The sequence below is a fragment of the Melozone crissalis genome, unplaced genomic scaffold (assembly GCF_028551555.1).
Source record: "Melozone crissalis strain CALT ecotype California unplaced genomic scaffold, PUWL_Pcris_2 ptg000036l_1, whole genome shotgun sequence".
Lineage (NCBI taxonomy): Eukaryota > Metazoa > Chordata > Aves > Passeriformes > Passerellidae > Melozone > Melozone crissalis.
In genome coordinates, this window is record NW_026535814.1 from 12945299 (window position 1) to 13195288 (window position 249990).

At 53.7% G+C, this 249990-nt stretch overlaps 17 protein-coding genes and 1 long non-coding RNA gene across 20 annotated transcripts; 6 read left to right on the forward strand and 12 right to left on the reverse strand.

Moving 5' to 3' along the window:
• Window positions 1-4446: 4446 nt before the first annotated feature.
• Window positions 4447-5875, reverse strand: LOC128941629 (avidin-like). Its single transcript, XM_054283494.1, has 4 exons — window positions 5765-5875; window positions 5471-5684; window positions 4939-5059; window positions 4447-4612 (listed from the first exon to the last, which is right to left on the reverse strand). Exons 1-4 carry the CDS (start codon window positions 5834-5836, stop codon window positions 4570-4572), a joined length of 450 nt encoding a protein of 149 aa, XP_054139469.1. The 5' UTR covers window positions 5837-5875; the 3' UTR covers window positions 4447-4569.
• An 18770-nt stretch (window positions 5876-24645) lies between these two features.
• Window positions 24646-25534, reverse strand: LOC128941483 (avidin-like). The gene is made up of 3 exons (XM_054283259.1): window positions 25460-25534; window positions 25156-25363; window positions 24646-24770 (listed from the first exon to the last, which is right to left on the reverse strand). Exons 1-3 carry the CDS (start codon window positions 25532-25534, stop codon window positions 24646-24648), a joined length of 408 nt encoding a protein of 135 aa, XP_054139234.1.
• Window positions 25535-62102: 36568 nt separating this feature from the next.
• On the reverse strand, window positions 62103-62977 carry LOC128941552 (avidin-like). The gene is made up of 3 exons (XM_054283387.1): window positions 62906-62977; window positions 62608-62815; window positions 62103-62227 (listed from the first exon to the last, which is right to left on the reverse strand). Exons 1-3 carry the CDS (start codon window positions 62975-62977, stop codon window positions 62103-62105), a joined length of 405 nt encoding a protein of 134 aa, XP_054139362.1.
• A 35302-nt stretch (window positions 62978-98279) lies between these two features.
• Window positions 98280-99196, reverse strand: LOC128941553 (avidin-like). Its single transcript, XM_054283388.1, has 3 exons — window positions 99089-99196; window positions 98785-98992; window positions 98280-98404 (listed from the first exon to the last, which is right to left on the reverse strand). The coding sequence occupies exons 1-3, from the start codon at window positions 99161-99163 to the stop codon at window positions 98280-98282; spliced, it is 408 nt and encodes a 135-aa protein (XP_054139363.1). The 5' UTR covers window positions 99164-99196.
• Window positions 99197-116845: 17649 nt separating this feature from the next.
• LOC128941680 (uncharacterized) lies at window positions 116846-117621 on the forward strand. The gene is made up of 3 exons (XR_008483571.1): window positions 116846-116910; window positions 117013-117197; window positions 117534-117621. It is a non-coding gene; the product is annotated as an uncharacterized LOC128941680 (long non-coding RNA).
• Window positions 117622-118309: 688 nt separating this feature from the next.
• On the reverse strand, window positions 118310-120296 carry LOC128941554 (avidin-like). The gene is made up of 4 exons (XM_054283390.1): window positions 120189-120296; window positions 119885-120092; window positions 119384-119504; window positions 118310-118355 (listed from the first exon to the last, which is right to left on the reverse strand). The coding sequence occupies exons 1-4, from the start codon at window positions 120261-120263 to the stop codon at window positions 118310-118312; spliced, it is 450 nt and encodes a 149-aa protein (XP_054139365.1). The 5' UTR covers window positions 120264-120296.
• A 3242-nt stretch (window positions 120297-123538) lies between these two features.
• Window positions 123539-137436, reverse strand: GBA2 (glucosylceramidase beta 2). Its single transcript, XM_054283454.1, has 17 exons — window positions 137245-137436; window positions 133406-133497; window positions 133083-133198; window positions 132762-132980; window positions 131858-132097; window positions 131426-131528; window positions 129999-130152; window positions 129611-129736; window positions 129324-129508; window positions 128883-128987; window positions 128118-128225; window positions 127486-127637; window positions 127228-127334; window positions 126942-127084; window positions 126494-126609; window positions 124529-124720; window positions 123539-124433 (listed from the first exon to the last, which is right to left on the reverse strand). The coding sequence occupies exons 1-17, from the start codon at window positions 137433-137435 to the stop codon at window positions 124218-124220; spliced, it is 2565 nt and encodes an 854-aa protein (XP_054139429.1). The 5' UTR covers window position 137436; the 3' UTR covers window positions 123539-124217.
• A 385-nt stretch (window positions 137437-137821) lies between these two features.
• Window positions 137822-148576, forward strand: RGP1 (RGP1 homolog, RAB6A GEF complex partner 1). 2 transcript variants are annotated; one of them, XM_054283528.1, is made up of 9 exons: window positions 137822-137889; window positions 138518-138657; window positions 141919-142055; window positions 142396-142479; window positions 145958-146107; window positions 146186-146332; window positions 146704-146831; window positions 147071-147248; window positions 147469-148576. In XM_054283528.1, exons 2-9 carry the CDS (start codon window positions 138542-138544, stop codon window positions 147690-147692), a joined length of 1164 nt encoding a protein of 387 aa, XP_054139503.1. In that variant the 5' UTR covers window positions 137822-137889; window positions 138518-138541; the 3' UTR covers window positions 147693-148576. The 2 variants fall into 2 exon arrangements, with proteins under 2 accessions (XP_054139503.1, XP_054139501.1); XM_054283526.1 differs by having other exon boundaries at window positions 145958-146332.
• An 883-nt stretch (window positions 148577-149459) lies between these two features.
• Window positions 149460-150889, reverse strand: MSMP (microseminoprotein, prostate associated). The gene is made up of 3 exons (XM_054283554.1): window positions 150781-150889; window positions 150030-150138; window positions 149460-149649 (listed from the first exon to the last, which is right to left on the reverse strand). The coding sequence occupies exons 1-3, from the start codon at window positions 150887-150889 to the stop codon at window positions 149460-149462; spliced, it is 408 nt and encodes a 135-aa protein (XP_054139529.1).
• An 11804-nt stretch (window positions 150890-162693) lies between these two features.
• On the forward strand, window positions 162694-174022 carry NPR2 (natriuretic peptide receptor 2). Its single transcript, XM_054283473.1, has 22 exons — window positions 162694-163423; window positions 168180-168379; window positions 168464-168577; window positions 168834-168969; window positions 169061-169155; window positions 169239-169371; window positions 169482-169566; window positions 169654-169774; window positions 170196-170270; window positions 170432-170509; window positions 170633-170737; window positions 171005-171076; window positions 171157-171316; window positions 171390-171545; window positions 171625-171793; window positions 171907-172053; window positions 172224-172347; window positions 172476-172544; window positions 172633-172807; window positions 172894-172992; window positions 173084-173175; window positions 173344-174022. The coding sequence occupies exons 1-22, from the start codon at window positions 162694-162696 to the stop codon at window positions 173395-173397; spliced, it is 3189 nt and encodes a 1062-aa protein (XP_054139448.1). The 3' UTR covers window positions 173398-174022.
• A 6471-nt stretch (window positions 174023-180493) lies between these two features.
• Window positions 180494-182149, reverse strand: HINT2 (histidine triad nucleotide binding protein 2). Its single transcript, XM_054283467.1, has 5 exons — window positions 182090-182149; window positions 181082-181240; window positions 180891-180995; window positions 180742-180814; window positions 180494-180637 (listed from the first exon to the last, which is right to left on the reverse strand). Exons 1-5 carry the CDS (start codon window positions 182141-182143, stop codon window positions 180546-180548), a joined length of 483 nt encoding a protein of 160 aa, XP_054139442.1. The 5' UTR covers window positions 182144-182149; the 3' UTR covers window positions 180494-180545.
• A 214-nt stretch (window positions 182150-182363) lies between these two features.
• TAF1C (TATA-box binding protein associated factor, RNA polymerase I subunit C) lies at window positions 182364-186756 on the reverse strand. Its single transcript, XM_054283391.1, has 14 exons — window positions 186625-186756; window positions 186448-186541; window positions 186211-186317; window positions 186025-186120; window positions 185862-185932; window positions 185529-185776; window positions 185344-185454; window positions 185109-185232; window positions 184927-184998; window positions 184673-184808; window positions 184450-184578; window positions 184128-184302; window positions 183857-183994; window positions 182364-183568 (listed from the first exon to the last, which is right to left on the reverse strand). Exons 1-14 carry the CDS (start codon window positions 186754-186756, stop codon window positions 182394-182396), a joined length of 2808 nt encoding a protein of 935 aa, XP_054139366.1. The 3' UTR covers window positions 182364-182393.
• Window positions 186757-187697: 941 nt separating this feature from the next.
• Window positions 187698-198994, forward strand: TMEM8B (transmembrane protein 8B). 2 transcript variants are annotated; one of them, XM_054283475.1, is made up of 13 exons: window positions 187698-187762; window positions 192475-192664; window positions 193726-193933; window positions 194070-194203; window positions 194338-194597; window positions 194848-195203; window positions 195502-195598; window positions 195807-195930; window positions 197249-197391; window positions 197724-197902; window positions 197988-198134; window positions 198209-198325; window positions 198496-198994. In XM_054283475.1, exons 1-13 carry the CDS (start codon window positions 187711-187713, stop codon window positions 198829-198831), a joined length of 2343 nt encoding a protein of 780 aa, XP_054139450.1. In that variant the 5' UTR covers window positions 187698-187710; the 3' UTR covers window positions 198832-198994. The 2 variants fall into 2 exon arrangements, with proteins under 2 accessions (XP_054139450.1, XP_054139451.1); XM_054283476.1 differs by lacking the exon at window positions 187698-187762 and adding an exon at window positions 189372-189403.
• Window positions 198995-211072: 12078 nt separating this feature from the next.
• LOC128941556 (homeobox protein Hox-A3-like) lies at window positions 211073-214204 on the reverse strand. The gene is made up of 7 exons (XM_054283392.1): window positions 214114-214204; window positions 213962-214023; window positions 213403-213868; window positions 213184-213264; window positions 213020-213097; window positions 211462-211575; window positions 211073-211344 (listed from the first exon to the last, which is right to left on the reverse strand). The coding sequence occupies exons 1-7, from the start codon at window positions 214202-214204 to the stop codon at window positions 211073-211075; spliced, it is 1164 nt and encodes a 387-aa protein (XP_054139367.1).
• A 1271-nt stretch (window positions 214205-215475) lies between these two features.
• LOC128941662 (killer cell lectin-like receptor subfamily G member 1) lies at window positions 215476-218829 on the forward strand. The gene is made up of 6 exons (XM_054283541.1): window positions 215476-215524; window positions 215963-216073; window positions 216576-216659; window positions 217266-217414; window positions 217640-217743; window positions 218217-218829. The coding sequence occupies exons 1-6, from the start codon at window positions 215476-215478 to the stop codon at window positions 218410-218412; spliced, it is 693 nt and encodes a 230-aa protein (XP_054139516.1). The 3' UTR covers window positions 218413-218829.
• A 4245-nt stretch (window positions 218830-223074) lies between these two features.
• Window positions 223075-225915, reverse strand: LOC128941557 (B-cell differentiation antigen CD72-like). Its single transcript, XM_054283393.1, is given in 7 exon segments — window positions 223075-223222; window positions 223550-223644; window positions 223858-224006; window positions 224136-224450; window positions 225458-225559; window positions 225671-225837; window positions 225839-225915. Coding segments are annotated over 7 exon segments (1053 nt in total).
• Window positions 225916-227455: 1540 nt separating this feature from the next.
• LOC128941660 (B-cell differentiation antigen CD72-like) lies at window positions 227456-230733 on the forward strand. The gene is made up of 7 exons (XM_054283538.1): window positions 227456-227534; window positions 227620-227712; window positions 227908-227994; window positions 228521-228835; window positions 229076-229224; window positions 229557-229708; window positions 230595-230733. Exons 1-7 carry the CDS (start codon window positions 227456-227458, stop codon window positions 230731-230733), a joined length of 1014 nt encoding a protein of 337 aa, XP_054139513.1.
• Window positions 230734-232310: 1577 nt separating this feature from the next.
• On the reverse strand, window positions 232311-244349 carry TESK1 (testis associated actin remodelling kinase 1). The gene is made up of 10 exons (XM_054283354.1): window positions 244131-244349; window positions 237275-237396; window positions 237096-237144; window positions 236745-236891; window positions 236487-236569; window positions 235722-235812; window positions 235419-235502; window positions 234872-234961; window positions 234556-234706; window positions 232311-234315 (listed from the first exon to the last, which is right to left on the reverse strand). The coding sequence occupies exons 1-10, from the start codon at window positions 244347-244349 to the stop codon at window positions 233279-233281; spliced, it is 2073 nt and encodes a 690-aa protein (XP_054139329.1). The 3' UTR covers window positions 232311-233278.
• Window positions 244350-249990: the final 5641 nt, after the last annotated feature.

Here is a 249990-nt window from a genome sequence, read left to right on the forward strand (position 1 = left end):
CTACAGTTTTACTTTCGGTTTTCTTATTAAGCAAGCACAATCATTCTCTGTCCCCCTAGCTGTCTTCTTGGGAGGAACCAGGAGCCAGGGAATTTGCAGTTGTCGGGGTAATGAAATGACAGAAATTAAATTAAATCTCATGTCCTGGGCCAACAAGGTTGTCAGTGGCCTTGTACCCCGCTGTGCAGGGCTCCCAGTCTCGTCCCCCACTCACACTGGGGTCCCAAGGCTTTAACCTCACAGATCACTCAGAGAAGTCTTTGGGTGCTCACGGTGCTGGTGACAGCCACAGTGGGTGTTTGGGGAGGGGAAGCAGGAGAACAACCCCAGCACGACCAGGGCAGTGCCAAGGATCAGTGGGGATGAACTGAGGGCTCTCTGCAGAATGCAGGCACGAGGATGAGGGAGCAAGGGTGAGCATGAGGAGGCACGGTGACTTTTGACTAAAAGCTCGACCACCAGGCACATCAACCAGTGGTCAGTCAGTACAAGCTTACCCTGCAGAGTCTCAGGTCTGTGTGCTCTGTGCGCAGCCCCAGAACCCAGCAGGGACTGAGGGAAAAGAGCAAAGGCTGAGGGAGGCTGGGGAAGGAGAGGCCCACTGTGAGAGGAAGAGGAGGGCAGACAGGCACTGACCCCTTCTCGGGGCACTGTGTGCTTTCTGACCCTTCCATCAGTCTCTTGCCCCTGCAGCCCTGCAGCCACCAGGCAGCATTGTCCTTCACACCCTTTGCACCCTTCCCTGCCCACACAGCTCCTTCCCGTGGTGCTCAGGAGCAGCAGTTAGGAGCTGTGCATCCTGGATTATGTAACTAATGAGTTGGAAACTTCATGAGCTGCTGAAATGATGGATTAGTGAATTGTAGTGTCAGACCGGTGCAAAGAGCATAGGGCCCTTGTTTGATTTGTTTCCTTTCCTAAGGAGCTGATAAAGTTTAGTGTTCAGATAACCTCCTGTGAACATGAACACCAGAAGAGCCTGTTCCACTCCCAGCTGATCAGGTGGCAGCCAGTCAGTACATTGTGCCCGCATACATTCAACAGGCACACCGGCAGTACCTGGCTTCGGCCACCCGCTCTGCCCTGCAGCTTCCCTGGAGTCCCAGGCCTCTCTCCCGATCCCCCCCAGCATCCAGTCTGGATTTTGGACTGCCCCAACTTCCCGGATTTCCCTCTGTGAGGGCTGGCACCCAGCTCTCCCTCATATGTGCATGCAGCACCGAGGCTCCCAAGCAGAGCAGTGGCTGGAATTGGAGTTTGACAGGAGGCTGGGCAGAGAGGGGTGCAGAGACAGCAGATGAGGCCAGGGGAGAGTGCTGGCTTGCCTGCATGCAGCTTTCACCCCCACCCTCAGCTGTGGGGTGTCCTGCTGCCCCACACTGGGGGCGCTCCCAGGAGCCACCCAGCCCTGTGAATGTCGCAAATGGGTGCACAGGCAAGAGGGCCCCTGCTGAGGCCTGAAGCTATGATCAGGAAGCAGAATTGCTGTCCCCCAACCCCCGCTTTCCCATGCCCTCCAAAACACTTCCCTGTTGTCCCCCCACCAGCCCCAGATGGGGAGACACTCACACATGGCTGCCTGTACACCAGGGACACGAGGGACACAGCTCTCTGCCATGCGGGGAAAGGTTTATCTGGCTCCTTGTGGGAGGGCAGCAAGTGTGGGAATGGGGAGCCCCACCAACAGGCGGCTGGGAGGCACTGGGAAGAAGCAGGACAAAGTGAGGGTGTGTTTCCTTGCTAAGAGCCCAGCTTGGGACTGGGACAGCTGGGACACCTCGGGATGCAGAAGAACAGCAGGGTGCAGGCAGCACTGGTCCCTGTTCCCATTGCTTGGTGTGGGTGAAGATGGAAGTGCTAAGTCTGCAGGGAAGCTGCGTCAGCAGGGTGGGAGGGAGGGCTGTGGGGTGAGACAGCAGGGACAGAGCTCACTTTGTGGCTTTCCAGGTGTCCCTGTGTCACAGGAGCTCTTCCTGCAGGAGCCACGGGGTCTCCAGTGTCTCCTTCCCTTGGTGATCCATGAAGCCCACAGAGGCAGTGGTGGAGTCTGGCAAGGTTTGAGAGAGGCAGAGTGGGGGGAGAGCCTGCACCTCAAGACAGGGAAGCCTGGGCCACCTGGTCCTGGCAGACAGACAGACAAACATGCCCTGGACTTCCCTGCCACACTGGCCAGGTGGACTGCTTCCACATCACTGGACAGAGAGCTGGGCATCGGCCCTGCCCCTGGACAGACAGACAGACACCCCCATCACCTATTCCAGACAGCCCTGAAACCCACCACCGAAAAACTCTCCCACCACCAGTTCCCAAGGCAGGAATGTGTGCATGTGGCCCATCTGTGCCCACAGCCAGGGCTCCTCTGGGTGCCACAGGGGATTTGAGGCACCAGACAGGGGGGTCCCTACATGCAGCATGTGCAGGGGGTCACTGTCACTGCTGTAGCTGAGAGCTGCCACTGTACAGTGAAGCTGAAGATGGGGTGTCTCTTGGCACTGGGATGCTGCTAGATCCCTAAGGAGGGTGACACCAGGATCTGCTTGTTGGCGGCTGCCACTGCAGTGTGGCAAGAGTCTGAGAAGGTCCCAGCTCTGTTTGTGGCCAAGACAGTCATATTGGAGCCCAGCTCATTTTTCCACTGTCCCTGCTCATTTCTCCCTGCCCCTGCACATTGGGGACTGGGTGGCTTGGGCAGTGCTGAGCCACAGTTCCTCCTCCTTTCATCAGCAGTGGCATGTGTGTCCCATGGCATGGCCCCTCTGTGTGGCAACTGAGACCGGCACATGGGCACCAGCTGGGACAGCACCTCTCCCTCCCTGGGCAGGGCAGGGCTGGAGGTACTGGGTACCCCCCTCTGGCAGGGACAGGAGACCCACAGTACCCCCAAGGACAGCACAGCCAGAGCTGGCAGCCTCCTTGGCCATGGCCACTGCACTGTGGTGTGGCATGGCACAGCCAGACACAGGGGGAGCAGAGGAAAACTGTATGCTGGGGTGTCAGCACAGCACAGCATGGGAGGAACATGCAGCCCTGTCAGCCCTGCACACTGTGCCCCAGGGGTGGCACAGCATGGCACAGCAGTCTGTGGCACAGCACAGCACAGAGTGGCACAGCATGGCAGGGCACAGCTTGGCACCAGAGACCACAGCAGGAGCAGGCAGCCCTCTGGTCATTCCCAGTGCACCACAGGGACGGCACATGGATGTGTGCCACACCCATGGATGGCACAGCCAGGGCATGCAGCCCCTCACCCCCCACCCTGCACCTGGGACAGCTCAGCACAGCACAGCACGGCTCAGCACGGCCAGACTGCCCCAGGGCTGCTCTCACCTCCCTGGATGCAGCACCATGGGCCATGAGCAGGGCCAGGGCGAGCAGCAGCAGCAGCCCTGGGTGCCCATGGTGCTGGTGGCCGTGTGTGGTGCCCTTCTATGGCAGAGGCGGCTGTGGCTGGGCAGTGACTGCTGAAACCAAAGGGCCTCCTGCCAAAGGACACCCGTGGGACATGGGCAGCCTGGCACTGCTCCAGGCTGAACGGGCTCCTGATCCCCTGGGATGGGGCAGGGGGTCCCAAGGACCATGGTGGGGTGGGCAGGCTGCAAAGGAGGATTCTGTGCCATGGAGGGTCACAGCAGGGAACACGCATGAGGCCTTGGGTATGGGGACAGAAGGGAAATAAGACACCATGGGGGGTATTGGGAATGTGTGCGCTGAGCCATGACACTGTTGACCAGAAAAATTGGATTTGTTACCTGGTGCATAACAAGGCAGTAATTACACATCCAAGAGAGACATTGATTTTTTGGTTTAGTTCCACAAGCCCAAGTACTCAGTGTTATTCTAAAGATCAAGCAAACCAACTATCAAAATATTTTGCTATTTACACATCTAGCAAACAAGGGCATTGATGTTCATTGGCAACAAGTTATTTCGTTCTCTTATTAATTACTACTCTCTCTCCTATTGGTTAAGAATTCTCTTGCATCTGATGCTAATTAATTTGCAGGCTCAGCCTTTCTCTTCTCTTGAGTTGATAGGTTTCTTGACTCAGCGGGTCATAATCCATGATCCATCTCTGCCAAAATTTGCTTTCTACCCAGTCAGAACTGCTTCAGCACTGAGTTTTTCCAGTTGTCTTTATTAGTTTATAATCTTGGGGGTTCTGCCAAGTGTCTTGTAGATTCTGCACTCTTTGTGTCCATTACCAGTGGTATATTGTTCATCCCAAGTTTTGTAGCCTGCACCCAGGCCTGAGATCATTAAAGCACATCAAGACCTAAACCTTAACAAGGCAATTCTACCAAGTAAGATCTCTTTCTAACACCTGCACACAGCTTAGAGCTTGTTTGCTGTTCTGTTTCACAGGCTAAATGTCCTTCCTTGTCAATTACGTTTGAAAGCATAAAAAAAATCAAACACCAAAGAACAAACCTTTTAAAGAAATATTTTATTTATGGCACATTTTGCAATAGCATGACAGGAGACTGTGGGTGTTTTACAGCAAAGATCCATTGGTAGAAGCAGGTGGTGCTGCAGGAGCAGGGGCACAGCCCTGGCACTGCTGCTGCCCCCTCACTCTGCTGGCTGAGGGCGGGTGAAGACGTTGAAGCCCACCCTGTGGGGACACAGAGGAGGACATGTAAGGGAAGGACCTGACGGTGTCCAAACACCCACCCAGCCCTGTATAACCACACCACATCTGCACCTTGGCAGGACCCCCAGGGATGGTGTTTTTCCTTTCTATGTTTTACCCATGCACAAAGCAATCAAGTGAACCCTGCCATCGAGATTTGTTAGGCTGTGCTTTCAAAACAGATAGTAAACCTGCTTTTGCCAACACCTGTGAGAGTGGCTCTGCAAGAAACCTAAAACACTCATTTGTGACAGCCCCAGCCTAGAGGTGCACAGGGGACATGTGCAGGGCAGGGACAGGGGGCTCACCTGGTGGCTTTCCAGTCATTTTTGATGGTCTCCTCATGTGACCTCAGCAGCCACATGGTCTTCAAAACCTCCTTTCCATTAGCATCCACAAAGCACTGGCCCGTGAAAACAGTGATGGAGTCTGTGGGGACAGGACAGGAGGTGGAGGGGAGCGTGGCCGAGGTGGCAGGTCAGTGCCTGTCCCAGCACAGGGGGCAGTAGACCCCTGCTGTCCCCGGCCTCTGGGCACAAAGGGGATGGGGAAAGCAGCAGGAGGGCTCACAGGGCTGGGGTGTCACACGGACATGGGCAGGCAGTGCAGGCTCCAGCCCCTGCTGCCCCTCCTGCAGCCGCTGGAGCTGGCAGCAACGGAGGAGCTCCAGGGACAGGGATGGGGGAGCTGCAGGGAGGGAGAGCAGTGGGGATAGTGCAGGGGAAGGCAGGGAATCAGCAAGGACACTGCAGGGAGGGCAGAAAAACTCCAAGAGCAGAAGAGGGAGGGCAGGGGAGGTCCACGATATCACAAGGAGAAAGAAGTACCTGAAAGAAGTACCTGAAAAGCTCCAGTTGACGGTGAAGCCAAAGGTGGGCTGGCCCTCCTGGTTAGGGCTCCTCTGCATGGATCCCTGCAGTGGGGATTTCTTGATCTCGTTGGAGGTGGCTGTCACAGCCGTATGGTAGTAGCCAGTGAAGCCACCATTTTTGTTCACCGGCGAGATGCTCATTTTGGAACCCAGGTCATTGATCCAGCGGCCGGTCAGGGAGCACTGGAGAGAAGGGAATTCAGCACTGCCTGCAGCCACAGCCCCCTGCCCACACCACCCTGTGCATCCCACCCTCACTGTACCTCTTTCACAGCAAGGACCTGAACCCCCAGGGCCAGGAAGAGCACGAGGAGCAAGGGAGTTGCTTGCACCATCTCTGCAGTAGGCAGACAGCTGATGGACCTGGGGATGTGCTCCTTGCAGGTCTCTGCTGATGCTCCTGCTCCCTCTCCTTTTTATTTCTTCCAGGTCTGTGGGTGGCACCTCTGGCCAAGGCATTGTGCAAACTGGGTATTTCCTAATCTGTGGTTCCCAGCCATAGGAGGAGGTAATTGCAGCAAACATTCCCAGAAATGAGTGATGAAGTATTGAAAATGTCCATTCCTGCTCCCCTGGCACCTTGCAGGGAGGCCCTGGCTCCTGCTGGTCAGTGACTGCTGGGAAATGGTTGCTGGGGAAAACCCCTCTCTGGAGCTGTTGTCCATTCTGTCACTCATTTGTCACGTCAGCTCTGTACCCAGGGTTTGAGGCTCCTTAAGCCTGGTGAGCTCAGGACTGGCTGCAGTGCACAGTTCACCCTGCTCTTCCCCACCAGGCACGCCCATGTGAACTCACCCCCCAACACAGATTCTTTTGGGACTTGGATTTCCCATCACCCCCACCCCCAGACTAACGGGTCTAGGAAGATCTGATGTGCACATTAAGCTGTTGTTTTCACAAACTGGTTTGTGTTGGAAGGGAATTATTTATTTAATGAGAAGCCAACATTCACTGAATATCCGGGACATTGGATCTTAATAGTGACAAAAGTTGTATTTACACAAGGATTCTTAGACAACTGCAAGAACAAATTTTCATCATTCCCCTTATGTTATACTTGTTGCTGGCCAAGGAGGCTGGAGTGAATGGATTCAGCCCAGAGTTTCTCATCCATTTCTGTATGGTTTTCAAGGCATTCTCCTAAAATACATGTTTTCATTCCCCAAGTCATCATAGCAAAGGCTGATGAAGCCTATTCATCAGAAAATAAAACTTTTTGTAAACTGGAGACAAAGTAGCTCTTTGCAACATCTCAAAAATAAACAATATTTATTTTTATTTTTCTCAATCTTTGCTTTCTCTTAAATTTCACATTTCAGCCCTGGTTTCTCTCTGACAGTAAAACTCATTGTTATCCAGGCTGTAGAGCATCATATTAGTGCTGCTGGCATTTCCACAGCCCCCTCTTCTCCCTACAGGGGCCCCACTACCCTGCCTGGAAGAAATCCCTGGTGAGAGATCTGGCTGGCTGCTGCACATTCCTGCCCCAGTGTTTTCCGTCACAGAAATCAACTGCATAACAAGGTGTGTTTTCCCACATAGCTGCCATTTGCTCTGACAGTTTTTTGGCAAGCAGGTGCTGCCCAGAGCATTGCTGTTGTTTGGATAACTAGTAAGGTCAATCTGGGAAGGCTGTGGGGGCCAGGAGAGACAGACATCATCCCTTTTCCACCACCCCCTCCCCATCACCATGGCTCAGGGGGCTCCTGCAGGAACCCTGCAGATGGACAACACAAAGTCTCCGTGCTGCTGATGGCAGCCCACAGCTTCTTCACAGGTGTAGGTTTATTTTAGCGTCACACAAACAATATTGTTTATTTGTTCACATAATCTTTATTTTTCCTGTACTTAACAATCCCTGTGGCTCATCTCGCAGGGTCAGCTCAGTGCTCAAGCAGGCAGATTTCTTGAGTGACCTCAGCTGAGTGCTGAGGTGTCTCCATGGGGTTTGCACCCTCCAAAGATCAGAGAGTAAAATGGCTTGGAGCTGGCAATCATCAGAAGGATTAAGTTCTGCAATGCCATGCCTGAGCCCTGGCACTGCAGGAAGTGGGGGCAACCGGCAGGCAGGGAAGAAATCCAAAGCAGGAAACACTGAAGAAGCTAAAAGTCATCAGAGCTGTGGTTTAAAACCATGTATGTTCAGGGTGTTGTGAAAAATAAGTGCTGGCAAATAATAAAAAGAAACAGTTAATGAACAATTTAACTTGCTGCTCAAACTGGGGTTGAGTCAGCCTTGAAAAACAGGCAAAATGTCTGTGACCAGGGACTATCCTCTCAGCCCTCAGCTCCATTCATGCAAAAGCTGAGCACATCAGATACAAGATTTATTGAGGTGATACAGCCCAAAGTGAAAGAGAAATCAGAAATATCCCTTTATACAGACTGAACCCCAACCTTTGGAAGGCACGTTGCCTGGGGTTAAGGAACAGTATTGATGCAGCAAAGCAATACCAGTCCAGCCAGAAGCTGTGCTGTCTTCAGTGCCTGCTCTTGTTCCTTGCCAGCTGGATCAGGACACCACTGCTATTGTTGGAAGCTGCCAACAGGATACAAATAGAGGTGGGAACCCCAGGTGCTCCTCACTGATGTGCTGGCACCCTGTCCCACCAATCTCGCCACAGTGACCCTAAGGGACTGCATCTCCATTCCTTTCCAATGTCTGTGGAAATTCCCATGTGAGGATGACACCGGCTGCTCTGGGGGTGCTGCATCCAGGACAACCTGTCCTTCCTGGGTATTGTTACTTGTCTGCCTGTGTGCTTGCAGGAACACTCCCCTGGGGAGTGAAAAGGCCATTTGTCACCCAGTGACAGCCCTGGGCCACCGCAGCGATCTCCTGCCTGCAGCAGCTCCCAGGGCAGAAAAGTGGGGGAAGAATGCTCGCGGCAAGTAGGATAGGCTGCTTCCCACCCCAGCCCTAAAGGCTGCTAAGGACTTAGGGAACACTTAGCTCTAAAGTGGACAGAAAGAGCTGATAGTCCTCCCTGTGGTGTCCTCAGGGCCCTCCTGCCCTTCACTGTGATGTCCTCAGAGATGCCCTGCCCTACCTGGGGTGTTCACAGAGCTCCACTGCCCTCCCTGTGATGTCCTTCATGCTCTTTTTCTGTCCAGCTCTATCTGAGATCAGGTGAGCTCCCTGTCCCTGCCTTGCACAGGTCCCCTGTGCATCCCCAGAGAGGACAGAGCTGTCCTACCCCACGGGTGCCCCTTGGCAGGAGGCTCGGCCCCTCTGCTATAAAAAGGGGCCGAGTGGGCGTGGGGCAGCAGCACAGGCAGAGCCAAGGCACCAGGCACAGCCACCACTGCCATGGGGACCCCAGGCTGCAGCTGCTGCTCGCCCTTGCCCTGTGATGCTGCATCCAGGGAGGTGAGGGCAGCCCTGGGGCAGAACCTGGCCGCGCCGAGCTGAGCTGTGCTGTGCTGTCCCAGGTGCAGGGTGAGCGGCTGCAGGCCCTAGCTGTGCTGTGCCATGCTGCTGCTCTTGTTGTGCCCTGCAATGCCACCTAGTGCCATCCCACCCCATCCCACCCCATTCCAGTGCCATCCCATGATGCAGCGTCCATGACCATGGGAATTTCCAGCTCTGGCTGTGCTGTCTCTGTGGGTACTGTTGGTGACTTACCCCTGCTATAGGGTAGTGCCCAGTGCACCCAGGTCTGTCCTGCTCTGCTTGGGGAGGGAGAGGTGCGGTCCCAGCTGGTGCTCATGCCACTGCTCCCTGGTGCCACAAAAAGGGGCCATGCTGGCCCTGCACATGCAGGACCCATGTCCCACTGCTTTGGGAGGCTGGAGCAGCAGCTGTGACTCAGCAGTGACCAAGGCATCCATCAAAACTCACAGTTCCCAGCATTGTCTCAGAACACAACAGGAAGGGCAGCAGATATCCCTAATCCCCATGCCTCCCTAACCAGGTTGGTGCAACCTTCAAAGGCTGAGCTGGCACAGAAAGCAGGAAAAGGAAGCAAGGCTCCCAGCCCTGGGCAGAAGGGCACAGGGTTTGGTTAACTGGCTTAGCTGCTCCCCACAGAGGTATTTTCTGGCTCCTTGACTTACCTTGCCTTACAGGCAGCAGAAAAGAAAGCAAGGGTCGGGTCTTCTGTGCGGTTACATGTGGAGAAGTTGGTAAGGAGGCACATGCCTGCTCCCTTCAGCAAAACTCCACAAGAGCCCGACACCACTGGGATTGTCCCCGCCCTGCCTCGCTAGCCCTCCAGCCTAGTCCAGGAAGACAAAGGGGAATTCCAAGAGTTTCCTCTTCCAGTATGGTCCTGTGCCAAAGAAGACACCGAAGAAGAATGAGAGTAGAAAGCTGGACAGATTTATTATGAACTGAAGTGATTTATCCCCTTTCATGTGCTCCACTGCCTGCCCCCGGCGCCAGCAGGGAGGGGGCCATGGTACCAGACCAGGACCTGCTTCTTGGGCTCAGATTGTCACTGTCCAGGGAGCCGGGTCTCCCCTGGGGATTGTATCTGCCACAGGCCCTGCTGGGGCAGAGCCCCTCAGAATGTGCAGTGTCACCCCAGGACAACTACAGCATCCGTGTGCCTGAGTGCACCACTCCAATATCCTCACACACACATTCACCCACACCCTCTTTCCCTGCAGCACAGCTGCCCACCTCACCCAGCCCAATGCCTGCAGGAGAGAGGTCTCCTGTGCCTCTGGGCAAGGTACCAGCTGCAGTTTGGGATGGCTGGGCAGCCTGCACCCTGTCAGAGCCCCGAGTGCACAGAGATGGGGGCTTTGGGCTTGGTGCCAATGTGAACCCCTCAGGCTCGGTCCAGAGCAGGAATAAATTTTCCATGAGGAAAAGGGCAACACTGCTTGCTGGGTCAGTTCTCCATAAATAGCACCTCAGGAAAATAACAGGAGGGTGTGGAAAAAAACTTTCCCCAAAAAGCTTTTGAAACATTTTCCTTGGTAGAACTATGTTGAACTACATTCCACCTTCCTCCTGGGGACACTGACAGCTTGTCCAGCTAGTGCATCTCCAAAAACAGCTTCTCTCCCTCAGTCCCTGGTTAAAGCCCTCCCAGCTCTACAAATTTTGCTTTGGGGACCTGGCCAACCAGATCACCCTCAACACGTTTTTGGTTACCAGTGCTTGCTCCTTAGGGTAAGGCCTATTTGAGGAGCACACTTTCTCCTTCACTGCACTGCTCTTTCAGCCTCTGCCCCAGCTACAGGGAGCATCACAGTGCATTCAAAAAGTGGGACCCTGGCTAAAGGTGGACAAAGGATTAGCAAGGCTGGAGGTGTTTTAGCAAGGCAAAAACGATGGCCAAGCCAGTCTGCCAGCATCAGAATTTATCTAGCAGCTGCAAAGTCCATGTTGTGGATAATGTTCTGGGTTTTATGTGTAACTGCTGGGAATTTTGGGGAAAGGAATTACACAAAAAATTCAGATCCAGGTCAAGGAAAAAACAAAAACAGCTTAGTCTGAGTGACTTCCAAAAGTACTCTAATCCTTTCAGTTTTGCAATTGGATCATGATGCAAAGGGTTGTGACTGAGAGTGGGCAACTTGGAGAGACAGAAGTGGCAGCCTGGGCATGAAGAGATCAGACTGAGGTAGGTACACATGACCCCTGGTGGTTTTCTGTGTCTGGTTGCAGGTACCTAAACCTTTTCTCTCAAGGGAAACTTAGAGACTTCTGAAAGGTCAGCTGTGCTTCCTGGATATGCACTTCATTCAGGAGATTACCAGGAAAAAGTAAAAATATCTCTCTGATTGTAAGGAAAAAAAAATCATCAAAAAACTGGGGTATGAATTAAAAATATTTACCAGAATACACTGAGCAAGCTATTGTCTAAACAGAAAAACAGAACAAAGAAACACAAGGTAAACAAAAGGAAAGTTGCAAACCTGCATACACAAAGAAACCAAAACCAGCCATCCAGCTCCTGAGCACGAAAGCAACCTGTCAGCTCAGCAAAAAGCAGCAGAGGAGTGGCACAGTGAGGAGTACGATGAGATTAAAATCCCCTGCACACATCAGAAAATAAATACAGCATTTGCAACAATTTTGGTATTGCCAGTAAAGAGAGGAAATGTCATTGCAGAAGTCATAGAGTAACCACAGCATCAAATATCAAGAGAGACAAGAGCCATGGGGCTCATCAGCTCAGCCCAGGGACATGCCAGACACTTATTGCCAGTCTGGTGACACCAGAGCCAGGGGACGCAGAGGCTGGGATGACACCAGGCAGGACCTTGCCAGGGAAGGCTGGGCAGTCCAAAGCAAAAGCAGCAAATCCCTCCTCTCCATGCTCAAGCCAAGCATCCCTGCAGACATTTTTCCCCAGTGTGGCTCTGGAGATGAGCCAAGGGGATGCTGTGGGAATCAGTGAAGAGCTGGAGTGCCCTTCTCTGGCAGAACCTTTTGGGCACTCTCTCTTCAGGACTGGATCACAGGCAGTTCTTACGCCTCATTTCTGACTTGTTCACTGCTGATTTGTGCACCCATCAAGGCCACGTCAATGAGCTCACAAACAGGAGTGATGCCAGCCATGCAATGGAGCAAAATACATGGACAAAATCCATGAAATGGCAAGGTAAGAGAGGAGAGCAATTCACCAGTCCCACCTGCAGTCAGCTCAGAGCTCACCAGAGAGCAGGGACAAGTGCCACCTTCAGCAGCACAAGGCTGAGGCTGGGGAAAGGCAGGCCACATTCTGGACTGCACCACATCCACTGTTTCCTCCCCAAAGGGAGCTGCAGGAGGGATTTACTGCAGGAGGGCTGGGCCAGACCATGCCTGCAGCCCCAGGCACAGCCCCAGCCCCACACTGGGTGTCTTGGTTTGGAAAGACAGGTGCCTGCTAAGGAAGGCAGGAGCCTCCCCTGAAATGGAGAAAGTGAACATCCCCTCTCCAAACTGCCATGAATTTTAAATTAAGTGGCTCTCAGGCAACAAAAATATGGGAGCAGAAAATAACAGTTCTTTCTTAGGAGAAAAAATACTTATAAAATAAACTGCAGAAAACTAAAACAACATTGACAGAGTCATGACAGAATCTGACAACCTGTTGGTCAGGGTGTTGGTAGCAGTCCAATTGGAAATGCGGCTGCAGTCCTCCTGGAGTGTCAGGTATGGTTCATCTGGAGCAGGGTTCCTGTAGAAAAGGCTGTAGTCTTCCTCTGACGATCTAGTGGAAGAAGAGGCAGCTGCTGTTCCTCTGGGAAATCCAGTGGAGATACCATGCAGTTATTCCAGAATCTCCAGATTATATCTGGGTAGCAATGCTTGGCTCCTCCCTCTGGGCGGAGCATCTCACAATGGGATGCTCTAGTTCTTATCAGTCATGCAGTGGCATTCAATAGTCTGTTATAAGCAATGTCCCCTCCCGAGGGAGGTGTGAATGTGGTCACTCAAAAAGACAGATAAAGCAAACTGCCCACTTGACAAAGGTAATCTGCCATACAGACGGTAATGGAAAACAACTTGCATTGCTACCTTCAACAGGGTGTAAGGCCTTGGGGTTGGCAGCATTCCTCAGGGCTTGCCTGACACCAGGAGAGGGGACCTTACTTTCCTGAGAGCACCCTCTTTGGGGATGGTGTCAGAAGAGTGGCTGAGGCAATTGTCCTGTGGGAGTACAGAAGGTTTGCTTGTTTGGAAGGTAACTCACAAGGATGTGAGGCATTCTCCAGCCTCAAGCCCTCCCATTACTGTAGCCATGTGTTTTGAACCTGCCATGGGGATGCTTTTCACACTCCAGTGTGTAGGGAGCAGTGCCATTCTGAGTGTTATAAATGATCAAATCGAGAGCCAAACTTCTAAGAAAATTTAGGAAAGATTTATTCATTTGTCCGTTAGACCGAATTTCAGTTGTCAAAAACTGCCACAGCCAAGGTCAGCGTCGAGCCCGGGATTGGCGCTGGGTGAACACATGGATCTGACCCCCCAAATGTCAGACTCTCCCCCTGTTCACGAATGCTGCTTAGCACAACAAGTTCTTATACAGTTTATTCTGCCCGAGGCAGAGATGACTGAATGTTCTTTGTGTCTCTTCACATGCATAACCAAGGCTTTACATGTGCAGAGGTAGACAAAGATCCAGTCCAGGTGTCGAGATCTCGTCAGAGAACTTTGGGGAAGTCAGCATTCACATACATCAGGGTGGTGCCATCGATCATCGTGGTAGATGGAATTGTTGGGGCAATAATCATTTTTGAGTGGTCCCAGTGGCCCAGGGAAGGCGGTGATCACACACCCTGGAAGCTTCTATTCTTACGTTAAAGAACCCAATGTTATGTCAACGAAGTCCGGGAACTAGATGTATATGAATAAGACACTGCTCCCGGCCAGGGTGGTCAAAAGACATAGTTTGGATCTTACAATATTTTATACATTCACAGCATGAATTATCTCTACCATATACTACAATCCCTCCCCATTTATATCACTAATTTAATTCATGCTCTTAAATTGCTAAATTTTTCATTTCCTACATCTATCCACCACCATTAAGGGTCTTTCACAAACAGAGTACTCCTTTACACTATTCTGTACTCTCCTTGTAGAACACCCTGGTATCCCGTATTATTCACATTCGAATTTGCCTGTTTTTTGAACTTTGCCAATACCTTAGCAGCATTGCTGGCATACCTCCTTTCTTCCAATCTCATGATTTTAGGTGTGTTGCCTCCAGAAGCTCCTTCTGGGTCCACTGGAATTATCACTATCTGCATTCCCTGGACCATGGAGTGGATCAGTCTAATAAAGCATGGAATTAGCTAAGGGAGGAATAGGATTCCAGCGGCTGAAGAGAGCACAAAAAACATCACTTTGTTCCACCAGGCCCCATCAAACAATTTGTCCCACCACGATGATTGAACAATGGAGTTCCATTTTTGATCAGGGACATGGGCCACCTTTTTGCTCTTGGCCACCAAACCTCTTATGGTTTCCCCATAATCATCAATCTCAATACAGCATTCTGATTCATTTAAATTTCCACACACTCCCTCTTCTTCGGCCAGCAAATAGTCTAAGGCTATTCGATTCTGCTACACAAATGCCCGTACCTGGGTGTGCTGCCGACTCAGTAAATCCAGGGCTTCACAGGTGTGATTCAACACAATTTCCACCACTGCCTGCAGCCAAATCAGTCTGTTCAGTAGATAAATCGGAGTCCTATATCTGCAGCTTCCATCCTGGGCCCACATGGCTGGCCCATATTAATCAATTATTCTCACCACTGGCCACTCTTCCTCTTCCCAGGTTTGTTTACCACTTATCACTGGTATTATCTTTTTCAGGCTTCTTCTCTCCCTTCTCAGGGTCTTGTATAATGGAGCCCCTAACAGATTTATTTTTGTTCAACGGAGAGTAAAGAACACCAGCTGGATCATGCCTAAGGTGCATGATCCCTTCAACCTTGGGGGTAACTCACTGTATGCCCTCTTTCCACAGATCCAATCAATTCCATCCAGGGCCTTCCATTTGATATTTATTTTCCCTGCGTCTCCCCAGTATTCCCTCATGCCCTCCAAGGATTGCAAAGAGTTGGCTCCTGGATTTTTGTCCCACCACAGTCCCATTCTTTTGTTCCATTCACAATTTGTTTTGTTCCTCCGGTTCCAGTACCCAGAAACGTGTTCTGGCTGCCACACCTTACTTTTTGTGCCTGAGTTCAACATTAGGGTAGCTACACAAGGAGTATATCCCACCATCTCAGTGTACTCCCTTCCTTCTCGACTGATACAGATAGTTCCAATCACCCTCTGGTCCAAAATCCACCCCTCCGGTCTCTGTGCCAATTTTGAGATCCTCGGATTGTCCCATTTCAAAAGCTGTTCTGGAGCCAAACCTTCCCCTTTCCAAGGCCATTTTTCTGCAGACTTCAGACCCCCACAAATCCAACAACTTGACAATCCCAATTCAGTTTCAATCTCCTGCATCAAGTCAATTAACAGGTTCCTCTCTGGGGAAGGTAGTTCCCCACCAGTATACTGTTTTTCCAGCATTTCATATTGCTCTCCCAGTGTTTTCAATCTTTCCTGTTCAATTATTTTCTTCCTCATTTCTGACTCCCTTTGCCTGAGTTCCTGAGTTACCTCTCTCATTCTTCCGTCAGGATCCTCATCATTTTAATTTCTCGTGAGACAGACAACCCGATCACATTGCAGGCACACCCTGTCGTCATTTGCCTGTGCCAAGTCCAATATGAGTGGGTCTCTCTTCAAAGTAAATTTGCTGTCAAATTTAGCATTTCTCGTCATCCAATACATTTTCCCATTCATCACGCATATCTCCAGCTTCACATTGTCGTAGCCTGCTGATTGTTGAATCCACATTGTCGAATCCACATTGTGGATTCGCCTGGTGATACACCACAAAGATCGATTCTGTCTTTTCCCCAACCCACATGGTCCGGTTACATTGGTTACAAATGGGTATAGACATTGTTTCCATACTTTGTTTTCTCATTTGATGCTTGTGCTCTGTCCCTTCCTTAGCCTTGCCTCGGCATTGATACACCAAATCCCTGTCTCCAATTCACACAATTTCACCTGTGTGCCATTCTTCCAACAGTACCTGCCAGGTTCCCTGAGACATTCCTTTGGGGCTTGGTATGCTGAGTGTCCCCTGTCCCCTGCAACTGGGATCACCTGAGTGCAATTTCCGCACTCAGCTGTGGAGCTCTCGTTTCTGTCTATCATCGGGACCTCAGTGTGCTGGCTCTGCGTCCCACACACGACTAGGCTCAGGCCAATCAGGATTTCCACCAGGCATACTCCTCTGCCTTTGCCTCCACCCCTGGGGTGCCACCAGCGGTGAGGAAGACCATCTTCACGGCAGCAGGAGTATTCTTCGGGGAACATGCCCTCAGACCTAGCTGCAAACCTCCTTTTAAAGGCGTCCCATCTTGACACTCTGATTGCATCGGAACTCCACGGTATCCTAATGGATTTCCGGCACTCCACATCCAGAATTTCTGCCTGTGATCTAAGCTTCCCACGCACCCCGTTTTGAAAAATGCAAATCCACTCCTGTGAGTCCAATTCAATGATTCCCAAATTGGTGGCTATGGTTAGGATATGGTCAGTCAGTTCAAGCTCTTCCTCCAAACACTGGGTACACAGCCCCTTTGGTCTCTGTCCCCTGCTACAATGAAGGACAAAAAACCCTTGACAATATTCACACCTAAAGTGCACAAATGCATAGCATACACAATCAGACCGTGTACAACTTATCCACTCACCGTTGGTCATCTACAAGGACGTTGGAGTCTGAGCTTCAAGTCGCCTGGGGAAGAAGTGACCCTCCACTCGGGCACTTCCTCCTGATGTTTGACTTTCTTCACCCTAGACACGTGTGTCCAGCCTTTCTCCACTGTCTGAATGGCCATCTCTGTTGCCAGGAGCACAAGAAAAGGACCTTCCCAGTGAGGAGAGAGAGGCATCTCCTTCCACACTTTCGCAAGCACTGTGTCACCCGGTTGGATTTTGTGAATAGTGAATCCCAGAGGAGCACTCTGGGCCATTATCCCCTGTTTTCTGAGTTCCTGCAAATTTCTATTGATTGCAACCAGATATGGTGGAATCTGACCATCCTCAAACCTGGGGTGTCCCACTGGCATTCCATGTCTATATGACATCCCATAGAACATTCCAAAGGGCAAGAGCCCCATCTCCGAGTCAGGCGTAGTTCAGATATTAAGTTGTGCTAAAGGCAGGCATTTCAATCAGGACATCCATGTTTCTAACATTAATTTAGATAACTGTGCCTTCAAAGTCAGATTCATTCTTTCCACTTGTCCTGAACTCTGGGGATGCCATGGAGTGGGGTATTCCCACTGGATGCCTAGTGCATCAGCCATCTGCATAATAACCTTCGATGTGAAATGGGTCCCTTGATCTGAGTCAATGCAATTCACCCAACCATATCGGGGTACAATTTCTTCCAGTAATTTTCTGGTCACTGTCTGAGCCGTTGCCTGTGAGCTGGGAAAGGCCTCCACCCAATGAGTCAATTTGTCCACAATTACAAGTACAAATTTGAACCTCCCCACTTTTGGCAACTCCATGAAATCAACTTCAATTCTTTCAAATGGTCGGTACACAACAGGGCAACTCCCCAGGGCAGCCTGTTTTGGTCTTGATTTGTTTATTTGTGACAAATCAGGCACCCATGCCCTTCTTGTTTGACCAATTCGTAAATTCCCTTGCACCCGAAAAATTTCAAAAATTGTTCCACCAGGGCTTGTGCACCCCAGTGTGTTCACTGGTGCAATTTTCACAAAATTCTTCTGGTAAAACCTCTGGAAAGTAATTCTCTCCCATCAGGTAATCTCCACTTACCTTCTTTCAGTTTCCCCCCAATTTTCTCATAACATTCGATCTCCTTTAGGGAGGGTTGAGGGGAATTATCAGGGTCCTCAGCCCCTTCGATCTCTGGGGTACTCACCATCATCAACACTGCAGGTTTGGCCTCCTGGTCTGCCAAGTTGTTCCCCCTGGTCCAGAATTGAATTCCTGCCTGCTGTCCTTTTACTTGGACCACCGCAATTTCCTCCCTCCGCCTTAGAGCTTCTACGATTTGCGAAATTAATTCTCTGTGTATCAGCCCCATTCCCCTCCTGTTGATCAGTCCCCTTTCCTCCCAAATCTTCCCAAACATGTGAACCACTTCAAAGGCATACCTTGAATCTCTAAAAATCATTCCCTTTTTCCCTTTCAGCCCCTTCAATGCCCTCAGAACGGTGTACAGTTCGCATGCTTTTGCCAACCAACTCGCGCTCAGGTGGCTTGCTTCAATCACCTTTCCTGTTCTCCCATCCATGACTGCATATCCTGATTTCCTTTTTCCCTCAGATTCTTTGCTCGATCCATCCACAAACCATTTTTCTCCGTCGTCCAGTTCCTCCTCCTCTAAATCCTCCCTGATTTTGGTTTGGAATTCAACCACCTTCACGCATTCGTGAATCAATTCCTCTGAAGCTCCCCCGAACAGAAACTGCACAGAGTTCTGCACAGTCATTGTTCTCAGTTCAAAGTCCTGGGAGTGAATCAAAATGGCCTCATACTTTAACAACCTTGCATCCATGAGCCATTTGTCCGCTTTCTGCTGCAGTATGACCTGCATGTTGTGCAGTGCATATACTACCAGAGGTAGTGCTGAAGGTTACCTTCTTGGCTTTCTCCACCAGCAATGCCACGGCACAATCGCCTGCAAGCAGGTGGGCCAGCCCCTGCTGACCGGGTCCAAAAGCCGGGACAAGTAACCCACAGGTTTCCTGACCCCTGCCCAGTCCTGCATCAACACCCCCTGTGCTGTGTGACTGCTCACATCCATAAACAACTGAAAGGGTTTTCTCACATCAGGGACACTCAGCACTGGTGCTACTGTGAGTGCCTCCTCAACTCCCCTAAATTCTTCCTCATCTGTCTTCGTCCATTTGATCCGGGCTGTGGTGAGTTTCTCATATAGAAATTTCACCTTTTTGCTGTACCCTTCAATCCACTGCTGGCAATATTCCAACAACCCCAAAAGCTGCCTGACCTCCCTTTTCGTCTGTGGGGGTGGCAAGGCAATAATCTCCGCCACCCTCTCTGGATCCAACTTCTTTTTGCCCTTGATTAACCAATGTCCTAAAGTACATGATCTCAGACTTTGTGAATTGCAACTTCGACTTTGAAACTTTCAACCCCTTTTGCCCCCAAAAATTCTAAAGCTCGCTTTTGCTTGTCCTTACAGCCTCCTCCCTTGGCCCTGCAACCAACAAATCATCTATATATTGTAGCAAATTTGTCCCTTCACTTGGTACAAAATGACTTAAAACCTGCTCAAGTGATTTGGAGAGTCCATGGAGTCCATGATGACCTGAGGCATCAAAGTCCACCTGAGCTGCTGCTTTCTGTTTTTCTCCAGGTCTTCCCACTGAAACACGAAATAATCGCGGCTGTCCTCAGCTAGACGACAGGTCCAGAAAGCGTCCTTTAAGTCAATCACACTCCACCAAGTGTCCTCAGGAGAGATATTGTTCAACAAATTGTAAGGATTTGAAACCTTGGGGAACAAAGTCTTAGTTGTCTGATTCACAGCCCTGATGTCCTGCACCAGCCTGTAGCAGCCATCTGTTTTCCTCACCGCCAGAACTGGAGTGTTGTGTCTGGACATGCACGGCTCCAGCGTGTTTTTCTTTATTAATTTGTCAATCACTGGCTTCAAACCCCTTCCCCCTTCCATGGAGATGGGGTATTGCTTGACCCGTATCGGGTCTTCCAGTCTCTCAATCTCGACTCAAATCGGCTCTATGTAAAGACTCCCGGCCTCCCCCTGAACATTCCACACTCTCAGGTCTACCTTTTCCTCATCTTAGATGGTGAGTTTGTAAATTCTCACCTTGAGCCAGGATTTTTTCTACTGCCAACCCAATTTCCAGAGCCACAATCATGTCCTGCCCCAGCAAATTGAAATCAGCATCCCAAAGCAACAATATATTTCCTTTGTGCTTTTTACTTTCCATTTCTATTTCCACATCTTTTATGATTGGAACCTTGAAAGGTTCCCCTTTTGCTCCAGTTACTATCATGGAGTCGTTGCTCAGAGAGCACCCCTTTGGTATTTGTTGCACTGTTGTCTGTTCTGCCCCCAAGTCTACCACAAACCACATCTCTTCCCTGTGGGGTCCCACTTTGAATTTTATCCAGGGCTCCCTCGATGTTCCAAACCCCAAACTGAAAAGCCCCTGACACCCCTAATCTTCCTGAAACATTGCCTGGTCCTTGTCTTTGTTGGGACAAATACTTCGAATGTGTCCCTTCCGTTTGCAGTAATACCACTCAAAATCCCACCTTTGCTTGCTCAAACACTTCCCCTATGATTAACCCTGTTTCTTCGCCGGTGCCTTTTTCACTGCATCCTTACCTTGCTCCTGCTTTTGTGCTTCCCTTACTGCAGCCACCAAAACCTTGGCTTGGATCTTCTGTTTCTCTTCATCCCATCTCATGTAGACTTTCTGGGCTTCCCAAAGCAGTTCCTGCAACTCCTGTTCTTGCCACCTATCTTCTCTAGCTTTTTCTGAATATCTTCCCAAGCTTTCGCCACAAACTGCGTTTTCAACAACACCCTCCCCATCGGAGAGTCAGGATCTGTTCCTGAATACATTCTCAGACCTTTGTACCGTCACTCCAGCCCTTCCCTGGGGGTCTCACCTTTGCCCTGGCACTTTCGGAGTACCATGTTTTGCTCATGTTTTGTCCCTTTGTTACCGCCTCCCGGATACCCTGAATGACCATATTTCTCAGATTTATAGACTCCCCCCGAGCCTCGGGTCTCGTGTGTCAGGCAAAACCTTCCGCTTCTGCCTTGATTGACCATGTCCCTCTCAGGATGGTGGAACTGCAATCGTGGGGTGTGCACTCGCCCCGTGACACAGTCACGTCTCACACACGCGTTCAATCACACTTCACTCAACCACACGATACTTACAGTTCCTTTTCCCGCGTGGATTTCTTCGTGCACGAAGAAATTTCTTTGATTTTTGAGTGGAAAAGAAAACCTCTGCTTGGAGACCTCTGGCTCATTCTGAGTTTGCTGAGAATTGGGCCCATTCATCCCCCTTGGCTGTGGCTTGGATTTCAGTTCTTGTGAATTTGATTGGTTTTTTGGACTCCAAACCCGTTCAGACCTCTGAAATCAGCGGGGCGCCTTCCAGGGGATAAGGTGGTCCCGAACCCCAATATCAACTCAGGTCAGGTTGTCACCAGATTGTTATAAATGATGAAATCGAGAGCCAAACTTTTAAGAAAATTTAGCAAAGTGTTGCGGTGTGCTGTAATGTCCCATTTTAGACTTCCAAGTCACCTCCCAGGTGTGCCTATACCTCTCTCCCTTCCCCCCTCGCCCCTTGCTGAGTGAGTCCTGTCAATCAGGCTTAACATTCCAGCAAGGCGTTGTGTGGTTGGTCAAGCTCAAAGGATGCCCCCCAGGCCTGGGGGTCATTGGCCTGTCTAGGTGTCATCCCCCCCTGAGACCCTGCCCCTCTCACCTGGTTGGGTGGCTCACCTGTTCCCTCTCCTTCCCCTGTCCCTGAGCTTAAAAGGGTGATCAGACCATGCGGCCGGTATTCTGTTGGAGCAGTTGCCCACATTCAGACCTCTGTAACCTTGGAATAAACCTCTGGACATTAAACCCTCCAGCAGAATCCTCTCCTTTTTCTCTTCGCCATCGCCTGAAGCTTTCATCCTGAGGTAAACGGAGTTCCTAACAAGCCTGGACTTGTTCAGTGCCCAGCTGCAACCTCCAGCAAGCCAAGGTATCTCTGGGGTGATTACACCGCAGTTGCTGCCTTTGGCCCAGCAGCGAGGGTCAGACTGGCCCAGGCGCCATCAACTGCAAATATTGGGATTCATATTCCAATAGGAAAGGTTTATTACTTTGTCCATGAGACCGAATTTCGGTTGTCAAAAACCGCCACAGCCAAGGTCAGTGTTGAGCCCGGGATTGGCGTTGGGTGAACACACGGATCTGACCCCCCAAATGTCAGACTCTCCCCCTGTTCATGAAAGGTGCTTCGCAAAGCGAGTTCTTATACAGTTTATTCTGCCCGAGGCAGAGATAACTGAATGTTCTTTGTGTCTCTTCACATGCATAACCGAGGCTTTACATGTGCAGAGGTAGACAAAGATCCAGTCCAGGTGTCGAGATGTTGCCAGAGAACTTTGGAGAAGTCAGCATTCACAGGCATCAGGGGGGCACCATTGATCATCGTAGTTCACATGCATCAGGGGGACACTGTTGATCATCGTAGTAGATGGAATCATCGGGAAAAAAATCACTTTTGAGTGGTCCTGGTGGCCTGGGGAAGGCGGTGATCATCGCCCTGGAACCTTCCATTAATTCATTAAAGAACCCAATGTTATTTCAATGAAGTCTGGGAACTAGATGTGTATGAATAAGACACTGCTCCCGCCCAGGGTGGCCAAAAGACATAGTCTGGATCTTACAATATTTTATACATTAACAGCATGAATTATCTCTACCATATATTACACAAGGAAAAGCTCACACAGCCCTGAAGGATAGGGCATGGAGTGTTCCACACATGCCTGGTGCTCTGTGCAGAGAATGAAACCCTCATGGAATGGGAGCCCCTGCCTGTGCTAGGAAAGATGCCCCTGTCCAGGGCCCTGTAGAGGGAGGAGCTTTGCCCCTTGTCCCCTGCCCATGGCAGTCTCCTTTCCCTCACCACCTGCCCTGTCCTGCCAGGCCAGGAGTACCGGATGTACAACACCTACCATGTCCATTTCTACGCCTCCTTCGCTCTCATCATGCTGTGGTCCAAGCTGCAGATCAGCCTGCAGTATGACATTGGTGAGTGTCCCCAGAGCCCTGCCTTGCTGCCTGCTCAGGCCTTCACCTGGGGAAGAGACAGAGCCTTGGGGACACCTGCTGCTGCTGCTGCTGCTGCTGCTGCAGAGATGTGTGCCTTGGAGCCAGCATCCCCCTGCAGCCGCTCTGCTGTGCCCAGCACTTGCAGCCCTGGACTGTTGCTGCCCCAGCAGCTCTGTGCCCAGCACTGGGGATGCCTTCTTGCCATGCTGGGGGTGCCCAGCTGGCTCTGCCTGCCCTGGGGGAGCCCCTGGTCTTCCCAGCTCTGTCCTTGCCCCTTGCACAGCAGACTTGGAGCTGTTTGCAGACGCCCAGTGGGACATGGGCCACGGGCCATCACTCCAGGCTGTGCAGGGGCCTGCTGGCCTGCAGCAGCTGGGGTCTCAAGGAGCTCCATGTGATGGGTGGGCTGACAAAGAGGAGGTCAAGGCATCCAGGGTGACACAATGGCCTTCAGGGATAGTGGAAAGAGAGGCCACTACTGAGGAAAGGGAACAGGGACACTGAACAGTGAAAGAGCGGAGACAGTGTGTGTTTGCAGAAAAGCTTTATTGGGAGAATAAAGTTGATGAAGATGCTGAATGAGGTGCTGAAGGAGGTGCTGAAGCAGGCGCTGAAGGAGGTGCTGAAGGAGGCACTGAAGCAGGTGCTGAAGGAGGTGCTGAAGCAGAAGGAAGGGCTACAACCTGGCACTTCCTCTTCTCTGGAGCTCCAATGCTACCAGCCCTCAATCCATAAGATCTGGCTTGCGCCAGAATGTGTTGTAGCCAGCCCTGAGGGGACACAGACAGAGGAAGGTAAGGATGTGATATGGGAGTGGCCCAATGCCCACCCAGCCCTGTACCCCCCCAAAACATTTGCACCTTCTCAGGACGCCCAGGGAAGCTGTGCACAAGCACCCTGTCCTCCCTCACTTTCACACTGGCAGCAGCTCTGCCAAATGCTGAGCACCACAGGCTGGGAGCACCGCCCTTCATCCCCACCCTGGGCCATTCAGGAGTCCTTCTTAGGCCTTGGGCTTTGGAAATGCCTCTCAAGTGGTGAAGCTTCCCTTGTGCTTGTCACATACACTTTGCACACCAAGTCCTTCTGTTGCTTTATCAAGGAAAACAATACTCCAAAAGCCTTGGGGAATTACTTACCTCTATCACAGTCCAAGCGGAACAATGTTATCATTACTGAACTGTGAAAAATTCCTGTAGTTACCATCTCACACTACATCCAGGATGAAGACTGACTGATGACTAAGGTCAATCATCCCATGATTTTACCACAGCATTCCTAAGTGAGGCTCCTCAGTGCCAGCCTGGATCTAGAATTAAATCTCTGCTGTAATTGTGGTCAACCCTCCCAAATCACCTTATCAATGTTAAATCACTCAATATTTAATTGCTGTCATGTCCTGTAGACAGAAACCATAGAGCAGGTCTCAGACTGAGAGCAGAACCAGCCCCAGCTCAGATCCATCAGTAGATTAGAAAGCAGTGGGCACCTTCCTGAACTTTCTGATTCATTTAAATGGTCTCACTTCTCCTTCTCTACCTCCAGCTTCCATGTAAATCATTCTAGATTGATTCTAACCTATTTTTTCCTTCCTATGTTTTACTCCTGCAGAAATCAAACAAGTGAACCCTGCCATGGAGATCTGCTAAGTCCTGTTTTTGCAAACAGACATTAATCTTCCTTTTGCCAATGCCTGTGAGAGTGACTCACAAGTGACCAAAAGCACTCATTTTGACAGGCCCAACCCCTCAGGACTGCACAGGGGACCTGTGCAGGGCAGGAACAGAGAGCTCACAAGGTGGCTTTCCAGTCGTTTGCAAGATCCTCTGAGTGTAACCTCAGCAGCCACATGGTCTTCAAAACTTCCTTTCCAAGGTCATCCACAAAGCACTGGCCCGTGAAAACAGTGATGGTATCTGTGGGGACAGGACAGGAGGTGGAGGGGAGCGTGGCCAAGGTGGCAGGTCAGTGCCTGTCCCAGCACAGGGGACAGTAGACCCCTGCTCTCCCCGGCCTCTGGGCACAAAGGGGATGGGGAAAGCAGCAGGAGGGCTCACAGGGCTGGGGTGTCACACGGACATGGGCAGGCAGTGCAGGCTCCAGCCCCTGCTGCCCCTCCTGCAGCCTGGCACTGGGAGCTGGCAGCAACGGAGGAGCTCCAGGGACAGGGATGGGGGAGCTGCAGGGAGGGAGAGCAGTGGGGATAGTGCAGGGGAAGGCAGGGAATCAGCAAGGACACTGCAGGGGGGGCAGAGGGGAGGTCTGGGGACACAGCAAGGATGCTAAAAAATGTCTACATACTTGTAAAATTCCAGTGGACAGTGAAACCAAAGGTGGGCTGGCTCCAATATGGGAGCTGCTGGGACCCCACCAGAGGTGATTCCTTGATCTCTTCTGGGGAAATCTTCACTTTTGTGAGGTACTTGCCAGTGAAGTCACCATTTTCCTTTACTTCATCAATGGTCATGTTGGAGCCCAAGTCATTCTGCCATTGCCCAGTCAGTTTACACTGCAGAGGAAAGAACTCAGCACTTGTTGCACAGCACAGCCTGCAGCCACAGCCCCCCTGCCCACCCCACCCTGTGCATCCCAGCCCTGATGGTACCTGCTCAGTAGCCTGGAGGCCATGAGCGCCCAGGGCCAGGAAGAGCACGAGGAGCAAGGGAGTTGCTTGCACCATCTCTGCAGCAGGCAGACAGCTGATGGACCTGGGGATGTGCTCCTTGCAGATCGCTGCTGAGGCTCCTGCTCCCTCTCCTTTTTATGGGTGCCAGATGGGTGCGTGGTAGCTCTGGCCAGGATGTTGTGCAATATAGGTGTTCCCAAATGTATCAGCAATCAGAGGGGCTGGTGACAGCTGATATTCCCAGAATGCCTTTGTTCCAAGATTAATGTAGATGGACAGCCCAGGTGACATGCTCCAGTATTGTGCTGCCACAGTACCCCTCCAGTGTCACATTCATATTTTCTGAAAAATCCTTTTGCCCAGGATTTTTCCCCTGGGAAGCTGAGAAACCTCAGAGAAAAAGGAACCCAACAATTATCTCATTTGTTACTCCTGTGTTTGATTCCTTTGGAATGTGGTTGGGGATTGTTCACCAACAGGTGATGGTTACATTGGGTTTCCAGTGTGAGTGGTTTTGACTGATTTGTCAATCAGTGCCAAGGTGTGGCGAGGCTGTGGAAAGAGTCACGAGTTTCAGTATTATCTCTTTAGCGTTCTGTAAGGATTCTTTCTTTATTCTTTAGTATAATTTAGTACAGTATTCTTTAATACCATATAGTATCATTATATCATAAATTAGCCTTCTAAGAACTTGGAGTCAAATTTATAATTCCTTTCTTCCACGAGGGTCGCCATAAATACAATAAGTAGTGAGTCCAGATGTTGGCTACAACCTGGAGCTGAAGAACCAAGACACTGAAATCGGAAGCAGTTCACAGCCAAGGTTGAACACACAAGGATCAGTTGAATCCTCTTGGGAAGTAACCAGAGACCCTTTGTGGAGATGCAGGACAGCCTCTAGGACCCCACGAATCCTGAGCAGACTGCTGACATTGGGCACTGTTGCACGGTACTGCTAGCTCTTCTGTGGGAATCCTTAAAATCAGAAGGTTTTGGGAAAGCTGCAAAAGGCAGGCCTCGGACACAGCAGAACTGTGATTAGAGCTAAGTAGTAGCCATAAGAAAGGTCAGCAGAAAAATTATGTAAGAAGGAGAAAAGTAGGACAAATTGAGCAATGGTCTGTGTAGTAGCACTTTTCTAGAATAACTCCCTAAGTTGCATAAAAATATATCTAGCAAGATATTAGGAAGTTCTAAGCTTAATAATGGAGCTCTGTGCATTGTGTTTTAAGGCTTACAAGTAGGGTAGTGTATTTGAAATAAGCAAGCATTGTTTTGACCAAAGGTAGGTGTGCTTATAGTGGTTGGATAGAACTACTGTCAATGTGCTTTTGCTTTGTGTGATCGGTCAAAAAACTTTTAAAGTAAGTTGTAACTGGGTCTGCTGCCTAGAATGTGAGCTGATGGCATCTTCCCATTGTCATAACCCTGTAATGAGACTGATGCTGAAAACCAAAAGAGCTCAAGATTCATTCCTAGCAGTCCCACCCCATTTGTGATTTGTACATAGCCCGCAGCCAGTGAATAATGGTGTTCCTCTGTAAGACTAAAAGAATAAAGAAGAAAACAGTGGACAGTGCCATTGACAGAGACCCAGGCTGTTAATTGGAGGAATGAATCATCCCCTTCATCATCTGTAGTTGATATCCTTGTTGAGTAATAAGTAGCAGCTTCAGGGGCTCCTGGCAATGAGGTGGGAAATCATCTATCTTTAACAAAATTGGACATTTTTTCCTGGCTTGAGACACTTTTACAGGATAAAGAATGCTCAGACATCTGAAAACATGAACTGAAAGGCCTATTAATCTGGGTAAAAGCGAATACTCAAAATATAGACTTGAAGTCTGGTTTTACCTTTGATTTTCCAGATAAACTGGAAAAATTATAATCTAGTCACTCTCAAAAAGGAAGAGACTTTGGTCAAACTAATGCCTATCTCCAGAGCTTTAATGGAGAGGTTTAAACAGAATGATTGTAGTAGAGACTTTCTTGAATACCAAAACAGAACATCTGGTTCTGAGACTACAATTCCAAATGGTGCTGGGCCTTTGTCTTCTTTTGGGGGGTCATGGGTTTTGTTTGGGGTTCCTTCCCTTCTGGTGCGTCCGGGGTTTCCCAGACAGTGTGGACAGCACCTCAGTTCCTGGGAAGTGGGAATCAGGTCAGCTTCTACCTTCAGTTGTGTCCTCTGTTTACTCTGGGATTCCGTGTGTCATTGATGCTGCAACTGGGCATCCTCCCATTCTTCCGCGGAATCATCCACCCCCGGATTTCCCAGGAAAGTGTTTGGGATTTTTGTTGTGTTCTGAGAATTTGGGGGGGTCAGGGGTCCTCTCCTGGAGATGTTGGGAGTCGAGCGGTCTGGGAGATGAGAGTTTAGGGAGGCTTTGCAAAACAAGGGCTGCTGTTTCTGTGCCCTGTTCCTCTTCCAAACAAGATGTGGCCAGATCTTGTTATGAAGTTGTGCAGGGGTGCCCTGCCTTGGGGAATTCTGGATCCACTGTGCCTGACTGAGGGGCTGTGGGGGTCACCCCTGCCACAGTTTCCCCTTCCTGGGAAGTCACCCCTTGGATCGGGCTCAGGAGAGCAGTTCGCTTTGTAGTTCTGAGAATTCTTTTTGTATAGATTCCTTCCCCAAGCCTCTTCCAGGGTTTTTGCTGCTTTTGGTTCCTCACCCTCTGGTTACAAGTGTCAAAGAGCTTTGGATTTGGCTCTGCCGGCAGAGGAGTGGGAAGGGGGGAGCACAGAGGCAGCGGGCGGCAGCCAGGGGCCAAAGCAGGGCCAGCATGGCTTTGTCCAGAGAGATGCATGGCGTGTAGGAGGGAGAGCTCAGGAAAGTTTCTGTGGAGACACAGACAGATCATTTAGAAGCCTTGAAGCCTGTCTCATTTGCTGCTGGTGGGGAAAAACATCATGTTGAAATCGCTGCTTGGAGCTGAGAGTTCTCCAGCTGTATCCCCAAAGGCAGGGATACAATGTGGAACCTGTAACAGTTCATTGGAAAGTTTCACAAATACAAATCTGGGAGCTGCAGCTCGAGAGCAGCCTGATTTTTATGATTCTAATAAAATCCAATTTAGTGAATTGAGACATGATTTATCAGGCTTTGGCTTTCTTCCTGTAACCAATTCAACACATCCCTTGGCCACTATCTCATACGGGGGGGTTGTTAGGGATGTGGAGCTTTCCTCCTCTGGCCTTCCTGGCAGGGCTCCCTGGGAGGTGTGCACCTCAGGTGTAAATCTCTGTCCAAAGTTTCTCTCATCTGCCTCTTGATCGTCATGAAAAGGACAGAAATTGGGACTGCCGAAAAAAGACCCTGTTTGAAATCCTGATCTTGTTGGAGATGGTTGGTTGCCAGGATCCTGAGGCCTGAACAGAGCTTCTGCCTTGTCAAGTGATTGTTCACAGGTGTGTTGGTGTGTTTGCTCCCCTTGTAACACTGCACCCAGTGAAAAGAGAATGGGCACTCCCCTTTCCTTCGCCTGCATCACTTCACAGCAATGGCCCTGGAATTGCCCCACCTCTTGACTTGGCTAGACTTTTCTGGGGTGACCTTTTGGTGGTCCCCATGGAAGACTCTTCATCTGTTTTACAACTACCGTGACAGATGGACTGAGATGGGAGAAGCCTCTCCCTCAACGACTGAGACATGAGACCCCTATATGGAAAAACTCCTCCCTCCTCCCAAGGACTGAGACTGAAACCTCTAACCCGGGGGAAGTGTGTGGGGGAGGAGAGTTACCAAAGCAAGATGTTTACCTGCAAGTTGCGACCACTGGACCAAGAAAACAATGGTTCTCGCCCACTGCTGAGAATATGGACTATTGTATCTATTCCCCCCTCCTTTACAACTTTCAGTATAATTATCTTAATAAAAACCTCTGAGTTAGCTAGAGATTTTGAGATCTCCCCTGATGTGACTACCACAAGACTGGACTTCGAAGGACTTTGTCTTTACATTTGGTAGCTATATACTTTTCCTTTCTCTTCTCCCCTTTCTTTTTCCTTATCCCTTGCCTTTTTCCCCAATCCCCCCTAAAGAATTTTGCTGTGGTCTTTTAATAAAGGTACATTGGTTTTTGATTATTGCTGCAAACGCCCTTTGCCATGCTGGATTTTTGCACTCTGAGATCAATTAAAAAACCGCCATGAAACCTGTTCGTAAGAACAGATTGTGACATCAGGTGACACTGCTGCCAAGTACTTGGAGCTCTCCTCCCCAGCTCCTTCTGGCAGGGCTCCCAGGAAAGTTTGTTGATGCAGCAACCCTTCTGCCAAGAAGAAATTGGACCTTCTTGGCAGGGTTCCTGGGGCAGCTGGTGACTGTGACAACACTACCTGTTCTTCTGTATCAGACACAGGAATGATGAGAGGGAAAAAAAACCCCCACAACCTAAATCAGAGATCCTGAAGGAAAAACAGCAACAGTGCATCCTTTTGTTGTTCACAAGCCTCTCACCATCTGGGGGAGAGATGCCCCGTACCAATAGGAGCAAAACTGGAAGTGGGCCTGTGATGGAAACCATGTCAAAACCTGCCACTTAAAAGCTGAACTGGAAAACTGATCATCCTATATGGATTGATCAGTGTCCTTTAACAGAGAAAAAATTAAATAGCCTTAAAAGATTGGTAAAGGAACAATTACAGCAAGGTCATATCACCCCCAGGAACAGCCCCTGGAATTCACCAGTATTTGTTATTTGTTATCCATAAGAAGACATCAGACTCCTGGGGGTTGCTTCATGACATGAGAAAGATCAATGAAATGATTGAAGACATGGGGCCTCTTCAATCTGGACCTCTTTCTTTATCAATGATCCCAAAACACTGGCGTCTCATTGCCATTGGTTTAAAGGACTGGTTTTTTCCACATTCCACTTCTTCCTGATGATGCTCAAAGATTTGCCTTTTCAGCTCCTGTCATCAATCAAAGAGAACACATGGAGAGATATCACTGGAAATCATTGCCCCAAGGATTGAAAAATTTGCCTATAATTTTCCAATATTTTGTTGCATAAGCTTTGTCTCTAGTTTCACAGAAGTATCCAAGATCCATGATTCTATGCTACATGGATGATTTGCTCATTGCCGCTCCAACGCAGCCAGAGATGGAGTAAACCCGTGCTAGTGTTGTTACTGAAATCCAAAATGCTGCACTTGAAATTTCTATAACCAAAATCCAAGAAGTTCCATCCTGGAAGTATCTGGGATGGAAGATAACTGAAAAAACCAATTACACCGCCGAAGATACAGCTCCAGACCAGTGTCAACAACCTACAAGATTTACAACAGTTTCTAGGTGAAATCAATTGGGTCAGACCTGTTTTGGGAATTATCAGCAATGAACTGGGTCCACTTTTCAATTTACTGGGAGGAAGCTGCTGCATCAACTCTCCTAGAACCTTAACACCTGAGGCTTGTGCAGCCCTTGACAAGGTCAAGGAAGCTCTCCAAAGATGACAAGCTCATCAGTGTCTTCCAGAAAAGCCTTTCTTTTTTGCAGTTTTAGGAGAAAAAATGTGACTTTGTGGTCTCTTTTTTCAGTAGGACCCTTCTGAGACAGATCCTTTGTTGATAATAGAATGGATTTTTCTTCCCTACAGGTTTCCAAAGACTATTTTTACAGTTTTAGACATGATAGCACAAATTGCAAATGAGGCCAAAACCAGATTGTTAAGTTTAGCAGGTCAAGAACTTGCAGTTAGCTATTTACCATTGAAAAAAGATTATCTTAATTGGACAATGCAATATTCTGACAATTTGCAGTATGCATTGTTGAACTTCCCAGGTGTTTGTTCTCTTCGATACCCAGCTCACAAATTATTGCAAGCAAAACCGAGTTTTAGAGAGAAACCTATGTTAAGTGAAGAACCTTTAAATGCAATAACTCTCTTACTGATGGATCTGGCAAAAGTCAGAGATCAGTCGTAACTTGACTGAACCAAAAAACTAATGCTTGGGAGTCAGATATTAAACAGTAGAAGGATCTTCTTAGATTGTTGAACTTGCTGCTGTAGTTCGAGCTTTTCAGCTCCTTCTAATTTAATCACACATTCTACTTATGTTGCTATTGTAGTTAAAAGATTAGAAGGATCAGTTTTAAAGGATGTTAGTAATGATACTTTATATCATTGGCTTTCATGGCTTTATACAACTTTGCAATGCAGAACTAATCCATATTTGTTTCTCACTTTAGGGCTTATTCTTCCTGGATTTTTAGTGGAAGGAAGCGCGAGAGCAGACAAAGTGACAATGGTTATTTCAAACACTTTGCCAACATTTTTGAACAAGCCAAAGTGCTTCATGCCTTTTTTCAAATGTTTCAAATTTCCAAAAGTCAAGCTAAGGCTATCGTCAGTCCTTGCCCTGACTGTCAGCTTGTGCAGCCTCCTGTTTCTACAGGAGCAGTCAACCCACAAGGTTTGCAAAGCCTGCAGTTCCGGCAAATGGATATCACTAAATATCCTTCCTCTGGTAAATTTAAAAATACTCATATTTCAGTGGACGCGTTCTCTGGTGCAGTTTTTCCTTCTCTTCACACAGGTGAAACAGGTAGTCATACCTGTCACCAGTTTTTTGCAATCTTCTGCTTCCTTGGGTGTGCCCCAAGAAGTAAAAACTGACAATTGTTCCTCATATATATCTCAAAAATTAGCCACATTTTTCAAACAATGGGGTGTTCATCACATCTTTGGTACTCCTCACTCTACCACAAGTCAAGTAACTATCGAGAGGGCACATCAGACATTAAAATGCATTCTTGATCAACAAAAGGGGAGAGTAGAGGTCACACCACAGATGAGGTTGAACAAAGCTTTGTATGTTTTTAACTTTTTTAACAGCTCTGTAGCAAAACCCAGTCCACTAATTTAAGGCATTTTTCAAATAACACACAGGCAAAACTGAAAGAAAATCCCCCTGTTTTAATTAGAAGCCTTGAGACTGGACAAACTGAAGGTCCTTCCCAATTAATCACTTGGGGCAAAGGCTACGCTTCTATCTCTACAGGTGCAGGAATTAATTGGGTCCCAGGCAAAAACATCAAACCCTATCACACCTCAGAACGTGTTCAGGAGTCTAAGACCATAGAAGCAAGTATGCAGACGTGAACCAAAGAGAGGGATCAGGGGTCACACCTGAGGTTCCTTGTTCATCCATTCCTGCAAAATGCCCTGATTTCATGTTATTTATAAATGTGTCAATTGTTCATTTCATAGAGCTGATTTTTGACAAAAGAGTGGTTTTTATACTGGTATGTTAAAGATCCCCCCTAGTGGACTTTCAAAGGTGAAATGTTGTTTTAAGGTCAAAAGCAAAGTTTTTTAATTGATATTTATGGCAGGATTTTTTTGCCAAAAATTACCTCAGGAAAAGGATGGAGCAAAATCCAATGTTATGTGGGTGTTGGTTAGTTTTAATTGATTCCTGTAGTGCAGATTTGCCTGTGGAACAACCAAAACCAAATGTTGGGGTGAGCTTAGCCAAGGCAGCAGGCTCGGATACCTATGTTTGTCTAATTCAGAACCAGAAAACCTTTCTCAACCTGTCTAGTCGGTGTGCCAGTAAAGAATTTACCTTTAAGCAAAAAGCAATTTAATAGTAAGCCTGGTGAAACTGACAATGGGAGCTATCCTCTATTGAATTGGAACATTTGGGCCAAAGAACTTCCCAAAGCAGTATGTGAACCCCAAGAAAAACAAATCCTTGATCCTTTAGCAATGGAGATTTGCCTTACGTTTACAGCTAATCATTGGCGAGAAGGTGATCGTCCAAAGTACAACGTTACTCCCCAATATTTTGCATACAGAAATTTAAGATTTTGGTGTAATTATTCAAACAGTTGGGATGTGCTTTCTGAGGCTGACCAATATCCACGACAATTGCCAAAAGGATGTTGGTTCATTTATGGAGGTAAATGGCTTGGCAGGGCATCCCTTGAAGGTGCTCCATGTAGCACTGGAATGCCCACTGTGATAGCACCTACTGCTAAAGCAGAGGGTGTTGGGAAAGCTGCAAAAAGCAGGTCTCAGAGAGCAGCAGAACTGTGATTAGAGATAAGAAATAACCATAAAATAGGTCAGCAGTAATGCGGGCTTGGCCGGGTTTCGGGGCATCCCCAGCGGGTTGCCACGGGTCCGGATAGCGCAGTCCTGTTCAGCACAGCCTCTCTGAATTCCCAAGGCACTCCCAGCCCACAGGCTACCTTAGCAAGCTTAGGTGATATCAGCTCTTTCATGATTATCAGCTCATTATGTGATTTCAGCTCTTTAGCTTGCTAAGTGCCTTAGGCAGATGCAGGGAGAGAGAGGAGAAGGCTGTATGAAGTTCCACAGGGATATCTTTATTGAATCTTCTGTGAAGGTTCTCAGGGACAGCTCTTCTGCCAAACTGGACAAAAGTTTCTCTTCATATAGGGTACAGGAGTTTAAGGAATTGTCCAATAGTAGGCGACAAGGAAAAAGGAAAGTGACATATAGTCTTACAGAGAGATATGCAAGGGTCCAAAAGTGGAAATAGGAGCTTCTTTGGTCCAGTCATCATGACTAGGCATTTCCTATGTTAGGCTTTTGAACGCCAGGGAGACCTTGCAGGCCCTGGGCCTGCTACAACTCCACTTTCTGTATTTAGAAAAAAGGCGTTCCCTACAGTTCTGTGAAACAATGAACAAGGAATGAGAACATAGCTAATACAATGACAATTACAAGGAAAACTCACAACATTTTCTTAACCAAAGATGCAACCCATCCTGTTAATCCCCATTGACTGAAAAGGTCACCGTCCCAGTCTGGGTTGTCTTCTACTTTTACAAGTATCACAAGTTCCTTCAGTTTGTGCGGATGGTTGCGTGGATGGATTCCAAGTGTGAAGAGAGATTGAAGCAGCACATTCCTTCAAAGTCTTGGCAGCCGTGTTCTGTGGGCAAGCAGCAGGAAGTCAATTGCTGCTCAATTTTGGACTGATGCATGTCTTGTGGTTTATTCTTCCTTTAAGAGATCACACAAGGCAGCTCATATAGCATTGGCTTGCTTCTTGAGCCAGCACCCAAGGTGATTTATTTCAGCAAGGGCTTTAGCTGCAGCTACCCATGGTAGGAATTGGGCGACAGCAACTTTTTCTGGTTTGTTCCAATCGTATAATTTGGGATCGCAATTTTCATCAAATTGTGTGTAGGATCTTCTGTGGCCTCTTAATTCACGTGCTTTTTTCCAGTTCTGTAAGAAGGTCGTATTTGGAGTGAGGGTAGAATGTTTTCCAAGGGCACGGGGACCTCCCTGGAGCTGCGAGGGGATCCCAGCCCATACTGGGTTACCACAGATGAGAAATGTTCCCTTGGGTAATACTTTGGGGTGGAGAGAGGACAGAGAGATCACACGAGCGGTGTAATTACACAAATCGGGATAATTACAGGCTTTGTTAACGGGTGATATGTCTTTTTGGTATGTGTTTTCTGTCTGGTCAATTTCTGACCAATTATTTTTTGGACGTCTAAAGTAAAATTTGACACGGTATGTTGTCTTGGAGGACCCCAAAAGGTCCAATTCTTGGGGTTCCTCTAGAGCACTGGGCAACATTTTTTTCTACTCGTCCCAAGTATCTGCCAGGTTGGGTCTCTTACCTGTGGTGTGGAAGACCTCTGAGTTTTAGATGGGCCAGTCATCTGCTATTAATTCCTACCAGACGTGTGGAAAGTGGGTTATCAATGCTTCCCATGGATAGGCACATGTCATCCTGTTTTAATGTCATTGCTAATGTTACCCAAACATTATGGCTAGGCTGTGGGCTAATCCAGCTGAGGCACAGGGTGCAGTGTAAAACATCCAGGCAGCAGTGAGGACAGCACCCACAGAGATTTTTTTTCATCTTTGGGCAGGAATGGGGCTTCTGAGAGGGAATATAAGCAAAATTTGTTATCTTTATCATGGAAGGGGAAGGTTAGGGTTTTCTCCTTTTTTCCTTTCCTCTGTTCCTTCCCCCACCACATCTTTTTCTTTTTTTTTTCTCTATAAGCTAAGGATGGGGGAGTGGGTATAATGTTAGGGGGTTTTGGTAAGTGTTGAGAAAGGGGAAGGGGAATAATTGGTTTTTGGGGTAAAAGGAGTAACAACATATAATTCAGAAAACTGGTCTTTAGGCTATGTCTGGCTTGTGGCTAGATGCAGCAGTACGTTGTTCAGCTTTATATTTGGTCTGCTGTCGAGTGGGGCGACGGTCTGTTCTTCTGCATGTGGGTATTCGGCGACATCTTTGTCTCCAGGCAGAGCTGGTTTGGTTTTGTGGAGCTCTTGTGTTTGACTCAGGGGAATTCTCGTCACTGTTTGTGGGAGTAGTGTTTGCAGTGCCTAGGTATGGTTTTATATTTTTTCCTGGGTACCATCTTGGACCAGATGGTAGTCGAACAGACGCATACCTTCTTCCCCAAGTGATCAATTGGAATGGCCCAGAAATTTGATGTCTTTCTGGGTCCTTCACTAGCACAGGTGGTTTCTTAGTGAGCTTTGCTTGGCTGGTATTTGGAAAGCAGCAAAGTACTGGGGGTCAGGCTCTGATGTTGTACAATTTAGGAAGCTGATGATGTAGAGAGCCTTGCAAAGTCTTTCAACTGGAGATATGCTTTTTTTTCTCTTCACTGCTGATTGAGGACTCTTTTGAGGGTTTGATGTGTCCTTTCTATGCTGGATTGTCCTGTGGGATTTGCAAATATGCCTGTCTTGTGTTCTATTTCCCACTCACTGAAGAACTCTTTTCACTTATGAGAGTGATCCATTATCGGAGATAATGGATCGAGGGCAGATCCATTATCGGTTTTGACCTCCTTTTGAGCTACCAGGGTAGCGAAGGCAAGAAGGAAATGTTTAATGGTGGGCTGTGTAGATTCCCCTGGATGTGCTGATGCAAATACTGCTCCAGAAAACATGTTGATGGATATGTGTACACATTTTGATCTCCCAAGATTTGGGAAGTGAGTCACATCTGTCTGCCACAGCTGGCAGTTGTTCAGACCTCAGGGATTGACTCCAGTCCCCATAGATGGTATCTGGTAGTTCTGACAGCTCAGGCATGTGACGACAATAGCTTTTGCTTGATCTGTTGAGAGCTTGAACATTCTGATAAGGGTAGGCACATTTTGATGAAAAAATGCATGGGACAATTTGCCTGGGCAAAGGTATTAGGGACACTAGCACTTTCTATTGCCATGGCCAATGTGGCCACTTTCCTGCTCCCTTCTATGATAATACCTGGGAGGTCAGTGTGTGACCTCACATGTATTATATAGTAAGGTTGCTTTCTGTGGGAGATTAAGCGTGTTAATGTAGAAATCAATGGTATAACTTTGGATTGGAAACCTCTTTGAGAAGAGTATGTTCTGCCCTCATAGCTATACCAGCAACATAAGCCAAACCTGTGACCAGATTAAAGGGTTCGTCTTTGAATTTCACAAAGGCTCTGACAACAGCTGCAATACTGCACTCTGCGGAAATCCCTCCACTATTTGGATGTTAGATTGCTATTTTTGGGTCTTAGGGTCTCGCATGTCATTACTGACTTGCGGGATGACCCTGAGCCATCTATAAAGATGGATGTAAAGCTTTGAGCGGTGTTTCACTTTGAACTAATTTGGGGGTCAGATAAAAGGTTACATCACAATTAAAAAGTTTATGTTTTTGGATATGAATTGAAATTTGGCCTGTGTAGCTCCCTAGGGCAAACTGGAGATTTTCACTGGTCTGGAGCAAATGCTCCAGATCACCAGTGGTCAGTGGTAAGTATATGCACGTGAACTGACAGCCTGTAAGAGCACGGAAATGAGTTCTAGCTTTATTAATTAGAGGTGCCATGATTTCTTGGAAGGTGGTAATTGTCTTTGTAGGTTGGTTGTTTGTAAAGATCCATTCCAGTATTAGTAAAGGATCTCAAACTTGAGTGTCCCATTGGAAAATCAGTCCATAGAATCAAGGTGTTTTTCCCAGAACAATAAACTGGAAAGGCAGGATGGGCTCAAAGCGATGGGCTTTGCATGAACACAGGGCTACTTGGACCCTGGTGATGGCATCTCCGGCTTCTGTTGTGAGAGTGCGTGGAGAGTCCGGGTCTTTGTTGCCATGAAGAAGGTTGAACAGGGGAGCGAGGTCCTCAGTTGTAATTCCTAGCAGTGGATGTACTCATCTGATGGATCCACACAGACTGTGTAAGTCCCTCAGGGTTTTTAGGTCGTCTCACATAGTGAGCGGCTGGGGTGTGATGGTCCTTTCCCAGATCTGGACTCCAAGATAAGTCCATGGGTTGGTGTACTGTATTTTGCCCTCACGGATCTCGAATCCTGCCTTTTCTATGGTTTTGATGGTCTTTTTAATTGTTTTCTTCAAGTAAGCCTCTTTGTCACGTGCACGGACTGCCCCCCAGTCAGCCAACAACGACAACAGGGGCGCGAGAGATCCCCCTCACAAGCTCCAGCAGTGGTTCAGCGCAGGAGCAAAAAGGCAGCAGCACAGGAGCAAAAAGGGCCTTGGGGGTGAAACAGGAGCAGATTTATTTCATGACCAGCACCCAAGACCAGGACTTGAGGCAAACAAGAACTTTTATAGCCTCATTCAGGAGGAGGGTTTAGGGTAGGAAACCAATAGGAATATGGTTGGGGCGGGGTCAAAGGCAGGACGTTTCACACTTGAGCCAATAAGGGAGCAATGGGGAGGGACAAAACTAGGGTAAGCCAATAGGGTTCTAAAAGATACAGAATAGACAGGGAATTCTCCAGAAGAAAGGGCAGGTTCGGGGGAGGATTGACACTCCATGGGAGGGGAAACCAAGGAGGATTCTGGGGGAAAAGGGCAGGGATAGGAAGGATTGACAACTTGGAAGGTTGGGGATTAACACTTGGTAGGGAGTGGCTAGGTGACAAACAAGAAGACTGACATCTAACTGAACTGAATAACAATGAGGGAGTATGTCTAATTTTAGAAACACAAGATACAAAATGAGGAGCTTATGGCACTCTGAAGATAGGGGGAGGACATTACAGGGGGATTACAAAACCCACCAATAAAATGGTGAACAAAGCCACAAATTAAGCAGTTAACCTGCCAAACAAAGAAAACACTCTGCAACACTTTTTCTGATGCACAGAGCAGGATATCATCCATATAGTGGTGGATGATTGCATCTGGGAATAGGTTCCAAACGGGAGACAGGATGTGAGCAACCTACCCCTGGCATATAATGGGAATGTTTATTCGTCCTTGGGGAAGAAAATGCCAATGTTATCTTTTGAGTGGAGCCTCTCTGTTAAGAGAGGGAATGGAGAAAGCAAACCATGGAGCATCCTGGGGTTGCAGTGCTCTTATGAAGAAACAGTCTGTGATATTGAGGTATGTGGGGAAGTGGGGTGCCAGCATGGGGGATCTTGGAGGTTCTATTCAGGGGACTCTGAGGGTGGGTGTGTGGCTGCAAAGCCTGGTAATGGGGGCAAGGGAGAAGTGGGGGGAGGCGGCAGTGGGATTGGCACAGCGTGCCACTGCAAAGGCCAGCAGTACGGGGTGCACGGTGCAGTTTCCTGAAGCTGGGGCAGGCAGGCAGGGATGGGCGTGGTCGCGACAGGGGTGGGGGCAGTGGCAGCAGGGGTGGGGGGTGTCGCAGACCCGACAGAAACTGGGGCAGTTACACTTGGAGATAGTGCGGGAATGGTACTCACAGGATACCACGGGTTGCACAACCGGTGGAACGGAATTCATTCCTGCTGCATCTGAGAAGAGGGCAAGGAACAGCAGACCCCACGATCCCCACAGGTGCCAAGAGGGTGGTTGGGAGGGGCGCGATTTTTGTGTTCCCCATGGCAGGGAGAGGGGATGAGGGTGAAACAGCACCAGAGGTGGCATTCAGACCCAGAGGACTGAATTCCAGTGTAGAGAGGGGAAGATTGCTATCAGCGCAATTAGCATTTGAAGGGAGGGTGTCTGGTAAGAGGCAATAAGTTGGAGGTCCTTTGCAGGGGGGGGCGATTACAGAGGGGCTGAATTTTCTCTACTTTTTTCTCTACAGCTTTGCTAATAATGTGAAAGAAAGGTAAAAACCGAGTTACAGAAAAATCTTGATTAGTTTGGAGGGTATATATCCTGGTCCCAACTGTGTCCCAAAAGGAGTGTAATGTGATAGTGTGTTAGAATCTGAAAAGTGGGAAAGAAACCATTTTATCAAATTTTTCAAATTAGGTTTTGAGAGATTGCCTTTAGAGGAAGAAAAGTTGTTAGCAGATAGGAGTTCTAGGATTAGTAAATAGAAGTCTCCCTTGTTCTGGGGTCGTTTTAATGGACTGGGTTTTGACCCCGTATTTCCTGATTCCCTTCCAGCAGGAAAAAGAGAAAAAAAAGAAAAAAACCCAAAAAGGATGCAAGGTAAAGGCTGTTTCAAAACGTACACTTCTTCAGCCAGATGTGGGTCAAAGGTCTGCTGGTGGGGTGGTCTGCCTTGTCAGTCTCCTCGGACACTCGTCCAGATGTCAGCTGTAAGGGTCAACTGACGGCCCTTCGGAGAAGTACTTCTATAATGGAGGACTTTTTTCAGGGGGTATTGGTGAACCGAGGCAGTGACTTTTCACAACGAATTCTGCTCTTCTGAAGTGCCAGAGTTGCAGCATCCAGTTTGGGACACCAAGTTAATGCGCACCTCAGCTGGGTTTCAGGGTATCTCTGGCTGGCTGCTGCAGATCTGGATAGCGCAGTCCTGTTCACCACAGCCTGCCCCGGCTCCCAGGCAGCTCCCAGCCCACAGGCAACCTTAGCAAGCTCAGCTCTTAAGTGACATCAGCTATTAAGTGATTATCAGCTCATTTATGATTTCAGCTCTTTAGCTTGCTAAGTGCCTTAGGCAGACAAAGGGAGAGAGAGGGGAAGCCTGTATGAGGTTGCACAGGGATGTCTATATTGAAGTCTTCTGCGAAGGTTCTCAGGGACAGCTCTTCTGCCAAACTGGGCAAAAGTAACCTCTTTACATACGGTAGAGGAGTTTTAGAAATTGTCCAATAGCAGCAGTCAAGGAGAAAGCGACCTTTACTTTAAGAGAGAGATAAGCAAGGGTCCAAAGGAGGAAGAGGGGCTTCTTAGGTCCAGTCATCATGACTAGGCATTTCTGTCTTAGGCTGCAGAACTCCAGGGAGGCATTGCAGGGCCTGTGCCAGCTACATATCCTTGTCTCTTGAAGCTTCTGGATAGTAGATGGTTGGAAGCAGGGTGGGATACGTATGAGAAGAAGGGGGGAACCCGGTAACTGGTGGCATGAGTGGAAAAGAATGGCTGAAATGTGGTGGGGGGATGCATAAAAGACAAAAGCAAGGACCCCTGGCTTGCTGGGACATGTGAGGTTAATGGATTTTTAAAGGCTCAAAAGCACTTGAAAGTCACCAAGTTGAGAATCACAGTGTTAAAGGGATAGTGAAAATGACCATTTAGCAGAAAAGGGCGCTCAGAGGCGGCAGGGGACCGTGGGTAGCCGGGGGGATGCCGGCAGTGGCTTTTGCCAAATGCGTGCTGTTTCCAGGTCAGGGGCACGGTGCTGAGGTTGTGCATGGCGCTGTTGGCAGTCAGAGACTGACTGGAGTGCAAGGTCCACTGCAGCTACTCTGTGGGAGCTGGCCGTGGGCTTGGGACGCCACAGGGCTGATGGTGCCTGGAGGAGGTGGGCGTGCTGCCGGCAGCGGCTCTTGCCAAGCACGCGGGGTTTCCAGGCTGGGGACCGTGCGGGCCCACATGGGTGGCAGTGAGCCAAGAGCGTCTGGCACTGTGGCTTTCAGTAGTTCCGACCAAACTGAGGGTGACCACGGCCATCAGATGCACTGGAGCTCAGGGCTGCTTTTGCAAAGGCTGCTCTGATGGACCAAACAGTTTGGGGACATGGGACCACTGGCCCCGAGTGCCTTTGAACTTGATGCTGCCGGCGATGGAGGAATTAGAGCATGATGTAGCAAGTCCGGGCTACGGGCAACAGGACACCCACTTAGGTGCAGTGCTGCCAGAGCAGTGGGCAGGCTCAGTTGTGTGCAAATCACAGCAGTCACCAGCCTGGCATCAGTGCCACAGGACATGATACTATTCCCCTTCAGCAGGTCTTGTTGAATCCTGAAGCTGAGGGAGAGGCAGGACGTGTCACAAATCATTGTAATCGTGCCACCACAGCCCGCAGCGACTCGGGACTGCTGGGGTGGCCGGAGGCAGCCGCGCCCCGCAGGGCTGGCTGGGGCATCCAGCTGCAGAGACTCCCCTGCGATATACATCAGTGTAGAGCCGCGCGAACACGGGAGCACCGCGTGAGCGGCTTAGCAGCTGCTTCCACTGGGATTCAGAGAATATGATTTGCTTTTACTTTCCAAGAGGAAGGCAAAGCTTCTTCTTTCTTTTCCTCCCTTTTCCTTCTTCCTTTCTCTCCTTTTAACTGAGCTAAGAGACAGGTTTGTGATGGTGTTGCCCGGGGTCTTAAGATGAGGGAAGAGATGAGAATGTTGACTCTATGTTTCAGAAGGTTTGAATTATGAATTTATGATATATATTATATTAAAACTGTACAAAAAGAATAGAAGAAAGGATTTCATCAGAAGACTACCTAAGAATATAAAAAGAAAGAAAGATAGCAAAAGCTTGTGTCTCGCACGGAGTGTCCAAGCCATCTGGCTGTGCTTGGCCATTAATTAGAATCAACTACATGAGACTAATCACAGATCCTCCTCTTGCATTCCACAGCAGCTGATAATCATTGTTTACATTTTGATCTTGAGACATCTCAGCTTCTCAGGAGAAAATATCGTAAGGAAAGGATTTTTCAGAAAATATTATAGCTACACAAGTTCTGTCAAGAGAACTTGTAGTCATCTCAAAGCATAGGTGTAAAAGGGGTAGAGAATACCATGACCTATTTATTTACTCTTTGAGCAGTGCATTTGTAGAGATTTCTTCTTCACTGTCACATATTTAGATGTTGTACATCACTGGTCAGTTTTGTGTGCAGATCCAGTTGTAATTGATGTTGTGGGATGGGTTGGGAAGCATCTGCTGACATTCCACACTCATTAGTGCATTTGAAATCACTTCATTTGGGAACTTGCAAGGCCTTCCAAGGAAAGCACTTCCTGGGTGCGTTACAGAGATTTTGCACACAATTGCTTTTGGCAGCGTGACATCATGGTAGCATCAGAGCCAAGCTATTCTCTCTGTGTGGTGGATTGATGCAGTGCCTGATTGTGTTAAAGAGTTTGGGCTGTTCAAAACCTAGTTTGATGGTAATTTTTTGTGTTGTGTTTCTAAGTACTGCTCATTAGATCAGAAATCCTCTTAAAATTTTACCTGGCAAGAGAGAAGACATAGCTTCTTGTTTGAGTGGCTGGGAGAAGGAGACTTGGGTTTAGTGTTTCTATAGTCCTCTCCTGAGTGGATGCAGCAAGTCTGCTTGTCCTTGGAAGAGTAGAGATGCAAGGTAGGATGTGTTGATGTGTTCCATGAAAACACTGGAAGTTTAAAGGTTTAGCACCTCTTCATTTCATAGCCTTCAGTCACTGCTAGCATGTGCCTCAGTGTTTTCACTGTTCTGGGGGGAGAAAGGAACAACAAAAAGTTCCCTGGTTTGTGCTCTCCCAGCATTGTAAGGTAAGAGATGGGGGATGAGAGTCCAATACAGTCTATCTTTAACCTTTCCTTTAAAACAACACTGTCTGATCCCACCCCAAAGGCACAGAGGGTAAAATACTACCTAGAAGTGGCAAGGTAGTAACAAAAAGTAAATATCCTACTATTCTCTTCCCAAAAGAGGTCTGGGGAGTGCTTTACGCGTATGTGCCAGTGTATATCTATGGGTAAATGTGTACCAAGATGTGTGAATCTGCACGTGCAATACCTGTGTGTGCTGGTGTGCACACCTCTGAGTGTACACACAAGTACCAAAGTGTATGCATGTTGTGTGCATTATTATGTGCCTGTGTGTTAAATTTTCCTCTCACGTATAACTATATTAGTACACAGCCCTTTGTTTGTGAGTGTGCACAGGCTCTCCAAGTGCAAACACAGCCCTATGTAAGATATGTTTGTTGATAACATTATCCATATTAGTGTACACAGATTTACATGCTTGTGTTAATGTACACAAGTTCTGTGTGCAAGCAAGTCTTGTGCATGTGTGCACTGACAGAGACTGTACATAAGTGAGTGTCTCTGCAGCATACCTGTGCTAGAGTGTGCAAATAGAGCGTGCACAGCTCCGTGTGTGTGTGCAAGTGTGTGCTGCTAACAGGTAACTCTGAATGCCAAGGCTCTATACCTGTAAACAAATACCTGTGTGTGTCTACTAGTTGTGCACGTGCCCTTGCATGGTAACACAGGCTGAGCACGCCCAGAAACACGGCTCTGGATGCACAGCTCCGTGCATTCAGCTGCTGTCTCACCTGAGAAAACAGACGTGTGTGTTTGTGTGTGTCAGCGTGTACGTATCACTACTGAGCTCCACTGACCAGAGGAGTCCCCGACTCCCTGTGTACAATATGTAGAGTTCAACTTAGTTTATAACAGTAATACAAACCAACCCATTCAAAAAGCTGTTATCTACATTCTTACCTTGTGTTCTTCATGTTGTTGTAGACCTGTTAAAATGTATAAAAGTGAACTGTACTTTGTAACAGAGACAAGTAAAAGCCTCGCAATCACTCTAAGTGCTTTAAATAACTCTTCAAGTAACATTTTTGAACAAAAATTTAACTTGGATTAGTCATTAATGTAATTGTGCTATGAAAATTACGAGTATCTGTTAAGGGCAGGAACAATGAAAAACATTAAAATGATTCACCTAAAACTGAAGTAGAGTTAAAACCAGAGGGCAAGACCAGGTTGGCCCCTGTACTCACCGCCAAGAAGACTATTCTATCTGTGCTGCAGGCAGCATGCCTGTAGGCATGGGAGGTGGGGGTAAAAGCCATACTGGAACTCTGTTCACAAATTGCACCAATTATTTTACTTAAAACCCTCTTCCATTGCCTTCACCCACATCAACAGATACTACTAAAAATAAGTTAATTCCTTGAGCCAAATAACTTATGAAATAGAAAAGGAGAATTGCTATAGATGAATAATAAGATGATTTGCTCTGGCAACTAAACTGTAACTATTGTGTGTATATTAGGAAAAGCTTTAGTGGTGTGCAGTTATGTTATTGTAGTTTAAATGTCCTCGGTTCTCCCCATAATTCCCTTTCCCCCTGTATTGTGACCATCAGACAGATGAGGTTTTCTAGGACAGGGACAAAGAAGGCTGCACGTGTTTCCCTTGATTGGGCAGTTGGGAATGGAAATGTTTGGTGCTTCGGGAGTGTGGCATGGCAACACCTGACGTCCAATCAAGTGACAAGAAAGCAACTTCCACCAGGCAAAGAGGAGCTGACTGACAGACTTTGGGAGGGGCCAGGGCTGGTTGATGTGAACCCCAGCAGTACAAAGGACTGAGCATCCATCTTGAAGATGAGCTGGCCACATGATATCCACGAGGGGCAGCTCCCAGCGCTGCAGCTTTTTCCTTACGTAGTCCTTTGCTGTAGTTTTGTTAAGGTTTAATAAACCTTTTTAAATTTTCAAATTGAGCAGTCGTCTGTCACAGACTTATTAAGAACTGAAGTGATTTATCCCCTTTCATGTGCTCCACTGCCTGCCCCCGGCGCCAGCAGGGAGGGGGCCATGGTACCAGACCAGGACCTGCTTCTTGGGCTCAGATTGTCACTGTCCAGGGAGCCGGGTCTCCCCTGGGGATTGTATCTGCCACAGGCCCTGCTGGGGCAGAGCCCCTCAGAATGTGCAGTGTCACCCCAGGACAACTACAGCATCCGTGTGCCTGAGTGCACCACTCCAATATCCTCACACACACATTCACCCACACCCTCTTCTTTCCCTGCAGCACAGCTGCCCACCTCACCCAGCCCAATGCCTGCAGGAGAGAGGTCTCCTGTGCCTCTGGGCAAGGTACCAGCTGCAGTTTGGGATGGCTGGGCAGCCTGCACCCTGTCAGAGCCCTGAGTGCACAGAGATGGGGGCTTTGGTCTTGGTGCCAATGTGAACCCCTCAGGCTCGGTCCAAAGCAGGAATAAATTTTCCATGAGGAAAAGGGCAACACTGCTTGCTGGGTCAGTTTTCCCTAAATAGCACCTCAGGAAAATAACAGGAGGACGTGGAAAGAAAAGTTTCCCCAAAAAGCTTTTGAAACATTTTGCTTGGAAGAACTATATTGAACTACATTCCACCTTCCTCCTGGGGACACTGACAGCTCATCCAGCTAGTGCATCTCCAAAAACAGCTTCTCTCCCTCAGTCTCTGGTTAAAGCCCTCCCAGCTTTAGAAATTTTGCTTTGGGGACCTGGCCAACCAGACCACCCTCAACATGTTTTTGGTTACCAACGCTTGTTGCTTAGGGTAAGGCCTATTTGAGGAGCACACTTTCTCCTTCACTGCACTGCTCTTTCAGCCTCTGCCCCAGCTACAGGGAGCATCACAATGCCTTCAGAATGTGGGACCCTGGCTAAAGGTGGACAAAGGATTAGCCAGGCTGGAGGTGCTTTTCTGACAAAAGCAAAAGCGATGGTCAAGCCAGTCTGCCAGCATCAGAATTTATCTAGCAGCTGCAAAGTCTGAGGATAATGTTCAGTTTTTTGTGTAACTGCTGGGAATTTTGGGGAAAGGAATTACAAGAAAAAATCATCTCCATGTCAAGGAAAAACCAAAATCAACTTAGTCTAAGTGAGTTCCAAAAGTACTCTAATCCTTTCAGTTTTGCAATTGGATCATGATGCAAAGGGTTGTGACTGAGAGTGGGCAACTTGGAGAGACAGAAGAGGCAGCCTGGGCCCAAAGAGATCAGACTGAGGTACACATGACCCCTGGTGGTTTTCTGTGTCTGGTTGCAGGTACCTAACCTTTCTCTCAAGGGAAACTTAGAGACTTCTGAAAGGTCAGCTGTGCTTGCTGGATATGCACTTCATTCAGGAGATTACCAGGAAAAAGTAAAAACTTCTCCCTAAGGAAAAAAAAATCATCAAAAAACTGGGGTAAGAATTAAAAATATTTACCAGAATACACTAAGCAAGCTATTGTCTAAACAGAAAAACAGAACAAAGAAACAAGGTAAACAAACCTGCAAAGAAAAAGAAACCAAAACCAACCATCCAGCTCCTGAGCACAAAAACAACCTGTCAGCTCAGCAAAAAGCAGCAGAGCAGTGGCACAGTGAGGAGTACAATGAGATTAAAATCCCCTGCACACATCAGAAAATAAATACAGCATTTGCAACAATTTTGGTATTGCCAGTAAAGAGAGGAAATGTCATTGCTGAAGTTGTGGAGTGACGACAGCATCAAATATCAAGAGGCTGGGATGACACCACGCAGGACCTTGCCAGGGAAGGCTGGGCAGTCCAAAGCAAAAGCAGCAAATCCCTCCTCTCCATGCTCAAGCCAAGCATCCCTGCAGACATTTTTCTCAGTGTGGCTCTGGAGATGAGCCAAGGGGATGCTGTGGGAATCAGTGAAGAGCTGGAGTGCCCTTCTCTGGCAGAACCTTTTGGGCATACTCTCTTCAGGACTGGATCACAGGCAGTTCTTACATCTCATTTCTGACTTGTTCACTGCTGACTTGTGCACCCACCAAGGCCACGTCAATGAGCTCACAGACAGGAGTGATGCCAGCCACGCAATGGAGCAAAATACATGGACAAAATCCATGAAATGGCAAGGTAAGAGAGGAGAGCAATTCAGCAGTCCCACCTGCAGTCAGCTCAGAGCTCACCAGAGAGCAGGGACAAGTGCCATCTTCAGCAGCACAAGGCTGAGGCTGGGGAAAGGCAGGCCACATTCTGGACTGCACCACATCCACTGTTTCCTCCCCAAAAGGAGCTGCAGGAGGGATTTACTGCAGGAGGGCTGGGCCAGACCATGCCTGCAGCCCCAGGCACAGCCCCAGCCCCACACTGGGTGTCTTGGTTTGGAAAGACAGGTGCCTGCTAAGGAAGGCAGGAGCCTCCCCTGAAATGGAGAAAGTGAACATCCCCTCTCCAAACTGCCATGAATTTTAAATTAAGTGGCTCTCAGGCAACAAAAATATGGGAGCTGGAAATAACAGTTGTTTAATAGGGGAAAAATTAATTATAAAATAAACACTGCAGTAAACTAAAACAACACTGACAGAGTGAGAACACAACTTGACACCCTGCTGGTCAGGGTGTTGGTAGCAGTCCAATTGGAAATGCGGCTGCAGTCCTCCTGGAGTGTCAAGTGTGGTTCTGCTGGAGCAGACATCCTGTGGAAAAGGCTGTAGTCTTCCTCTGACAATCTAGTGGAAGAAGAGGCCACAGCTGTTCCTCTGGGAAATCTAGTGGAGAAGCTGTGCTGGTATTCCAGAATCTCCAGATTATATCTGGGTAGAATGCTTGGCTACTCCTTCTGTGTGGAGCATCTCAGTATGGGACGCTCCAGTTCTTATCAGTCACGCAGTGACATTCAATAGCAGTTGTCAACAGATATCCCTCCCCAGAGAGGAGTGCGTGGCTGGTCTACGAGCTGCCGGGGCAGCAGGTGGTGCTCACCTGCCGGCAGGTCTCGCCCGCCATCCCCCATGACTATAACGTAAGGTGGCGACGGCATCCCTGAGGGCAGAGCTGCTTGTTAGCGCCTTTCCCAGCGTTTCCCCACTCCCGACAGCAGACCTCCTTGCTCGCCGCATTCCCAGAGTTTCCCTGCTCCCGACAGCAGACCTCCTTGCTCGCCGCATTCCCAGAGTTTCCCTGCTCCTGAGGGCAGAGCTCCTTGCTCGCCACTTTCCCAGCGTTTCCCCACGGCCTCTCTCAGCAGCTCTGTGGGTGAGGGCAGCCCCACAGCCGTGCCAGAGCTTGGCACTGCAGCAAGGGATGGCTCAGCGCTGCCCGTGCCGGCTGCCAGCCCCAGGCGAGGGTGGCAGCTTTGCTGGGACGCGTCTGACCTTCCTCTTACCCCGGCATTGCAGCAGCCCGTGGGCCTGGATCAGCCTGCCCAGCAGGTGAGTGATGAGAGCCCGGCTGAGCCCTAAAGGCCTCTTTCTGTCCCTCTGCTGCCTGGCGTGCTGCTTGCCAGCCCAGGGCTGCTCCTCTTGGCAATTTTGTCTTGCCTGCCCCCAAAATTCCTCAGTTCCTGCTGCTGCTCCTCAGCTTGGCAAGAGATTCCAAGTCCAAGTTATCATTGCTGGTGCTCTTGCTGCTGCTGCTGCATCCTGCGTGGTGTCCCCATTAGGGGAAATGATGCTGGGGCAGCTGCCTGTGGAGCAGCAGCCCTGGAGGCAGCATTGTGCGTCTCTGCCAGGACTCCAGCTTGCCAGTGGGAGTGTTCATCTGGGAGGTGGAGAACGGCAGGGATGAGGACGTGGAGGTGTCCATCATGTTCAGCCTGCAGAACGGCCCGGGAGCGAAGGAGGCCGCGAGCGGCGGGCACTGGAACGAGCCCTTCACCTTCCACAAGGATGGCCAGCGCGTTGCTGGGGTCCTGCTGCACCACTGCCCGCCCGTGAACCCCTTCACCCTGGCCATCTCTGCCCGGGACAAGGTAAAGGGCTGGCCCTGCTGCTGGGGCTCCTGCTGGGGAGCTTGTGCAGCCCTGCTGCATGTGGGGGAGCTGGGAAAGGATGGGGGTGTGTCTTAGTTTGGAAAGACTGCAGTCTGCTAATGAAGACAGAAGCCTCCCCTGAAATGGAGAATGTAAACCCTCCACACCCCTCCAAATTGCTATAAATTTTAAATTAAGGGGCTCTCAGGCAAAAATATGGGAGCAGCAAGAAAGAGTTCTTAAAAAGGGGGGGAAAAAAAAAAAAGAGGAGAAAATAAACAATGCGGTACACTAGAACAACACTGATAGAGTCAGAACCCAACCTGACACCCTGTGGGTCAGGGTGTTGGTGGTAGTCCAATTGGAAATGTGGCTGCAGTCCTCCTGAAGTATCAGGTGTGGCTCTGTTGGAGCAAGGGGGATCTGTAGAGAAAGATGAATTCTTCCTCTGAAGATCCCCTGGGAGAAGAAGATAGCTGCTGTTTCTTTGTGGAATCCCATGAAGAAAGCCATGCTGGTGTCTCAAATTCTGCTAGATTATATCTGGGTAGCAATGCTTGGCTCCTTCCTCTGGGCGGAGCATCTCAAAACGGGATGTTATAGTTCTTATCAGTCATGCAGTGACATTCAATAGTGTGTTTTCAGAAATGTCCCCTCCCGAGGGAGGTGTGAATGTGATGAAACAAAAAGAGAGGTAAAGCAAACTGCCCACTTGACAAAGGTAATCTGCCATACAGATGGTAATGGAAAACAACTTGCATTGCAACCTTCAACAGGGTGTAAGGCCTTGGGGTTGGCAGCGTTCCTCAGGGCTTGCCTGACACCAGGAGAGGAGACATGACTTCCCTGAGGGCACCCTCTTTGGGGATGGTGTCAGGAGAGTGGCTGAGGCAATTGTCCTGCGGGAGTACAGAAGGTTTGCTTATTTGGAAGGTAACTCACAAGGATGTGAGGCATTCTCCAGCCTCAAGCCCTCCCATTACTGTAGCCATGTGTTTTGAACCTGCCATGGGGATGCTTTTCACACTCCAGTGTGTAGGGAGCAGTGCCATTCTGAGTGTTATAAATGATGAAATCGAGAGCCAAACTTCTAAGAAAATTTAGGAAAGATTTATTCATTTGTCCGTTAGACCGAATTTCAGTTGTCAAAAACCACCACAGCCAAGGTCAGCGTCGAGCCCGGGATTGGCGCTGGGTGAACACATGGATCTGACCCCCCAAATGTCACACTCTCCCCCTGTTCACGAATGCTGCTTAGCACAGCAAGTTCTTATACAGTTTATTCTGCCTGAGGCAGAGATGACTGAATGTTCTTTGTGTCTCTTCACATGCATAACCGAGGCTTTACATGTGCAGAGGTAGACAAAGATCCAGTCCAGGTGTCGAGATGTTGTCAGAGAACTTTGGGGAAGTCAGCATTCACATGCATCAGGGTGGCACCATTGATCATCATAGTAGATGGAATCATCGGGACAATAATCACTCTTGAGTGTTCCTGGGGGCCCGAGGAAGGCGACGATTATCACCCTGGAAGCTTCTATTATTACATTAATGAACGCGATGTTATCTCAACGAATCCCGGGAACTAGATGTATATAAGACACTGCTCCCGGCCAGGGTGGTCAAAAGACATAGTTTGGATCTTACAATATTTTATACATTAATAGCATGAATTATCTCTACCATATACTACAATCCCTGCCCATTTATATCACTAATTTAATTAATGCTCTTAAATTGCTAAATTTTTCATTTCCTACATCTATTCACCACCATTAAGGGTCTTTCACAAACAGAGTACTCTTTTACTCTATTCTGTACTCTCCTTGTGGAATACCCTGATATCCCGTATTATTAATGTACTATTCACATTCACATTTGCCTGTTTTTTAAGCTTTGCCAATACCTTGGCAGCATTGCTGGCATACTTCCTTACTCCCAATCTCATGATCTTAGGTGTGTTGCCTCCAGAAGCTCCGTCTGGATCCACAGGTATTATCACTATCTGCATTCCCTGGACCACGGAGTGGATCAGTCTAATAAAGCATGGAATTAGCTAAGGGAGGAATAGGATTCCAGCTACTGAACAGAGCACAAAAAACATCACTTTGTTCCACCAGGCCCCATCAAACAATTTGTCCCACCACAAAGATTGAACAATGGAGTTCCATTTTTGATCAGGGACATGGGCCACCTTTTTGCTATTGGCCACCAAACCTCTTATGGTTTCCCCATAATCATCAATCTCAATACAGCATTCTGATTCATTGAACCTTCCACACACTCCTCCTTCTTTGGCCAGCAAATAGTCTAAAGATATTCGATACAAATGCCTGTACCTGGGTGTGCTGCCAACTCAGTAAATCCAGGGCTTCAGAGGGGTGGTTCAACACAATTTCCACCACTGCCTGCAGCCAAATCAGTCTGTTCAGTAGATAAATCGGAGTCCTATATCTGCAGCTTCCATCCTGGGCCCACGTGGCTGGCCCATATCAATCAATTATTCTCACCACTGGCCACTCTTCCTACTCCCAGGTTTGTTTACCGCTTATCACTGGTATTATCTTTTTCAGGCTTCTTCTCTCCCTTCTCAGGGTCTTGTATAATGGAGCCCCTAACAGATTTATTTTTGTTCAACGGAGAGTAAAGAACACCAGCTGGATCATGCCTAAGGTGCATGATTCCTTCCACCTTGGGGGTAACTCACTGTATGCCCTCTTTCCACAGATCCAATCAATTCCATCCAGGGCTTTCCATTTGATATTTATTTTCCCTGCGTCTCCCCAGTATTCCCTCATGCCCTCCAAGGATTGCAAAGAGTTGGCTCCTGGATTTTTGTCCCACCACAGTCCCATTCTTTTGTTCCACTCAAAATTTGTTTTGTTCCTCTGGTTCCAGTACCCAGAAATGTGTTCTGGCTGCCACACCTTACTTTTTGTGCCTGAGTTCACCATCAGTGTAGATACACAAGGAGTATATCCCACCGTCTCAGTGTACTCCCTTCCTTCTGGACTGATACAGATAGTTCCAATCACCCTTTGCTGCACCCTCTGGTCCAAAATCCACCCCTCCGGTCTCTGTGCCAATTTTGAGATCCTTGAATTGTCCCATTTCAAAAGCTGTTCTGTAGCCAAACCTTCCCCTTTCCAAGGCCATTTTTCTGCAGACTTCAGACCCCCACAAATCCAACAACTTGACAATCCCAATTCAGTTTCAATCTCCTGCATCAAGTCAATTAACAGGTTCCTCTCTGGGGAAGGTAGTTCCCCACCAGTATATTGTTTTCCAGCATTTCATATTGTTCTCCCAGTGTTTTCAATCTTTCCTGTTCAATTCTTTTCTTCCTCATTTCTGACTCCCTCTGCCTCAGTTCCTGAGTTACCTCTCTCATTCTTCCCTCAGGATCTTCATAATTTTAATTACTCATGAGACAGACAACCCGATCACACTGCAGGCACATCCTGTCGTCATTTGCTTGTGCCAAGTCCAATATGAGTGTGTCTCTCTTCAAAGTAAATTTGCTGTCAAATTTAGCATTTCTCGCCATCCAATACATTTTCCCATTCATCATGCATATCCCCAGCCTCACACTGTAGTAGCACAATGAATTCACCTGGTGATACATGACAAAGATTGATTCTGTCTTTCCCCCAACCCACATGGTCCGGTTACATTGGTTACAAATGGGTATAGACATTGTTTCCATACTTTGTTTTCTCATTTGATGCTTGTGCTCATCTGACTGTCTGTTCCTTAGCCTTGCCTCAGGATTGATACACCAAATCCCTGTCTCCAATTCACACAATTTCACCCGTGTGCCATTCTTCCAACAGTACCCGCCAGGTTCCCTGAGACATTCCTTTGGGACTTGGTATGCTGAGAGTCCCCTGTCCCCTGCAACTGGGATCACCTGAGTGCAATTTCCGCACTCAGCTGTGGAGCTCACATTTCTACCTCTCATCGGGAACTCAGTGTGCTGGCTCTGCGTCCCGCACACGACTAGGCTCAGGCCAATCAGGATTCCCACCAGGCATACTCCTCTGCCTTTGCCTCCAACCCCTGGGGGGCCACCAGCGGCGAGGAAGAACATCTTCACGGCAGCAGGAGTATTCTTTGGGGAACACGCCCTCGTACATAGCCGCATACCTCCTTTTAAAGGCATGCCATCTTGACACTCTGATTGCATTGGAACTCCACGGTACCCTAATGGATTTCCAGCACTCCACATCCAGAATTTCTGCTTGTGATCTAAGCTTCCCACGCACCCCATTTTGAAAAATGCAAATCCACTCCTGCGAGTCCAATTCAATGATTCCCAAATTGGTGGCTATGGTTAGGATATGGTCAGTCAGTTCAAGCTCTTCCTCCAAACACTGGGTACACAGTCCCTTTGGTCTCTGTCCCCTTCTACAATGAAGGACAAAAACCCCTTGAAAATATTCACACTTAAGTGTACAAACGGATAGCATACACAATCTGACAGTGTACAACTTATCCACTCACCGTTGGTCATTTACAAGGACGTTGGAGCCTGAGCTTCAAGTCGCCTGGGGAAGAAGTGACCCTCCACTCGGGCGCTTCCTCCTGATGTTCGACTTTCTTCACCCTAGACACGTGTGTCCAGCCTTTCTCCACTGTCTGCTGTCAGGAGCACAAGAAAAGGACCTTCCCAGTGAGGAGAGAGAGGCATCTCCTTCCACACTTTCACAAGCACTGTGTCACCCGGTTGGATTTTGTGAATAGTGAATCCCAGAGGAGCACTCTGGGCCATTATCCCCGGTTTTCTGAGTTCCTGCAAATTTTTATTGATTGCAACCAGATATGGCGGAATCTGACCATCCTCAAACCTGGGGTGTCCCACTGGCATTCCATGTCTATATGACAACCCAAAGAACATTTCAAACGGCGGGAGCCCCATCTCCGAGTGAGGCGTAGTTCAGATATTAAGTTGTGCTAAAGGCAGGCATTTCAATCAGGACATCCATGTTTCTAACATTAATTTAGATAACTGTGCCTTCAAAGTCAGATTCATTCTTTCCACTTGTCCTGAACTCTGGGGATGCCATGGAGTGGGGTATTCCCACTGGATGCCTAGTGCATCAGCCATCTGCATAATAACCTTCGATGTGAAATGTGTCCCTTGATCTGAGTCAATGCAATTCACCACACCATATCGGGGTACAATTTCTTCCAGTCACCCCACCATATTGGGGTACAATTTCTTCTGGTCGCTGTCTGAGCTGTTGCCTGTGAGCTGGGAAAGGCCTCCACCCAATGAGTCAATTTGTCCACAATTACAAGTACAAATTTGAACCTCCCCACTTTTGGCAACTCCATGAAATCAACTTCAATTCTTTCAAATCGTCGGTACGCAACAGGGCAACTCCCCAGGGCAGGCTGTTTTGGTCTTGATTTGTTTATTTGTGACAAATCAGGCACCCTTGCCCTTCTTGTCTGGCCAATTTGTAAATTCCCTTACACCCGAAAAATTTCAAAAATTGTTCCACCAGGGCTTGTGCCCCCCAGTGTGTTCGCTGGTGCAATTTTCACAAAATTCTTCTGGCAAAACCTCTGGAAAGTAATTCTCTCCCATCAGGTAATCTCCACTTACCTTCTTTCAGTTTCCCCCCAATTTTCTCATAACATTCGATCTCCTTTAGGGAGGGTTGAGGGGAATTGTCAGGGACCTCATCACCTTCGATCTGTGGGGCACTCACCATCATCAACACCGTGGGTTTGGCCTCCTGGTCTGCCAAGTTGTACCCCCTGGTCCGGAACTGAATTCCTGCCTGCTGTCCCTTTACTTGGACCACTGCAAATTCCTCCGGCCCCCTTAGAGCTTCTATGATTTGCGAAATTAATTCTCTGTGCATCAGCCCCATTCCCCTCGTGTTGATCAGTCCCCTTTCCTCCCAAATTTTCCCAAACATGTGAACCACCTCAAAGGCATACCTTGAATCTCTAAAAATCATTCCCTTTTTCCCTTTCAGCCCCTTCAATGCCCTCAGAACTGCGTACAGTTTGCATGTTTGTGCCGACCAACTCGTGCTCAGGTGGCTTGCCTCTATCACCTTTCCTATTCTCCCTTCCATGAGTGCATATCCTGATTTTCTTTTTCCCTTGGATTCTTTGCTCAATCCGTCCACAAACCATTTTTCTCCGTCGTCCCGTTCCTCCTCCTCCAAATCCTCCCTGATTTTGGTTTGCAATTCAACCACCTTCACGCATTCGTGAATCAATTCCTCTGAAGCTCCCCCAAACAGAAACTGCGCAGAGTTCTGCGCAGTCATTGTTCTCAGTTCCAAGTCCTGCGAGTGAATCAAAATGGCCTCATACTTTAACAACCTTGCATTCATGAGCCATTTGTCCGCTTTCTGCTGCAGTATGACCTGCACGTTGTACAGTGCAAATACTACCAGAGGTGCGCTGAAGGTTACCTTCTTGGCTTTCTCCAGCAGCAATGCCACGGCCACAATCGCCTGCAAGCAGGTGGGCCAGCCCCTGCAGACCGGGTCCAAAAGCCGGGACAAGTAACCCACAGGTTTCCTGATCCCTGCCCAGTCCTGCGTCAACACCCCCTGTGCCGTGTGACTGCTCACATCCACAAACAACTGAAAGGGTTTACTCACATCAGGGACACTCAGCACTGGTGCTACTGTGAGTGCCTCCTTGACTCCCCTAAATTCTTCCTCATCTGTCTTCGTCCATTTGATCCGGGCTGTGGTGAGTTTCTCATATAGAAATTTCACCTTTTTGCTGTACCCTTCAATCCACTGCTGGCAATATTCCAACAACCCCAAAAGCTGCCTGACCTCCCTTTTTGTCTGTGGGGGTGGCAAGGCAATAATCTCTGCCACCCTCTCTGGATCCAATTTCTTTTTGCCTTTCATTAACCAATGTCCTAAAGTACATGACCTCAGACTCTGTGAATTGCAACTTCGACTTTGAAACTTTCAACCCCTTTTCCCCCCAAAAAATTCTAAAGCTCACTTGTGCTCGTCCTTACAGCCTCCTCCCTTGGCCCTGCAACCAACAAATCATCTATATATTGTAGCAATTTTGTCCCTTCAGTTAGTACAAAATGACTTAAAACCTGTTCAAGTGCCAGTCCAAATAAATTTGGAGAGTCCACGATGACCTGAGGCAACAAAGTCCACCTGAGCTGCTGCTTTCTGTTTGTCTCCAGGTCTTCCCACTGAAACACGAAATAATCGCAGCTCTCCTCAGCTAGATGACAGGTCCAGAAAGCGTCCTTTAAGTCAATCACACTCCACCAAGTGTCCTCAGGAGAGATATTGTTCAGCAAATTGTAAGGATTTGAAACCGGGGGGAACAAAGTCTTAGTTGTCTGATTCACAGCCCTGATGTCCTGCACCAGCCTGAAGCTGCCATCTGTTTTCCTCACCGCCAGAACTGGGGTGTTGTGTCTGGACATGCACGGCTCCAGTGTACCTTTCTTTATTAATTTGTCGATCACTGGCTTCAAACCCCCCTCCCCTCCATTGCTTGACCCGTATCGGGTCTTCCAGTCTCTCAATCTCGACTCAAATCGGCTCTGTGTAAAGACTCCCGGCCTCCCCCTGAACATACCACACTCTCGGGTCTACCTTTTCCTCATCTTAGATGGTGAGTTTGTAAATTCTCACCTTGAGCCAGGATTTTTTCTACTGCCAACCCAATTTCCAGAGCCACAATCATGTCCTGCCCCAGCAAATTGAAATCAGCATCCCAAAGCAACAATATATTTCCTTTGTGCTTTTTACTTTCCATTTCTATTTCCACATCTTTTATGATTGGAACCTCAAAAGGTTCCCCTTTTGCTCCAGTTACCATCATGGAGTCGTTGCTCAGAGAGCACCCCTTTGGTATTTGTTGCACTGTTGTCTATTCTGCCCCCGAGTCTACCATAAACCACATCTCTTCCCTGTGGGGTCCCACTTTGAATTTTATCCAGGGCTCCCTCGGTGTTCCAAAGCCCAAACTGAAAAGCCCCTGACACCCCTAATCTTCCTGAAACATTGCCTGGTCCTTGTCTTTATTGGGACAAATAATTTGAATGTGTCCCTTCTGTTTGCAATAATAGCACTGAAAATCCCGCCTTTGCTTGCTCAAACACTTCCCCTGTGATGAACCCTGTTTCTTCGCTGGCCTCTTTTTCGCTGCGTTCTTACCTTGCTCCTGCTTTTGTGCTTCCCTTACTGCAGCCACCAAAACCTTGGCTTGGATCTTCTGTTTCTCTTCATCCCGTCTCATGTAGACTTTCTGGGCTTCCCAAAGCAGTTCCTGCAACTCCTGTTCTTGCCACCTATCTATCTTCTCTAGCTTTTTCTGAATATCTTCCCAAGCTTTCGCCACAAACTGCGTTTTCAACAACACCCTCCCCATCGGAGAGTCAGGATCTGTTCCTGAATACATTCTCAGACCTTTGCACAGTCTCTCCAGCCATTCTGTGGGGGTCTCACCTTTCCCCTGGCCCTCTAGGAGTACCATGTTTTGCTCATGTTTTGTCCCTTTGTTACCACCTCCCGGATACCCTGAATGATCATATTTCTCAGATTTATAGTTTTCTGCCTTCCCTCCTCCGTCTGGGCTTCCCAAGACGGTTTCTGATTTGGCCACCTTTCTTCCGCGGCTCCCCCCTTAGGGTTTCTCTTCTCCCAGTCTTTGATCGCGGCTTGCCTGATCATCTCTCTTTCCTCATTGTTAAACAGCCATCTTAAAATCGCTTGGAGATCCTCATAGGTGTATATGCGGGTTCCCAAAAACTTATCCAACCTTTCTGCCGCCCCCAAAGGATCATCCATCGACTTTCTCATCTCCTTTCTGAATGCCCTCACGTCACTTTTGTCGATTGGGGTGTGTACAAACCCAATCACCCCCAGAGCCATCAGAACTTCCTGTAAAGTGAAGATGCAGGACGTCTCTTCCTCATCTCCGCAGTCCCTCTCCTTGTCCACCGCCTCGTCCAATGGGCCAGAGGAGAGACGTCCCTAGGGACAGTTGGTTACCCGTCTCTCCTCAGGTCTTGGAGAGACCTGCGGCAGCCGCCGCTTGGCCATGTGGGAAAGCGGATGCCGCTGCCTGAGCCTGCTGAACCCTTGCCTCGGGAGGCATCTCGGGCACTGCTTGTCCCTGTGCAGGATCGGGCTGCTGCAGGGACACAAGTTAACGGGGTGGAAGATTTTCCAACGGCTCCCATTCCTTTCCCGCTTTTGCCATGCGCCGGAGAGCTCGTATCGGGTATAGACCCGTACAAACGTGTCTCCATATTTCAGCATACTCAATTTTCTCAGAATCCCACGGGCGGCAATTGAACACGTGATCATACAAAGACTCACAAGTGCAAGCTTCAAATGTGCCAAAACTGGGTCAAACCACGTATTTTTGATCCCACTCCTCATTTTTCCATGCAAAAATGGACCATTTTCTCCTTGGACTTCCCCACCCTCCTCAGGCTCTCGTCCCAATGTTCTAACATCCATCCCAGGGAACTATCTCTTGGGATTTCTGGAAAAACTTTCCCTCCCCTTCCCTGGGGAGGTTTTTCCTGGGTTTTTCTCTGGAGTCTGCTCTTTTCCAACCCCATTTTTTCAAGGATTTCTACAATTTTTCTTACCTTCTCTCCTTTCATCGGGACATCTGTCACAGATCCCGTTTCTTTGTGCAATGTCGGTCTCTCTGGCTCACAAAAAGCCACCAGTCTGACTCAGTCAAGCAGAGAACCGTTCTACTGACTTTCTAGAGTGATTTTTACCTCTTTCCTCTGTATCAGATTGCAGATGGGCTCCTAGAGTTTTCAAGGCTTGTCTCTTCCCGCTCCTGACCCCAACTGTGGCTGATTTTCCCCCTAGACTCCCCCCGAGCCTCAGGTCTCGTGTGTCAGGCAAAACCTTCCGCTTCTGCCTTGATTGACCATGTCCCTCTCGGGATGGTGGAACTGCGATCGTGGGTTCTGCACTCACCCCGTGACAGAGTCACGTCTCACACACGCGTTCAATCACGCTTCACTCAACCACACGATACTTACGGTTCCTTTTTCCGCGTGGATTTCTTCGTGCACGTTGATTTTTCTGAGTGAAAAAGAACACCTCGGCTTGGAGACCTCTGGCTCATTTTGAGTTTGCTGAGAATTGGGCCCGTTTATCCCCCTTGGCTCTGGCTTGGATTTCAGTTCTTGTGAATTTGATTGGTTTTTTGGACTCCAAACCTGTTCGGACCTCTGAAATCAGCGGGGTGCCTTCCAGGGGGGAAGGTGGTCCCGAACCCCAATATCAACTCAGGTCAGGTTGTCACCAGATTGTTATAAATGATGAAATCGAGAGCCAAACTTATAAGAAAATTTAGGAAAGATTTATTACTTTGTCCACGAGACCGAATTTCGGTCGTCAAAAACTGCCACAGCCAAGGTCAGTGTTGAGCCCGGGATTGGCGTTGGGTGAACACACGGATCTGACCCCCCAAATGTCAGAGACTCCCCCTGTTCATGAATGGTGCTTCGCAAAGCAAGTTCTTATACAGTTTATTCTGCCCGAGGCAGAGATGACTGAATGTTCTTTGTGTCTCTTCACATGCATAACCGAGGCTTTACATGTGCAGAGGTAGACAAAGATCCAGTCCAGGTGTCGAGATCTTGTCAGAGAACTTTGGGGAAGTCAGCATTTACATGCATCAGGGTGACACCGTTGATCATCGTAGTAGATGGAATCATCGGGACAATAATCATTTTTGAGTGGTCCCGGTGGCCTGGGGAAGACGGTGATCATCGCCCTGGAATCTTCCATTAATTCGTTAAAGAAACCAATGTTATCTCAATGAAGTCTGGGAACTAGATGTATATGAATAAGACACTGCTCCCGGCCAGAATGGCCAAAAGACGTACTCTGGATCTTACAATATTTTATACATTAACAGCACGAATTATCTCTACCATATATTACACCAGGAAAAGCTCATGCAACCCTGAAGGATAGGACATGGAGTGTTCCCCACATGCCTGGTGCTCTGTGTAGAGATTGAAACCCTCTTGGAATGGGAGCCCCTGCCTGTGCTGGGAAAGATGCCCCTCTCCAGGGTGCTGCGGAGGGAGGAGCTTTGCCCCTTGTCCCCTGCCCATGGCAGTCTCCTTTCCCTCACCACCTGCCCTGTCCTGCCAGGCCAGGAGTACCGGATGTACAACACCTACGATGTCCATTTCTACGCCTCCTTTGCTCTCATCATGCTGTGGCCCAAGCTGCAGATCAGCCTGCAGTATGACATTGGTGAGTGTCCCCAGAGCCCTGCCTTGCTGCCTGCTCAGGCCTTCACCTGGGGAAGAGACAGAGTCTTGGGGACACCTGCTGCTGCTGCAGAGATGTGTGCCTTGGAGCCAGCATCCGCCTGCAGCCGCTCTGCTGTGCCCAGCACTTGCAGCCCTGGACTGTTGCTGCCCCAGCAGCTCTGTGCCCAGCACAGCGGGTGCCTTCTTGCCATGCTGGGGGTGCCCAGCTGGCTCTGCCTGCCCTGGGGGAGCCCCTGGTCTTCCCAGCTCTGTCCTTGCCCCTTGCAGAGCAGACTTGGAGCTGTTTGCAGACGCCCAGTGGGACATGGGCCACGGGCCATCACTCCAGGCTGAGCAGGGTCCTGCTGACCTGCAGCAGCTGGGGTTCCAAGGAGCTCCATGTGATGGGTGGGCTGACAAAGAGGAGGTCAAGGCATCCAGGGTGACACAATGGCCTTCAGGGATAGTGGCAAGAGAGGCCACTACTGAGGAAAGGGAACAGGGGCACTGATTGGTGAAAGAGCGGAGACAGTGTGTGTTTGCAGAAAAGCTTTATTGGGAGAATAAAGTTGATGAAGACGCTGAAGCAGGTGCTGAAGGAGGTGCTGAAGGAGGTGCTGAAGGAGGCGCTGAAGCAGGTGATGAAGGAGATGCTGAAGCAGAAGGAAGGGCTACAACCTGGCTCTTCCTCTTCTCTGGGAGCTCCAATGCTACCAGCCCTCAATCCATGAGATCTGGCTTGCGCCAGAATGTGTTGTAGCCAGCCCTGAGGGGACACAGACAGAGGAAGGTAAGGATGTGATATGGGAGTGGCCCAATGCCCACCCAGCCCTGTACCCTCCCAAAACTTTTGCACTTTTTCAGGACGCCCAGGGAAGCTGTGCACAAGCACCCTGTCCTCCCTCACTTTCACACTGGCAGCAGCTCTGCCAAATGCTGAGCACCACAGGCTGGGAGCACCGCCCTTCATCCCCACCCTGGGCCATTCAGGAGTCCTTCTTAGGCCTTGGGCTTTGGAAATGCCTCTCAGGTGGTGAAGTTTCCCTTGAGCTTGTCACATACACTTTGCACACCAAGTCCTTCTGTTGCCTTATCAAGGAAAACAATACTCCAAAAGCCTTGGGGAATTACTTACCTCTATCACAGCCCAAGTGGAACAATGTTATCATTACTGGAACTATGAAAATTTCCTGTAGTTACCATCTCACACTACATCCAGGATGAAGACTGACTGATGACTAAGGTCAATCATCCCATGACTTTACCACAGCATTCCTAAGTGAGGCTCCTCAGTGCCAGCCTGGATCTAGAATTAAATCTCTGCTGTAATTGTGGTAAACCCTCCCAAATCACCTTATCAATGTTAAATCACTCAATATTTAATTGCTGTCATGTCCTGTAGACAGAAACCATAGAGCAGGTCTGAGACTGAGAGCGGAACCAGCCCCAGCTCAGATCCATCAGTAGATTAGAAAGCAGTGGGCACCTTCCTGAACTTTCTGATTCATTTTAATGGTCTCACTTCTCCTTCTCTACCTCCAGCTTCCATGTAAATCATTCTAGATTGATTCTAACCTATTTTTTCCTTCCTATGTTTTACTCCTGCAGAAATCAATCAAGTGAACCTTGCCATGGAGATCTACTAAGTCCTGTTTTTGTAAACAGACATTAATCTTCCTTTTGCCAACACCTGTGAGAGTGACTCACAAGTGACCAAAAGCACTCATTTTGACAGCCCCAACCCCTCAGGACTGCACAGGGGACCTGTGCAGGGCAGGAAGAGAGAGCTCACAAGGTGGCATTCCAGTCGTTTGCAAGATCCTCTGAGTGTAATCTCAGCAGCCACATGGTCTTCAAAACTTCCTCTCCATCCTTATCCACAAAGCACTGGCCCGTGAAAACAGTGATGGTATCTGTGGGGACAGGACAGGAGGTGAAGGGGAGCGTGGCCAAGGTGGCAGGTCAGTGCCTGTCCCAGCACAGGGGACAGTAGACCCCTGCTGTCCCCAGCCTCTGGGCACAAAGGGGATGGGGAAAGCAGCAGGAGGGCTCACAGGGCTGGGGTGTCACACGGACATGGGCAGGCAGTGCAGGCTCCAGCCCCTGCTGCCCCTCCTGCAGCCGCTGGAGCTGGCAGCAACCGAGGAGCTCCAGGGACAGGGATGGGGGAGCTGCAGGGACGGAGAGCAGTGGGGATAGTGCAGGGGAAGGCAGGGAATCAGCAAGGACACTGCAGGGAGGGCGGGGGGGAGGTCTGGTGACACAACAATGATGCTAAGAAAAGGGTAAATACCTGTAAAGGTCCAATGGACAGTGAAACCAAAGGTGGGCTGGCTCTGATAGGGGAGCTGCTGGGACCCCACCAGAGGTGATTCCTTGATCTCTTCTGGGGAAGCTGACACAGCTGTGTGGTACTTCCCAGTGAAGTCACCATTTTCATTTACTTCATAAATGGTCATGTTGGAGCCCAAGTCATTCTTCCATTGCCCAGTCAGCTTACACTGGAGAGAAAAGAACTCAGCACTTGTTGCACAGCACAGCCTGCAGCCACAACCCACTGCCCACCCTGTGCATCCCAGCCCTGATGGTACCTGCTCAGTAGCCTGGAGGCCATGAGCCCCCAAGGCCAGGAAGAGCATGACGAGAAACGGAGCTTGCACCATCTCTGCAGCAGGCAGGCAGCTGATGGACCTGGGGATGTGCTCCTTGCAGGTCTCAGTTGAGGCTCCTGCTCCCTCTCCTTTTTATGGGTGCCAGATGGGTGCGTGGTAGCTCTGGCCAGGATGTTGTGCAATATAGGTGTTCCCAAATGTATCAGCAATCAGAGGGGCTGGTGACAGCTGATATTCCCAGAATGCCTTTGTTCCAAGATAAATGTAGATGGACAGCCCAGGTGACATGCTCCAGTATTGTGGTGCCACAGTACCCCTTCAGTGTCACATTCATATTTTCTGAAAAATCCTTTTGCCCAGGATTTTTCCCCTGGGAAGCTGAGAAACCTCAGAGAAAAAGGAACCCAACAATTATCTCATTTGTTACTCCTGTGTTTGATTCCTTTGGAATGTGGTTGGGGATTGTTCACCAAGAGGTGATGGGTACATTGGGTTTCCAGTGTGAGTGGTTTTGACTGATTTGTCAATCAGTGCCAAGGTGTGGCGAGGCTGTGGAAAGAGTCACGAGTTTCAGTATTATCTCTTTAGCGTTCTGTAAGGATTCTTTCTTTATTCTTTAGTATAGTTTAGTACAGTATTCTTTAATACCATATAGTATCATTATTTCATAAATTAGCCTTCTAAGAACTTGGAGTCAGATTTATCATTCCTTTCTGCCACGAGGGTCGCCACAAATACAATAAGTAGTGAGTCCAGATGTTGGCTACAACCTGGAGCTGAAGAACCAAGACACTGAAATCGGAAGCAGTTCACAGCCAAGGTTGAACACACAAGGATCAGTTGAATCCTCTTGGGAAGTAACCAGAGACCCTTTGTGGAGATGCAGGACAGCCTCTAGGACCCCACGAATCCTGAGCAGACTGCTGACATTGGGCACTGTTGCACGGTACTGCTAGCTCTTCTGTGGGAATCCTTAAAATCAGAAGGTTTTGGGAAAGCTGCAAAAGGCAGGCCTCGGACACAGCAGAACTGCGATTAGAGCTAAGTAGCAGCCATAAGAAAGGTCAGCAGAAAAATTATGTAAGAAGGAGAAAAGTAGGACAAATTGAGCAATGGTCTGTGTAGTAGCACTTTTCTAGAATAACTCCCTAAGTTGCATAAAAATATATCTAGCAAGATATTAGGAAGTTCTAAGCTTAATAATGGAGCTCTGTGCATTGTGTTTTAAGGCTTACAAGTAGGTAGTGTATTTGAAATAAGCAAGCATTGTTTTAACCAAAGGTAGGTGTGCCTATAGTGGTTGGATAGAACTACTGTCAATGTGCTTTTGCTTTGTGTGATCGGTCAAAAAACTTTTAAAGTAAGTTGTAACTGGGTCTGCTGCCTAGAATGTGAGCTGATGGCATCTTCCCATTGTCATAACCCTGTAATGAGACTGATGCTGAAAACCAAAAGAGCTCAAGATTCATTCCTGGCAGTCCGACCCCATTTGTGATTTGTACATAGCCCGCAGCCAGTGAATAATGGTGTTCCTCTGTAAGGAAGATTGTTAGACTAAAAGAATAAAGAAGAAAACAGTGGACAGTGCCATTGACAGAGACCCAGGCTGTTAATTGGAGGAATGAATCATCCCCTTCATCATCTGTAGTTGATATCCTTGTTGAGTAATAAGTAGCAGCTTCAGGGGCTTCTGGCAATGAGGTGGGAAATCATCTATCTTTAACAAAATTGGACTTTTTTTCCTGGCTTGAGACACTTTTACAGGATAAAGAATGCTCAGACATCTGAAAACATGAACTGAAAGGCCTATTAATCTGGGTAAAAGCGAATACTCAAAATATAGACTTGAAGTCTGCTTTTACCTTTGATTTTCCAGATAAACTGGGAAAATTATAATCTAGTCACTCTCAAAAAGGAAGAGACTTTGGTCAAACTAATGCCTATCTCCAGAGCTTTAATGGAGAGGTTTAAACAGAATGATTGTAGTAGAGACTTTCTTGAATACCAAAACAGAACATCTGGTTCTGAGACTACAATTCCAAATGGTGCTGGGCCTTTGTCTTCTTTTGGGGGCTCACGGGTTTTGTTTGGGGTTCCTTCCCTTCTGGTGCGTCTGGGGTTTCCCAGACAGTGTGGACAGCACCTCAGTTCCTGGGAAGTGGGAATCAGGTCAGCTTCTACCTTCGGTTGTGTCCTCTGTTTACTCTGGGATTCCGTGTGTCATTGATGCTGCAACTGGGCATCCTCCCATTCTTCCGCGGAATCATCCACCCCCGGATTTCCCAGGAAAGCGTTTGGGATTTTTGTTGTGTTCTGAGAATTTGGGGGGGTCAGGGGTCCTCTCCTGGAGATGTTGGGAGTCGAGCGGTCTGGGAGATGAGAGTTTAGGGAGGCTTTGCAAAACAAGGGCTGCTGTTTCTGTGCCCTGTTCCTCTTCCAAACAAGATGTGGCCAGATCTTGTTATGAAGTTGTGCAGGGGTGCCCTGCCTTGGGGAATTCTGGATCCACTGTGCCTGACTGAGGGGCTGTGGGGGTCACCCCTGCCACAGTTTCCCCTTCCTGGGAAGTCACCCCTTGGATCGGGCTCAGGAGAGCAGTTCGCTTTGTAGTTCTGAGAATTCTTTTTGTATAGATTCCTCCCCCAAGCCTCTTCCAGGGTTTTTGCTGCTTTTGGTTCCTCACCCTCTGGTTACAAGTGTCAAAGAGCTTTGGATTTGGCTCTGCCGGCAGAGGAGTGGGAAGGGGGGAGCACAGAGGCAGCGGGCGGCAGCCAGGGGCCAAAGCAGGGCCAGCATGGCTTTGTCCAGAGAGATGCATGGCGTGTAGGAGGGAGAGCTCAGGAAAGTTTCTGTGGAGACACAGACAGATCATTTAGAAGCCTTGAAGCCTGTCTCATTTGCTGCTGGTGAGGAAAAACACCATGTTGAAATCGCTGCTTGGAGCTGAGAGTTTTCCAGCTGTATCCCCAAAGGCAGGGATACAATGTGGAACCTGTAACAGTTCATTGGAAAGTTTCACAAATACAAATTTGGGAGCTGCAGCTCGAGAGCAGCCTGATTTTTATGATTCTAATAAAATCCAATTTAGTGAATTGAGACATGATTTATCAGGCTTTGGCTTTCTTCCTGTAACCAATTCAACACATCCCTTGGCCACTATCTCATACGGGGGGGTTGTTAGGGATGTGGAGCTTTCCTCCTCTGGCCTTCCTGGCAGGGCTCCCTGGGAGGTGTGCTGCTCAGGTGTAAATCTCTGTCCAAAGTTTCTCTCATCTGCCTCTTGATCGTCATGAAAAGGACAGAAATTGGGACTGCCGAAAAAAGACCCTGTTTGAAATCCTGATCTTGTTGGAGATGGTTGGTTGCCAGGATCCTGAGGCCTGAACAGAGCTTCTGCCTTGTCAAGTGATTGTTCACAGGTGTGTTGGTGTGTTTGCTCCCCTTGTAACACTGCACCCAGTGAAAAGAGAAGGGACACTCCCCTTTCCTTCGCCTGCATCACTTCACAACAATGGCCCTGGAATTGCCCCACCTCTTGACTCGGCTAGACTTTTCTAGGGTGACCTTTTGGTGGTCCCCATGGAAGACTCTTCATCTGTTTTACAACTACCGTGACAGATGGACTGAGATGGGAGAAGCCTCTCCCTCAACGACTGAGACATGAGACCCCTATATGGAAAAACTCCTCCCTCCTCCCAAGGACTGAGACTGAAACCTCTAACCCGGGGGAAGTGTGTGGGGGAGGAGAGTTACCAAAGCAAGATGTTTACCTGCAAGTTGCGACCACTGGACCAAGAAAACAATGGTTCTCGCCCACTGCTGAGAATATGGACTATTGTATCTATTCCCCCCTCCTTTACAACTTTCAGTATAATTATCTTAATAAAAACCTCTGAGTTAGCTAGAGATTTTGAGATCTCCCCTGATGTGACTACCACAAGACTGGACTTCGAAGGACTTTGTCTTTACATTTGGTAGCTATATACTTTTCCTTTCTCTTCTCCCCTTTCTTTTTCCTTATCCCTTGCCTTTTTCCCCAATCCCCCCTAAAGAATTTTGCTGTGGTCTTTTAATAAAGGTACATTGGTTTTTGATTATTGCTGCAAACGCCCTTTGCCATGCTGGATTTTTGCACTCTGAGATCAATTAAAAATCCGCCATGAAACCTGTTCGTAAGAACAGATTGTGACATCAGGTGACACTGCTGCCAAGTACTTGGAGCTCTCCTCCCCAGCTCCTTCTGGCAGGGCTCCCAGGAAAGTTTGTTGATGCAGCAACCCTTCTGCCAAGAAGAAATTGGACCTTCTTGGCAGGGTTCCTGGGGCAGCTGGTGACTGTGACAACACTACCTGTTCTTCTGTATCAGACACAGGAATGATGAGAGGGAAAAAAAACCCCCACAACCTAAATCAGAGATCCTGAAGGAAAAACAGCAACAGTGCATCCTTTTGTTGTTCACAAGCCTCTCACCATCTGGGGGAGAGATGCCCCGTACCAATAGGAGCAAAACTGGAAGTGGGCCTGTGATGGAAACCATGTCAAAACCTGCCACTTAAAAGCTGAACTGGAAAACTGATCATCCTATATGGATTGATCAGTGTCCTTTAACAGAGAAAAAATTAAATAGCCTTAAAAGATTGGTAAAGGAACAATTACAGCAAGGTCATATCACCCCCAGGAACAGCCCCTGGAATTCACCAGTATTTGTTATTTGTTATCCATAAGAAGACATCAGACTCCTGGGGGTTGCTTCATGACATGAGAAAGATCAATGAAATGATTGAAGACATGGGGCCTCTTCAATCTGGACCTCTTTCTTTATCAATGATCCCAAAACACTGGCGTCTCATTGCCATTGGTTTAAAGGACTGGTTTTTTCCACATTCCACTTCTTCCTGATGATGCTCAAAGATTTGCCTTTTCAGCTCCTGTCATCAATCAAAGAGAACACATGGAGAGATATCACTGGAAATCATTGCCCCAAGGATTGAAAAATTTGCCTATAATTTTCCAATATTTTGTTGCACAAGCTTTGTCTCTAGTTTCACAGAAGTATCCAAGATCCATGATTCTATGCTACATGGATGATTTGCTCATTGCCGCTCCAACGCAGCCAGAGATGGAGTAAACCCGTGCTAGTGTTGTTACTGAAATCCAAAATGCTGCACTTGAAATTTCTATAACCAAAATCCAAGAAGTTCCATCCTGGAAGTATCTGGGATGGAAGATAACTGAAAAAACCAATTACACCGCCGAAGATACAGCTCCAGACCAGTGTCAACAACCTACAAGATTTACAACAGTTTCTAGGTGAAATCAATTGGGTCAGACCTGTTTTGGGAATTATCAGCAATGAACTGGGTCCACTTTTCAATTTACTGGGAGGAAGCTGCTGCATCAACTCTCCTAGAACCTTAACACCTGAGGCTCGTGCAGCCCTTGACAAGGTCAAGGAAGCTCTCCAAAGATGACAAGCTCATCAGTGTCTTCCAGAAAAGCCTTTCTTTTTTGCAGTTTTAGGAGAAAAAATGTGACTTTGTGGTCTCTTTTTTCAGTAGGACCCTTCTGAGACAGATCCTTTGTTGATAATAGAATGGATTTTTCTTCCCTACAGGTTTCCAAAGACTATTTTTACAGTTTTAGACATGATAGCACAAATTGCAAATGAGGCCAAAACCAGATTGTTAAGTTTAGCAGGTCAAGAACTTGCAGTTAGCTATTTACCATTGAAAAAAGATTATCTTAATTGGACAATGCAATATTCTGACAATTTGCAGTATGCATTGTTGAACTTCCCAGGTGTTTGTTCTCTTCGATACCCAGCTCACAAATTATTGCAAGCAAAACCGAGTTTTAGAGAGAAACCTATGTTAAGTGAAGAACCTTTAAATGCAATAACTCTCTTACTGATGGATCTGGCAAAAGTCAGAGATCAGTCGTAACTTGACTGAACCAAAAAACTAATGCTTGGGAGTCAGATATTAAACAGTAGAAGGATCTTCTTAGATTGTTGAACTTGCTGCTGTAGTTCGAGCTTTTCAGCTCCTTCTAATTTAATCACACATTCTACTTATGTTGCTATTGTAGTTAAAAGATTAGAAGGATCAGTTTTAAAGGATGTTAGTAATGATACTTTATATCATTGGCTTTCATGGCTTTATACAACTTTGCAATGCAGAACTAATCCATATTTGTTTCTCACATTAGGGCTTATTCTTCCTGGATTTTTAGTGGAAGGAAGCGCGAGAGCAGACAAAGTGACAATGGTTATTTCAAACACTTTGCCAACATTTTTGAACAAGCCAAAGTGCCTCCTGCCTTTTTTCAAATGTTTCAAATTTCCAAAAGTCAAGCTAAGGCTATCGTCAGTCCTTGCCCTGACTGTCAGCTTGTGCAGCCTCCTGTTTCTACAGGAGCAGTCAACCCACAAGGTTTGCAAAGCCTGCAGTTCCGGCAAATGGATATCACTAAATATCCTTCCTCTGGTAAATTTAAAAATACTCATATTTCAGTGGACGCGTTCTCTGGTGCAGTTTTTCCTTCTCTTCACACAGGTGAAACAGGTAGTCATACCTGTCACCAGTTTTTTGCAATCTTCTGCTTCCTTGGGTGTGCCCCAAGAAGTAAAAACTGACAATTGTTCCTCATATATATCTCAAAAATTAGCCACATTTTTCAAACAATGGGGTGTTCATCACATCTTTGGTACTCCTCACTCTACCACAAGTCAAGTAACTATCGAGAGGGCACATCAGACATTAAAATGCATTCTTGATCAACAAAAGGGGAGAGTAGAGGTCACACCACAGATGAGGTTGAACAAAGCTTTGTATGTTTTTAACTTTTTTAACAGCTCTGTAGCAAAACCCAGTCCACTAATTTAAGGCATTTTTCAAATAACACACAGGCAAAACTGAAAGAAAATCCCCCTGTTTTAATTAGAAGCCTTGAGACTGGACAAACTGAAGGTCCTTCCCAATTAATCACTTGGGGCAAAGGCTATGCTTCTATCTCTACAGGTGCAGGAATTAATTGGGTCCCAGGCAAAAACATCAAACCCTATCACACCTCAGAACGTGTTCAGGAGTCTAAGACCATAGAAGCAAGTATGCAGACGTGAACCAAAGAGAGGGATCAGGGGTCACACCTGAGGTTCCTTGTTCATCCATTCCTGCAAAATGCCCTGATTTCATGTTATTTATAAATGTGTCAATTGTTCATTTCATAGAGCTGATTTTTGACAAAAGAGTGGTTTTTATACTGGTATGTTAAAGATCCCCCCTAGTGGACTTTCAAAGGTGAAATGTTGTTTTAAGGTCAAAAGCAAAGTTTTTTAATTGATATTTATGGCAGGATTTTTTTGCCAAAAATTACCTCAGGAAAAGGATGGAGCAAAATCCAATGTTATGTGGGTGTTGGTTAGTTTTAATTGATTCCTGTAGTGCAGATTTGCCTGTGGAACAACCAAAACCAAATGTTGGGGTGAGCTTAGCCAAGGCAGCAGGCTCGGATACCTATGTTTGTCTAATTCAGAACCAGAAAACCTTTCTCAACCTGTCTAGTCGGTGTGCCAGTAAAGAATTTACCTTTAAGCAAAAAGCAATTTAATAGTAAGCCTGGTGAAACTGACAATGGGAGCTATCCTCTATTGAATTGGAACATTTGGGCCAAAGAACTTCCCAAAGCAGTATGTGAACCCCAAGAAAAACAAATCCTTGATCCTTTAGCAATGGAGATTTGCCTTACGTTTACAGCTAATCATTGGCGAGAAGGTGATCGTCCAAAGTACAACGTTACTCCCCAATATTTTGCATACAGAAATTTAAGATTTTGGTGTAATTATTCAAACAGTTGGGATGTGCTTTCTGAGGCTGACCAATATCCACGACAATTGCCAAAAGGATGTTGGTTCATTTATGGAGGTAAATGGCTTGGCAGGGCATCCCTTGAAGGTGCTCCATGTAGCACTGGAATGCCCACTGTGATAGCACCTACTGCTAAAGCAGAGGGTGTTGGGAAAGCTGCAAAAAGCAGGTCTCAGAGAGCAGCAGAACTGTGATTAGAGATAAGAAATAACCATAAAATAGGTCAGCAGTAATGCGGGCTTGGCCGGGTTTCGGGGCATCCCCAGCGGGTTGCCACGGGTCCGGATAGCGCAGTCCTGTTCAGCACAGCCTCTCTGAATTCCCAAGGCACTCCCAGCCCACAGGCTACCTTAGCAAGCTTAGGTGATATCAGCTCTTTCATGATTATCAGCTCATTATGTGATTTCAGCTCTTTAGCTTGCTAAGTGCCTTAGGCAGATGCAGGGAGAGAGAGGAGAAGGCTGTATGAAATTCCACAGGGATATCTTTATTGAATCTTCTGTGAAGGTTCTCAGGGACAGCTCTTCTGCCAAACTGGACAAAAGTTTCTCTTCATATAGGGTACAGGAGTTTAAGGAATTGTCCAATAGTAGGCGACAAGGAAAAAGGAAAGTGACATATAGTCTTACAGAGAGATATGCAAGGGTCCAAAAGTGGAAATAGGAGCTTCTTTGGTCCAGTCATCATGACTAGGCATTTCCTATGTTAGGCTTTTGAACGCCAGGGAGACCTTGCAGGCCCTGGGCCTGCTACAACTCCACTTTCTGTATTTAGAAAATAGGCGTTCCCTACAGTTCTGTGAAACAATGAACAAGGAATGAGAACATAGCTAATACAATGACAATTACAAGGAAAACTCACAACATTTTCTTAACCAAAGATGCAACCCATCCTGTTAATCCCCGTTGACTGAAAAGGTCACTGTCCCAGTCTGGGTTGTCTTCTACTTTTACAAGTATCACAAGTTCCTTCAGTTTGTGCGGATGGTTGCGTGGATGGATTCCAAGTGTGAAGAGAGATTGAAGCAGCACATTCCTTCAAAGTCTTGGCAGCCGTGTTCTGTGGGCAAGCAGCAGGAAGTCAATTGCTGCTCAATTTTGGACTGATGCATGTCTTGTGGTTTATTCTTCCTTTAAGAGATCACACAAGGCAGCTCATATAGCATTGGCTTGCTTCTTGAGCCAGCACCCAAGGTGATTTATTTCAGCAAGGGCTTTAGCTGCAGCTACCCATGGTAGGAATTGGGCGACAGCAACTTTTTCTGGTTTGTTCCAATCGTATAATTTGGGATCGCAATTTTCATCAAATTGTGTGTAGGATCTTCTGTGGCCTCTTAATTCACGTGCTTTTTTCCAGTTCTGTAAGAAGGTCGTATTTGGAGTGAGGGTAGAATGTTTTCCAAGGGCACGGGGACCTCCCTGGAGCTGCGAGGGGATCCCAGCCCATACTGGGTTACCACAGATGAGAAATGTTCCCTTGGGTAATACTTTGGGGTGGAGAGAGGACAGAGAGATCACACGAGCGGTGTAATTACACAAATCGGGATAATTACAGGCTTTGTTAACGGGTGATATGTCTTCTTGGTATGTGTTTTCTGTCTGGTCAATTTCTGACCAATTATTTTTTGGACGTCTAAAGTAAAATTTGACACGGTATGTTGTCTTGGAGGACCCCAAAAGGTCCAATTCTTGGGGTTCCTCTAGAGCACTGGGCAACATTTTTTTCTACTCGTCCCAAGTATCTGCCAGGTTGGGTCTCTTACCTGTGGTGTGGAAGACCTCTGAGTTTTAGATGGGCCAGTCATCTGCTATTAATTCCTACCAGACGTGTGGAAAGTGGGTTATCAATGCTTCCCATGGATAGGCACATGTCATCCTGTTTTAATGTCATTGCTAATGTTACCCAAACATTATGGCTAGGCTGTGGGCTAATCCAGCTGAGGCACAGGGTGCAGTGTAAAACATCCAGGCAGCAGTGAGGACAGCACCCACAGAGATTTTTTTTCATCTTTGGGCAGGAATGGGGCTTCTGAGAGGGAATATAAGCAAAATTTGTTATCTTTATCATGGAAGGGGAAGGTTAGGGTTTTCTCCTTTTTTCCTTTCCTCTGTTCCTTCCCCCACCACATCTTTTTCTTTTTTTTTTCTCTATAAGCTAAGGATGGGGGAGTGGGTATAATGTTAGGGGGTTTTGGTAAGTGTTGAGAAAGGGGAAGGGGAATAATTGGGGTTTTTTTGGGGTAAAAGGAGTAACAACATATAATTCAGAAAACTGGTCTTTAGGCTATGTCTGGCTTGTGGCTAGATGCAGCAGTACGTTGTTCAGCTTTGTATTTGGTCTGCTGTCGAGTGGTGGGACGGTCTGTTCTTCTGCATGTGGGTATTCGGCGACATCTTTGTCTCCAGGCAGAGCTGGTTTGGTTTTGTGGAGCTCTTGTGTTTGACTCAGGGGAATTCTCGTCACTGTTTGTGGGAGTAGTGTTTGCAGTGCCTAGGTATGGTTTTATATTTTTTTCCTGGGTACCATCTTGGACCAGATGGTAGTCGAACAGACGCATACCTTCTTCCCCAAGTGATCAATTGGAATGGCCCAGAAATTTGATGTCTTTCTGGGTCCTTCACTAGCACAGGTGGTTTCTTAGTGAGCTTTGCTTGGCTGGTATTTGGAAAGCAGCAAAGTACTGGGGGTCAGGCTCTGATGTTGTACAATTTAGGAAGCTGATGATGTAGAGAGCCTTGCAAAGTCTTTCAACTGGAGATATGCTTTTTTTTCTCTTCACTGCTGATTGAGGACTCTTTTGAGGGTTTGATGTGTCCTTTCTATGCTGGATTGTCCTGTGGGATTTGCAAATATGCCTGTCTTGTGTTCTATTTCCCACTCACTGAAGAACTCTTTTCACTTATGAGAGTGATCCATTATCGGAGATAATGGATCGAGGGCAGATCCATTATCGGTTTTGACCTCCTTTTGAGCTACCAGGGTAGCGAAGGCAAGAAGGAAATGTTTAATGGTGGGCTGTGTAGATTCTCCTGGATGTGCTGATGCAAATACTGCTCCAGAAAACATGTTGATGGATATGTGTACACATTTTGATCTCCCAAGATTTGGGAAGTGAGTCACATCTGTCTGCCACAGCTGGCAGTTGTTCAGACCTCAGGGATTGACTCCAGTCCCCATAGATGGTATCTGGTAGTTCTGACAGCTCAGGCATGTGACGACAATAGCTTTTGCTTGATCTGTTGAGAGCTTGAACATTCTGATAAGGGTAGGCACATTTTGATGAAAAAATGCATGGGACAATTTGCCTGGGCAAAGGTATTAGGGACACTAGCACTTTCTATTGCCATGGCCAATGTGGCCACTTTCCTGCTCCCTTCTATGATAATACCTGGGAGGTCAGTGTGTGACCTCACATGTATTATATAGTAAGGTTGCTTTCTGTGGGAGATTAAGCGTGTTAATGTAGAAATCAATGGTATAACTTTGGATTGGAAACCTCTTTGAGAAGAGTATGTTCTGCCCTCATAGCTATACCAGCAACATAAGCCAAACCTGTGACCAGATTAAAGGGTTCGTCTTTGAATTTCACAAAGGCTCTGACAACAGCTGCAATACTGCACTCTGCGGAAATCCCTCCACTATTTGGATGTTAGATTCCTATTTTTGGGTCTTAGGGTCTCGCATGTCATTACTGACTTGCGGGATGACCCTGAGCCATCTATAAAGATGGATGTAAAGCTTTGATCGGCGTTTCACTTTGAACTAATTTGGGGGTCAGATAAAAGGTTACATCACAATTAAAAAGTTTATGTTTTTGGATATGAATTGAAATTTGGCCTGTGTAGCTCCCTAGGGCAAACTGGAGATTTTCACTGGTCTGGAGCAAATGCTCCAGATCACCAGTGGTCAGTGGTAAGTATATGCACGTGAACTGACAGCCTGTAAGAGCACGGAAATGAGTTCTAGCTTTATTAATTAGAGGTGCCATGATTTCTTGGAAGGTGGTAATTGTCTTTGTAGGTTGGTTGTTTGTAAAGATCCATTCCAGTATTAGTAAAGGATCTCAAACTTGAGTGTCCCATTGGAAAATCAGTCCATAGAATCAAGGTGTTTTTCCCAGAACAATAAACTGGAAAGGCAGGATGGGCTCAAAGCGATGGGCTTTGCATGAACACAGGGCTACTTGGACCCTGGTGATGGCATCTCCGGCTTCTGTTGTGAGAGTGCGTGGAGAGTCCGGGTCTTTGTTGCCATGAAGAAGGTTGAACAGGGGAGCGAGGTCCTCAGTTGTAATTCCTAGCAGTGGATGTACTCATCTGATGGATCCACACAGACTGTGTAAGTCCCTCAGGGTTTTTAGGTCGTCTCACATAGTGAGCGGCTGGGGTGTGATGGTCCTTTCCCAGATCTGGACTCCAAGATAAGTCCATGGGTTGGTGTACTGTATTTTGCCCTCACGGATCTCGAATCCTGCCTTTTCTATGGTTTTGATGGTCTTTTTAATTGTTTTCTTCAAGTAAGCCTCTTTGTCACGTGCACGGACTGCCCCCCAGTCAGCCAACAACGACAACAGGGGCGCGAGAGATCCCCCTCACAAGCTCCAGCAGTGGTTCAGCGCAGGAGCAAAAAGGCAGCAGCACAGGAGCAAAAAGGGCCTTGGGGGTGAAACAAGAGCAGATTTATTTCATGACCAGCACCCAAGACCAGGACTTGAGGCAAACAAGAACTTTTATAGCCTCATTCAGGAGGAGGGTTTAGGGTAGGAAACCAATAGGAATATGGTTGGGGCGGGGTCAAAGGCAGGACGTTTCACACTTGAGCCAATAAGGGAGCAATGGGGAGGGACAAAACTTGGGTAAGCCAATAGGGTTCTAAAAGATACAGAATAGACAGGGAATTCTCCAGAAGAAAGGGCAGGTTCGGGGGAGGATTGACACTCCATGGGAGGGGAAACCAAGGAGGATTCTGGGGGAAAAGGGCAGGGATAGGAAGGATTGACAACTTGGAAGGTTGGGGATTAACACTTGGTAGGGAGTGGCTAGGTGACAAACAAGAAGACTGACATCTAACTGAACTGAATAACAATGAGGGAGTATGTCTAATTTTAGAAACACAAGATACAAAATGAGGAGCTTATGGCACTCTGAAGATAGGGGGAGGACATTACAGGGGGATTACAAAACCCACCAATAAAATGGTGAACAAAGCCACAAATTAAGCAGTTAACCTGCCAAACAAAGAAAACACTCTGCAACACTTTTTCTGATGCACAGAGCAGGATATCATCCATATAGTGGTGGATGATTGCATCTGGGAATAGGTTCCAAACGGGAGACAGGATGTGAGCAACCTACCCCTGGCATATAATGGGAATGTTTATTCGTCCTTGGGGAAGAAAATGCCAATGTTATCTTTTGAGTGGAGCCTCTCTGTTAAGAGAGGGAATGGAGAAAGCAAACCATGGAGCATCCTGGGGTTGCAGTGCTCTTATGAAGAAACAGTCTGTGATATTGAGGTATGTGGGGAAGTGGGGTGCCAGCATGGGGGATCTTGGAGGTTCTATTCAGGGGACTCTGAGGGTGGGTGTGTGGCTGCAAAGCCTGGTAATGGGGGCAAGGGAGAAGTGGGGGGAGGCGGCAGTGGGATTGGCACAGCGTGCCACTGCAAAGGCCAGCAGTACGGGGTGCACGGTGCAGTTTCCTGAAGCTGGGGCAGGCAGGCAGGGATGGGCGTGGTCGCGACAGGGGTGGGGGCAGTGGCAGCAGGGGTGGGGGGTGTCGCAGACCCGACAGAAACTGGGGCAGTTACACTTGGAGATAGTGCGGGAATGGTACTCACAGGATACCACGGGTTGCACAACCGGTGGAACGGAATTCATTCCTGCTGCATCTGAGAAGAGGGCAAGGAACAGCAGACCCCACGATCCCCACAGGTGCCAAGAGGGTGGTTGGGAGGGGCGCGATTTTTGTGTTCCCCATGGCAGGGAGAGGGGATGAGGGTGAAACAGCACCAGAGGTGGCATTCAGACCCAGAGGACTGAATTCCAGTGTAGAGAGGGGAAGATTGCTATCAGCGCAATTAGCATTTGAAGGGAGGGTGTCTGGTAAGAGGCAATAAGTTGGAGGTCCTTTGCAGGGGGGGGCGATTACAGAGGGGCTGAATTTTCTCTACTTTTTTCTCTACAGCTTTGCTAATAATGTGAAAGAAAGGTAAAAACCGAGTTACAGAAAAATCTTGATTAGTTTGGAGGGTATATATCCTGGTCCCAACTGTGTCCCAAAAGGAGTGTAATGTGATAGTGTGTTAGAATCTGAAAAGTGGGAAAGAAACCATTTTATCAAATTTTTCAAATTAGGTTTTGAGAGATTGCCTTTAGAGGAAGAAAAGTTGTTAGCAGATAGGAGTTCTAGGATTAGTAAATAGAAGTCTCCCTTGTTCTGGGGTCGTTTTAATGGACTGGGTTTTGACCCCGTATTTCCTGATTCCCTTCCAGCAGGAAAAAGAGAAAAAAAAGAAAAAAACCCAAAAAGGATGCAAGGTAAAGGCTGTTTCAAAACGTACACTTCTTCAGCCAGATGTGGGTCAAAGGTCTGCTGGTGGGGTGGTCTGCCTTGTCAGTCTCCTCGGACACTCGTCCAGATGTCAGCTGTAAGGGTCAACTGACGGCCCTTCGGAGAAGTACTTCTATAATGGAGGACTTTTCTTCAGGGGGTATTGGTGAACCGAGGCAGTGACTTTTCACAACGAATTCTGCTCTTCTGAAGTGCCAGAGTTGCAGCATCCAGTTTGGGACACCAAGTTAATGCGCACCTCAGCTGGGTTTCAGGGTATCTCTGGCTGGCTGCTGCAGATCTGGATAGCGCAGTCCTGTTCACCACAGCCTGCCCCGGCTCCCAGGCAGCTCCCAGCCCACAGGCAACCTTAGCAAGCTCAGCTCTTAAGTGACATCAGCTATTAAGTGATTATCAGCTCATTTATGATTTCAGCTCTTTAGCTTGCTAAGTGCCTTAGGCAGACAAAGGGAGAGAGAGGGGAAGCCTGTATGAGGTTGCACAGGGATGTCTATATTGAAGTCTTCTGCGAAGGTTCTCAGGGACAGCTCTTCTGCCAAACTGGGCAAAAGTAACCTCTTTACATACGGTAGAGGAGTTTTAGAAATTGTCCAATAGCAGCAGTCAAGGAGAAAGCGACCTTTACTTTAAGAGAGAGATAAGCAAGGGTCCAAAGGAGGAAGAGGGGCTTCTTAGGTCCAGTCATCATGACTAGGCATTTCTGTCTTAGGCTGCAGAACTCCAGGGAGGCATTGCAGGGCCTGTGCCAGCTACATATCCTTGTCTCTTGAAGCTTCTGGATAGTAGATGGTTGGAAGCAGGGTGGGATACGTATGAGAAGAAGGGGGGAACCCGGTAACTGGTGGCATGAGTGGAAAAGAATGGCTGAAATGTGGTGGGGGGATGCATAAAAGACAAAAGCAAGGACCCCTGGCTTGCTGGGACATGTGAGGTTAATGGATTTTTAAAGGCTCAAAAGCACTTGAAAGTCACCAAGTTGAGAATCACAGTGTTAAAGGGATAGTGAAAATGACCATTTAGCAGAAAAGGGCGCTCAGAGGCGGCAGGGGACCGTGGGTAGCCGGGGGGATGCCGGCAGTGGCTTTTGCCAAATGCGTGCTGTTTCCAGGTCAGGGGCACGGTGCTGAGGTTGTGCGTGGTGCTGTTGGCAGTCAGAGACTGACTGGAGTGCAAGGTCCACTGCAGCTACTCTGTGGGAGCTGGCCGTGGGCTTGGGACGCCACAGGGCTGATGGTGCCTGGAGGAGGTGGGCGTGCTGCCGGCAGCGGCTCTTGCCAAGCACGCGGGGTTTCCAGGCTGGGGACCGTGCGGGCCCACATGGGTGGCAGTGAGCCAAGAGCGTCTGGCACTGTGGCTTTCAGTAGTTCCGACCAAACTGAGGGTGACCACGGCCATCAGATGCACTGGAGCTCAGGGCTGCTTTTGCAAAGGCTGCTCTGATGGACCAAACAGTTTGGGGACATGGGACCACTGGCCCCGAGTGCCTTTGAACTTGATGCTGCCGGCGATGGAGGAATTAGAGCATGATGTAGCAAGTCCGGGCTACGGGCAACAGGACACCCACTTAGGTGCAGTGCTGCCAGAGCAGTGGGCAGGCTCAGTTGTGTGCAAATCACAGCAGTCACCAGCCTGGCATCAGTGCCACAGGACATGATACTATTCCCCTTCAGCAGGTCTTGTTGAATCCTGAAGCTGAGGGAGAGGCAGGACATGTCACAAATCATTGTAATCGTGCCACCACAGCCCGCAGCGACTCGGGACTGCTGGGGTGGCCGGAGGCAGCTGCGCCCCGCGGGGCTGGCTGGGGCATCCAGCTGCAGAGACTCCCCTGCGATATACATCAGTGTAGAGCCGCGCGAACACGGGAGCACCGCGTGAGCGGCTTAGCAGCTGCTTCCACTGGGATTCAGAGAATATGATTTGCTTTTACTTTCCAAGAGGAAGGCAAAGCTTCTTCTTTCTTTTCCTCCCTTTTCCTTCTTCCTTTCTCTCCTTTTAACTAAGCTAAGAGACAGGTTTGTGATGGTGTTGCCCGGGGTCTTAAGATGAGGGAAGAGATGAGAATGTTGACTCTATGTTTCAGAAGGTTTGAATTATGAATTTATGATATATATTATATTAAAACTGTACAAAAAGAATAGAAGAAAGGATTTCATCAGAAGACTACCTAAGAATATAAAAAGAAAGAAAGATAGCAAAAGCTTGTGTCTCGCACAGAGTGTCCAAGCCATCTGGCTGTGCTTGGCCATTAATTAGAATCAACTACATGAGACTAATCACAGATCCTCCTCTTGCATTCCACAGCAGCTGATAATCATTGTTTACATTTTGATCTTGAGACATCTCAGCTTCTCAGGAGAAAATATCGTAAGGAAAGGATTTTTCAGAAAATATTATAGCTACACAAGTTCTGTCAAGAGAACTTGTAGTCATCTCAAAGCATAGGTGTAAAAGGGGTAGAGAATACCATGACCTATTTATTTACTCTTTGAGCAGTGCATTTGTAGAGATTTCTTCTTCACTGTCACATATTTAGATGTCGTACATCACTGGTCAGTTTTGTGTGCAGATCCAGTTGTAATTGATGTTGTGGGATGGGTTGGGAAGCATCTGCTGACATTCCACACTCATTAGTGCATTTGAAATCACTTCATTTGGGAACTTGCAAGGCCTTCCAAGGAAAGCACTTCCTGGGTGCGTTACAGAGATTTTGCACACAATTGCTTTTGGCAGCGTGACATCATGGTAGCATCAGAGCCAAGCTATTCTCTCTGTGTGGTGGATTGATGCAGTGCCTGATTGTGTTAAAGAGTTTGGGCTGTTCAAAACCTAGTTTGATGGGAATTTTTTGTGTTGTGTTTCTAAGTACTGCTCATTAGATCAGAAATCCTCTTAAAATTTTACCTGGCAAGAGAGAAGACATAGCTTCTTGTTTGAGTGGCTGGGAGAAGGAGACTTGGGTTTAGTGTTTCTATAGTCCTCTCCTGAGTGGATGCAGCAAGTCTGCTTGTCCTTGGAAGAGTAGAGATGCAAGGTAGGATGTGTTGATGTGTTCCATGAAAACACTGGAAGTTTAAAGGTTTAGCACCTCTTCATTTCATAGCCTTCAGTCACTGCTAGCATGTGCCTCAGTGTTTTCACTGTTCTGGGGGGAGAAAGGAACAACAAAAAGTTCCCTGGTTTGTGCTCTCCCAGCATTGTAAGGTAAGAGATGGGGGATGAGAGTCCAATACAGTCTATCTTTAACCTTTCCTTTAAAACAACACTGTCTGATCCCACCCCAAAGGCACAGAGGGTAAAATACTACCTAGAAGTGGCAAGGTAGTAACAAAAAGTAAATATCCTACTATTCTCTTCCCAAAAGAGGTCTGGGGAGTGCTTTACGCGTATGTGCCAGTGTATATCTATGGGTAAATGTGTACCAAGATGTGTGAATCTGCACGTGCAATACCTGTGTGTGCTGGTGTGCACACCTCTGAGTGTACACACAAGTACCAAAGTGTATGCATGTTGTGTGCATTATTATGTGCCTGTGTGTTAAATTTTCCTCTCATGTATAACTATATTAGTACACAGCCCTTTGTTTTTGAGTGTGCACAGGCTCTCCAAGTGCAAACACAGCCCTATGTAAGATATGTTTGTTGATAACATTATCCATATTAGTGTACACAGATTTACATGCTTGTGTTAATGTACACAAGTTCTGTGTGCAAGCAAGTCTTGTGCATGTGTGCACTGACAGAGACTGTACATAAGTGAGTGTCTCTGCAGCATACCTGTGCTAGAGTGTGCAAATAGAGCGTGCACAGCTCCGTGTGTGTGTGCAAGTGTGTGCTGCTAACAGGTAACTCTGAATGCCAAGGCTCTATACCTGTAAACAAATACCTGTGTGTGTCTACTAGTTGTGCACGTGCCCTTGCATGGTAACACAGGCTGAGCACGCCCAGAAACACGGCTCTGGATGCACAGCTCCGTGCATTCAGCTGCTGTCTCACCTGAGAAAACAGACGTGTGTGTTTGTGTGTGTCAGCGTGTACGTATCACTACTGAGCTCCACTGACCAGAGGAGTCCCCGACTCCCTGTGTACAACATGTAGAGTTCGACTTTGTTTATAACAGTAAAACAAACCAACCCATTCAAACTGCCGTTATCTACATTCTTACCTTGTGTTCTTCATGTTGTTGTAGACTTGTTAAAATGTAAAAATGTGAACTGTACTTTGTAACAGAGACAAGTAAAAGCCTCGCAATCACTCTAAGTGCTTTAAATAACTCTTCAAGTAACATTTTTGAACAAAAATTTAACTTGGATTAGTCATTAATGTAATTGGCTATGAAAATTACGAGTATCTGTTAAGGGCAGGAACAATGAAAAACATTAAAATGATTCACCTAAAACTGAAGTAGAGTTAAAACCAGAGGGCAAGACCAGGTTGGCCCCTGTACTCACCGCCAAGAAGACTATTCTATCTGTGCTGCAGGCAGCATGCCTGTAGGCATGGGAGGTGGGGGTAAAAGCCATACTGGAACTCTGTTCACAAATTGCACCAATTATTTTACTTAAAACCCTCTTCCATTGCCTTCACCCACATCAACAGATACTACTAAAAATAAGTTAATTCCTTGAGCCAAATAACTTATGAAATAGAAAAGGAGAATTGCTATAGATGGGTAATAAGATGATTTGCTCTGGCAACTAAACTGTAACTATTGTGTGTATATTAGGAAAAGCTTTAGTGCTATGCAGTTATGTTATTGTAGTTTAAATGTCGTCGGTTCTCCCCATAATTCCCTTTCCCCCTGTATTGTGACCACCAGACAGATGAGGTTTTCTAGGACAGGGATAAAGAAGGCTGCACGTGTGTCCCTTAATTGGGCAGTTGGGAATGGAAAAGTTTGGTGCTTCGGGAGTGTGGCATGGCAACACCTGACCTCCAATCAAGTGACAAGAAAGCAACTTCCACCAGGCAAAGAGGAGCTGACTGATAGACTTTGGGAGGGGCCAGGGCTGGTTGATGTGAACCCCAGCAGTACAAAGGACTGAGCATCCATCTTGAAGATGAGCTGGCCACATGAAATCCACAAGGGGCAGCTCCCAGCGCTGCAGCTTTTTCCTTACGTAGTCCTTTGCTGTAGTTTTGTTAAGGTTTAATAAACCTTTTTAAATTTTCAAATTGAGCAGTCGTCTCTCACAGACTTATTAAGAACTGAAGTGATTTATCCCCTTTCATGTGCTCCACTGCCTGCCCCCGGCGCCAGCAGGGAGGGGGCCATGGTACCAGACCAGGACCTGCTTCTTGGGCTCAGATTGTCACTGTCCAGGGAGCCGGGTCTCCCCTGGGGATTGTATCTGCCACAGGCCCTGCTGGGGCAGAGCCCCTCAGAATGTGCAGTGTCACCCCAGGACAACTACAGCATCCGTGTGCCTGAGTGCACCACTCCAATATCCTCACACACACATTCACCCACCCCTCTTCTTTCCCTGCAGCACAGCTGCCCACCTCACCCAGCCCAATGCCCGCAGGAGAGAGGTCTCCTGTGCCTCTGGGCAAGGTACCAGCTGCAGATTGGGATGGCTGGGCAGCCTGCATGCTGTCAGAGCCCCGAGTGCACAGAGATGGGGGCTTTGGTCTTGGTGCCAATGTGAACCCCTCAGGCTCGGTCCAAAGCAGGAATAAATTTTCCATGAGGAAAAGGGCAACACTGCTTGCTGGGTCAGTTTTCCCTAAATAGCACCTCAGGAAAATAACAGGAGGACGTGGAAAGGAAAGTTTCCCCAAAAAGCTTTTGAAACATTTTCCGTGGAAGAACTATATTGAACTACATTCCACCTTCCTCCTGGGGACGCTGACAGCTCATCCAGCTAGTGCATCTCCAAAAACAGCTTCTCTCCCTCAGTCCCTACTTAAAGCCCTCCCAGCTCTACAAATTTTGCTTTGGGGACCTGGCCAGCCAGATCACCCTCAACACGTTTTTGTTTACCAACGCTTGTTGCTTAGGGTAAGGCCTATTTGAGGAGCACACTTTCTCCTTCACTGCACTGCTCTCTCAGCCTCTGTCCCAGCTACAGGGAGCATCACAATGCCTTCAGAACGTGGGACCCTGGCTAAAGGTGGACAAAGGATTAGCCAGGCTGGAGGTGCTTTTCTGACAAAAGCAAAAGCGATGGTCAAGCCAGTCTGGCAGTATCAGAATTTATCTAGCAGCTGCAAAGTCCATGCTGTGGATAATGTTCAGTTTTTTGTGTAACTGCTGGGAATTTTGGGGAAAGGAATTACAAGAAAAAATCATCTCCATGTCAAGGAAAAACCAAAATCAACTTAGTCTAAGTGAGTTCCAAAAGTACTCTAATCCTTTCAGTTTTGCAATTGGATCATGATGCAAAGGGTTGTGACTGAGAGTGGGCAACTTGGAGAGACAGAAGAGGCAGCCTGGGCCCAAAGAGATCAGACTGAGGTACACATGACCCCTGGTGGTTTTCTGTGTCTGGTTGCAGGTACCTAAACCTTTTCTCTCAAGGGAAACTTAGAGACTTCTGAAAGGTCAGCTGTGCTTGCTGGATATGCACTTCATTCAGGAGATAACCAGGAAAAAGTAAGAACTTCTCTCTAAGGAAAAAAAATCATCAAAAAACTGGGGTAAGAATTAAAAATATTTACCAGAATACACTGAGCAAGCTATTGTCTAAACAGAAAAACAGAACAAAGAAACAAGGTAAACAAACCTGCAAAGAAAAAGAAACCAAAACCAACCATCCAGCTCCTGAGCACGAAAACAACCTGTCAGCTCAGCAAAAAGCAGCAGAGCAGTGGCACAGTGAGGAGTACAATGAGATTAAAATCCCCTACACACATCAGAAAATAAATACAGCATTTGCAACAATTTTGGTATTTCCAGCAAAGAGAGGAAATGTAATTGCAGAAGTTGTGGAGTGACCAAATCAATATCAAGAGGCGGGGATGACACCAGGCAGGACCTTGCCAGGGAAGGCTGGGCAGTCCAAAGCAAAAGCAGCAAATCATTCCTCTCTACGCTCAAGCCAAGCATCCCTGCAGACATTTTTCCTCAGTGTGGCTCTGGAGATGAGCCAAGGGGATGCTGTGGGAATCAGTGAAGAGCTGGAGTGCCCTTCTCTGGCAGAACCTTTTGGGCACTCTCTCTTCAGGACTGCATCACAGGCAGTTCTTACGCCTCATTTCTGACTTGTTCACTGCTGAATTGTGCACCCACCAAGGCCACGTCAATGAGCTCACAGACAGGAGTGATGCCAGCCACGCAGTGGAGAAAAACACATGGACAAAATCCATGAAATGGCAAGGTAAGAGAGGAGAGCAATTCACCAGTCCCACCTGCAGTCAGTTCAGAGCTCACCAGAGAGAAGGGACAAGTGCCATCTTCAGCAGCACAAGGCTGAGGCTGGGGAAAGGCAGGCCACATTCTGGACTGCACCACATCCACTGTTTCCTCCCCAAAAGGAGCTGCAGGAGGGATTTACTGCAGGAGGGCTGGGCCAGACCATGCCTGGAGCCCCAGGCACAGCCCCAGCCACACACTGGGTGTCTTGGTTTGGAAAGACAGGTGCCTGCTAAGGAAGGCAGGAGCCTCCCCTGAAATGGAGAAAGTGAACATCCCCTCTCCAAACTGCCATGAATTTTAAATTAAGTGGCTCTCAGGCAACAAAAATATGGGAGCTGGAAATAACAGTTGTTTAATAGGGGAAAAATTAATTATAAAATAAACACTGCAGTAAAACAACACTGACAGAGTGAGAACACAACTTGACACCCTGCTGGTCAGGGTGTTGGTAGCAGTTCAATTGGAAATGCGGCTGCAGTCCTCCTGGAGTGTCAAGTGTGGTTCTGCTGGAGCAGGGATCCTGTAGAAAAGTCTGTAGTCTTCCTCTGACAATCTAGTGGAAGAAGAGGCCACAGCTGTTCCTCTGGGAAATCTAGTGGAGAAGCTGTGCTGGTATTCCAGAATCTCCAGATTATATCTGGGTAGAATGCTTGGCTACTCCTTCTGTGTGGAGCATCTCAGTATGGGACGCTCCAGTTCTTATCAGTCACGCAGTGACATTCAATAGCAGTTGTCAACAGATGTCCCTCCCCAGAGAGGAGTGCGTGGCTGGTCTACGAGCTGCCGGGGCAGCAGGTGGTGCTCACCTGCCGGCAGGTCTCGCCCGCCATCCCCCATGACTATAACGTAAGGTGGCGACGGCATCCCTGAGGGCAGAGCTGCTTGTTAGCGCCTTTCCCAGCGTTTCCCCACTCCCGACAGCAGACCTCCTTGCTCGCCGCATTCCCAGAACTTCCCTGCTCCCGAGGGCAGAGCTCCTTGCTCGCCACTTTCCCAGCGTTTCCCCGCTCCCAAGGGCAGAGCTCCTTGCTCGCCACTTTCCCAGCGTTTCCCCACAGCCTCTCTCAGCAGCTCTGTGGGTGAGGGCAGCCCCGCAGCCGTGCCAGAGCTCGGCACTGCAGCAAGGGATGGCTCAGCGCTGCCCGTGCCGGCTGCCAGCCCCAGGCGAGGGTGGCAGCTGTGCTGGGACACGTCTGACCTTCCTCTTACCCCGGCATTGCAGCAGCCCGTGGGCCTGGATCAGCCTGCCCAGCAGGTGAGTGATGAGAGCCTGGCTGAGCCCTAAAGGCCTCTTTCTGTCCCTCTGCTGCCTGGCGTTCTGCTTGCCAGCCCAGGGCTGCTCCTCTTGGCAATTTTGTCTTGCCTGCCCCAAAATTCCTCAGTTCCTGCTGCTGCTCCTCAGCTTAGCAAGAGACTCCAAGTCCAAGTTATCATTGCTGGTGCTCTTGCTGCTGCTGCATCCTGCGTGGTGTCCCCATTAGGGGAAATGATGCTGGGGCAGCTGCCTGTGGAGCAGCAGCCCTGGAGGCAGCATTGTGCGTCTCTGCCAGGACTCCAGCTTGCCAGTGGGAGTGTTCATCTGGGAGGTGGAGAACGGCAGGGATGAGGACGTGGAGGTGTCCATCATGTTCAGCCTGCAGAACGGCCCGGGAGCGAAGGAGGCCGCGAGCGGCGGGCACTGGAACGAGCCCTTCACCTTCCACAAGGATGGCCAGCGCATTGCTGGGGTCCTGCTGCACCACTGCCCGCCCGTGAACCCCTTCACCCTGGCCATCTCTGCCCGGGACAAGGTAAAGGGCTGGCCCTGCTGCTGGGGCTCCTGCTGGGGAGCTTGTGCAGCCCTGCTGCATGTGGGGGAGCTGGGAAAGGATGGGGGTGTGTCTTGGTTTGGAAAGACTGCAGTCTGCTAATGAAGACAGAAGCCTCCCCTGAAATGGAGAATGTAAACCCTCCACACACCTCCAAATTGGTATAAATTTTAAATTAAGGGGCTCTCAGGCAAAAATATGGGAGCAGCAAGAAAGAGTTCTTAAAAAGGGGAAAAAAAAAAAAAAGAGGAGAAAATAAACAATGCGGTACACTAGAACAACACTGATAGAGTCAGAACCCAACCTGACACCCTGTGGGTCAGGGTGTTGGTGGTAGTCCAATTGGAAATGTGGCTGCAGTCCTTCTGAAGTATCAGGTGTGGCTCTGTTGGAGCAAGGGGGATCTGTAGAGAAAGATGTATTCTTCCTCTGAAGATCCCCTGGGAGAAGAAGATAGCTGCTGTTTCTTTGTGGAATCCCATGAAGAAAGCCATGCTGGTGTCTCAAATTCTGCTAGATTATATCTGGGTAGCAATGCTTGGCTCCTTCCTCTGGGCGGAGCATCTCAAAACGGGATGTTATAGTTCTTATCAGTCATGCAGTGACATTCAATAGTGTGTTTTCAGAAATGTCCCCTCCCGAGGGAGGTGTGAATGTGATGAAACAAAAAGAGAGGTAAAGCAAACTGCCCACTTGACAAAGGTAATCTGCCATACAGATGGTAATGGAAAACAACTTGCATTGCAACCTTCAACAGGGTGTAAGGCCTTGGGGTTGGCAGCGTTCCTCAGGGCTTGCCTGACACCAGGAGAGGAGACAGTACTTCCCTGAGGGCACCCTCTTTGGGGATGGTGTCAGGAGAGTGGCTGAGGCAATTGTCCTGTGGGAGTACAGAAGGTTTGCTTGTTTGGAAGGTAACTCACAAGGATGTGAGGCATTCTCCAGCCTCAAGCCCTCCCATTACTGTAGCCATGTGTTTTGAACCTGCCATGGGGATGCTTTTCACACTCCAGTGTGTAGGGAGCAGTGCTATTCTGAGTGTTATAAATGATCAAATCGAGAGCCAAACTTCTAAGAAAATTTAGGAAAGATTTATTACTTTGTCCGTTAGACCGAATTTCAGTTGTCAAAAACCACCACAGCCAAGGTCAGCGTCGAGCCCGGGACTGGCACTGGGTGAACACATGGATCTGACCCCCCAAATGTCACACTCTCCCCCTGTTCACGAATGCTGCTTAGCACAGCAAGTTCTTATACAGTTTATTCTGCCTGAGGCAGAGATGACTGAATGTTCTTTGTGTCTCTTCACATGCATAACCGAGGCTTTACATGTGCAGAGGTAGACAAAGATCCAGTCCAGGTGTCGAGATGTTGTCAGAGAACTTTGGGGAAGTCAGCATTCACATGCATCAGGGTGGCAGCGTTGATCATCATAGTAGATGGAATCATAGGGACAATAATCACTCTTGAGTGTTCCTGGGGGCCCGAGGAAGGCGACGATTATCACCCTGGAAGCTTCTATTATTACATTAATGAACGCGATGTTATCTCAACGAATCCCGGGAACTAGATGTATATAAGACACTGCTCCCGGCCAGGGTGGTCAAAAGACATAGTTTGGATCTTACAATATTTTATACATTAATAGCATGAATTATCTCTACCATATACTACAATCCCTGCCCATTTATATCACTAATTTAATTAATGCTCTTAAATTGCTAAATTTTTCATTTCCTACATCTATTCACCACCATTAAGGGTCTTTCACAAACAGAGTACTCTTTTACTCTATTCTGTACTCTCCTTGTGGAATACCCTGATATCCCGTATTATTAATGTACTATTCACATTCACATTTGCCTGTTTTTCAAGCTTTGCCAATACCTTGGCAGCATTGCTGGCATACTTCCTTTCTCCCAATCTCATGATCTTAGGTGTGTTGCCTCCAGAAGCTCTGTCTGGATCCACAGGTATTATCACTATCTGCATTCCCTGGACCACGGAGTGGATCAGTCTAATAAAGCATGGAATTAGCTAAGGGAGGAATAGGATTCCAGCTACTGAACAGAGCACAAAAAACATCACTTTGTTCCACCAGGCCCCATCAAACAATTTGTCCCACCACGATGATTGAACAATGGAGTTCCATTTTTGATCAGGGACATGGGCCACCTTTTTGATCTCGGCCACCAAACCTCTTATGGTTTCCCCATAATCATCGATCTCAATATAGCGTTCTGATTCATTGAACCTTCCACACACTCCTCCTTCTTTGGCCAGCAAATAATCTAAAGATATTCGATACAAATGCCCAAACCTGGGTGTGCTGCCAACTCAGTAAATCCAGGGCTTCAGAGGGGTGGTTCGACACAATTTCTACCACTGCCTGCAGCCAAATCAGTCTGTTCAGTAGATAAATCGGAGTCCTATATCTGCAGCTTCCATCCTGGGCCCACGTGGCTGGCCCATATTAATCAATTATTCTCACCACTGGCCACTCTTCCTACTCCCAGGTTTGTTTACCACTTATCACTGGTATCTTTTTCAGGCTTCTTCTCTCCCTTCTCAGGGTCTTGTATAATGGTGCCCCTAACAGATTAGTTTTTGTTCGCCGGAGAGTAAAGAACACCAGCTGGATCATGCCTAAAGTTCATGATCCCTTCAACCTTGGGGGTAACTCACTGTATGCCCTCTTTCCACAGATCCAATAAATTCCATCCAAGGCTTTCCATTTGATATTTATTTTCCCTGCGTCTCCCCAGTATTCCCTCATGCCCTCCAAGGATTGCAAAGGGTTGGCTCCTGGATTTTTGTCCCACCACAGTCCCATTCTTTTGTTCCATTCAAAATTTGTTTCGTTCTTCTGGCTCCAGTACCCAGAAGGGTGTTCTGGCTGCCACACCTTACTTTTTGTGCCTGAGTTCAACATTACGGTAGATACACAAGGAGTATATCCCACCATCTCAGTGTACTCCCTTCCTTCTCGACTGATACAGATAGTTCCAATCACCCTCTGGTCCAAAATCCACCCCTCTGGTCTCTGTGCCAATTTTGAGATCCTCGGATTGTCCCATTTCAAAAGCTGTTCTGGAGCCAAACCTTCCCCTTTCCAAGGCCATTTTTCTGCAGACTTCAGACCCCACAAATCCAACAATTTGACAATCCCAATTCAGTTGCAATCTCCTGCATCAAGTCAATTAACAGGTTCCTCTCTGGGGAAGGTAGTTCCCCACCAGTATATTGTTTTCCAGCATTTCATATTGTTCTCCCAGTGTTTTCAATCTTTCCTGTTCAATTCTTTTCTTCCTCATTTCTGACTCCCTCTGCCTCAGTTCCTGAGTTACCTCTCTCATTCTTCCATCAGGATCTTCATAATTTTAATTACTCGTGAGACAGACAACCCAATCATATTGCAGGCACACCCTGTGGTCATTGGTCTGTGCCAAGTCCAATATGAGTGTGTCTCTCTTCAAAGTAAATTTGCTGTCAAATTTAGCATTTCTCATCATCCAATACATTTTCCCATTCATCACGCATATCTCCAGCTTCACATTGTCGTAGCCTGCTGATTGTTGAATCCACATTGTCGAATCCACATTGTGGATTCGCCTGGTGATACACGACAAAGATCGATTCTGTCTTTCCCCCAACCCACATGGTCCGGTTACATTGGTTACAAATGGGTATAGACATTGTTTCCATACTTTGTTTTCTCATTTGATGCTTGTGCTCTGTCCCTTCCTTAGCCTTGCCTCAGGATTGATACACCAAATCCTTGTCTCCAATTCACACAATTTCATCCATGTGCCATTCTTCCAACAGTACATGCCAGGTTCCCTGAGACATTCCTTTGGGGCTTGGTATGCTGAGTGTCCCCTGTCCCCTGCAACTGGGATCACCTGAGTGCAATTTCCGCACTCAGCTGTGGAGCTCTTGTTTCTGTCTATCATCGGGACCTCAGTGTGCTGGCTCTGCGTCCCACACACGACTAGGCTCAGGCCAATCAGGATTCCCACCAGGCATACTCCTCTGCCTTTGCCTCCACCCCTGGGCTGCCACCAGCGGCGAGGAAGAACATCTTCACGGCAGCAGGAGTATTCTTTGGGGAACACGCCCTCGTACATAGCCGCATACCTCCTTTTAAAGGCATGCCATCTTGACACTCTGATTGCATTGGAACTCCACGGTACCCTAATGGATTTCTGCCACTCCACATCCAGAATTTCTGCTTGTGATCTAAGCTTCCCAAGCACCCTGTTTTGAAAAATGCAAATCCACTCCTGTGAGTCCAATTCAATGATTCCCAAATTGGTGGCTAAGATTAGGATATGGTCAGTCAGTTCAAGCTCTTCCTCCAAACACTGGGTATACAGCCCCTTTGGCCTCTGTCCCCTTCTAAAATGAATGACAAAAACCCCTTGAAAATATTCACACTTAAAATGTACAGAGGGATAGCATACACAATCTGACAGTGTACAACTTATCCACTCACCGTTGGTCATTTACAAGGACGTTGGAGCCTGAGCTTCAAGTTGCCTGGGGAAGAAGTGATCGTCCACTCAGGCGCTTCCTCCTGATGTTTGACTTTCTTCACCCTAGACACGTGTGTCCAGCCTTTCTCCACTGTCTGTTGTCAGGAGCACAAGAAAAGGACCTTCCCAGTGAGGAGAGAGAGGCATCTCCTTCCACACTTTCACAAGCACTGTGTCACCCGGTTGGATTTTGTGAATAGTGAATCCCAGAGGAGCACTCTGGGCCATTATCCCCTGTTTTCTGAGTTTCTGTTGGTTGCAACCAGGATGCAATTCAGGATGGCTGAATCTGACCATCCTCAAACCTAGGGTGTTCCACCGGCATTTCATGTCTATATGGCATCCCATAGAACATTTCAAATGGCGAGAGCCCTATCTCTGAGTGAGGCATGCCTCAGATATTAAGCAGTGGTAAAAGCAGGCATTTCAATCAGGACATCCGTGTTTCTAAAATTAATTTAGATAACTGTGCCTTCAAAGTCTGATTCATTCTTTCCACTTGTCCTGAACTCTGGGGATGCCATGGAGTGTGGTATTCCCACTGGATGCCTAGTGCATCAGCCATCTGCTTAATAACCTTCGATGTGAAATGTGTCCCTTGATCTGAGTCAATGCAATTCACCACACCATATCGGGGTACAATTTCTTCCAGTAATTTTCTGGTCACTGTCTGAGCCGTTGCCTGTGAGCTGGGAAAGGCCTCCACCCAATGAGTCAATTTGTCCACAATTACAAGTACAAATTTGAACCTCCCCACTTTTGGCAACTCCATGAAATCAACTTCAATTCTTTCAAATCGTCGGTACGCAACAGGGCAACTCCCCAGGGCAGGCTGTTTTGGTCTTGATTTGTTTATTTGTGACAAATCAGGCACCCTTGCTTCTCTTGTTTGGCTAATTCATAAATTCCCCTGCACCCGAAAAATTTCAAAAATTGTTCCACCAAGGCTTGTGCCCCCCAATGTGTTCGCTGGTGCAATTTTCACAAAATTCTTCTGGTAAAACCTCTGGAAACTATTTCTCTCCCATCAGGTAATCTCCACTTACCTTCTTTCAGTTTTCTCCCGATTTTCTCATAACATTCGATCTCCTTTAGGGAGGGTTGAGGGGAATTGTCAGGGACCTCATCACCTTTGATCTCTGGGGTACTCATCACCATCAACACCGTGGGTTTGGCCTCCTGGTCTGCCAAGTTGTTCCCCCTGGTCCGGAACTGAATTCCTGCCTGGTGCCCCTTTACTTGGACCACCGCAATTTCCTCCCTCTGCCTTAGAGCTTCTACGATTTGCCAAATAAATTCTCTGTGCATCAGCCCCTTTCCCCTCGTGTTGATCAGTCCCCTTTCCTCCCAAATCTTCCCAAACGTGTGAACCACCTCAAAGGCATACCTTGAATCTCTAAAAATCATTCCCTTTTTCCCTTTCAGCCCCTTCAATGCCCTCAGAACTGTGTAAAGTTCGCAAGCTTTTGCCAACCGACTCGTGCTCAGGGGGCCCGCTTCAATCACCTTTCCTGTTCTCCCATCCCGGAGTGCATATCCTGATTTCCTGTTTCCCTCAACTACTACGCTCGATATGTCCACAAACCATTTTACTCCCTCGACCAGTTCCTCCTCCTCTAAATCCTCCCTGATTTTGGTTTGCAATTCAACCACCTTCACGCATTCGTGAATCAATTCCTCTGAAGCTCCCCCGAACAGAAACTGCGCAGAGTTCTGCGCAGTCATTGTTCTCAGTTCCAAGTCCTGGGAGTGAATCAAAATGGCCTCATATTTTAACAACCTTGCATTCATGAGCCATTTGTCCGCTTTTTGCTGCAGTATGACCTGCACGTTGTACAGTGCAAATACTACCAGAGGTGCGCTGAAGGTTACCTTCTTGGCTTTCTCCAGCAGCAATGCCACGGCCACAATCGCCTGCAAGCAGGTGGGCCAGTCTCTGCTGACCGGGTCCAAAAGCCGGGACAAGTAACCCACAGGTTTCCTGACCCCTGCCCAGTCCTGCGTCAACACCCCCTGTGCCGTGTGACTGCTCACATCCACAAACAACTGAAAGGGTTTTCTCACATCAGGGGGACTCAGCACTGGTGCTACTGTGAGTGCCTCCTTGACTCCCCTAAATTCTTCCTCATCTGTCTTCGTGCATTTGATCCGGGCTGTGGTGAGTTTCTCATATAGAAATTTCACCTTTTTGCTGTACCCTTCAATCCACTGCTGGCAATATTCCAACAACCCCAAAAGCTGCCTGACCTCCCTTTTCGTCTGTGGGGGTGGCAAGGCAATAATCTCCGCCACCCTCTCTGGATCCAATTTCTTTTTGCCCTTGATTAACCAATGTCCTAAAGTACATGACCTCAGACTCTGTGAATTGCAACTTCGACTTTGAAACTTTCAACCCCTTTTCCCCCCAAAAAGTTCTAAAGCTCGCTTGTGCTTGTCCTTACAGCCTCCTCCCTTGGCCCTGCAACCAAGAAATCATCTATATATTGTAGCAATTTTGTCCTTTCACTTGGTACAAAATGACTTAAAACCTGCTCAAGTGATTTGGAGAGTCCATGATGACCTGAGGCATCAAAGTCCACCTGAGCTGCTGCTTTCTGTTTGTCTCCAGGTCTTCCCACTGAAACACGAAATAATCGCGGCTGTCCTCAGCTAGACGACAGGTCCAGAAACCGTCCTTTAAGTCAATCACACTCCACCAAGTGTCCTCAGGAGAGATATTGTTCAGCAAATTGTAAGGATTTGAAACCTTGGGGAACAAAGTCTTAGTTGTCTGATTCACAGCCCTGATGTCCTGCACCAGCCTGAAGCTGCCATCTGTTTTCCTCACCGCCAGAACTGGGGTGTTGTGTCTGGACATGCACGGCTCCAGCGTGTTTTTCTTTATTAATTTGTCAATCACTGGCTTCAAACCCCCCTCCCCTCCATTGCTTGACCCGTATCGGGTCTTCCAGTCTCTCAATCTCGACTCGAATCGGCTCTATGTAAAGACTCCCGGCCTCCCCCTGAACATACCACACTCTCGGGTCTACCTTTTCCTCAACTTAGATGGTGAGTTTGTAAATTCTCACCTTGAGCCAGGATTTTTTCTACTGCCAACACAATTTCCAGAGCCACAATCATGTCCTGCCCCAGCAAATTGAAATCAGCATCCCAAAGCAACAATATATTTCCTTTGTGCTTTTTACTTTCCATTTCTATTTCCACATCTTTTATGATTGGAACCTCAAAAGGTTCCCCTTTTGCTCCAGTTACCATCATGGAGTCGTTGCTCAGAGAGCACCCCTTTGGTATTTGTTGCACTGTTGTCCATTCTGCCCCCAAGTCTACCACAAACCACATCTCTTCCCTGTGGGGTCCCACTTTGAATTTTATCAAGGGCTCCCTCGATGTTCCAAACCCCAAACTGAAAAGCCCCTGACACCCCTAATCTTCCTGAAACATTGCCTGGTCCTTGTCTTTATTGGGACAAATACTTCGAATGTGTCCCTTCCGTTTGCAGTAATACCACTCAAAATCCCACCTTTGCTTGCTCAAACACTTCCCCTATGATTAACCCTGTTTCTTCGCCGGTGCCTTTTTCACTGCATCCTTACCTTGCTCCTGCTTTTGTGCTTCCCTTACTGCAGCCACCAAAACCTTGGCTTGGATCTTCTGTTTCTCTTCATCCCATCTCATGTAGACTTTCTGGGCTTCCCAAAGCAGTTCCTGCAACTCCTGTTCTTGCCACCTATCTATCTTCTCTAGCTTTTTCTGAATATCTTCCCAAGCTTTCGCCACAAACTGCGTTTTCAACAACACCCTCCCCATCGGAGAGTCAGGATCTGTTCCTGAATACATTCTCAGACCTTTGCACAGTCTCTCCAGCCCTTCCCTGGGGGTCTCACCTTTCCCCTGGCACTCTAGGAGTACCATGTTTTGCTCATGTTTTGTCCCTTTGTTACCACCTCCCAGATACTCTGAATGACCATATTTCTCAGATTTATAGACTCCCCCCCAGCCTCGGGTCTCGTGTGTCAGGCAAAACCTTCCGCTTCTGCCTTGATTGACCATGTCCCTCTCGGGATGGTGGAACTGCAATCGTGGGGTCTGCACTCGCCCCGTGACACAGTCACGTCTCACACACGCGTTCAATCACGCTTCACTCAACCACACGATATTTATGGTTCCTTTTCCCCTGTGGATTTCTTCATGCACATTGATTTTTCTGAGTGAAAAAGAACACCTCAGCTTGGAGACCTCTGGCTCATTCTGAGTTTGCTGAGAATTGGGTCCGTTCATCCCCCTTGGCTCTGGCTTGGATTTCAATTCTTGTGAATTTGATTGGTTTTTTGGACTCCAAACCCGTTCGGACCCCTGAAATCAGCGGGGCGCCTTCCAGGGGGGAAGGTGGTCCCGAACCCCAATATCAACTCAGGTCAGGTTGTCACCAGATTGTTATAAATTATGAAATCGAGAGCCAAACTTATAAGAAAATTTAGGAAAGATTTATTACTTTGTCTGCGAGACCGAATTTCGGTCATCAAAAACCGCCACAGCCAAGGTCAGTGTTGAGCCTGGGATCGGGGCTGGGTGAACACATGGATCTGACCCCCCAAATGTCACACTCTCCCCCTGTTCACGAATGCTGCTTAGCACAACAAGTTCTTATACAGTTTATTCTGCCCGAGGCAGAGATGACTGAATGTTCTTTGTGTCTCTTCACATGCATAACCAAGGCTTTACATGTGCAGAGGTAGACAAAGATCCAGTCCAGGTGTCGAGATGTTGTCAGAGAACTTTGGGGAAGTCAGCATTCACATGCATTAGGGTGGCACCGTTGATCATCGTAGTAGATGGAATCATTGGGACAAAAATCACTTTTGAGTGGTCCCGGTGGCCTGGGGAAGACGGTGATCATCGCCCTGGAAGCTTCCATTAATTCGTTAAAGAACCCAATGTTATCTCAATGAAGTCTGGGAACTAGATGTATATGAATAAGACACTGCTCCCGGCCAGGGTGGCCAAAAGACATAGTCTGGATCTTACAATATTTTATACATTAACAGCATGAATTATCTCTACCATATATTACACAAGGAAAAGCCCTTGCAGCCCTGAAGGATAGGGCATGGAGTGTTCCCCACATGCCTGGTGCTCTGTGCAGAGAATGAAACCCTCTTGGAATGGGAGCCCCTGCCTGTGCTGGGAAAGATGCCCCTGTCCAGGGCGCTGTGGAGGGAGGAGCTTTGCCCCTTGTCCCCTGCCCATGGCAGTCTCCTTTCCCTCACCACCTGCCCTGTCCTGCCAGGCCAGGAGTACTGGATGTACAACACCTACGATGTCCATTTCTACGCCTCCTTCGCTCTCATCATGCTGTGGTCCAAGCTGCAGATCAGCCTGCAGTATGACATTGGTGAGTGTCCCCAGAGCCCTGCCTTGCTGCCTGCTCAGGCCTTCACCTGGGGAAGAGACAGAGCCTTGGGGACACCTGCTGCTGCTGCTGCTGCTGCTGCTGCAGAGATGTGTGCCTTGGAGCCAGCATCCCCCTGCAGCCGCTCTGCTGTGCCCAGCACTTGCAGCCCTGGACTGTTGCTGCCCCAGCAGCTCTGTGCCCAGCACTGGGGATGCCCTCTTGCCATGCTGGGGGTGCCCAGCTGGCTCTGCCTGCCCTGGGGGAGCCCCTGGTCTTCCCAGCTCTGTCCTTGCCCCTTGCACAGCAGACTTGGAGCTGTTTGCAGATGCCCAGTGGGCCATGGGCCACGGGCCATCACTCCAGGCTGAGCAGGGTCCTGCTGGCCTGCAGCAGCTGGGGTCTCAAGGAGCTCCATGTGATGGGTGGGCTGACAAAGAGGAGCCCAAGCCAGGGAGGGTCACACAATGGCCTTCAGGGATAGTGGCAAGAGAGGCCAATACTGAGGAAAGGGAACAGGGGCACTGATTGGTGATAGAGCGGAGACAGTGTGTTTGCAGAAAAGCTTTATTGGGAGAATAAAGATGCTAAAGGTGCTAAGAGAGATGCTAAAGGAGGTGCTAAAGGGGATACTAAAGGAAGTATTAAAGGAGGTGCTGAAGGAGGTGCTTAAGGAGGTGCTAAAGGATGTGCTGAAACAGGAGGATGGGCTACAACCTGGCTCTTCCTCTTCTCTGGGAGCTCCAATGCTACCAGCCCTCAATCCTTGAGATCTTCCTTGCGCCAGAATATGTTGTAGCCAACCCTGAGGGGACACAGACAGAGGAAATGAAGGGCGGGATATGAGAGTGCCCCAGTGCCCACCCAGCCCTGTATCCTCCCAAAACATTTGCACCTTGTCAGGACGCCCAGGGAAGCTGTGCACAAGCACCCTGTCCTCCCTCACTTTCACACTGGCAGCAGCTCTGCCAAATGCTGAGCACCACAGGCTGGGAGCACCGCCCTTCATCCCCACCCTGGGCCATTCAGGAGTACTTCTTAGGCCTTGGGCTTTGGAAATGCCTCTCAGGTGGTGAAGTTTCCCTCGAGCTTGTCACATACACTTTGCACACCAAGTCCTTCTGTTGCTTTATCAAGCAAACCAATATTCCAAAAGCCTTGGGGAATTACTTGCCTGAATCACAGCCCAAGTGGAACAATGTTATCATTACTGTAACTGTGAAATTTCCTGTAGTTGCCATCTCACACTACATCCAGGATGAAGACTGACTGATGACTAAGGTCAAATCATCCCATGACTTTACCACAGCATTCCTAAGTGTGGCCCCTCAATGCCAGCCTGGATCTAGAATTAAATCTCTGCTGTAGTTGTGGTAAACCCTCCCAAATCACCTTATCAATGTTAAATTAGTCAATGGTTAAGTGCAGCCATGTCCTGTAGACAGAAACCATAGAGCAGGTCTGAGACTGAGAGCGGAACCAGCCCCAGCTCAGATCCATCAGTAGTTTAGAAAGCAGAGGGCACCTTCCTGAACTTTCTGATTCCTTTGAAGGGTCTCTCATCTCCTTCTCCATCTCTTGCCTCCATGTAAATCATTCTAGATTGATTTTAACCCATTTTCTCCTTCCTATGTTTTACCCCTGCACAAAGCAATCAAGTGAATCTTGCCATGGAGATTTGCTAAGTCCTGTTTTTGCAAACAGAGATTAAACTTCCTTTTGCCAACGCCTGTGAGAGTGACTCCTAAGTGACCCAAATCATATATTTGTGACAGCCCAAACCCCTCAGGAGTGCACAGGGTACGTGTGCAGGGCAGGGACAGAGAGCTCACAAGGTGGCTTTCCAGTCATCTGTGCGGCTCCGTACGTGTGACCTCAGCAGCCACATGGTCTTCAAAACCTCCTTTCCATTAGCATCCACAAAGCACTGGCCCGTGAAAACAGTGATGGTATCTGTGGGGACAGGACAGGAGGTGAAGGGGAGCGTGGCCAAGGTGGCAGGTCAGTGCCTGTCCCAGCACAGGGGACAGTAGACCCCTGCTCTCCCCGGCCTCTGGGCACAAAGGGGATGGGGAAAGCAGCAGGAGGGCTCACAGGGCTGGGGTGTCACACGGACATGGGCAGGCAGTGCAGGCTCCAGCCCCTGCTGCCCCTCCTGCAGCCGCTGGAGCTGGCAGCAGCCGAGGAGCTCCAGGGACAGGGATGGGGGAGCTGCAGGGACGGAGAGCAGTGGGGATAGTGCAGGGGAAGGCAGGGAATCAGCAAGGACACTGCAGGGGGGGCAGAGGGAAGGTCTGGGGACACAGCAAGGATGCTAAAAAATGTCTACATACCTGTAAAATTCCAGTGGACAGTGAAACCAAAGGTGGGCTGGCTCCAATATGGGAGCCGCTGGGACCCCACCAGAGGTGATTCCTTGATCTCTCCTGGGGAAGCTGACACAGATGTGAGGTACTTGCCAGTGAAGTCACCATTTTCCTTTACTTCATCAATGGTCATGTTGGAGCCCAAGTCATTCTTCCATTGCCCAGTCAGCTTACACTGGAGAGGAAAGAACTCAGCACTTGTGGCACAGCACAGCCTGCAGCCACAGCCCCCCTGCCCACCCCACCCTGTACATCCCAGCCCTGATGGTACCTGCTGGGTAGCCTGGAGGCCATGAGCCCCCAGGGCCAGGAAGAGCACGAGGAGCAAGGGAGTTGCTTGCACCATCTCTGCAGCAGGCAGGCAGCTGATGGACCTGGGGATGTGCTCCTTGCAGGTCTCTGTTGAGGCTCCTGCTCCCTCTCCTTTTTATTGCTGCCAGATGGGCTGTGGGTGGTGCCTCTGGCCAGGATGTTGTGCCATGTGGCTGTCCCCAAATTTATCAGCTATCAGAGGGGCTGGTGACAGTTGATCTTCCCAGAATGCCTTTGTTCCAAGATAAATGCAGGTGGAGAGCCAGGTGACATGGTCCACTATTGTGGTGCCACAATACCCCTCCAGTGTCACTTTCACATTTTTTGAAAAATCCCTTTGCCTAGGATTTTTCTCCTGGGAAGCTGAGAAGACTTGGAGTATAAGAACCCGATAATTATCTCATTTGCTACTCCTGTGTTTTATTCCTTTGGAATGTGTTTGGGGTTTGTTTACCAACAGGGGATCGTTTCATTGGGTTTCCGGTGTGAGCTGTTTTGACTAATTGGTCAGTCAGTGCCAATGTGTGTTGAGACTCTGGAAAGAGTAATGAGTTTTCATTACTATCTCTTTAGCATTCTGTAAATATCCTTTCTGTACTCTTTAGTATAGTTTAGTGTAGTATTCTTTAACACAATATAGTATCATAAAATAATAAATTAGCCTTCTAAGAACTTGGAGTCAGATTCACCATTCCTTCCTGCCATGAGGGTTGCCACAAATGCAATAAGTAATGAGCCCATTTGTTGGCTGCAACCTGGACCTGAAGAACCAAGACCCTGAAATCGGAAGCAGTTCACAGCCCAGGCTCAACACACGAGGATCTGTTGAATCCTCTTGGGAAGTATCCAGAGACCCTTTGTGGAGCCACAGGACAGCCTCTAGGACCCTGTGAATCCTGAGCAGCCTGCTGACACTGGACACTGTTCCAAGGTTCTGCTAGCTCTTCTATGGGAATCCTTAAAATCAGAAGGTTTTGGGAAAGCTGCAAAAGGCAGGCCTTGGACACAGCAGAACTGTGATTAGAGATAAGCAGTAGCCATAAGAAAGGTCAGCAGAAAAATTATGTAAGAAGGAGAAAAGTAGGACAAATTGAGCAATGGTCTGTGTATAAACGCTTTTCTAGAATAACTCCCTCAGTTGCATAAAAATATATCTAGCAAGATATTAGGAAGTTCTAAGCTTAATAATGGAACTCTGTGCATTGTGTTTTAAGGCTTACCAGTAGGTATTGTATTTAAAATAAGCATGCAGTGTTTTAACCTAAGGTAGGTGTGCTTATAGTGGTTGGATAGAACTACTGTCAGTATGCTTTTGCTTTGTGAGATTGGTCAAAAAACTTTTAAAGTTGTAACGTTAAGTTCTTGGTCTGCCACTTGGGATGTGAGCTGATGGCATCTTCCCATTGTCATAAACATGTAATGAGACTGATGCTGGAAAATAAAACAGCTCAAGATGCATTCCTCGCAGTCCCATCCCATTTGTGGTTTGTACATAGCCCCCAGTCAGTGAAACTCTTCCCCTCCTGACAACACTGTCGTTTGCAAAATGTGGGGTGATGGTTGGGAGGAGGTGCCCTCAGAAAGAGAAGTTCAATTTTTTCCATCAGAGGAGGACATTATTTCGATGTGGAGATTTTGGGCTCAGCAGGACAGAATTCATGTGGTGAAGAGACATTTCTATAAGTTTTTCAGACGGGCAAAGACTTGTGTTCTTTTCACAAATATGAGGTCCTCCCTGGACCCAAGAGCCTGGCAGTCACTGGATCTCTATTTTAGGGAGAACTATGAGTGGGGTGAGGGAGTATCTCAAATTTTTCCAGCATATGCCGCTCTTTTCTCTGCTCTGAGAAGGAAAGCCCCGTTGGAGGGGCACCTTGCCTTGCGCAAGGGGCAGCCTCCCGCCAGAGCCAGCAGGAGAAGAATCCGTGCAGGGACAGAAACTGCGGGATCCCACCCTGTCAGAGCGAAGGGAGACAAGCACATCCTATTGATGATCATTGAGTCTCAAATTTATTGATCCAGCTTACATGCTTTTATAATAGCGTTAATTAAGCTCATACATATTGCAAAAGCTAAGCTCATCATTGGCTACAGATTAAATGTCAGCTCCTTTTTTGTAGCTACATTCTCAGGATGCTTTGTGGTTTTCTGTTGAGACTAGTACTTGTTTTTGCATCCTGCTGTTGTTGTCTTACTACCTGCTCAAGGACACAGTGTTGATGTTTTCTTGTAATCAGAAGGCTGAGAACTTACTGCTTACAGCTGCATTTTTACTACTTAACCAGCTGTATATGATCATGGCCTTTTTCCCTCAAGCCACGTCTGCACAAAAACTCTCCACACCACCCCTCCTGCAGCACAAGGAGGAACGGTTTTGCCCGCGGCTGAGAAGTTTGTTTCTGCCTCTCTGGAGCACGTGCAAAAGGAGATGACCCTTCTCCTTCTCCTTTCTCCCATTGGGCGTGTGAGCCAGCCTCGTTACCTTCACCCTCAGTAAGGGAGGCTGCCGCCAGCATTGCGCTGACCGGTGCACCAGATCTCTCTGCATCGCAGCCTGCAATTGAATTCACAATAGCATGCCGTGCTGACAGGGGCTGACCCTGCGCTGATTCTGCCGCCTCCTTCACTCCTTCCAAGGTTGAGAGAGCAGCCCGTGGACAGGCCTCCTGCACAGTTTGTCATCGTCCCTTTGAAAAACGCCAATCACTTGGTTTTAAAATTTTTTAGAGTTTAATAGTAATAAAATGGTTTAAAAAAATAGTAACTCAATTAGAGTAATAACAATTTGGACAAATTGAATTAGGACAATATAAGACAATAAATACTAAGAGTTACAGATGTCCGAGTGCCTTTTTCTGGCCATCACGAGCCCAAAAAGGACGCCAGTTAACAAAGGATTAACCCTTAAGAACAACAGCCTGTTGCATATTCATACACTTCATATATGATGCATAAATTCCATTCAAACACAGGGTTCCATCTGGTCCTCATCAACTTCTTCCCTCTAATCCTAATAGTGCCTTCAAGGCAGGAAGAAGTTCATTTCTTCTGATAAGAAGGCAATAAATTCTTTTTCTCTGAAAGATTTAGGTGTCCCGTGGCTGCTATCTCGTTGCCGGTCCTTTCTTTTAAACAAAGCATCTTACATAGCATAGTTTCTATTTTAACAATTTTTATAACCTAAAACTATATTTAACACAGTACTTAAGAAAATTAATACAGCATCACTTTCTAACACAACACATATAATATTCATTTTAATATTTGCGAAAAGCCAATGATAAAATACATGCATTTTTCACAGTTCCAATCGTGGTGACCCCGCCCTAGCCCGTTTCGCCGCTCCTGCCAGCCCCGCCGACTGCTGCGACACTTGCCCCGCCACTCCCACCTCATCCGGAACCGCTCCCTGCGGATGCTGACGTGTTGCTAAGCAACAGCTCCGCGGGGATGCTGAGCTCACCTGTGTCGCCCCCCCTGCATCCAGGGGAAGCCACGGCGCGTGATGCGGCGCTTGCGAAAGCAGCACCCGCCGCTCTGAGGTCAGATTTGGTGCCTGCAATCAGCCTGCCAACCCTTCCCACAGCGGCTGAGCCCGCGCCAGGAACCAAGAGAGACCACGGCAGTGCTTCTGTACGCGCCTCTGCCCCCGCTGCTGTCTTCAGAGGCTCCATCCTCCTCATCAGTGTCTGTGTCCGAGCCTGCGACCGTTCCAGCGTCCCCTCTGAGCTCATCTGACAGCGCTGTCTGCCCCTGGAGCAGCGGCTGGGGCAGCAAGAGAAGGCACCAGCAGCTCCCCCAGCAGAGGCAGCACAGCTCCACAGCTGTTTGCAGACACCTCCTGGCTGAACTTTGAAACTCACTGCTTTTCTGGAAAACAGCATTTTCACTTGGTCAGTGGGTTTTTGCTGGGGTTCGGAATGCCTGACTCCTCCGGTAGGTGCCAGGGGCGTGGGGGAGGTGATTTCTGGAGGGATTACCTCTGGTCCCAAGCTCGGGGGGTATGGAGCAGAGAGTGGAAACACTGGCATTTGAATCGTAGGGGAGGGGGACAGAGCAGAACGTGGGCATCTCTCGCTTGTTCTGCGGAAAGAAGACCCCCAGGTCTGGGACGGAGATCCCCAGGAAAGCTTCTTCTTCCCACCTGCCATCGTGCAGTGGCGGTTCTGGGGGGAGGAGGCCTTTGGTCACTCCTGTTGCCAAAGCACTGGCAGCGTGGTGGGGGTGGGCTGTGAGAGCAAAGACCCTGCCCCGCGGGCCAGGTCTGGGCTGTTCGGCTCGCTCACCGGGGCCCAGGCCCAGGCCACCGCTCCATGGGCCAGATCTGGGGTCCTCGGTTCACCCACCAAGACCAGGGCCAGGGACTCTGCTCTGCCCAGTGGTGCAGGGTTCAAAAAAGCCTCTGCTGCTGCTTCTGTTCTTTCTGAGGGGGAAAAAAAACCAAAGGTAGAAAGAGCTACCAGCTCAAAGTGCTGGAAAGCCATGAGACAGCCTCAGCCCAAGTGGTTCTATTAAGGGCTGTGGCCAGGGCATTCCAGACATTTTTTCACTATTGTTTGGTAACTATCTAATGAAGAGGGTCCCACAGAGAGTCAGCTGAGTAACGACAATCACACCAAAATGACTACATGTCATTCTACTTTATTAAGCAATTTTGGCATAATTATGCTTGTCTATACACTGTTTTACGCCACTACTGCCTAATGTTCATTGGTTAAATGGCTCAATTGACACATATATGTTATTTACTGTTTGGTTGTCATGCTCTAAGCTTTTTTAGCTAAGGTGTGCTAAATTAGCAGTTCTCATATCGTATTTGGCATCTGGCTTCATTTTTGCACAATGTGTATTCTTCCTTGTTGTATCTATTCGAGGACAGTAGTCTATCTTGTTCTGAGGACAGTACATGGTCTTCAAAGTAACTCTGTAATCTGCAGGCCAGGGTTGTCCAGTTCTTGTAAGAGTATAGCATGCCCTTGTTCTGCCAAGAATTCTTCTACGCATCCCCTTTTTTCTTTTTGGACAACCCAGGCTCATTTAACAATTGATTCTAAACTCTTTTTCATACAAGAAAGAATGCAACAGAGAATAACAAGCGCAGCAAAAATAACAGCAAGAAACCAAACTCCTTCTATCAATAAGGTTCTCAACCAGCCAGTGATTCCCAATTCTTTAAGCCATTTGTCAAAAGAACTTTTAACAACGATGAGTTTCTTCATATTATTTTGCTGTTGGAAAAGCTTTTTCTCAATGGATTCAGAATGATCAGAAAGATTCATACAGCGCATTCCTTCAAAATCTTCACAGCCATGTCTTGTGCTAGTAACAAAAAATCAATAGCTACTCGATTTTGTAATACAGCATGTCCTACACTGTCAACATCAGTGGTGAGCTTATCTAGCACCTTGGAGGTAATGTTAATTGTTTCCCTGTTCAACAGGCTAATTGTTTTAACTGAGCGAGGGCTTTGGCAGAAGCAACTTGTGATGCAAAAAGTGAAGCTAAAATGAGAGATGGTCACTCCCACATGATTTTTTCTTTAGTAGTTCTTTGTTTCAGGATTCTGCAAGCCTGTATCGGGACCAAAAGGGACTTTCAAAGATGTCAAAGAGCAACATCTCCAGTCAATGGGCCTTCTCCTGAAATTCAGCTGTTTGGACTTGAAACAATGAACATTCTTTGCATTGTTGTTTGGATTTTTTATATTGTAAACCTTGTTTTAGTGATATAATAGGAGTTGATGTTCTACAGGTAAAGAATCTCCTTGATCATTCTATGTCAGCACTTGATTGAGGTTGTGATTGGCAACGGATAAACTTCTCAAGATGTGTCTGTTCTCTCTTCTGCATGGGCCCAGGCAAAAGAATTACAAATGCAGATTTTTTATTTTAATTACACTGAGAAAGGTTGAGATATCACATTCATATTTTGTAAAAAATCCCTTTGCCCAGGATTTTTCACCTGGGAGGCTGAGAAACTTCAGAGAATAAAGAAAACAATCATTATCTCATTTGCTACTCCTGTGCTTTGTTCCTTTGGAATGTGGTTGGAGATTGTTTACCAACAGGTGATTGTCTCATTAGGTTTCTGGTGTGAGCTGTTTTGACTAATTGGCCAATAAGTGCCAAGCTGTCAAGGCTCTGGAAAGAGTCACGAGTTTTCAGTATTATCTCTTTAGCATTCTGTAAGTATCCTTTCTGTATTGTTTAGTATACTTTAGTACAGTATTTTTTAATATAATATAGTATAATAAAATATTAAATTAGCCTTCGGAAAATATGGTGTCAGGTTCATCAATCCTTCCTATCACAAGGGTCCCCAAGGGAGAGTTTCTTTGCATCTTTTTCTCCCTTCATTTGCTGTAGGCTCTGACAAGGGAAGATACCAGCGGGTGCAGGAGGGCCACATATGGCACCTTGCTCTTGCCGTGTAACATTATTCCTCTGGCCAGAAATTCTCCCCTGGGAGCAAAAAAAGGGCATTTGTCACCAATGGCAGCACTAGGGCAGCATAATGATGAGGGAGAGGGAGAGGGAGAGGGAGAGGGAGAGGGAGAGGGAGAGGGAGAGGCTACTTCATATCTGCCAGCCCTGATAGCTATTGAAGATTAAGGATGCACTTTGGCACTGAAGAAGTCCTGCCATGGCCAGAAAGAGATAAAAGCCCTTCTTGTGGTGTCCCCAGAACTCCTCCACCCTTTCTGTGGTGTCCCAGAGATCCAACGTGTTTCCTGTGGTGTCCTCAAAGCTCCACACTCTGCCTGTGGTATCTTTAATGCTCTTCTCACTTGCTGCCCTCGCTGTGCTCCCTGCCAGCTCACTCAGTGTTCCCCTGAGACTCCATCACCGTCCAGAGGGATCGGGGCTCTCCTATCTCATGGGTGTCCCTTGGCAGGAGGCTCAGCCCCCTCTGATATAAAAGGAGCAGAGTCTGGGCACCACACACGGCCACCAGCACCATGGGCACCCAGGGCTGCTGCTGCTGCTTGCCCTGGCCCTGCTCATGGCCCGTTCTGCTGCATCCAGGGAGGCGAGAGCAGCCCTGGGGCAGTCTGGCTGTGCTGAGCCGTGCTGAGCTGTGCTGTGCTGAGCTGTCCCAGGTGCAGGGTGAGGGTGAGGGGCTGCATGCCCTGGCTGTGCCATCCCCGTGGTGTGTGTTTTCTCTGTGCCATGCTCTGCCACCCCAGCACACAAAGGTTTTGCCTGAGGGGCTGCAGGTTCTGGGTGCACCGTCCTCTACCATGCTGGGCCATGCCACAGGGCAGTGTCCATGATCAAGGAGGCTGCCAGCTCTGGCTGTGCTTTGCTGGGGCTGCTGTGGGTCACCTCCCCCTTCCACCGGGTACCTCCAGCTCTGCTGCCCTGCCCAGAGGCTGAGGGTTGCTCTCCTGAGGGCTGCCCATGCGCTGGTCACAGCTGCCAAGGCGAGGGGCTGTGCCATGGGACACACATGCCCTGCTCAGCCAGGCTGAACGTGGGACTGAGCCTGGGCACTGACCGAGCCACCACACAAGCCCCAGGCTCACCTGCAGGGCCTGTGGAGAAACGAGCTGGGCTCTTACATGACCCTTTTGGCCCTGAACACAGCTGGGACCTCCTTGGGCTCCTGGCACAGCGCAGCAGCAGCCACCAACAAGCAGATCCTGCTGTCACCCCTGCAAGGAGCCCAGCAGCCAAGAGCTGCCCAGCTTTGGCTTCACTGTGCAGCGGCAGCTCCCAGGTACAGCAGTGACAGCACCCCCTGCCCATGCTGGGAGTCCCCTGGTTGGCACTCCTAGTCCGTCGTGGCACCCAGAGGGGCCGTGGAACTGGCCCACACATCTGCCCCTGCCTGGGGAGATGGAGGGGATGCGGGACATGGGATTGTGGGGGTGACTATCTGGGACAGTGCCACAGGCAGAATGGGAGCTTCAGGCAATGTTTATTAAATAAACCCTGGTGGTGTTTGGAGTTCCCCAGTATGAGGCAAGAGATTAAGAATCTGACTCCATGTTTCTCAGAAGGCTGATTTATTATTTTATTATATTATATCATATTAAAAATGCTATACTAAAACTATACTAAAACAATAGAGAAAAGAATACATTAGAAGGCTTGAAGGGAAAACGATAATAAAAACACGTGACGGACTCAGAGTCCAACACAGCTGGCTGTGATTGGTCATTATGTAAAAACGATTCACATGGAACCAATCAAAGTTGCACCTATTGGTAAACAATGTCCAGACCACATTCCAGTGGATTCAGATAATAGTTGTTTACATTTCTTTTCTGAAGCTTCTCAGCTTCTCAGTAGAAAAGTCCTGGGCAAAGAAGAGTTTTCAGAATATATCATGGTCACATTTCACCCTTCTTTATATAATCAAAATTTAAAAAAACCAGTGCTTGTGATTCTTCTGCTGACCCTTGCAGAAGAGAGAACAAACACATCTCAAGAGGTTTATCTGTTGCAAATCAAAACCTCAATCAAGTGCCCATATGGAATGGTCAAGATGATTCTTTACCTGTATAACATCAAATTCTATCGTATCACTAAAACAAGGCTTACTATATAAGAAAATGCAAAAAACCATGCAAAGAAAGTTCATTGTTTCAAGTCCAAACAACTGAGTTTCAGGACAAAGTCCATCGACTGGTGATGCTGTTCTCTTACATCTCTGAAGGGTCCTTTTTGGTCCTGAAACAGGCTTGCAGGATCCTGAAACAAAGAACTGCTAAAGAAAATCCATCAATAATTATTTAAAATCCACTGACAGTTATCAAACAATTTTAATAAAATTTCTGGAATGCCTTGGCCACAGTCCTTAATTGATCCACTTGGGCTGAGGCTAATTCTTGCCTACTTGATGCTTTTGAGCTGGTAGCTCTTTCCACTTTTTGGGGGGTTTTTTGGGTTTTTGTTTTTTGGGTTTTTTGTTTGTTTTTTTGTTTGTTTGTTTTGGTTTTTGTTGTTGTTGTTGTTGATAGAACTGCAGCAGCAGTAGCCTTTAGGACCCTGCAGGGGTCCTGGCCCTGCTGGATGGACCAGGAATCCTAGACCTGGCCCACAGAATGGTGGCCCAGGTCCGGGAAGGGGGATCAAAGCCCCCAAACCCAACAGTAGGTGTGGCAGAGGCCCCGGCCCACATAACCGGGCCAAATGGCCCAGACCCAGCCTGTTATGAACAAAAATTCAGTTGATTTTTTTCTGTGAGAAAAAAGTTACCACTACTGCTGGGCTGCTGCCTGTGTTATGGTAATTACGGGTCGTTGTCATTAATGGTTGTTTTTGTATTAGTAAAAGCCCTGGCTAGGGCGAGGTAATGGCCCTTCTCTGACACAGTGAAGGGTGGGAACCTTCCCGAACAGTAGAAGACACCTGAGAAGGTGAGGGGGTTATGCAAAGTGACTCCAAAGACCAGAATGCTTTGTGGGACTCCCGACTCCAAACCCATGGAGAAACCCCTAAAACAACGAGCCAAATAAGAGTTGAGAGACTGGAGTGATGTCTGGACGTGAGGAGCCGAGTGCTGAGCCTTCAGAGATGCGGAACACCTTTGGAGCCTCTCGCCCTGACTACGGGAGTCATCCCCAGCGGTGAGACCAGGACGACTGAGTGGGAGGGGCAACAACTGCAAGGGATCAGCAGGCCCTAAGGGCTCCCACGAGGATCTGATCCCCAGCTCTGCCCCTAGTGGACAGAGCTGCGCATATCCTCCTCCTCTGAGTCGCCCTGGGAGAAGACGGGAGACTGCAGCCCTGCCGAGCTGCCCAATCCTGAGCTGATCACTTTTAATAAAGGCATTAAAAAGGAGAAGAAGTCTCCTGGCCTTGTTTATTTCAGCTGGGGACTCGTCGGGGATAGCCACGGCACAAGAAGACTCAGGACCGGCCGTCTTGGATCTTCAGAGGACAGCTGGCTACCAGGACCAGAGAGATCGGCTCAGGACAGCGACGCAGAGGAGCACCGGAGCACCGGACTGGTGAGAAATCCGGTGGCAGGAGTGGGAGATGTGCGCATGTGTGTGTGAGTGAGACGCGGGCCGGCAGCCAGACCCTCGACCTGAGAGTGGACCCCTCAGTACTGCGTTTCCGGTTTTTCACGAGAAACCCGGCCAGGAACAGGGGGAAGCGAGTGGAATTAGTGTGAGTGAGTCTCCCAAGGGGGAATAAAGGCCCCCCCCCCCCTTCGGGCGTGCGAAGGGAATTTGTGTTTGAGTGGCACGCACCCAAAGTAAGTCCTGACAGAGGGAGGTCAGGCACCTTTGTAAGTCTCGAGAAGGATCTGAGTAAGATTTGTCAGTCCCTAGAAGGATTCGGGTGTTTCACAAGCTGTGCAGGCAAAGTAAGTCCTGACAGAGGGAGTCAGGCACAAACCCCAGCGAAGGAGGCTGTGGTTTGCTTTTAAGTCCTGATACGGTGAAGCCTAAAAATTGGCGAGTTAGGCAAACTAAAAATCAGGCAGTTGTTTTTCCCGACTGAGGGAGTCAGGCACGACCCGGAAAATTAGGCCGAGGCTTCGTGTGTTCAAGTCCCGATAGATGTAAGACCTGACGTTGGGAAGTTGGGCAATCAAGAGATTGGGCAGTTGTTTCAGTATAAAGTCCTGAGCATCAGGCAGAAATTTGAAGTTCAGTGGAGGAGGCTGAAGCTCCTCAAACAAGGTTTTTTTGAAATTCCCAGTCAGTAGAGGCACCTTTGGGACTTTTATTGAGATCTGGAAAAATGGGAGGTTGTAATAGTAAAAAGACTGGCAAGAAACTGAGGTATATACATCCCAATAGTCCCTTAGGAGAATTGTTAGTAAAATGGGATTCCATAGAGGCCACGGAGGGATTAGATAAAGTAAAAATGATCCACTACTGTATGGAAGTGTGGCCGGAATTAGACGTGCAAGGAGGATGGCCTTGGTGTGGGACAAAAGATAAGTGGATGTGCCAACAACTAAATAATTATCTGACAGCTCGAGGAGATACTGATCCTGAGCAATTACTGTATGTATCGTGCTGGTTACAGAGCGCTGTTGAGGATGAAGGGGTGCGAATTTGTAAGGTACAGAGGAAGAAAGAGGGGAATGAAGGAGGGGATGATAGAACTAGTAAAAGATGGGACCCTCGAGATTATTTGCCTCCTTCTGCCCCTCCACTTTATAATCCTCTTCTTCAAGCACCTCAAATAGCAGGTCCGGTTCTTCCCCCAGCTGCCATCTCATCACCACCTGCTCAAATTCCTCCTTCTACCTCTTCACCTTCCGCTATGATAAACCCAGTATCTCCTCCAGTTCCTTCTGCATCACCACAAGCGCCTACTCCACCTGCTGCATTCTCCACCCCTTCTCCAGCTCCGCTCAATATACACTCGGGCTCTTCTCCCCCTCCTATTGCTGTCCCTTTACCTCCTCCTAGTTGGGACACAAATGCCTCCTCGCCCGATAAACGGCTATCAGCAAATACACCTGCTGATGGGCAGAAAGTTCAGGGTAACCCAGATATCTCTCAAAGTAGCTTGGCATCTGAAGATGGGCCTTACTGTAGCACCAGATCCAAGACCTCCAAGGCGGAGAGACTCTTTCCCCTCAGAGGAATAGCGGGAGGTGTTGGCTTTGTGAATGCTCCCCTAACTGCTTCTGAGGTGAGAGGATTCAAGAAAGAGTTGGGGCATTTAGTTGAGGATCCAGTGGGCATAGCCAACCAGGTAGATCAATTTCTAGGTCCAAATATCTACACTTGGGGGGAGATGAATTCCATCCTGAGTATATTATTGTCCCCAGAAGAGGTCCAGATGATAATGGTGGCTGGCATAAGAATTTGGGAGAAAGATAACAGTCCAGGACCCCAGGTGCCAACAGGTGAACAGAAATTGCCACTAACGGAGCCCAGCTGGAACCCTAACCAGGAGGAGGGGAGGAAGGCCATGATGGAATATAGGTCTTTGATAATATGGGGGGATCAAAGAGTCAGTTCCCAAAGGAACTAACACCCAATTGGCATTTGAGGGTGCACAAGAGAAGGCTGAATCTCCTGCTTCTTGGCTTAATCGCCTAAAGCAGAACTTCCAATTGTACTCTAGAATAGACCCAGACACCCCGGAAGGTCAAATGCTACTAAAAGTCCAATTTGCAACCAAATCTTGGCCTGATATAAGGAGAAAACTGGAAAAGATGGAAGATTGGCAAGAGAAGGACATAAATAAATTATTAAAAGAGGCATTGAAGGTGTATTTAAGGAGGGAGGAAGAAAACACAAAGGCCAAGGCTAAGATCATGGTTGCTGTACCTAGAGAAAGTGCAGGGTGGGCGGGTCCACCACCAGGAGGAGGCAAGGATAGGCCTCTTTTACTGTCAGGTGCAAGAGGGATGGAGACACCTCAAGGCCCTTTGAGAGAACGACATTGCTATTACTGTGGAGAGGCAGGACGCATCAGGACATTTTGTAGAAAAATCAGTCTCGATGCGGCAATAGCCAGGGAACAAGATAATTTCGGGAAGATCCTTAGAGGTGATGATTAAAAGTGTGAAGGGCTTTACACTTTAGGGGACCCGATGCAACATCTAGAAGAGCCCTTGGTAAACATTGAAGTGGGACCCCTAAATAAAGAATTAGAATTCTTCAGTAGATACAGGAACAGATAAGTCCTGTCCCAACAAAGTACTAAAAATACCCTAAAACACCTGAGGTTAGAAAAAACCAGCTAAGTAGGAAGGATATCCAATAACACCAAAACTGGCCAGTAACACTAAACTTGTAATAAGTGATGTGAAAGTAAAAGGTACCTTATTGTTGTCTTGTGTGTGAGAGTGAGTCACAAGCAAAGTCAGCCTCAACTTCCCGGGCAGGTGGGAAGGGGGGCAGTGGAAGCATGTGTGTGTGTGACCTGCAAATCAGACTAGTGTTCTCCAGATGTGTGAGGGAGCCGTAGCTGTAAGAGCGTGAGTGACACACAGACAGCCTCACAGGTGAATGTGCACCAGAGGCAACCACAGTCAGGGCCCTTCCAAGAGGCCCAGAGATACTGAGACCTGTGGGCCAACCCCAGGGTGAGGGGAGCCACAGGGACCTGTGATTTTCTAGCAATAATGATCCAGTTTGTGTCTTGAGGGTGTGAAGGAATGTGTGAAAGTGAATGGGAAATAAAAGACAGTGAATGTAGACGAATTAGAATAGAGGTAATGTAGATTGTGCATTATAAGTTTTACCACATCTCCTTAGAGGGAAGTGTACTGTGTAGAAGAATAGTGTGAGAAAAAAAAATTAATTGTAAGGGGTTGAAAGAAAAGTAGTATTTAAGCTGTTAGTGAAAGTAAGAAACAGAAGCAAGAGACAAATAGATAAGATCTTGAAAATAGAACAGAAAACCAGTAAGTTAAATACACAGAAAAATAGGAGAATAAAAGCACTTTGGGAGTTAAGTTAGCTAACAGAAATACAACTCCTTGCAAAATACAGAGTATGCAGAAGTTGATGAGAGAAACATGCAAGCTATGCAAAAAGAGAAATTAACCAATAGTACATTAACCGGAGAAACTGAGTTTTGATAGAATCATAAAATAGCAGATCCTTAATGCCTTTATTTGAAAGCCCGCTTCAGGTACTCTTCATTACTAATTCGACTATGCAGACCAAAAGAAAAAGGTTGGACTCACATCACTCTCACCCCTGGCACTGGACCAGGATTCAACATCAGCTTTTTTCCCCCTGGCATTCTGGCATTGGACCGGACTGCACCCCATTCTCCCTCTGGCATTGGGCCAGAGTCAACATCAGTTTTTCCCTCTGGCATTGGGCCAAAGTCCACACCACTCTCACCTCCGGGCACTGGACAGGATTCAACCATATCACAAGTTAATTCACCTGAGTATACTGTGATTTAAAGTTGACTCTCAGAAGGAAGAGTCAAAAAGACTGAACTGTATGGGAAAATAATTGGTATCAGAACTCTAACGTAGCTTAAAACGATTCAAGACAGTTCTGTGTAAAATATGTTGGTAAAAAGTTTAAGACTGTAAATAAGTAATTCTGGTTAAGTTCCCCAACTTGGTTCTAAAGACTCCAGGTCACTCCTCTACAGAGCACTCCCCTAGGAGAAACCAAAATTGTTAGGGAATAGACCAAGAGAGGTTTAACCAGAGAAGCGTGTAGAAGAGACTCTAAAGAGCTTGGAAGCTTCTTCTCAATAAAATTCTCCAAAAGGCAAGGCCGGGTGGGCAGGCTGTGCAAGATGACCCATACTGGACTCTTGGGAAGGGTAGTACTGATGGCTCTGATTGCTGGTGGTGCTCTGGGGAGCCCAGGAGAGCTGTGCAGTGAGTGCTACCAACCCCGCTATGAGGAGTAAGAAGTGAGCTATGGTCTAGAGTCCACATCAGTTCTAACCCTAATTGTGTTAACCTCTCCCAATTGGTCCTTTATCACAAAAATAAGAGAATGCCTTGGAAAGCCCAGAGTACTGCCACTTTCAGGCAGCCATTCCTGGGAGATTGCCCTGTAGGAGAAGCCTGGTTGTGCTTTGAATATGATGCTGCTGAAGCAAGCTTAGTGGATCTAGTCAAAAGAAAGAACATAGTAAAAGCAGTAAGAAAGATGGTTTGTAAAAGGTAATTAGCAGTAAAGAATTCAGCTACCCGGTATATCCCAAGAGATCCAAATAAATTAGAATCTTTTGAGAAAAAAGAAAGAGACAAGTATATTTACCATGTAGTATGTGAATGTTATAGGTGTACTGAAAAAGGAATAAACCCCTTTTGGAAAATGAAAAAGCCGTGTAAATATTGGGAATGCCCAACAGAAACTAACAACACATTTTGAGAGAGCCCTAAACACCTGGTTTTGATCTCTGGTACTACAGCATACACTAAATTGCCAAGAGACTGGTCTGGCAGCTGAAGCGCTCGAAAGACAAAACCTGTTATAAACAAAAATCTGCCAATTTTTGGTGAGAAAAAGGTTACGACTGTTGCTGCTGGGGTGCTGCTTGTGTGTTATGGTAATTACAGGTTGTTGTCGTTAATAGTTGTTTTTGTATCAGTAAAGCCCTAGCTGGGGCCGAGTTAATGGCTCTTCTCTGGGACAGTGAAGGGTGGGGACCTTTCCTAACAGTGAGGAGAAGAGACTTAGGAGCGGGGGGGGGGGGGGTGGGGGGGGGGTGGGGGGAGAGGGGAGAGACATGCAAAATAACCCCAAGAAGCTACTGCTTCGAGCTTGCTAAAAGGACCCCCAAAATAACAAGCCAACATAGAGCTGAGAGATTGGAGTGATGTCGAGACGTGAGGAACAGAGTGCTGAGCCTGCAGAGATGCTGAACACCTTTGTAGCCCCTCTCACCCTGAGCACGGGGGTCGTCCCGACTCCGGAGACCCAGAGAAAAAAAGGCAGTCATCAACATCTGCCTCCCACAAGAACCCCCAGCTCTGCCCCTAGTGGACAAAGCTGCGCTTATCCTCCTCCTCCTTGTCGCCCTGGGGGAGACGACGAAGACTGCAGACCCGTCGAGCTGCCCAATCCTGAGCTGATCACTTTTAATGAAGGCGTTAAAAGGAGAAAAAGTCTCCTGCCCTGTTTATTCCAAAACCAACTTTCTTCTTATTACCCAAAGCAACTGGATCAAGTTTATGAGTTCCTATATGCAATGATTTAAGAGAAACCAAACAGAAGAGGAAAAGTGCAATAGAAATTGGAAGAACCCAAAATTGTAAGGGCAAAGTTTGGTCCCCGATATCTATGTTAAACAGCATCATCAGGCTCCAGGCAATATTAGAGATAAAAAATGCAATTATTAGAAACATCTCAAAGGAAATTTAAAAAACAGCATATGTAAATAACCAAGAAAAAATTCTTACACTTGATTCCAGTTGGTGGGATAACCTATGGATTTTCAAGAAAGATTTATGGGGAAAAGTAGCTTTCCTCACAGTGTATATACTTGGAAGATTGCTCTTCTTACTATGCTTACTTCCCTGCTTCATTAAAATAGTAGTATTGGCCAGGCAGACCAACCTAAAGTTCTCAAAAATTTTAACCTGAAGAAACCAAGAAAGGTAACAAAGTTAAGTAACCATGATTACCAGAGTGCTCAAGAAATTTATAATCAATACAAATAAAATAAAGAAATATGATGCTCATGAGTCTGAAATTGCAAGTTGATGCGAGCTTAAGTTTAGGCTTGATCAAAGAAAAGGAGTAGGGACTGTTATAAGTAAAAAATCTGCCAATTTCTTTTCAAGAAAGGTTGCAGAATGAACAAGTAAAACCAGTTGCTGCCAAAGTGGAGTTCTGCCTATTTGATATTGGAATCACTGGTCGTTTTCGTTAATTGCTCCTTTTGTATCTGGAGGGTCCTGCCTAAAAGCCAGGTTGATGGCCCTTCTCACAGTGAAAGGAGGGGACATGGTGGGGGGACATCAGAGGGCATGCAAAATAACTTCAGAACCAGCATGCCATGGGAAAGTCACCCCATCAAACTAACCAAAAGACCCCAAAAACAATGAGCCGACACAGAATTAAGAGATCAAAGTGATGTCTGGACATGAGGAACAAAGTACCGAGCCTGCAGAGATGCTGAGGACCTTTGTTGCCCCTCGCCCTGACCAGAGACCTCAGCTGGAGCCAGGACCCCAGGACGGCAAAGCACGGGGTGTACAGCCACTGCTCTCGTGAGGACAGGAGCCCCAGCTCTGCCCCCTAGAGAAGAAAGCTGCACATTCCTCCTCTTCCGAGTCACACTGGGAGTGACAATGGAGAAGCCGCGGACCCGTCAAGCCTTCCAGCCTTCTGCTGATCATTTTTAATGAAGGCAATAAAAAGGAGAAAAAGTCTCCTGCACTGTTTATTTCCCTTGGGACATCTGCTACAGGGCTCCTCTCACCCCTGCATTGCTCCTCTCCTCCACAGTTCACAGTGTGCCAGCAGGTCTTGTCCGTGGATAGACCCAGCAGCCTGCAGGGCTGGAACTGGGGCTACTGCGGCCACTACGCCTTTTACCATGCCCTGTACCCCCGTGCCTGGTTCGTCTACGAGCTGCCGGGGCAGCAGGTGGTGCTCACCTGCCGGCAGGTCTCGCCCGTCATCCCCCATGACTATAAGGTAAGGTAAGGCGGGGACAGCATCCCCGAGGGCAGAGCTGCTTGTTAGCACCTTTCCCAGCGTTTTCCCGCTCCCGAGGGCAGAGCTCCTTGCTTGCTGCTTTCCCAGCATTTCACCACGGCTGCTGTCCAGCAGCGCTGAAGCAACGCGTTGAGAGTTGCTGGGCAGCCCATGAGAAGTGAGTGTCATGTCCTGCTGGTGGCACTGGGGAGGGGTGGGAATCAATGTTCTCCTCCAAAGGAGCAGCCCCTGATGATGCTCTTCCCTTGTTCAGGCTGGCACAGGAGTCACCCATGTGACGGCATTCAATCCCCTGGGATTGGGTAGAGAGGTGTGGCAGGACCTCCTGCAGGATGGCAGGCTGGATTCACCCCCTGGTGAGTGCCTCCTTCCTCCGTGGGATGGGTGCAGGGAGAGCAGGGCAAGTGGGTGGCCGTGCTGCTTGTGGGCACCCAAGCCAGGGCACAGCTCTTTCCTCCAGCCTGCTTGGCTCTTCAGAATCTCCCCAGGATGCTGTGGCTTGTTCCCAAATTTAGGCTGTATCCAAACTTCCTACTGCTTGTCTATTGGAATAATACCACAAGGCAACACTTGTCCTTGCTGTGGTTCTCCAAAAGCTGTTCATACCACTTTGGGGCTGTTCTTGACAGTTAGTGATGCTCTGACACACTATGAGGAGTGGGAGAGGAAGATCGAAGCGTGGCAGAATCCCATCCTGGAGGACAGGTAGGGCAGATGGGAGCACCTTCCCCGTGGCCTCCTGGGCTTGGCTGCCACAGGACCATCGCCGCCTCAGCCTCCGAGGCTGAGCTTCCCTCTTTCCCACAGCCAGCTGCCTTCCTGGTACAAGTCAGCCCTGTTCAATGAGCTCTACTTCCTGACGGATGGAGGGACCATCTGGATGGAGGTGCTCCCTGATTGCCGTGCCGAGGAGCTGCAGGGGCCGGCAGGGGCGGAGCTGTCCCACCTCCTCCCTGTCCTGCGGGAGTACGGAAGGTTTGCTTATTTGGAAGGTAACTCACAAGGATGTGAGGCATTCTCCAGCCTCAAGCCCTCCCATTACTGTAGCCATGTGTTCTGAACCTGCCATGGGGATGCTTTTCACACTCCAGTGGGTAGGGAGCAGTGCTATTCCCAGGGAAAGCCCTTGCAGCCCTGAAGGATAGGGCATGGAGTGTTCCCCACATGCCTGGTGCTCTGTGCAGAGAATGAAACCCTCATGGAATGGGAGCCCCTGCCTGTGCTGGGAAAGATGCCCCTCTCCAGGGCCCTGTGGAGGGAGGAGCTTTGCCCCTTGTCCCCTGCCCATGGCAGTCTCCTTTCCCTCACCACCTGCCCTGTCCTGCCAGGCCAGGAGTACCGGATGTACAACACCTACGATGTCCATTTCTACACCTCCTTCGCTCTCATCATGCTGTGGCCCAAGCTGCAGATCAGCCTGCAGTATGACATTGGTGAGTGTCCCCAGAGCCCTGCCTTGCTGCCTGCTCAGGCCTTCACCTGGGGAAGAGACAGAGCCTTGGGGACAGCTGCTGCTGCTGCTGCTGCTGCAGAGATGTGTGCCTTGGAGCCAGCATCCGCCTGCAGCCGCTCTGCTGTGCCCAGCACTTGCAGCCCTGGACTGTTGCTGCCCCAGCAGCTCTGTGCCCAGCACTGCGGGTGCCTTCTTGCCATGCTGGGGGTGCCCAGCTGGCTCTGCCTGCCCTGGGGGAGCCCCTGGTCTTCCCAGCTCTGTCCTTGCCCCTTGCACAGCAGACTTTGAGCTGTTTGCAGACGCCCAGTGGGCCATGGGCCACGGGCCATCACTCCAGGCTGAGCAGGGTCCTGCTGGCCTGCAGCAGCTGGGGTCCCAAGGAGCTCCATGTGATGGGTGGGCTGACAAAGAGGAGCCCAAGCCAGAGAGGGTCACAAAATTGCCTTCAGGGATAGTGGCAAGAGAGGTCACTACTGAGGAAAGGGAACAGGGGCAGTGATTGGTGAAAGAGCGGAGACAGTGTGTGTTTGCAGAAAAGCTTTATTGGGAGAATAAAGGTGGTGAAGGAGGTGCTGAAGGAGGTGCTGACCCAGGAGGATGGGCTACAACCTGGCTCTTCCTCTTCTCTGGGAGCTCCAATGCTACCAGCCCTCAATCCTTGAGAATATGCTTGCGCCGGAATATGTTGTAGCCAACCCTGAGGGGACACATTCAGAGGAAATGTCAGGGTGGGACATGGGAGTGCCCCAGTGCCCACCCAGCCCTGTACCCTCCCAAAACTTTTGCACCTTGTCAGGACGCCCAGGGAAGCTGTGCACAAGCACCCTGTCCTCTCTCACTTTCACACTGGCAGCAGCTCTGCCAAATGCTGAGCACCACAGGCTGGGAGCACCGCCCTTCATCCCCACCCTGGGCCATTCAGGAGTCCTTCTTAGGCCTTGGGCTTTGGAAATGCCTCTCAGGTGGTGAAGTTTCCCTCGAGCTTGTCACATACACTTTGCACACCAAGTCCTTCTGTTGCTTTATCAAGCAAACCAATATTCCAAAAGCCTTGGGGAATTACTTGCCTGAATCACAGCCCAAGTGGAACAGTGTTATCATTACTGGAACTGTGAAAAATTCCTGTAGTTGCCATCTCACACTACATCCAGGATGAAGACTGACTGATGACTAAGGTCAATCATCCCATGACTTTACCACAGCATTCCTAAGTGAGGCCCCTCAATGCCAGCCTGGATCTAGAATTAAATCTCTGCTGTAATTGTGGTAAACCCTCCCAAATCACCTTATCAATGTTAAATTAGGCAATGGTTAAGTGCAGCCATGTCCTGTAGACAGAAACCATAGAGCAGGTCTGAGACTGAGAGCGGAACCAGCCCCAGCTCAGATCCATCAGTAGTTTAGAAAGCAGAGGGCACCTTCCTGAACTTTCTGATTCCTTTGAAGGGTCTCTCATCTCCTTCTCCATCTCTTGCCTCCATGTAAATCATTCTAGATTGATTTTAACCCATTTTCTCCTTCCTATGTTTTACCCCTGCACAAAGCAATCAAGTGAATCTTGCCATGGAGATTTGCTAAGTCCTGTTTTTGCAAACAGAGATTAAACCTCCTTTTGCCAACGCCTGTGAGAGTGACTCCTAAGTGACCCAAATCATATATTTGTGACAGCCCAAACCCCTCAGGAGTGCACAGGGTACGTGTGCAGGGCAGGGACAGAGAGCTCACAAGGTGGCTTTCCAGTCATCTGTGCGGCTCCGTACGTGTGACCTCAGCAGCCACATGGTCTTCAAAACCTCCTTTCCATTAGCATCCACAAAGCACTGGCCCGTGAAAACAGTGATGGTATCTGTGGGGACAGGACAGGAGGTGGAGGGGAGCGTGGCCAAGGTGGCAGGTCAGTGCCTGTCCCAGCACAGGGGACAGTAGACCCCTGCTGTCCCCGGCCTCTGGGCACAAAGGGGATGGGGAAAGCAGCAGGAGGGCTCACAGGGCTGGGGTGTCACACGGACATGGGCAGGCAGTGCAGGCTCCAGCCCCTGCTGCCCCTCCTGCAGCCGCTGGAGCTGGCAGCAGCCGAGGAGCTCCAGGGACAGGGATGGGGGAGCTGCAGGGAGGGAGAGCAGTGGGGATAGTGCAGGGGAAGGCAGGGAATCAGCAAGGACACTGCAGGGGGGGCAGAGGGGAGGTCTGGGGACACAGCAAGGATGCTAAAAAATGTCTACATACTTGTAAAATTCCAGTGGACAGTGAAACCAAAGGTGGGCTGGCTCCAATATGGGAGCTGCTGGGACCCCACCAGAGGTGATTCCTTGATCTCTTCTGGGGAACTCTTCACTTTTGTGAGGTACCTTCCAGTGAAGTCACCATTTTCCTTTACTTCATCAATGGTCATGTTGGAGCCCAGGTCATTCTGCCATTGCCCAGTCAGCTTACACTGCAGAGGAAAGAACTCAGCACTTGTGGCACAGCACAGCCTGCAGCCACAGCCCCCCTGCCCACCCCACCCTGTGCATCCCAGCCCTGATGGTACCTGCTGGGTAGCCTGGAGGCCATGAGCCCCCAGGGCCAGGAAGAGCACGAGGAGCAAGGGAGTTGCTTGCACCATCTCTGCAGCAGGCAGGCAGCTGATGGACCTGGGGATGTGCTCCTTGCAGGTCTCTGCTGAGGCTCCTGCTCCCTCTCCTTTTTATTGCTGCCAGATGGGTGCGTGGCAGCTCTGGGCAGGACATTGTGAAATCTGGGTGTCCCCAAATTTATCAGCTATCAGAGGGGCTCATGACAGTTGTTCTTCCCAGAATGCCGTTGTTCCAAGATAAATGCAGGTGGACAGCCCAGGTGACATGCTCCAGTATTGTGGTGCCACAGTACCCCTCTAGCCTCCTTCACTGACCCCAAGGGAAAGCTTCTTTGCATCTTTGTCCCTCTCCATTTATTGTGGGCTCTGACGTGGGAAGATACCAGCAGGTGCAGGAGGGCCACATATGGGAGTTTGCTCTTGCTGTGTAACATTATTCCTCTGGCCAGAAATTCTCCCCTGGGAGCAAAAAAAAGCATTTGTCACAAATGGCAACACTGGAGAAGCATAATGATCTGCTGAAGAATGGAAAGGAGAGGGAGAGGGAGAGGGAGAGGGAGAGGGAGAGGCTACTTCATATCTGCCAGCCCTGATAGCTATTGAAGATTAAGGATGCACTTTGGCACTGAAGAAGTCCTGCCATGGCCAGAAAGAGATAAAAGCCCTTCTTGTGGTGTCCCCAGAACTCCTCCACCCTTTCTGTGGTGTCCCAGAGATCCAACGTGTTTCCTGTGGTGTCCTCAGAGCTCCCACACTCTGCCTGTGGTATCTTTAATGCTCTTCTCACTTGCTGCCCTTGCTGTGCTCCCTGCCAGCTCACTCAGTGTTCCCCTGAGACTCCATCACTATCCAGAGGGATTGGGGCTCTCCTATCTCATGGGTGTCCCTTGGCAGGAGGCTCAGCCCCCTCTGATATAAAAGGAGCAGAGTCTGGGCACCACACACGGCCACCAGCACCATGGGCACCCAGGGCTGCTGCTGCTGCTTGCCCTGGCCCTGCTCATGGCCCGTTCTGCTGCATCCAGGGAGGTGAGAGCAGCCCTGGGGCAGTCTGGCTGTGCTGAGCCGTGCTGTGCTGTGCTGAGCTGTCCCAGGTGCAGGGTGAGGGTGAGGGGCTGCATGCCCTGGCAGTGCCATCCCCGTGGTGTGTGTTTTCTCTGTGCCATGCTCTGCCACCCCAGCACACAAAGGTTTTGCCTGAGGGGCTGCAGGTTCTGGGTGCACCGTCCTCTACCATGCTGGGCCATGCCACAGGGCAGTGTCCATGATCAAGGAGGCTGCCAGCTCTGGCTGTGCTTTGCTGGGGCTGCTGTGGGTCACCTCCCCCTTCCACCGGGTACCTCCAGCTCTGCTGCCCTGCCCAGAGGCTGAGGGTTGCTCTCCTGAGGGCTGCCCATGCGCTGGTCACAGCTGCCAAGGCGAGGGGCTGTGCCATGGGACACACATGCCCTGCTCAGCCAGGCTGAACGTGGGACTGAGCCTGGGCACTGACCGAGCCACCACACAAGCCCCAGGCTCACCTGCAGGGCCTGTGGAGAAATGAGCTGGGCTCTTACATGACCCTTTTGGCCCTGAACACAGCTGGGACCTCCTTGGGCTCCTGGCACAGCGCAGCAGCAGCCACCAACAAGCAGATCCTGCTGTCACCCCTGCAAGGAGCCCAGCAGCCAAGAGCTGCCCCAGCTTTGGCTTCACTGTGCAGCGGCAGCTCCCAGGTACAGCAGTGACAGCACCCCCTGCCTATGCTGGGAGTCCCCTGGCTGGCACTCCCAGTCCCTCGTGGCACCCACAGGAGCCCTGGAGTGGACGCAGACCTGCCCACGCATCTGCCCCTGCCTGGGGAGATGGAGGGGATGCAGGACATGGGATTATGGGGGTGACTATCTGGGACAGTGCCACAGGCAGAATGGGAGCTTCAGACAATGTTTATTAAATAAGCCCTCCAGCTGAATCACAAGGTTCAGAAAGCACTCTCTTGCATTCTAGAATCCTGCCCGCTGAAGAGTTTGGGCAGAGCTGGATCCAACTTAGCCCCAGGTTTTGTCAATGGATTGTGTCTAAAGGATTATACATGTGGAACAGAAATTTTATACAATATAGTACCACAGCATTGAGGATGGCAAATCAGATATATTTATATAAAAACAAATAATTTATTATGATAATTAGACAAAAATATCTTTGTAAGAATTAATTACTACAGATTAGAAGCTATAGCAATTTCTATAGTATGATGCAGTATTTTCAAGCAGAATTTAGTATATTAAAGCGAGCTAGGCCAATTAGAAAGTAGACCCTGAAGTTTCTCATACCAGTAATTGTGGGCAAATCTCTGTGGTTCAGCCTCAAGAAGGGGGTATCCCCATGCAAGGGAGGAATCTCCATACACACTCTGGGAAGGAGGGTTTTAGAAGACCTTGACCTTAGAAATTGGGGGCAAGCTTTTACAGTAGAATGTGACTTGGCTATCAGCAGGATGTCAGCTGTGGCAGTTCAGCAGCTTTAGATACATTATCAGTAGTAGCACTTGCTGGTTTCCTTTCTTGGTTCTTTTCCAGTTCTATCAGACCTTCACAGCGCTATTTAGGATGTTGAACTTCAGGGACTGATGAGTCAGACTCATTTCAGCATTGTTCAATACTAAAAGCACCATGACACCCCTTTCTCCATTCACCCCTGCAAATAGGGAATTGCAAATATTTGCAAATAGGGAATTGTTCAAGTTATTTCACCCCCACTGCAGGCACAGCATCCTGATACAGAAATGGGACTGGGGTGTCACTCTCTCTGTCCTAGGGATAGTGTGCGCCTCTGTCCAGGAGATCTGTGTTTCTGTGGGCACAACAGGAGCTCCCTCCTTTCTATCCATCCCACACCAGGAATGCACAGCCTTCAAATGCTGCAGTGGCAGAGAAAGAAGGAGAAGGAGGCAAGGTGCCCAGCCCTGCACCAAAGGGACTCGGTGTAGTCGGGAGCCTGCAGCCCCGTGGCTCAGCTGTTGCCCACAGAGGCCTTCTCAGGAGGAATGCTCTCTCCTCTGCTGCTGGCAAGGCAGGGCAGAGCCAGGAGCCAAGCAAGAAGCTCCTGCTCTTACCTGCTGCTATTATTACATGTGGAGAAGTTGGTAAGGAGGCACATGCCTGGTCCCTTCAGCAAAACTCCACAAGAGCCCGACACCACTGGGATTGTCCCCGCCCTGCCCCCTTGCCCTCCAGCCTAGTCCAGGAAGACAAAGGGGAATTCCAAGAGTTTCCTCTTCCACTTTGGTCCTGTGCCAAAGAAGACACCGAAGAAGAACGAGAGTAGACAGCTGGACAGATTTATTAAGAACTGAAGTGATTTATCCCCTTTCATGTGCTCCACTGCCTGCCCCCGGCGCCAGCAGTGAGGGGGCCATGGTACCAGACCAGGACCTGCTTCTTGGGCTCAGATTGTCACTGTCCAGGGAGCCGGGTCTCCCCTGGGGATTGTATCTGCCACAGGCCCTGCTGGGGCAGAGCCCCTCAGAATGTGCAGTGTCACCCCAGGACAACTACAGCATCCGTGTGCCTGAGTGCACCACTCCAATATCCTCACACACACATTCACCCACACCCTCTTCTTTCCCTGCAGCACAGCTGCCCACCTCACCCAGCCCAATGCCTGCAGGAGAGAGGTCTCCTGTGCCTCTGGGCAAGGTACCAGCTGCAGTTTGGGATGGCTGGGCAGCCTGCACGCTCTCAGAGCCCTGAGTGATGGGGAAGGGGAGGCACAGGCTCCAGCAGCAACTCCTTAAGCCACCATGCTCTGAGGAGACATCCCCCACAACTCTGGTCCCCCCTTGTGCTCAGCACCAGCAGCTGGAAGCCCTCTGAGGTCAAGGGCACGTAGTGGAGGTAGGGAAGGAAAACAGCAATGTGAGTACTAGCACAGAGAGGGAGGGGAGCGTCCCTGCCTGCCATCTGCACCTCCCAGCCCCTGGTGCCCTGCCCAGTGCCACGAGGCTCAAGGGTGGCTGTGGCCCTGGGCGAGCTGTGCCCGGCCAGCACGGCGCTCCAGGGCCAGCTGCATGCTCCAGATGCTGAGGGGCCGCATGTAGGCCAGCGAGCGGTACACCTTCTTCTCCCGGTAGGCCTCCGGCGTCTGGAAAGCCATGCCCAGCCGCTCCCACACCGTCCGGTAGCAGCCCTCCGCCGTACGGAAGCCTTCCTCCACCATGCCCTGCACGAGAGGGAACAGCGCCATCAGCACGCCCACGGAGCACACCCTGGTGAGCACAGCAGCAGCAGCAGCACAGCAGCATCCTCCCTCCTCACCTCCTGGATCATGGTGGCAGCCAGGGAGTAGACCACGCCGACCCAGACCTCGTTGGACTGCACGCTGGAGGTGTCGGGCACGCCGTCGGGCCTCATGCCGTTCACGGCGCCCATGGTGCCGCCTGCGAAGCCCAGCACGTTCTTCTCAAAGATGGTCTTGAGCGCGCTGAGGATGTGGCTCTTGGGGAAAACCTGGGCGGACAGAGACAGGCTTGGTGCTCATGTGGACCCCTCAGGCTGGGGCTGGAGCGGGATTGAAATTCCCGTGAGGAAAAGGGGAACACAGCCCGCTGGGTCAACAGACACAAATGCCCACCTCAAACAATGACAGGAGGAAGTGAAACGTCTCTTTCCCCGAAAGGTTTAAAAAGCCCCCAAAATACTTTACAGAGACATGCTGAACCACATTCCACATTGCTCAAGAGGACGTTGACAGTTCATCTAACGAGCTGATCTCCAGAAACAGTTTCTCACCCACAATCACTGGCCAAGCCCCTCCCCCATTGCTTGTGGGTTTGCTCTGGGGGCCTGGTCAACCACATCTGCTTTATTGCTGTCACTTGCAAGAGAGACAAGAGCCATGGGGCTCATCAGCTCAGCCTAGGGACATGCCAGACACTTATTGCCAGTCTGGTGACACCAGAGCCAGGGGAAGCAGAGGCTGGGATGACACCAGGCAGGACCTTGCCAGGGAAGGCTGGGCAGTCCACAGCAAAAGCAGCAAATCTCTCCTCTCTACGCTCAAGCCAAGCATCCCTGCAGACATTTTTCCCCAGTGTGGCTCTGGAGATGAGCCAAGGGGATGCTGTGGGAATCAGTGAAGGGCTGGAGTGCCCTTCTCTGGCAGAACCTTTTGGGCACTCTCTCTTCAGGACTGGAACACAGGCAGTTCTTACGCCTCATTTCTGACTTGTTCACTGCTGATTTGTGCACCCATCAAGGCCACGTCAATGAGCTCACAAACAGGAGTGATGCCAGCCACGCAATGGAGAAAAATACATGGAAAAAATCCATGAAATGGCAAGGTAAGAGAGGAGAGCAATTCACCAGTCCCACCTGCAGTCAGCTCAGAGCTCACCAGAGAGAAGGGACAAGTGCCACCTTCAGCAGCACAAGGCTGAGGCTGGGGAAAGGCAGGCCACATTCTGGACTGCACCACATCCACTGTTTCCTCCCCAAAAGGAGCTGCAGGAGGGATTTACTGCAGGAGGGCTGGGCCAGACCATGCCTGGAGCCCCAGGCACAGCCCCAGCCCCACACTGGATTAAACACAGGAGGGGGAATGAGCAGCCAAAGTCACCTGAAGCTCCCCTCTGAATTCCCAACACACAGTGAAGTGGTTTGTCACCCTCCCAAAGACAAAGCCACTCCTCTCTTCACTCAGCTGAGGCCTCGGCCTGCTGCCCATGGCCCCCAGAAGCTTTGCTGTGACAAGAGCCCACGGGGTATAAATAACCCAATGGTTCTGTGCTGCCCCTCTCTCTTTCGGGTGTTGCGGCACCAGTGGCTGCTCTGAGCATCCCAGCAGACATGAGGAGGCTGCAGCCAATTCTCCTCTTGCAACTGAAGAGCAACAACCTTCAGGACTTGGAATAAGCCATAGTTCCCTCTGATATTAATTTTGGACTTTTTAGGGCAGCAAATAACATGGAATGTTTCATACACTTTTTTCTACCATTTTTACACAAATAGCACCTTGCCCACAGCAAACCCCACTGGGGCCAAAGCTAGCTGCAGTTACACATCCCTGCTTGCATGGCCTCTCCGCGAGACGGTTTTGGTCTGAGATGGATTCCACTGTACCCATACAACAGCCTCCACTATGGTGTGCAGAGTGAGAGCAGGCAAGTGCCTGCCACACTAGCCCTAAAGTGTAACCCTCAACATGTGCCAGCCCTGCTGCTGCTTCCCTCATGCCACAGGTCCCATCTTGCTACAACCACACCAGGCAGCCTCTTCTCTTACCTCAAACTCGCCTTGGTCGAGACCACAAGCTCCGAGAAACCACTGCCCAGCACACTGGTCTGACATGATGCTGATGGACGTGTCACTTCCACTGCTATCATAGTTGTAGTATTTTCCTAGAAAAGGCAGGAAACAGTTTAAAAACAATAGATTAAGAAACTGGCTCATGTGAGCTGTCCCTACACACCTCCCTGTGTGGCAGGAGCACAGCTGCTTTCTCCACAAGACTCTTCTCCCTTTCCCACACCTATCCCTTCCTAGACACTTGCTCCTTCCCCTCCATTTGGAGGGGCAGCGTCTCCCTTCCTTCCCCTCAGCTTGCAGGGACAGTATTGCCCCTTCCTTCCCCCATTCCCCACAAGGCTCCATGATCCAAGGAGGAGTCACTCCCTTCCAAGGGAAGCACGGATGGCCAGCTGAGTGTGGTTCCCCGCTGCTGAGCACCCACCATTCCAGAGCAGTCTCTCAAACGCCTCCTTGCCCTTGTTCAGGATGCCCAGGTATTTCTGCTGGATCTCAGTATCCCCAAGCACCTCTGCCATCTTGCACATCACGCAGACGGCAGCCAGCCACAGTCCGCCGCAGTAGGCACTGCCAGAGGCAAACAAGAGGAGCATCAGCAATGTGGGACACCTCAAGGGTTCAGTGACAAATGGGATACAAGGGTCCAGCTCTGAGCTATGTCCCTTCCCCACAGCGCCCTTCTCCAACCCCCACCTGCCTCTCTTGCTCACCTGGCTCCGTGCACCACCCACGCGTCGTATGTCTGGTCAGCAAAGCCTCCGTTTTCAATGAGCCCGTCGTTATCAGTGTCAAACTTCAGCTCCGACTCCATCACAGCCTGTGGGAGAGGCAGGACATGGTCACACAGTCCTCACATCCTGGAAGCTCCTCACGCTCTGCTCGGGAGCATCCATCCTCTCAGGAAGCGGCTTGGCTCCTGAAGTGGGAAGTGGGGAATGGTGATGGCCCATGGTCTGACATCCCAGTACCTGGCACACTGGCCACATGTCCCGCAGGTACAGGGAGTCATGGGTCAGGTAGTAGTCACGGTACACCTGCAGCACAAACTTGAGGTTGAGGTCCTTCCAGTCAGCAGTGTCGTGCATCAGGTAGGCATTGACACGCTGCCATGGCTCGTCACCTAAGCCAGGACAGACCAGATGCAGCAGGACAGCAAGAAACAAACATCCCTCCTCCAACACAGGAGCAAGGACCCAAGGGTGCTGTGGTCAAACAGCACTGAAATAATTTGTTGTACCCTGTACCATCTCTAGCAAAAACAGCCTTCCTGCTACTTCCCTCCATCTCCCTTGTAAAAGATCCATGCAGCATGGTCTTCATCACCACCCCACACCATCCAGCTTTCCATTCCCAGAAAATATAGAATCACACAATCATTTAAGTTGGAAAAGACCTCTCAGCACTGCTAAGTTCACCACTGAACCACATCCCTAAGTGCCACATCTACACTTTTAAATACACCACAGATGGTGGCACCACAACTTCCCAGGCAGCCAGTTCCAATGCTTGACCACAAAAAACAGTGTATTTCATGCACCATACCCATTTCTGACAGCTTGGCACCCCCTCTGCTCCGCCACAGGCCCAACAGACCCCTCACCTGGGTCTCCAATGTCATGTGGCACCACATTCTTCATTTTCACCTGGGCTGTCTGACCACACATCAGGTACTGCCGGGGCTGGACATCCTCGTTGACCACAGTGACAGCTGCAGAGGACACAAAGCACGACAAGTAAGAAGGGCAGCAGAAATGGCTGCAGAAAGGTCCAAGCATAAGCACATGCAGAGCTGCCTGCACCAGCACGCCAGGCTGCCCTTTGGAGCTCCAAGATCACAGCCCTCTGCAAAGGGCTGAGGGGACAGGCTGCTCTCCATCCCCCACTCAGCAGGGAACACGCAACTGTCACTACCCCATAAAGGGAAGGCTGGGAAGGGCACCCAGTGGGTTCAGCCATACCAGAGCCCAGTAAAGGGCTGTGCTCCACACCCCTACTCAGGCCACCACCAAGCAGCCACCAAACAGCCAGAGCACTGGGAGTCTGCAAACAGCTCCATGTCTGCTCTGCAAGGGGCAAGGACAGAGCTGGGAAGACCAGGGGCTCCCCCAGGGCAGGCAGAGCCAGCTGGGCACCCCCAGCATGGCAAGAAGGCACCCGCAGTGCTGGGCACAGAGCTGCTGGGGCAGCAACAGTCCAGGGCTGCAAGTGCTGGGCACAGCAGAGCAGCTGCAGGGGGATGCTGGCTCCAAGGCACACATCTCTGCAGCAGCAGCAGCAGCAGCAGCAGCAGGTGTCCCCAAGGCTCTGTCTCTTCCCCAGGTGAAGGCCTGAGCAGGCAGCAAGGCAGGGCTCTGGGGACACTCACCAATGTCATACTGCAGGCTGATCTGCAGCTTGGGCCACAGCATGATGAGAGCGAAGGAGGCGTAGAAATGGACATCGTAGGTGTTGTACATCCGGTACTCCTGGCCTGGCAGGACAGGGCAGGTGGTGAGGGAAAGGAGACTGCCATGGGCAGGGGACAAGGGGCAAAGCTCCTCCCTCCACAGGGCCCTGGAGAGGGGCATCTTTCCCAGCACAGGCAGGGGCTCCCATTCCAAGAGGGTTTCATTCTCTGCACAGAGCACCAGGCATGTGGGGAACACTCCATGCCCTATCCTTCAGGGCTGCAAGGGCTTTCCCTGGGAATAGCACTGCTCCCTACCCACTGGAGTGTGAAATACATCCCCATGGCAGGTTCAAAACACATGGCTACAGTAATGGGAGGGCTTGAGGCTGGGGAATGCCTCACATCCTTGTGAGTTACCTTCCAAATAAGCAAACCTTCCGTACTCCCGCAGGACAGGGAGGAGGTGGGACAGCCCTGCCCCCGCCGGCCCCTGCAGCTCCTCAGCACGGCAATCAGGGGGCACCTCCATCCAGATGGTCCCTCCATCCGTCAGGAAGTAGAGCTCATTGAACAGGGCTGACTTGTACCAGGAAGGCAGCTGGCTGTGGGAAAGAGGGAAGCTCAGCCTCGGAGGCCGAGGCGGCGATGGTCCTGTGGCAGCCAAGCCCAGGAGGCCACGGGGAAGGTGCTCCCATCTGCCCTACCTGTCCTCCAGGATGGGATTCTGCCACGCTTCGATCTTCCTCTCCCACTCCTCATAGTGTGTCAGGGCATAGTGGGACAGGGCAGGAGCAGCATCACCGTCGCCACCAAAAAACCGGGTGTACCGCCTGCCAAGGGAGGGTTTGGTCAGCACCCCATGGGCTCCACCTGGGAAACCACCACGGACACCACAGAGGGACACTGGACTGCAGAGAACAGCAGAACTCAGCTGCTACTGCAGGGGCACTGGGAGCGGGGCTGGACACAGGGTCCTCTCCCTGAGGTGGCGGGGCCACAGCCACCAGGAGTGGGTGGCAAAAGGTCCCCTCATAGCACACAAGTCAGGGAGGAGGGAAATGAGCCAAACACCAGTGGAGAGAACCCACCTACCTGAGGTGCAGCTTCTCCTTGGAGCCAAAGTGAACACAGGGCATGTCCCAAGCCAGGGCTAACTCCAGCGTCTTGTGCCCATGGGCAGGCACCCTACAGCTGGCACACACTGCTGCTGCTGTCACCTCACCCTTCTCTGTCGGCCTGCTTTTACCTGCCAGGAAAAATTACGATATTCCTAAGCAACCAAGGAAGACCAAAGGGAGGGTAACTGAAGTTCACACACACCTTGAGGGAGATGAGAGTGGGCAAACCAAAGCTCCTGTATAACCTGGAAGGTACAGTCCAGGGTTTTAAGGGATGATGTTGCCGCAGGGAAAAAAAACCTTCCATGGGAGGAGTGGTTAAAAGGATTCAGTCATCCAAGAACAGGAACAGAACAGGCAGGAAAAGCCACCAGGCATGAATGGAAGCTACAGAGTATCCCATGACTCTGTATCTGCACTGCAGTCAGAGACACTGTGACTTTCTAGGGACAGTCATTGTTTCCAGCTTTTCAAAGGGCGTTTGAGCCACCCTGGTATTTAAGAAGAGCCCTTAGGTGGCTGGATAATTATATGCTGGTTCTGACATGTGTACAAGGTAAACTCATTAGAGCAACATAAGCATAGATCCTGACTATGATAATGTCTGGCATGCATGAAGAAAAACCACATCCCAATAGCCTGGAGAGCTCTGAGTGCATCTAGGCAGGAAGCTTATTTTTCTGGAAAAAATTACATAGTAAACGATTCAGTTACATAATTTAAGCCTCAAGAAATCTTACAAAGATCTAGCATCCCTAGTTTGTCGGCATCATCCTTGTTTAAAAACTGACAGACATTAGGGAAATGGTCACCTTTTATGGCTATAGCAGGTGAGTACCAAAGGCTGGAGATGCCACCCTGCTTCAAGACTCCTCCCAAGGGAGTGAGCAGAGACCTGAGGATGGATGCAGAATGATCAGAAGAATAACAGAGACGTTCAGAGAACTGTTTCAGTAGGAAGAGGACAGACAGTGACTGCAGCATTAAACCCCAAGCACTGTTAAACAGTGGCAGTAACAATTCCGACAGGACACAGCTCGTTTATCTGGAAACAGGATATGAAGGGAAGGGGGCTGGGCAGCACGCTGGCTTCCTAGCAGAAATCTCAATTCAGTGTGCAACCACACACAGAATAATGAGATACTGGCACATGTAACCAATACCCAAGAACAGCCCCAAACTGGAATGAACAACTTTTGGAGAACCACAGCAAGGACAAGCAATAGGAAGTTTGGATACAGCCTAAATTTGGGAACAAGCCACAGCATCCTGGGGAGATTCTGAAGAGCCAAGCAGGCTGGAGGAAAGAGCTCTGCCCTGGCTTGGGTGCCCACAAGCAGCACGGCCACCCACTTGCCCTGCTCCCCCTGCACCCGTCCTGCGGAGGAGGGAGGCACTCACCAGGGGGTGAATCCAGCCTGCCATCCTGCAGGAGGTCCTGCCACACCTCTCTACCCAATCCCAGGGGATTGAATGCCGTCACATGGGTGACTCCTGTGCCAGCCTGAACAAGGGAAGAGCATCATCAGGGGCTGCTCCTTTGGAGGAGAACATTGATTCCCACCCCTCCCCAGTGCCACCAGCAGGACATGACACTCACTTCTCATGGGCTGCACAGCAACTCTCACTCATTGCCTCAGCCACTCTCCTGACACCATCCCCAAAGAGAATGCCCTCCTGGAAGTCATGTCCCCTCTCCTGGTATCAGGCAAGCACTGAGGAATGCTGCCAACCCCAAGCCCTTGCATCCCCATCCTTTGCCAGCTCCCCCACATGCAGCAGAGCTGCACAAGGTCCCCAGCAGGAGCCCCAGCAGCAGGGCCAGCCCTTTACCTTGTCCCGGGCAGAGATGGCCAGGGTGAAGGGGTTCACGGGCGGGCAGTGGTGCAGCAGGACCCCAGCAATGCGCTGGCCATCCTTGTGGAAGGTGAAGGGCTCGTTCCAGTGCCCGCCGCTCGCGGCCTCCTTCGCTCCCGGGCCGTTCTGCAGGCTGAACATGATGGACACCTCCACGTCCTCATCCCTGCCGTTCTCCACCTCCCAGATGAACACTCCCACTGGCAAGCTGGAGTCCTGGCAGAGACGCACAATGCTGCCTCCAGGGCTGCTGCTCCACAGGCAGCTGCCCCAGCATCATTTCCCCTAATGGGGACACCACGCAGGATGCAGCAGCAGCAGCAAGAGCACCAGCAATGATAACTTGGACTTGGAGTCTCTTGCTAAGCTGAGGAGCAGCAGCAGGAGCTGAGGAATTTGGGGGGCAGGCAAGACAAAATTGCCAAGAGGAGCAGCCCTGGGCTGGCAAGCAGCACGCCAGGCAGCAGAGGGACAGAAAGAGGCCTTTAGGGCTCAGCCGGGCTCTCATCACTCACCTGCTGGGCAGGCTGATCCAGGCCCACGGGCTGCTGCAATGCCGGGGTAAGAGGAAGGTCAGACGTGTCCCAGCACAGCTGCCTCCCTCGCCTGGGGCTGGCAGCCGGCACGGGCAGCGCTGAGCCATCCCTTGCTGCAGTGCCGAGCTCTGGCACGGCTGCGGGGCTGCCCTCACCCACAGAGCTGCTGAGAGAGGCCGTGGGGAAACGCTGGGAAAGTGGCGAGCAAGGAGCTCTGCCCTCAGGAGCAGGGAAACGCTGGGAAAGCAGCAAGCAAGGAGCTCTGCCCTCGGGATCGGGAAAACGCTGGGAAAGGTGCTAACAGCAGCTCTGCCCTCGGGGATGCTGTCCCCGCCTTACCTTACCTTATAGTCATGGGGGATGACGGGCGAGACCTGCCGGCAGGTGAGCACCACCTGCTGCCCCGGCAGCTCGTAGACGAACCAGGCACGGGGGTACAGGGCATGGTAAAAGGCGTAGTGGCCGCAGTAGCCCCAGTTCCAGCCCTGCAGGCTGCTAGGTCTGTCCACGGACAAGACCTGCTGGTAAATGGTCTGCCCCTTGCACCGCAGGCACACTGTGAACTGTGGAGGAGAGGAGCAATGCAGGGGTGAGAGGAGCCCCGTGGCAGATGTCCCAACCACCCAGGCTGCTGCAGTGACTGCCACTCCCCTCACACACCCTACCTGGTTGGCAATGACCGTTTCGTAGTGGTAAAGGCCAGGGTTCAGCTGCCAGCGGCAGAACTCTCCCCGCCAGCCACGGGTGATGGTGCCTCCCCCGATCCCGCCCAGCGGGCACCCTGGCAAAGACACCAAGAGTTAGCAACCCCATTCCTCCCCCAGGTGGCACCTGGCTCAAGAACTCTCCCCCTGCATCTCTGCAGGGCAGAGCCACTCAGTATTGCCCAAATCGCAAAAGTTCCTTCACTCAGTCATTCCATCTAGCACCCTAACAGCCGCGTGTGAACCCCTGCCCACCCCAGTGCCCAGAGTGGATGGAGGCTGACCATAGATCTGCTGCAGAGGAACAGCACACAAGAGGTCAATGAAGGCCTTTTTCTTCTCTATCCGGGTCTTCTTGACCCACCACCTGAAGTACCTGCAAGGGAAAGAGAAGTATTGAAGAAGTGAGGAGCAGGCAACACCACCCCTTCATTGTCACCGGGCAGGATGAGCACAAGTTGAGCTTTCCCTCCTTTTAGAGGTGTACAAGGGGAACCTGTGCCCCATGCCCATGGCACAAGGGGTGATAAGGCTCTATCACCCATCTGGAGCATGCATTACTCAGCAAGCACAAGCGGGCAGAGTTCACACAGCTCAGGAATGACTGCAAGGGCAACTCAAGAGCAGGACTCCCAGCTCATGTAGCACAGGCTTTCCCAGATGTTCATGGAGAAGTGGGAATGCACACCAGGGCCACCACCACCCCCATGTCTGGTACAGTGTCCTGCTAAGGAAGGCCTGCAAGCAGAGGTGCAAGCCCAGAGGAGACACACACCGCCCCAGTGATACGAGCCTTGCTCTTCCACCTCCACTTCCTCATTGCCACACATTACCACTTCATCAGGGGCAGAGGGCACAGGGCAGCCCTGCCCTGGAAGTGGTGATGGTTGCTGTCTGAAGCTGGTAGGATCCTGGGGACTTGCCTCCATCCACACACCAGCTGCACAGACCAGCACTGCCCATCAGATAATTTCTCACCCAAAGGTCTGGGAATCAAGACACCCAAACAGGGGCACACCTGCAGCTGGGTGTGCCAGCACCACTGCAGGCAAGAGGAGCAGGGCTGGGCTCTGAGACAATGCTTGTAAAGTACTGGCTTTGGCTAATAAACTGCCCCAAGTTAAGCCTCCTGTACAGACACAATTAGCACGTGGAAACCAGCTGCCGGACCAGAAGCTGCTGAACCTTGCCCAGCAAGCAGTCAGGTAAGACCCAGCTGGCAGCTCCGTGGCTCTGGGTGCCAGGTGGGCAGGGGACACACAGGAGCCCCTACCATGAGCAGTGTCCATGAGCTACCTGCAGACATCCATTCCGTATTGCTGAGCAGAAAACCAGCCCAGCCAGGAGCACACAGCCTGTCCTGCCCCGGTTGCACAGGATGCAGAGCACAAGCGATGGGCAATGAGCAATAATTCCCTGGGGACATGCACACCCAGGAGCAAGGGGGAGAGGCTCTCCCATGACATCTCTACTACCCTTCCCAAACTGAAACAACCCACAGTTGACTTTTTGGCTGCTCATTGGGCATTCACCTTTATTCACCAGTATCTAAGGTCCCCAAATCCCTCTCAGGGTGAGATTTTCTGGGCTGCAATCGCACAGGACCTAGCTGCAGCCTGCTTTCCACTCCTACAGACGCAGCTTTGTGTTTGACTGTCTGTGGATGTTTTGCTTACAGGGGTTCAGGGCATGATGAGAACCAGCCTGTCCTGCTTGACTGCCCTGAACCAGGGCCTGCCACTATCTTCCAGCTGTATCTGCTGCAACTGCTCTTCTCCAGACAGGACAGTCCCAGCCTTACCCCGCCAAGGCAAGGTTTTGGCAGTGCTCTCTCTCTCTCAAGGAAATGATTATTATTCTTTTTCAACCCAGCGTCAGGGAACCAACCCAGCTGCTTCCCCAGCAGGCTTCTGGCAACAGGAAATAAGGTGCCCAGGCAGAGTGGCTGCAGCACAGCCTAGCAGGGGATCCTGACTTCTTGGAAAGGAGGCAGGAGATGGGTTTCAGGAAGCAGTTTTTACAGGAGAACACAGTAGAAAAGCTTTGGGATTTATTGCCACTGCCAAAGTCATTTTATCATCTCAATATGCAAACTCTTCTCCTGCCAGCTTCTCCCAAAATCACACAAGCCAAGAGGAGAAGCCCAGTGGTCGATGCCCAGTTGCTGGCTATTAACAGCTCTGCCACGGCTGAAGAAAAATAAGGAGAAAGACTGTGTTCTGTAGCACCAAAACCCCTGCCAGGGCTAGAGGGCATTTCTTCTCCTTCAAATTGGCAGTGGAGTTAAAACCTAGCTGAACATTACCCAGCTGATCGGCATTCATGGCATGACCCCTCTCAGGACACATGAGCCACCTCTGTGGAAACCTACCTGCAGCTCTTCTCCTGCCTCGCCAGCCCCAGCTGAGCCCTCTGCACAGCCCTTTCTTTTCAGACACACATGTCTCCCACAGTTATCCTGACAAGCCCTGATTAACAAATAAATCCTGCATCAGGGCTGTCCACATCCCCAGCCACATCACCTGCACCTAGCACTGGTGTTGCAGAAGAGGGCACCCTTCATCACGTTTAATTCACTGCGACAGTGTCAACCCAGGATGTTGTGGCTCCTCTGGACCTCCTGAGCCCAAGCAGTGACCCCAAGGTGCTCCCAGTGGCTACAAGCACCTGCACCAGGTGACTTTGCACTCGATGCACCAAGCCATGACAAGTTTTGAGAACATCCCTGGCACAGGAGTCACCCAGGAAAGGGCAGGCCAATCTGCAGGGCTTCACAGATCCCTGTACCATGACACAGAACTGAACTCCAGGTTTCTCTTGCAGCACCAGCACCCAGGTTTCCATAAACTGGCTGCCCCAGCCAGGCAGATGCTGAGATGCCCACTGATGCCTGGAGCATGCAGCTTCCCATATATCCTCACATTCCTGAATGGGCTGCCCTTTCAGCCAACAACATTGGCCTTGGGGTTTAAATCAAAACCACGCAGGTTGTCTCCTCTGCTCTTGTGGATGGAATCTCCTCATGAGGAAGCTCTTGCCATGGCAAAAGTACTTTGAGAAAACAACCAAATTACCTCCTAAACTTGAACAGAAGAGGCAGCAGTTTGACTTCAAGCTTCTTGCTTTTTTCCTAGGACTGATACAAGGCTCTTCCAGACTTCAATGAGAACAAGGCCAGGATCACCTCTCCTCCCTGCTCACCCCACCAGAACTTCATGCTTTCCCACATGCTCAGCTCATCCCAACCTGCTGCAGCAGCTTTTCCAGCAGCCTTTATTTATCTCCGGTGCATGACCCATGCCCTCCTTCCTGGGTGCCCAGGCTCGCACCGGGACGTCTCAGGTCAGACCAGCAGGCTATGCACCCCAAAGCAATCCAGAATCTGCCCTTTCATCCAGCTTTGCAGGAACCAGCTTGGCAAGTGGCAGCCTCCAAGGACACCAGCAGAAAATGGAGGCAGGAGTCATAAATCCAGCACAAGGAAATAAGCGATGCCGTGGCAGGTCCCCGCGTTCAGCCTGGCGGGGGCACAAACACTGCCAGCACCCGGACTCCGGTGTTAAAGACTAAAACGACACTCTGGCTTTCCAGGCGTGCTGCCTGTCGTTACCTCCCGCTCACCCCGACGCAAAGCCCGGAGCGGTGCCCCGCTCCCGAGCCTGCCACGGCACACAGCGTTCCAAACCCCTCCCAGCTGGCCCCAGTTTAACCTCCAGCTGCCAGCACTGGGGACTCTGCCGGGGAGGATGCGGCAGCGATGAGCCCCAGGGGTGGGAAATGGGCGTCCCCATTCCCAAACGATGCCCCCAATCCTCCCAGCTCCCCCCATTCTGAGGAGCGCAAGCGCCGGGCGCTGCCCCTTCAACACCAATTGCTCCCGGTGCCGGCGCCAGGAAGGCTGGATAGTGCCGGCGCCTCCGGGCAGGAGGAGGGCGGCTCCCGCCAGCCCGGGGCCTTCCGTGATCCGCCGGACTCTGCCTCTCCGTACACCGGGACATCTCCGGCGCCTGCCCGGGGCGAGGCCCCCGCGGCACCGAGCGGCTCCAGCACAACGCCGTGTCCCCTCGCGGGACGCCCTCCCTCGTCCCTGTGCGTTCCCGGCCCCCTCCATCCCCCGCCGTACCGCAAGCCGAGGCCGATGTGCCGCAGGACATCGCGGAGCGGCACGTCCCCGGCGCCATAGGGCTGCCGCAGCTCCTCGAAGCTGTGCGCCAGGCAGACGCGCCAGCCGTCCGCCGCCACGCCACGGCCCTGCGCTGCCCCCTCGTAGCGCCGCATCAGCGGCCACTCCACCGTCTCCTCCGCCGCCGCCATCGCCGCCCCCCGCCCCGTGCGCGCCCTCTTCTTCACCGCCCCGCCCCGCCCCGCCCGCGCCCCCGGGGCACGGCGGAAGCACGGACCCGCCCCGCCGCCGGTCCCTGGGGCTGCCCGGCCGAGAGCGGCCGAGCGCCGCCGAGCAGATTCCGAGAGTAGCCGAGCGCTGAGCGAGAGCTACTAAGGGGCGGGCGAGAGTTGCCGAGCGCTGTCCGGGAGCTGCCCGTGAGCCGACCGAGGGTGCCCGAGTTCTGCCCGAGTATTTCCGAGTGTTTCCGAGCGCTGCCCGAGCCTTGCCGAACTAAGCCCGAGCCTTGCCGAGCTAGACTCGAGTCTTGCCGAGCTCTGCCCGAGCGCTGCCGAGCTCTGCCCGAGCGCTGCCGATCCCCGCCGAGCGGCGGGGGGGGGCCGGGCCTGCAGTGGTGGCGGACGGCGAGCGCGGCCTGTGCGGGTGGTGAGTGGGCCCGAGGCGGGAGCTGCGGAAAGGTTGCGGCCCCGTGTTCCTCATCCCTCGGGTAGAGCTGTCCGTGTGCGGGTTAACGTTCGGGACCGCAGGGCTGGGGTGTCAGGGCTGTCCTTCTCACCGGCGCGGTGTGTTCTGACCGCACTTCTTGCCTGTGTGGGCCTGGGAGGAAGATGTGTGTGTTTGTAAAGACGGGGCTGTGCGTGTTTCCCCCCACACCTCCTCTGTGTGTGTATCTGTGTCCCCATTCCCCCTCAGTTACATGGCCCAGCCCTCTCTCTGTGTTTCTGTGACGGCACAAGGGGGAATGGCTTTAAACTGAAAATAGATTAAATATTTAGATTAAATATTAAGAAAAAATTCTTTTCCGTGACGGTGGTGAGGCGCTGGCACAGGTTGCCCAGAGAAACTGTGGTTGCTTTATCCCTGGAAATAAATCCCATTGCAAGATGGGGTCCTGAGCAATCTGTTCTGGTGGGAGTGGTGGGAGGTGTCCCTGCCCATGGCAGGAGAGCTGGAACAAGATGGTCTTTAAGGACTCTTCCACCCCAAACCATTTGGTAATTCCTTGAATCTATCATTCTGTGATAACATGCCCAATCTTGGCTTTTTTTTGCAGGTGTGCAGCAGGACTGTCCAAGCCATGATTGAAGTGGTGGCCAAGCTGGGCCGTGGGCCCGTGTTCCTGGCAGGGGAGGTGCTGGAGTGTGTGATCACCTTCACCAACCCATTGTCGGCCTCATCCACCTCTGCCAGCAGGTACAGGAGCCCGTGCCAGTCCGTGCACAGAGCCTCTGGGTCCCTCCAGAGGAACGGCCCCCTCTCTCCCCTCTCTGGGATAGTGGTCATGGCTGCATTGTAGGGCAATGGTTCCAGCTCAGCCCCTTGTGACTTCCCTACTCAAGGCACTCCCTTAAGGAAGCCTTGCATCATCTCTCAATTTTGGGGGTGAAGCTGAGGTAATTATGCCAGTTTTGTGCCCCCAAGAAGTAGACAAGGAAGGAGGTATGCAGTTAGTGATTCTCTGTTGCTCAGGTGAGCCCTCAGTGACAGTGACTGGCAGAAAATGAAGCCAAACTGGCTGTCAAAGTGGGCTATCTGGTCACACCAGGGTGACAGTCCCATACAGCAACATCCAGGCAGCGTCATTATTTCCTGCATTTGTGGAAGGAGCTCTGTTTTATCCAGCAGTGCTGGACAGATCAGTGTGATCCCTGCCTCCAGAGGTGGCAGACAAAGGGTAGGGTCTGAAAGGGGCACCTTCTGCAGCCACATTTTCTGTGGCCTTTGAGCCCTGCATCTCCCCTTCTCAGTGCTGAGGAAATGTGAGAAGATGGGAGCTTCCCATATTGGCTCACAGGGGTGACTCTGTGTCACAAGTAATCACCCAAAGCCTTCGTGTCCGCTGAGTGTGCAGCCTTGTCTGATTCCTTAGGGAGTGGAGAGTGCTTTCTCATCTTGAGTCCTTCCTGGGAAGTGCCTGTTTCCAGCCCTGTCAGGTTCAGCATGTTTTCATCACCAGTATGATGTTCACATGTGATTGTTTTGCTGGGCCCACTCACAGTGCCTGCAGTCTCAGCAGCAGAAGGGTTCTGTGTTTGTTGCCTTCCTTAACTTTCCATCTTTTCTTCCTGTTTCCTCTTGGCTGCTGAGATCAGGTTTCAAATTCAGCTGTGGCATAAGCATCCAGCTCCCAGAGTTTTGTCCTGTGTTTTGTCTGCTTCTGAAACATGTGGGACTGCAAGAGTACCAGGTGGCATGGTTAGCAGGAAGGGGGGTTCAGTGCACTCATGAGAGCTTCATTTAAAATTTCAGATGTGTTGTGATCTCTAGAAGCCTGCCTCTTGAAAAAGAAAAGTTTTTAAAATAATAAAAAAAGCCCCAGGTGATCAATGGGGCAAGACCTGGCTATGTCAAACGAGTGGCAGCAGCAGCAAGTAGATTGGTGTTTTGGAAAATGAAGCTATGGGTTGTGTAAAGGCAGGAGCCAGATCAAAGCAACAGGCAGAGAGACCTGTCAGAGCCTGGGAGGTTTTGGGGCTGACAGGTGGAGAGACAGCAAGGCCTCCTATTGAGAACAGGGACAGAACTGACAGAAAGGCAGGAAATTAATTTGATGGTGGAGTATAAGAAACAAATTTCTTCTACCCAAAGGTTGCATGGAGCATGTCCTGTGTAGGCTGCAGGAGTTGTTGGGGAAGGTGAGACTGGAAGGAAGTGACCTCAGCACCAGTGCAGGATCCTCCACTGCTGAACAAGCACTAGCTGAGCAAGCCAGCTCTGCTGGCAGGAAGGGACATGCAAATTTTGTTGGGACATCTGGCTAGAAAAAAATGAAAACAATCCAGTGGCATGTTGTAAAGCTATACTGAAATAGAAAGAAAAAATACTCAAAATATGGTGTTTGAAGGTATTGTAATCAAGCTAAGCTCTAAGCTTATATAAAATTAGCCAACATTGCCTCAAGCAAGAGCAGTTCTCTGCTTCCACACAGCAGATTCTTTACAGGAAAAAAACGTATGGCAGCCCTGATGAAAAAGCCATGTTGGTACTTTAGAAAATGCAGAACTACAGCTGTAGGTCTCAAAGCAACTAGGTATAGTAACTGAGGTGTGCTTAGGTAAGGGCTGCCAGCACATACAAGAGCTCAAATAGCACATCATTAGTCAGCTGACACAAATACAGCACACCTTTTTCCCTAGTTCATCTAGACCTTTAACTGCTCTGATGTGTCACATGGAGGGACATTCGTGTGCCACAAAAAATCCCTGTGCCGCCCAGAGCTCTGTTGTTGGTGCTTACTAATCAGATTGTGATGTTAGAAAACACCAGAGGAACTATTCACTGGCTAAACTATAGAGACTACTATTGAAGAAAAAAATAGAGGAACGATTTGGAAACTGAAAGGTGTCACTAGTACCATGGGAAGTGCCCTATGGAGTGGCTGACGTCACAGCAGAGTCCAAAACACGAGACTGTTTTTTGTGCTGGATGCGTGGCCCTACATTAATTGCTGGGGCTGTACAGAGAGGGGTCAAAATGACAACTTTGCCTCCCCTACTGCCGTCAGCAAAGTCCTTGCATAAGGAGGGGTGAGTAGGTCCTAATGAAAGACCCAGAAGCATCCTCCTTTGGTCTGGCACAAACAGCAGCTGATGTTTTGTTGAGGATGGTGCTGTGGGACCAGAGAGAGCATGTCTGTGCCTACCTGCCCTGAGGAGTGTTGGGGTTGGGGCATCTCTGTGCTGTGGGCAAGGACAGCTGAGCCCAGGTTGCAGGAATTTGTTGCTTTGGAACTTACCCGCTTCTCTAATGATTGCATTGTCACCAGAGTGCTGCTCTGTGTGAGAGCAGAGAGGGATTTTTGGCTTGGGATTTAACTCCTCATGGCTGAGAGTCCTGTGCCAGAGTCCACGTGCAGCAGCTTGAGGTGTCCTCCCGGGAGTGCATGAGTGGCCAGTTCTAATCTGTGGGTGATGCGAAAGATGAGCAAATGAGTAAGGCTTTGGACTGGATCTTGAAACAGTTGATCTCAGCATGTTGGCTGAAAGACTCTTGTGAAGTTTTGCACAAGCCACCTTGTCTCTTGTCATCATAGAAAGGGACAGGGGCTGCTGACCTCTGCTGCCTGTTGTCCTCTGCCATGAGTGTACAGCACGTTTCTTGGGGCAGATATGTTTTATCATGCCATGTCTGCTGTGCTGATGTGTTGTGGCTCAGACTGCAATTATTGCTGCTTAAAAAGAGTCCTTGGGCTGCAGAGCCAGACTTTGGGTGAAGCTGTTGTCAGCAGCTGGGGTGGAAGTGGCTTTGAGTCAGCATCCCAGCTTGAGCTTACTCCCAAAGCTTGTTTGAAAGGGGACTGTGAGAGTAGCTTCAGTGACAGTGAAGCAACACCTTCTTCCTTCCAGACAAGCAGTCCTGCATGGAGCTGAGCTGACAGAGTTGCTCTTCTCCCAGTTCCTGCCTGCTATAATTGAGGTTTAAAGCAGAGATATGAGTGTTGCTCTTTGCTTTCAGTGAGATGCTGGCATGGGCCAGCGCCCAGATCCACTGCCAGTTTCACGCCAGCGAGAACCGGGTGGCACTCCCTCCCTCTGATGGCAGCAAGCACGATGTGCAGGCAGAGAATGAGACGGTCTTTGTCCCCAACAGAGGTGAGTGCCACTCCTGCCTGTCACCCGGGTAGGGACAGTGAAAACACAGTGAGCAGGAGTCAAGCAGACCATAATGTGTGTGTCTTGATGCAGCGTGCAGCAAGAGTACAAAGTTGTGTTGCTTTCCTGGTGATAGATGTTGTGGGACATTGTTAATACTGAAATCACAGTGACAGTTGTTTGTCCAGCTGCAGTGGCAACGTCTCATAATATGATCAGAGCAAGAGATGCTTCCTCTCTGGCTCTCTTCTCCCTGTGCCTCCCCATGGGGATAAAGCTTGACTGACCTGGACACAGCCTGAAGCAGTGCAGCATTCATGTGTTTCTCATTCTCTTCCAGGAGAGCGGGGTCAGTGTATCCTGTCCACCCCACCAAAGATCCTCTTCTGTGACTTGCGACTGGATCCTGGGGAGTCCAAGTCCTGTGAGTCCTGTTTTCTCTTCCCCTGCTCACAGACCTCCTCTTGGGGAGCTCTGCTTTCAAAACTGGCTTTGCAGACCTGAGTGCTGCAGGTGTGAGATCCTGGTGGTCACAAAACATGAGATGCTTTGGTTGGAGCATGAGTGCTGAGGAGCTGCAGCATCATCCAGGGTCTGTTCTCTCCTGTGCTAGGGCTGTGTACTACAGTGTGTCCCCTGGCTGGGGCCTTTGCTGCAGGTCCACTGTGTAGCTGCAAGGCATTAAACTTTTGAAATACCTAGTTGCAGCAGAAGGAATGGCTACACACACTTGCATTTCCTTGCCTTCATTTCTTCAGTCACACTGATGTATTCTTGGAATTTAGGCTGGTGTAACAGTCTTCTGGATGTTCTAGTTTTCCTGCTGTGAAAGTGAGCACTCCTCATCTTCTCTGCTCAGAGCTCTCCATGTTTGAGTAGATAGCTGTGGAAAGAGCTGAGTATGCACTGTTCTCTCTTGGTTGGTGGCTGTGTGACCCAGCCTGTTCAGGTCATGTCAGATCTCCTTTGCATTCCAGTGGCCTGTCATTAGCAGCACTGATGGTCGCCTCTCATGCTGTGCGTGGAGAGCTTTGTTATTTTCCCAGGGATCTGCTGGGAACTGTTGATGGAGACCTCTTATACTACAGAGCACAGGGAGAGGAGAGACAGTGCCTGTGCTGGATCACTGAGCTCTGCAGAGCTGGAGGTGAAGCTGCAAGTGAGACCAAGCAGCCGCGGGGTTGGGACATGCTGGTTTTGAAGCTGGTGTCTCCTGCCTTTCTGGCTTTGGAGGGGCCTGACTGGAGGGAAAGGTGGACCTGGTGAAACCAGGCTGGCTTGCCTTGGTGGTTAGTGGGGTGGGGCAGTGCCATCGTGGGGCTGTGCCCCTAAACTGCAGAGCCTGATGTCTGAAGACGTTTAGTTATTCACTTATTCACTTATTATTGTAGAGCAGCATGTTGGGGAAAGGAGGTGTCATGCCACCAGGAAGGAGGAGCAGGCAGAAACCTTAGCTGGCCTGAGGTTCACCTGGATTCTTCTGTGTTCCTTGCTGCTTGCACATTTGGGGCTGGAGCATCCATTCCCTGTGAGCAGAGGGAAGTCCCTTTTCCTGGCACACTTAAGGCAGGTTGGGCAGTCTCTGGGATAACGGATCAGTGACAACAGCCCAAGTTCCAGGTGGCTGGGATGGATTGAGGGATTGACTGTGCACTGGCTTAACAGGCAGAAGCTGTTCAACCCCCAGCTAAGCTAGGGATTTTCTACCCTTTCCGATGACGTGATGTGTGTGTGTCCTCTCTGCCTCTGGGTGGCACTGGCACAAGCAGCCTGCATCTGCCTGGTGCTTGGACGCAGCTCCTCTGGAAGGACACAAACTCTCCTATTCTTTGAGGTTCCGTGGCTGCACAGTCCAGCCTTTCCTCTTTGCTGTGTGATTTTGCTGTGTGATTCACCTGTCTGTTTCATGCATCACACGTGATGTGGCTGCATGTGGCGCTGCTTTTTTAACACTGAGGTCCCAGGCTGTATCACAGCCCTGGTCTCGTTCCTGCCAGGCTGTTCACACCGATCCCATCAGCCTGTGGTGCTGCTGCTGTCACGTGAAACTGCAGCTGGCACACTTTCAGACCATTCCTGGGGTCTCCTGCCAGCTCCATGGAGGGAAAGCTAAGGCTGTGTGGGTGTGTATCTTAATTCTTCATTTCCTGTTTTTCAGAAGTTTTGAGTTTTGCTACGCAGTTTGGGAAGGGGAAAAACAACCAAACCAGAAAACCCAAGAAATCTTAATTCTGCTTCAACAATATACTGTGTTATTAAACTGCAGCCAGAGCTGGCACATACAGCTGAGGTTGTGTCAGACTGTCTCTTGATAAAAGGACTTGTTTTCATTTGCTGACCAACTTATTCCCCAATACCTTACTCTTGTTATGGTGCCTATATGTTGAGGTTGACTCATATCCCAGCCCTTTGACACGTGGCCCAGGCTGAACTCTTTAAGTTTGTCACCATGAAGCTTTTTCTCAAGTCCTCAAATAATTTCTGTGGCTGTTTTGCCTCCACTCTGGTTTTGTAATACATTTAAAAATTTGGTAGATCACAGAGAGGAAATGGAAGCAGCCTGGACACAGGCCAGAAGGCCAGCCAGGGGGCGCAGCAGGTGGGTAAGGAAGGCATTTGTAGTGCAGGAATGTGCTTCCTTCTGGGATATGCACAGAAGCTGGGACTTCCTGAGTCTTGGCATTCCTGAGCCAGGTAGCAAACTGTTTATCCTTCTCTGACTGTGGTGGTCTCTGCTCAGATTATCCTCACTGGGCAGGAAGGTCTTTGTGGGTCCTCTTGTAGAGTCTGGTACGGGGGTTGCTGAAGTCTACTTCTTTCCTCGGAAGTGTCTGATTTTCCTCCCTGTCAGGGTAGTTCTCTGTTTTATCTGCACCCTCATCCAGAAAGAGAGACTTGTGTTTTAAGGTGTGACATCCTGTCGCCACTACACACTAGCACAGGGTTTTTTCTTCCTTCCAGTCCTGTTATTTGAAATCCAGAAGTTATATTTAAAATGTAACCCTAACTTTTAATCTAAGCCTCAACATTCAGTGTGTGCCAGACATGGGGAAGGATCTGTGGTTTCAGAGCAGGATGCTGCCCTTCCTCTGGCAGGGCGTATCTGCATTACGGTGGGCAAGCCAGAGAGCTGGAGACTTTCCACAGTTCACCATTTGTGTCTTTCTTGTTATACAGCATGTGGTTTGGGAAAGCTTCAGAAGTGTTCACACTGTGTCAAGAGGCATTGGGGTTTGTGTGGTGGCCAAGGAGCTCTAGGAGGGCTGAATGTGGTGAAAGCCAGGCCCCAGTACCTCAGAGCCCTCAGAGTCGGAGACTTTGTGATCTAAGTCATCAGCTTGTCAAGGGGGACAAACCACAGGTTGATGTGAAGGTCTCGGGAATTGTTTGTTGATCATTTAGCTGCAGTCCTTCAAAGAAAAACAGGAGGAAACTTAATTGTTGCAGAGTTTGAGGGTTTGTGTAAAGCAAAAGCTAAAGAGGCATGAAGTACTGATTGATACCTGCATGGGACAGGGCCCGGAGGAGGCTGTGCTGTGAGAGAGCTGGAGTGCACAGAGGCAAATTTGGGTTGAACTCGTGATGAGTAAGTTTAGCTCTTGTGGTTGTATTCCTGGATTTTACGTCTTTCACATTCTTTGGAGACAAAGTTTGTGTATGTGGTTGTATGTGCTGGAAGCAGTATCTGGATGATGGTGCATGTGATGTCGGGAGCACTGTGCCTGATGCAGGGGAGCTGGGTTGTGCTTGGCTGCTGGAGGAAAGAGGAGGCAGCAGAAAGCACCAGGCTCTGTCCCTAGCTCAGCACTGCTGTCATAACACTTGGTGCAGGGAGCCTGCACACAGCAGCTGCAGGATCTTCCTTCTGGCTTTGGAAAGCATATTTTCTGCCCTCATTGCAGATTCATACTGTGAGACCCTGCCTGTGGATGGTCCCCCCTCGTTCCGGGGGCAGTCGGTGAAGTACGTGTACAAGCTGACCATCGGCTGCCAGCGTGTCAACTCCCCCATCAAGCTCCTGCGCGTGCCCTTCCGCGTCCTCGTGCTGCACGGTAGGGCCATGCACTGCCCTCCCTGCACAGGCAGCCCGGGCTGCACCTGCCCTGCTGATGCTCTCACCTCCTTCCCAGGGCTCAAGGATTACCAGTTCCCACAGGATGAGGCTGTTGCACCCTCAAACCCCTTCCTGGAGGAGGAGGAGGGCTTGAAGAAAGACTCTCGCCTGGCAGACCTAGCCACAGAACTGCTCATGGTGGCCACCTCCCGACGCAGCCTGCGTAGGTCATATTCCCTGCTCAAATTTGCTGTCCTTCCTAAGAAGCTGGTCATGAAGAACATCTCAGGGCTAGCTGCAAAGTATTTCTCACTGACAAAGTTCCAACTATAGCTGTGTAGCAGCTCTATCAGGGCCTGCTTGGATCAAAGCCTCCTAGCCAGTCTCAGGCTGTTCCTACTTCAGACTGAGAGACCCTCTGCCCATGACACATGGCAGCCAGTGTAGGGTTTGCCCGTGCTCAATGCAGAAATTTCCCAAAGGGAATACTACTCTAGGGACCTGAACAGGAGGCATGAGGTCATGTCATTAACCCAGAGCACTGGGGCAGAGCCTTGTTCTGTCACAACTCTTTTCCCTCTTCTTGCTCCACAGACCTGTACAACATCAGCAACACTCGTGGGAAGGTGGGGACATTCTGCATCTTTAAGACTGTATATAAGATTGGAGAGGATGTCATTGGGACCTTCAACTTCTCAGAAGGAGATATCCCATGTCTGCAGGTCATTGCTGTGTCTGGGGTTACTGGGGAGAGGCAGGGGTTTAGGATGAGGCATGTGGAGTAGGGTTTGGGGTGGCACTGGGTTGTGAGGGTATCTAGTGGGACCCAGCTGGGGTCCCCTTTGAGTCTGAGGCAGACAATGGTCCAATCCCGAGCTCATTTGGGAAATGGACCCCCCAAGGCTTTGCATGAGGTGTGTATGAGGTTGTGAGAGCAAGCACCCTGCCAATTGCCCTGCAGTTCTCAGTGAGCCTGCAGACAGAGGAGAGCATCCAGGAGGAGTTCCAGCGGCGGCGGGGGCAGCCTGTCTCCTTCACTGTGCACGCCCGCCATCAGGAGTCCTGCCTGCACACAGCACAGAGCAGCTTCAGCCTGCCCATCCCGCTCAGCTCAACCCCAGGATTCACCACCAACATTGGTGAGTACCCACCAGGGAAGGGACACTCCCCTGCTTGTCTCTAGGAGGACTGTGATGTCCCCAGCCCTGCCCTTGCTCAGCAGAGCTGTGTCCCTTGGGAGAGAGCTGGCCTGTGTGAGTGGGGTCGTTTGCTGTCCCCGTGCCAGGACAGACTGTGCTGAGACAGTTGCTGTCCCTGGCACTTGTGGGTGTTACGTGCTGACTGCCCTCTTGCCTACAGTGTCCCTGAAATGGAGGCTGCACTTTGAGTTTGTGACTTCTGGGGAGTCAGCAGGGACTTGCTTGGTTCGTGGGAGCCAATCAGAGGCTGTCACCTGGACTGGGGTGGAGCAGATGGAAGTGGACACCTTCAGCTGGGACTTGCCCATCAAAGTTCTTCCCACCAACCCCATCCTGGCTTCCTACGTATCTCAGTTCTCCAGCACTAACTCCATCACCATCTGACTTAGGAAACGTTGTTGGCTTGCAGAGCTGCAAGTGCATGCCACCAGTGGAAATGGCAAGCAGGACTGTCACCAGTGTGCTGTGGTGCACACATCCCAGTGTCCCCTTGGATCCATCTGTGATGTCCAGGTGGGCACCAGACATGTCTGTCCTGTCTATGGTTGGAAAAATGCTGCTTGATGCAGTGTCTTGTGCTACAGCCCCCAGCTGGAGCTGGACCCTTCCTGCCTGGGTGAAGGTGCAAGTCTCAGCACTCAGCAAAAAGAAATCTGCCTCCCCAGGGAACTGCTGATGTGCCTTGATCTCATATGGGGCTTCCAAGAAGGAAAGGCCCAACCCAGGGAGGGGAGAGGGGAGCTCTTCCAGTGAAGCTTCATACCACCCTTGGGTAAAGGCTGTGCCCTTACAGAGACCCTACAAGCAGAGGTCTGCCATCCAGGTGAAGCACAGTGGCCACCTGGGCTGGGTGAGACCCTGCTCTCTTGTCCTGGCATGTGTCCTGCCTCTTGGAGAGTTGTCCTACACATGGAGTCCAGTGCTCCAGCCACCCCCACCTGGAGGAGGCAGGTGGTGGCAGGCCAGCCCTGTGCTGCTGGCGTGTGCTGGTGAGCAGGATGCAGGCCTGTGCTGGGTCAGTACAATTGTGATGATTCAAAACTGAGCAGCACTGAGCCCCTGGGCTGTTGTCTGCCTGGGGTCCTGGTGTGCTCTCCAGCATCCTGCTGGTCTTTGGATCCTTGGGGTGCTGTAAGGAATACATGCTGTGCATCCAAGAGCTGGCATGGAGATCTCCCTGCTCAACAGCCAGCTCCCCATTTTTACTGAACTTTCCAATGAACTTTCCTCTTTGCATGGAAATGTAATAAATATCTGACTCTGCAAAACTCAGCTTTCCCAAGAGCCTTATTCCTACATTGTTCCCGCTGCTGAACACATCCCACCTTCTACAGCAGTCACAGGCTGGAGACCTCTTTGTTCAGTACCTTTATTGCAAGAACAGAAACATCTACACAAGGCTCTGCACAACACAGGCATGGCACCAGCTGGGGCAGCTGCCAGGGTGGCTGCCTCCACCCTGGCACTTGGATTGCTTCTGCTTCTCCTGAACCCTCCCCACCCTGCACCCCTGCTAGTGGGGATGGGGCTCTCCCCGGGGACATCCTGTTCTGCCACCCACCCTGGGCTGGCTCTGTTGCAGTGTTGCCCAGGGCTGGCCTACAGTGCCAGGGACCCCAGGGACCCCAGGAGCTTTTGGAGCAGGGGTATTAGTGGTTCCAGAGGTGGGTTGTGCCCCTTGCACTCCAGGAGCAGAGAAGGGGCTGGACAGGGTGCGGGGATCCTGCATGAGGTGCCGTGGTGACCCCAGGGAGCTGCCCAGGCTGCTGTGCAGAGGAGTACAGGGCTGGGAGGGAGTAGGGAGCTGCTTTGCTTGGGGCTGGATATCGGAATGCAGGACTGCCATAGAGCAGGCTGATTTAGTCCTGTAGCCTTTTTTTAGTCACTGAAGGTTTTCTGCCCACCTGGAGGAGATCCTGTAGAATCTGCACTTCTACGGTGTGCAGAGCACCTCACAGCGAGGACGCCCTGGTTCAGGAAGCTGAAGGCAGAAGCAAGGCTTGGTACCATGGTGTGTGGATAGTGGTTTCCCTCGGAGGTGCCGGCGGTGATGCCTCTACAGGGTGGGTGGGGCAGGTCTGGAGCATGCGGGCGGTGTGCTCGGGAGGGGAGGGCGGCGCTGAGGAATGCGGGGCGCTGCCGGGACTCACTCTATCTGTTGAGCCCCGCACCCAGCAGCTTGTTCACCAGCGGCTCGGGGGTGCTGGCCGAGCCCCACTCGTGCTCCACGCTCTTCACGCACGGCAGGCTGGGGTTGGCCTTCTGCACTACCGAGATCTGGCAGGTCTGTGAGTCGTAGTGGGCCTCGCACCAGTCAGGGAAGTCGATCGGGTGCTGGGTGCTGTGGGAGAGGACACGGTGCTGTCAGTAGCCCTGATTAATGGCAGCGGGCTGCTGACTGCGCTGGGTGGCTTCCTGCTGCCAGCGCCCTGCACGGGTGTCTTCCAGACCAGCTTAGGCAGGCTGGGACACAGCTCCTGGCCCATCTGGGCATCTTGCTGTGCCAAAACATCCTTTCCAACTGCCCCAACTCACCCCACCACCCTCAATGCCCTGGTGGGGTCCTGCCCACCTCTGCCTCTTGTTCGCCAGGACCTGGTGCCCGCAGCCCTCCCAAGGCCCTGATATCAGCTGCATTTGCAGCCACCAGACACCCGCTGCTGCAGGGGCAGGGTGCTGTGGTGGGAGGTGACAGCCACCCCAGCCCGGCCCCTCACTCACGTCTCACAGCAGCCCACGCCAATGGGGTGCAGGCAGGTGCAGAGCAGGCAGTTGGTGCTCAGCCACGATTCCCCAATGGAGAACTGTTTCCCTTCGTATTCACAGGAAGCTGCAAAGGAAATAGTGGTGATGAGAACAGATGGGCCTGTGCTGAGGGTGAGTGGAAGCCTCCCGGACACCCCTGTGCCCTGAACAGGGGCAGAAGTACCATGAACCTCTCACCCACCTTGTGCAATGGAAGATATATGGTGATCTATCCACCATCCTGCAGGTATGGAATGCCCTGTCATCTCTCATGGGTCATGTACCCATCCATCCTCTCCTGGCCCTGTCTTGTGGCTCTCACCACTACTCCATGATCTAGAGCAAGAACCAAGTGGCTCTTGCTTCCCTGGAGAGGACAAATCCAATACCCCTTAGGGTCTGGGCATTTCCACAGCCCTGGGAGGAGACAACAGAGGGATAATGATCTGCCCTCCTCCCTTTGCTGATAGTCCTGCACACTCAGCCCCAGCCAGGCACCTGCCAGGAGCCTTCATGGCCCAGAAAGCTGTTTCTCAGCCAGAGCCCTGGGGAGCTGTTCTGTGGTTTATAGACTGCTCCTTCCACTCACCACTGGCCCATGATCCCATTCCTGTGCTCAGCACAGTCCCTTCCATACTTCTCAGGCATAGAGAAGAGCCCTGCTATGCTGGGAAAGCTGAGGCCTCTTCTTCCCCTTAGCCTCTTCCCATCTCACCTCCCCACTTACCTTTAGCCTGGAAGTAGCACTTGGCCTGGGAGCCTGGCAGCTGGAGGAGGGAGAGAAGCAGGCAAAGCCTGCCCCAAGCACACCTCATCTTCTGTGCTTGCATGGCCATAGATGGTTGAGCTGGACTTGTTCGCTTTGCTTCTCTATTGCCTTTGCTCCTTTGCCTTCTCTTTCTCTTTCTTCCTCTCTGCCTTTTTAATGCTCTTCCTCTGATCCCAATGAGAGATATTTATAAAGTTCAGCTTTACGACCCTGGCCACCAGCTGTGCCCCACTGGAAAAGTTGTAAAACTCATTTCCTGATTTGAAAGGCATGAAAACAAGAGGTAGGATCAAGATTTTTAACAAGCTGTGAAAAGCTGATTCATGCCCTCCAGAAATTTCTCCAGTTGGAAGCCCCTGTGGGTGCAAGGCTCCACAGCAAGGGGAGATCCAAAGATCCCCAGCAGCGTTGCCCTCTGCAGTGTGGTGAGCACGTAAGCAGCAAGCACGGGAGACCCTGGCTCCTGACCAGAAGAGCTCCAGGCTCCCCTCTGGTCATGCTGAGCCGTCACTGCTCCTTCAGAGCAAGCCAAGATTTTGGGAGCATCCCATGTCACAGTGACCAGAGCAGCACAAGCATTCTGCTAGCAGTGTGGGATGCAAATGGCATCATCCTCATTTGGGGATGGAGGTGCTTGCCCCCACTCCTGAGTACCACATCATGGCACTTTCACCCCAGCCTGGGCTGCAGCTGTGCCAGGTTCATAGCCATGCATAGGCTGGGGACGGGGACAGCAGGTTTAAAATCACAGGATCACAAAATCATAGAATCATAGAGTCGTAGAATATGCTGAGTTGGAAGGGGCCCATCAGGATCACCATGTCCAACTCCTGGCCCTGTGCAGGACACCCTAAGAATCCCAGCATGTACCTGAGCATGTTGTCCAAACACCTACTGAACTCTGACATATTTGGTGCTGTGACCAGAGCAGACAGTCACAGATGCAGAACCAGGGCTCATCTGAGCAGTGCCCATGAAAGGGGACTGTGCCTGTGCACCTGGAGTACCCACAAGGTACTGGGGCTGAGCGTCCTCTTCCAGGGGCTGCAGACTGGCCCCCACATAAGCTGGAAACAGGAAGGATAAAATTAGGAGGCAAAAGTGCTTTTAGGCAGCAGGTAACCTGAGGGTTAAGTGAGGGACTTGGCTGGAAGCAAGGACCTGTGTGAAGGTGCCGCATCACCCAGGATTGTGCCTGTGGACCTCACAGACCCTCACTCAGAGGGACTGCCTCTGTGTAGAAGTGATAAGGCTGTTATCAGCTGGCAAAGTGAGCTGAAGTGCAAGAGGGAGGAGGTCAGAGCCCTGGGAGCCACATGGCCCCGGAGAGCTACCAGCAAAGGGCTGACTTGCCAAAAGAAATTCGCAGCCCTTGTCAGAGGTGCTGCCAGCAGCAGGAAACAGGGCTCTGGGGATGGTCCAGCCAGGGGCTCAGCCAGCACAGGGCCGTGCTGGCAGTGAGGCAGCATCAGCAGCAGTGGCATATGTGGGTCATCTGCCCCTGCATTAAGCTCCCTGTTCCTGAGAGTTTGGGATAAATTTACACCTTGACGCGTGAGGCTTAATATCCCTTCCAGAATTTGTATTGGCATTCACTATTATAGCTGGATATTTTTCTTATCCCTATAAGTGCCCAATCCCTCATTGAATCCTGCTAAATTTTGGCCCGAGCATTTTCCTGTGGCAGTCTAATTAAGCACAGAGTGAGAAAGAAAAATGCTTCCTTTTATCCACTTTATCCGCTTTGGATTCACCACCTTCGGATTTGAAGGCATAGTCCCTTCCCTTTGGTGCTCTGGGCCCCTTTACCATCCCGTTGCATCCATCTCCTGCAGCTTGTGCTCTCACTGCTGAGGGAGAAGCTTTGCATCCCTTCTTCCCCTTAGAGAATTACCCCAGCCCTGTTGTAGTGCCACGGGTGATGCTGTGTCCCTCAGTGGGGTGGCTGGATGGCAGCGAGTGTGGGATCTGTTAGAAAAGGCTAATAACAAATCAGAGAAATGCTGGGCATGCCCTGCTGACCACTGGGCCATGAGCCAGGATGGTGGAGTGTATCAGTGACAAATGGAACTTGCCCTTTGGTGCAGAGTTGTTACTATATAAGGAGGATAAAAGTGTTCATCGTCAGAGCAGTTAATTAATATTCCTATTGTGTGTTTGGAAAAAGAAGTCTGGCACGCTAGTAACTGCAGTGAAATAATCCATCATTGTTTCATCAACAAGAACAGCAAATGTTACAAAAAAGAAATGGTGGGTTTCACTGAGAGGCCCACAGGATTTGGACAGGCTTCCAGAAGACTGCTCAAAACCTGGGGCAACAGCATCTCTTGGCTGTGGGGAAGGGCATTGCCCCTGCTCCATCAGGAACATGGAGAGGCATTCTCAGGATTTCTGTAGCAATTACAGTTCATTAAATAGAGAGTTAGAGCTACGAGTCCATTCATGGCTATTGGGTTTTCCATCAAAGTGCTTTGCTGGGAAAATGCAGAGAAATAGAGGAGTGTCAGGACATCTCTTGGCACACTGCAGAGGGAGCAGGGCAGTGGAGCACCATCCACACTGTGTCTGTGCATAAAGAAAGGGGCTGGTGGTCCCCCATAGCCTGTTGATCCTGCTATTCCCCCTCCTGACCACTTTCCTTGCCCCACTTCTGCATTCCTGGGCACCCACCTGTCCCCAGCACACACAGCCCCATGGCTGATCCAGAGCACTTTGGTCCAGGTTGTACACAAGGGAGCTCGTAATTTGGAAAGCAATAATTGCAATTGGACTTGGTGTTTCAGAGCTTCTGCCTGGGCTCTTGAGGGTACTGTGGCAGGAGGAGGAGCTGACACCTTCTGCTGTGCCAGCCTGGAGGAGGCTTTGCTGCAGAGACTGAAGGAAAGCAGCTGCTTTTGGTCTCACATCTTAGGGAACAACTGGGACCTGGGGAAGAACCACAGAAAGGATAAAGGGGCTAGAAGAAGTGCCTCTCTAGAAGTTCAGTGCCTTTGATTTACCAGACACAGCCCAACAGAAGGGATCACTGCCTGTCTACGTGTGTGCCAGTGAGGGGCAGTCACCACCTTTGAGTATCCCAGGATCCTGCAGAAGGTCACATCCATGTCTCAGCATCCTCCCAGCAGGACCCAGCTCTCCTGCCTGGCCTGGGTCTCAGATTGTAGCTGTGTCTGAGAAAAGCTGGGTGCTGCACCCCACCAGGGACACAGCTTTGCTGGGCTCCTCTCCCACCAATGCCTCTGCAGAGCAGCAGAATGCCCAGTGCCAGGGATGGGACCCTATGGATGGGGAAGGAAGAGCACCCAAGCCAGGGGTGCTGGGATGAGGTGGCAACAGCCCACCCCAGCACCGCAGGAGGCTCAGGGGGTAATAATTGATGCTGGACCAGTTGCCATCAGCGGAGTCCAGGAGGGTTATAAAACCTGAATCTCCTGAGCCTTCAGCTGGAGCTGCAGCTGCAGAGCAGGAAGCAAACAGGATCCCGGCTGGCATTGTGAAAGCAAACACCATAAATCCAAGGAAGTGCTGTGATTGCTGTTTTAGGCACTGGGGATCTTGGCTCCTGGTCCCCAAAGCTATTTTATTTTCTCTCTGAACAAAAAAAAAAAAAAAAAACCAAAAAAAACAAAAAAAAAACAAAAAAAAAAAAAAAACCAACCCGAAAAACAAAACAAACAAAAAAAAAAAAAAACCAAACAAGAAACCCCAAAACAAACAAAAAAATCCACAACCCCAGTTATCACTGGACCAAACTGCATTGGTGCTGCTGTGGACCCTGAAGCAGCTCTTCAGGGGATGTGGGGACCTTGCCTTGCCCAGCACCTTGAGGATGTTTCAAGCACCAGAGTACCCAGGGCACCAGGGCAGATGCAGGTAGATGCTGGCTCTGAGTGATGACCATTCATGAATGCTCACTGCTCGCTGACATGGCCAGACCCTGGGGAGGGGTGAGCAGAGGGGTGAGGAAGAGATAGGCAGTCAGGAGCTGGGAAGGGAAGACAAAGGGCTAGACAGGGGATGACAGTTGGCTCATGGCATCCTTCATCCCACAGCTGGCAAGCCAGGTGGGACAGCTCACAGAGGCTGGAGTACAGCCCACCAGCAATGGGACTGTTGCTCCAAAAAGGAGACAAAATAGAGCAGATGTGAGAAAAAAAATAATGTCACCTTACTCTGCAGACTGGCTGCCTGCTAGGTGAAGCTCTGTGCAGGTGGAGAAGCATGGGCTGCAATGCATGCTGGCATGCCTTGTGTCTTCCGTGGATGTCCCTGGTCTCAACACCCTGACCCTTCTTGCAGGAAGAGGTGTTCTGACCCTAGAGGCTAGGCACAGCACTTCACAGGGCTCTGCAACTCTGGTTGGGGGGGGTGTGTGGGTTCCCTGCTGTGGGACAGGACCTGCTGTGGGATGGTGTCTGCAGGTCCCCAGTCACGGGGTGGGCTCTGTGTCCTGAGCACTCCCACGCTGGGACTCCCTCGTGCCCTCCTGCCCTTTCTCACATGGTCTCATCCTCCCTTGCTCATTGCTCATGCCTGTGTTCCACTCCATTGGGACTTTCCCAGGTCGTTTATCATGGCTGTGGCTGCCCTGCATGAATGTGCCAGCTGTGTCACCTCCCTGGTTCAGGACAAGTGTTGTCACTCTGTGTCCGTGGGGAGAGCCTCTAGAAGCCACACCTCTCTGTGCCCCAGACCCATGGTGGGACCCTAGGAGTCTCCTTTCAGGGCACCAGGTTTTGGCATCAGTGGGTTGGCCATGCATTCCTGCTGCCCTCAGCCCTGGCAGGGTGCTGGCATCCACCCTGGCTCTTCAGCACCCTGGATATCCCAGCACAGGTGTGCTGCAGCCCGTGGCTCTGCCTGGGCTCCCCTCAAAGAAACGTGCCAGGAGGTCACGGGGTGTTTAGGAAAACAGGCCTTGGCACTTGCTGGCCATACCAGGAAAATAAAAACATCCGGGCAGGCAGCCGCACAGTGCCTGCAAGAGGCCGGCACTCCATAAATCCCCTGGAGCAGGTGCTTTGTAGTCGGCACAAGGAAATGAGCATATTATTCAGCTTGGCTTAAACCCTGAAATGTTTCCTGTCCTGTGAGTCAGAAACAACCCTAGGAGATCATTCCTAGGCCACGCAGAAACTGCACCAGCCAAAAAATGCCAGGCACTTGTTGGCCTGAGGACTTGCTGGGGAGGTCAATGGTCCAAGCCCCTCATTTTGGAGGAGTTGCTGTTGCAGTGTCATGCCACCAGCACTGGCTTCAGCATATAAATGGCCTGGAACATGATGAGGATCCACAAGGGACTGGTCCTGGGCACATTGCTTCATTGGGATGCAGGGACGGGGAGAGCCCCAGGAGACCCTGAGGTTTTCTGTGTCCTGGATGTATTCTGCAGATCTCTGCCTTTGCTATGGTATCTGAAAGAGGAGTCTCCCTGCACAGTGCATTTGCTGTTTTATTGGCACCCACAGGGCCATGCTGGGGTGATACCCTACTCTAGGGACACTCTGCAGGAAAAGCCATGAGTGGTTGGTGGCTTCATGGTGGAAGAGATTGCACAGGCATGGGACTGAGACCCCACATACTCAGCCTGGAGATGCCAGAGAAGTTGGAGGGGAAAGCACTGTAGGAGCTGTCTCTGGCTTGCACAGGCAGCACCCACCTGAAGGGGTTAATGCATGACACTTTCTGTCCTAGTGCCCTGAAAGGACACTCCTAGGGTCCCACCATGGGTCTGGGGCACAGAGAGGTGTGGCTTCCAGGGGCTCCCTCCACAGACACACAGTGACAACCCTTGTCCTGAACCAGGGAGGTGACACAGCTGCCACATTCATCCACAATTTTCCCTTTAAAATATTTGCCTTTGCTCTATTTTTTCCATTACTGGCACACAAACTTCAAATCCGAACAAGGAGCCCTTCAGACTCCCTGGACAGCAGAAGCACAGGAAGCCCATATGTGGAAAGTTCACCCCATCTATCTGCACCAGTGCTGGGTGCTTTGTGCCCACCTGGTCAAAGCCTCTCTGACCTTCTGAAGGTGTTACCCTCCCATGTGGGATGGTGGCAATGTGAGCATGGGCAGTAGAGACCCCAGCAGAAGCCTGACCCGCATTCGAGTAGAAACGCGAGTCCCCAGCGGTTCCTTCTCCATCCCTGCCCTCTTCCCATGCAGCCTCCAGCAGGAAGGGGCTGCTGCCATCCATGCCATCCATGCCAGCCCTCGCTGTGACCCAGTGCTGTTTGTGCCCTGGCACGGCAGTGTCTGCACAGCTCCTCCTGGCCCTGGCAGTGAGGACTGTGCTGCAGGCACTCACTCATGGTGCCTGCCACGCTCTTACAGCCACCTCCAGAGGCTGGCAGGCTTCTGGCTCCACTTTCAGCATGGAGGTGAAGGAGATTGGCAAGGTCCATGGCCTTGTGCTGCTGCACGCCAGGAGGTGGAAAAATAATTGTCATCTCTGGGGACCAGGGGCTTGGTTGTGCTTGCCAGGGGAACATGGAAAAGAAGACTAGAATCTCAGAGGTGTGAGCCCCCCAGGGCAGACAAGTATAGCTGTGCCCTTGGTGCCCATCATGATCTGGAGCAGTCCTAGGACCAACATGTGTGTCACTAACAAGTGTTTGAGATCACTTAAAAAAATCACTGACAAGGGTATCAGCAAAAACCAAATTTAATATTAAGTGGCAGCACAACAATGTTCGTTGGCAAGATTCACTTACGAGACAGTTAAGGCACGTTGAGGAGAAAAAAACGAACAACAAACAAAATCCAGGCAATCAAATCCAGGCAGACATGAACCAAGAACCATCTAGGGGTGTGTGTATGTGTGTGTATGTGTGTGTGTGTGTGTCTGTGTCTGTGTGTCTCTGTGTGTGTGTGTCTGTGTCTGTGTGTGTTTAGGTGTGTGTATGTCTGTGTGTGTCTCTGTGTGTGTGTCTGTGTGTGTGTGTGTGTTTAGGTGTGTGTCTGTGTGTCTGTGTGTGTGTCTGTGTGTCTGTGTGTGTCTGTGTCTGTGTGTGTCTGTGTGTGTTTAGGGGTGTGTGTGTGTGTGTGTGTTTAGGTGTGTGTCTGTGTCTGTGTGTGTCTGTGTGTGTGTGTGTCTCTGTGTCTGTGTGTCTGTCTGTGTGTGTGTTTAGGTGTCTATGTCTGTGTGTGTGTGTGTGACAAAAGGCCAGTGAGGGCAAGGATAAAAAGGAATGTGGCCTAAAAGCTTAGCAGCACTCACACTTAACTTGTAACTTAACAATTTGACAGACGAATAACACTTAACAGCATCTAACCTATGTAACTTAACAATTCAGCAAAAGAACACTTTAGCAGCCTTTAACTTAGCTTATAACTTTTGACTTAATCTTGCTTACAGGCCTAAGTTACTTAGATCTGAGGTACTTAAATGCCTAAGAGAGCAGCATTTCTCCCAGATTTGCTACAGCCTGTGCACAGAGGCATGCACATGGACAGAAAGATGGTGCAAGCAAGGTACCTGTGAAAAATCCCCCTCAGAGGTCAGTGAAATGCTCACTTTGGGTGCCTCTGCATCCCCTCAACTGGGGAAGAGCTGAGCCTCATGGAGTGAGGGTATGAGCCCAGGATCCATCGTTGTTGGGTGATCCCAAAGTACAGCAGGCTTGAGTTTGCTGGCTCTGGGAGGCCCTGCTCAGAGGGCAGTGCTGGCCACAGCCTGCTGCGGTCCAGGGCAGCTCAGGGGGTCTCATTTGGCAAGAGAGTGGGCTTCAGTTGTAGCAAAGTTTCATCCTTGCCACAGTTTCAGCCCGCACTTTCTTTGGGTATCTGAGAACAGCGATATTGTGCCCTTCAGGGAAGAAGAAAAACAGTTGCCAGCGCTGTTCATCAAAAACCCAGGAGCTCTGTGAGACAGCAGCAGTTCCTGGAAGCAGAGACTATTAACAGGGAGCATTTCTGATAAGCTGAAGGAGAGCTGAGCCCAGGTGCTGTTTTTTAAGGCTCAGGCCTAAGGAGCATTTCTCAAATCTCAGTGCAGCCTGGAAAAGGGGGGATGCATCACCACAGTGGGGCACCCTGGACCCCCACAGATAGCCATACACCACTGCAGGCACCAGGAGGAGGGTTCTGGGAGTAGCCCAGAGCAAGGCAAAATTATCATCCCAAGGTGTGGGATGCCAGTAAAACTTAGTGTGAGACCATGGGACAGGGAATATGCAATGGAGCTAGAAAAAACCTAAGGTATGGTAAGTCTATGTGTATGGTGTGTGTATGGAGTGTATATAGTGTGTGTATGGTGTGTGTATGGGGTGTCTGTATAATGTGTGTATGGTGTGTGTATGGTGTATATGATGTATGTATGGTGTGTGTATAGGGTGTGTGTATGGTGTGTGTATGGTGTGTGTTTATGGGGTGTGTTATGGGGTGTGTATGTGGTGTGCATGGCGTGTGTATGGGGTGTGTATGGGGTGTGTGTATGGTGTGTGTATGGGGTGTATGTATGGTGTGTGTATGGGGTGTGTGTATGGTGTGTGTATGGAGGGTGTGTATGGGGTGTATATGGTGTGTGTGTATGGGGTGTGTGTATGGTGTGTGTATGGGGTGTATATGGTGTGTGTGTCTGGGGTGTATGTATGGTGTGTGTATGGGGTGTGTGTATGGTGTGTGTATGGGGGGTGTGTATGGGCTGTATATGGTGTGTGTGTATGGGGGGTGTGTATGGTGTGTGTATGGGGTGTATATGGGGTGTGTGTATGGGGTGTGTATGGGGTGTGTGTATGGGGTGTGTATGGTGTGTGTATGTGGTGTGTATGGTGTGTGTATGGTGTGTGTATGGGGTGTGTTATGGGGTGTGTATGTGGTGTGTATGGGGTGTGTATGGGGTGTGTATGGGGTGTGCGTATGGTGTGTGTATGGGGTGTGTTAGGGGGTGTGAGGTGTGTGTATGCTCTGTGTATGGTGTGTGCATGGGGTGTCTGTATACTGTGTGTATGGTGTATATGATGTATGTATGGGGTGTGTGTATGGTGTGTATGGTGTGTGTATGGTGTGTGTATGGGGTGTGTTATGGGGTGTGTATGTGGGGTGTGTATGGGGTGTGTATGGTGTGTGTATGGGGTGTGTATGGGGGGTGAGGTGTGTATGTTGTGTGTGTGCTGTCCCCGCGCTGTCCCCACGGTGTCCCTGTGCTGTCCCCGCGGCAGTGGCCGCCCCCTCTGGTGGCTCCCTCGCGCACACCCGGGGTCCCGCCGCACCCACATTCCCCATCAGGGCATCTCACGCTCCCCATCGCTCCATAAGCGAATTCCCACCGGCTTCTCCCTGGTTCCCTCCACCCTCTCTGCTTTTCTCCCCCATATCTCTATTTTGTTTTACCAGAGTCGTCTCTCTGCTGGCGGCATCCCGCCTGCCGCAGCTCCTGCGGGAGCAGCACCCCCTCCCGGAGCGCTCGCTGCGGAGGCTTTTCCCACGCAGTCTCTTGTCAGCCTCTCTGTGTCCCCTTCGCCCGCGGCCTGTGCCACCGGAGCCTCAGGACAGGAGCCACCGGGCTGCTCTGAGGCAGGGTACAAGGGGTGCCACCATGCGTGCCCCGTGAGCAGGGGCGATTTCGCTGGCACTGTGCTCTCCAGTGCGACCATCACCCCCCCAGCACCATGTCCAGCCCCACACTCCATGGGGAAGCTCTTCCAGATCTTTCCAGCTTCTCATTTCTGGATGTAATCGCTGTCGGTTGGATTTCACTGTCCTTCGGCTCAGGCTCCCCTGCCAGCTCCGTACACACCGGACCGAGATATTTATAGCCGGCAATGCAATCTCTTGGTCTCGGGTTGTGCCGAGCCGGGGAGCCGAGCTCCGTGACCCCGCGAGCATCTCCGCTGGTGGCGACACCTGCAGTGTGAAGGGCAGGGACAGCGAGAGGGACCGTGATTCCTGGCAACCCCAGAGGTGGAAGCACCCATGCCCGCGGTGCTGCTCTGCTCTGGTGGCCTGCCCCAAAATCCCAGAGAGGACAGCGACACCCTGCCCGCCGCTCAGCGCAGCATCCCGCAGCATCTGAACCACACAGGACCTTGAAGGTCCAGTGGCACCGGCAAGACCTCCGGGGCCGCCGTGCACCCAGCGCGCTCCCCCGTGCTGCCACACACAAGCATCCCGCCTCACACAGCTCCGAGCCGTGGGGAAGGGGCTGGCACCACCCCAACACCCCCCTCCAGTCTCTATCGCCCCCCACCCCCGCCCGACGGGAGCAGGCAGCAGGCTGGGAATGCCAGGAATGCACCGCAGGCATGCTGCCTCCGCCGAGCCCCCCTTGCCCCACCGAGGCGCCCTGCAAACAAATGTTCGGCACCTCTGTGTCCCCCCTGGCTGGGCGGCCCCCCCATGGCAGTCCATGACATCCCCTTAGGTCCTTCCCAAATGCCCGGGAGGACCGGCAGCCCCGCTCTGCCCGCGCTATTCCAGCCCCACGCGCCGCGGGGGCTTGTGCAATGCTCATTGCACCCCGAGCGCTCCCCTGTGCTCCGCTCGTATACATCCACCCTCCTACCCACCACCCCACAGGCCCGTGTCCCGTGGCAGAGGGGCTGAAGCCCCAAAAGCTGCAGTGACAGCTGTGGTGACATGCTCGTGTCATCCAGCCCTCTGCAATCCCCTGCCGTCAGCTCCCCTGCCCCATCAGGTCCTTGTGGGACGGGTTCCAGGGCACCCTACAGTGCTGGGCAAACACACCGGGTCTCAGGGATGGCTGGCTCCCCAGGGCATCCCAGCTCTCAAGGTCCAATTCCCCATGTGCCTCCCTGCATCCCAAATCCCCGAGGACATCTCCAACCTCCTACCCTTCCCCCAGGGGAGACACCCACTGCCAAAGCACTGGGAGCCCCCACAAGGGAGGCAGCCAGACCCCGGGCAGCCCCTCCTCAGATTCCTCCTTTATCCGACAGCTTAAGACCTCCCAAAAATCCTTTGTGAGGACACTCACACTCAGGATATTTCCTACCCTTCCAGCTGGCTGTATCCCAGAGCCATGTATCCCTTCACATCCTCACATCTCTCCCCCTTTCCCCCATCATGCACATCCCCCGCACCTCACTGACTTCCCCAGACCCTGGGGATCCCCAGCCTGAGACATCCCCTCCCCAGTCCGTAGTCATTGGGGTACTCTAGAACCTGGATGCTCTCTCACTGCAGCTCCCGAAGCCAGGTACCTCTTTCTCAGCCCCCCCACCCAGTGGGGACACTCCAAACCCTAATGCTCCCTCCCTGATTCCCCTCACGGACCCTAGATCCCACCTAAGCCCTCTTCAATCCCCGCCCACTGAGAGCCGCCGGCTCTGGGGACTTCCCTCCCTTAATCCCCCGATGGGACCCCCGAGCCCGTCCCCAAAGTCGAGCATCCCGGTCCCCTGCCCCAAACCGATGTCCTCTGCTCCGATTGCCCCTCACTGCACCTCACCAGAACCAAAGCACACCTCCCTCGCTCCTCCACCCACTGGGGACACCCCGAGCGCGGATGCCCCTCCCTACCGCCCCTCCCGGACCCCCTAAAACACGGGCCCCCTCCCTATGTCCCTGCCATCCAGGGGCCGCCGGACCCGGGCACGGCGGTCTCTGACCCCCGCCGGGGATCTTCGCCAGCCTGGAAGGCAGAGACGCCGAACCCCCGCCATCCCCCCACCCCCCCCGACCAGCGCCCCGCTCCCCGCTAGCCCCACCCCTGCCCCCCCTCTCCGGGGACACCGCCCCCCGCCCCGGCGCGGTGCCGCCCATCCCCGTGCCCGGCCGGCCGGGCGGGGACCGGCGGCGCCGCCCCCCCGGGGGAGGGCGGTCGGTGGCGGTCGGCGGGGCGGGGGCGCGGCGGGGGCGCCGGAGCGGCGGGCGGCGGCCGGGGCGGAGGAGCCAGCGCGGCCCATGGCTCCGCCGCTGCCGCTGCCGCTGCTGGCGCTGCTGCTGGCGCTGCTGCCGGTACCGACGGGCGCGGGGCGGCGGGCGGCGACCCCCGACGGGGCGCCCGCCAACTTGACGGTGGCGGTGGTGCTGCCGGAGCGCAACGTGAGCTACGCGTGGGCTTGGCCGCGCGTGGGTCCGGCGCTCAGCCTGGCGCTGGAAGCGCTGGAGCGGGGCGAGCCGCCACTGCTGCCGCAGCCCTTCTCGGTGCGCGTCGAGTTCATGAGCTCGGAGCTGGAGGGCGCCTGCTCCGAGTACGTGGCACCGCTCAACGCCGTGGACCTGAAGCTCTACCACGATCCCGACGTGCTGTTCGGGCCGGGCTGCGTGTACCCCGCCGCGTCCGTGGGGCGCTTCGCCTCTCACTGGCGGCTGCCCCTCATCACCGGCGGGGCGGTGGCCGCGGGTTTCAGCCGCAAACGGGAGCACTACAGCACGACGGTGCGCACCGGGCCCTCGGCACCCAAACTGGGCGCCTTCGTCTCCCACCTCCACGCGCACTTCAACTGGAGCGCCCGCGCCGTGCTCCTCTACGTGGACCGCAAGACCGACGACCGACCCTACTACTTCACCGTCGAGGGTGTCTACCAGGAGCTGCAGGATGGCAACAACCTCACCGTCACTGTCCACATCTACTCCCCCGAGGAGGGCGGCCCCGACACCGCCGTCCACTTCATCAAAGCCAACGGGCGCGGTGCGTGGGGTGGCGCGGCGTGGGGTGCGGGGGGGACACCGTGACCACGGGCGGGATCGGGCTGAGCGCCCGCGGAGCAGGGGCGGCGGAGTGGGAGTGGGAGGAGGAAGGGAGAGCGGAGGGGGCTCCCCTCGGGAGATCTGCGTAGGGCTTGGAGGGGGGAGGCAAAATCCTCCGCGGGGCACAGCGAGGGGCTGAGGGTGAGATGGGATCTGTGGGGGGCACGGTGTGGGGCATTGGACCCGTCTGGGGCACAGCAGAGGGAAGGATGGGGTGCAGCAAGGGCACTGGGGTACTGTGGATGACATGTAGAGTACAGCAAGGGGTTAAGGGAGCAGCAGGACACATCTGGGGCACAGAGAGGGGATGGGGATACAGTGGGACTGCTGCAGAACACAGCAAAGGGCTGGGAATACAGTGGGATGCATGTGTGGCACAAAAAGGGACCAGAGGTGGCAGTGGGACCTGTTTGGGACACAATAACGGACTGGAGGGCAATGGAGATCCACACAGGGCACAGCAGTGTCTGAGAGGGCAGTGAGACACATGTGGGGCACAGCAAGGGGATGGGAACAGAGTGTGATCGTGTGGGGTGCAGCAACAGTGCAAGGAGGCAGTGGCACCTTTGTGGGGCACCATGAGGGTCTGAGGACACAGTGGGACTTGAGAGGGGTTGAGAGCAAAATGGCACCTGTGTGAGGCATGGCAAGGGAACACGGATCTGGTGGGACTCCCATGGGGTGCAGTAGGGAGTTGGCAGAGTGACACCTGTGGTAGGGCATGGCAAGGGGCCAGAGGAAGAGTGGGACCCCTGTGGGGCACAACAAGAGGCTGGAGGCACAGTGGGACCCATGAGGGGCACAGGGAGGGGTGGGCAAAATGGGCTCTCTGTGGGGTGCAGTGAGGATTGAGCACATTTTGTCACAGTGGGGCTGGAGGAGCAGCAGGACCCGCACAGGAGGTGAGTTCACAGGGGACAAGAGAGAACCTCAGCCTTTCCCAGACCAAACCCTGTGTGATTGGAAGGGCCAGGATTCAGCAGGAGGAGGGGGCACAATATCTCCCTCCTAGGCCCCAGTCCAGCCAACCTTTGCCAGCAATAGCTGGGGCACACCCCTAGCTCTTGGGACACGTGCTGTGAGGGGCACCCTGTGGGAGCACCCCACCCTCTGTGTCAGCAGGATCAGGGTGACCCAGGCACATCCTTGGAGGCTGAAGGTGATGGAGGGGATGTGGTTCTCTGGAGAATGTTCTCTCTGGAGAACATACCCAGAGAACCATGGTGCCAGCATACCTAGGTGGCTGTGCTGTGCTCAGGCAGAGCCCCCAGAGTGGCACCTGGGCATCCCAGGCTGTGCCTTGTCCCTGCTGCACCCCCAGGACGGGGCTGTGATTGCCTCACCCTGCTGATGGAGGGATAAATCAATTTAGTGCCTTGTGAGTGCCCCAGGAGAGCAGCTATATTGGGAGCAGGAGGAAATGGAGGGGCCTACAGAGGCAGCAGGAGAGCAAGGGCAGCCTGATGCTCTTTCATTATTGATGAGCAGGGTGTATCAATCCCGGAGTCAGCCACTCCGCAGTGCTTCTTAATGGATTCTGAGATGCTGTGTCATTAGGAAGGACATCTAGCCCAGATAAGTGGAGCCAGATGGGCCAGCAGGACTTGTGTCCAAGGCTGGGCAGGACCAGGCTGCAGGGGCAGGTGCTTTGGGATACTGGACTGGATTCCAGTCAGGATTGAGGCCAGTGAGGCTGAGTCCATGGAGCGAGCATCCCATGGCTGCCCCACTGGGATGGGAGCTCTTCCCTGTGCCATCACCAGCCATGGGGTTTGGAGCTTGTTATGGGATGAGGACAAAAGACTCTGCAGGGAGAAGGGCTGAAATCAGTGATTCCCATCAACATTTCCATCTTGGTGCTGTAAATCACTCCAGTGGGAATCAGTCCCTCGGGTGCAGGCATGGGGTTGTGGCTGCTGGGGGAGAAGGCCAGGCAAGGGCAGAGACCCGAGGGCTTTCTAAGCTGGAGTCATAGTATCACAGGACCAAGGAAAGGCTTGGGTTGAAAGGGACGTTAAAGGTCATTCAGTTCCATTCCCCTGGCATGGGCAGGGATGTTGAGAGGGTCTGGGCCTCTCTGGCCGCAGCTCAGAGGTGGTGCCAGGGTGTGGGGCTGACTGCTTGGCCCCACAGAGTTGGGTGCTCTGGGCTCCAGAGATGGTTGTTGCTCCTATCCTAGCCCAGGTGCGTGGGGCAGGGAATGGAGACTTGCCGGTCTGTCCCAGGGGTTGACACTCCTGCATGGAATGGCAGGGAGATAGAAGCAGCGTCCTCAGCTGCATCCATGTCCGTGACCTGCAATAACATCATGTATCATCCCTCTTGGCATCACCTTCCTTCTCCCAAGTCATGGGCAGGAGTTTGGTGAATGTTTCCTAGAAAAAGCTGCTTCCCTGGCCCTCTGTGCACCCCTAACACTGCTGGTCTTGACAGTCACAGGTCTAATGAACGGGCACGAGGGGGGGTGGGATTGCCCCTCTCACCAGTGCCTGGGAGACGTGCAGGGCCCCACGTCTCTCCTGCCATTTGCAAAAGCACTGATATAATTAGAGCTGTGGTTGCGAGAATTACCAGCGCATCTGCCTGCAGAAAGCCCAGGTGCCCTGCCTGGGGAGATGGCTGGGTGGTGCTGCTGGAGGGGAGTGCATTTGGTCTTCACCCCCACACTCCCCCTGGGCCAGCGCCATGGTCTCTGCACTGCAGTGCCCTGTGCTGGTGGAACTGCTCGAAACTGGGATTTTCTGCCTGAACCAGGGATTTGCCCTCATTTCAGAGTTATCTTACATCATGCAGGGGTCAAGCAGTGTTCTGCCACCTCATCTGCATGCTCGTGGTCCTGCCCCTTCCCTGGGACCTGGCACTCTGCCGCCTATCCGAGAGACACCCCCTAAATAAATCAGTCAGGGGTCTGGATGCACTCCAGCCTTGCAGAACTTCATTCCCCTTGTCCTGGGTGATGCTGAGGCTGCCTTTGGCCATTTTCCGGCCCCTGGGGGTGCCTGAGCCCCCTAAGGCGCTGCTGGCCGTGCAGGAAGCTGCCAGCTGGAGGCAGCTGCCTGCCTAGGGAGAGCCCCAAGCATTGACCCTTCCTTCTGCACAGCTCATGCAGCCTGTCCCCAGGGAGCCATCTAGGCGCCCGTCCATCCCCTTGCTTGGCGGCCTTTGACCAGGCAGGCTTTTGCTGCCGCCGCAGGGGCTGGCTGCCTGCAGTGTCCCACCATCTGCCACCAGCTGTTGAGGCTCCCTTGCCCCTGTGGCTCCCTTTTCTTGGTGCCTGCAGTGGGGTGGGGAGGGTCCAGTCTATGTCCTTAGGGGGAACCCTCAGGCTCTGCGTGTTGGGGAGGTGCTGAGCTGCCCGCCCTGGATGAGAAATCTGGGGACATTTCTTGATGCAGGACTAGCAAAGTGGAGAAGCCAAGAGTGTTTATTTGAAGTATTGCAGCATTCAGAGGGAACCATTTCAAACCCTGAAGCAGGCTGTTGCTCACACATAGCCCACAGTGCTGCGATTTCTCCCTCCCCCGTGCCCAGAAGCAGCTCCCCACATTGCTGTGCATTCCCTGTGCCCAAGGTGGCTGTGCTGGGCCTCTTCTCCCACCTGGGGGATTCCTCACTGCCCCCGTGGGTGATGCTGCCAGCCCTGCTGCCCCCAGGGCTGGGTTCCTGCGTGGCTGGGTGCCTTCCAGCAGCAGAGACCCCTTCACGGTGTGCGGCCCTTCCTCGCTTCCATCGCCGCCTCTCCCCGGGTCCAGCCGGGGCGCTGGGCCCCATGCAGAGGAGCTGTGTGTCGGGGCCAGCGCCCAAGCGTGACATTCCTCCAGCACCCGTTGCCGCCGCCTCCTCCGTTGCTCAATCCCGGGTTCCCAGCCAGACTGGCTGGAGCGGGGGCCCTGGTTTTCCGGGGGGAGGGAGGAGGCAGTGTCAGGATCCTCAGCAAGGGCACGGAGGGCCCCTGCTCGGGGGGTTCGGACGCTTTCAGGCGCCCGTCCCCGCAGCCTGTGATGCCCTGTGCCAGCGGCGTGCCGGCCCCACACAGCCCTTGGGTGCGCATCCCATGGGGGCTGGCCGAGCCCCCAGCAGAGGGTGGGGGCAGGTGGGACGTCCTGACGGGGCCCGGGCACCCCCTTGCCGTGTGGGTCACACCGGCGAGATGCTCTGTTTCCAATTAGCGGCCGCCGAAGGTGCTGGAATCTGGGAACCTGCGCATTCCTGCCGCACAGACAGCCGGCCACGAACCCAAACATGGGTTTGTCCCATTCCACAGCCCGGGTTCCCCAGGGGCCTCCGGCGCACGGCTCCAGTGCCTCTCCCAGCCCCCCTGATTCCGTGGCTAGGGCTGGCATGGAGCAGCACGGAAACTGGAGCAGGGGGGAGACATCCTCTGGCTGGCTTTTGCTGGATCAGGGTGTGTGGGGTCTGTGCCTGGGGCATCCACCTCATGACTTCCAGCAAGTTTTTCCCTGTTCTCCTGTCCCCCTTCAGTGTGAGGTGATTGACGGGGCAGGAGTGGGTCAGTGCCAGAAGGGGCTGTGGGTCTGGCCATGGGTCGCAGGGAGGCAGTGAGCCAAGCCCTGCCCCATCTGCCTGCTCCATCACAGCCTCTCAGTGCTCCGGGGCTGTTCTGCCCCACCTGCCCCGTCCCTGCCTGTGCGCCTGGGTGTCCCTGCCCCGCTCAAGCCCCTGCCTCTCTGTGGCAGTGGTGTATCTCTGTGGGCCGCCAGAGATGCTGCGGCAGATCATGCAGCTGGCGCAACAGGAGAACCTCACCAATGGCGACTACGTCTTCTTCTACCTGGATGTCTTCGGGGAGAGCCTGCGGGGTGACTCTGCCCGTGACCCCTTCAAGCCCTGGCAGGAGAGCCCTGGCCAGGACTCAGGACTGCGTGAGGCTTTCCAGGTGAGCTGTGCCCACCTGCCTGGGGACAGAAACCTCTCCAGCCTGGCCCCAGAGTGTGAACCAGGGTGATGTGCTTGGTTGCAGATGGTGTTGGTGATCACCTACTATGAGCCCCAAAACCCTGAGTACCAGCAGTTCCAAACCCAGCTCATCCTGCGAGCTAAGCAGAAATTTGGGGTGCAGCTCAACTACTCCCTGGTGAGTGAGTTCCCCTGTGTGCTGGGGTGGTGCGGTCCCTTCACACTTCACCAGGATGCAGAGGGTGGGACACAGCCACAGACAGTGCGAGAGGGATCATCCCTGGAGGGAACAGCCACAGGCACTGCCATCCCTGCAGGGGGCATGTTGGCCCCAGAGTGGTGATGGGGCGGTGGGTGGGTGCATGGTGCTGCTGTGAAGATTCTGGGATGCTCCTGCGTGTGTGGCTGTGGGTGTGCTCAGATTCCCCCGGCAGATGAACCTGGTGGCGGGGTGTTTCTATGATGGGATGCTGCTGTACGCCATGGTGCTGAATGAGACTCTGCGTGAGGGCGGCTCCAAGAAAAATGCCACCCACATCATCGAGAAGATGCGGGACCGCAAGTTCCAGGGTAACGCTGGGATGGGAACAGCGGGGCTGGGGGTGCCGTGGGGGTGGTGGAACTCAGTCCCCATCCCACCTGCATCTTAATTTTCCTGCAGGCGTCACAGGGCTTGTGAGCATGGACAGCAACAATGACCGAGACACTGACTTCAACCTATGGGCCATGAGTGACCCCAAGACCGGGCAGTATGAGGTGGGGAGAGGTTCCCCCTGGCTGGGGTTGGGGGATGAGATGGTGGGGTGTGGGATGGCCTCATCTCTCTCTGCCTGCCTTAGGTGGTGGGACACTACTCGGGTGTGGAGAAGCAAATCCACTGGCTGGGACGACCCATCCCCTGGGTGAAGGGGGCTCCCCCCTTGGACAACCCTCCCTGTGTCTTTGATGTGGATGACCCCTCCTGTGATAAAAGTGGGTGTCCTGGGTCCCCTCATCCCTTGGACCCCAGCAAGCTTCCATATGCGTGCATGTCAGTCTGGCTGTCAGCTGGGCCACCCTGACATATCCTCTCCTGCCTGCAGCCCCCCTCTCTATGCTGGCCATCGTGGCTTTGGGCACTGGCCTCACCTTTGTCATGTTTGGCATCTCCAGCTTCCTCATCTTCAGGTCAGCACTGGGGGAACCTCTGTCTGATGGGCGGGAGGGCAGGCAGGGCAGAGGGGATGGAGGCCTGACCCCTGTGTGTCCCCTCAGGAAGCTGATGCTGGAGAAGGAGCTTGCCAGCATGCTCTGGAGGATCCGCTGGGATGAGCTGCAATTCGGAAGTCCTGAGCGGTACCACAAGGCAGCAGGCAGCCGGCTCACCTTGTCCCTGGTGAGAGGAGCCATCCCTGAGGCACCACCCTGCCCCTGTGCTGCCTTGTCATCCTTATATAGCTCTCCATTCCCTATAGAGACTTATTCCATCCATCCCTGCCATGACTTTCCATTTCCTGCAGAGCCACAGTAGATCCATCCTCTACACAGCCCTGAGTCCTCTGCGTAGCACCAAACTTCATCAAGTCCCTGTGTTGCCCTCCATCCCCTACAGACATACCTTGTCCATGTACTATATTCTATGCAGTGCCTCATCCTGGAGCCTACTCCTTTCCTACAGAGCGTGCAGAGCTTGTCCTAACCCTTAGAGCCCATCCTGCACCGTCCCCTGCACACCTTGGATGTCCTTGCCCTGCTCCATTGGTGCAAGTCATCCCTCCCTCCCAGGGTTCCTCTCCCTAATCCCCTCCTTCCCACAGCGTGGCTCCAGCTATGGCTCCCTGATGACCACCCATGGCAAGTACCAGATCTTCGCCAACACCGGCCACTTCAAGGTCAGTGCAGCAGAAGGGAGCTGAGCCCTCCCCCTGAAATGCCCCAGCTCTGCTGTGCTCCCACTTGGCTACACCCTCATCCCGCAGAGTGCTGGTGCTTTCCTCCCCTTTGCAAATTCATCCAGTGGACATTGACCTTTTCCCCTTCCCAAACACCCCAGGGCAATGTTGTGGCCATCAAGCACATCAACAAGAAGCGCATCGAGCTGACGCGGCAGGTGCTCTTCGAGCTAAAGCATGTAGGTTTGGGGTCTGGGCTAGGGCAGGCAACCTGCTTGGGAGTGCAGGGATTGGTCCTGGGCATGTGGGAGGGCAGCAGGAACAACAGCTCAGGACTATCTTGGGTCCACTTCCACCTGCAGATGCGAGACATCCAGTTCAACCACCTGACCCGCTTCATCGGGGCATGCATCGACCCCCCCAACATCTGCATCATCACTGAGTACTGCCCACGGGGCAGCTTGCAGGTAGCGGGGCTTGGGGACACTGCAGGTGATACTGAGACATTTCATTTCTAGTGACCCAGCTAGGCTGCGTGTTGTGGACGGGGCTGTGGATGCTGGTGGCCACCTGAGCCCTCCCAATAATGCTCACAGCTGAGCTGTCCAAGCAAGTGTCAGAGGCCAGTGGAGGGGAGGGGGTGGGTGCTGCAGACCCCCGAGCTGGGCACTTGGTGAGGCTGCCATCACCATGACCTGGATGCCTGGTGGGGTCCACTCAATGTGCTACCGCAGGATGTCCTGGAGAATGAGAGCATCAACCTGGACTGGATGTTCCGCTACTCCCTCATCAATGATATTGTCAAGGTATCCAGCTGAGGGGGGGTGTGAGGGGATGGGGAGAGGTGCCTGAGGGATATGAGCTTCACTGTGTCCATCTGTCCCAGGGAATGGCCTTCCTGCACAACAGCATCATTGGCCATCACGGCAGCCTCAAGTCATCCAACTGTGTGGTGGACAGCCGCTTTGTGCTGAAGATCACCGACTACGGCCTGGCCAGCTTCCGCTCGCCCAGCGACAATGAGGACACACATGCACTCTATGCCAGTGAGTACCTACCTGGGAGGACCAGGAGGATGGGGTGGCCCTGTCTCACTGCTCCATTGCTTTGTCTCACCAGAGAAGCTGTGGACAGCCCCAGAGCTGCTGCAGAAGGGACAGCTGCCCACCCCGGGCATGCAGAAAGCTGATGTCTACAGCTTCGGCATCATCGTGCAGGAGGTTGCTTTGCGCAACGGCCCCTTCTACATCGAGGGCATGGACCTGAGCCCTAAAGGTGAGGATGGAGAGCACATGTGTGGAGCTCCTGCCCCAACATGGAAGACTGGTGCTCACTGTTGGCCACACCCCGGCAGAGATCGTGCAGAAGGTGCGTAACAGCCAGAAGCCCTTCTTCCGGCCCTCCATCGACATCGGGGTGCACAGCGAGGAGCTGGCAGTGCTGATGGAACGCTGCTGGGCGCAGGAGCCAGCCGAGCGCCCTGACTTCAGTCAGATCAAGATCTTCATCCGTAGATTCAACAAGTGGGTGGTTGGCACGTGGGGGCAGTGGCCCTGGGTGGAAGTGGGCACAGCCATGGGGGAGGTGGTTGGGGAGGCACGTGTTCCTGCAGTGCCAACTGACTGCACCTCACCAGGGAGGGAAGCACCAGCATCCTGGACAACCTGCTGTCACGCATGGAACAGTATGCCAACAACCTGGAGAAGCTGGTGGAAGAGAGGACACAGGCCTACCTGGAGGAGAAGCGCAAGGCAGAGAACCTCCTCTACCAGATTCTGCCCCAGTGAGAGGGGGACACAAGGGGGTGTGTGGGTCTGAGGGTTGGTGTGGGTTCAGCATGTACCTGCTGCTGTGCAAGTATGGAGTCCCTTGCCAGCTCTCCATGCTGGTGTGGGACAAGGGTTGCAGGGGGAACAGTGGGTTTGGGGTGGAGCTCACCACTATCCTTGCCAGTTCTGTGGCAGAGCAGCTGAAGCGTGGAGAGACAGTGCGGGCTGAGGCTTTCGACAGTGTCACCATCTACTTCAGTGACATTGTGGGCTTCACCGCCCTCTCGGCAGAGAGCACTCCCATGCAGGTGAGAGCAGGACTTGGGGGGCAGCACCTCTGTGGGGCTGGTGGAAGTCTCACACCCTGGCAGTGCTATCCCTGGGGCTGGGGGGACATGTCCTCTCCCAAATGCACACACACCCTTGTTCCATACAGGTTGTGATGCTGCTGAACGATCTCTACACTTGCTTTGATGCCATTATCGACAACTTTGACGTCTACAAGGTGAGTGGTGTGGCAAGCAAGCACAGCCACCCACAGTGAGGCAGGCAGCAAGGAGCCCAGGTTGTACCTGCCCCCCCTGCCCCCACAGGTGGAGACCATTGGGGATGCCTACATGGTGGTCTCGGGGCTGCCGGTGCGCAATGGGAAGCTGCATGCCCGTGAGATTGTCCGCATGGCCCTGGCCCTGCTCGAGGCTGTCAAAACCTTCAAGATCCGTCACCGTCCCAATGACCAGCTCCACCTGCGCATCGGCATACACACCGGTGAGCCCCCATGCCGGCCAGCTGGGGGGTGCCTGCCCACCCGCCTGCCCGCCCTGCAACATCCCCAAGTGCCTCTGTGCCTGCAGGTCCCGTCTGTGCCGGGGTGGTGGGCCTCAAGATGCCAAGGTACTGCCTCTTCGGGGATACAGTGAACACCGCATCCCGCATGGAATCCAATGGCCAGGGTAAGCTAGGGCAGCTGAATCCAGAGCCACGGGGTGTGTCCTGTGCCCATGGCACCCAGCCATGTCTCTCTTGCTCCTCTGTGCTACTCAGCCCTGAAGATCCATGTCTCATCTGCCACCAAAGAAGTCCTGGATGAGTTCGGGTGCTTTGAGCTGGAGCTACGTGGCGATGTAGAAATGAAGGTGAGGGCTCAGCGATGCCGTTGGGGTGCCAGCCCTTCCAACCATAGGGAAATGTGATGGGGAGGTGGGTTGGGGCTGGGACCCCTTGTTGCTCTCAGTGCTGGGGATGACACCCAAGGAGCAGCTCCAGGGGCAGGCAGGGTCTAACTTGCTCACCTCTGCCTCCAGGGCAAAGGAAAGATGCGGACATACTGGCTGCTGGGTGAGAGGAAAGACCCTTAAGTCATTTGAGCCCAGTGGCTGTGGCAGAGCCCCCAGCTCAATGGGGCCACCAGTGCTTTCCGGTGCCCCAGGATGCACCGGCACTCCCCCATCCACCTGACACTGCATCCACCTGACTCTGCAGCCCCCCTGCTTCAGCAGGGCCAGGGCAAGGTGGGGCAGCGGCCACAGTACCGTCTGCTCCCCTCCATCAGCACCAGCAAAGCCCACCTTCCCCACAGCCTCTGCTGGAATGGGGTAACCAGCCCCCATCCAGCCCAAGAGACCTTGTATTCCCCCCCACTCTGAGGTCTGCCACCCCTGCCCTCTCCCCTGTGGCTCAGCTGGCTCTGAGCTTCTCCGGGGCCTGGCTGCCCCGCAGGGCACTTTGCCATCTCTTTTCAGTACCTTGCCCCCAGCAGAAGTTGTGCCCATGTCAACCCCTCCCTGGGGTGGGGGGAAATGGGGATTCCTGCCAAGACTGACTCCTTGGCCAGGTCAGGCTTCAATGCCGCAGCTCCCCCCCTCCCCAGTCTCCCTTTCCCCTGTATATAACCCCACCGGGTCATGTAAATACCCATCCCTCCTCCAGGTGTAAATATAGGACTTGCTGCAACTATTTTGTTGAAATACAAACTTCCCCAGATCAATCTGTCCTATGGCCTCTACTTCGCTCTGCCCCAGCATGCCAAGTGGGGAGGGAGGCCCGGGGAACGCCAATATGGAACTCAGCCTGGGCTGGCGACAGCTGCCTGAAACATCCCAAGAGATTGTATTCCGGGGGTCTGTCTGCGGTGCAGGGCAGGAGTGTGGGCATGGGGAGCCAGTGCTGGGCGGTCGCAGAGCGGCTGTTGAGGGCTTGGGCGGTGCTGGGAAGGCAGGGCTGCCGTGGGTTTGCTTTGGCGTGAGGGCTGCAGTGCGTTCCTCTGAGCTCATGCTCTGGCCGCCCCGCTGCCGCCTCTTACTGGAACACACCTGTGCCTGGGGACTGGAACAACGGCTGCCTGTCACCCACTGCCTGCCTGCGCCGGGAGGGGACGTGTCCCAGGGGATGGGGCTGTGCCAGGGGCTCTGCCTCCATGCCTAAGGAGGAAATCTTGGGACCACAGGGTGTTTTTGGTCAACAGTGACTTGCAACAGGGCTGAAGGGTTTTCCATTTTGCTTCATGCTCTCAGGGGATTTGAGAATCCCAGGGACAGAGTGCTCCCCCTCCAAACATCCAGCTTGAAACAGCCTTGGAGTAGGCAAGGGTGCTGGGGCTACCTGTGTCCCCTTGTCTTTTATTACTTGTGGGGCTGGAGCTGTCTGCTCGGGGGGTCATAGGGGTCATAGAGGTTGAAGGGCTCGGGATGCCCTAAGTACATGGTAATGGGAGTGGAGAAGTCTGCATTCCTCTTGAAGGGAATGTTTGTGCCGAAGAGGGCAGTGACACCCTGGAGAGGAGAGAATTGGAGAGATCTCTGTCAGCAGCTGAGAGTCCCAGGGTACTGGCAGGACAGGGTGGTGGGGGCCTTACCGGCCGTCCACGGGCTTGCTCCATCCAGAAGCTGCTTGGCTGCTCCGTTAAGTAATCATGACGCTGCAGTGGAAGCAAAATGTGAGCCAGAGGGGATGGCATGCTCAGCAGGACAAGAGCCTTGCCGCCTCCCTGGAGGCTGCTGCAAGCTGCTGGGGGGGATATCTACTCCCTGTACCTGGGTGATGGGCTGGGGTGTGGACTGGAAGCCCATGGCACGGTAGTCGTCGTGCGTGGTGGAGATAGATTCCATGCGCTTCGGGTGGGATCGGATCTCCTCCTCCGTCTCCTTGCTGCAGTCAGAGCAGACCCCACACCTCTCAGCTCTGGGATCCCCACCTCCCCAGGTCCCCTCCTCTGGGGCACAGCCCCAAGGGTGGGTCTCATGTGGGAGTGCAAGCTTGCCTGTATTTCTCGTAGAGCATGGATGCCAATGTGGCCTTCCGCTGCCCTGCAGAGGGGAAGGTGCCATCAGCCTCCCAGCTAAGATTCCCCTGCCGCCTTTTCAGGGTGCACAAGGCTTGTGGGGGCCAGCCTCACCTTGCCCCAGCAGCACAGCCCTGAGGGGTGGGCAGTCCTTCGGGGGGGAGCTGTCAGTGACTGAGGAGAGAAATTGGTGGATTGGCAGTCCATCGTAGCCACGCTGTAAGTCCTCACTGCCCAAATCCTTCCTTGGCCGAGAGTCCAGAGGATCCACGACTACCTAGGGACGGTCAGTGGGGGCTGTGGAAGGAGGCAGGAGCCCATGCTGCATTTCCCCATGCCCACTTCTGGCTTTTATGCTTCTGATAGCCCTAGAGGCATAAGCTGTAAAGAGGTGTTATCATCTTTCTGGCTAGAAGCCTGGGAAAGCTGGAGCAGGGACACAGCTTGGGCAGGGCTGACCTGTGCTGCCTGGTGTAGGTCAGCCAGCTTTGTATGGCAGTCCCAAGCACCTGGGTGCCCAGACTGCCCCAGGGCAAGCGCTCTTACGGCACTTGAACAACCCATGGAGTCCCCAGGCTGTGGCACAGTTTGGTCTATCAGGTGTCCCCCAGCTTGTCTTGCCCAAGCAGGCATCCCCACATCACTGTGATGAGCCATGACACACAGCTCCTGCTTCCCAGCAGTGAGATCCCAGCTCCCCTCCTGCCTTACTGTTACTCCCCACGTGCTGCCTGTGCCATTTGTGCTATTGAGTTTCATCCCTTTTCTATCCTGCTGGACTCAAGGTCATCCGGGTGGCTATTTAAAGAGATGTGTCTGTGCAGGAGCAGGGAGCTTCACAAGATCAGCATGTGGGACACGATGGGGCATTTTCCCTTATGGAGTTACCTCCTTCTGCCAGTCATGGGTCACACGGCTCCGCTGGGGCACCGCCTGGCTGGGCTTCTCTGCTGGCGTGGATGGGGTGGGCGGCAGCGCCGGCAGTGTGGCGGGGGAGTTCTCCTCGGAGCCAGTCCCCCACTTTCCAAGCCAGGGAGGCAGCTTGATCTCAGAGGGATTCCTCCTAATCTCTCGGGATGGCACCTTGCTGGGCACGACTGATAGGGGCACAGAGGGCAGCTCATCTGTGTCTGCTATCTCCTGGGGCGGCTCGGCTATCTCTGACATCTCCCAGGGCGGCTCGGCTATCTCTGACATCTCCCGGAGCCTCTTGGTGGTGGTTGCAAGCGTCTCCCCGCTGTACGGGAACCTCTCCTCAGGAAGGGGCTCTTCACCCTGGACCCTGAGCGGTGGCCTCTCCTCATGGCCTCTGGGACCCACATGGCTGCTCAGAGCGCCCCTGCAGATGGGAACAGACCCTGAAGAAAGGCAGCGCGGCCCATCCGCCATTGCCAGCCGCGTCCCCTGCCCCTACCAGCACAGGCCGCGTCCTGGCCCCGGTCCTCTGCAGTGTCACCCCCGCACTGGAGCAATGGATTCCTCTCCTTTTGGGCGACAGAAGCAGAGCCTGCTGCTGGGCATGTCATTTCGAGGGGTCTCCCCCTCGAAAGGGGACTCCCTTCTGTCCCCTTGTCCTCCATCAGCAACACGCTTCCCGAACCCCCTGCCTGGGCTCAGACCCCTCCTGCTGGCGACCTCTCCACAGACCGGGGCCACCATCATGTCACTCCGCCCTGGCCCCCAGCGCTCCACAGGCCCTGCCCCGGCTCCCCCCGGAGTTACCCCAGGGGCTCTCGCCGTCTGCAGCCGCCTCTCCCCTCCATTGCGCGTGAGCGCGGCGGGACGCGCCTCTCGCCATGGAGACCGTGCACGGCGGCCCCGCCCCCAGAGTGGGTGGAGCCGCGCGCATGAGCGCCTCCCATTGGAGGAGAGAACGGGGAGGGGGCGCGGCCATGTCTCAAACTGGGTGGGACAAGAGGATTAGTTAAACGGATCATGGGCGTGGTCTCGAAGGAGTGGGCGGGGCGGGGCGTGGTCAGCATGAGCGGGCGGTGAGGGGGGACGGGGCTGTGTGGGCCAGGAGGCTGTGTGGTGTACGGGGGACGGGGCCGTGTGGGGCACGGGGAGCAGGGACACGGGGGGACGGGGCCGTGTGGGGCACGGGGTGCAGGGACGTGGGGGACGGGGCTGTGTGGGGCAGGGGAGCAGGGACACGGAGGGACGGGGGTACAGGGCACGGAAGTGCGGAGGGATGGGAGTATCAGGGATGGGGGCGCAGGGCTACAGGGACACAGAGGTGTCCATGCTGCGCTACAGGATCAAGGCTGTCCCCACTTCTGGGGTCCATGTACCATCTTGTGCTGGTGCACTTGGGGCAAAGCTAGTCACGGGGTCTCTCGGGAGTGCTCAGTACCTGGGCAGAGCCAGCACAGCCCCACTGAAGCAGCAGGAGGGATGTGCCTAGGGCTCCTGAGGACACACTGCTCCCCACGGCTTGACCCAAGTGACCGCCACACTGCTTGGGCCTGGCAGTGGAATATGCCCACTTGCCCCAGGGACTCCCAGCTGCCCTAGGGTGATGGGGCGGGATGTGCCCGGCGCCTGGCTGGGTGCAGCCCGTGCCCGCCGGCTTGGAGCAGCAGCCTCCTCTCACCACCAGCCCTCGATGGGCCCCCGGCCCCAACCCCGCAGAGGCCGAGCAGAAGAAGGGCCCTTTGATAGCGAGCGGCGAGCTCGGGAGCGAGGGCTGTTATTCCAGTGCTTTGCGGTGTGTGCCGACGGGGCACCGTGCGCTCCGCGCTGGGGCCTCTGTTTTTCCTGGCTGGGGATGTGCTCGGTCCCTCTGGCCTCGGCGGGCCGGGGGGGCCCCCGCTGGGGACCGCTCCTCCCTGCGGGCCCTTGGCCCCGTGCCAAGCAGGGGCTCCTCCAAGCCCATCTGCTGCACAGCTGCAGGGAGGAGGGAGAAATGGGAGACATGTCCCAAGCTCATCTCATGGCTTCCTCATGCTGGGGCCACATAAGCCCTGCTTCCCCTGGTGAGAGGTTGGTGCCAGGGTGCCCCCAGGGCTGGCAGCTCACTGTGAGGGTTCTGGGCTCCATGCTGCTGGTTGTGACCCCACAGGCCCTGTGGTGGTCCCTGAGGTGCACCCCTATGCCAGCTCAAGCTGAAGGGGTGGCAGCTTGGGGATCCTGTCCCAGCTTGCATCCCTTCGTGGTCTCCCTAGGAGCATCCTCAGATTCCTCACCAAACACCCCTGGGCTCACCCGTGGCTAGGCAGCACGGGTGCCTGAGGGATACTGAAGGGACACCAACAGCACCAAAGTACACCGTGGGACAGGCAGCCTGGCGATGCCACCCCAGGTATGCGCACTCACTGGGGGGCAAACCACCCTGGCGTGGTCTATGGGGCATCACTGTGGGGCTGTGCTCTGGTAGCATCAGCTCGGGGCGGCAGCCCTAGAGCTGCTGTAGCACATCTGGCTGCCTCTCGCCGCCGGCTGACACATCCCTCGCAGCCCCCCCGCCCGGCTCTTTTGGGAACTTGCGTCATTTGTGATCCTCTCCGGCTGAGGAACCAAAACAGCCGTTGGGCCCCGTTCCCCCCCCGCCTCGGCCCCATGGGGCTGTGCCCACTGTCCTGCCCTGCCGCTGCTCGAGGACTGACAAAATAAACCTGGCACAGGAAGAAACACGATGGCAGGCCACTGGCCCTGACCTCGCGTGCCAGCCCATGCCCTGTGCCAGTACAGCACTCCCTGTGGGACTGCTCTGGGTGAGCCCTGGGGGATGATGTCCTGGGGATCCCTGGCCCCTCTATAGCGTCCCCATCTCGCCAGGGACACCCAACCCTCTCTGGGGTACATATCCCAAAGGCTGAACTCGGGGCTGTCCTCAGTTCGAGCGGCCCCAGCCAGCGCTGAGCCTTAGAGGCAGGAAGCAGCAGTATCAACAATTTTAAGGCTCATTTACACCCCGAAAACGTTCCCCATACTATACTGGGTGTGTATGTATGCGAAGTGACTGGGCTGTGCCACAGCCCCACACAGCTCCCGGGGGCCCCCCGCCGCCAGCGCCACCGAGCCGGGGGGTGAACAGAGCCGCCATTCTCCCCGGCGGGCTGCGGTCCCCTGCTCGCCGGCTGGCGGGGGCCCAGGCGGTCCCGACGGCGGTGCCAGGTGGGCCGTGCACCGCGCCAGCACCGGCCCCTGCCACTAAATATAGCCCCGGCAGGCGGCCACGGAGCAGCGGGCGCGGGAGGCACGCGGCAGGGAGCGGCGGCCGCATGCGCCGAGCCCCGCGTGTGCTCCCCTCACGGGGCCGGCGCCGACACGTGCGGGCCCAGCCCCGGTCAAGGCCTGTAAACAACGCCGTGCGTGCTCGGAGCGGCGGGGCTTTGTGTGCAGGGGGCTCTGGAGTGTGCAGTCTCCATCGGTGATTCACGGTTGTGGGGTCTGCAGCGAAGGGTACATTGTGTTTTCCTCGGTGTGCGCTTGGGGGGGTCTGGCGTGAGCAGTGCACTGAGTTTCCCTCGGAGGTGCATAGCTGGGGGGTCTGGGCTGAGCAGCCCATTTGGGTTTTGCATGGCAGTGTACACACAAGCAGTACAGTGGGGGAGTACACGGGTATGTGTACACAGAGGGGGCAGCTGGTCCACCCACCACACAGCCTGTCCTGCCCTGTGCTCTGCTCAGGGTTATGATCCTCCTGGGAGCTCCCAGAGAGGCCCGTCTGGGGTGGACAAGAAATACACATGCAGTCAACAAGCCTGCTCCAGAGGGCATTCAGATCGATCTAGTGCAATTAACTGGTTTTGAAAAGCAGGGAAATATCAGTGTTCAGTGCAGGGCTCTGGGGGCAACACGGGGAGGCTGGCAGGGGGCAACCTGCGGCAGAGCAGGGGCATTCAGGGATGCTGGGGCTGCGTGGTGGCAGTGGGGCTGGCTGGGCGGCCCTGGACGTGGCGCACTACTGACACCCCTAGGATGTTCTCCACCATGGGCACAACCTTGTGGCATCCAGCCTGCTCTCCCAGCCCAGCACCAAAATGAGTCTTTTGCCTGTGAGCAGCCTCACAAAACCCTTCTGCTTCAACTGTGGGGCTGGTATGTGGGGAGCCCAGACCCTCTGCAAAAAGCAGAGTACCAGTTCTACTGCTGTAACAATGGAGGCCAGCCCTGCCCTGCTCAGGCCAGCCACCTCCACCCCCAATAAAGCCACCCCAACGCAGAGACACTGAAGTTACCATCAAGGAGATGTTTTATTGGAGAGGAAGTGGGTAGTGGGCATTAGCCAGGGGGCCAGCCCATCTGCCGCCCCCCCAACACATGGAGGTGCAGGTGGTAGACAGACTGTGCGCCATGTTTCCCATCGTTGATTACTGTCAGGAGAGGTACAAGGGTCAGGCCACCTCCTTTGTCCCCAGCCCCCCAGGAGCACCAGTGAGGGTCTTGCCCCACAGCATGGTAGGGGATATTAACTCACCAAGGCGGTAGCCATCAGCCAGCCCCTCTGCCTGTGCCGTGCGTGCCGCCACCACCATCAGGTGCCCCAGCAGCTGAAGGGGGGGGAATGGCAGGGTCAGCACTGTATGACCCCCACCACCAATGTCCCAGGGCCCTCTCCAGACTCACCTCAGTGTCCTGGGGACCCACGCGGCTGATCCGGGGGATGGGACGCTTGGGGATCACCAGGAAGTGCACGGGGGCTTGTGGGGCCACATCACGGAAGACGAGGCACTACCAGGGGGAGCAGGGTAAGCCCCACACCCGTGGGTTCTGCCCCCCTGCCCCGGTGGGGACACAGCTCCTGCTGTCCCAGCTACCTTGTCATCCTCATAGAGAATGGTGGCAGGGATGGTGCGGTCGATGATCTTGCTGAAGATGGTGGGCTGCCCTCCTGCCTCCTCGCCAGCTGCTGCTGCCTGCTGTGCTTTGCCCACCTCCCCGTCCCGCCTGCTGGGCGCCGACAAGCACCGCTGGGGCTGCGGGGCATACTTGGCTTACAGCCTGTGCCCGCGGGAACAAGGACAAGGACACAGCCCTGGGGGCGGGTGACGGAGGGGAGCACAAGGGGGTAATGGTGGGATGCAAGTGGGGGTGGCAGGGGACATGTGGGGGGAAAGGTGATGGGGGGAGCACATGGGGGTAATGGTGGGATGCAAGTGGGGGTGGCAGGGGACATGTGGGGGGATGCACAGGAGGCTGATGTGCAGTGCACGCTGGAATAATGGCAAGGGATGCGTGTGGGGGTGATCGGACTAATGCATGAGGTGATGGTGGATGTGATAGGGGATGCATGTGGAAAGTCGTGGGATTCATACAGGGGTCCTGGGGGGCTGCATACAGGGGTGATGGTGGGGTGCACACGGGAGTGATGCTTGGCTCTGACAGGGGGTATCACATGGGGCAACAGGGAGGTGCACACGGGGGTAACAGTGATAGGGGTAAGAGGGGCAGATGCCCAGGGGGCTGGTCGTGGGCTGTGCTGACGGGGTGACAGGGGACTGTCCACAGCCTGGAGAGTGGGCTGTGCTCACTAGGCTAACAGGGGGCTGTCTACGGGCCTGACAGAGATCTGTGCCCTGGGGGTGCGGCTGTGCCCAAGGGGGCGCAGGCTGGGCTGGGGGTGGATACCCACGGGTGCTCTGAGGCCCCGGGCCGCGGCCTAGGGGTGCACGGACAGGCGCTCATGCCCGCCGCGGACTTTGCCCGAAGGTGTAAGCAATGGCGAGCATGGTGCGGACCCGCTCCGTTGCCCCTGTTACCCCGCACACCCCGGTGTGCCCCCCTTACCCCGGGATTCCCCCATCCCCGCGTTCCCCCGCGCCCACCTGCGCCGGGCGCAGCGCGCCCCGCACCAGTCCCCGCGCCAGCACCGCCGCCATGGCCGCCGCTCCCGCCCCCGGCACTGCACCCGCCCCCTTAAAGCGCCACCACGCCGGGCATGCGGGCAACCTTCGCGTTGGAACATCCCGGCGGGGACCCTCCGACCGCGGAAGATGGCCACTCCCGCCCCGAGGGGAGTCGCAATCCCGGGCGTCCCGCCCGGACCTCCCCAGCCCCTAAGGGTGTGTGCCTTGATCAAACAATGGAGGACCCCGGGAGGAAGGCTGTGCCAAGCAGGTTTATTTGAACTCAGAAGCCCATTCGTGGGCGCTTGCGGCGGGGCTGCGAGGCGGAGGACAGCTGGCTCTGTGAAGAAGGGAAGCACAGCTGGCTGGCCTGGCTGCCAGGGAGCTCTGGGGGCTCGGGGGGCCCCTCGGCCCACACGGACAAGTAGTCCCGCAACGTTTTCCGCCGCTCCTTGGGGATGCCGCGGCAGCGCAGGCTCTGTGAAGACAGCAGGGCTTCATCGGGCGCTGGTGAGGGTGGGTGGCTGCGAACTGGGGGGCTGCCTGCTGGTGGTGAGCCCTCCTGGGAGAGACTGGGGGGGCGGCCGGGGGAGAGCAGCGAGGGGCCCACATCACTCAGCTCGGACAGCTCAGACTGGTAGGTGAGGGAGGAGGTGAAGCTGGCCGAAAGGCTGCGGTGGCCCTGAGCTCGCTTCTGCCGCCGCCGCCGCTCCCGCAGCGCCCGCTGTCTCTGCGCCACACTGAAGCTTGTCCTCTCCTCCCACCACTGGTCCCAGTCCCCAGCCCAAGCTGCTGTCAGACGGTTACTCAGGGGGTCCGGACCCCCTGCCAGCTCCAGGGTCTGTGGCAGGGGAGTGGGCCGGAGGGCCAAAGGCTCCCAGTGCTGGATGCGGCCCCCTTCCTGCATGGTTTGGCACAGCCACTGGCGCATCTGCTTCTGCAGGCTGCTGGGACCTGCTGGCCCCTCCAGATCTCTGCGGGTGAAGAGGCGCTTCTGGCTGAGGCTGGGGGGCCAGGTGTGCCGGGGAGGCTCCCTCCAGGCCCTGGAAAGGGCCCTCAGCCAGCGGCGATACCGCAGGGCTGCAGCTGGGCTGGGCACTGCTGGTGAGGGCTGGGGGCTGGCACAGGGCTCCTGCAGTAGTTCAGCTTCCTCCAGGGGTGCTGGTGTGCCCACGTCCTCCTCCTCCTCCTCGTGGATAATCACCTCCAGGTTGGGCAAGTAGAATGTTTGCTCTTCCTCCTCTTCTCCCTCACTGCCCAAGCCATGTGGGCTGCTGGCTGGAGCCTCGAAGAGGGGGGAAGAGCCAGGGGCTGTTGTGGCCTCATCCCTCGATGGGGGTGCAGGGGGCTGTGCTGCCTTGTGGATCAGCTTCTGGCAGAAGACATCCCCAGCCTCAGAGAGCTGGAAAATCAACATGGACTTGCGTGGTCCATCCTCCTGCAGCGTAGCAGCCAGCCCTGCAGGAACAGGAAAGGCATGGTCACCAGGGTTCCAGTCCTAGGAATATTTCAGGGGCCTGGCCAGCAGTGCGGACTGCCTCCACTCCTCAGTGGTCACCCTCACTGCTGGCTCCTGCCATGTACATCCTTTTCTATGTCATTAATTGCTTCCACAGCATTATTCAGGGCTTTGCTCTTGCTTTTTCACCCACCCTCCAGCCAGGCCATGACAAAGGCTACACTTCCACTCCATTCCACCTTCTCCACCATGAAGACCTGCAGGCTGGGGCACTGTGGGACACCCACCTGCTGCAGGGGCTGAGAGGCGCTGCTGGAGCAGGTGGTGGCGGTGTGGGAGCTGGGTGGGCAGGTGCTGCAGGCACTCTGCAATGCTGTGCAGCTTCTGTGGAGTCCCTGACAGCTGACAGGCCGACTGGCTGCCCCCTGTGGAAACACCCCAAAAACTGTCTGGTGAGCACAGATGCCAGAGCAGCAGCTGATCCCAGCAGCAAAGAGGCTGGGATGTGGGCACAGAGGAGCCCTGGCTCTCCAGCACTCCTGGAGCTTGATCTCTTACCCCAGTATTGCAGAAGCAGCAGCTCCTGTGTGCGGGATGCACCAAGCAGCACCTTGTGGCTCCTCCCAGGTTTCCCTGGCATCAGGTGAGCAAAGAGTGGAGGGGCCTTCATCATGTGTGCCCACTTCAGAACAGGCACCAGTGGCAACCGCTCATCCAGCACATACATGGAGAACTAGGACAGAAATCTTGGCTCAGACAGGACACACCTCAACACACCATGGCAGCTCCCCTTGGATGGAAGATCCTCATGCCCCGTAGGCACTGGGAGACACAGCTGTGAGGTGTGTCTTCCCCAGCTCCCAGCTGTGGTGGGACTCACCTGGGTGGTGACAAGGTACTGCGAGGGGTGAGCCCTGCCCAGGTACATGGGCAGCACCACACGCTCGCCCTGCTGGCAGCCAGCTTCCTCGCCCACCTTGAACAAGTCAAAGTGGCATCTCTTGGGGGCCTGCAGCAGTGGAACAGGGCACAGTCAGCACTTTGGGCTGTGGAACCCTCTTACCTGCTCGCCCCAAGCCCCATGCCCACCCTCCCAAGCTCACCCGGGCATCCAGGCACTGCAGGCCCGTGCGGTCAGCACAGCTGAGCACCCGTGGATGGGCAGTGAAGTCACTCCAGCGCCAGGGTGAATGGTCCCGAAAAAACATGGTCTGGGGGTCATGGCGCAGCTGCTGCAGCCTGTGGGGAGACAGCACTATTGGCATGGGGGAAGGCTGTCCCAGTCACTTGGCCTCCCACCCCCTGGGACTCCACTGTCTGAAGGAGTCCCTAGACAGCCCTGAGTGCCCTCTCTCACCCAGTCTCAAGGCTCCAAAGGTAGACGGTCCCGCTCTGGGTGCAGACAGACAGCTCCCCAGGAAGGTGAGGGCTGCAGGACAGGGAGCATAGCATCACCCTGGGGCGACACAACCCGCCACACAGAGCAGGGCTGCGCCAGCAGAGCTCCCTCCTCGCACAAACCCTTCCTCCAGCACCTACCTGACAGTGAGGCAGGAGGCAGGCACATCAGTGCGGATCACCTGCAGCGGGGCGGGAGCTGCTCCTGTCTTGCCTGGCACCCTCCAAACACCACAGTGATAGTCTGAGCGAACCCCAACAAAATCTGTCGTAGGGAAGGAGGTGGCATGTGACCAGCAGCATCCCAGGGGGCCCCTGCTGCCCCTCCTCCCTCCATCCTGTTTGCCTCAAGATGTGGATCCTGGGCATGGCTCACCTTGCCCATCCACACGGGCTGCAGCCACTTGCCGGATGCGCCCGCTGAGTTCAAACTGCGCTGGGGAGCCCCGGGCGTGGGGCAGCTCCTCCAGCACCACATCCTGGAAATCTGAGGTGCTGACTAAGGGCAGTGCAACACAACCCCCACTTCCCGCCCCAGGAACACCCCATGGGGAAGGATACAGAGGTGGTTCATGGCCTGCCCTCCGGGGTGCACCAGGCGGCCCACGGGTGTCTTCCCATCTTCAGAGGGCAACCAGGCCAGTGCCCCCCCAGTGAGGCTGTCATCAAAGAGCAGGCTGGACCACTGCTGCGCCAGCTCCTCGTGCAGGCAGTCTGCCAGCAGCCCCAGCGGCACCTCAAAGAGCCAGTCACGACAGAGGTGGGAGAACCAGCGCAGGCGGGAGGCCAAGTGCTGCCGGGGGCAGCCGCTGCAGGGCATGGACAGCATCAGGTGGGGGGACAGAGCAGGAGCCCCCCAGACCTCTGCAGGGCAGGGGACAGAGGGACACTCACCGTCGGGCCTCCAGGCGGTCGATGTCCTCCACCAGGGCCGTCATCCGGATGGTGCTGTTCCGGGCTGGTCTCTACAGGAGTAGGGGCAGAGTTTGAGAGTTGCAGTCCCCTGGCAAGGGGAAGGGTGGGGAACAGTACTGTTAATCCCTGGACAGACAATGACCTTCAGCTTGGCATTCCCCAGGTAGAAGTTCTTGTGCAGCAGATGCCCCAGGGAGCCAAAAGCATCTTCTGGGTGATCCACAAAGAAATGACCCAGCTGTGTGAGAGGGAAGGGAAAGGGTCAGTGCATGCAAAGGTCCCACGCTGCCGAAAGGTCCATGCCAGGATGCAACACCTCAAATCCCACCTGCTTGGCAAAGTCCAGAGTAGCTCCAGACTTGCCTGCCTGGAGCTTTCTGCACAGGCTGCTGCGGTACAGGATGTCCTGAGGCGCAGGCGAGGGGATCCAGCATCCTGTGGGGAGAAGGCAGAGCCGCTCGGCATCACACGAGCACAGAGATGGTGCTCAGCACCGCGGGGCAGCGGCAGCGATAGAGACGGAAGGCACGTTCCCCCCAGCTCCTCCCGTTCCCGCGGCTCTCACCCGCGCTGGGCAGCAGCACCGGCACGGCCGCAGCCTCGGCGGCTTCCCACCTTTCGCCCGTCGCGCCGCGGCGGGGCACGAACGCCGGCTGCGCCTATGGGGAACGAAGGGGGAGAGTCAGAGCGGCCCCTGAGTGTCCTGCCCGTTCCCTCGGCCGGTCCCGCGGCAGGATCTCACCTGGCGGCGGCCGGGGCCAGCCTCCAGCACCTGCCCGTGCTCTCCCCAGCCGGCGACCGGCGCGGGGCCGCCCTCTTCCCGCGGCGGGCCGGCGGTGAAGTATGAGGGGAAGAGCGCGGCCGGGAACTCCATGGGCGAGGCACCGGGCACGAAGCTGCACGCGGCCGGGCCGGCGCTCCCACTACCCACGGGGACGGAGCGGCCACCGAGAATGACGTCACCGTCGCGCTGTTGCCGCCGCCACCAATTAGCACCCGGGAACAGCGCGGGACAGAGCGCCGCCAGCGGCACGGCCACGCGGGGCGCTACCGCCCCCTGGCGGCCGGAGGGTAAAAGCGCACGGCCGGCAGGGGAAGAGGGACGGGAGCGGGAGCGGGTACGGGAGCGGGAGCGGGTACGGGAACGGGAACGGGAACGGGAACGGGAACGGGAACGGGAACGGGAACAGGATGGGAACTGGAACGGGATGGGACTTGGACGGGAACGGCAACGGGTGAGGGAAGGAGTGGGACCGGGACGGGAACGGCAACGGCAACGAGAAGGGGAATGGGAATAGGAACGGGAATGGGCAGGGGAAGTGGTGGAACTGGGATGGGAACGGGAGCAGGCGTGGGAAGTGGTGGGACCGGGATGGGAACGGGCCGGGACAGGCAGGAGAGATGGTGGAACTGGGAGAGGACTGGGCACAGGGAACAGCGAGATAGGGTGGGACCAGGACCGGCACTGGGGGATCATCAGGACAGGGCCCCACCGCGGCACGGGCAGGAGGACGGGCGTTGTTTCCTCCCCTCTGCTCCCCTCGAGAGCAGTGAAAGCCCCTGTGCGTTCTGCCAAGGGCACACCTGGTTTTCCGTGGCCCCAGTTGTGTGGCCATGGGGCACCCCACACTCCAGTGGGGTGTGTGGGGCCATGGGACAGTCTCAAATATCTGGGGCTTGAGGAGTTGAAGTGCAGCTCCTGGAAGGTTGAGGGTGTGCCAGTCCCCAGTCCCAGCCTGCCTTTCCTCACCCCTGCCTGGCCTCAGTGAACCCACTCTCACCCTGGCTCTATGCTCCTTCCTTCCCACAGGGTCATTGCTGCCTTCCCATGAGGGACCCACCTGGCCCCGGGCCCCCATGGGAACCCACACAGGGTTCAGGTTAGTCCCATGGGGCTCTGATGGGACCCTGGAGCTTTGGAGAGTACCTGGAAGGGGGACAATCTCCCTTGTCCATTTCCCAAGGAGAGCATGACCAGCTCTCTCCTCAATGGTCCTTGTACATCCCTGTGCCAGAGGCCACTGGCCCCAGAGCTGTGATCTGCACTGGTGATGGAACCCCCAGCCATGCCTGGAGAGGGGCTGTGCTCTGGGGAGGTTTGCTGGGGTGGCTGCTCCTTCTGCAGCTCCCAGGGTGCCCCGTGGGGAGCACAGGATGAGAGAGGAGCATTCCCATGAGCAGTAGCATTCCCTGCAGCCTCCACTGTGGCCCAGGAGGATGGTGATGTCAGGGGAGTCTGGGGATGATGTCAGGGGAGTTTGGGAAAGTGTGATGAGATCGTTTCCAGTCAAGATGCCCTCATCCCTGCAGGCAATTACAATTACAATTTGCTTTAAGAAGGTGGTAGCCACTGGTAGAAAACCACCTGACCCGCTTACACAGCCCCCTGTGGGGTAGGTAGCCCCATTACCTCCAGCTCTATGGGTAGCCCTCATTGCCTCCCATTCCTTTCCCTGATTCCAGGGCATGCCAACAGCTCCATGTCCCTCTCCATTATATATTTGTGTGCCCAGGGCAAATCCCTGTCCCCAGGCCCGTGTCCCTATCCCCCAACCTATGTCCGTGTCTGCAGCCCCATGTTCATGTCCCTCAGCACCATATCTCTGTTCCCAGCCTATATCCTTGTCACCAGCACCATGTCCCTGTCCCAAGCCCTGTGACGCCATTCCTGGGCCCATATCTCGGTTCCAGGGACATGTTCCTGCCCCCAGCCCTGCGACCCCCTTACTAGCCCGTATCCCAGTTCCAGCACCACACATTCCTGCCCTCAGCGTCTTGTTCCCGGCCTCAGCCCGTGTCCCTGCCCCAGACGGTGTCTCCGTGCCCTGTGCCCCCGTTCCCGGCTCTGTTCCAACCCCATGTCCGTGTCCCCAGCGCCGTGTCCCTGTCCCCAGCCCTGTGCCCCAGTTCCCAGCCCATATCTCGGGTTCCAGCCCGGTGTCCCTTTCCTGCAGCCTCCCATCTCCATTCCCGCTCGCGTCGCTGTCCCCCCGTGCCCCGGTCAGCGCCGGGTCCATCCCGGGGGGAACGGGGCGGGGGAAATTGTCTCTCGGGGTGGGCGGGGCGTGACGCGGCCGCCGGTGATTGACGTGCCAGATGGCCAATGGCTGCGCGGGAGGCTGGCCTGGTGGGCGGGGCGGGTGACGTCAGGGCCGCCGGTGCGCGGCGGGGCGGCCGGAGGCGCGCGCCCCACGGCAGCCGCGGCGGCGGCGGCGGCGATGGCCCGGCGGGGCGGCGGGGGCGGCGGGCAGCGCCTCCCGCTGCCGCTGCTGCTCCTGCCGCTCCTGCTCCTGCCGCCGCCCGCCGCCGGTGAGCGCCGCCGGGAGACCGGGGCGGGGGGCGCGGGTGTGGGGCGGCGGGGCGGGCACGGGACGGGGCGCGGGAGCGCACGCCGAGGGTGCCGGCGCGGCGGGGGCTCGGCGGTACCGCGGGGAACGCGTGTGCGGCGGGTGGGAGAGGCGGCGGAGCGGAGAGCGGGGCTCCCTCCGTGCGGCGGGACGCGAGGGATGAGCTCGGGATGGGTGCGAGGCGCGGGAGCCGTGGGGTGTGGGGTGCGCGCAGTGGGGCGGGGGGCGGCTGCCGACGGAACGCGGGGCTGTGTGCGCTGGGCAGGAGCTGTGGGGCGCGGAGTGCGTGCGGCGGGACGCAGGGCATGAACTTGGAACGGGAGCCGTGGGATGTGGGGTGTGCGCGCAGTGCGGGGGTGGGATTGGAGCGCCGGGATGTGCGCGGTGGGCAGGGGGATGCAGGCACGGGGCGCGGGGTCCGTGCGGTGGAGCACAGGACAGCGCGCCGTGGGGCAGCGGGATGAGCGGGTAGTGGGCGTGAGGCAGACGGGCAATGGGATGTGGGGTGTGCATGCAGACGGGCAATGGGATGTGGGGCGGGGGCCAAGTGGGAATGGAGCACGAGGGTGTGCGCGGTGGGCAGGAGGGCTGGAGGTGTGAGTCACGGGGCAGAGGGATGAGCTTGGGATGGGTGTGAAGTACACGAACAATGGGATGCGGGGTGTGCGTGCGGTGGGGCAGGGAGTGGGTGAGATGGGGTAGGCAGAAGGGCTGCAGGTGTGGGGTGCGGGGCGCCATGTGGTGGGGGTCAGGGGATGCGCTTGGAATGCGTAGCTTGGGATGAGCTACACGAGCAATGGGATGTGAGGTTTGCATGCAGTGGGGCAGGGTGTGGGTGAGAATGGAGCGCAAGGGTGCAGCTGGGGGGGGATGGCGTCCTGGGATGTGGGGTGCACCTGTGATGGGACACGGTGAGTGTGGCACAAGGGATGGGGCAGCGTGCAGTTTGGGGCAGATATGCTGCAGAGTACAGAGGTGTCCCCAGCTGGGTGTGGGGTGTCATAGGACACAGGGTACACCTACACTGGGTCGTGAGGTGGGTGCGATGGGCAGAGATGCGTGTGCAGGGGGCTGTTTGCATAATGGGACACAGGGATGCCTGTGCACACGGTACTGGATGTCTGTGGAATGGGATGCATGGATGTGCCTGCAGTGGGGCACGGTGTACTCATGCAGTGGGGCACGGAGACTTGCCTTGGAGATGAGCAGTGGAGTGCATAGTTGTGTGTGCGAGGAGGACGCAGGCAGTGCACAGGCTGTGGAACGCCCTGGGACGGAGGCCTGTGCGTGGGCAGAGAGTGTGCCCGGGGGGTTGCAGATGCAGGGCAGGAGGCTGTGTGCGCGCAGGGGGCAGCGGAGATGGACAACCTGCAGAAGCGGGGGTGGGTGTCCAGCGGGGCGTCAGGATGTGCGGGGGACACATCAGCGACAGTATGAGACCAGGAGCAGGCTGTGGGGCAGGGGGCTGGCTTAGTGACTGAGATGCGGAAGGATACTTGGGGGCTTCGAGGGGGCATCCCCCGGGAAGGAGGGAAGCTGGCCGGGGCTGCCGGTGCCCGGTGCCGCGGCGGGGCGGCAGCGGGAGCTGCGCGCGGTGCTGACCGCCGGCGCGGAGCTGTCCGCGGTGCTGACCGCCGGCCGCGACCCGAGGCTGTAGCAGCGGGGCTGGGGTCCTGCGGCTCTGGCCGCTGGCGGCCTGAAGCAGAGGGGCTTTGGCTTTTCTCCTTCCATCCACTGCGCTTCCATGGATAGTAATCCCGGTCCATCCTTCAGCACCTTTCCCCTGCTCTGGCTGCATTGCCATGCCACCTCAGACTGTCCCTTTCCGTGCAACCACATCCCTCACCTTGCCCTGGGTGAGAGAGCGTAGGGGGGCTGTGCTGGCACTGGGTAGCTCCGGGTCCTTCCCCCAGTTCCCCTTCTGGAGTTGTGTTCAAGACCCTCCCTGGGGTCCCCTGCCAGGTCACTGTCCCCACGTGGGGCTGTGGAGTGACCAGGTGGTTCCTGGTGGAGAAATTGGGATCGGATGCTCTTGCATTGAGGACACAGGTGTTTCATGCCTGGCTTGTGCCGGCTGGGAGTGAAGGGGAGGGGGAGCTGCCTTTGTTCCAGACAAGGGAGCAGATGCATGTCAGTGTACAGCCTGCTGGGGCTGCACACATGCAGCACAAACACACGTGCATACAAGCACATGCGCACACTCCCAGCCAAGAACATGTAGTGCAAAGCAGACCCTCTTCTCAGCTATCCCACTTCATACTGGACAAGTCCTCCTGGGCACAGACCTGCTCCCAGCCCACCCTTGCTGGCCTCCCCCTTTCCAGTAGCTTGTGAAGAGGGGTATCTCATTCTTGCTGTGTCTCTAGAGAAAAACGGATGGGTCTCCCAGGCTGGCACTGGTGTAGCGTGGTAATGGTAGGTGAAGTTATGGCTCCTGTCTCGAGTCCTGCTCTCCCTTGTGACAAAGAAGTGGCTGTCTCACTGCTGCTGGGGCTCCTGGAAATCCCTGAAAATCGACCTGTCAGGCAGCTTGTCAGGGGGAGGTGGCCCCCCCCGTGCCGTGGGCTTGCAGGAAGCGTCTTTCAGACATGGGGCTGTGCACAGGCACACACCCCCTTGGGCGTGGGCTTGCACGCCTCCACTCTGCCGTGCACGCAGACAGCACCCACGTGTGCATATGTGCACACATATGTGCACCGTTCCTCCTCCACAAACCATGGGAGAGCTGGGAGGCAGCGCAGGAAGTGCTCTGCCTGCTCCTTCTTGTGGCTCAAGGATGAACGTCTGCACTTTATGATGGGCTCGGTGCTGAGCTTCCCCAGCAGGCAGATGAGGGGGAAGGAGTGTTCCTGTGGGAGCTGACCTGCTAGGGCATAGCTGAAGCCATGAAGAATGTCCCTGTGCTATTACAGGTAAAATGCAGGGAGCAGAGCATGAGCAGCCAGGACCGTGGGCTCCTCAGGCTGCTACAAATCAGTGCCCGCAGTTCAGTGAACTGGGCTTGGGGCTGTGCTGAAGCAGGAATGATGCAGACTGTGCCAGGGCTGGGTGACACAGCTGGGGACAGCTGACATCAGCCCTGGGCATTCACTGAAAAGGCACTGTCCCAGCCCCTCCTGCCTCCAGGCTGCTGGATGCTTGTGACACAATCAGAGCCTGGGTGGTGGGCCTGCTCTGGGGGGGCGCTCCACAACCCCCTCCCCAACCCTTTGCCCCACTGAGAGCCGCTTGGGTGTCCTTTGCAGACGGGCTCTTTGTGACCGACTACTTCACCCGCACACCACGCAAGCTCAGCCCCTTCCGCTCCTTTGCCAGCATCGAGCTCTTCCACTTCCACATTCCCGAGGACACAGTCATCGCCGTCTGGAACCTCATCACCTTCAAGGAGCAAGGTGGCACCTTTGGGGATCAATGCCCAGACCGCAGCATCACCGTGTGAGTAAGCAGCCTAGCCTGCCTGTATCCTTCCTGCCTGCCTCTGCTGCTCCTGCCTGGATTTGCCCCTCAGCCCCCTCAGCTTGCCTGCTCTTGCCTGCTTCTTTGCTTGCACAAGCACGTGTACCTATAGAGTCAAAGAATTATAGAACCACAGAATCCTTTGGGTTGGAAAGGACATTAAAGATCATCTCGTTCCAACCTGCTACCATGGGACGTGTTCCACTAGAGCAGGTTGCCAGCTGAGTACCATGAAGCTGCTCGCTCAATCCCCCCTGCTCCCCCAGTGGGGAGGAGAACATCATGGAAAAAAAGTAAAACTCGTGGGTTGAGATAAAAACAGTTAACTAATCAAAATAAATATGCCAATATCACTAATTATAAAACAGCTACAAAAATAATAATAATAACAACAGTAACAAAAAGGAGAGAGAGAAATAAAACCCGAGAAAGATGAGTGATTCATCACACAATTGCTCACCACATGCTGACTGATGCCCAACCTGCCCCCCCAGCAGTGGTTGGTGGCTCCATGCCAACTCTCCCAAGTTTATACACTGGGCAGGATCTCTGTATGGAACAGAATATATTCTGTATGGTATGGAATGTTACTTTGGTCAGTTTGGGTCAGCTCTCCAGGCCATGCTCCCTTCTAACATCTTGTGCACCCGCTCTCTGGTGGAGCATGAGACACTGAAAAGGGCTTTAGGGTAAGCGCTGCTGAGCAACAACTGAAACGTCAGTGTGTTATCAACATTGTTCTCATACTAAATCCAAAACACAGCACTGTACCAGCCACTCAGAAGAAAATGAACCCTATCCCAGCCAAAACCCAGACAACGTGTACGCTCTCTCCCCATGATTCATCTTCCCAGGACCAATGCAGGCTCCACTCTTCTGTGCCTGTCATAGATGAACTGTTTTGCTTGAACACCCACTCAGGAAGGCTCAGTCTCCAGAAAGGTCCCAGCTTCCCAGATGTCTTTAAGCACACAGGAAGACACCCACATGTAGGACACACTGGCCAGCCTACACCCTGCTGACTGCTGTCTCTCCTGCAGGTATTTCCGCTCAGGGGCTCCCTCTGTCATTAACCCGCTGCACACGCACTTCCCCAGGGACACGGTCGTCCCTGGCTCCTTTGCACTGACCCTCACCTGGACCCTGCCCAACCGCACCACAGGCGTCTTCAATGTCACCAGCCCACTGCCCGGGGACTGGTTCCTGGCTGCCCACCTGCCCAAGGATGAGGGCAAGATCTCCGTTAAGGTGAAGGGCCTGGAGGGATCATGGTGGGGCAGGGCTGGGGTCTGACTGCTCTGTGCCGGCAGTGCCCAGGGCAGGTGTCCCAAGTGGGGGCAGTGCCCTGTGCCCCCTGCCCTGTGCTGACTCTGCTCTGCTGCAGGGGCTCTACGAGGAGTGCCAGTATCTCTTCCAGCCACAGCTCATCGTGCAGCGCCTGGTGAACATCGCGGTGCTGTACCCCGGTCATGTCACCGAGCAGAGCATGGCCCCCCACAACCGCTCCTGCCTCTACAAGTGAGTGTGAGAAGGTCACCTATGGAGGGGGCATTGTCAGGGTGGGGAGATGGGGGTGTCCCATCCCTCTGGCTTCCCTCCCCAGCCCTGTTAGTCCGTAGTGATGGGCACAGCCTGGCACTGCTGTCCCGCAGGGTCTTTGTGCCCAGCTACACATCGCGAGTGCTTGTGGAGGTGCTGCGGTGCCGTGGGGCCGAGGGCTGCCCACTCTGGCTGCGTGTGCGGGCCAAGGCTCCTCCCCTGCACAACTCCACAGCCCTGGACTGCCGGGAACACACTCCCTGCCAGCTGGCACAGGACCTGCCCTTCTGGCAGCACTGGTACTACGTGCTGGTGGAGAAACACCCTGGGGTGCCGGGCACCATCTCCTTCCAGGTCACCGTGCAGCTCACAGGTGAGGGTGCGTGTGGAGGTGTTGGTGGAGGCATGGTCTTGACTCTGCTTTGGTGTGGGGGCTAAAGGATGCCCTCAGGATCTGTCTGCAACTGGGCACAAGGTTATACCCAGCTCTGCTGGGATGGGAATGCTGTGAGGTGTTGGGGCTGGGTTACACACGAAGATGAATGGCGGGCAAGAAGGAAAGGTGGGAACTAAGAGTGGGCTGGGGCTGTGTGGTGCCTAGGCTGATGGCTCTGTCCCTCCAGACTGTTCCCGACCCAGCCTGGCCCGGCCGCCCTTCCTGCCCTCCAGCGCCTCCATGAACATGCCCCACTCCTTCGGCTCGGCAGGCGGGCTGGCGCTGGGGGACAGCCCTCCACCCACCAGCCCCAACGACACCAAGCACCCGCTCCCCATCCCTGTCACCTTGCACACCGAGGGGCGGTGCTGGCCCGTCCGGCCCACGCTGCGCAACGAGCTGGACACCTTCTCTGTCCACTTCTACATCTTCTTCGGGCCCAACGTGTCAGTGCCGCCCGACCGCCCCGCTGTCTTCGTCATCAACCTCCTGCCAGTGCTGGACAGTGGTGGGGTGCTCAACCTGGAGCTGCGGCTCAACGTGGTGAGGTGGCCACATATACCCTGGGGAGTCAGGGTGGCTTGGGATGGGGGGCAGGATGGAAGATGGGTGATGTCAAGGCTGCAGCAGGGCAGAGAACAATATTTGGGGTCACAGGCAGTGGTTGTGAAGTTTTTGGGTGATGGAGAATGGATTAGGGTGCTCCAAGGCCCAGGTTTGGGGTGTTCTTGGGTGAAGGGCAGTGGGTTAGGGCACTGCTAGGTGGTGTGCTGTGATCCAAGTGCTGTCAGAGCAGGGGACAGCCCTGGCACTGGTTTAAGGCCATCTCCTCTGCCGTCAGAGCTCCTTGTGTGGTGAGAATGTGACAGTGTTTGGGTGTCTGAACCATGGAGTCCCACTGACATCTGGTGACAACACCTCGGTCACCTGTGAGACAGGTAGGCTGGGCTCTGCATGTCCATCCTGCCATGTCCATGGGGTCACAACCTCTGTGTCTGGCACAAGGCTGGCTGAGGGGAGGCTGCAGAGGCCATGGGGGCATGTGGCCCTGGAGCCAGGCACAGGGTACCCTGTCCCTGCTCCAGCTCTGTCCAGGGCAGGTGGCTGCACCTTGCTCTGCTCACCCCGAGCTCTTCTGCCCCACAGAGTCTCTGGCAGGCTTCCTGCTCTCCGTTAATGCCACAGCCAGCCTCAGCCGCCTGCGGATCCCCTACCCACAGACCGGCAGCTGGTACCTGAGCCTGCGCTCGCTCTGTGCCACGGAGCACGGGTAAGAGCCCCAGAGCAGCACATCCCCTCCCTGTGCCCCGAGGGGGGTGTCCTCACTGTCACCCGTGCGTGCCCTGGGTCTGTGGGTGCGCCTGTGCCCTGCGCTGCTGTCTCCGCTCATTGCGTGCACGTGGCTTTGCGGGCCGTGTGTCACCGCGTGTCACCGCGTGTCACCGCGCGAGCGCTGCGTGGGCACGGATGGCTCCGGCTCGCGTCTGCCTGGCCATCTGCGGGTCCCCGCGGCTCTTCCCTCTGTCTCGCGGTTAGGAAGCGCCTGTCAGCCCGCGAACGCCGGGCATCTGTCAGCGCCTCTCTCTCCGCCCCCGTCCGCGGCACGGCCCATCTGTACCCGTGCCTGGGAGGGGACCGGGCTGTCGCTGGGAGGACAGGGCTCTGCTCTGCCAGTGAGGGGCCATCTCTGGTCAGGCTGGGGCTCTGCTCAGCATCTCCAGGGACTGCTGTGGCTCTGTTCCTGGTCTCTGTGTCTGCCTGCAGCCTTGTGGAAGAGTGAGGCTGGCGTGTGTGTGTTTCTGTACGTGCAAGGATGCACGAGTGCGGATGGTGCTGCATGCATGTTTGGGGGCATATGTGCAGCCATCTCTGTGTGCATGTTCTGGTTTGCACAAGCAGTCAGGGCTTTGCTGAAGCAGTCAGGGCTGTGTGTGTTCTGCACGCACACATGTGCTGATTAGACTGTGTGAGGGCACAGTCAGTGGACAGCAGACCCATGTGCGGCTGGCACTGTGTGCATACCTGTGCGTGTTGGGGCGCCTGTGTGTGCCCAGCCAGCAGCTGGTACATGCTGTCAGCCTGTGGGGCTTGCTGTGCTCGGGGTGTGCTGGAGCTGAGGAGTGCTGGCAGTGCCCAGAGTCTGGTGCAGGGGCAGCCCTGGGCAGTGGGGTTGGTGTGCCTGCTCTGACTCCTCTGCTGCGTTTCTAGTTCACGCTGAGTTGCCAGCCACAGTCAGTCCTTCCCTGATGGGCTCACAAATGGCCATTGCAGGGCAGGGTATTGTGTTTGCACAGCAAAAGCCAAATGAAATAGGAACCAGCTGAGTGTGCTGCTAAGGGCAGAGGAGCTTTAAGCATGGCCATGTTCCTCCTGCTCACTCAGGCTGGCACAAACAATTGAAGCACTCAGGATCCTTGGGGACCAGCTCTCAGCTACCCACGCAGCACCAAAGAATCTCATTCTCAAGCTTGCCCAGTCCCTCGGTCTCCCATCACCTGCCAAGTCTGGGTGAGACAGGTGGCTCTGGTAGAGGCAGGAGCTCTTCAAGGGCACAGGGTGAGGGCTGACCCCTTTCTCCCACACCGCAGGTTTGAGCCGTGCACCAACGTGACAGCTGAGGTGTACCTGCGTGCCTACCTCTCACCCTGCATCAACGACTGCGGCATCTACGGCCAGTGCAAGCTGCTGCGCACCAACAACTACCTGTACGCTGCCTGCGAGTGCAAGGCTGGTGAGAGCTGAGCCCGGCACCCACAGACCCTGCGTCCTTCCCTTCCCTTCCCTTCCCTTCCCTTCCCTTCCCTTCCCTTCCCTTCCCTTCCCTTCCCTTCCCTTCCCTTCCCTTCCCTTCCCTTCCCTTCCCTTCCCTTCCTTTCCCTTCCCTTCCCTTCCCTTCCCTTCCCTTCCCTTCCCTTCCCCTCCCCTCCCATGGGATACCATTTGTGTCCCAGTAGTCCATTCGTGCCAGCTCTCTGCAGGGTGCTGGAAAGGGGGTTCCCTGCTCACCCCCCCGACCCTGCGAGTGCTGCAGTGCTGATGGCAGCTCTCTCTCCCTGGTCACAGGCTGGAACGGCTGGGGCTGCACGGACAATGCTGAGGCTTTCTCCTACGGCTTCCAGCTCCTCTCCACGCTGCTGCTGTGCCTCAGCAATGTCATGTTTGTGCCTCCCGTGGCCATTGCTGTCCGCAGCCACTACCTCCTAGAAGCTGCTGTCTACATCTTCACCATGTTCTTCTCCACTGTGAGTGTGTGTGGGGCAGCTGAGGGGCAGGCGAAGGGCTGGGGCTGTGCAGGGCAGCTCTCACAGCCTTTCCCTGCTACCTCAGTTTTACCATGCCTGCGACCAGCCGGGCATTGTGGTGTTCTGCATCATGGAGTATGATGTGCTGCAGTTTTGTGACTTCTTGGGCTCTCTCATGTCTGTCTGGGTCACTGTCATCGCCATGGCCCGGCTCCAGCCCATAGTCAAGCAGGCAAGTGTGGGGAGGGAGCATGCAGGGCAGGCGTGGGAGAGATTTATCCTGATGGGTGCTCCACTGCCCCACAGGTGCTGTACCTGCTGGGGGCCATGCTCCTGTCCATGGCTCTGCAGATGGACCGTCACGGGCTCTGGAACCTTCTGGGGCCCAGCCTTTTCGCTTTGGGGATAATGGCCGTCGCTTGGGTAAGATGATGTCCCTTACGTTCCCATCCTGGCTGCGCTCAGCATCTCCCCTCTGCTGCCCTCACCCTTCCCCATGAACCCTGGCTCCTGAGGTGTGTGTCACCAGGGCACAGAGGCCGTGCCTGTCCCTGCTGTGTGTCCTGTTCCAGCCTGTCCTCTCCCCACCACAGACGGCTCGCACCATCCGTCGCCGCCACTGCTACCCTCCCACCTGGAAGCGCTGGGCTTTCTACCTGTGCCCGGGCGCGCTGATCGCGGCGGCGGCCGTGCTGCTCTACGCCTTCGTGGAGACAGAGGAGAACTACTTCTACATCCACAGCATCTGGCACCTGCTCATCGCCGGCAGCGTCGGCTTCCTGCTGCCTCCCCGTGCCAAGCCCAGCCGGCGCCTGGGGCCCCTGCCCCGGCGCAAGGGCTGTGGGTACCAGCTCTGCATCAACGAGCAGGAGGAGCTGGGCCTCGTTGACCCCGCTGTGGCCTCCATCAACAGTATTTGTACCAGCTGATGGCACCAGCTCAGACTCCTCTGTCCTGGAGAGCAGCCCTGTGGGGCTCGGCACCCACTCTCTTTGCTGGCCACCCCTGTCTGGGGTGCCAGGACTCCTCTGGACAGGCACACAGCCACCTGTGCCAACCTGTTCTTCCAATTACAGCCTGATTGAACTTGTCTCCAGGGGTTGCTGTGGCTCAGTCTGGGCAGAGCTGTGGGGTCTCAAGGCTGAGCTAGGTCACATTCCTCTCTTTGCCAGGCCATGGAGTTGCTGAGGGGATATGGTTCGGTGTGGAGGGGAGGAATGGCAACAGTCTCTGGCTCTCAGTCAGAGCTCCCATCAGCTCTAGGTGGCTGCTCTAGAGCTGATGCAGCTCCAACAGAGCAAAGTGGCTGGCAGGAGGTGGGGAGCAGAGACTATAGTGTTTTGGCTCCTGCCATGACAGGTTGCAAGGCTGGGATGTCGTTGTTGGGGCACTGTGCCCTCACAAATGGCTGTAATGCCTGACCTGGGAGCAGCTGTGCTGTACCAGGGCATCCAGGATCCTCTCCAAGCCTGCAGGACTGTGGCAAGCCCATAGCTGTAGCAGGGTAGGTGCCACTGGGTGCTGCTGCTGCCTGCCATGGCAATGCAGAGCTCTGAGAGGCCTCTGCCTTCAAAGGCCACACCCCCGGGAGCCCACAGCCTGTTGGTGTCACCCCAGTGCTGGGACAGCCTGCCTCAGCACCCCACATGTCACTGTCACCCGGACCAGTGACCCCGTGTCCCTGCTGTTGCCCCCAACGCTGTCTCTGCAGGGCACTGGGCTCCAGTGGGAGGGCTCTGCATGGGCTGCACCCTGTGACCCGGCTGGGACAGCCCTTTCTCAGCCCCTGCTCCTTGTCTGGCTCACGGGCAGACCTGCGGGCTCAGCACCCGCTGCAGCCAGTGGTGACCGTGGTGTGGTGACACACTCTTGGGCTGTGTGTGCACCCCAAGGACAGGGGGGTTTCACTCTGCATCAGCAGCTCAGAGGGGTCCAGGAAGGACAGGGAAAGTTTCAGTGACACTTCTCACCCTCTGGGGACTTCCCCAATCTCCTGAGAATTTCTCAGCCCTGCAGGCGTCTTCATGGTGGAATCCTGAGGCAAAGCTTGCATCCTCCCAGCCACATCCTGGCTGAGCAGAGCCCACCCGCCAGCAGCCCCCCTCCCTGTACCCCTGGGGACAAAGCCCGGCACAGGGAGATTTACTGGATGCTTAACAGGATTAGCAACTGCAGGCAGGCAGGCAGCTATGTAATAGGATTGCAATCTAATTAAAACTGCTTCTTGGGAGCTGGGCCCCAGCTGGCCAGAGCAGGGTGGGCTTGGGGCTTTGTGGGGACTGTGGGGATGGGACTGGCAGAGCAGGAGGAGGGATAAGCTGGTGAGGACCATGGCAGTGCTGGTGAGTTCAGGGGTTTGCTGCCTCTGTCTCTGGGCCTTGGTGGGGGCTATGCCCATGGGGAGCCAACCTGGAGTGGAAGTAAGCTGGGCAGCCTGGGCAGGAACCCCAGTCTTTGTACAAGGACTGGGGAACCTCCATCTGCCACTTTCCTTCCCCCTGAGCTCACCCTCCAGCCCTCTCTCTGCCATACAGAATGTCCTGTCTGGCCAGGTGACAGATTAAGGATTAATTTTTTAATTAAGTCCAATTGCAACCCCACTGGCAGTAGCAACCCCCAGAGGATGAGGAGCTCAGCTTTAGCTTTCACATCAGCAAGAGGTGGAGTGGAACGCACACTGGGCACAAGCTTGTCCTACACCAGTGCACCCCAGTTTCATGGAGGTGTCAGGGCTGCATGGAGCACCCTTACCCATCCCTCATCTCCTGTCTCACTGCTGCAGGGCTGAAGTGCAAACCTGCTGCTTGTCAAATTTGTGAAGACTCTACAAGAACAGAGCCAGTGGTGGGATGATCTGTCCCTGTGCATGAAGCTGCACAGCCCCTGCCTGCCCCACAGCAGACACCACGGGGCTGGCATATATGGGACTGGACCCTTGAGGGGTCCTGGAAGAGGTGGGCAAGGGTTTTAGCCAGGAGAGCTGCCCAGGGGAGCCTGAAGGAGCCACACACCAGCTCTGCTAGACTCTGCTTTTCTGGGCAGCTGGTGCAGCTCAGAGCTCCCTCTCCTTTTAATTAAACCAGCAACTGCATTTTTCATCTCAAGGACAGGCCACGCATCTGACCGCACTGCCCAGGAGGGAGCTCAGCCAAGCAGCACTGGAGGGAATCCAGGCACTCTCTGCCAGCCCAGCTCGTCCCTGGGGGCCCATGGGCTGCCTGCTGAGAGCTGGGAATCCCCATCCTCACTTCATCTCCCAGTCCCAGGGTGGGCAGAACCCCATTCCCCTGCCTAGCTCAGGGTGCAGCTCAGTGCAAGTGCAGAACACACAGTACTGCGGGACAGGAAGGGTTTTTCTCCCTGCTCCAAGCATGGAGAAGCAGGTCTCTCCTGTGGGACACCCAGCACAGGGGGTGTGTGGGCCTCTCCCACCTCTCCCTGGGACACACCACGAGGGACTCCAGTTCCCCTCACTCACCTCCCCTTTGTGGCAAGGTCAGGAGCACCAGTGTGTCCATCCCTCTGGGTCTAATGAGCTTTTCTGTCACGGTTCCCCAAAGCCTCCAGCCCCCGCCCCTTGAGGATGCACTTGGGGTGAAGGCTGGACTCTCCCACCTTCCCCTCCTGCTCAGAGAGTTGGGGTCTCTGTGAGTCCCACCCTCCCAGTGTAAACAGCTTTCCCGATGTTCCATCCCTGCCTCTGCCAGGCACAGCAACCACATAACCATGGCAACAGTATCCCTATAACAGCCAGGTACATCTGACATCCCCATGGCAACCAACTCCCGGAACAGCCGATGAGGAGCTTTGCTTCCTCAGTGCTGGAGAGGGATGGGCGGGATTCGAGCCATTCCAGGTCAGGTGGTGGCAGGGACCTGGGGACAGACACAGCTGGGTAGAGTTTTTGACTCGAGTGTGGGGCAACGTAAGTCTCTACAGCCTCCGTCCTGACAGGTGGGATGCAGTGGGCACATGGGATGCACCAGAAGGCGGCAGCCCCGGGAGCAATATCCCCCTGATTGCTGCATCCCTGCTCCATCCTGCCTGCGCTGTCAGTGCCATCGGGCCAGCGCTCCCTGCTCCAACTCAAGTTTCTTGGAAACGTCCATCCCAAACAGTGGCGTTGTGCTTCCTGCCACATCCTCCTCCCACGCCAGTCCCCGCTAAAGAGCTGCTCCGCCTGCTGCCCCCACCTTGCCCTCCTCGGGGGCTGCCGGACGCTCCCACGCTGCCCGCCCAGCGCCTCCTGCCCGCGCTCATCTCCCAGCAGCCCTGACGCAGTCTGTCGTTGCAGATGGCAATTGCATGCCATGCAACTTTAACGTGTCAGGCCTGAATTATTGAGCCCTGCAGCAGACTGCGCGCACGCAGGCAGCACCCGGCAGCCCTCCTCCTCCTCCTCCTCCTCCTCCTCCTCCTCCTCCTCCTCCTCTCCCTGCCCCCGTGTGCGTGGCCAGGCAGCAGCGGGAGGGGGCTGGTGGGAGGTCCAAGGGTTTGGGGTCTCTCTGGGTGCACAGGGGTGCTGTGCCCCTTGCTAAGCGCCGTGGCTGGGAGGTGTGGGTGGAAGGGTGTCGAAGGAAGGGGACCAGGACACCAGCTGGTTCATCATAGGTCCAGTTTATTGAAGAAAGCATCAAACACTTATACAGCAAATAATAAGTGTATGAATATTCTGTAAGCCAAGCGATCTATTGGTTAAATTATACCATTAACTCTTCCTCATTCCTTAGGGGTTACATCTCTCTTTTCTCATGTCTCTTTCACTATTTGTTATCATACTACAGCTAGGCCCAAGGACACACTATCTAGCAGGTGCAGAACTTGGAATTAGCCACGGTCTTGTACTTTTCCATTCTCTAGTCTCCTAAATTTCCCAACAGAAGGGTGGCTGAGGCTGTCACCAGATCGGTCACCTGGGGCTTGGTGAGTCCCCAGGCAGGTGTGTGGGGAGGGATGTGTAACCCTGCTGTCCCTGCCTCAGCATTTTCTCCCTGTGTCCTCATGAAACCCCGGGTCAAGAGGCACAGATCATCCCCTGGAGCTGCGCTGGGAGTGCTCAGCCCTCCTGCTCACTGTGCTGCCAGACCCAGGGAGGCAAAGCCTTTCCGCCCCAGTCAATGTAAATCCCGTGGTGGATACAGACAGAGCTTGCTCCCTGGCCGGACACGGCTGTCACTGTGCTGCTTGGGGGATGATGAAGGGCTCAGAGAATGCCCTGGCTGCTCTCTTATTTTTGCAGTTTGCCTGAAGCACCCTGCAGCCACTCGATGATTTTCTCATCAGAGTAGCAAGGCTTGACTGCCCTCCCCACACAGCCCCATCCATCACCCTCGGCTGGCACCACCGTGCAGCTCACAGGCACTGGCCCTGCCCTGCTCGGTCCCTGGCTGTCCCTCAGCCCTGCAGGCAGTGCCTGCACCATGGCCAGCCTGGGGGCGCAGCTCTGTGCATGCAAAGGGACCCTGTTTTCCCTGGGGGAGCCCATGCACAGCCTGCTTGCTCACCCCTCCTCCTGCCCCGTGCCCCAGCTCCAGGTCTCATCCTCCCTGCTGCCATCCCCATCCTCTGGAGAGGGGATCAGGGACCCCTCAGAGCTTCACCCCGGTCTGCTGCACGCTGGGTGAGGAGCAGCTGGCAGCCAGGCACTCACAAATGGGAGATACATTGGGAGAAAGCCCAGCTCCAGTGCCGTGGGGCAGCTCTCCGGGGCCCTGTTCCTGGGAAATAGCCTGCCATGGGTACCTGTGCCACAGAACTGAGACAGAGCTGAGCATGGCAAAGTCAGCCCAGAGCTGACAAGGGGGTGTTGGGGAGCTCAGGGCACTGAGAGCCAGCATTGTCCCAGCAGCACATCATGTCACAACACCTGGAGGAGTGGGGTAACACAAAAGTGGCAGGGCACGCCCAGTTTGGCATCAGGGTAAGGGTGCAGGGGCCATGGGCATGAGGGACAAAGGCTTGGCTGTACCCACAGGGACCAGAGCATTGCAGGGGGAGTGTGTCAAGGGACAAACAGCAGCTGCCATGGTCACATGGCTGGAAGGGAGCAGCAGGCAGGAAAGGGGGACACCGAGACATGGGAAATCAGGAAAATGTGCTGGTGATGCAAAGCATCAGGATTTTCAGCTGCTGCTAATTGAGTTTCTTGGAGAGGTTGGTGGGGAAACCTGAGGGGGGGGCTAGACTCAGGATTTTATCCCTGGCAATTTAGAAGAGGGCTGTTGAAGACCTGCTCTGTCGAGCGGAAAAACCACTTGAGTCGTGCTTAACTTCATCAAGGGAACTGCATAGAAATCAGGGAGCTTGCTAAGAGAAATTAATAGAACAGCCAGGGGGGCAGGCTGCCTGCAGACAGCATGAGAACCGCTCAGATCCGCATGCTGGAGACTTCCAGTAAATGAACATGTCCTTTAACAAGATTTGCAAGGCCAGCATGGCCAAAGAGCGGAGTGAGTAAATGGGTGGGAAAGGTCATCCCTCAAGGAAGGGAGCTGTGCCAAAATGAAGAGCACATGAAAGGGGGGGAAGGTTACATGAAAAACAAGAGCAAAACAACCCGCAGAGAGCCTTTGAGGAAGATCTTGGCAACAGTTTAAAATTGCAAATAATTTTGCAGTGCTAAATTTGCTAAATTGTTGCCATAGCAATGAGAGTTTGGGGATGTCCGGGGTGCATCAGAGTGCTGCAGCTTAGATTTACCCCTTTGGATGAATCTTGGGGTAGGATCTGTGAGTCTTGACAGCACTTTCTGTTAGCACAAGGAAGCCAAGTGTTTCTATCCCTGAAGCAGACATCTATGGCCCACAGAGGGGTGATGCTGAAGGAGCAGCCTTGGCACATCCTGGCTGGTGAGCAGAGGAAGGGCTGGGATTGCAAGGACAAAGTCTACGAGTACAAAATGCAGCTGCACTTGCTGTGAACTGGTAGGAAATTAAGGCAGTCGCTCTTGTGAGAAATCAGCCTTGCACCAACAGAAATCAAGCTGTTACACCAAATGCAATCCTGGATAAATTTATCTTAAGAAGCAAGCCTGCAGAGGAAGATAAAATCAAGTTAGCAGAGGCTGAGAACACTGTCCATAGACGAAAAGCCACTGTTCCCTTTATGGCTTGCAGATTAAAGTTTTCCCTTAAAAATCATTTCCCCCCACTCAAACACTACCACTAAAATTTCCCTTGAGCCCTAAGTGCTAGGCAATATGTTGTTATGTGTGAACAGAGCTCTCAATGGAGCCTGCATTAGAGAAATCATATTGAAGCTTCCTGTTGGGCTGAGAGAGGTGTCTACAATGGGAGGAATATTACAGATTATTCTTACTTTACATAAATATGCTTCATCACCTCCACAGCTAAAACACAAGGCTCTGCGTTTTGAAGAGGAATGTTTTTGGCTAAAATTAAATGGGCTTGGAACAAGTGCAATCCAGAGGCTCCTGGCTCAGCAGGAAGGAGGGAGGTAAGTCCCTGAGGGCTCCGTGTGCCGAGTCCTCCTGAGCAGCTTTGCCCCAGGGCTTGCCTGCAGTCAGCAAATCTCCTGCCAGCACAACTACAAATCCCAGATGAGCCCATGAGGATTGTTGTTCTAATTAACTAATGAAGCCGTCTCCTGTTGGGAAGATGGATAATCTGAGCTGGAGGCTTCCTCCCCGTGGTGGGGGAGGACCTGGAGCAACACCTACCTCCTCCCAAGGGACCTCATAAATGTTTGTACACCCCGGGGCTGTAGGTGCTGCAGGGAGGTGCTCCCAGGCACAGCATCTCCCTGCACCCTGCCCTCAACCTGCCTTCAAAAATCTGACTCTGTCCTCTGTCTCACCCTGCCCTCAACCTGCCTTCAAAAATCTGACTCTGTCCTCTGTCTCACCCTGCCTTCAACCTGCCTTCAAAAATCCGTCTGACCCCTTCCTCTGCCTGGCAGGTCCAAAGGCAGCTCGGCTGCTCTCATCCCTGAGTTTTCACTTTGGTCTCACAGTTTTCAGGCAAATCACAAGAGAAAAATTAACATTTGAGGAGGGTGAAGTCTGTGCAGGATCTCCCCAAGCTGCAGCCATGCATAGCACAGGAGGATCCACTTCAAAGGGAGGAGCAACTTCATTAAAAAAGAGAACTAGGGCTTTTGATATCAAGATAAACATCCTGATACACATCAAAGCAGCTTCCTCTCCTTGTCCTCAGACACCCTCTCCTGCTTCACTTAAGTTCTGGATTTTGGAATTATACCTCTGCCTAATCCATGCTGTGCTGCATCTCATCTGGATGGCTGTTTGGTGGGGGAGATTCTGGGTGCTGTTTTGTGGTACGTGAGACCTTCAGGTCACGTCCATGAACCTAAACACTCTGTCATTGCCTTCTGTTCCACACACGAAGAACTAAGAGCTGCTGGTGAAAGTGATTCCATTTCCATTGAAAAACATGTTTTTAAAAGAAAGTGCTGTAGGGAAGGGGCCAAAGGCCAGCTGGGTTGCCTGAGAACCCAGAGACATCCATCCCTTTGGACACCCACCTTGAATGGATGCAGGCCCATCCTTGGGCACCCAACAGCCTGGGAGAGAGGACTGAGGTGAGGATGCGGGGGTGGTGTGTGCACAGAGTGCTGGGGGAGTCACACCCACCTTGCTACACCTCTCCTTCAATATTGGGAGATTACGAGAAGGATTTCATAAGGCTCAAGAGCCTTGCCCGGTTCCTAATGCCAATACCTCGTGCTTTTGCTGTGGCCAGGGGCTTTATCAGGGTGGCCATTAGAGCTGGGCTGCAGGTGAGCTGTGGCCAGGAGTTCTGTGTACCCCTCACCAGGTCACCCCAGGCCTTGGGGCAGTCTTTGGGACAGGAAAGAGAAGAGAAGTGGCTGATGCTGTGTGGAAGACACAGGACTGAGCATTCAACTATTGTCAGGCAACTACAGACACAGCCCAAAGCTGCTCTCAGGGCAGCCATTTGGGTCACATTGGCTGTACCCCAGGTTTGTGAGACAGGGCTGGGCTCAAGAGGGCACAGATCATCACCTCCAGGTTACTGTGTGCTGGCTGGAGCGAGGCACAGGGGCAAAGAGCTTGCTGCCACTGGCAGGTAACAGCTTTATTAATTCAATTCTTCTAGACATGAACATAGGCTCTGGACATGGGGCAGACCATGCAGGAGGGAGAGGATCAGGAGAGTAGTACAGCTTTGACTTGCTCCAGAATGGGCTAAAAACAAGGAAAAATCCTCCATTAAAACCGAGGAAAAATCCTCTCCCCAAGCCTCCACTACCCCAGGGATCCATTCTAGCTGCCCTGGCTGTTTTGTTTCAGCTGCCCTGTCCAAGCTGCTGTGTGCGACAGAGGCAGAAGGAGTTGTATGCTCAGGCTGCCCAGCGCAGTATCCTCCAGGCCCCATGGCCACTAAACAGCAACATTGAAATCCTGCTGAGGCACACTGGTGCTTTCACTTGTGTTTCTAGCCCGGAGAAGATCATGCATGCCCCAGAAGAAGCTCACCCTTTTCCCTGTGCTCTCTTGGCTGTCACTCCAGCCCTCAAGTGCAGACACATTGCATATGCCTGGAGGGGGGGTCTCATCAGGCAGGGCTTGTGATGGAGACCCCCAGGAAAGGCGAGGGCTGTGTCTATCCCAGACCTCTCACACCAGCATCCCCCTGTGCCAGCCCCATACGCCTGCTGCAGCCTGCACTGCACCCCAGCACTCGGGGCTCGCTGGGGAGAGACAGGCGCAGCCCTGCCCCGCTGCCCCGGCACCGCCCCGAGCCCCAGCCGGAGGGGAGCAGAGCCGCGGTAGCCGGGGCCACGGGATGTGTGCAGGGGGAGGCTGGAGCACAGGGAGCCGTGGAGCGCCCCAGTCTGGCCCGGCAGGACAGCCCCGCTGCCCACGGCCCGCGGGTGGCGCTGGGGCAGCCCCTCGGCACGGGGACACGGCGGCGGCGGCGATGCCCTAGCCCCGCCGGCCGGGCGGGCTCCGGGCCCTCCGCGGGAGCGCCACCGGGACGGCCCCGCCCGTGACGTCATGGAGCCCCGCCCCCTCCCGGTCTCGGCCTTTGCTATTGGGTAGCGTGCCCTGTTGGACCCGCCCGCCCTCTCCTTTCTGAGTTTCTATTGGTGGCTGAGCTGTCACTCCAGCCAGGCCACGCCCCTCACAGGCAGGCGGGGACCTGCACCCCGGAGACCGGGATCCCTGCGCTCGCCCCGCGCCGCTCTGCGTCCGCTTGGCACCGCTCAGCACCTCCGGCAACCCTCACTGCAACCCTGCACCGCTCACTGCACCTCACTGCACCCCTGGCACGCTCCTACACCTCTCGCTGCAACCCCGGCACCCCTCACTGCACCCCCGGCACCTCCAGTGTCATTCACTGCACTTCACTGTAGCCCTGGCATCCCTCACTGCACCCCCGGCACCTCCAGTGCCGCTCACTGCATCTCACTGCAGCCCTGGCATCCCTCACTGCACCCCTGGCATCCCTCACTGCACCCCTGGCACCTCCAGTGCCGCTCACTGCACTTCACTGCTGCCCCCTGCGCCTTTCACTGCATCCCTGCACCGTTCACTGCCATCCCCTGCACCCCACACTTGCTCCCCACTGCGCCCTTCAATGCCCCCCTCACTGCAACCTCACTGCACCCCTCAGTGTGTCCCTCTGCACCTCTCACTGCACCCCCAGCACCTCCAGTGCCACTCACTTCACCTCACTGCAGCCCTCTGAGCCTCTCACTGCCCCCCTGCACCATTCACTGCCATCCTCTGCACCCCACACTTTCGCCCCACTGCTCCCTTCAATGTACCCCTCACTGCACCCCTCATTGTACCTCCCTGCACCTTTCACTGCACCCCTGCACCCTCCAGCACCGCTCACTGCAACCCCTGTGCCTCTCACTGCACCGCTGCACCGTTCACTGCCATCCCCTGCACCTCACTGTTCCTCCCACTGCCCCCTTCAATGCACCCCTCACTGCACCGCTCATTGTGCCCCCTGCACCTCTCACTGCACCCCACCACTCCGGGGAAATCCCAGTTCCCAGTGTCCCACATCACTGTGTCCCACTCGTACCTCTGCTGCTATCCCCTGTGCCCTGACCTGCAGCCCCCAGGACACCACACATCCCCCAACACCACCCTCCTCAGCTGCCAGCCCCCTCCTGCAGCCCCATCTCAGAGCACCCGTCACCCCCTTCACCTCCTGAACGCAGGGGGAACAGCCCACCCCACTGCCCCAGCACCCCAGAGCTGAAGGATTGGTGCTGTAGTGCCTCAGGGCTGGAAGGAGTGGATGTAGACCCAAGTGAGGAGCATGGCAGAATGGCAGGGAGCAGGCCAGGATGTTGGGGAGTGTGGTGGGATCACGGGGATCCCAGCAGGCTGACTGGGAGCACGACAGGACAACCAGTGGAATGATGGGGAGCACAGCAAGGTCAGTGTGGAGCATGGACAACCACAGCCCAGCCATCGGAGCTTCCCCAGTGCAAGCAGCAGGGCTCAGGAAGGGAGATCCCACCTTCCTCTCCTCTTTGCCCACCCTGATAGGTCCCAGGAAGAGAAATCCGGAGCAGAGACATTTGCAGGCCCCATCACTGTGAGGCCTGGGGCCAGAGCTGCTGGCCAGCAGCCAGGTGGTTTCTGCTCCTGCTTGGGAGCACAGAGGATGTTTTGTATGCAGTGGTGGGAGCACCGTGCCCACCAGGGCTGGCCCTGCTGCCAGCAGCCCCACAGCCTCCAGCTCCCGCCCACTGCATCACGAGGCCTCTGTGCCTCTGTGGCATGCCTTTCTCTCCCACCCAGGGTGCACAGCTGGGATGGGATGACGGACAGTGCTGGGATGCCACAGGCCTTTCCAGCACTACCTGCCCATGTTTCTCCTCTGCTAGATGATGTCTGGGCTGTGATGTTGTTGCTCACTGCTGCTGTGACACCTGCTGTCCCCCTGCCACTTTGCTGTCGGGCCCTGTGACTGTGCCCCTGGTCCCTCTCCACAGCTTGGCCACATGTGGGGTGCTCCAGCCAGCTGCTGTGTGCACCTGGAGGATGTGGGGTGCCCTGGCAGGCTCCTGGAAGATGGTGGGGCAGGCAGTGGGCTAGGGTGTGGGGTGGAAAGGGCAGGAGTTCAGGGACACCTAGCTGGGAAGTTAGAGGGACATGTTCTGCAACCTCACCCTGAAAGTCGTGCATGGCATCCAGGCAGTGATGAGCCGATCCATCATCCATACATCCTCATATTGCAATGACAGCTGCTTCAATATGGACTGCTTGCTCACCTTCCTGCCTGGGCTTGATCCGGCATGGACTGGCCTCTGCACGGTCTCTTCCTCTTCTGGGAGAAGTTGCAGGCCACCTGCCAGCTCTCCAGCACATGGCATCTGGCATGGCACACCATTTTCATGATGTCTACATCATGATGTACACTTCCTCTTTCTGGATGTGGCAGAGATTCTGAAGGCAGACAGCACCCTGCCCCATCCCCACGGAGGCTGTGCACAAACTGGTGAAGGTGGAGGGCCCAGGTGTGAGTCAGAGGTCCCATCTCCAGGCACACACCATGGTATGTCTGCAGCTACTGCTACCTGATGATGATGATCCATGTGCTGAAGCAGGAGGATCCCTCCTGGAGCAGGAGGGCCTCATCAGAGCGTGTGGCAAGCCCAGGCTGTGAAAGCCCCAGGAAGAAATCTACCAAGGACCTGGACACTAAGGGACCGCGGCTTCTGCACACGCTGCCTCCCCAGCACAGCATCACCCACCCCAGCCTCCTTCCCTGCAGAAGGATGCAGCCTGGGCTTCCTAGCCTCCACTCCTGGCAGTGGCCCTGCTCTGCTCCACAGGCAGCAGCACATCTCCCAGGAACGTCTGATGCCCACCCCAGGTACTGCTTGCTGTAAAGGGTAAATAAATTACATCTGCCCCATGCTGTGTGGGCTGGGAGGTTCTAAGTCTGTAAATAGCTGAGCTCCCCTCATGCTCATCTCGAAAGTGAGAAGGGGAACATGCCCCAGAGAGGGGGAAAGAATTGGTCAGTTGCCATCACTGCTAGAAAAGATAATTTTATTAAGTGTCTCTCTAGTATAAACTCAAAATATCTGGAACCTCTGATATAAATATATGTGCCATGGCTCTGTAGCAAAGCTGTTGCTCCTGGGGCCAGCGATGGTGGCACTCAGGAGGGGATGCACCTGGCATCAGAGGACAGGCTAAAGCTTCTCTTTGTGATCCGGGGAAGTGTGAGGAGCACCGGGGTGGTAGGGCACCCCAGAGGCACCCTTAAAAAGGGGCATGGGGGGGACACAATGGCAAAGGGGGCAAGGATAGGTGTGTGTCTGGAGCAGAAGCTGGCGCAGGGTCTCGCCCATCTCCACGATGCTGTGGTAGAGGTTCTCCAGAAGTGCCTGCTGCTGCTGTGATATGTACAGGATCTCCAGCAGCAGTTGCTGGACATTCTGGGGCAAGCCTGTCACTCCAGATCCTGCAGTGAGAGAGGGGTCAGTGGCACCTCACCATGGCTCCGAGAGCTCCCTTGTGAGGCTGTTGTGGAGCTGCAGGGAGCACCCAGCATGCAGGCTTGTATCTGATGCATCTTCACCTGCTGCTGGCTGCTCACTCGTGGCTGCTGTCCCGTGGGAGCCCGTGGCTGCAGCAGCCAGTGGCAGCGCTTGGTTTCCTCTTCCCATCCCCAGGGATGTCTCACCAGGAAAGCCTGTAATGAAAGCCTGGCATGGAGCAAACAGCAAAAGTGATAGACACCCAAATCTAGCCTGACTACGACACAGAGCCCTGGGAAGGCACTGCCTCTGGGAGCCCGTGCCCTTCTCATTGGCAGGACAGGATGGAGCACTGTCCTGGAGCATGAGGATTCACTCAAAGGTGGAGACATTTACTGGCCTTTCCCTCAGCTCCTTTCTGGTTCAGGTCAGTGTGACATCCTGGAAGGAGAGCAGACCCAGCCTGTGAGCTGCAGACACCTCTTGCGCCAGGGCACACAAGCGTGGTCGCTGGGGCATGGTACTCAGTCAGGCGGGAGAGGGAAGAGAAGCCACAACCGGTGCCTGCAGTGAGAACTATATCAGACCCTGGTTGGGGCTGACCCACTGTGGGGCTGAGGGGGTTTACTGGGCTGAGCAGGGTAAGGAAAGCCTTACATGGCATGGCAGGGGCTGTGGGTGGCACTCCAGCAACGTGTTCCCCACCAGCTGCTGGGAGAAAGCAGAGATGAGACATACACCTTCTGAAGGGACCTGCTGGTGGATCACCACCAGCCCGGGGTCTGCCCGGCTTGCCCCAGCCAGCCCCTCAGCCTGACGCGCCCTAGCCACAGCTCCAGAGCGCCCTGCAGGGCCCCAAAGCACTTCAGAGCGAGGTACAAAAGCAGGAGGCACTCACCCACCACTGCAATGCAGCCACCTCTGGGCTGGAAGGCAGCAGTGGCAGAGCAGTGCACAGCAACGCTAACAACACACTAGGACTGGAAGAGAAGGAGAATCCCACATCTACTTGAAACTGCAGGGGGAATTTGGACAGACAGAAGGTAGTTACCCAGAGTGGGAAGATGGCCGGGGTGCCCACGCAAACCAGACTCAGGGATGTATCCTGCATCACCTCAGGGCCAAATTCCCAGGAGTGTGAGCAGTGAGGGTCCTACAGGTTATGCACGTGGGTGGGCTGAAGGGCTGAAGGGAGCTGCACAGAGCTCTGGCCCTCAAACACAGCCCAAACTCACCTGAAGCTTTATGATGTTACTGGGCCAGTGAGGAGCCAGGAACTGCTGAAGGGAAGGGAGTCACATGCCCTGCAATGCCACCAACCACGAGACCCCTGCGCAGTATCAGGGCCACTGCCCCTTCCAGACCTCTCGCCTCATGATCTCCCCTAGGGAGCCAGCAGCCTTGCCATGCCCTCAGGCTGGTGCTCCTTCCTGCCCTATCCCAGCCATCCCCATCCCCACACGCTCTGGGGCTGGTCTGGAGCCAAAGCCTGTGGAGTCGGAAGACTAAACACACCCATCGTTGACCATCCCTGCTGAGGGACATGTGCTGGATCCCCTAGTCCTCTCAGCCTCCCATTCCCACCATGCTGGCATGGGCTTGGCTGGAGCCATGGCTGGAGCCATGCAGCTCAGCACAGCAGGGCAGCTCAGTACTTACAGGTCTCTGGCTCGTCCTTGACACGCTGCAGCATCGGTGGCAGGAGCAAGTTGGGGGTGTTCCTGCCAACGCCGTGCGCTGCAGGGGTGCAGAAAAGAGCTTCAGTAACTGGGGGAACAGAGGCGTCCACCACCTCGCAGCCAGGACAAGCTGCCTGAGCCCACGGCTCCCTGGCGGCTCTGGTGAGGATGGAGAGCGTGTGGCAAGGGCTGACCCGCGCCCTCTGGAGGGCAGCCTCATCTCGACTAGCGGAAAAAGAAAGACCATCAACAGACCCTGGTTGTCCACATAGCACCAGAGCTCTACCAGCACCCCACGTCCAGCCACGCTGCTGAGCCCACACGCACGTCCCGGCACCCACCTGGCACCCACAAGGCACCTACCTGGCATCCTCCGTTCGCCAAACACGGGCTGCCTCGCCGCCTTCCAGATGCTCTTCATGGCTCGGTAGTGCGACGGCAGCAGGGCCGAGCGCAGTCCTGCCCTGCGGCGCCTCTCCCGCTCCAAGTGGAAAGCCTGCTTGAGCGCCTTCCACTTGGAGCGGCACTGGGCCACGGTGCGCTCGTAGCCGGCGGCCGCCAGCCCCTGGCAGATCTCCCGCCACAGCGCCTCGTTGGGTCGCGACGTGGAGGCCATGAGCAGCGCGGACTCCCCCGAGTCCCGCACCAGCAACAGCAGGCTGTCGACCTCCGCCTGCGTCCAGGACGGCCCGCGGGGCATGCTGCCGGCCCGGACCGGCGTGCCGGGGATCGCTTGGCCGTGCGCTCCCGGGGGCGCGCCGGGAGGATGCCGCGCCGGGGGCGGCACCGGGAGGCGCTCCGAGAACCGCGCCGGGAACCGCACCGGTGGCTGCCCCAGGAGCCGCGCCGGGCAGGGCCGCACCGGGAGCGGCACCGGGAGCGGCACCGGGAGCGGCACCGGGAGCGGCACCGGGAGCGGCACCGGGAGCGGCACCGGGAGCGGCGCGGACTGCCCTTGCTCCGTACGGGGCGGGGCGCCGGGAGCTGCGGGGAGGGGCCGGGAGCAGCATGGAGCATGCGCAGCCCCGGGAGGAGCCGCTGGGAAACGTAGTCCTGGACGAGACATCCCCCCACCCCGAAAGGCGCCGCTCGGAGCGGGATCCTTGCGTGCCCGCCGGCTGCCCGGGGTGCGGGGGGGCTCTGCCGCTGCCCCGAACGAGGGCATGGCACGGGGGCCGTCACGGCAGCCCTGGGGGCTGAGGCGGGGGAAGGAGCACCCCAACCACCCCCCATTTTCCAGGGCTGAGATGCAGCTGCAGCCGCACGCAAAAAAAGGGGCTTGTAAGGAAACACCCCGTGGCCTTGCTCCTTGGAGAGGGGGACAAGGGGATGTGTCCTGTGTCCCGAGGATACCCAGTCTTCCCTTGCAGTCCCCAGGGCAGATCAGACCGAGAGAGCCGTGCTTGTTCAACCTGGAAAAGAGAAGGTTCTGGGGAGACCTTAAGCAGCTTTCCAGTACCAGAAGGACTAAAGAGAGATGGAGGGGGACTTTTTGCAAGGGTCGTGATAGAAGGAGGAACGGCTTCAAACTGTCAGAGGGCAGGTTTAGCTTAGATATTCATCACAGAATTTCCTGAGTTGGAAGGGACCCACTGCAATCATCAAAGTCCAACTCTTTGCACAGGACACCCCCAACAATCCCCCTGTGTGCCTGAGAACAGTGTCCAAATACTTCCTGAACTCTGCCAGGCTTGGTGCTGTGATCACTTCCCTGGGGAGCCTGTTCCAGCTCCCAGCCACCCTCCGGGTGAGAAACCTTTCCCTAATATTCAACCTAAACCGTTCCTGACACCTGTCACTGGTCACCAGAGAGAGGAGATCAGTGTCTGCTCCTCTGCTTCCTCTTGTAAACTGTGATGAGGCCTCCCCTCAGTCTCCTTTTCTCCAGGCTTGAACAAACAAAGTAACCTCAGCTGCTTTCCATATAACTTTTCCTGCCTTAGGAAGAAATTATTGTGAAGATGGTGGGACACTGGCACAGGTTGTCCAGGGAAGCTGTCCATGCCCCATCCCTGGAAGTGTCCAAAGCCAGGTTGGAAGGGGCTCTGAACAACCTGGTCTAGTGGAGGGTGTCCCTGTCCTTGGCAGGGGGCTTGGAAGGACTTTAAGGTCCTTTACAACTCCCTGGCGTGTCTGCCTAGCCCAGCCCTGGCTGCATGTTTGAGCCAGCAGCCATTCCCACTGCTGGCTGCCCCCAAGCCGGGAGCGTGTGGTTCCCTTCCACCGGGATTCCGGGATGCTCCCCTGCACAGGGCTGCCCCTCGCCCCTGGTCCCTGGCAGCCCCATGAGCCCCCCGGGTTCTGTGCCAGGTGGTGCCTCTGGGGACCCCACCAGGAAGTGACACTTTCCATTTTGCATCACAGCCATCTGACAGGCTGGGCTGGGAAAGGGCTGTCGCTGCCTCGAGGGCTGCAGAGCAGGAGAGCGCTGAGGGGATGGACGAGGGTGTCATGTACGCCGACCTGCGCTTTCCCCCTACACCAGGTAACGGCCCCCAACTCTCTCAGTGGGTCCCCTGCCCTCCTGCAGCCCCTTGCCTTCCCCAGAAATGTCCTCCCAGTCCTGCTGCCCCCACTCCCTCTTTGTGGGTGCCCTCTCTTGGACAGCTCCTCTCCTGCCTGCTCTCGGGGTGCGGGGCAGGACGGGCTCGAAGGCAGGGCATGCCCGCTGCACCCCCGTGCCACAGCACAGACGCTTCCCCTCTGCTCTCCCCACCAAGCGTTGCGTGCAGGCAGATAATTTCAAGGACAATCAAGCTGCTGTAAACAGGTTCTTCTCCCCCACTTTTCCCAGACTTCCCCAGTGCCTCCTGATATCCCACCTGGGATTCACAGACATTTCCTCCCTCAAGGCTCCCCATTCCTCCCTCCAAAATGTCTCTCCTCCTCCCCCACCCCGGTCTATGTTAACTCCTTTTCTCAGCCCCTCAGCAGCGAGTGCGCCTGCCCTGGTGCTGGGCAGCCCTCAGCCTGGGTCTCCTCTCCCTGACACTCCTGCTGGCACAGATCATCCTTGTCAGCCTGAGTTTCCAGTGTAAGTACCAGCCACACAGTGCCCAGATCTCTGCAGAGGGGGCCCTGGGGTCGAGGCTGGCACCACATTCCTTGTATCCCAGCAGGATGAGCTGTGGCTTCCCCATGGAGCTGGGTGCTTCTGATTGGGGCTGAGGGCATCATTGTGGGCTCTGGGGCAAGCCAGGAGAACTGGTGAGACAAGACACCACCTACGTGGCTGGAAAAGGAAGCTGGGGCGACAGCGTGGGCTTGGGGAAAGCCACTCCATCAGGTGGCAATGAGAGGTGGGAGGGAGGGCACTGATACTGAAAGACAGCAGCACTTTCCCCGAAGGCCTACTGTGTGCAGGGCTCCCAGGGCTCCCAGGCACAGCAAAATCTGCAAGGACCTTAGCTTGGTGTAGCTAAATCAGGGGACACCTCACCCGCAGCCACGAGGCTGTCCTGTGGGGCAGGACACTGGGTGCTGCTGGCAGCAGGAGCCCAGAGGTGCTAGGACACAGCTGTGCTCTTCTGCTGCAGATTTAGTGCAACAACAGACAAGCTGCACAGACGGTCTCTGGAGAATAGAGGAGAGCCCCAGCTATGGGAAACAGACACTGGGAGGTAAGAGAGCCTGGTGGGCTCCTGGGTAAGGTTTGGAGAGGGCCTTACTGCTGCTTTCAAGCAACCAAATCTGTCCCTACTCGAGGATGTTTCCCTGAGCTCTCTCCTTACATATTCCTTCACCTTTACTGCCCAATCCTCAGCTTGTGGTGTGCAGCCTGCCCCAGCACTGCTGAACAGGCTGAACTCTGAGGCCCCTTTAGAAGAGATGACCCCAGACAGCTCAGTGTTACCTGGGCACACCACCAGCACCAGCCCATGGATGCCACCAGCATCCCTGTGCCCAATGACATCAGCTTCTGGTGCAGCTGAAACCTTATCTGAGCCCCAGCACTTTGTAAACTGTGTTTGTATCACTTCCCTAACCTGCAGCTCCCTGCTCAATTCCAGCATGATCCTGTAGCTAGCCCCTCTTCCCAGGGCTCTGGGGCTGGAAAGTTGGAGCTGGGCTCACAAACGAGGACAAATGCAGAGTGGTGTCCATGGGGCAGGCATATGAACAGGATGGGTTGGTCGACTGCCCACTGTCACTCTCCTGGTCCCTGGGGCTGGTGACAGCAGCCCTGGCCAGCTGTCCCACCCCACCTGGGTGTTTCTGGTGTGCAGGGCAGTGCCAGTTTTGCCCCGTTGGCTGGCTCTGGGATGCGGGGCAGTGCTACTACTTCTCCTCTGCCAGAAAGAGCTGGGAGCAGAGCAGAGAGGACTGCTGCTCCAGAGGGGCACAGCTGGTCACCATCCAAGCCAACAGCACCCTGGTGAGTGCACCCTGCCAGCTCCCTGTGAGCACTGGGCTGTCCTGGTGGCCACCTCACGGTCCCTCAGCAGGCACAGCATTGTCTCAGCTTCCCAGCCCGTGTGCCCAAAGCCTGGCACAGCCTCCAGGCAGGGATCTGGCAATGCCCACACAGCACAGCCCCATCTCTGACCTGTGGCTGGGCTGGGTGTCCCCCGGAGCTCAGGTGGGTCCTCTCCTGTGCTAGGCGTTCCTGGTGCGCACAGCTAACATGGATGCCTTCCACGTGGGGCTGAAGCAGGATGGCTTCAGGTCTGACTGGAAGTGGCTGGATGGCACCACGCTGGAATGGTGAGGCTATCAGCTTGTTCCCAGCCAGGTGTGCGGAAGGTCCATCAGCAGGGCTCGGGGTGGTGCTGGGGACAGGCATGCAGGGATGTAATCCAGATTTTGGCCACCTCTTTTCTTCCCAGGACTGCATTGGGGCATTTTAGGGAAGGGGCGTTTTTAGCAGGGGCCTGACCCTGGTGCCCACACTCTGCCTGGGTCTGCAGGGGATTCTGCAAGAGCAGGGTCCCAGTTTGGTCAGTGCTCAGCCCTGCTAGGACTGACCTGGGGGTACTTTGTGAGAGATGGGGCTGGGGGCATCAGGGCATGTGGCCTAATTGGGAAGAGGCTGGTGGGAGACTGTGCCCCTTGGGGAGGGTGAACTTTGCTCTCACAGCATCCCTGTGCTGTGTCTGGTCCCTGGCTGTGGGAGCTGCTGATGGGACAGCCTTGGTTCCTCCTGCCCATCCTATCTCAGCCCACTCTCTCCCTTGCAGGATCTTCCCAGTCCAGCGCTACACCAGGTCCTTCCAGGCTTGTGGCAGGGTGTCAGGCTTGGGACTTTTAGGTGGTGCCTGCACAGACGCCCTCAGATGGGTCTGCAAGCAGAGTGCAGCCACCATGCAGTGGCTCCAGTCCTCGCCTCCTGCCTTCCTCTGGGGAAACACCACCTACAGCTGCGTGAGGCCCTGATGGCCAGGGTGACCCCCAGCCTGTGCCACCACCCCGTTCCCTGCCTGACCCCAGGCCATGGGCATTCCCAGGCTCCGCTGCCTCCTGGCACAAACCTCTTTACCCTCCAGAACTCTGCACTTTGCCAATAAACTCTGCCGATAACTGCAGCTGGCTTTGCGGTGTGGGGGTGGGAGGATGGAGGTGCATCCTCCAGCTCCCAGACTCGGTGGCATCACTCACAAGTGGGAAATTGCATCCTGTGGCCAGGAGCCAGCATTGAGCCAGCAGGAATCCAAGCATCCCCATGCCCAAAGGCAGCGTTCAGCAGCAGCTCCTGTGCAGGCTCAGGTCCCGTGAAGGCTCTGGGCTTTCTGATCCTGCTGGTTTCCTGGGGCTTTTTCTCCCTGGGTCATGCTGCTGAGAGGTGACCCCTTGCCTCTGCATCCCAAGGAGGACTCAGGCTGGGCAGCACTTGTTTGCTGGTGCCTGCCCAGCCTGAAGAGGTTCCAGCAAACATCCTCACTTTGGGTGATGTGTGAGGGCCTAAAAGGCCTGCTAGGGCCTGATTTGGAGTTGTTTGGTCCCAGAGGCTGTTCTGATTTCAGTATAGACCACTGGGTTTTTCCAGCAGCGTGTAGCTCTGGCACAGACCTCACTGGGACTCTCTCCCAGCACATGCAAAATACCAAACCCACAGCCAGGGCAGCCTGTCAGCCTGAGAAGCACTGGGAGGTGCAAGGTGGTGCATGGGGAAGGGTTGCCCTGCTGTGGCCTCTACCCAGGGGCTTGGGCTCTTCACAACACAGAGCATGCTGAGCAGGAGGGAGGTCATTCATTCCCCACCCCCTAAAATGAGAATATATGCAGGAAAAAGAAGACTTTTTTGCAAATAAAGCAACTACTTCTGCTTTTGTGGATATGAAGATGTATCTCCATGCAGTATGGTCTCAGCCACACTCTGCCCCCTGACCACAATGGAGAAGGACAGAGGTGGGTTCCTTCCTGGGCTGCTGCTGCTGCTGGGCTGCCTGCATGGCCCAGAGTGGGGCCCACACTGACCTGCAGTGTGCTGAGACCCTGCTCCTGTCCCCCTGTGCCCTGCACACCCAGTGAGGGTGACATTCACTGCAAGACCCTGCTGCTGGGCTGGTGCTGACCGTGGCCAGGCTGGGTGGAACCCAGCTGTGCTCACTGCCACAGGGATGCCCCAGCACAGGGTGGGCACTGGGTGATGGCAGTGGAACTGTGGGGGGTGCCCATTGCCCATGGGCACTCAGCTTGTCACAGGCTTCCCATGGAAGAGTCTCAGATGTCTCATTCCACAAAGCCATTTATTCACAGCACAGTAACACAGAAACAGCTCAAAATGGTTCCTTTGAGGATGGGTACCCAACAAAGGAACACCTGGGCTTTTATCCCCTCAATGTCTGCTTGTGCTCAAGCCTTGCTCCTCTTCCTCTCTTCTCCTGCCCCCCTCTGTGTCCATCCACCTTGCTTTCATCATCCCTCTCCTTCATTATGAAAAAGGTTAGCAGTTCCTGCCTCCTGCAGTGTCTCTCAGTGTCCGTGTATCTCTCTGGCACCTCTCATCCTCCTGCCCTTTGCTATCCCCAGGTTGGCTCCTCTTGCCTCGGGCTCCCACCTGAGCTCAATCTGCTTTTCCATCTGCATCTCTGCCTGTGCCTTGCAGGTCCAGCTGCCTGGAGCAGAGGTGTTCCTCAACGAGGGACGTCTGTACCAGCCTTCCACTGGGGGAGGCTTGGTGAAGGTGGGTAAGATGCTGCCACTGAGTCCCTTTGAGGACTCTATTAGTTTTCCTGGCTGCCCCTTGCCTCTGCCACTATTTGCTGCTGGCTCCTGCCTTGCCCTTTCTTATCCCTACATCTCCTGTCCTGGGCTGAGCTTTGTTGTCGTGCCTCCATGCCAGGAAGGAGATGCAGCACAGCTCCTGGGCATGCAACCATCCAGTGTGGATGGGGAATCCAGGCAGGATTTACCAAGGGCAGGCAGTGCCTGGCCTGCCTGCTGCTGTGGCAGCAATGCGCTGTGCATGAGGAGAGCAATGGGGAATGTTTATCATGAACCTTTCAGGTCTGGGACTTGGTTTCCCATGGTCTTCTCACTGGCAAAGTGGGGATATATGAGGGCAGGAGTAGAGGAGAAGAGCTTGGGTGGAAAACCTGAATGGTGTGAGGGCGGCAGGGGGTGTCAGAAACACCCCTGTTCTCCTGAACTCAGTTGCTGAAGGGTTGATCCTGGGGTTTGTGCTAATTGGAGCTTTCATCAGTGCACTGGATGGAGGGTAGGGGGTGGCTCAGGCTGCTGGGGGGCAATACCACACCAGTAATGTGTACACTGGAGGGCAGGACTGGGTACAGAGAGGCCTGGAGAAATGGTTTTATGGGAGCCTGCTGATACTGGGGTGGGTAAAAGCCTATATCCTGCAGCTGGGAAGAAAGGCGAAGCCACATATCAAGATGGGCAAGTAAGCAGCCATGCTGAACCAGGCCAGGGAAAACACGGACCAGAGGCTGGATGGGGGCTGCAGTGTGTCCTTGAAGTGGCAACGGCAACACTGTGGGCAGTGGGGGCTGGAACTCAGGGCTTTGGGAACAGGGAGGACATCTGGAATCTGCAGGACAAGCCAGACACAACAATCTTTGTTTTGCATGATAGCTGAGACTGTAGGGGACCTGCAGCCCTGTCCCAGCCTTGCCATGCCATTGGGCTGGCTCCATCAGCCTCCTTCTGTGGAAGCTCTCCTAGGAGCTGCCCTCTCAGTCTGAAGCCATTTCCCTTTGTGCTCTTGCTACAAGCCCTTGTGTAAAGTCTCTCTCCAGATTTCTTGTAGCCATTTTTGGTAGTGGAAGACCACAGTAAGTTTTCCCTGAAGCCTTCTCTTCTCCAGGCTGAACAATCCCAATTCTCCTCACAGCAGAGCTGCTCCATCCCTCTGATCCCCTTGGTGGCTCCTCTGTGCTGGCTCCAGCAGGTCCCTGTGGTTCCTGTGCTGGGAGCCCAGGGCTGGATGCAGTGCTCCAGGGGGGTCTCAGCAGAGCAGAGCAGAGGGGCAGAATCCCCTCCCTGCCCTGCTGCCCACGGGGCTCTGGGTGCAGCCCAGGACACGTTTGGCTCTCTGGGCTGGGAGTGCCATGGCTGGGCCATGTGCAGCCTCTCACCCACAGCACCCCCAAGCCCTTCTGGGCACGGCTGCTCTGGGGCTGCTCATGCCCAGCCTGTGCTGGTAACAGGGGCTGTCCCAGCCCAGGGGCAGCACCAGCACTTGGCCTTGTTACACCTTGTGATATTCCCATGAGCCACTCCTCAAGCTTGTCTGGGTCTCTCTGGATGGCATCCCATTGTTCAGGTGTGTCAAACACCTCAGCTTGGTGTCATCTGCAAACTTGGTGAGGGTGCAGTTGATCCCACTGTTCACATTGTTGACAAAAGTACCGAATAACATTGGTCCCAAGGTGAATCCCTGAGGACCATCATCATCACCAGTGTCCAGTGAGGACACGGAGCCATTGAGCACTATCTTCTGGATGGAGCTGTCCCACTTTTCCACTGAACAGTTCACCCATTGAATCCATTTATCTCAAATTTAGAGGAGGACTGTGTTGGAGGCTTTACAGAAGTCAGACAGATGACACGTTGCAGCCCTTCCCTTGTTCACTGGTGCAATCACTCCATTGTAGAGGGGCACTGGGTTGGTTGGGCAGGACTTGTGGTGAAGCTGTGCTGGCTGTCGCAGGTCCAGCTTAGCAAAATGGTTGCCAACACATTCCCCTCTCTGCAGAAACCCTGGCTGAGGCAGGGAGGGCCACCCTGGGTCCTGGACTGGGGTCTCTCATCACCCTCCTTTGGCAGATAAGGTCCAGCCCCATTCTTAGGGATCTTTCCCCCTTGGTGGGAGGGGTCTCCCTTTTCCCCCATGTTCCCAAGTCTCCCTAGTGCTCCTTCCTCTCTCCCACCATTTTCAGAACCATATTCATTTGCAGCTCCACTGTGCTCCCTTTCTTTCCATGGTTTCAGGATTCACACATTCACCTCCCATGGTCTTAGGGCTCTTTATTGCCCTCGTTTTCCTCCCGTAGTTTCAGAGTTTCCTCATTCATCCACCACATTCTCAAAGCTCCCCAGCACTTCCCCATTCCCTAAATGGTCTCTGGCTTTCCAGCATTTTCTCATGCTGATGGCCCCACTGCCAGCACCCTTTCCAGGCAGGACCCAGCCATGGGCAGGTGATGAAGGCAGAAGAAAGGGGAGGACAAGAGCTGTCAATGCTGAGAGAAGGGAACGGCTGTAAATCCACAGGTCTCCCCAAAATAGACAGGTTGAGGACATCAGCGTGTCAAAAATATGCAAAAGGCAGATCCTGCACTCTGGCAGCCTTGGGGTAACAAAGAACGTGAGAGCCGGGCTCTGCACTGGAGCTGCATTGGCCAGGGCACACAGGGACATGCAGTGGCACAGTACAAAGCAGTATAACATGTGTTTGCTTGAGTGTGGGAGAGGGGAATAAGGACTCTTTTCCATAATCCTTGCTTTGAAATAGAGACAGTTTTCCCCGGCAGTTTTGCAATGCAATTGAGGCAAAGCGTGCCCCGGGGGCAGGATCCCGGCGTGCACACCCAGCTCCTGGTCCTGACTCCAGGGATGGAGCCGGGGTGGCAGCAGTCAGTCCTCGGCCAGAAAAAGAGGACGAAGCTCAGGTACACGGCTCAGATTTGGGGATTTCTCGCAGATCCACGGGTAGGGTTTGTTACATGGCTGATTCCACATTTCCCCGAGGACTAGTGACCAGCAGTCTGGAGAATGGCGTTTCCTAGGAAAGGAGGCACGTCTCAGGGCAGCAGTGACAACCTCCTCACCATGGACACCGCTTCCCATAGATCCCAGTGCTGCTGGGGCAGGCAAGGCACCCGGCACAGAGAGCAGCCTGAGGAAGTGTCACATTCCTCCTCCTGCTCTTCTTCTCTGCCACTTGGATATTTGGCACTGCACCCCAGAGCTTGGCTCTACCCTCACCCCCCTCCCTTGGGGCACTGCTCAGGGGACCCCATCAACCCTTTTGGGGTGTCACAGGGGCAAAACAGCACCTTTCTATCATGGCCAAAGGGCAGGGGCTTGTGCCAAGGATTCTTGCACTTACGAGGGATGTTTGCTCTCTGTCCACATAGGTCTCCTTGCCACATAAGGAGGTTTTCCTCCAATCCAGTAGTACGCCTTAGATGCATGCACAAAATACTAGGGGGGAGAGAAGCTATCAGCCACCTGCTTCATGACCAGCACTTGCCAGGTGCCCAGGAGCCCCAGGGCTGGCTGTGCTTCTCCCATCAGACTGCCAGGATGGCAACCTGGGGCTCATGGTGCCACCCTGGCACCTCCACAGATAGTGCTGCAGCTGGGGGTCTGCCCAGCACCACCCTCCTGGGGTACCACAGCCCCCCTGCTCCATACCGGCACTGTCAGTGGTGACCACTCATCCTGGACCAGCAGCTGAGCAGATCTCCCTTCACAGTCGTCCCTGCTCTGCTCCCAGGTCTTGTTTGTCACCGAGATGTAGAGGCACTTGCTCTTGAAGAGTACCCAGCCCCAGGGGCAGCAATCTGGAGGCAGAGGCACAGCTCAGGTGCTCATCCTTCCATGGATGCTTGGGGAGCTCAGCCTGGCTGAGTTCAGCCCCCGCATCTTTGCAGCAGCAGCATCACCTGTGCCCCAGCCCCGTCACGCTCTACCTGTGTTCACGCAGGCACGCAGGCTGCTCACGGCCCTCTCGCTGCTGTTGAGCCTCCCCTGCACCTCCTGCATCTCCCTCTCTGTCCTGCCCAGCACCCCCGTGACGCGGCGCAGCTCCAGGCTCAGCCTGTCCAGCTCCAGCTGGCTGATGTTGCCCTCGTGCCACGCGCGCTGCAGCTCCTCTCTGGCCCACGCCAGCTCCAGCTGGGTCTGCTCCAGGCTCTGCTCCTGCGCCCTCAGCTCCTGCGACAGGCGGCCCTGCTCGGCCTTGTGCTCACGGGAGGAGTCCTGCAGGCTGCGGGTGACCTGCCAGTCTGGGGACAGGGTGGGGTGAGCTGGGACACGAGCATGGGGCCCTGCCTGGGGCATGCCTCTGGCAAGGGAGAGTGGGATAAGAGTATCTGGCTGTGGGAGGAGATTGTCCTGGGGGTGCCAGTGGGAAGGGAATGGAAGCCCCAGGGGTGGCAGGTGGAGGGGAGACATTGGAAGACAGCAAGAGACAGTGGGAAGACAAGGAGAGTCAATGAAAAGGCTGTGGAAGGCAGTGGGAGGCAATGGGAAGGCAGTGGAAGGGAGTGGGATGCAGTGGGAGGCAATTGGAAGCAGTAGGAGGGTTTGGAGGGCAGTGGGAAGCAATGGGAGGCAGTGGGAAGAAAATGGGAAAGAAAAGGGAGGCAGTGGGAAGCAATGGGAAGTCAGCAGGAGGTGGTGGGAATAAAATGGGGAGGCAATGTGAGGCAGCGGGAGGAAGTGGAAGGAAGTGGGAGGCAATGTAAGACAGTGGGAAGTCAGTGAGAGGGAATGGGAGTTAGTGATGGAAAGGCAGTCAGAGGGATTAGGAGGCAATGGGAGGGAGTAGGAGGCAGTGGGAGGAAATGGGAGGCAATGGTTGACAATGGGAGGCAGTGGGAAGACAGTGGGAGGAAATGGGAAGCAGTGATAGAGGGTGGGAGGCAGTGGGAGAGATTGGGAAGCAGCAGATGGCAGTGAGATGGCAGTGTCTGGGCAGTGAGAAGACCGTGGGAGGAAGTGACAGGGAGTGGGAGGCAGTGGGAAGACAGGGGCAAGACCATGGGAAGGGGTGGGAGGTGGTGGGAAGGCAATGGAAAGGCAATGGAAGGGAATGGAAGAGACTAGGGGCGCCAAGGGGAGATTGTGGTAGGCAGTGAGAAAAGGTAAGGCAGTGTGGGGCAGCTTGTGGAGGCCATGCAGGAGCCCCGGAGCCCAGGCCAGGCCTGCTCCCTGGCAGCGCCTGCAGCCAGCCCCTCTCCCGGCCCAATGCCCTCCCGGCTGCCCCCACCCCCGGCAGCCACCGACTCACGGCAAACGCCCAGGGCCACCACGGCCACCAGCAGCAGCAGCAACAGGAACAGGCTGGCTACCAGCAGCGCTGTGGGGACGCGCCACGGCCGGCTCCAGCGCCCTGCAAGAGAGGAGCACCGGCAGCATCACCCCGCGGGCATCGCCCTGTGGGCATCACCCTGGGCATCCCCCTGGTGCCCTGCATCCCCGCGGCTGCTCGCTGTGTCCCCACCTGGGCTGGGCTCTGCTGTCACTAGCCCCAGCGGTGACACGTTCTCGTAGGGACTGTCATCGTCGTCGGGCGCGGTGGACGGCGGCCGTGCCGCGAACTTCAGGTCGGCATAGACCACACTCTGGGCCATGCCCCGCGCGGCCCTGCGGGCTCTGCTCCTCTTCAAATGAAAATGCAGCTGAAGCAGAAGTGTGGCGAGGAGTGACAGAAGGGAAAGTACAACCACGGCAGCGGCATCCTGCCATTGGCCAGGCACCACCGTTGGGCTCCCCCTCCGCCCCCCAAAACAGCTCAGGGTCCCCTGGGACAGCACTGGGGTGGTGCAGCTTGGGGCTGGAGCGTGGGGCACAGCTGCAGGGCTCAGCCTACAGAGAATTCACCAGATTTCCTGGGACAGGGCACAGCAGGTCTGGCATCCAGCTGGGAACAGGTCGCTCTGCTGCTGACTCCATCCAGGATGGAGGTTCTCTCTTCTTGGGGCTCTGCTGCAGGATCTGAGCATCACTGCCCTAGTGCCTAAAAGAGACTCCCACACTGCAGCATGAGCTTTCACTTCTCTCATCATGGCCACATCTCTCCACTCTGCCACCAAATACACTATGGAAAACCACATCGCAGACACCAAAGGGTCATGATAAATGGCCCTGTTCTCTCCCCTCGTCCCCATGCCGGTGCTTCCAAGCAGTAGAAGGCACACGGAGCAGTCACCCAGTAAATCCCACTGGCCTTTCCATGCATGTCCTCCCTGGGTCTGGGCACCTGGTCTGCCCAGGTGGACATGCTCCATTTTCTTCCAGGAGGCTGAGAGAGGCTGCCCAACTTTTAGTTTTCTAAACCTCCTTCCTGTCCCCTTTGAAGCTGGCTTTGATTTTTGCCTTTCTCCACTGAGGAAGAACTTCCCTTGCTCCTGCAGAGATGATGGACAGTGGTTATGTAACACTGTGCTCCCCCAGCACCACTGTGCACCTCCAGTGCTGTCCCAGGGACTGGCTGTGTTCAGATGTGTCCATCTGGCCATCTGAGAGACAGTGGGAGGCAATGGCAAGGCCGTGGAATGGAGTGGGAGGCAGTGGGAAGCAATGGGAAGCAGTGGGAGAGTTTGGGGGCATCCCTTCTGAAACCTGCCCTTCTCTGGATGTAGTTCAGTAGAGACCTCTGAGACACTGGGGGCCTGGAGGGACCAATAAGGTGTTGTGGATGCTGGGATTGTGATCTTGGCAAGGGAAGGCAAAGGGGACATCACTGTTTTTTGTAACTCTCCGGGGCTGTTTTGGAGCAATGCCAAAGCTGGGGTCTTCTTTGGACGGGACCAGGGAGAGCATGAGAGGTAGTGGAACAAAATACATCATGGGGAAATTCCCACTCTTAGAGGCTGGGAGGGGAAATCTCAGTCTGTGAAGACCTCCAACCCTCCACAGAGCTGTCCACTTGGCAATTTTCTCCTGCTTTCAGGATTGCCCTGCTCTGCCCCGCAGTCCCCAGATTTGGGTCCATCCTTTGCTGTGCCCCTGCTGTGACACCTGGCTGTGCTGCCCTCACCCTGCCCCTGCCTAGGGGGACCATGAGCACTTTTAGGGCGTGGGAGGGGACGGTATGGTGTTTCTGGGACCAATGAGAGGGTGCTGGTCCCCGCAGCTGTGCCTCACTAGTTCCATCTGCTAGAGTGCAGAGCAAACTTCTGCTTCTGCACCTCTGAGGGACGGCGCAGTCACCGGGAGCAAAGGGGACATCGCAGAGAGGCATCCCCAGGGCAGAGTGGGCTCAGAGTTCGCCAGTGCTCCCCACATGGCCCAGCTTTATGCTGACCTGAGGTTTGCCAAGGTGATGGGGGGCCGGAGCACGGCCAGCCAGGCACTGGAGGCAGGTGAGAGCCCACAGGCCCCGCCACGCTGTCCCTGCTGTGCCCAGCCGCTCGGCCTCAGCTGCCCTCCCCTGCCTTCTTCCCACAGCCTTCAGCATGAATGAGGCAGAGAGCCCCTACGAGAGCAGCCAGCCAGCACTGGCAGGGCAGGATGGGGATGGAGATGGAGAGCCCAGCCCAGGTGAGCATCCAGCTGCATTCCAGCAGACCCAGGGTGGTTCTGGGCTGGGTCGTGGGTGGTGTTTGGGGTCCTCCCACTCCCATCACCCACACCAGTGCTGTCATGCCACCACTCTCCTGCTTGTATCCAGGAGGGAGGTCTGGGGGCTGCCAGGTATTTTCCAGCTCTTCAGGTGATGTCTGTTGTGTCGTGCAGGGTGCTGGTCCCGTCGGTGGTGCATCCCTGTGGGGCTGCTGACAACTTGCCTGCTGCTGGTGGCCACCGTGGCCCTGGGGGCTTGCTGTGAGTTGGGGGATTGTGAGCATCTGGGGCTGGGAGTGTGAGCATCACACTCCCTGGGTTGGGTTGGAGGCTATCTGTCTGGGGTGGGCACTGTGGGTGAATGGAGGCATGCTCATGCACACCCACTGCTGAGTCCCTGTGCTGTCAGCCACAAGCTGGCCTATATCCCTCGCACGCCCCTCGCACCTCCTTTGCCTCCCATCATCCCTCTTCCTCACCTTACTTTCCATTTCTGCTCTTTTTTTCCCGTCCTGGCACTGTCCAGCCTCATATTACTGTACCCTCCCTGCCCTTCACCTGCTGTGTCTGCTCCTATGCCCATCCGGCCATGTCTTGCTCTCCCCTGCCAGATCCTACCCAACCCTTAGCCGTGCACTTCCCTGCTGCATCCTTCCCTGCCACCTTTCCCATTCATCATAGATAATCCCCTGCCTTGCCCTGCCCATCCCACTTGCCTCAGGCAGGGTCAGTCCCACATCCGAGCTGTCCCATGCTCGTGTCCCAGCTCACCCCACCCTGTCCCCAGACTGGCAGGTCACCCGCAGCCTGCAGGACTCCTCCCGTGAGCACAAGGCCGAGCAGGGCCGCCTGTCGCAGGAGCTGAGGGCGCAGGAGCAGAGCCTGGAGCAGACCCAGCTGGAGCTGGCGTGGGCCAGAGAGGAGCTGCAGCGCGCGTGGCACGAGGGCAACATCAGCCAGCTGGAGCTGGACAGGCTGAGCCTGGAGCTGCGCCGCGTCACGGGGGTGCTGGGCAGGACAGAGAGGGAGATGCAGGAGGTGCAGGGGAGGCTCAACAGCAGCGAGAGCACCGTGGCCCTCCTGCGCTCCTGCACAGCCATAGGTAGGGTGGCGATGGCGCAGGGAGGGGGTGCTCCAGCACTGGTACTGCTCAGCAGGTGCCAAGGGCCAAGTGCTGGCTTTTTTGACGCCATGGTGGGGACAGAGTGGTCCAAGAGCTGAAGCAGTGCTGGAGCAGACACTGGGCTTGTGATGCCTGCTGGGAAGGTGTGGGGCTGTTCCTTGTCACCCCCCCAGGGCATCTGTGGCTGAGCAAGCCCCTCAGCTGTGCCCCTACCCACAGATTGCTGCCCTTCGGGCTGGCTGCTGTACAGGGGCAAGTGCCTGTTCATCTCCTCGGAGAAGAAGACGTGGGAAGACAGCAGAGATGAGTGTGAGAAGACATATTCTCAGCTCCTGGTCACCAAATCCTGGAGTCGTTGGACTGTGCCGGTAGGGTGCTGGGGGAGCTGAGGGCAGGGGATGGTGTGTCCAGCCATGAGGTCCCCAGGTGGGCTAGCACGGTTCTGGGGGCTCCCTGTCCTGCCAAAACATTGCAGAGTGCAAGGCTCTTTTCTGGAGTACATGGCTGGTGGTTGACATGGGATAGAAGGTCTCTGGCACCCCTGGATGCTTCCCAAGCTGGACCAGGGCACCAGGGCTCGAGAACTTCCAGCCCCAGGGACTCCTTGGGAAGATGATCACCCTGCTGCTAAGTAAATAGTACTGCAGTACATGGGTGCCATGGAATAAAACATGGAAAAGCACTTTTTCTTCTTCTCCAGACCTTTCTGAAGAATGCAGATGTCCCATACTGGATTGGATTGCAGAAGGGCAGTTTTCCCTGGTACGACTATGGCTGGCTGGAGGAAGAGGACCCAGACAGCGAGGGAGGCTCGGAGGCCTGGTTCTGGGTGGATGGCTCCCTTTATGAAAGGTACATGGCAGCACTGCCTCTTCCCAAAACTGCCCTCCTCTGGCATGGCTCTAGGAAGGGTTTTAAACCCCACCAGGACCCAGCTCGAGGCACAGGCCCTGGGGAACAAAGAGCATCAGAGCAGCAGGGACTGATGGAAGGTTGGTGCAGTGGTGTGATGAGGTGCTCAGAGGACACGCGTATGGAAAGCCAAGACACGTGGGTGGGTAAAATGCAGGGCAAGAGAAGCAGGAGCCAGCAAGAATGGACAGAAGAACCCCCAAATTTTATCTGGGGCCTAAGCAAGGTGTTAGAGCGCCACGCCTATCTCCCACATACCTTCTTAATTCCTCTCCAAAGGGAGATCACAGCCTTCTGTGGAGAATCCTGGGCTCCTCCCTGCCACGTGCACCACCTCCTCAGCTCGCTGCCGCTTCCTCTTGCAGTGTCTGAGAGCACTGGGGAGGAACAAGCCTGTCTGGCCAGGTTCTGGGGCACTGGCCCTCCATCCTCAGCCCAGCCACGGGAGCCGTGCCCAGAGCGGAGCCAGGCTCAGGCCAGCTCCTCTGGTTGTCCTTGTGTCCTCAGGGAGGACCTGGCTCTCCCCACTGCAGGCATGAACAACCGCCAGCAGTGAAAGCTGAGAGGGCGCAGGCTAAAGGCGTGTCACAGGCACTGCAAACATTTTACAGTGTTTCTCAGCCTGTCCAGGGAAATGCAGGAATGCATCAGCTGAGCCTTCAGCCTGTGAAATCAGTAGGGGAGGACTGGGAGATCCCTCTTTCACTGCAGCATCCAACCCCTCTGCCAGTGTACAAAAGGCAGTTGTCAGCAGCGGCAGCTGCCTCAGCAGGGTTTGTAGAAAGAACATGTCAGTGCCTGATGTGTTGTTTGTTTCCCCATTCAGGCCATGGCAGTCAAAATCGAACGGAACCTGTGCCATAATAAGCCGTGGGAGCATCAAACCCGCTCAGTGCACTGGTCCCAGTGACCTGCACCTCTGGATCTGTGAGAAGGCAGCAGGGCCAAGCCTCCCTTTCAAGTGAGGATGGCTGCTGGCCCCAGCACTGCTGTGGTGAGTCCTGCTGAGTCAGGGACACAGGCCCTGTGGGGTGTGCCTGGAGGAAGGCAGGGAGCCTGCAGCTCTGCCTCTGGGATATCGACTCCCTCTCCCACGGGAAGGGAGAGGAATGCAGTCACCTCCCTGTGCTGGATGGACCCTGCCTCCATCCCTTCGCTGCCATGGGTGTTCTGGGTCTGAGGTAGCTCAAGAGCTGAAGCTGTGGCTCAGCTAAGGGGAGAGATGGGGGAAAACCCTTGGCAAGGTGCTTTCCCAGCCCCGTTGCATGTGTTGGAGGCTGGGCAGCATCTCACCTTCACCTCCACCCTCACCCTCCTCTGCTTCCCCCTGCAGCACCTGCACCCTGCACCGCCTCTGCTCCAGCCTCGCTGTGCCCCTGCCCAGGATGTCCCATCCATTCCAGCCAACCCCTTCCCTCCCACACCCCGCTGCCCCTGGGCCACCCAGGGCCCTCCCCGCGATGCCCAGCAGCATGGATGCCTCCAGCTGGTGTGCTCTGGCCGAGTGATACAGGCTCCACAGCCAACCCCACACCTGCACGGGACACTTTGGGTCCTCCTGAGCACAACAGCTGTGGGCAGTGGGGAGCTCAGAACCAGCTGCAGAATGGATCAAGCTCTGGAACTCAGCGCTGGAGCCGCACCACACAGCCAGCATGGAGAGAGCTGCGGTGCTGTGGCATGTCAGGAGCAGGAGCTAGGGATAGCCCAGCCCCATCCCCACAGCAGGAGTTTTCTGCTTCACCCCATCGCAGGAGCAGCTTGGCCATGGCTTTCAGACAACCCAGCACTCGGCGGCCTCGGCAAAGCTCAGCACCCAAGGAGGGAAGTTGAGCCCGAACTGGCCCTGCCTGTGCTGACATTTGGGGATTTTTTTGCGCTAATTAGAAAGTAGAGCAACGACCCTTAGGGTCCCATGGTGTGATTGTGCTTCTCAAAAGCAAAAGTTAACTCAGGCACTTGTAGCAGGCTGATGCTTTGCAAGACAACTCATCAGGACTTAAAATAGCTGCTAGACACGTGCACATGTGAAGATTAAGCAAAGCAGCCCTGATGTAACACTGTGGCCAGGTGAGAGCAGAGGAAGTGATGTTCAACCAGGCGAAAATGCTCTCGGTCTATGATAAGGTTGTGTGTGCCATATATAGCTGATGAACTGCTGTGTGAGTAAGCTTGCATGAAGAGCAAAAGGGTGTTAAAGGCAGGCTTTTTGGAGGGGGCATGTGTCACTCGCCTGTCTTGTCTGCTGGCTAAACTCACTTTATACCAATAAAGAGACCCAGTTTTTCTGCTCTTTGTTTTCTTGTACACCACAGCAAACACTGTGGATTCAAGAGCATGAACCCAAAGAACCTAAATAATGAAAAAGAATTTGTCTGAAGGCATCTCAATCACGATGGGTGCTTTAGGGGAGTTGAGATCTTGGGTTGAGCCAGGCTGGTTTGCAGTCCTGGAGGAGTTCCCCAGAGTGCCCAGGCAAGACCATGCAACCTTCTGGGCCCACATCTGACGTGCATCCAAGAGACAGAGCCAGCAGTTGGAGTTGCTGGGACATTCAGTTTTTATTGAACACTTTAAATAAGCTGGGTATATATTACTAGCAATTATTATTAATAATAATAAAAAACACAAAGAGTTCTGCATTCACCAGTGCATTGTGCAGGAGGGAGGAAAGCCGGCTCCCACCCTTGCCGGGGGCCAGGCAGCCTAGCTGTGCTGCCCACTGGCCCCATCCCCATGATGCCAGGATGGCATCCTGGCCCCTCTGCCAGCATCCTGCTCCCAAACCTGCATGCCAGGGAGATGTGAGGTGCTGTGCTGACTCAGCACCCAACCCTCAGCATCAGTCAGGCAGGGACAACCCTAGTGCTGGCAATCCTCCCCGTGCACTGCCCACAGGCATTGCCCCTCTACGGTCCCCTGCCCTCTTCTCCCCATGTCAGGGACTGGCTGTGCTCCCCACGCTTGTGGACACACATGGGTTCACCCACCAGCCCCCCAGGATCCCCAAAAACACACATACACACGCTGACCTCTCTACCCCAGCCCAGTCCCTCTCACCCGCCTGGGTGCAGGGAACTCCCAGTTCTCCCAAGGTAGCAGGCCCATTGTAAACCCCTCTGTGACAGCCTGCAGGAAGGTGAGCCCTTGGGGAAAGGGGGTCCTGGATCCAGGGCTTGAGCCCCGTGGCCCCCGCGGGGGACCAGCCCTGCCGCTCGGGGCAGTGCTCAGGGCAGCAGTGTTATTGCACTTTGGTCCCCAGCAGAGACCCAGCCCACCTCCAGGGTTCCCTGCAGATCCCCAAGGCTGATCCTGGTGGGGTGAGTGCCTGAGTGCCTGGGCAGCGCCGCGGCAGCCACAGCACTTGGCACCACGGCCACTGGTGGCCACCACGTGCCGAGTGATGACAGACCGTGGGGGTGTGCCAGGCTCCTGCACTGCCCAGTGCTGCGGTTGCAGAGGGGTGCAAGGGGCAGCTGGACTCAGCCCCACTCCCCAGGGTCCCCATCACTAGGACTGTGCCTCCGGCAGCTTCAGGCTGGGCTCAGCCAGCACTGGCCCCGGGGCTTTCTGGTGTTGGCCCCGGTCGTGGCAGATGAGGCTTTTGGCCTCGCAGTTGAGGTTCTGGTAGCGGGGCGGGCTGGGCGCTGGCCGGTGGCAGATGGAGGCAAAGCTGAAGCTGAAGGGACTGAGGCAGCAGCCAGGGCAGGGTAGCACTTCATCCTGCTCCAGCATGGCACCGGAGCTGTGCCCAGGCAGCATGGCCGAGCGCTCCGTCCGCTCCAGCGCTGCTGCGCAGGAGATGCTGAGCTCAGAGAAGCCGTGCTCCAGCCCGCTGCCCCAGGCCAGAGGTTTGCTGACCATCATGTGGTTGTTGTTGATGAGGAGCCCGTTGGGGGCCCGCACGTCTGGCTGCCAGGCCCGCGTGCCCGAGGATGAGGTGCGGATGAAGTTGCTGTTGAGGGGCAGCGGGCCGGGCTGCGGTGGCTTGGAGCTGTCTGGGCCGCGGTCCATCTGCTCCTCTGCCTTGGGGCTGGGGGCTCCTCCCCACGCTGGGGGAGGAAGGAGGGCGGGGGGCTGGGGGTCGTCAGTGGGATGAGAGGACCCCATAGCCAGCTCCAGGCCCCCCCGGTGGGGCAGCTCGGGAGAAGAGGGCAGAGAGTGGCACTTGCGGGGGCTGCTGGCGGGCGCTGAGAAGTCGCACTGCACCTCCACGGCCGGCTCGGGCGTCACGGGGTTGCTGAGCTGCAGCGGGTCGGGGGGCGGCAGGTCGAAGGTGAGCGAGATGACCGACTTGCTCGGCGTGTCAAAGAGCTTGATCTTCCCCCCCTTCAAGTCCTCACGCTGGGAGAAGGGGTTGACACGGGGGGATGTCTCCTTGGACCTGGCCCCGCTGTAAGGCTCCAGCGGCCGCAGCAGGGTGGGTGACTTGGAAGGGAACATGTCAGACTGGCTGCGGGACAGGCGCTGGTCTGGCTGCAGGTGCTGTGTCCCCAGCTCACGCAGGGGCGACTGCTCGGTGTGGCTGGCTGACCTCCTGGCCACCCCTGGGCATGGGCACAGGAGAGTGTCACCAGCAGCCAGCAGCTGCCCCTGTGGGGTGCTATGGGGTGTCGGGCACCCAACAAGGTAGGGGTGCACCCCAAGGGAGGAACAGGGACCAGCTCTATCCCAGAGATCTCACACACCCCTGTCTCCTCCCCTACAGCTGATGGGGTGGGATGGGAAACCCCACACTTCCCCACCTTTCCACCCTGCTACGGCCTGTCCCCGAGGCGCCCACGTACCAGTGAGTGTGGCTGCAGCTCCAGATGCAGGCAGACTCTCCCCGATGCCGAACAGGGTGGTCCTGGCACCCTCGGCGCCCAGCTGGTGCTGCAGGATGCTCTCCAGGCACTGCGTGATTTCCAGGAATGAGGGGCGGGAGGTGGGCTCCATCTGTGGGCAGCAGGGATTCCCCGTCAGGGCTGTGCCTCCTCAAGCACCCCAGGGAGCCCTGCAGAGCAGAGGCAGCTCCCTGCTCGCCCTGTGAGCAGGCCAGGCAGCCTGTCCTGCCCGCCTGCCCTAGCTGGGAAGGGCAGCCAGCGGAGGTGGGAGTCTCACACTGCAGCAGTGAAAAGCCAGCTGGAGGAAGGCCGCTGGGCAGTCAATTCCCACCATGGTGCGGAAAGTGGTGACGTCCAGACCAAAATCCTGCACCAGGGAAAGGAAGAAGAGTAAGGCTGGGTCTCCTAGGGCACCATAAGGCCCAGGGGATCCAACATGGGCTGGCCCCCTACCCCCTGCACTGTCACACAGGACTGTGGATCTGGAAGCACCCCAGCAGGGACACAGCAGGGGAGGACTCTGATGTCACCCCAAATTGGGCTAAGGTTGGGGGATATTATGACACAGATACCACTTCTGCCCTCTGCCTTAATGTAACTGCCCTGTTCTCCTTTCCAGGCTCACTATGGGTTCTGAAGTCACCAGCAGAGACCATCCCTCCCTCCCTGGGCAGCAAGTGGAACACAGCACCCTAGCCCTGAGATGTGGGACCAGTCCTGCACATGGATCTCTGCCCCATACAGAATGGCCCCCCCTTGTTTGATGAAATGGCCCCAGCCCCTGTGCTGCTGCCCACAACTCCCCGTTCACATCCCAGAGTCACCTCAGTGCGGGGCAGGTAGTCGGGGTCAGCTGGCACACGAGCGATGGTCTCACACAGGATGATGCCGTATGCAAACACATCGGCCTGCAGAGAGCAGGGACTCGTCAGTGCACCCTGCAGCCCTCAGCTGATGTGCCCACCACGCTGCAAGGCCACAGCCCTTCTCCTCCCTGCAGCACCACACTGGGGCTCTGGCACCTTGTCACCAGAGGGATGCCCAATTCCTTCCCTCCGGATGCACCCCAGGACTGCAAACCACTGGCAGCACAAGCCTGAGTAAAGCCCCACACAGGGCAGCCTCACCTTCTCGTTGTAGATCTCCCCACGCAGCACCTCGGGTGCCATCCAGTACGGGGAGCCCACCACGGCCAACGGCTCCTTCTCGCTGCCCTCACTGGGAGATAAGGGGAATATCAGCTGCCCAGTCCCCCACATGCCCAACCTCCCATCCCCCTGCTGCAGCAGCCCAGATCACCATCTCTATCTCCTTTCCTGGGCTAAGCCTCTTCCATGCACTCTGCAAACTTATCTCTCCCCAGTCACACCCCCCTCTTCTCCACCTCCTCCTAGCCATTCCCAAACCGCTCCTGGAGTCTGCCCTGCCAAGGACTATCTCACCACTCCCACTCCTGTAGCAGCACCTCTCTGGCTACAGACAACATTATCGTGGGAGAGACTGTGAGAAGGTCAGAGAAAAGAATGCTAAGCAATTCTTATCTTCACTTGCTGCACCTGTTGTTGAGAACATGTGGAATGTGTTATGGAGAGTTGTTTACCAAAGGGTGATTTCTTAACTGGCCACTGGTGGCGGTGTTTGGATTGAAAGAACGATTGGATTCACTTGTATCGTGACCACCTGGTGAGGGTGATGGGTTTCTTAATAAGTGCAGTATAATAAAGTGATTGATCAGCCTTCTGAGAGTCACGGAGTCAATGCCCCAATACTGCCCCTTAGCAGATGCCCTGCAGTCATTCCCACCCTTTTAGCTGCATCTCCAAGGTCCACCCCTCTCCAGCTTCTGCTCTGAGTGGGCTCCAGGGATGGACAGGTGGATGCTGCCCGCGTACCTGTAGGTGGGGATCTTTTCTGCCAAGCCGAAGTCACCCACTACAGCTGTGTAGCCACTGGCCTCGCAGCGCACCAGGCAGTTCTGTGGGCACAGGAGGACCTGTCACACCAAGTGCACCAGCCCTACCTCCCTGGCCACTGTTTTCAGGATGTCCCAGCACAGCCTCCTGCTCCCCAGCCTGCCACACCTCAGGCAGCAAGGAAGCAACACGGGTACGGGACAACATGGGAATGCGGTGCCCTGGGACATCCCATACCTTGGAGGTGAGGTCACGGTGGAAAATGCCCTTGGAGTGCAGGTAGCGTAGGCCATGGGCGATGTCGAGGGCCAGCTTGACACGCATGGACCAGGAGAGGGGCACAGGGCTGTCCAGCAGCTGCTCCAGGTTCCCACCGTTGATGTACTGATGGGGAGAGCCAGGTCATTGCACCACAGCATCCCTCCCCATCTTTCCTCCTAATGCATATTCCAACCAACCCACACCACAGCCTCCCAGCAGGCCTTGTCTGCACATGTCACAGGCCAAGAATGTGTCCCCATAGGCGTCACTGTCCCTTCCCCAGGCTTGCAGGAACCCCGAGACTCACGGCTGTTGCCACACTCTTACCTCTGTCAGTGCATGCAGCTGTCCCTGGTGCACACACACCCCCATGAACCTGTGAGACAGAGGAGATCTGAGGGTGGCTGTGGCAGGGACCAGACCCAACAGCTTATCCAGCAGCAGCAGTAGCTCCAAACCCCCAGGCCAGGGAAAAGGGGGGCCGGCAGTGGGGCAGCAGGTCCTACCTGAGGATGTTGGGGTGCGAGAGGCGGTTCATGAGCTGCACCTCCCGCAGCATGTTGCCCCGGTTGCTGGTCAGCTTGTTCATCTTCAGCACCATGATCTGCCCCGACTGGCGGTGCCGCACCTGGAGGGGATGCAGGGAAAGCTGAGCCCCACCTCTGCAGCCCCCATGGACACGAGGCTTCACCCGGCTCCCACCCCAGCCCAGAGAGGGGAGCTAAGCATCCCACGGCACCCCAGGGACCACCAGGGCTAGGGGGCACTTTCCCCACCTCTCCAAGCACTCCCAGGACTGATGACACACAGCCCCATCCCTCCTGGGGCACCCTGCTTGTTATGCTCCCTCCACCATGCTACACTGCCCTGAACTCTGAGAGGCAACAACAGCTCCACAAGCTGTGAGCCCAGCTCCACTGTAAGAACAGGCAAGCACAGGATTGGGAAGCATCAGGGAGGACTGGTTTTGGGTCAGCACCACCCAGCCAGACCCTACCAGCACGGGGTGGAGCAAAGAGGGGGCACACTGCCCCTCAGAACCAGCTTTAGGTGTGGCCAGCTGTAGTGCTTGACCCTAGTCTGGCAGGGCATGGAGCCTGGATGAGCTGTATATTTAGCCAGCCCCAGCCCAACACTGTCATGCGATCTGGGGGCCTGGTCCCCCGCCAAGAACAGCAGCTGGAGCACAGCCAAGCACGGACACCCTGTCCATCTGCAGCTCCCTGGCATGTGCAGGGCAAGGGAAGAGCACGGGATGCCCTGACCTAACACTGTTGTGGGGGGACCAAACCAGTGTTGAGGGTCCCCTCCTGAGCAGGTGCTGGGGGTGGGATGCCAGCCCCGCCTCGGAGCAGCAGCTGCCCGGGGGGACAACCCAGCGGATCCCAGCTGCCCCCCAGCACACACAGAGCTGTGCACGGAGGCACAGGCATTCCTCAGTGCTGCCGTCAGCTCCCTGCTCTTCTCCTTTTTAGTCAATGCTGGTTGAGGCTGCTGAGCTGGTGCCAGCCCTGGCCAGCCCCACAACACCCCCACAACACCCCTCACGTCAGGGATTGCCTTCCCAGGAAAAACACAGGGGGTTGGCAGGATGTCCAGCACCCCTGTCCTGCTCCTAGCTTGGCCCTTGTCCCCACCACAACAGAGGGAGGCTGGCATGCTGGCCCCTCCAGGGCTCTCCTTTCACCCCATGGCCAGCACTGCTCCTGGGGTGCATGCCAGGATGGGCATCTATCCAGCAGAAAACACCCAGAGGATGGAGCAGCAGCACATCCCTTCAAGAGGCCCTGGGGAAAATGAGTGCTCTGTGAAAGTCCTTCTACATGTCTGTGTGCACTGATGCCAAACCAGTCCCAGTCAGAGTGGAAGTGAGAGGCAATAACTGTGCTGTGCCACCATCAGCTCCCTGAGCTCATGCAGAGGCTTTGAATAATTCAGCAGACACCTGCCTGTGGGCACCCTGCTCCAGTTACACCTGTGCCATCTCCAGCCAGCCCCAGAGAGCCAGCTGGCACTCCTGACCCACCGGCAGGGGCCACGTGACAGCAGAGCTCGGAGTGGACCCTGACGAGTGGCAAGGGGACACCCGGACACCTGCCACCACAGGCCCCTATCCTGGCACCCACCATGCTGCACGGAGAAGGGAGGGTGGATTTCCCCATGCCTCCTCCTTGCTGAGCACTGGACACACTGAGCTCCTGGGTTCAGGGAGAGCCTGTCCCAGGGTGAAACTGCAGGGCCTGCTGTGGGGAGCACCCAGAGCGCTCCCTCTAATGGGGCTCCAATCCTCCCTGTGCTCACTGCCCTGCTCATCACACCACTGCCCAGCAGCACCTGGAACTGCTGACAATGCCATCCTGACACCCCAGGACTCCTTGGTCACACCTGGACCAAGGGCAAGGGGCAACCCCACCCCATCTCACCCATCACTGCCCTTCCTCCACCCCATCCCTGTCGGTGGGGCAGCTGAGGGCAGCACCAGAAACAGAAACTGGGCTCTCAGCCAGGCTTCAGTGCAGGCTTTAAGGAGGTGGCCTGTGTGACCAAAGCAGGGTGGGCACAGTCTCCCTTGGTCCCTCCAGCTCCCCATGGAGCCGGGGGTTGAGGAAGGCAGGGCCTGGACAAGGCCAGCAGGATCCACAGCCTTGCCCAGCCTCTGGCACTGGGTGCTGCCCAGCAAAAGCTATCATTTCTGACCCAGCTCTCCTGGTGGCAGTGCTTCCTTCCCTTCCCACGCCACGTGGGGCTGGCAGGACTGGCTGGGTCAGTTTGGCTGGCACCAGCAGCTGCCAGACAGCAGGACTGGGCTCAGTGTTGCAGGCAGGCTCATGCCCGCCGGGATGGCTGGAGGCGGCACGGCTCCGGCGCCACGCGCCCACGCCAGGAATGCCCAGGAATGCCATGTGGCATGCACAGTGCTGGCACCTGGTGGCCATGGCCGCAGGGCTGGCCAGCTCCCTGCCAGCAGTGGCAGCCCTGCATCAGGGAGCAGCATCTGGTGGGCGCCAGCTCAGCCCCACACAGTCGGTCGGGAGGTACCCTGGCTGAATTCCTCATTGAAAAGCCACCTGCCATTGGAATGGGCTGAGTGAGGGCTGAGCGCAGTCACATGGGGTTGGACACCTTTAGACTGTAGGAGGGGCAGCCTGGGGGAGGGAAGGTCTTGCGAAAGCTGCTTCTTCAGGAATTATCCCAGGGATCCCGGGAGCTCCTGCCCAGTACAGCCCTGCCCCAATGTCTTTTTCCGTGATTCCACCCCCATGGGGCATGATGTCCTTGAGGCTGTCCAATGAACTCACTTGTGAGGCCCTGTTCTGCCATCTCCCCTGCAAGGCGAGCCCATACCTGGGACAGCTCAAGGCCAGCCCAGACCTGGGACAGCAGGGAAGGAGTTAGGCTCCCTTTCCATGACTCCCACAGGCACTGCCCAGTTTACCCAGTCTATCCAGGTGCTAGCACCAGCCCAGCACCCTGGCACCCCCTGACACAGACCCAGCAGCAAAGGGCATCAGGCATGGCTGCAGGGGGCTCAAAGCCCCCCACTAAGGAGGTTTCCTCCCTCACTGCCGTCCAGAGAAGGCAGCAGGCAGCACAACCTCCTCGGGCAGGAAGGTGTCCCCTCTCGCCTCTCTCATGCACCCTGGCATGGTGCCCAGGAATCCCAGCGCATTCCCCGGAGCTGAGCTCAGCCGGGCAGCCGTGTGGGGCTGCAGGGGGAGGGCATGCCACTTGTCCCCCACCCAGGAAACAGGCAAGCCCTCACCCCTCACCGATGCTCCCCAGCATCCCTCATGGCCGGTGCGTTCAGGGGTACGGCGGGTGAGCCAGGGTGCCGTGGCATGTTGGTCCCATCCCATCTGCCGCCAGCACACAGGGCTGGGGGATGGGCCGGGCTGGCGGCAGCCCCAGCCTGGGCACAAGGGATCTGAGCTCTTTTAACAGCGGAAATTAGAGTCTTATTTAAAGAGCATGCTAATCAGAGCAAGCAGACGGCCTGCTCCCTCCCCACAGCCGGCGCTCCCGTCTAGACATGGGGCAAAGCTCCCTGACATCTCCCCATCCGGAGGTCTCAGCAGCCACCCCCCGGCAGCTCGCACTGGGAACAGCCTGGCACACAGCCCCACTCTCTGCTCATTGCCCTGCCCCACACAGGCAGGGCACAGTCACACAGGGACACCAACCTGCACCCGTCACTCCTGAGAGTTCTGTGGGGGACACAGGAGGGGACAAGGGAGCTTGCAATGGCACTGGTAACCCACAGCCACCCACAACAACTGCATCTGAGCTCACAGGAATCACAGTAACACAACAGGCTGGGACTGGAAAGTGTGCTCATCAAATGGAAAAGGCAGAATCAGTCAAGACAGACTTTGAGGATGAGACAAAGCACCTGTTCCTGGAGGGTGCTTGAGCACCAGCATCCCCCACCTTCTGTTCTCCCAGGGCACAGCAGGGGCCGGGGCAGTGCCAGTGCTACACTGTGGTGGCAGATCACTGCCTGGCCTGGCTGGCAAGGCTGGAGCATGCCCTGTGACAAAGCAGGAGAGGGGCTGGCAGCTCTCCAGCTGGTCAGCACAACACGTTTCCTGTGCCCAGGACTCCCAAGCAGCAGCTGCGGGGCCAGGGCTGCTCCCAGCCTTGCCATGGCTGGCTGACCTTGGCTAATTCACTTCCTCCCTGCCTGCCTTAGTTTCCCCATCAGTGTCACGCTGCTTCATTCTGCTCTGTAAAACGAGGCAAGGTCCCTGATGAAGGGCAGCAGATAAGAGGAAGGGACTTGCTCCATTAGTTGCACCGGAAAATTGGAAGTAAATAGAAAACTCCAAAGGTTGGTGGGGAAGCGAGCAGAGATGGGCAAGTGACAGTGATGCCAAAACCTCCTGAGCCATGCCCATGCTGGAAGCTGCTAAACTTCACACAAACACACACACACAACCAGGAAATGGGGTGCTGGACAGAGCACATCATAGAGCTGCACCCTGGGAGATGGCATTTCCAAGAGGATGTGCAACATCAGGGCATGAGGCTGAGATTCAGATGAGTGAAGGCCTCTGGACAGAGCCCCAAGGATACTGCCCACAGCCCCTGTGTCTGCTGCAGCCAGCACATGGGAAAGTAAGACAGGGATTTGAGGAAGAGATGCAACAATGGTTCAAGGGCTGGAGAAAACGCCTGGCACAAACAGACCTGGCTCAATCTGCTCAGTCAATTGGAAATAGAGAGGTGGCTTCCTGCAATGTCTGTGTATCTGAGAAAATGGGGGGGCTAGTGCCTCTGAAATTGCACAGGGAAAGGCACTGAGAACCAGCTGCTCCAGAGGGAAAACAGCCCTGCTCTGCAGCACAGTGGGGAATCAGCTATGAACAAGCGCCATGAAAAAGAGCAGCTTCTTGTCACTGGTGTCTCCTGTTTGCTCTGGACAGCCTTTCTGAGAGAGGTGCTTGACTGGAGGGGCTACCTTGGGACACCAGGGCTAGGACACACTGAGCCCTTTGGTTTTAATGCTGAGAAGACAGTCAGATGCTTGTCAGCACCCTGCCTGGCCCTGGCTCAGCTCCACACCAGGACCGAGCTACCTGCGCAGGGGCAGAGATGTCAAGGTCCCCTCCCTGTCCCCCTCACCCACCAAGGCTGGAATGACACACGGCTCAGGAGCCACACAGAGCAGGCAAATTCAAGTGCCCACAGCCTTGGAAAGCTAGAGAAGGAGCAAGGGAGGTGGGAGGAAAATGGGTCCTGGGCTGCCCTGCCAAGCTCTGTCCTCCTCGCGAGCTCTGGCGGCCAAACCCCAGCTCAGATCCCAGGCTTACCCCACCATCCTGCTGAGCTCTTGGACTCAATCCACCGCACGAGCACAAAGCCCCATCTGGCCCCCTCCCATCCCTGCTTCCTTGCCACCATGCACACATGTCGACTACTGATCCTGATCCCTTCCCACCCCTCAACCTTCGCCAATCCCCCAAATCCTACGTGCCAGTGGCCCTACAAGAACCTGAACAGTGTATGGGAGAAGGAGCATTTTGTGGCTCCTGCAGAGAGTGGGAAAACAAACAGCGAGGCAAGAAGAGACTGTGGCCTCGCTGAGACATGGGAGCATCCATTATTAAAGAGCCATATCCACGCCTGACATTATTAAATGCCTCCCTCTGCTCCAAGGTGATGTTGTGCACTCCAAGCCAGAGATCAATAGCAGAAACCCAGCCAGCAGGGAGGTCATGGCTCCACTGGGAGCTCCAGGAGGGAGCATGGAGGAGAGGGACTTCTCTGCACATTCCCCATGGCCCCTCACAGGACACCTCTTTGGTGGCTGAAGAGGAAACAGGTTTTGGGGTCCCACTGCTGAGTGGGGAATGGTGTCAGGGCTGGAGAGGGACCCCAGGGTACTGCCAGGATGTGAATGCCCTGATGGTTGTGCTGCCTGTGACCTCAGTGACTGTGGTGGCAGGTAGTGGGGGTTGTGCCCAGCCCTAAGCCGCTCTTTGAGGGATATGAAGCCAGCAGATCACCACTTAAGGGCAGTCCTAACCCGTGGCTTATGGTACCTTAAGTGATGCCGAGGCTGAAAACAACACATGCACACACCTCCCCTCTGGTGAGGAGAGGTAGTGGTGAGACCGAGGCACAGCCCTTCATCCTCAGCAGCAGGGCACTGGCCTGGCAGGATACTGCCAGCATGCACCTCTGCCTCATTGCTGGAGACCCCGAGCTCCCCACCAGCACTCACACACCCCTATCCTGGGCACGGGCCACACACAGGCATCCCCACCCTGACAGTTCCTGAGAGGATGGAGGACAAAGGCAGCTCTGGGGGCTCAGCCAGGAGCCAGCCCCCTGCTCTTCTACAGCATCACGCCCCTGTCCCACAGCCAAACACCTTCGTGGGGGTCCCGCGGGGAATCCTGCACACCACCTGCTCAGCAGGCCCGGCAACGCCGGACATCACCTTGCAGTGCCTAGGAACGCTACCTGGATTGCCTGCCACCGGCACACCCCGGGCGGGCTCGGCTGTCCAGCCCTGTGACGGGGGTCCCCAGGGCTCGGCTGCCGCCACCCGACCCCCCGCGCACCCCACGGCGCGGCGCTCGGAGCGCTCAGCCTCCCCGGCTGTAAACAGAGCCGGCGCTCCCCTCCCCCTGCCCGGGGCGATGGAGGCACAACGCCCCGGCCGGGACGGGGCGAGCGCGGCGTCCCCAGCTCCGCTCGGCACCGCCCGGAGCAGCCCCGGCCTCGCCCGGCTGCCGGGGGATCGCGCTCCCCAGCCGAGGGCGCGGCCGGGGCTGCGCTGTTGCCGCGGTCCCGGGGGACGCCCGGATCGCGGCGGGATGCCCCGCGGCCCGCCATCCCCGCTCCCGCTCCGCACACCTTGAAGACCTCGGAGAAGAAGCCGGCCCCGATCTTCTCGCAGTAGAAGTCGTCGATGCGCGCCAGGGTGGAGACGGCGCTGCGCAGCGCCCGGTACGAGGAGGGCCGCAGCCGCCCGCAGCCCGGCCACGGCCCCGCCGCCTCCCCCTCGCCCTCGCTGGGCCGTCGCGGCAGCTTCTCCCACTCCATGTCGGTCCCGCCGAGCACCCCCAGCGCCATTCACATCCCCGCCGGGGCAGCCGCGCGGCCGGGGCGCCACCGCTCTCCCGGCCCCCGGGGCGATGCTAGCGGCAGCGGCGGCGGCGGCGGCGGCGGCGCGGGGCGGGCGGCGCTCCGGGGCGCTCCGCGCTCATGGCCCGGCGCCGGCGCCCCCCCGACCCCTGCCGCGGCCCGGCGCTGCGCCTCCGCCGCCCCGAGCGCTGGCACCGGCGGGGCGGGGCTGGGGCGGGGACAGCCCTTAACTCCTTGGGACCCGCCGGCGTCGCCGCCGAGCCCGGCGGGAGAGCCCCCCACCACCGCCCTGCCCGCCCCGCGCTGCCCGCCCGGTCCCGCACGCCCCGGGGTCCGCGCCCAGCGGCAACGGGCTCCGGTGGGTGCCGATAGGGCGTCTCCCTGCGCGCCAGAGTGTGCTGTGAGGCCCTGAGATCCCGGGGAAGAGCTTGGGCACACCCCACGGACACAGGGCTGTGACTGTCCTCAACCCCTGGATGCGCCTTAGAGGCGTGGGAGTCTTGCTCCCCTGGGTCCCACCTGGATGCACATTGTAGGTGCGGGACTTCCTTTCTTCCCCGGGCCCTGCCGGGATTTCTCGTTTAGCTACGGGACTCTCTTTGTCTTTGTAGCACCCGGTTCCTGATGGACGGACAAAAGGCACGGAGATCTGATCGGATCTCCCCATATATCCAGCCCCACCCTATACAGTGTCGTGGGTTCCCCCATACAAGTAGCTGTTGGCAGTTTGAGCCCCCTTCGTACAGGCTTGGATCTCTGCCCTTGGATCAGGGGCTCGGAGTCTGCCCATGCACCCAGCCTGGGTGGTGTTCCAGGGGCAGTGCATCTGTCCTCCATCACATCCCCGCCGGGGCAGCCGCGCGGGAGGAGCAGGCAGGAGCAGCCTCTCAGTGACAGCATGCCCCGTGCCTCTGGCACCCTTTTGCCTTCCTTGTTTTCCTGAGCTCTTCCACTTCTCCCTGGTTTCCTTCTGCTTGCTGCTCCCCCACCTCAGGCCTTCTGCCTGCTCTGAGGCTGATCTGTCCTGTCCTTCCTGCCCAGGGACTTTCTGCAGCTGGATCTGCCCTTGCTCAGTCCCACACATTTTGCTGACGCTCTCCTTGGCATCCACCTGCCTGTGCTGGCCCAGCCCTGCCCCAGCCTCCTCTCTGGGCGCTGCCACAGCCCTGACTGTGCAGCTCCCCTCAAACAGCTTTTCCCCTGTGTGGTAGGACTGGCTGCACATGCCCTGCACCACTCCAGCTGATTTTCCTGCTGGGAAAAGCAGCCACATGGAGTATCTCTTGGTGTGGCTTCTTTTTTTTTTTTTTTGCCACTGCTCGGCTCCAGGTGCCATCAAGCACGACATAAACACCTTGGACCATGAGCTGGGTTTTCTTCCTTGTCTCAGGAGGGAGAATAACCCTGTGGGCTAGAGCAGGGAACTGAGTCTCCCATTTATTTATAGTGGGAACAGTGCCCTGCCCTCCCCCTAGGAATTCATGGTATTCCTGCTCTTCCAGGCCTGCAGAGGGAGTGGGTTTGTGCAGGGCAAGTTTCCTTCACGTGGGGAGGCAGAGCCTGGGGACAGGGCTCAGCCAGTCCCTGTCTCAGAGGTCTGAGCCATCCTTTTCCTCACCAGTACCACTCCAGCCTGCCAGGCTGTTGGATAGCATGTGCCAGTGAGGCTTTGCAGCCATGGGGTGGAGGGCTGTGCAACAGGCCACATTCTTACATTTCCTCAGCCTCACATGTCAGTCCTGCTGACAGCAGCCTGACAAAATGACAGGAGCAGCTCCACAGATGGGAGGAGAGAACAGCATCTGGCAGTGGGGTCAGGAGGCTTCAGTCTGTGCCCTCCTGCCTTGTTGTCCAGCTGTGGCTGCTCAGATGGGTGGCAGTGGGTGCCCACCTGGGCTCAGCCCTGGGTATCTGAGCATGCTGATGCACCCACATGAGCCCCATGAGCAGCTCCTCAGTGGTGTGGGACACTGCTCAGAGGAGCACAGCGCACCTGGGGCAACAAGGACAGCCTCTCCCTTCCACCTGAGTGCAGCAGATTCCTGATGGTCAAGGCACCACAGCAGGGATGGGGAGGCCTGGTGAGGCTTCTTGAAGACAGAAACTCAGGACCACTGCCTGATCAGAGCTCCTGCTGCTCACAAGTGACTGGGTTTACATCCAATTAAGTTGTAATGGATAAATTAAAGCCCTGGAGATGGCTCTGACTGTGGAAATTGCTGCTGCAGGATTTGCAGTCCCTTCTCTCATCAGCATTGGTAACTCTACTGTGCTATTTCCATCACGCTCTGCTCCTGCCTGGCACAGCAGGGCTGAGCTGAGACATGGCTAAAAGTCTCCAGTGCCCCAAATCCCTCCCATGGTGCAGGCAAGTACACTAAGCAGCTGGGTGCAAAGTCAGGCTGGGCTGAGCCTGCAGCAAACCCTGAATTAAGCTCCTCAATCCCTGGTGAGGAAAAGCAGGAAGGAGGTCTCCCTGGCTGTACTCTGCTCACGTGGATCTGCAGGGGAGAGAGGAGGGGGGCTTTGTCCTCCTTGCCCTTCTCTTTCTGGGCTCTACACCCCTCCTCTCCTGCAGAGAAAAGGCTCAGGGATTAGTAAACATCTTCACCCTGCCTGCTGGGAATTGTGCATCACCCAGGCAGAGCAGGGGTGGGAGCTTTCAACCAGCCTATGGAGGCTGGAGCTGTAGAAGTGCAGAGTTCTCCTGTAAGGATCAGGGCACACCACAGGTGTGGGGTGGCCAGGCTCTGTGCAGGGCAGTGAGGGACCCAGGGGCTCTCCACACAGGAAACCTGATCCTTGCTGCACTCCCACCTCTATTCCACAACAGCACTGGGGGCACTGGGGTGGCACTGGGGTCCTTGCAATGCTCTGATTGGGATGAGCCACCAGTAATCCACCCTGACCAAAGCCTTGCCCTGCTCAGAGCCCCAGAGCCAGAACGTGAGCAGTCCCCTCCTCTGCACCCATGTGCAAGAGCCCATCCCTACCTGAGACTCCTTCTCTGCAAATGCTCTGGAAAGTCAATGGCTGCTGCTGCCAGGGGTGTGCTGCCAGAGCAGGCACAAGGCTAAAGTGCACCAGGGTTTTCCAGCCTGGAGAGGCTGTGCAGACACAGGGGTGAGCAGGACAAAGAGCACTGGCTGACTCAAATTACTCCCTTTGGCGCTTGTCTCCAGAATGTGGGTGCAGCCTCTTGGTCCCAAATTTCCTCTTTCCTTCTGTGCCAGGAGATCTCTGCTCTTTTCCCACACTACCACACATCACCCTGCAGATCTCCACCCCCAAGTCCTCTATGTTCCCCAGCTCCCTGTTTATGAGACAGCTGTTCCCTGAAAAACATCTCATGCTTCTGTCCTGTAGGAAATAGGAGCTGAGGGCCCAGCAGGTGGGCTCAATTACAGAGTGATTGGAGCCTGGTCAGCTTGAGGAGCTCAGGGTACACGGGAGAAGGTCTCAGCTTCAGCCTGGTGGTGTCCAGTGGCACCCAGTCCAGTGATGCAGCTGGACTACATTTACCAGTGCCCTGTGTGCTGCTGAGCCCATCAGGGCCATGCATGTTCCACACCCAGAACCATGACTGCAGGCTGCAGCAGCCCTCATCCAGATGCCAGCAGGGACTAGCAAGGTCCCTGCTGTGCAGGCACATTGCTGTGCCCCCTTTGCCTCCCTGTCACTCCAGCTGCAAAGCCATTGAGGGGCTGTGCGCAGCATGGAGGCTGCAAATATTTGTTGTGTCATTAATATTCTCCCAGCATAGTCAGCACAGCACCTGGCAGCGTTTGCTCGCTGCCTCCTGTTATCTCGTCAATGCTTCTCATGCCTGGGTGCCAGAGCTGTGACACCCATGGAGACAGAATCCACATCCATCCCTGTCTCCTAGTGCTGGACAGTGATTTCAGCTCCCTGCTCTGCTTCTCCTCAAGCAAACACCGGTGGCTGTGCCTGGGAGGCACCGATGCCTGAGCCCAGCTGAGTGCGTGCCTGCTGGGAGCCCCATGGGGGCAGTGAAATTGAAAACATTGAGAGCACTGATAAAAGAAAGCCAGCCATCACCTCTGAAAGGAGGGACAGGCAGCTCTGGCTGTGCCTGCACCACGTGTAACCCGGGGTGATGTGACGTGCAGCCATGTGAGCACAACTGCACAGAATCACAGAATGGTTTGTGTTGGAAAAGACCTTAAAGATCATCTTGTTCCAGTCCCTGTTCTGCCATGGGCAGGAACACCTTGCACTAAACCAGGTTGCTCAAAGCCCCATCCAATCTGGCTTTGCATAGTGCCAGGGTTGGAACATCCACAGCTCTGGGCACCCTGTTTCAGTGCCTCACCATCCTCACAGAGAAAATTGTTTTCCTAATATCTAATCTAAACCTACTCTTTTTTGAGTTTGAAGCCACTGCCCGTTGTCTGTCACTTCACAGTTCCTGATGAAGTCCCTCTCTGATTTCCCTGTAGGCCCCCTTTAAGACACTGGAAGGTTGCTCTGAGGTGTCCACACAACCTTCTCTTGAACCTTGAGCATCCCCAGCTTTCTCAGCCTGTCTTCATGGGGGAGATGCTCTAGTCCCCTTATTCGTTCCAAAGCCCTTTCCTTGACTTGCTCCAACAGTTCCAAGTCCACATTCCTGCAGAGATTCAGCACTACAGGGACCTTCGCAGATCACCAGGAGCCGGTCACTTCTTGCCAGGCAGGGACAATGCAACCATCTCCAGCATTACCCACCCTGCTCCTGAACCAGCCTGAGCACCTCATCCCACAGTACCTGGCCATGCTCCCATCCTTCAACACTGCCCAGCAGATAACAGGGCTTTTCCTTGTCCTCTTGACCTGGACCTAGGAAATGTGGCTCTCAACAGCTCCATGCTCATCGCACGAGGTTGTGCCAGCCTTTCTTTATCTCCTGCATCTTGCCAAGCAATTAGTAACACTCCCCAGGGACTTTGCAGCACACCTGAAGGGCTTATGGTTCTGCCAGATGTGAGGCAGGAGCACAGATGCCAAGAACCTGGTCTGGCTGCAGTGCTTGGGCAAGTGGGGCCGTACTAGAGTGGGCTGGCCTCAGACCAGGCGGTGCCTGTGACCCACAGCACCAGTTACAGGACAGCAAGTGTCCTGGTTTCATCTGGGATAGAGTTCATTTTCTCCCAGTAGCTGGTTGGGTGCTCTGATTTGGATTCAGTTGAGAATAATGCTGATAGCACATTGATGTTCCAGCTGTTGCTCAGCACTCTTTACCCTAACTCAAGGCCTGCTCAGTTTCCCAGGCTCTGGCAGGGAGCAGGTGCACAAGAAAGCAGGAGGGGGCACGGCCAGGAGAGCTGACCCAAACTGCCTAGAGGGATGTTCCATGCCATAGAACACCATGCCCAGGATTTGCTGATAACTGCTGGGTACCAATAAGGGGGTGGTGAGAAAGTGTGTTGTGCCTCATTTAATTCACTCTGGTTTTATCCTTCTCCTTTTAATTAAAATTATGATTTTAAATTTCTATTATTATTAATAACAACAACAACAGCAGCAACAGCAACAACAATATTGTTGAAATTATTAAATTGCTCTTATCTCTACCCACAACTTTCCCCCCCCTGAATTTCCTCCCCACCATGGCAGAGGGAGAGTGAGT

Coding starts and splice junctions, on each gene's coding strand:
- LOC128941629 (XM_054283494.1), bottom strand. CDS start 5,836: ATGGTGCAAGCAACTCCCTTGCTCCTCGTGCTCTTCCTGGCCCTGGGG. Junction 5,060..5,470: donor CGTCAACTGGAGCTTTTCAG/GTACTTCTTTCA, acceptor CTGTCCCCACAG/ACTCCATCACTGTTTTCACG. Junction 4,613..4,938: donor AATGACTGGAAAGCCACCAG/GTGAGCCCCCTG, acceptor GTGTCCCCACAG/GGTGGGCTTCAACGTCTTCA.
- LOC128941483 (XM_054283259.1), bottom strand. CDS start 25,534: ATGGTGCAAGCAACTCCCTTGCTCCTCGTGCTCTTCCTGGCCCTGGGC. Junction 25,364..25,459: donor GCCTCCAGGCTACTGAGCAG/GTACCATCAGGG, acceptor TTTCCTCTGCAG/TGTAAACTGACTGGGCAATG. Junction 24,771..25,155: donor TGTCCACTGGAATTTTACAA/GTATGTAGACAT, acceptor CTGTCCCCACAG/ATACCATCACTGTTTTCACG.
- LOC128941552 (XM_054283387.1), bottom strand. CDS start 62,977: ATGGTGCAAGCTCCGTTTCTCGTCATGCTCTTCCTGGCCTTGGGGGCT. Junction 62,816..62,905: donor GCCTCCAGGCTACTGAGCAG/GTACCATCAGGG, acceptor TTTTCTCTCCAG/TGTAAGCTGACTGGGCAATG. Junction 62,228..62,607: donor TGTCCATTGGACCTTTACAG/GTATTTACCCTT, acceptor CTGTCCCCACAG/ATACCATCACTGTTTTCACG.
- LOC128941553 (XM_054283388.1), bottom strand. CDS start 99,163: ATGGTGCAAGCAACTCCCTTGCTCCTCGTGCTCTTCCTGGCCCTGGGG. Junction 98,993..99,088: donor GCCTCCAGGCTACCCAGCAG/GTACCATCAGGG, acceptor TTTCCTCTCCAG/TGTAAGCTGACTGGGCAATG. Junction 98,405..98,784: donor TGTCCACTGGAATTTTACAG/GTATGTAGACAT, acceptor CTGTCCCCACAG/ATACCATCACTGTTTTCACG.
- LOC128941554 (XM_054283390.1), bottom strand. CDS start 120,263: ATGGTGCAAGCAACTCCCTTGCTCCTCGTGCTCTTCCTGGCCCTGGGG. Junction 120,093..120,188: donor GCCTCCAGGCTACCCAGCAG/GTACCATCAGGG, acceptor TTTCCTCTGCAG/TGTAAGCTGACTGGGCAATG. Junction 119,505..119,884: donor TGTCCACTGGAATTTTACAA/GTATGTAGACAT, acceptor CTGTCCCCACAG/ATACCATCACTGTTTTCACG.
- GBA2 (XM_054283454.1), bottom strand. CDS start 137,435: ATGGCGGCGGCGGAGGAGACGGTGGAGTGGCCGCTGATGCGGCGCTAC. Junction 129,509..129,610: donor AATCCCATCCTGGAGGACAG/GTAGGGCAGATG, acceptor TCTTTCCCACAG/CCAGCTGCCTTCCTGGTACA. Junction 127,638..128,117: donor ACATGACATTGGAGACCCAG/GTGAGGGGTCTG, acceptor GTCCTGGCTTAG/GTGACGAGCCATGGCAGCGT.
- RGP1 (XM_054283526.1), top strand. CDS start 138,542: ATGATTGAAGTGGTGGCCAAGCTGGGCCGTGGGCCCGTGTTCCTGGCA. Junction 138,658..141,918: donor TCATCCACCTCTGCCAGCAG/GTACAGGAGCCC, acceptor CTTTGCTTTCAG/TGAGATGCTGGCATGGGCCA. Junction 142,056..142,395: donor GGTCTTTGTCCCCAACAGAG/GTGAGTGCCACT, acceptor ATTCTCTTCCAG/GAGAGCGGGGTCAGTGTATC.
- MSMP (XM_054283554.1), bottom strand. CDS start 150,889: ATGGCCATGCAAGCACAGAAGATGAGGTGTGCTTGGGGCAGGCTTTGC. Junction 150,139..150,780: donor GTGCTACTTCCAGGCTAAAG/GTAAGTGGGGAG, acceptor TTTCCTTTGCAG/CTTCCTGTGAATACGAAGGG. Junction 149,650..150,029: donor GGCGTGGGCTGCTGTGAGAC/GTGAGTGAGGGG, acceptor CCTCTCCCACAG/CACCCAGCACCCGATCGACT.
- NPR2 (XM_054283473.1), top strand. CDS start 162,694: ATGGCTCCGCCGCTGCCGCTGCCGCTGCTGGCGCTGCTGCTGGCGCTG. Junction 172,348..172,475: donor CAGAGAGCACTCCCATGCAG/GTGAGAGCAGGA, acceptor TGTTCCATACAG/GTTGTGATGCTGCTGAACGA. Junction 172,993..173,083: donor CATGGAATCCAATGGCCAGG/GTAAGCTAGGGC, acceptor TGTGCTACTCAG/CCCTGAAGATCCATGTCTCA.
- HINT2 (XM_054283467.1), bottom strand. CDS start 182,143: ATGGCGGCGGTGCTGGCGCGGGGACTGGTGCGGGGCGCGCTGCGCCCG. Junction 181,241..182,089: donor GCGCGCTGCGCCCGGCGCAG/GTGGGCGCGGGG, acceptor TATGCCCCGCAG/CCCCAGCGGTGCTTGTCGGC. Junction 180,996..181,081: donor TTCTCTATGAGGATGACAAG/GTAGCTGGGACA, acceptor TCCCCCTGGTAG/TGCCTCGTCTTCCGTGATGT.
- TAF1C (XM_054283391.1), bottom strand. CDS start 186,756: ATGGAGTTCCCGGCCGCGCTCTTCCCCTCATACTTCACCGCCGGCCCG. Junction 186,121..186,210: donor CTCTGGACTTTGCCAAGCAG/GTGGGATTTGAG, acceptor CCTCTCACACAG/CTGGGTCATTTCTTTGTGGA. Junction 185,455..185,528: donor GCAGGCCATGAACCACCTCT/GTATCCTTCCCC, acceptor TCAGCACCTCAG/ATTTCCAGGATGTGGTGCTG.
- TMEM8B (XM_054283475.1), top strand. CDS start 187,711: ATGAGGGACCCACCTGGCCCCGGGCCCCCATGGGAACCCACACAGGGT. Junction 192,665..193,725: donor CCAGACCGCAGCATCACCGT/GTGAGTAAGCAG, acceptor TCTCTCCTGCAG/GTATTTCCGCTCAGGGGCTC. Junction 195,599..195,806: donor CTCGGTCACCTGTGAGACAG/GTAGGCTGGGCT, acceptor TCTGCCCCACAG/AGTCTCTGGCAGGCTTCCTG.
- LOC128941556 (XM_054283392.1), bottom strand. CDS start 214,204: ATGCCCTCGTTCGGGGCAGCGGCAGAGCCCCCCCGCACCCCGGGCAGC. Junction 213,265..213,402: donor TGGCGAACGGAGGATGCCAG/GTAGGTGCCTTG, acceptor TTTTTCCGCTAG/TCGAGATGAGGCTGCCCTCC. Junction 211,576..213,019: donor CAAGGACGAGCCAGAGACCT/GTAAGTACTGAG, acceptor CTTTCATTACAG/GCTTTCCTGGTGAGACATCC.
- LOC128941662 (XM_054283541.1), top strand. CDS start 215,476: ATGGACGAGGGTGTCATGTACGCCGACCTGCGCTTTCCCCCTACACCA. Junction 216,074..216,575: donor TGTCAGCCTGAGTTTCCAGT/GTAAGTACCAGC, acceptor CTTCTGCTGCAG/ATTTAGTGCAACAACAGACA. Junction 216,660..217,265: donor TGGGAAACAGACACTGGGAG/GTAAGAGAGCCT, acceptor TCTGGTGTGCAG/GGCAGTGCCAGTTTTGCCCC.
- LOC128941660 (XM_054283538.1), top strand. CDS start 227,456: ATGGCCCAGCTTTATGCTGACCTGAGGTTTGCCAAGGTGATGGGGGGC. Junction 229,225..229,556: donor GGAGTCGTTGGACTGTGCCG/GTAGGGTGCTGG, acceptor CTTCTTCTCCAG/ACCTTTCTGAAGAATGCAGA. Junction 229,709..230,594: donor GATGGCTCCCTTTATGAAAG/GTACATGGCAGC, acceptor TTCCCCATTCAG/GCCATGGCAGTCAAAATCGA.
- TESK1 (XM_054283354.1), bottom strand. CDS start 244,349: ATGGCGCTGGGGGTGCTCGGCGGGACCGACATGGAGTGGGAGAAGCTG. Junction 236,892..237,095: donor AGCTGCATGCACTGACAGAG/GTAAGAGTGTGG, acceptor TCTCCCCATCAG/TACATCAACGGTGGGAACCT. Junction 234,707..234,871: donor TGGCTTTTCACTGCTGCAGT/GTGAGACTCCCA, acceptor TGCTGCCCACAG/ATGGAGCCCACCTCCCGCCC.